The sequence below is a fragment of the Dermacentor variabilis genome, chromosome 1 (genome assembly GCF_050947875.1).
Source record: "Dermacentor variabilis isolate Ectoservices chromosome 1, ASM5094787v1, whole genome shotgun sequence".
Classification (NCBI taxonomy): Eukaryota; Metazoa; Arthropoda; class Arachnida; order Ixodida; family Ixodidae; genus Dermacentor; species Dermacentor variabilis.
This window is the reverse complement of record NC_134568.1, coordinates 197,455,869-197,699,661: the sequence shown is the minus strand read 5'-3', so window position 1 is coordinate 197,699,661 and position 243,793 is coordinate 197,455,869. Positions and strand designations below refer to the sequence as shown.

The window sequence follows — 243,793 nt, the reverse complement described above, 5'->3', positions numbered from 1 at the left end:
AAAATCAATAGCTGTATGTCGGGGTAGTGGTTACCAAGCATGAGAAAACACAAACTTTAGGTTTATGCTTTCCTTTCACGCTATTTCTTCGCATTTCCATGGTGATTAACTTGCTGGTGAAATATGCATACACATTGCTTAGTTTCTCCTACTCTTCCCCCCTTCTCCTATTTTAAAAAATCTATTCTAAACAAATATATTTCTTGGCTATTTGTCGCACACAACAGTGCACTACGCAGTCCTCAACTTCTTAGAATGTGCATGTAGAGTTAAGGTAGAAGTTCACCTTTACGGGAAAGGCACATTGGGTGCACGTCAAAGAACGCTAGGTGGCCAAAATTAATCCGGGATCCCCCACTACAGTGAGCCTGACAATCAGATCGTGGTTTTGGCAAGTAAAACCCCAGAATATATACACTTAAAAGAGACACGACAAAGGAACACTAAATCGATTATGCTGATAAATTAGTCTTTCAAAATGTTGCTTTCGTTTATTTCACGGTAGGAGCTTCTTTTACTAGAACAGAAAATAAAGTCCAGACTTCCATATGTTTTTAATTCCGCGCCGGAACACTAGTGCCTGTGCGTCATGGTGACGTAACAGATTTCAAAGTACTTTTTCTTATTTTTGTCGTTGTGGCGCAGTAAAAGCTTAGGAACCTTGCCAAGGTCAGCCTTTGACTCCTTTAGAATTCAATGTAGTCCATCTTCACTGATAAACAATTCACTAGGCCCAAGCAGAAGCTGCCAAAATCAATGACGTCCCTGCGAGCTGGTTCGGGAACTTCTCAGCAGTGTCGCCACCAGTCTCCCATACTTGCGTGTTTTCGGGCTAATTACCAAACCTACTCTCTCGTTTTCTCTTCTTTTCTTTTTGTTTTGGAGGAGCTGCTGTTGCGACATCACAAGCATTAAAACCAGGCATAAACTTTTGCCGCCGCCTGCAGGCAGCTACAGAAAACAGCCAGTCAGGGAGGGTTACCGCATGTTGCTCGCTCCTCTGGAGCCTACTCCCAGGGAATGTAAAAAAAAAATTTTTTATATAGTTCTAGTATGGAACACGCGGCAACCCTGCCTGACTTGCTGCTTTCTGCAGCTGCCAGCAGGCGGCGACACAAGTTGATGTTTGCGTTGTCACGGCATCAGCTCGAATCTCCAAGAACGAAGGCAAATTTGCACTTTTTACTTAAAGATCAGACAATTAACTGCGGCAAGCATTCACTGAACGATGTAGAGTCCAAAATGCGATCTTTCTGCAAAAGTTGAGCAAGAACAGTGCAGCGGTAAGTGCAAAACTTTTTCCAACACGTTATGTGAAATTTGCATGTCGTTGTATGTATGTTTTACACGAAGTCATTAGAGAGTTTTAGACAAGGGTACATGAACATTTGGGGCCCCCTAACACTTGGGGCCATGGTACTGCGCATGTGCAGACGTGTCCCCCTAATCCCCCCTGCGTCCCCCTAATCGAAAACTCCCTATTGCTGCTACAGGAAGGTTGACATGCCTAAAACCCTTTTTCAACATCATCAATGCATATTTTCTTTTGCCTTCTGGGTTTGCCATGAATCGGTTCGTTCACTTTTCAAGTGCTTACTGTTTTATGCATAGGTAATATGGTGTTTTTTTCTTTGAACAGATTTTTATTTTGAATATATAACGCAAATTACACGCTCAGATATGTTTAGGCAGATTAGCTGAAGGGCTGCAAACATTACTTGCCAAAACAAAATGGCCAGGTGGCTAATTAGATAGACACTAACTTTTTAATTAGTCACTTTAGAAGATTCAAGCTGCGCATTAGTGAAATCGTCTGCTTAGCAGACATGCTCAGGCTAATTTAACTTTCACGATATCAGTTTCCAAAATCTGCTAAAGAAATGAACTGCTGTTCCAATTAAGATCATCCCGAACTGCTAGGAGGAGGCTTTTGGGAAACTAGCTGAAACACGAATATTAGGTAGCACCTTTTCTATCTCAAATCTTAGCCTTAGGATTTCTACTAAGCAGAAATGATGACTTCATTACTGCTCAGCTTCAATTTCATAATTGCAGTGTGCACTCTAAGGTGGACAATTATAGAGTTAATTTGCACGTCTCTTTAATTACCTATCTGAACATTGCAATAACTTGTACACTATCAGCCTCATCTAGAAGTATGCGTACCTGAAAAGCGGAACTTCACTATCTGTCCCAGGTGATTTTAAAAAAAAATTTCATACTAAAGAAAAGGTGGTATATATTAACTGCATTAGTTAGCGAGATGTAGCCCTGCCAGGTTATTCTCATGGCAACCTTGGCCAAGCATACATCGTGGTTATATACCATCTTTTTATAAGGCAACAACAACTGCAACCGTGTCACTGATTAAACAGCCTCTTTTCATATAATGTGTGTCCCCTCCTCCTGGTTTAGGGTGCATTGCGACACTAGCAGAGATGCTTGAATCCAGTTCACCTAATGTGACAGTATCCTGGAAAGTAAGTAGGAACAATGTGATGATGGCCCATGAATCATCCCTAACAGAAAAATCTTGGCACCATCCCTGCAGGAAAACCAAAGGCAGCAACATCAAGCAGTAAGGTCCCATGTATGCTGTCAATACACCAAAACGCCCTCATTACTGCCACTGCAGGACACCATGGAACCGACAAGCCCTAACACTACCAAAAATAGTATTTGCAGGCTTTACCATTTTTGCTCACTGGCAACAAGTAACAGCCTTTGTTAATACTGGCGCCGATTTCCCTACAGTAGGTCATGACCTTGCTGCCCACCTTGTGCATAGATTGTGCATATTTTTTTTATCTTACTGTTGCCAAGGGTGCCCTGTTAGATACGGGACCTTTTCCTGAGCCTTCTTCGAGTTCACCGGACCACTTCGAATCGCCGTCACACCTAATTAAGGAGCGCAGAAGCACATCTACCACGTTCTCGAGGCGCAGCACGTCCAAACAAGTTGGCGTCCCCCACCTCGTGTGCCTTTATGTGGAGCTATTGTCCCACTACTTGACTCGTCCTGAAAATGAAATGGGAGCCTGGCACGGTTCCAAGTAACCTGGTTCCCGAGCAAAGATGCTTTGCGGCTCTGAAAGGTCATTTGAGAACAAACTGCTTCCCACCGCTGAGCGCTTGGAAACCCGAAGGAAATGACTGCTGTAAGTCACCGTGAAGTCCTCGGAACCCCCATCTGCCTATTATGACGGCGCTTGCAAGCCGTGAGGCAACAACGGCTGTAATGCACCGTGAAGCCCTGGGAGCGATCCCCCCCATCCGCCTTTGTGATGGCAGTTGCAGACCAGGAAGGCAATACCGGAGACAAGTAATCCCTCGGAAAAGTGGAGCCCGTGGAGTGACCCTCTGAGCCGAATGTGACTTACACTCGCACGGGCGCCTACCATTGGCCGAAAATGACGACACCCGAGCGAGCTTGACAATTGGCCGAACAGGACGTGACCTCGAGACACCGAAGGGGTTAAAAGCCAGAGAAAGGGAGCAGCAAGGGAGCATTCATTCATTCATCTCTTCTGGGCTTCTTGCCACGGGCCGCAGCGTCCGAGTTGCTGCCGGCCAGCAATGACTTTATGACTGTTAATTTCTTTGTATCTTTACTGTAAATAATGTAAATAAGCCTCCAGTTTTCATCTCAATGTCCTCCTCAACCTCGTCCAGCTCCCGTACTCATTGGCAAGGCCCAATATCTGGGAGACAGCAATTCGGATTGTCTTCCAGAGCCAACAGCCCACAACAAGACAGAGGGCAGATGCAGTGGTTTATGTTGAATCACTTTTAATTACTTTTCATACCACATTCAGACAAGTGAATTCCATACAATAATGCATGCAGACTGGTAAAGACATAAATAAAAAATCAGTAGTATTACAACTTTTCCCCAATCTGTCATACTTTACAAATAACAATCATATTACAACTTCACAGACATCAAATACCTAATGCAAACAAGTTTTTAGCAGACAATGAACATGTATGATGTTAAAAAATTATGAGCCAACTGTGTCACCATCCACACTATAGTCACAACAAAATTAATCAGCAAATTTAAGTCAAAAAAGCATATCTCATTAATAAACATAAAGCCACTGACACTGAAACAAAAAATCCTGTATATGCATTTGCTTTCATGCACACCAATGATGAATGCTAGTACAAAAATATGGGCGTAAAAGATCCCTCTCAGTTGATAAAAACAACTGGGACAAGGATAAGCTACAAGCCGACATTTTCTGCCAAATTTGGCCAAGATTCATCACACCAGAATCAGCCTAAAAGCTACTGAATGGGCTTGACAAAGTCACAACATTCATCCATGCAGCCTTTGGCAATCCTAAGTAAAGCAGTCAAAGTTTGAGACAACAAACAGTAATAACATTTACATCAACCATAGCTTGAGCCAAGGCAGCTTGAGCTAAGCAGCATACAGGCTTTCCACATGACAGTGCAAGAAAGATCACCTGGTCTGGTTCCATCTGAAGAACGCTATATGCATTCATTAAGGTCCTGCTGCACATTATCCAAACAATCCTTCAGCGACAGCATTTTTTCAAGCGCTTCCCGTATAATACACACTGATAGCAAGCATGCACATCTGCAGCAAACATCTCCAGAAGCAAGTGACACAAGAGCTTAGGTGCAGAAGTTCAAACACCTAGCAAATTTTTATTCAGGGGTAGCTTTCTGTGATCTGCAATGTGACAATGCAACTGCATGTGACATAGCATTTATTTTTTTTCAGGCATACCTTAGAGCCCAATTGAACTTTGCAAACTTCCGCATTTGTCATCTACTGCATGTTTTCAATAGATAAAAAAGATCTACAAACATGAACCACAAGACATTGAAAGCAAAAACCTACTTCATGATGGTCATAGTGCACTTATTTTTGCATTGCAAAGTCTTTCAAAGCCTCAATTATTTGATGTTAGAATTCACAAAACACGTCAGTATTATTCAGGCAGGTCACTAACTTGCAGCATGAGTGAGCTCCCTGAATTGAGACAAAGCAAAGAGGCTTAAAGGCAGCCATCAGCTAACATCGGCCATGCCTACAAGTATCATTTAAGGGCAAAGGTTTGCAGTATGGCTATACAACTGGTGTGTAAGTGAAGAAGCATGCTGGGCTGCTACTTCCATTGCATTCCTTCTTATGCCCCGCAGTACCAAGCCGTGCTATACACTACACTCAGTTCCACAATATGTAAAAAGGATGTTGGTATATAGTGTAGGCTGTAATGGTATAGCTTCCAAGATGTAAACAGTAATAAAATATGGCTGTTTCCAAACTGAAGCTAAGCTCAGAGCATCTGCAAGTGCTATAAAGCACAGCATCACCAAAAAACTGCTTGTTTATCAATCAATCTTAGAAGATGGCATCGAAATACAAATAATAGCTAGGTGAAAAGCCCTACGAGGCAAAACACCCAACACTAGAAAGGTCTACCAATCACTTTTACAAAGGTGAGTTTACAAGGCCAACTGGGCTGAACAGCAAGCAAAAGCTGCACAAGTAGTATTTCATTCCAGCATCACTGCATGCTTTGGCCGCATTACTTGTAAGTGCACCACTTACAGCCATTTTCGTCATGGGTGGAGCTCGTTATGTACCTAGAACATATATTAAAACTAAGTGCAATGCTGTGTTACACTGCTTCCACTAAGCAAAATGGGGACAGACTAAAAACCAGCACCCATGGCATCTGGTCCCATGTAAGGAAGTCCACCACATTTGCTAAGTGGCTAGCACTAGGCTCCATGGACCATAGTGGCAATGCTCTCTGCAGGAAATGGTCTCTCACAATAAAAAATATAAATATCTTACACTGAGTGAAACAAATGACATTTGAAAATTTCTGACTAAAAGAGAACTGGCAGTTCTTGGTTAAAAACAATAAAAATCACAAAAGAAAACAAACACAGTGTGTATCTACAGTCACAGCAACTGTCCCTTATCACTCTTCTTTGCTTGGCACACACTTGTTTCCATCTCGTAAGTCACTGTTGCCCAATGGTGATGCCAAGATATCAGCCCATTTTGTCATCGAAATGAATTCCTTGAAGTCATCTGAAAAGAGGTAATACACCAATCCATGTTTGACAGCAGTCATTTGACTTGTGTCAGAAGCAATGTGCAACATATTGTAATAGGGTGTTATGAACAGCTAGGGAGGTGCAGTTTACTCGCCCACCACTGCACTCTCCAAAGTGTTTGCATGGGAAACTATTTTTAAACTACGAGATGAGGTACTAGGTGCTTGAGGTAAAACAGGGACAGGAAGACTAGAAACTATTAGTACAAGCCCCAATTCTGATCATCCATCAATAAAACACATTAAAGGGGCCCTGAAACGCTTTTTGAACACAGTAAGAAAATGTTGCCAATCTGTCGTAGAGGCTGCTGCGAACATGTCAGCCAAATATTACTACACTGCATGCAGCAGGGAAATTACAATCTCCTGTCAAACACAGCGAAAAATCACTTGCTCTCGCTTCTGCAATGTCATCATGCAGCGTCATCAAAAGCAGCTGGACCCACCAATCCTACTGGCCGATTTTGTGAATGCAAGAACATTCTCAATAATACATAATTGCTAATCTTAAGTTAAATAAATGAAAAATACATATGTCTGCGATGTCAAAAAGACAAAAATAATTTGTGAATAACTGCGTCTGCTGTGCGTGGCCTCCAAGATGGCAGCGGCACGCTGCATAGCATAGTGAACTGCGGCCGTCACAGGGTGCCACAATGAGCAGCTTCGCTGCCACAACACAACTTTGGGCGGGGCTTTGCCCTCTTGGCTTTCGCTGTGTGCATAATTATACATAATGCAAACTTGGCCAATGGTATACAAGAGAACATCTTAACATTGCATAATATGCTAGTGCCAGTCAATATACTACTTGTGGCTAAGCTAATTCATACATACTCGCTCCTTGCAGTGTAAAAGATGTGAAAACATGTAAAGGTCCCCCCAATCTGGTCATTTCTCTACATATGGCATAAAAAAAAACATTTTTTTTTCAGGGAACATTGGACATAAACTAGGTTTCACACAATCCGCTACAAATATCTGTCGCAGGGCAATTCTGTACAATGAACAGGTAGAAATATGAACAGCCTGTCAATATATTTTATTCACATGGCTAGAAATGCAAGATTAAGTGGATCTGCTACAGTCAATGTGACATCAAAACAAGTTTTATACAAACAAGCAAGCACAGTTTATATGTTTCCAAACACCAAACACCTAAAACAAAATCTAATGCACTACCTATTCTGTGTTGGTATCATTGCTTTCGCTTAAGGACTTCTTGTGCTGAAAGGAGTCACTTTTCTGTACAACATTTTGTTTAACCTTTACATTGCTACTCTTGGGGGGCTTGAAATTTTAGCCAATATTTAGCTGCTTTAGGAAAAAACAGGAAACTGTTTTTATTCCTTGCTATATGTACTTGTTTTTTTTTTTACCATTCAAATTCTCTATCTTAGACATGAAGACCCCAAAAAAGTTTTCTAAAACATTCTCAGTTTCACACAAATTTCGGCACAGATAGTATATTAGTGACAGCTTGCATAGCTCTGCTAACCCTACAAATTGTGCATGATCCTTGCACTTTTTTATTTTTTTTGCGCTTTCGTTTCATTCCCGAGTTGCTTTGCTCTCATCCTCCTCTTCATTCTTTAAGTACATTAGTTTTATTACCCCCATGCAACTTAAGCATGCTACAAATGAAGGTGTCTTCAAAATCAAACCACTCACACCTTCCAGTGCACTGTCCCCGAGAGTGGCCCAGCTACTGCCCCAACAGGCATGCATGCCATGTTGCTTGCGGTTTCAGCGGGGCAAGCCTCTTGCCTTTATCCACATATAAGAGTTTTTACTCTTTACATTCAGTTTAGTGTGTGTGTGTCTGTGTGTGTACGTCTTCAGTGGGACATTACACGAATATATACCATAAACAACTAAACTGTTATATTCAAGTGTACTCTAAGATCTAATCTTGATGCAGTGCCTTAGCATTATTAATATGAAAATTAATCACTGCTAATCAGCTAATAATAAGAACACCAGAGTGTGAAACTGAACCCGAACAAGAACCAAAAACTGTGCCTGAACTATTATTCTGGCTGGAACTGAACCCAAATTGAACTAAAGAAGATAATGGCTACTGCATGATTCAAAATGAAATAATTAAGCACAGTATTGGGTGATGCAGAGTCGAGAAATGCATTTAGGCTATAAAAAAAACAGCTTCCCTTCCACAGCCAGCATGCCTTCTTAGCAGTGTGTTACACCTTACTAGACAGGTTGTATGCACAAGTCAGAAAAGATTATACGTATCTTCCAAATACGGGCAACTAGGCTGAGGTGCTTGCAGTCATGAGTTCAGAAGGGTTCATGGAAATGCTTTTCAAAAGTGGACTGGTGTTGTGTTGCAACCTTATTATTCATTCATTAGCTCAGGTAACTCAAACGCCAGGTATAAAAAAATGCTTCACAGCACTAACAAGCAAGCCCTTGACCCTTTAACGGACACAAGTGAACATATCAAATGTTACTGATCCGGTATTGCTCGTGAAATGTCAAAGCTGAAAGCTGAGAAACATCTAGTATAAAAGAAGAAAGCAGGATTTATATGCGTCCCACTATACATCTAGTCCATTTTCATCAAGCAGGTCATACATATCCTTGTTACCTGCTTCTACTTACTTGTGGCAGCTTATAAAATAATCTAAAGCAGCCTGTGTACACTAGTTCACAATACAAGCAGCATGTCAATGCTTTTTTGCATGTTTTCATTAAGTTTATTGAGCACCCTTTGTACCAGTATTTCCTGTCAGGACTGCCCATTATCACAAAAGTTATCTAAGAACAGATGCTTTTCGAAAGCCTCAAAGCATGCTATGTATTTCTCACAATATACCACTGTGATGTGTTCATGAGGCTAATAAACACATTATTTCTGATTGGTAGAAGTGGATATGGCAAATTGACGTTCCTAATGCCACCAAAATCAGAAAAGCAGACAGCTCCAAGGAGTACACATCTTGAGTATTTTTAATAAGTATATTCAATGAAGAAAAATGGCCTTGGCCTTTTTCTCAACTTTTACTCTTGTACAAGAAATCTAGCTCAAAATAGACTCATTTTATTGTTGTAGTGGCTTGAAAAAAACTGAAAGAAATAAAGAACCTAGCAGAAAAGGAAAAGGAAGCAAGCAGTTGGTGCATCCATTCTGTCCTATTGAGAAATATGAATTAAACGATGTTCAAACAAGGCCCCGAAACATATTTCCGCAAGGAAATTCAGTCATATTTGTTATATTTCACTGCTACAATGCAGTGAAGTTGCCCTGAAAAGTGGGACCAATATGTTCCACTGTCCATCACAGAGTTGAAGTATGCATGACAGGAGACATGCAGAGCAGAAGACATGCAGAGCAGAAGACATGCGGTAGCAGAAGGAATGTGGCAAGCCACCAGTGGAGTGGTTCATGACAATTCTTGCAACCGTTATAGTGCTGTCGCGAGTGAACGTCACTGTCTCAAAAAGATAAGCACTGGTGCCCCAAGGGGGCATGCGGCTGACCACCACAGGTGTTCCGGCAATAATATTCCATCTTTGTAGAGAAGAGCTACAAATAAACACTTGAAAGTTATTGTGAATGTAAAGAAAAATAGTGAACGTTCGACACTGACCTGTTTTACCAATAAAGAAACGGAATGGGTGACAGGTGTATTACCGACCACCTTCAGCAAGAAATCCATCTGGCTACTCAGCTAGTCTGCTTGTGATGCTGTTTTTTAGACTTTGCTACAACATCCATGTAAACATCTACAGCCAATGTTTAAAAACAATTCATATATCAGTCCTTCACATTATGAAGGAAAGCAAGGGGATGAGGATTAGTCTTTGGAGGTACACTTTTATTCGAGACAATATGGTACCTACACTCATTTTGTTCTCCTCCAGCACAGCAGACATTTCACAAGAAATCCAGCAACAATTATTCAAAGAAAAAAAATGAAGCAGAACCCATCTCAGAATGACTGTCAACGGTAATGCGTTTAGCATTGGATCAATATAGCGAAACCACATATTGCCACCGTTGAAATGAGTTATCTATGAGGCTTGTACTGAAGTGGGACTCCTCTTTTGCGCTTCCTTAAGAATACTCAACATCACCTAGTGCCGCCGCCATGAAGCCTTCGCATGGCCTCCAAAATACATGGCACACTGGTGCATGCGAACACTTAGAAACATGTCATGTGGCAACTGGACTCCTCTCTCACGTTTCTTTCTGGACACGAGGTGCCACCTAGTGGTGCTGCCAAGAAGTCTATGCGTGGCCTGTGAGACAAGAAGCATGGTGCACCAGTGCCTTCGAACAGAATTATTCCCTTGCTTGCCACATACCCAGTGGCACATACTCAATTTACCCAAGTTGGCAAGAGGTTCATTGAAGAGCGGCACATACCCAGTTCATTCATAGCACAGCTTGCTAAAGTGTTGGCATGAAAGACGTTCATTTGTGGCATAGTCTGCTAAAGCATCAGGTTGCTGTGTTTGAGGAACCCTTGTAACGTGGGTTCAATTCCAGTGAGTCATGGGGAAACCTAAGGGATCTTTTTCATCACTGTAGAGCAGCACATTCCCAGTGGCACATACCTAGTTGCCCAAGTTGGAGTCAAAGACATTCATTGAGGAGCGGCACACACCTACTGGCACACATACCCAGTGACCCAATCTAGTATAGACTGAGCAGCAGCTACTTGTGTTGCTGGCATTCGAACATATCCTAACATTGCCCTAAACACATTAAAAGTAAAACTTGCAGTGGTCGTATTCTTTATGTTATTGAAAGTTTTCACTAGTAAGCTTCAGCTTTGCCCTACTAATTTTGTACAAGATTTTTATTTCATTACTTACTGCAAATTGTCTTGTATAAGCAACGAGGCGCGTCACTGTTTGTTAAAATAATTTGCAGAATTTTTTTCAGTATTAAACTACTAGTCATCCCTGTGCATGTACTAGAGTTGGTGTTATTTTTCTGATTGTTTTGTCCTTTAAGCTGTCATATTAGTCACCATGAAGTTGCTTGAAAAAGTTGCCTGCAGTGCCTGCCACTAAACTAATTTTTACATTCGTGCAATAAAAAGCACAATAATTCATTCAGAACTTCTACATTGCTTTCGAGTTTGCAAAATAAATGCTTAAAATTTCATCATGCACTTACGAAGCATCACATAAAATATATTAAGACAAACATACATAAGCACACTGCTTTGTACACTGAACATCATCACCTAATGTTTTTCATCTTAGTCTTATGTATATACTTATGTACTCAATTTGAAATATATTGACCTGAGCATTTCAAGTTAAAGACAGAGGAAGCATGTGTATGCTGTAGCCACATAGTAATAAATTTCTTTGGTTAAAACCACGTAAAGCAACAAGTTCCGTCTCCCACATACAAGTGAGGTCAAGATTTATAATGTTCCCAATAAAAACTTGTACACACAGACAAGTTGTTGAGAGGCTGTGTGCACCACAACTCTTCAATGATAACAGTTACAAAACGTCCCATATGTCCTGTGTTCTAGAATCAAGACACAGTTAAGAGGAAGCTTTAGCTTGGGTGCTCCTATCTAAATACATGTAAAAGGAGAATTCGTTTTTCTCGGCAACCACTGCACCAAATTTGACGAGGTTTGTTGGATTTAAAAGAAAAGCTTAAAATCTAGTGACTGTTGGCTTCAAATTTTTTATTTATGTTAATTTTTTACTAAAAATTGGCAAAAATCAAAAATTTTCAGAAAATGAAACTATCATGTTTACAACTCTAACTCAGCTATGAAAAATGATATCCCAATCCTGTCAATTGCATCTAATAATCCGTCTAAAGCAGACAAAATTGGTATTTTACACATAAATCTCAAAAAATTTAGTAATATGAAAATATAGCTTTTGCAGAACCCTTGTACACAATGTAACAAATTCACGTAAGATAAAAAATGACCTATTGAATTTGTCCGCTTTCAATGATCTAATGGGTGCCATTTACAAAACCATGCTATCTGTTCTTGATGCAGAGCTATTAATTTGTAAACTTCGTGCTTCTATTGTTTTCATACTTTGAAATTTTTGAATATCTTTTTAACAAAATTCAGGCCCCAAATCGAAATTCCGCTTCCAACAGTCACTAGAATTTAACTTTCTCTCTCAAATGCAACAAATTTCATTAAAATTGGCCCAGGGGTTATCTCAGAAAGACATTTTTGCATTTTACATGTATTTGAATAGACTGCGTCAGAGCTGGGCCCGAGCTAAAGCCTTTTCTTAATGGCATAAAGCATGGGGGTTTGCTGACTATTGCATCCCCTATGGGCAACAAAACTCTAAAGTGCCACTTTCCTTGACATCACAACAATAGAATAAAGAACTAGGTTTATTAAAGCATAGTAGGCAAAGTAAAATAAAACACATTTCCAATCAACACCTTTTTTCAGCCGATTAAGAACTTTTTAGATGTTAACAGGTAGTGATTCACTAAAGCAAAACTTCATTTTGTCACTCACTGATGGTGCATCAGTTAATTAACCCCGCAGAAGAATACCTGCAAAGATCTTAAGTTTGAAATAAGATTTCAGAACTGGTATGTTCAAACAACTGTCGTGCCTGCAGTAGAACAGCATGGTATATGCCAAAGATCAAGTCTACTGTGTTGACTTCGTTCGTGAACTGTTAAGTTTTATTCGCCAATTTAAAACTGAACCAGAACAAATCAAAGCATGTTGGACCCAAACAGAACTGCCTTGTTTTATTTTTTTGCCGGCTTGACCACCTGGACAACATCACAAATACAGGCAATTTTCTTATGTGGTTCTCGTTTCCGTAAAAGACTGCCTTAAACTTGGTACATGCTAGCTGCGATATCTGTACACCTATATTTGTGCAATACTAAAATTCTGATGTACTGTAGTAAATGGTAGGTCTATACTGCACACAGATGCCTACCAGCTCTAATTCAAGTGCATGTATCAATTGAATTTTTGTGTGTGTGTGTGATTTCATGGCAATTTGATAGGCTGATCAATTTTGATTGACAGTGCCCAAAAATTGTCAAAGACTTCAAAGCTTCCTCTATCTGATGCTGGGACAACTTCTGTGAATGGGTCTAGCATTAGACATACATTTACTGGACTGGTATGCTTATTAGAGTGATAGTCATAGCAGCACCAATTCATAATCACATAGATTCTAACTGAATTTTTCTAAGGCTGCGTAAACCAACACTTTTGCCACAGGGCTGGACATGAAAAATGTATCCAGACCAACTGTGTCAACTAAGTCCAAAGAGTAGAAACAATAGACTAGTAACCCAATGAAAAGTTATAACTTTGTACTTAATAACACTTCACATTTTCTTTTATATATTTTTTTAATTTTGTGTGTGCATCAATGAACAATGACAGCACTCATGCTGAATCATTCGATGCTGAATCAGCACCTCTTTAGAACTACTGTTATTCACACAACTAACTTCGTAAACCGAAATTCGATTTTATTAACAAAGATCACAAAATAATAAACTTTATTCAATGTTTCAGGCATATGGGGAAAATTAAAAGCTAATATTCAGGAAACTTATTTCGTGGCTATCTCAAATAACTAAATAAGACACCGCAAGGCAAGAACATTGCTAGCTATACATGTCTCACATAATAAGTATCTATACAAGTTCGCCACAATAAAATGTGGAGCACTCACCAAAGTTAATTTGCCCCAGGGCAGCAGTGTCAATCTTCTGAAACATTGACATGGCTGCAGACTTTGGGAGTGCAAGAAGAATCCAGATAAGTTGTGCAAAGTCCTCCAAACGTATTCCACTGCTACCCTCACAAAATGCCTGTAGATGAAATGGCACAAGGACATCACCAACATAAACCTACCAATTAATTAATAATTACACTGAGCAATGTAGCTTAAGTTGTTGCGGCAATTAGCACATGTTAAACTGCGAGGAATCCATCAAATAAAATGTGGACAAGGAATAGCAACAGACAGCACTTTATCTGTTTTTCTCCTTTGTCTCTTTTTCTGGAATCCACTATAAGGGTCCCTAAACTTTATTTTTAGCCTCCAAAAGCACTTTTTACTTAAGTACCAAAATGAATGTTTCATCAAGCTGATAGACTTATAACATGCATAAAAAGCTTGCAACGAATGTGTCGCTACAATAAGATTATAGGTTATGACCCTCAAAAGCACACTTCATTCAGACATGGCAGCATGCTCCTGCAATTTGACAACCATGAGCTTGACAGTGTATCTGCAGAAAAGACTTATAATAATGTTACGGCGCAACCAACAGTGGCACCAGTCAGAAGATGATTTGATGTGTAGATATGAAATTGCTCTCAACAGCCATCTTTTTTATGCATTGTTGTCTCACTTGTAGATATTGTAAATACAACTTTATATGCGACTTTTGCAATGTAACAACATATACACCAAGAAGCAGCAAGACAGAGACCACCTGGGAATGCCAGAGGATTAGCTTCACTTCTCCCACAGAATAATTCAGGTGCCTGGCTTGAGCGAGATAGTCAAGATGTCAGGGGCAGAGGATTCATGCTGGCATTAATATACCAAGTGACAATTTGACATTAATGCATTCAAATAAATTTTATCTTAATTCTTAGCTTGTATTAGCTTAGCTAATGCTTAGCTTGTATGTGTATTAGGTTAACACACTAAAACACAACTTGCTGTGTGAACAAGCAATAACAATAATTATTAGGTGCAGTTGTACAGTACTCAAATGGATGTTGTTAATCAAGCTTGCGAAACTGCAATGCATGTATTAATGGTCATGCCACCAGACTTAATACTTTGAACATTGACTAGGACAAAGCAACTTGCTGTGTATGACAACTGTCACTTGAAAGTATAGTAAAAAAAAGGAAATAAATAAATGCTGTTATATGCATCTAAAGCTTCGAAACAAATAATGACCTACTGATTACCAGCAGAACACTACTTTGACCCAATGCAAAATTATCATTATTGTAATAACTGAAACTTCAAAATTGTGGCTTAGTGAAGAGAGCATACTGATGTGTTGCTCAACAGCAAGCCAGCCTTTTATGCTAGTTTATTTGTTACAGTTGATCCTAGAGTATTTCACTCGTCATCCAAAATAAACCTAGACATTTATTAAACTTCCTAAGACCTAATTTGCAAAAATTTTGTACCATGCATTAGTGTAGCACATACTAATAGTAATAATAAATAAATAATAGTACTACTAGTAAAAGTTGAAATACACCTTCTAGTTGTCTTCTTGAGTGTACTTTTCATTTCAGCATGATAGTATGCTTCAATTTAGTTTTATGCCATGAAAGCTAACAAGACTTTCACCTAAAGCATCACACCTCCCTGTAAAGTGATCAGGTTTCATTTCACGTGCAAGTATTAAAATACTCATGCATTGCTACAATGGAAAAGCCTGGTCAACAGTTCTGACTGAAATTCTGCATAAAATACCACTAATTTCTAAAATTAGATTTTATATACGATAAGGCTGGAAAATTCACTGAAGATATGAAAGAACCTTGGATCAGTAGTGAACGTCTGCATGCCAGTCTTTATGAATGCAAATACATACAATATTAATAACTGCCAATGCCCATTACTATACAATGCACACATGTCCCACGACTCGTGGGACTGTCCCGCATTGAAGGCTATTGTCCTGCCTCCTGCAAAAGAGACAAAAATGTTCAAAAATGTCCCGCATTTCATACTTTATTATTATTGTTCGCAGCGCCTTGAGTTCAGCTGCATCTAGCCACCCTGTTTGAGAACCTGTTAGATGCAAGCACTCCAAGCTTCCGAAAAAGTCAGCTAACTATGCGGTTCATGGTGGCAACGAATGCTTCTGGTACCAGCTGCGCGCACCATTCCACTGTTCCACATGCATGCGCCATCGTGTCTTACCACCGATTGGCAGTGGCAACAAAGCAACTACAGTGCTTGGACTTGCAGCGCAGACTAACGTTCAGTGACCTTGCAAAAGTTGATGCAGCATTTCAGCTGACATCGACCATGAAGATGGATGAGCTGTATGATGAATTGTGCTGTCTGCAGCCAGCAATCAGGCAGCTAGTCACAGCAAAATAAAAAAAAAATTTAAGAAACAGGTAGAGCAGCTTGCTCCACTTCTACCTCAGTGTTTCGTCCCTAGCGCAGTTTAAGTTCACAAAAAAATGTCTTACCAATTAGCCTCCCAACATACCCTCCTCGAGTTCATTGCTCAAAAGCGCTGCTTTTCCAAATCTGACTGTAGCAGTGTCAGTTGTGCTGCGCATTCAAATGACTGATGCTTTCGCGGACCAACTTTTTCACTCATGACGGGAACTTGGAGCAGTGAACAAAGGCGATGCAACATGGACCTGATCAAGGCCGAAATACAATGGAATTTCGATAATTCGAACTCGAAGTGTCCCAAAAATTTATTCAAATTAAAAGAATGGCTTGTTTTTGAAGTATTCGCGCACCATAGCACGATGCACGAACGGTGCGAGTCATAACATATTGCGGTGGGCAAGCACACAGTGAGTGAGGACCATGAAACTGACTACAACGGCCAATGCTCGCTTCCCAATAACGACAGAAAACGAAACTTCAAGGAGTGGGCTAAGCTGGTGCCGGGCCGGCGGGGCCGGCGGGGCCGGCAGTGCAGGTGCATGCGCGGAGGCGCGGACACTGTCGAAGATGAGGGAGGGCGAGGGGAGCACAGTTGCGAGGAAGGGCGGGAAGGAAGTGGATTTGTTTTCTCGCCAGCTTGCTGGATGGCGCTCATTACCTCTGCCACCTAAAGTCCCTGAATAAAACTAAAAGGTGGCGACATTCCTCCTTGCCTGGCCTCTCCTTCTCCTGGCCTTCTTGCAGCTCGCCCTCGCAGTTTGGTCGTTCGCTCGCAAGCCACCCATAGAGTTACACAAGGTGAGACATTATAAATTGTTGTTGGTGCTTGCGCATGAATTTTTACCGTACTTAAGGCTTTATTATTGAGTGCTGTGCTAGCAACGATGACACAACGCTATGAAATTGGCAGAAGCAGATGTTTTTTGTGCTTTTTCGGCGCATAACTGCACGCTTGTTTTGTGGCTTCAGCTTGACTGTCTGCTTCCAGTTAGAAGAAGGCTTTTGAGGCTAGATTGCAGGACAAATTCCTTTTAGTGTCAAGTACTAGAACAAAAATCAGAATTATTTGTCTCGCCAATAATATATATGTAATGTACACGATGTTTATATACATGCCAGAGCTTTCAGTGTCATGTCGTCCACGGCCATGCATTGTACTCGTAGGCAAAAACACTGTCGTGGCTTGTACAGATCAACCCACTTCACGAGTTATTTCTATTGCATTGATCAGATTCTTTATTTGGCTTTCTAAAGACACTTGCCCGGCACGAAGGGGCTTTGATGAAGGTTTTGCCGGTGCACGCCAAAGGCGATGCGCTAGTGTGTGCGCAGCACTATGTTGCTGTCGATTCAACAACTCGGATGTATTTGCACTGCTCAAAGTGCGTACGTGTGTACTTGCATGCACCCAATCAACTGCTGTGTGTCCAGCTTGTACAGCTTCATAATTTAAAAATCTTAGTACCATGACGACCGAATGCAAAGCGCATGACATATTCACTTGAATAACGTGAGCGTCATGTAGAAACGTGCGTGATCAACTCAGAGCATCTCCGCTATTCTCGTTGTTTCGTCATGATGCTGGCATCTCTTTATGCAGTGAAACTGGTCCTACGCTTTTACGAGGTGTGACACAAAAGAAACGAGACTAAGTGTGTAGCTTGAAAAAAGAGTGGGGTTGGCAACAACTGTTTTGCTGACGTCATCCCACACATCTCCTCTATTCATGCGTCCAGTTTCGACGGAGCCGATCATGCCAGTTGGGAGCACTGCGTCATTGAGTGAACATGTGCAACTGCATTCTGCCGGAAAAATGTCTGATGTAAAAACCGAACAGCGAATCAACATTAAGTTTCTTGTGAAACTTAAGAAATCAGCCACGGAAACATTTCAAATAATAACCGAGGCTTATGGAGATGCAACTTTGTCTCGTGCACGTGTGTTTGAATAGCATAAGCGGTTTTCAGGGGGAAGGGTCAATGTGGAAGATGATGAACGTGCTGGGCGCCCATGGTCAGCGATTACAGACCAAAACATTGCCAAAGTTCGTGATGTGATCAGTGGTGACCGAAGATTAAGTGTTCGTGCAGTGGTGGAGTTGGTTCACTTGGATTGGGAAGCTGTTCGACGCATTTTAACGGACAAATTACACATGAGGAAGATTTGTGCGAAGGTTGTTCCAAAAGTTCTGTCCGTTGGCCAAGAACAGTGCCGTAAAGACGTGTGTGTGTGGACATGTTAGGAGGCATTGCAAACGAGCCAAATTTGTTGGAATCTGTTGTAACATGTGATGGGACATGTATTTTTACCTATGACCGAGAAAGTAAGCGCCAGTCAATGCAGTGGAAGTCTCCAGGATCCCCAAGACCCAAAAAAGCATGCATGTCAAAATCAAAATTCAAGGCGATATTAATTGTCTTCTTCGACATTAATGGAATTGTAATGATTGAGTGGGTTCCCAGGGGTCATACTGTTAATCAACACTACTACATTGAAGTACTAAAAAGACTTCGTGAAAAAATTAGGAAGAAAAGGTCACAGCTGTGGAGTGATGGAAGGCTGTTGCACCAGAACAATGCACCCGCTCACACGGCCCTATCTGTCAAGCAGTTTCTGACCAGCAAAGACATTACTGTGATGGGGCATACTCCTTATTCAACTGATTTGGCTTCATGTGACTTTGTTTTACTTTCTAAAGTTAAATCTTGCTTAAAGGAAACTCATTTTACCTCAGTTGAAGAGGTTCAGGCAAAAATGGAGAATCTCCTGAAGGGCCTTCCAAAAACCTCGTTCCAGAACTGTTACGAGCAATGGCAGCACCGAATGCAGAAGTGTGTGAATGCTGAAGGGGACTACTTTAAAGGTGATAATGTCACAGAGAACTGATTCAGTAAGTACAACAAGTTATTGGACCAGTCTCGTTTTTTTTGTGTCACACCTTGTATGACAAACTGGTGCTGTTGGCTCTCAAGCGCAAGTATCACAGTGGAACCTGTACTTCATTTGTGAACCAAGCGAATGTAAGGACGAAAGTTACACATAGAAATGATTTCCATCAATGAGCACTTTCCCCCTTTGTGTAGTTCCAAGTCAATATGAGCCAACAAGCTCGTGCACCATACATTTATCCTGCCAAGACGGCGAAGCAGAGAAAGCCTATTCACAATAGTCAAAATCATCTGCACTGGTAGTGAACAGCTTGTCCTCACAAAATATATTTGCAGCACCTAACAAGAGCATGGACTGACAAAGCTACGCATTCTCAGTACTACAACAATAACACGTGTTATGTTTCTAGCACGATATATGACAGAACACAGCCTACGCACTCCATAGCTTCCTACAACTGTTGATGATAGCGCGATCAGGAAAACAAATCTGAATGAGCACCGAGAATAACACCCGTGCACAAGCTCACCCATGCCCGAGTTCCGTACCCCGTCAACAAAGAAAAAAGCTCCGTTCGTACACGTTTGCACTTCCAGTACTCTTAAAATCAATCCTTAATATAAAACAAAACAAAAACTGAGTTCTTCCATGATGCAGTTAGCCACAAAACTTAGCCAAAACATCCGAAATCCCTTGCGAAAGTTTCGCCGCGGAAACTCGACGGCCAAGTGTCATGGTGGTGAGTGCGCCAAGACATGGAAAAAAAAGTAGAGAAAAGGGTTTGAAAAATACCACGTGACGGCACTCAACCAATTGGGAGACGCAGAACTCTCCTGTGTCCTCGCATGCTCCTCGCAGCAGAGGCGGCGGCAACATAAAAGGATGTCGCTACCATGTAGTTTTATTTTGGGACCTTACTGCCACCTACTGCCACCGAAGCAGTAGGGTTGCTGAGGCCAGTACCGGGCCTCTGCTGCTGCTTCCCTCTGCATGCTCGCAGTTTTTCCTGCGTATGCTGACAGATCAGTGCTGTGTTTACCTTCTTTGTCCTGCATTCTCAACAGGAGTCATGTCTTATCAAGATCACAAAGTCGTTGCCGCTGATCATAATCATGTTGGTGTGATCCCTTCCGTTGTGGTATCGCCGCATCCAAAGACAAGGAGAATGAGGTACTGGGTGTCACCTTTGCATCTTTGTATTCAGAGTCTGTCTTGTACAGAATCGGATACAGTGGAACCCAGATATATTGAGCTCGAAGGGTATTGCAAAATAGTTCCGATATATCAACAATTCGATAGATAAAATAAAAAATTTGATACATAATTCTTCAGGGGGATTTTACAGCTGTTTGTTATACACAATAATTTGTTATATCAGGGTTCGATATACCCGGGTTTGACTGTATAGCGCACTGTCTTTAACAACCTTTCCATCGGGACGTCTCGGTTTGGATGCATCATTGGAAAAAAACAAGCGCGAACGAGACCAACCAAGCCAGCCAACCAAAACAAGCGCGAGCGAGAGCTGACGTAAGCAGATGACAGTGCGAAACAAGCAGTCCAGCTGAACCAGCCATGAGTACGAATAGAGTGGTCGGACGGGTCCACATGATACCAGTTTCGCGCGCATAAGTCACTGTTGAAGCCACTCTTATTGGTCTTCTCTGCTCCTGCGGCGCGCGTTTTGCCGCTAGTGTGGCTGGGACGTTAGGGTGCAACACGGAAACAGCGACCTTGCCATTTGAGAGAGAGTGAAATTTCCGCCACTGTATTTTCTTTTTTTTTTCCCCCGCACGCAGCGTTGATTGGTCTCTCCAAGCATTTTCTCTATGACGAGGGCAGAGCAATGCTGATCGGAGGCACCACCGCGTGATTTTGTGTGCTGCTGAGAGGATTGTCGGAGTGCAGTTTGTTCAAATTAACCGTCGTAAATGCTTGCATGTTCGAATTATTGGGTGTTTTCACCCATTGGAATACACATAACTTTGACGGGACCACGGCGCCAGTTCGAATAAACCGGAAGTTCGAATTAAGTGTGTTCGAATTAACGAGATTTGACTGTAATGGTAAAGGCAAACTATGAGCAAAACTGCCAGGAGTTCTACCAATTTGTATGATCAGATCGAGCCATCTTAGAGGCGCTTCAGTCCGACAAGAAATATGACTTACAAAAGTAAAGCAAATGGCATGGAGTACTTCCCAGGCTCTTAACAGTAATGTGTGGAAACTAAGCCACAGCTGTTTTGTGAGTGACTATTTTTTGAGTTGCCAAATTTTTATGTCATTAATAACTTTGTTTTGTGTCGGAGCATATTACAGTGATGAATAAGATAGTTTTGTTTACACAGATATGTATTTGAACTTCAACTTGTATCAGTTACTCTATTTCCCTGTTTCAGAAATGACAAAATATTGCAAGAAAAAATTTCTCACCTAAAGCTAAAAAATAAATTATTGTAGTTAATTTCTCATCATGCTCTGTCAAGCAACACCCCCCCAGTCAGCGTGTCCTGCATTTCGCTAGTAGGAAGGTGGTCACCCTAATGCACACTAAGCTGAAAATGAGCCCCCAACCACAAGGATTACAATATGCACTATCTACACTATGACACACCTACCTACCACAACATAAAGATGCTGCATTAAAAATTATGTGTTGCAATGGAAGCATCAGCATCAAGAGAGCACTTTCTTAATCAACATAACTTTGATTAGCTATAAACATATACAAAGAAAAAGGAATTGTTCCTACATGTAAACAGCACTTAAAGCATATACATACATGAGCAGCTTGAAAATTAATAATGTTCTTTCTTCCTTCTTCAATCTTGTTCATATCATATGGTTGCAAGTTTAATAAGAATTACATTCCAGATCTGATCAATCAACATAATTGTCAATCCCCCACCCCCCTTCCCAAAATATGATCCCAATATATAGATAAAGGGCAGAGCTTTTTCTCTTTTCTAAGCATTCCACAGTATTGACCCTTTTCACAGTGATCTCATGGGTGCTGCCATGTTTCATCACGTGGCGACGCATCCATTGCTTGCCTCAACTGCCTCCATTGCCTCAGCGTTTACAATGGGTGTATATGACGCCAGTGCGGCTTAGCAAGCCTCTGTTTCGAGAGATATTGTAGACAGTGACTGGGTGGACGACATGAAGCTTTGGCCACAGCTTCAGAGAACATGCGAAACCGCTTTGGAAGCTGATTAAGCTATGGCCAAATGGCACAAGCAGTGTATATGGCGCTTGTTTTAAAAGCGAGGCTAAATATATATGTATGTAATATGTATCCAAACTTTCCGCTCATGAATTGAATCAGGATTAGTGTATTTTGCTCTTCATTCGTTATTTGGCAAATATATTGAAGTAGCGGCTTGTCACATTTTTGACTCAGTAAATTTTCTTGGTGTGGTCACTATCTGATTATTTCTGCCTAATCACTCGTGAGTGTGCTCAGTTCCGATAGATTTGTTCTTGCTGTGTGCACGGCCTGAAACGTAGCCATTTTGTACATTGTAATACCTTGTAGCAAAGCTCTATTATCGCTAGTAACTCGCTTACTCTTGTGGCCTGTTACGAATCATTCAGCTTCGACCATTCATGTGCTATCGGTGTAGTCCATCATTTACTGTACGTAATGGTGCACATATATTCAAGTGTGTGCCAATTCACTTATTCTTGGAACATTGGCGATTCAGTGGGCGTACCGTATTTATTTAAATCTAGGCCGATAGTTTTTTTCAAATAATTATAAAACAAACTCTAGGGTCGGCTTAGAGTCAAAGATTTTAAAAAACACGCCAATTTGTAATTGAAAATGATAAAGGATAGATGGATGTTATGAGCGTCCCCTATGGAATGGGGCAGTGGCTTGCACCACCAAGCACTTGCTATTATACTGCCTAATGTCCTACCTAGATTAAAAAAGAAAAAGAAAAAGAAAAGCCCCACGATGAATTCTCATAACCAAATTTTCTGACTCCCTATTGTGAACTTTGTTTTTCTACGTCTCCGTTTTTTGTCGTTTCCCTACTTTTCTTCCACCAATCTTTCGATCGCCTCTTACTAATCTCTATTGTCGACATGTTTACTTCCCCCTGCTCTCACTGAACCCAAGGGCTTCAAGGAGGCCAGTGGTGCCTAAAGCGACCGCTGGGCAGATATCTTCACATTCTAATAAAACATGCTCCATTGTTTCCCTAGCTTTACCGCAGCAAGCACATGCTTCTTCCTTCTTATATCTCGCTTTATAGGTGCATGTTCTAAGACATCCTGATTTCGCTTCAAAGAGTAATATGAGCTTCCCTTTGAGTTATCATAAATTGTTTCTTTCCTGATTTCCTTTTTTTCTCCTAAGTAGTTACTCATGGCAGGTTTCTTTTCCATTGCTACCACCCATGAGATTATTTCAGCTTCTCTGACTTTCCGCTTGACTTTCTTTGTTGCTGTGTTGCTCACCCTACAGGCTGCATACTTGCTGGTAAGGTTCCTAGTTCTTTTCCTCCCCTGTGAATCAATGTTTTTCCTGTATAAATACCTCAACACTCTCCTACCCCATTTACTTTCTTCCATATTCCTCAGTCGTTCTTCATAATCAGTTTTACTGTGAGCCTCCCTCACTTCAAAACTTGTCCAGCCCATATCACCCTGCACAGCTTCATTTGTACTCTTCCCGTGAGTGCCCAATACGAGGCGTCCCACTGACCTTTGGTTGCCATCGAGTCCTGATTGTACCCCTGATTTCAAGCAAACAACCGCATTTCCAAGAGTAAGTCCAGGAACCGTTACACCTTTTCACATACCCCGGAGCACCTCCTACCTATTGTATCTCCATAGCGCTCTGTGCTTCATTATGGCTGCATTTCTCTTCCCCTTTATTGTTAGTTTTTTTCTGTATTTCCATATATCTATTGCCTTCGTTTATCCATATACCAAGATATTTATGTTCTTTTACCCGAGGTATTTCCTGGCCCTGTATTGCCACTGTCTGTTCACTGTTTTCATTGAATACCATATAACACCCGATTTTCTAACACTAAATTTCAGACCTAAATTCTCGCCTCCCTGTTCCCAGATATTAGCCAGACGTTGCAAATCACTTTGCTTGTTAGCTAGCAACACAATGTCATCCGCATCAAATAAACCTGGAAGCTGCTGCTCTACTACTGTACCCGCCAGTTAGTATGAGAGATTAAACCCAATATTACTTCCTTCTAGTGCCCTCTCCATTCTCAACATGTACATTATGAGCAGCAGTAGGGATAAAGGGCACCCCTGCCTCAGTCTCCTGTTGATATCAACTTTCTCCTCGCTCCTGATCCCTTCCCATTCAATGCGAATGGTATTTTCTAGGTAAATATCTCTTAAAAGCTGTAGACAATCGTCGCCTAAGCCTCCCCCTTCCAGAATATCCCACAAAATCTTGCGGTCTACGTTGTCCCACACTTCTGTAATGTCTAAAAAGGCCACATATAACGGTCTGCTTTCTACTCTTGATATTTTAATACACTGAGTAAGAACAAATAAGCTATCATCCAGACGCCTAGCTACTCTGAAGCCATTCTGAAGTTCTCCCAAAATGTCATTATTCGCTACCCATGCTTGCAACTTTAATGTGGTTGCGTGCATTGCTAAGCTGTATATTACCGATAATGGTCAACGATCTACATGAGTGAATTCTATCATTCTACTTTGTTGCCAACTGCCTGGTATTTGTCCATCTTCGAAAGTTTTTTCCACTGCTTTCACCAGAGCTTCCTTCCTAGTTCATTAATCAGCCAAACGGGAACCTCGTCTAGCCCTGTGGCGGTGCGCTTCGGAATTTTGTCTTCGGCTTTCTTCCTGTTGAAATTTGTTAGCACCAGCTCCTTTTTGAGGGATAAATATGGTGAATAAGCCAGCGCCATCTAGAAAAGTCGGCATCGCAGACACTATTAGCCGCACCAGTAGCCAACTGAAGTGCACGAGCAACGGCGCTATTTTGACCTGTGTCGTATCGCGTGCGGCGTGGCCCATAGCGTGGTGTTCTTGTAATGGCACCAAACAGGCAATACCACTATAGCATATGACTATAGTGCTGCTTTCAAATGAAAAGTTGTGCTAGCTGCAGAGGCATCATCAAACGTTCAAGCTGGGTGGGACTTCAGCATCGATGAGAAAAATGTCTGCTGTTGGAGAGAGCAACGGGAGACGCTTTTTGTGTGTGCCACAACAAGGCGATTACAGCAATAAGGAAAATAAGCATACAATAAAAGAGAGGAGCTGTTCACAGAGATCACACCGCATTTCGATGCGTGCGAGCCGTGACGCACTGTCTGCGCATGCATGGGCACGCAGGCGCGTGCGTCCGCAAGCGTGCGTGTGGTCTGGGCTATAACTACGAGGCTAGCAGCAATGATAACGCAGAGTGAGCTCGGCATGTTCATATTAAATAAATGCTGTTTTAATTTTGTGAACGCTGTCCTCACTTTCTTTGTTCAACCTAAATTCGAGGGAAGTTTTTTTTTTCTTTGGCGGATGAGCAAATTTCGGTATCCTCGAAGAAAGTCGTACATCTCAAAGTGCCGGTAACACGTACGGATAGTTGCAGCAATGGTCTGCTAACTTGGCTACACAGATTCATTCCATTCCTTAATATGCCAGTCACTATTTTTGCAGCCAACTACAGCACTCATCTTCAATCCACATGCTTCAATCCGGCATGATTGGAGCATGGTGCGTTAGCGAAAACTCAGTTGCATTTTTGACCGCTGATTGCAAAGAAGCAAGGTGTGGAAGCAGTAATGGTTTCGTCTTCGTGCGCTGCCGCTGTGGCGACGTGCGATGCGCCACCGAAAGTGCCATCTTGTTTCTATAGAACAAAATGCTCTGCGAAAAGGGTCAACAAAGTGCCCAATTTTCCCCTCATTAATCTCGAGGAACACAACACTAGAGAAAAGAGTCTTATAATCATGTTTTATCAAGACCAGGGGTGCCCCTACACCTTAGTCTGCATGACTATACCATTGCCATCAAATGCACAACTAGTTGATATTTAGTACACAGGGACGTGTCAACTGAACTACAATGAACTACCGTGTAAGACACCAACCTCAAAAGCTTTTTCGGTCTGATGCCTTTCAGACTTGTGAACCAACCAGAAAGCAGCCAGGACAGCCCGCAAGTCCACTTTCCTGGTTTGATCCTGAAAATGTCCAAGTGATAGTTTTTTAATGCTGAAGAGTTTAAATACTGCAAAGCAAAATTATTCATCTAGACGCAGAAAAATTGTTAACAGCAGGCAAGAAATAATGCTCACAAATTACTGCTTCCTTCTTTTGATGAGAGCTTTAGTTAATATGGCTTTTTTCAGTAACTCACTGAGTCTCACACACCAACTTCACCTATTTCAACTAATTTTTTTTACATGCACTACGATCTTGCATAGCAAACAAAAAAAAAAAGGTTGCAAGAGTAGGAGTATGCAAAGAGTCTAAATTTTTGGATAATGAATCAAATAGAATCGCATATCTTGCTATTAAATTTTGTCCTTGAATCAAACTGCCACTATTTGAGATTGTGAATAATTTTTCCAGTAGTTTTCAAGTAACTTGCAGTCATGAGAATGACTCAAAACAGTATGTAAAATGAAAGTGTTAATTTTCCACAAAATTAATGACAGGCATCAATGAGAAACCTTCAGACAGCAAAGTGCACAGCAAAACTTGTAACTCCTCACTTCTAGTGCAAATGTGATGCTGAATGAAAACAAGTATTTGACTCTGGTACTGTCACTCTCATGGGACTCTCCAACTACCTGTATCACGAGGAGCACTCGAAAAATGTCTCTCTGTTGGAAGAGAAATTTCATGGCTAATAGCACAAATTTCTTTTATTGTATTACTTTCTTCACTGCAAGTACCAGAAATTACAGTGAGCTGAGCAGTTATTACTGATGTAATATTTCAGGTTATGGTGGGCCATGAGTTGTAAAACACCTACCATGAACGACCCAAACAAAGAATGTGAAACATAAAATTCCGTGCCCACAGCAAGCAATCACCTTACATTTGCAGTGACTTGCATGTCAAATTAATGAAAGCTGTCCGTAGTAAAAATTCTAATAGAGAAATTTTATTGGTTTCATCTTAGAGGATTACGAAACAATAGACAATAGGCCTGATACACTGGCAACACTGGTAGCCTGTCCTCGTGTATTGGAATACGAAACAGACCTGATACACTGATATCCTAAATTGGTCTCTTAGCTTACAAGTGTATCGATGTAGATAGGAGCACTGTGCTCTTAAAACCACGAGAAGCTGGCACAAATAAGCACTCTCAATACATGTGGATTATTTCCCCCCCCCCCCATTATATAAATACTTGCTTAGCCGGTTTATACTGAGACTCATGACTTGTGCTGGATCATGACATCCCAAGCAGGAGTGTTGGCAGTAGCCGATTCATTCACGAAGTTTAAGAAGCAACTTTTCGCGACTTATGTCAATGTGAGGGGGTCTTGACTCTCATAGCCTTGATCCCATTAGATAGCCCACAAGTGTTTATTGGCCAGTATCCTGCTTCTAAGATCATGTACTACATGATGCCTGGGGTTGAAAGATGTTACACATTTGCCACCATGGTTGTGAGTGGTGCTAGCTAACAATTCTACAGCTAGGTTTAAACATGTACAACTGGCCTTTCACTTACTAAGAATATGAAGCTTATCACAAACTTATAACTCATACTTGAATATTTTAACATTTCAATGAAAAAAAAAACTTTTCCTATGCTTTTCCATGGTTTCGTTTTCTATTGACTTCATGTGGTCAGTTCAAGAACATGTTACACAAACCACCGCCAGTTTATTGTACCTTGCCTTTAATAATATGTACACCAGCAGTACTTATATCTAAAGTTGGAAAGCAGACTCACGATAATGTGTTGGTACTAAATGCAGGGTTATTATTATGATAAAAAAATGACTTATTTTAAATGGTTACTGCATGTTTCAGACATAACAAAGGAATCAGAGCAACACTTATTATTGATGATGAATGCATAGAGACTGTGAACAAGGAAAACAGCTGCTTTCTAAAACTTTGCTAGCTCATATTGTCATAAAGCAATGTTTTGCTTTGGTGATTTTATGTTTTAGTCATTAGTGCAGTTTTAAGCGAATAAACCGAGGCAGTGTCAGCACTGGCACCAAAATTCTAATATGGCTAATGAGCACAATTGCTTGTCCTATCTACCAATAATGCTGGAGATCTTGCTTTTACGCTTAACAGTTGGAGCTGTGATATACAATTCTGAATAATGGCAAAAACTTCATAAGCAGCTCGGTGACACTAGAAAGATTAGTAACCTTAGTAATTCATTAGGAATTAGTGAATTACTAATGAGTTATTAATGCTTGCAATCTTATTCAATAATTGCTAGACACAGCAAACCTTCAAAATTCTTAAAGTTTACATCACTGACCATTGGCAACAATAATGTATGCCAAAACCAAGGAACGAACTGCCAAATCGAATTTTTTATAATACGCAACGCTGTTGATATATAAAACAAATGTGTAAGTTGTTCTGCAGAACTTGTAAAACAGTATAACTCTTCACTGCTTTTAACAAATGTAAATAATCAATATTATAAGTTGTCAATACTATAAATTTGACACTAAAGATAGCATGCATCAAAAAGATGACTTGAATGTTTTCAAAGGCATCCTAAAGCTTTTGCGATGGCACGCGGACCATAAGTGAACTGATTGCCCAAATGTGCAATGTAAAAATAGCAAAGTGCATGACACAAAACTGTGCTACTTCAACTTGTCTACATATCCTATAGTGAAAATTTATGACTTATGATTATTTGTATTTCATTCAGTGGACTACTAACTTATTAATTACAAATTATTCAATTCAATAACACCAATAAAATCAATCGAAAATTAGTTGGATGTATAGAGGTCATCATCATCATCATCAGCCTGGTTACGCCCACTGCAGGGCAAACGCCTCTCCCATACTTCTCCAACAACCCCGGTCATGTACTAATTGTGGCCATGTCATCCCTGCAAATTTCTTAATCTCATCCGCCCACCGAACTTTCTGCCGCCCCCTGCTAGGCTTCCCTTCCCTTGGAATCCAGTCGTAACCCTTAATGACCATCGGTTATCTTCCCTCCTCATTACATGTCCTGCCCATGCCCATTTCTTTTTCTTGATTTTAACTAAGATGTCATTAACTCGCGTTTGTTCCCTCACCCAATCTGCTCTTTTCTTATCCCTTAACGTTACACCTATCATGCTTCTTTCCATAGCTCGTTGCACCGTCCTCAATTTGAGTAGAACCCTTTTCGTAAGCCTCCAGGTTTCTGCCCCGTAGGTGAGTACTGGTAAGACACAGCTATTATACACTTTTCTCTTGAGGGATAACGGCAACCTACTGTTCATGATCTGAGAATGCCTGCCAAATGCACACCAGCCCATTTTTATTCTTCTGATTATTTCCGTCTCATGATCCGGATCCGCCGTCACTACCTGCCCTAAGTAGATGTATTCCCTTACCACTTCCAGTGCCTCGCTACCTATTGTAAATAGCTGTTCTCTTCCGAGACTGTTAAACATTACTTTAGTTTTCTGCAGATTAATTTTTAGACCCACTCTTCTGCTTTGCCTCTCCAGGTCAGTGAGCATGCATTGCAATCGGTCCCCTGAGTTACTAACCAAGGCAATATCATCAGCAAATCTCAAGTTACTAAGGTATTCTCCATTAACTTCTGTCCCCAATTATTCCCAATCCAGGTCTCTGAATACCTCCTGTAAACATGCTGTGAATAGCATTGGAGAGATAGTATCTCCCTGCCTGACGCCTTTCTTTATTAGGATTTTGTTGCTTTCTTTATGGAGGACTACGGTGGCTGTGGAGCCGCTATAGATATCTTTCAGTATTTTTACATACGGCTCGTCTACACCCTGATTCCGCAATGCCTCCATGACTGCGGAGGTTTCGATTGAATCAAATGCTTTCTCGTAATCATTGAAAGCTATATACCGTATTTACCCGCGTATAACCCGCCCCTGCGTATAACCCGCACCCCTAACTTTGAACTCGGCGGAAAAAAAAAAAAAAGAACTCGCGTATAACCCGCACGTTTACCTGAAAAAAAAAAATGAGCGCTAGAAAGATGCAACTCACACTCAGTGATCATTTCGTTTTCAGAACATTTATTCAAACGACCGCCACCACGTCACTGCTTATCCGATTCTTAATCGTCGCCGCTCTCACTACTGCCATCCGAGGCTTCATCGCCACTCTCAAAGACGTAGTCGTCCTCGGAACCATCCAGACTATTACTGATCGCACATTTTTTAAAGCTTTTGCGCACCAAATCGGCCGGTATCGCTTTCCACGCATCCACGATCCACTGGCACAGCAATGGAATATCAGGCCTTCGCACGCGTCCCGTCGGTGTGAGGGCGTACACCCGTGAGCAAAAGTATACGGACCACGGGAGCGCGTGCCAAACTGCATTGACGCGCCGTCTACCGACGCGGTGCCTGCTGTCGAGAGGGCCGTTAGAGCAGCGGTGCGCATGCGCGTCCCATCATATCTGCTGGCCTGACATGTAGCCTTGCCTGACGTGGCTGCGGTGCTCGTAGACTAAACGTCCACTGGGCGTCGTTTTCTCTGTTCCGTCGCGTCTGGGCCGTTGTTTTACGCAGCGGCTAGACTGGCACGCACGTCCGCCGCGCTTCGTTTTCATTCTTTCTTTGGGGGATTATCGCGCGCCGCACTGCCTTCTCTGACGTCTTTAGATGACTCGCGCAAAATGGCTCTGCGGTGTTGTATTATCTCGAACTGTTCCAATGATTGCTGCCGCAGGTAGAAGCAAGGTTTTGCAATCGGTGTCCGCCGTCGCGTTAAGAAGTAGAACTGAGTTGCTGACGCTACTATGCTCCGCAAGCAGTAAGGTGCTAAAACGAGAAATTAGCGGCACCGTACTGCCTTTATTTCTTCAAACCCTTCAACAAGACTTGAACAAGAAATGCACGCGAGGGTGCCACTACAGACAGCTGCGGCAACGCTGACACATTCGCGAGAATATAAAATCAGGTGCAGCTGTGTGGTGCACGCAGCTGTGAAGTTCCAATTACAGTTGCCCCCTTGCGAATCGGGTCGGGGTGAGCGACCTGAATCACTGGTCGGGGTGACCACCGAAAGACTCCGGTCTTGAGGGAACTTAGAACAAGCCAACGTGCTGCTGTTATTTTCGGAGATTATAATTTTCACTACTGTATGCGTATGCATGAGTTCACTACGCTGTTAATTTTCCATAGGCGGTGATGACGCCTCGGAGGTCCCGTGGTATCCTCTCGTAACGCGATGCCGTGAGGAGACCCCGACAGCAAACATTGGAACAGTTCGAGATAATACAACACCGCAGAAAGGCATTTTGCGCGAGTCATCTGAAGGCGTCAGGGAAGGCAGTGCGGCGCGCGATAATTCCCCCCAAGAAGAATGAAAACGAAGCGCGGCGGACGCGCGTGCCAGCCCAGCCGCTGCGTAAAACAACGGCCCAGACGCGACGGAGCAGAGAAAACGACGCCCAGTGGACGTTTAGTCTACGAGCACCGTAGCCACGTCAGCCAAGGCTACATGTCAGGCCAGCAGATATGGTGGGACGCGCATGCGCACCGCTGCTCTAGCGGCCCTCTCGACAGCAGGCACCCCGTCGGTAGACGGCGCGTCGATGCAGTTTGGCACGCGCTCCCGTGGTCCGTATACTTTTGCTCACGGGTGTACATGCCGTCGGCCATCCACTGGGCATACAGCCGCTTCACGTGTGCCTTGAACGGCTTGTTCAGGCACACGTCGAGTGGCTGTAGCATGGACGTCATGCCGCCAGGTATTATGACGAGGTCGGTGCTGGTCTCGGCAAGGCGAGCCTTCACCGCATCAGTGCAGTGGCCTCTGAAGGAATCTAGTACGAGCATCGACCGGCGTGCCAGCAAGGCACCTGGTCTTCGCTCCCAGATTACTCGAAGCCAGTCACCGACTAGGCCACTGTTCATCCACGAATTTTCTTCCGCACGCACAACGATTCCTGGGGGCAGTGGAATGCTAGGTAGCGTCTTGCGTTTGAAAATCACATACGGGCGCAGTTTCGTGCCGTCAGCCAAAGCGCATAGCATGACTGTGCAGCGCAGCTTGGCATTTCCGCCGGTCAGCACGCCGACTGATTTGGAGCCCTTTTTTTCCATGGTCGTGTCCATCGGCATCTCAAAGTACACAGGTGTTTGATCAGCATTTCCCACCTGAGACAGCAAATAGCTGTGCTCCTTCCGAAGTGCGATCACATATCGTTGAAAGTTCAACAACTTTTCCTCGTAGGCTTCAGGAAGCCGCTGGCACATGGTTGTTCGCCGCCGCATAGAAAATCCATGTCTTCGCATGAAGCGCTGAAGCCATCCACGGCTTGCACGAAACTCACGTGGAATGTTCAATTCCCGGGCCAACTTCAGGGCTTCCATTTGCGCCATCTCAGTCGAAACAGCGTGGCCACGACTTCTCTGCTCCTCAATGAACTTCGCAAGCTGCGTCTCGAGGTGGGGGTACGCGCCAGTCTTCGGACCCCGAAACGCTCGCCTGTTCCGGTTCGTTGCTTCGAGACTCTCTTTTTTTCTTCCTCCAGTCGCGAATGCACGACTCGTCGACGTCATGCTGTCTTGCAGCAGCTCTGTTGCCGATTTCTTCGGCAGCGGCTATAATCTTTAGCTTCTCTTTCGCTGTGAAACACTGCCGTCGAGTCGCACTCATGATGCCAAAACAAAGCAGGCAAACAGTGCAAACTGGGGTAAGTACACTAAACAGCGCCTAACGCGAGGCTCAACAATGCTGGCCTTTCGTTGGCCCTTCATCGGCTTGACAAGCGTCGATGACGATGGGGATGGCGGACTACACGGGGAGGCCGCCGCACATTGCGGTGAAGCCGACCCCCCCCCCCCCCTCCCAAGGAAAAAATTCGCAGATAACCCGCACCCCCACTTTTTAAACGCGTTTTTTCACATTTTGGTGCGGGTTATACGCGAATAAATACGGTATATAGGCTGGTTATATTCCGCACATGTTTCTATCACCTGATTGATAGTGTGAATATGGTCTATTGTTGAGTAGCCTTTACGGAATCCTGCCTGGTCCTTTGGTTGACGGAAGTCTAAGGTGTTCCTGATTCTATTTGCAATTACCTTAGTAAATACTTTGTAGGCAACGGATAGTAAACTGATCGGTCTATAATTTTTCAAGTCTTTGGCGTCCCCTTTCTTATGGATTAGGATTATGTTAGTGTTCTTCCAAGATTCCAGTACGCTCGAGGTCATGAGGCATTGCGTATACCATCCTTCAACAAACCTGTTGTTACCTGATCCTCCCCAGCTGCCTTCCCCCTTTGCATATCTCCCAAGGCTTTCTTTACTTCTTCCGGCGTTACCTGTGGGATTTCAAATTCCTCTAGACTATTTTCTCTTCCATTATCGTCGTGGGTGTCACTGGTACTGTATAAATCTCTATAGAACTCCTCAGCCACTTGAAATATTTTATCCATATTAGTAATGATATTGCCGGCTTTGTCTCTTAACGCATACATCTGATTCTTGCCAATTCCTAGTTTCTTCTTCACTGCTTTTAGGCTTCCTCCATTCCCGAGAGCATGTTCAATTCTGTCCATATTATACTTCTTTATGTCAGCTGCTTACGCTTGTTGATTAACTTCGAAAGTTCTGCCACTTCTATTCTAGCTGTAGGGTTAGAGGATTTCATACATTGGCGTTTCTTGATCAGATTATTCGTCTCCTGTGATAGTTTACTGGTATCCTGCCTGACGGAGTTACCACCGACTTACATTGCCCACTCCTTAATGATGCCCACAAGATTGTTGTTCATTGCTTCAACACTAAAGTCCTCTTCCTGAGTTAAAGCCGAATACCTACCTGTTCTGTAGCTTGATCTGGAATTCCTCTATTTTCTCTCTTACCGCTAACTCATTGATCAGCTTCTTATGTACCAGTTTCTTCCGTTCCCTCCTCAGGTCTAGGCTAATTCGAGTTCTTACCATCCTATGATCACTGCAGCGCACCTTGCTGAGCACGTCCACATCTTGTATGATGCCAGGGTTAGCGCAGAGTATGAAGTCTGTTTCATTTCTAGTCTCGCCATTTTGGCTCCTCCACGTCCACTTTCGGCTATCCCGCTTGCGGAAGAAGGTATTCATTATCCGCATATTATTATGTTCCGCAAACTCTACTAATAACTCTCCCCTGCTATTCCTAGTGCCTATGCCATGTTCCCCCACTGCCTTGTTTCCAGCCTGCTTCTTGCCTACCTTGGCATTGAAGTCGCCAATACTGTACAGAGGTACACCTCAACAACTTGGAATGGTTCTCAAAAAGTACAAACTGAAAAGATATTTTTTACATAGTTTGTTTGTTAAGGCAACAAAACGATGTGGCTGAAATAAAAAAAAATAAAAAGAACAAAACAAGGTGACTAACAAAGCTCCAATGTGCTATGTCCCACTTATCCTTTTGCAGGTAAAAAGAAACAGTGGGAAATGTACCTTGCAAGATGCACTTGAATCATGTGTTTCTCAACATGCTATACAGCTTTCTAAATGTCACTTGAGCTATGAAGTGATTACTAAAGATAGTTATTATTGTTAATTATTTGCTTAACCACCATGAAAAATTGACAAGTCTTTACCAGAGCTGAATTGATCAACAGCGGACAAACAAGAGATGTTTCTGACTGAGCCAGATGGGTCGACAAGGGGACTTGTTTTCATCAGGGCCTGACGAAGACAACCTTGTTCAACTGCTGTTGATCACTTCAAGCATCCATTTTCCTGTGAACCTGTCTTGTTTGCTGGAGCTGAGATGACATAAGAAAAAGCTGCCCTCATACATGTATTGAACAATGAACGCCCTGCAGGCATGTTTAATGGCTGCTGCGAACAAAATTGCTCAATCAACTCTTGTAGTCGGATCTTTGCCTGATACAGGCAATTTACCATATTGTCTCCTCTCAATCAACTCCCACCATAAACAACAGTATACTGATATCATGTGATATCCCCTTAGTGACTCCTCTCACTCAAAAGCAGTAGGCCAAAGTAACAGTACCTGCCATTACTTTATACCATGCACCACTCAGCCATAGGTGCATCAGAAAAAGCATATGCTGATAAAAATACTGGAAGCTAACTAATGTAGACAAGTGGTAACAATATGCAGTTTGAGCCCGCAGCTCTATATTATTTTTGTATGTTCCGTGGACATTTTGTAGAGTCATACATATAAAAGCTGAGGTTCAATTTGCAATGCTTCCTCTTAAAATATATTTATCTAAATGGTGGGATCACCTTCAAAGCTATATTTATTTAGTGCTTTCAAGATTATATTATAAAAAGTGGTCCTGATAGCCTCATTGCTTTCTGGCTGCGATACATACTGCATGGGAAAGCACTAGTAGGTTTAGGCAGCGTCATGTGCCAGAAGAATGTCTCAAAACAATATCTTTGGTTCAAAGACAAAGGGTTCATCGTGACATAATCAAAGAAATACATGATAGCTGCAACTAACTGTGGTGTGAGCAAATAATGTAGACATAGCTAAAAGCATGTACTATCGGCGTCAAATGAAAGTTGAACAGCGGAGCACGTGGACCAAGCATAAGTGAAGATATAGTGCGCGCCGTCCAGTCATCACCATTGAAAGGCGCGCACATTCGGTTTGGCCGCACTGCGCGATCCCCCTCTAGTGACATAATGTCGCTTCTGTTCTGGTTCTTACATTTGAAAGGGAGAAAATGAAAAATAAAGCTAGAATATTGCAGTTTACGGCGAGTCTTATCGCACAGATCGCCGAAAGAACAAGCGCTGTCGGCGCGAACAGCGGTGCGCGTTGTGCAGTTTGCACCGTCATCGCAAGGTAGATTCACCCGCGCGGTTTGCAGCTTGCGCGCCACATTCGCTCTTTCGATCGGCAAACTTGCGCTGCGCGGTATCGCTGGCAGCCGCGACGGCGGCTGGCATGCCGAGCGCGTTTGGCCGTTTGACATGGTTTCACTCCCAAACCTTGCGCAGTGCGGCCAAACCGGATGTGCGCGGCTGTCAATGTTGATGACTGGACGGCGCGCACTATATCTTCACTTATGCTTGGTCCACGCGCTCCGCTGTTCAACTTTCATTTGACGCTGATAGTACTTTCACAGGAAAGACCAGCTGAATAAAGTATTGCAACTGATCACATTCAGCACTTTGTAACAATCGTCCTGTGGTAGATTTTATGAGCATAACTGTAATCCTGACTTTGTTATGTCACACTATGATAATTTTTTTAGTCTTTTTTTTATGAAACACTGAGGATGAGCAAGTCAAAAGTGCATTTGCTAGGGGGTTACAAGCTTGCCAGAAGAATGGTCTCATTACAGCTAGGCTCACTAACCACAACTGTACAAAAATGAGAGAATATGAAAAATCAACAGCAGGTAAATTATTCAACACAATCAAGTTGACAGATTGCCGATAGGTCCCAAAACCCTGATAGTTACAAAATTGGTGAAAAATTCTCAAATATTATATGCCAGTATCACATACAAGTACATCAAAGGGCCATTAATATATCTTTTAAAATGGTTGAATTAGTCTGCATTTCCCAATCAGTACTGAGTGCAATGGTATGAATGTTTTGTTCAGCAATGTAAGAGAGAAATATGTTAACGTGAAGAGGAGCTCAGACAACACTAAGCAAGCTTCTAAGGGACAAGAAAAGAAAGGAAAACGCCTATGCATGTTAAACTGGCTCTTTCAGAATGATCCTCACTTTTATCTAGTTGATAAATACTGTTTATTATACAGGCACTCAAAAAATGAAAGCCAATTTTCCCTAAGTTACATTATCAAAGCACAGCAATCATTATGTCCTTGAGTAATATGTATAATAGATTTCATTATTTTTATTCATTTTGGTCCATTCTATTGTAGAAAAGTGAGCAAAAGATAAAAGTATGAGCTTACATTATCTTTTTACTGTGGTACAATTATTTTTTTAATATAACTAACTATACCTTGTTAAAATGTGTCATGATCTGTAGTATGACTGGGAGATGGCTTGTGCAAAAGTCCAAGATGGTGCAACTGCCCTTTGTTTTTATGCTGTTTTATGGACATACCAAGCCTTCGCTTTTTACAAGTATGACAAGGTCAATATTTGAGAAGTGTTACTTGACTGTTTAGTTTAAATTAATAACTTTCTTTGATGTCCCTTTGAATCTACATAAATAAGTAGCAAAAATTCGGAACTATCTCAATCACTGCATATTTAACAGGTAAGATATCGCACTTTCAATTACAAAAGCTTCTGCACGGGAAGAAAAGACAGAGCCATGCACAAGTATATCTGCCATGGCAGAGTATCAATGTGAAACATGAATGACTTACTATATCAAGAGCCTCAAACATGTTCTTGGAAATGTGGTCTGAGGGCACTCCAAGGATAGCAACAAACTCTAAAAAGTTCACCCTTGAGCTCTCACGGTTTTTTATGGCAGCTTTCACTTTGAGAATCACGTCGCTCATATCTCGGAACAGGATGCTATGTGAATGAAATGGGAGAAACAGCAGCAGTCAGCATGTTATAATTAAAAAGTTACATTAAATTGCACACCCTCTTTACACAGGAAAATAATGCGCATAGATATGACTACAGTTGAAGCAATGCACAAACTATATCAAACTCAAGATAGAGATCCAGTCAAACTCCTGATAAATCAAACAATATTTCACGAAATCTGCCATATATAACAAACTCCTTGAATTTCTCAATATCAGATCCATTGAACACCATGTGCCTTTTCCCATGATTTAGTGAAACAGCATTGTTCCACAGTTTTGATTTAGCAAAGTCCACATGCATATCATGCATGTATCAAGAGCCTTTATTTGTGACAACAACAACAACAACAACAAAAAACATCACCGAAGATTGAACTCATCATTTGCATATGTCTTTATGCATGCAAATGTTGACAGCATGACAACAAAGTGCATTATTTTTTGCCATGATGCCATCCCACAGTGCCGTCATCGCGAAAAACTACCATTAAAGGCCAACTGCAATGAAATTTTGGACTGCATTCTTTAAAAAGCCTAAGTTAAGATAATGTAGATATAGCATAGCCTACGTGAGAAATTTTAGGTTTGTAATATAAGCGGAAGCATCATGGAAGGCTTACAAAAATAGATGTTTTTGACACTGAAACTGAAAAAAAATGCTGCCGTTACCACTCGCTGGAAGTGACACAAGACCTAGTGACTCCTGGCCATGACCTCAGAGATAATGCAGTGTCTGCGGCTGCCCACGGCGTGCTCAAAAATCTTGAAGGCGGTGTGCTTGAACTTGCGTCATAGAGACAACTGTCAGGTACACACATATTCTGCTTAGGTGCTGTTGAAAGGCTGTTAACAAGAAAACTATGCAATTACCAGCACTGCGGATGTGCTGATTGCTTTAGTGACATATACTACTCATTTATAAAAAATTTTGCCAGAACGATACTTCTTGGTTGTTAGCATTTAACGTCATACAGTGATTTTGGCCTCACGACTCCCTACGCCTTTGCAAAAAAACAAATGGCTTCCTAGCATTGAAGAGCTGCGATTATTATGATACACGAGCAGTAGGGATGGCCCACTTTGCATTTGACCCGATCTCTGGCACTACTGCTCTTCATCCCATTATTATTGGTTGAGCACAGAGAAGGGAAACAGAGGGGCTTGATTTTTGTTATCACAACTACATAAAGCCAGCAGGCAATGAAGCCAATGAAAGCATAGGCGTAATCAGCTGTGGTTCAAATCGAAATGTAGAAAATAATGAAGAAAATAGGAAAAGGGGAAACCCAAAACCGGTGCAATTCAAAGGTTGTGGGTTCAGTCCCCACCGGCGACTAGTTATCTTTTCATACAATTTCATTTCGCCTTTTCTTTATTAATTTGTACATTTCTATTTCAACCACAGCTAATTATCGCTATGCCTCCCTTAACTTCATAGCCTGCTGGCTTTATATGGTCGTTATTATGGGTTAAGTTTCTTATGGGATTCTGTTCAGTTTGTTTATTGACATGATACTTTCTATTAAAACTGTCCAACGGACCTGTGAAGCACCTCTTACTGCTGAAGCAGAGACCTTGATTTAATGATATTCACAATTTAACAAATTTTTCTTGCTGAATTACTTTGTTGTATCGAGGGTCAACACGTATTTCTAAATACATTAGTAGATTTGCTATAGCCCTATATTGGGCTGCAGTATATGTAAATAAATAAACCTAGATGCTGACTTTGTATTGCAATGAGCAAGTATCAGTCATGGACACAGAAGTCAGTAAACTACATTGTGCCAAATATCACGCACATCAAATCGTATCAAATAAACCAACCAACCAACCAACCTATTTTTTAATCACAATGCAAGCCATGATGCAGACACACATTTGGGAAATATTTAGAATAAATAAAAATTCAGCAACTTGGCTTAAATATTGTTTCATAGTTACCACTATTGCCTATTCTTTCATTTCTATCCACATTGCTTTATATATGAGGAAATACACCACAATATGTATCAATTGATTATATGTATCACTCTTTCCAAATTAAATACTGTTTTTTGATGTCTTTGTACTGATGGGCAACTCTTGGTTATGGTAGTTGGCAGTTGCTGCTGTGAATTTTTCTTGCACATGGTTCGTATACAGGGCGTTTCTAGAAGAGTAAGTAATAGTTAGAAATAGTCGTTCAAAAAAAAAAAAACGACGGTTCTTTTAGAGACATGTCATATGTCAATGGTGGTGACCATGAAGTGACAGGTGACACATAGTAATTCGTTTCTAATTAACAAAAACAATAATTACCTTAGAATTTTTTTGTTTAAGCAGCCTCATCGTTATTGGGAAATTGAAAGAAGCTCTCCGTACAAGCCATATCAACTTTTATATCTGGAAGAATGGGACTATATGTGGAACTGTGGCACAATGAATTTGGGCTAACAGAGTGAGTGAAACAAAAACTGGGAGGCTGCAGTGAGCGCAAAGCCATGCCCCTTGAGGCAACATTCTGCTTATGTCACCACACAGCAGGCAGCTAGCGTGCTGCGGCTCCATCCTCCTCGCTGTCACAGTGCAGTGGTTGCCTGCTGCTGAGAATGCAGCCTCGAGGGATGCGGCTTTGTGCTCACTGCTGCAGCCACCCAGGTTTCATTATGCGTGCTCCGAGTCGAAATTCCCCATGCCACAGTTCCGTGCATAATCGAAATTTTTCAGATCCAAAAGTTGATATGGCTTGTATGGAGAGCTCGCTACAATTTTCTAATTACAATGAGCCTGCTGAAAATAAAAGTTTAAAATGCAATTAATGATTTTTTAATTAGTGACTAATTACCACATCTCACCTGTCACCCTGCAGTCACCACCACTGATGGCACACCTCCAAAAGAATCGTCCTTTTATTTCAAAACAGCTATTTTTAAATTTTATTTAACATCTTCGTAGATATGCCTGGCATACATGTGTGCTATGCAGACAAAATTGACACTCGAATTTAGCACTGCGCTCCGTCTCTGCCTTGTGTTTCATGGACTTGGACAATAATTATTCCTATTCAGGTGTATTAACTTAACCTTTAACATATGTTTAGCTGAGCCAGACTTGATGGTATGTACATGACAGGTATCGGCCAAACTTTCCTTATTATAGCATGTGCTCTGACTGATGAAGCCAGAGCAAGGACGCATGTGTGTGTTACTTATTTACACTAGAGAAATTTGTTTTTTGTCTTTCCCAAATTGGTAAGCACATATTATTATGAATTTCTTTTACCAAATTCAATATTTATTGGCCCGTTTTTTTTGTTTTTTTTTTATGGTGCTGCCTTTTGTGCAGTTTTGGCAACACCTGCTCTAGTAAGCTTTAAAGGTTGGGATATGAAGTGAATGAAACACTGCTGTAAAGGCTGGCACATAGGTTACGAACAGCTTCTAGATATACCTGTATGCATAATAAAAACATTGTCATCTGAGAGCTTGTATTCCACTTACCATTTGTACCTAAGAGAACTAAGCTGAGTATAAGCTTCAATCATCAGGGACATTAAAGCATTAGAGCAATACAGGCATGAGTAAACAATCAAACATTTCATTTCTGCTTTCAGCTTGAATCACTCGTACCAAGGTTTCATTACTACATTGCAAATATTAGATATAGCTTTTTGTGAGTAAATCAAAAAAGTAATTTTGACTTTAGTGATACTAGCATTCCTGCTGCTTCTATGCTTGCTTCAATTTTAACTGCAAGTCGCTCCTCCAATTTTGGTTTAAGAAGCTCATCCATAAGTTTCAGCCTACATGAAGCTGAAACTCCTGCCTTATTCAAACTTCCTTTTTGTTGCCGATGCAATATGCAACCTTTCGATACTCATGACCATGAGTTGCAGCAATTCTAACAAACAAGTGCAAGCACACTCACGAGTACTTAGATTCCCAGTTTGGCACCTTTATCAAACCCACGAAACTAAAGAAACTGATCATTTCGGCAGATCTCATCAATGGATTGCGGTACATTACATGGCTGAACAATGACCATAAACCAATGCAAACGCCTTTGCCACCTTTGACAGTGCATTCCATTGTGCTTTTGACAAGAATTTTCATGTCACAAAAGCATTTATTGCGCTTTTCTTTTCGACGCAAGCAACTTGCCCCTTTTCAGGGAACAAGCCGGCCTGCAAGAGGTGGTTATCAGAAAGGTACTGAGCAATGCAGGAGGGCCTCTGTAAACTCAAAACTTTAAAGAGTGGTGAACAGGTTTGCATGTATATTCCGAGTTCCTGCCTTATCCAAATTCCATGCTACTCAAAGCATCCGTGTTTTAGTTCTGTGAAGGGGCCATCTGCGAGGAGCAGGTCGTGGGCAGAGCAAAGTGCATGTTTTTGTTTGATGTTGACTTCCAGAATCAGTTGACTGATGCAGCAATAGACACAAGTATTTGGCAGATGTTTTCAAGCTGCCTCAACAGTATGGCTCTCAATGCTACTGCATTGAGAGCTATACCTCTTTTTCTGCCTAGTCCACCATAGTCTTCCACCTCTTCTTCCACCATAATCTCTTCTTCCACCCCAGGCACGACCCATGCTTCTGGCATAGCACTCACTGTCACTTGGTTCACCCTCCCTATTTGAAATTGAAATTGAAATTGATTTTATTCATTATAGATTACAGGTTGTAAAAACAAATAATATACAGAAGGAGGTCCCATAGTCAATGACTGTATTTGCCACCTTTCTACTAAATAGGAGACATCTCCTGCTAGAAGCCTATTGAAAGACATGAATCCCATCTAAATGTTGACTACGGAAGCTTGTGAATGCATGTTCAGAGTTCAATTAAATGTTTTTCTTAGTTTAGTTTGCTATTTAGAAAAATATTTGCATATTGGCTGAAAGATAAAATCTCAACTACATGCATGTTATATGAATGCAATGAAATATTTGGTCACATTTTCACATCAATTGAAAGGGGTGGGTACAAATCATATTGCCCCTATACCTGGCTACAGGTAAAAGGGTACACAAATGGATAATGGTGGATACCATTAATGTTCATGCTACTGTTAAGAATGGCCAGCTGCAGTGCAAGTTTGCCAGCCATTTACTCCAGCGGTGGCGACCTCATCTTGGAACGCCGCCGCCAACCTCTAGCCACGGCGTGACTAAATTGACTTTGTGTCGGGAACAATGCGCGCATCCTCCAGTCTCCGTCGCTTCAGCTAGGATGCGTTCAACGAAGCAGGCTTTGTGCGCAACACAACAACGCGGACCTGATCTGCTACGGGTGGGGGAGTTGCCGCGGGAAAGCCGACGAAGGCTCCTTCCCGCGTTCCGACCAAGACGCAAGACAATGTGCTACCCGGAACGGCTCAGAGTTCTACGAAGCCCCTCTGACGTCGGCTCCGGACCATTACACCTGTGTGTGTGTGCGGCACGTGTATGTGAGTCCTCATCCTCCTCCAAGTCGACAGCCCTCATCCTCCTCCAAAAGGGCGGGTCATCTTGAATGACGTCGAACTATGACGTCGAGCAGAAAGCTTATAAGCAGCGATTGTCGGCTGCTAGAGCGTGCTCGTTGTCGTGCTCGAGATGTACTAGTGAGCTGAGTGCTCGTTGTCGTGCTAGAAATGTACTAGTGAGCTGCGTGCTTGTTGTCATGCTCGAAATGTACTCGTGAGCTGTGTGCTCTTAAGCTGTTTGCTGTATGTTAGTCTTGTGGGCTCCATATGGGAGTCACGCTAGACTGTCGATGTATGTCTTGTCTAAGATGTAAATAATGTAAATAAATCCTGTTCACCGAGCTCCTCTCTACGACCTTCAACTCCTTCAAATGGTGGCAGCGGCGAGATCGTCAGACAACTCCTACATCTGGTTGATAGCGGTGGGATCGTCCGACAACTCTGACACTACAAGTATTGCACCACTGGTATGAACAGCTGTGAGGTGCAACATGCTTTTTGCATTGCGCTATGCTATCATCTCAAGGACACCGTGATAAACAAAATGGCAGGCATTGAGCTGCTATGATAGCAGCCACATAGGCTGTGTGATGTGAGCTGCATTATTCTCATCAGGTTATTAGCTATGTTAGTGATTTCCATTTTACATTAAATGAACCTACCTAGGCAGGATTTCATCTCTTCTTCCCCACTGACATTGGTTCTATGAACAAGCTAAAGGATTTGCCTGTCGACAAGCACATGTGGAAACGAATGGGAATGCGGGAGATGGAAATTCAAGACGAGCAAAATGTGAACAAGGTGAATGCAGGAGCCAACGTTTCGACAAGTGGACTTGTCTTCTTCAAGGCGACATACGTTTCCTCGCCACAGTATATATAGGTGGGGTTCTTCTAAAGGGGAGAGGGTGTGGAAATGAAGGAAGGTGTGTTAGCGTGTCGAATTGAGAGTAAAGGAATGCTGTGCACAAGGTCACAGGCAGGGCAAACCCCCCCCCCCCCACCGCGGTCTGTCAACACACCCCTGTTAGCCGGCATGTCAAGGGCATCTGACAGGGTGGCTGGAAAAAAAAAAAAGGAAAGGAAAGGGAAAAAAGGGGGGGGGGTTACGCCGAGAAATCAAACTAAGTGTTGTTGCCTATAGCTTGAAGTTTAGCATAGCATAGCGCTATGCTATGCTAAACTTCAAGCTATAGGCAACAACACTTAGTTTGTGCTATGCTAAACTTCAAGCTATAGGCAACAACACTTAGTTTGATTTCTCGGCGTACCTTGCCCTGGCTGTGACCTTGTGCACAGCATTCCTTTACTCTCAATTCGACACGCTAACACACCTTCCTTCATTTCCACACCCTCCCGCCTCACACCCTCTCCCCTTTAGAAGAACCCCACCTATATATACTGTGGCGAGGAAAGCGTACGTCGCCCTGAAGAAGACAAGTCTACTTGTCGAAACGTTGGCTCCTGCATTCACCTTGTTCACGTTTTGCTCACAAGCACGTGTCACATGTCTGAACTTGTGAAGAGATGAAGACCAGACGTTCAAGGAAGGAGTTTACTCTTGAAAAGTTAATTACGACTTGCTCATTCAGTTCTCACAAAGAACTTTTAAAATTATTTCCCATTGTTCAACTACTGCTGTTCACGTTATCATTTAGACATTGAGGTGCTGTAATGGAAGGCTATAGTCTGCTGTATCTTGCATCTGCCCATGAGCAAAGCTATGATATTCTGGCGGACCATAATCTAAGCATCTATCTCAACTCTGCCATTCAGGTCATTTCGTTGAACGGTATGGGCAATGTAGAGAGGCAACAAGGCTTATTGATCCCTGCTAAACAGGCGAATGTATACAGCTAAACTTAAAATTCTATTTCTTACTTTGATTAACTCTGGACAGAAAGCATTGCAGATAGACTGAGAGAGTTAAGCAAGGGTAGCAGTCAGTACAGAGCAACACCATCTGTTTTGTCAAGACATATACAGGCATGAAGTGTAGCCAGCTGTTTCAAAACTGGTTGCTCATTCACAAAAGCCACTCAACTCTAAACAAGCTGCTCACGATGGCCTTACCATCATCAAGTTGGAGGTCCCGTGAACTTGGGTAGCATGTGCATCTGTGCATGAGATGTGCAATCACAATGCAAATGTACACAAAGGCACATGGCACTGTGGGCCTTCGGCTAAGCTAGCTAAGGTTGCAGAAGTAGGGTGCTTAAAATAGATGAACGAAATGAACAGCCCTGGGCCTGGAAACTCAGTTGGCAAGTGCTCTTGCACTTCCAACAGAGTGCTGATTCGGGGAGATCTTGGCATGAGAACTCAATTCGTCAAGGGGAGCTCTAGCTATCCGTTGACAGCACAAGGCTCTGTGTAATTGAAAGGAACAGACCATGCTAGTTGTGTCACAGCCTGCAAGTGTTTGACTATGCTTTGGGTTTTTGTATTAGCCACTGGGCACCGTCCACACTGCTAACAGAACAGCCCTTTCTCTCTTGTCAGGACTGAATGAGTGCTACAAAATTTTGAATTGCATGTCTGTTAAGCATTGTGTGAATTCGTACATGCCAAACATGAAGGCGTTACCTTCAATAAAACTTCCAAACAAATATTGCTGGTACACCCGCGATACTCTGTGACTGTTCAATTTCAGTGCAAGCTGGTTGTAAAATATTTCTCAGCTGCACACAATTTCATGCTGTCACAGTGCCTCCCAGCATCATTGCTCATGCATTGTGGAGCATAACAGAAAGTCAATCTGAGCCACTGTGATTTATTCCAAAACACTAGCACAAGCATCACTATCATGCATCAGCATTGCATTGACCATGAGCTCTAGGCCAGGTTGCCAATGCTGCTGGCTTCACGTGCCTTGCACGATGTCTGCTCTGCAAGCAGCCAAAGCTTGGCAAAACATTTTCAGCACTTGCTGCTGGGGTACGGCACTTGTGTGCTTACCCAGCAAAAGGCAGATTGGCGTAGACTTGGCTGCTAGCAATGGGCCAATGCAGTGCTGCGAAATGCCAGTGTTGAGCCAATGTGTACATTGGCTCAACATTGACAACAATGGGACGAGTAGGATTCACTGTTGGTGTGATGCCTCAAGTCTCACCATACCTATGGCTTTGAGCACTGACTGGTTTCAATTCCAGAATTGTAACAGGTTACCTATAAAGTCACATATTAATAAGTGAATTAGTGAGTCTTAATTAATTGACAATTCAATAAGTGCACCATCATCATATAATTTCTTATGTTTGCTGGCACCAAATGTGTGTCACCAAAATAAGCTCTTTATCTCTGCAGCACTATTATTAAATATGGTCTTCACTTAAACACCTGGTACACATTGCCAGCAAACATACATGGCCTACATAATAAGATTAGATGCACGACAAAATAAATTAGAAATGAAGTAGGCTGCCAAGTACAGAAGGAAGATATGCTCACCAATTCCTACTGATGAGCTGCTGCAGGCGATTGCACACAACTGTCTTCACACGAGCACTGTCCTCTACATCAGTCTGTTTAAGATCATCATATGAATATGATGAAAGTGGGATTCGCAGAGCCCTGCCAACAATACAGGTTACTATTCAATGGCAATCAGCAGTGCAATAGTAGCTGTAGTAACCTAACTCGTACATTTATAGTTATACATTCCAGTTGACATTGACTAACACTGTGTAAAACAGAGTGCTGATAAGTGCTAACTAGAGCATCAATGCATTTTACCACAAATTTTGAGGACATATTTATTGAAAATAGTGCTAAATACAGGATTTCTGCTAAATATATACTACTTCATTACTGCTCCATAATTGAAATTGGGACATGCACTCTATTTGATTAAATATAAATTTATTTAGACAAAATTTTTTAATTAGCTAACAGCATTCTGCTATTTGTCTTTCAAGTAGTGTCCAGATCTTCAAGTAAGCTAACTGGTGTGGCAGAACTGATATCTACCACGGGGAACCTTAATTTCCGCTTTTATGAAAATGGATTGCCCAGTTTATATTCGCATGCAAGCACATGCACACACACATCTGATTTCTAGTGTACACAAATATTAATGACAAAAAACTATTGTTCATTGTTAGCACATCTGCCAACCCGGAAATTGTATTTGAATGCAGAGAAACTTTTGCTGTAGGTGTGACACAGAACAAAACAATATATACTGCTTAAAATGACACAAAACAATCTGTGTGCAATACTTAAGCATTGCTTTGACTTGCAGCAATGTGGTTCAGCATTTGCAATTGCAATATCACATATGAAACACCCTTAATGAAACCATCTCTTCATTTTTTAGTGATGTAATCATGAGAAATTGTATTGTTAAAGCTATGTGGAAAAGAAACATGTCAGATTTCCCTCTCAATTCTAGTGAGGTGTTACACAGTTCTTGTGCAGTATCTAGAGTGATCGCTCTGCTACTTCGTGAAAAATATCTCGATAAAGAGCTTTCTTTTGTTATACATTTTTGGTACACTAAAGATCCCTAGACGGTCATATGTTTTTATGTTTCAAGAAAAATGTAGCAATAAAAGAACTTCCTTACTTGGCCATCAAGCACCGAACATTTTCAGCATAAAGCTTGGGGTCTTTCTTCTCCCTTTCACTTGGAACATAGACAGGAAGGTACTGAAGAAAGAAATATCAGCAGTGTACAACAATCAATGAAAACAACTAAATGATCCAACTGTTTCACGTAAATATACTTTACACTTCATCTATATTAAAGCTTTGTAAAAGCAACTGAAATGCATATGAGTAGTTACCTCAATTTCCATGTGCGTTCGTAACTGGCACAAGGTCAACCATAAGGTCTCGAAGCTGAAATAAAAGGTATGAAAGCAACATAAATGTAATACACACAACAGTATGTTATTTTTCTGAATGCAAGAACCATTTTCATTGCTTTTTAAGATGAGTTATAAATATAGGGTTCAGTATGATCAGTTAAAAAAAAAAACAAGAAAAAGTATGCTGAATGTTTTTCCAGAATTCAGTTTTACTAAACAGGGTCAGTGAAAACAAATTTACCAGAGAGTTAGGACAGTGATTAGGTGTATCGCTACAGGCCTACATGAGCTCTAACGCAAGAAGCCAGGCAATGTCAAGGCCACATGTGAGCCTGCGGCCTAAGCAATATTCATGTTTTAAAGTGAATACATTCTTTTTTGGGCTCTTTTACCCATTTTCACGGTGGCCGGTGGTAAAACGAATATAAGGGCACCGATGCAAAAAGTGTGTGCTCATGCATAACCAAGTTGCAGGCCACCTATTGAACGCCAACTATTGTAGCTCTTTACGACATCTGTGCTGCAGCGCAAGAACTTTGAGACGGCTCAAGGTTTAGATGCTATGGTGAAGCGCTCAGTAAGGACAGCCCTCCTCTTCTCCTAATACTCTCTCCCCCGTTGCAGTGGTGGGAGAGAAGGATGGAAGTCACCTTTCACGCCAGCGCTCTGGCCGCTGGAGACAACACACATGATGAATCAGCTTATATGTATATATAGCCACCCATACTAGCCCCACAGATGTGCCGCTTAACGGATCTGTTCTCTATGGAATTATGCAGTTAAACAACAAACACTACCTAAATACCATCCTCACTGCAACAAATATAAGCCTTCAAGCACACCATTTTATTAATAAAATCGAATAGCTTTATAGAAGCATTCGGCATTTGCTTACCTTGACAATTATCATAGATAGTTTCTGCACAATTTTTTTTTCTTATATACATCCGTTTTACTTGCCGTGCTGCAACTGAAATGCGAAGAAGGGGAAGGGGGGGAACGTCTACACAGAAGGGACATGGGATCCCTGACCCAGGTGGCTATTGGTGGCGCATACCCCTGGCATTTATTTTTTTATATTTGTTGGAACTCTGTACCTGCATAATGTTACAAATAGTGTCATTCAATACCAAATGCACCTCCTCTTATTTCCTGCATGTCGCATGCCATTGTGCCCTTACAGGACAGCTGCTTCTCAAAAAATGCTCGAAAACTTTATTATTCTGTGTATCTGATGCAACTGCAGCATTGAAGAGCAGGATCTACAGTATACAGCACATTTCAGTGTTGATGATATTCACAAAAAAAAAAACAGAAAGCTCAACATGGGAAAAAAATCCACCAAGAAAAGCCAGTGAGAGTTATCTGAAAAAATATTTTCACCGAAAGAAACTGGATTTTTAGAGGGAAATAAAAGCCAAAAAAGTATGCCGCATTTCTGGAAAATAAAAACTTAAAATGCTGAACCCTAATCATAATTTTTCAAAATGCAATCTACACAACTCTTTTAGCACTGATTAAGGCTGCACAGTGTTGTGGCGGCATCTCTTAGGTGGAAATCGACACACTTTCTGCCCTCACTGCCGTACTGCTAGGCCTAACAGTGTCAAAACAAACAACTCACCTCAACATTAACAAAAAAAAAAACAGCACTTAGACTTAGTCGTTAGTGTGAGATGAGACTAAGTGATAGATGATTTTACCATTTAATTCTTGGTGTTGCAACAAAGAGCAAGTAACATGGGTGAATCAGGAATGAACTGTGCAGCCTGGCCACTGCCATGTTGTTATGCAGTCACAGTAACTGGTACAGTGCAGCCCACTTATAACGATATCAAGACGAACGAAAAATCTGACCGTTATAACTGATCATCGCTATACCTGGACTGCCATAAAAAAAAAAGCTGCCGAACATACCTTCATAGCTCTGACACCAAATTTACCGCTTACAATAAAAAATTGCCATTGTAGAAAGTAGGCTGTGAAAAATGAAACATTAATTTATACCTCTAAGCAGCGTGTCAAGCGTTAGGCGTGCTGAAATAGAAATCTGCACTTGCTTTCACGGAAGTTTCAGGTTCACAACCGCGGTGTGCATCGCATCCAGTGGCTGCGCGAACACTGGCAGCTATAATTTAGCGTGGAAAAAATCAGTGAGCGACTCTATCGATGACAGTGCACTTTACGTGAACGTTGAGGTTGGTGTCAAAGGCGGACCACTGTCAATAACGTCGTCACTGCTGCTGCTGTTATCACCTTCATCGCACCACGCCGCCGTCTGTGTCGCAACAATGATCGCCCCGTCGGAGATTCTCTGCAGAATGAGGCAGCACTATCTGCACTCAGAAACTCCTCCATCGAAGCACCGCCTCTCTTATCACCAGTAGCGACGTGCTCCCAGACTTCGCTAATGTCAACGGCTGCTACCGTGTTGGTTTCACACATGGGGGGTTTCGCCTGGCACACAAAGTCCGCCATTTCCATTGATCGGCATGATCACTGCTTCTAGCCTTCATGACTGTGGCGGCGCTCGCAGTTTTCAGAATTGTCAATATCATCAACTGCGCAAGCTCGTACTTTGAGTCATGCGAAATTTGCAGCTTTGCCCCAAGCGTTGTTGTTGTTTGTTAAAATGTTTATTAAAATAACCATAAAAAGGTTCCACCCCCAGGAAGTGGATCCATCATGGCGGAGGGAGGGACGAAGAGGAAGGTAAGTTCAGATATTATCGACCATTTTTGAGTCTTGTAGAAATCGGAGTAATGACTGGAATGTGAGGCGCCAGCTCTCGGAGGACCAGTGGGAAGGCGCCAGGTGTCCAAACCCTGAGGCCTCAGAGTAGGCGGGAGGGTGGCTATCTCTCTTCTACTGTGCTCAGCAAGAGCCGAGCAGCCCCAGAGTATATGTTGCTGATCCAGCAGCTGGTTCCCTGGACAGGAATGCCAAATGGCTAATTACCAGGTCTGGAGGCGCATCTTGGCACGGCGCGCTGGTGTCACTGCTGTCTCCGTGACAATGCATCGGAGGCGTGCGGCTTCAGCACGGGTAAACTTCCCCGGCAGAGGCGTCAGATTTTCTGGAAGGATGTTCCAAAGCGCGGCCCTTTGAGCCACCTTCGCCTCTACCAGGACTGTGTCCGGGTCGATGGGGTATAAGTCATCAGGCACTTGTGGCCGAGTCTCTGAGGGGCAGGAAAGAAGCTCCCTTGCCAGAGAGTCAGCCATTCGATTGCCAGCGACTCCTGCGTGATCTGGCACCCATGCGAAGTGGACAGTGTGGCCAGCCTCGTCGGCGATTAGCATCACCTGGTGTATCGAGTGGACAGCACCATTGCCAAGTCCAGCTGGGTGCAGGCCTTTATGGAGACCTGCAGGTCTCTGTACACAGTGTGATGCGTGAAGGCTGCAAAAGGAGGCTTAAGGACGGTGTCAGATGCAGCGGATATGGCAGCTAGTTCTGCCATTAAGGGGTCGTTGTAGGTAGGGCGGCAGGAGGAGAAGGCAATGGCAGTACGTAGGCAATAGTACGCTATGGCTGAGGCTTCGTCACTGAGGGCAGCGTCAATGTAGACAGCATGGTGATGGGGAGGAGCATCGCGAACTTCTGCTTCATGCCGCCTTGCGTAAGACATCTGCTTCTCTGCGTGATCAGCATTCACATTTTGGGGAATCGGTGCAATGTCACCAGTCAGGGGACAGTCCCGTGGAGCAGGGAAAGAGGGCAGAGGCGTTGAGGGGACTGGCAGATGAAGAAGCGAGAGGATCCTGCGACCGAATATTGTGGGTCTTAGTCAGAACTGATGTGAATGCTTGGCAGCCTCGGCTATTGCCTCAATCGGATTCATCTGGGCCATTTGGGCAAGGCGGCGTAAGGGGGTGAAACACGGCAGGCTGGTGACAACCTTCATGGCTTCGTGGTTGAGCAATTCAAGTTTTTGTCATTGCTTTTGGGTAAGATTGTAGAAGCTATAGCCGTATACAGCATGTGAAATTAGTAAAGCAGTCACGAGGCGATGGAGAGTTCGCTCCTCACTTCCCCAGTTTTTGGACGCGATGCAGCGGATTAGGTGGAGGATACTCATCAGATACTCTATACCGAGTATCTGATGCTAAGTCCGAGTGATGTTGTGAAGCAATGTTGCTGCACCACCATCTGCATCGATGTAGATGCCTAGAACTCGAACACTGTCTTGCTGAGATACTTGCTCGCCATAAAAGGTGAACAAAAATTACGAGGCAGAACGGGCTGCTTTTATGACCAGTACTGTAAAGTTAGTTTTTTCAGCAAAAGGTATCAGTCTGACCTCCTTCAGAAATGTGGCAATGGTGTCAAGTCCAGCTTGAATGGCATAAGACTGGCCACCGTTGGAGCCCCCCCCCCCGCCCCTGTTGGTCCATATTGTGACATCGTCCGCATACACACTGAAGCAAAGTCCAGGTATCTCGGCCAGGCAATAACAGAGTGGTGCCATCACCAAGTTGAAAAGTAATCGCAAGAGGACTGCGCTTTGCAGCACTCCCACTCATGATTCCTTTAAAGCGGAGAGTGTCTGCCGTACGGCAACTTACAGACTCCACGCCAGTCCCCAAGCAACATCTTCCCAACCTTTGGGCGGCCAGGCAAGACGCCCAAATTATCTATCTATAGAGACTTATGCACGCACAAAGACAGCACCAAGAAGGGACACACACCATGCGGATGGTGTGTATCCCTTCTTCATTCGACGTCCTGTCTTTGTGCGCACATAAGTCTCTAATGAATCATGTACAACCAACTCGCCCAAAAAGTAATGCTTCAGATATCTATCTAGCCCGCGAAAAAACCATGCCTGAATGAATTCACTTTAACCGCACAACTGCCGACTTAACCGAATACGCCAACCTACTGGCTCATGAAAATTGGCAGTGGCATTGTGAGTCACTTGACAGCCACACAGGAGCCGGCCGCATTTGGCACACCTTCAGAGGGCTATCCCACCACACTCACCTTCGCACAGACCGAGAAGACCTATATCTTACCCTCCGAATCACCGCACAAGAAGTGGCAGACATCGCCGGAACTGCTTTTTTCTCATTAAACCCTCCACCCTCATAATATCCTTCGAACATTACTTTGAACCCATGCCTGTCCTTGATGGACGATGGCAGGAACTCACCTTTCAACAAGGCGGAACTTCATGCTGCACTGCTTGCCAGTAAGACATCCAGCGTAACAGGCCCGGATGGCGTTACATGCGCTTTGCTCTGCAACCTTCCCGACAATACCCTGGAGGAACTTCTGGATAATTTTAATCAAGTTTGGGTCAGTGGGAAGCTGCCCACTTCATGGCAGCTATCAACAGTTATACCCATTCCCAAGCCCGGAAAACTGCCCTCTGTTCTGAGTAACCTTCGACATATACCATTGACTTCCCAGGTTGGAAAGCTTATGGAAAAAATGGCATTGAGTTGCCTTGACTGGCACGTCGAAAGCAACAGAGTCCTCCATGCCTGCCAAACTGGCTTCTGCCATCAGCAAAGAATGCAAGACAGTTTGGCACTACTCTCGCAGGACCTTATACACACTCGCCATCGCTTGGATGTGAAGCTTTTGGTTACAGTCAGCATACGTAAGGCGTTTGACTCTATACCTCACCCTTCGATCCTCGCTTCCACAGCTGGCGCCGGTATCACAGGCAAACCCTGGACATACATACTCAGCTTTGTCCATGACGCCCCAAGTGACACAGCTTTGCACCTTGTCGGTGCACTGACCGCTCCTTCCGCGGCACATTTCCGCGCTCGCTGAGGGAGAATGTAGAAAGGGAGCACAGGTGCGGTTTGCTTCGCACTTCTTTTTTTTTTTCTTCTCTGGAAACTCACCGGCGACGACAACACGTTACGGATGGACAGATGGATGTTATGAGCGTCCCCTTTGGAATGGGGTGGTGGTTTGCACCACCAACCTCTTGCTATTACACTGCCTAATGTCCTACCTAGGTTAAAAAGGAAAAAGCAAACAAAAAAAAAAGCACGATGAATTCCCATAACCAAATTTTCTGACTCCCTGTTGTGAACTTTGTTTTTCTATGTCTCCATTTTTTGTCGTTTCCCTACTTTTCTTCCACCAATCTTCCAATTGCCTCTTACTAATCTCTATTGCTGACATGTTTACTTTCCCCTGCTCTCGCTGAACCCAAGGGCTTCAAGGAGGCCACTGGTGCCTAAAGCGACCGCTGGGCAGATATCTTCACACTCTAATAAAACATGTGCTCCATCGTTTCTCTAACTTTACTGCAGCAAGCACATCCTTCTGACTTTTTATATCTCGCTTTATAGGTGCATGTTCTAATGTATCCTGACCTCGCTTCGAAAAGTAATGAGCTTCCCTTTGATTTAACATAAATTGTTTCTTTCCAGATTTCGTTTTTTCCTCTTAAGAAGTTACTCATGGCAGGTTTCTTTTCCACTGCCGCCACCCATGAGATTATTTCAGCTTCTCTGACTTTCTGCTTGACCTTCTTTGTTGCTGTGTTGCTCACCCTACAGGCTGCATACTTGCTGGTAAGCTTCCTAGATCTTTTCCTCCACTGTGAATCAATGTTATTCCTGTACAAATACCTCAACACTCTCCTACCCCATTTACTTTCTTCCATATTCCTCAGACGTTCTTCATAATAAATTTTACTGTGAGCTTCCCTCACTTCAAAACTTGCCCAGCCAATATCACCCTGCACAGCTTCATTTGTAGCCTTCCCATGAGTGCCCAATGTGAGGTGTCCCACTGACCTTTGGTTGCCGTCAAGTCCTGATTGTACGCCTGATTTCAAGCACACAACCACATTTCCAAAAGTAAGTCCTGGAAGCATTACACCCTTCCACATACCCCAGAGCAACTCCTACCTATTGTATCCCCATAGCGCTCTGTGCTTCATTATGGCTGCATTTCTCTTCCCCTTCACTGTTATTGTTTTTTCCTGTGTTTTCATATATATATTGCTTTCGTTTATCCATATACCAAGATATTTATGTTCTTTTACCCAAGGTATTTCTTGGCCCTGTATTGCCACTGTCTGTTCACTGTTTTCATTGAATACGATAACACTTGATTTTCCAACGCTAAATTTCAAACCTATATTCCCGCCTTCCTGTCCACAGATGCTAGTCAGACATTGCAAATCACTTTGCTTGTTAGCTAGCAACACAATGCCATCCGCACCAAATAAACCTGGAAGCTGCTGCTCTGCTACTGTACTCGCCTGTTTGTATGAGAGATTAAACCCAATATTACTTCCTTCTAGCGCCCTCTCCATCCTCACCATGTACATCATAAACAGCAGAGGGGATAAAGGGCACCCCTGCCTCTGTCCCTTGTTGATATCAACTTTCTCTTCTCTCCTCATCCCTTCCCACTTAATACAAGTGGTATTTTCTAGGTAAATATCTCTCAAAAGCTGTAGACAATCGTCACCTAAGCCTTTCCCTTCCAGAATATCCCACAAAATCTTGCGGTCTACGTTGTCCCACGCTTCTGTAATGTCTAAAAATGCCACATATAACGGTTTGCTTTCTACTCTTGATATTTCAATACACTGAGTAAGAACAAATAAGTTATCATCCAAATGCCTACCTATTCTGAAGCCATTCTAAAGTTCTCCCAAATTACATTATTCTCTACCCATGCTTGCAGCTTTAATTTGATTGCCTGCATTGCTAACCTGTACATTACCGATGTAATGGCCAACGGTCTATATGAGTGAATTCTATCTTTCTCCCCGCTGCCTTTATAAATTAAATTCATTCTACTTTGTTGCCAACTGTCTGGTATTCGTCTATCTTTTATTCTTTCTCACTGCTTTCACTAGAGCTTCCTTACTTTTTGGTCCTAGTTCATTAATCAGCCTAATGGGAACCTCGTCTAGCCCTGGGGCTGTGCGCTTAGGAATTTCTTCTTTGGCTTTCTTTCACTTGAAGTTTGTCAGCACCAGCTCCTTTTCCATCTGGTTCTCCTTCCTGCTCTTTTTTTCTTCTATTACAACCTTGTTATTGCCTTGGAAAGATTTGACTGTTATTTTTCAGATGCAATTTAATGCCATTCCCTTTCCAGTTTGTTTCCATCTTCGTCTGGGATATGTTGTTGTGTTGCGGTTGACTTCCTGCCTAATCATTTTATGTAGTTCCAAAATATCCTATGAGCGGCCTTCTTTTTCTCACATATTTCTCACAACCAAAGTTCACTTTCACCTTTTATCTTTGCTTGCACCAGTATTTGAACCATGGACTTTTCCTCCCGGTATATTTCCCATTTAGTGGCTACTTCATCCTGCAGCAACTGCGCCTTCTTTGCCTGCTTGTGCTCTCGGGATGCTTTCTGCCATTCGGGGATCGCTTCTCGTATCTCTCTGTTCCACCAGCTTTTTGGTTTCTTTTTGCCTTTCCAACAAACATGTTGTTTCTCTTTCCGTATTCCTGTCGTTGCTACACTTAGAAGCTCGCTATATTCCCCACTTTCTACTTGGCCATTTGCCAAGTTCTTCCTCGACTCTCGTGACTATATTTGTTATTTGTTCAGCGTTCAAATTTGGACTGGTCATACTGTACTCCTTGCTCTTTCTCAACTACATATCCTATTTTCAAAATGACTTGTTTATGGTCAATCTCTATGCTCCGATACCCTTCCTCGTCAATGACCATTTCTCTCAACTTATCATGAATTCCTTCTGTCATCAGACAGTAATCAATGGTCGAATGCCGGTTTCCCACTTCCCATGTGATCTGCCCTTCACACTTAGGCCCTGCATTCATGATAACGAGGTTATGTTGCTCACAAAGATCTAGCATTGACTTCCCGTTGTAGTTGGTATAACCATCTAGATCCTGTATGTGGGCATTCATGTCACCCAATAGGATAATTTCGGCATCATTCTCAAAATCCTTAATATTAGCACTTATGCATTCCACTAACTCTTGATTCTTCTCTGTGCAATTATTTCTGGTCCACAAATGTGTTATGCTGTTGCGTACTCCAGTGTAGCGTACCGTATTGCTGCCGAAAAATAGCGACGCCTGCCTATCGAAGCTCGACCGACATTACTTATTGGGTAGCGTGGCGTTGTCGGCGGGCTGCAGGCATCTGGTAGATCATGGCGACCAAGCAGGGGCGAGACGATTTGCTAGTGCGAAACTTGCACGGTTTATTCAAAGGTAGTTGAAAGAAAATAAGAAAAGCCTGCAAGTAAGAAGTCTCAAGTAAGAAGTATATCAAAAGTACATTTCGGAGCCCCTTAAATAGGCTCTCTACAAGTGTGGGCGGGATCTTGCTTCCGTCGAAGGACACGTGACAGGCACGGAGAGAAGGCCCCTCCTCCTGCAATACCAAGCACGGGAAGGAGAGGTCGATCCTCTCATCGACGAATCCGGGGAGAAGGTCGGGTGAATGACCTCTCCGGCGTCGTGGGGTCCGGCCAAGAGAAGGTGAGGGGGACGAGGTAAGCACACACGATGCCACGACCATGAGAGGAGTGGAAGAGGTCGCCCTTGGGCTTCGGCTCAGGGGGTAGGGCGAATGACCTCTCCGGCGCACGTGGGCTCCGGCTCAGGGGTAGAGTGAATGACCTCTCCGGCGCTCTTGGGCTTCGGCTCAGGGGGTAGGGCGAATGACCTCTCCGGCGCATGTGGGCTCCGGCTCAGGGGGTAGAGTGAATGACCTGTCGCCACGTGGTGTCAGACGCCAACCCTAACAGCATCTCCGGGCGGGGGAGGAAGATCCTGACGTGTAGGGGCCAGCAGCCGCTGTACGAGGGATCGGCGTTTCGGTATCAGGATTACCCGTAGAGGTCACGAACCCTTCGTTCGTAGCAGGTAGATTCCGGGGAGTGGTCTTCCGTCCTCGTGGCGCTCATGACTTTTCTCCTTGGTCCGGTCCGGTGAAATTGGTCTTTGCCAGCAGGTCTCGCAACTTTTCGTCTCCTGCGAGGGCAAGCAATCACCCCAGAACAGTGCCGGACCCACAACCACAAAGCAGCGAGCACACGGCCACTCTCCCCCAAGACACACCCGGCTTTTAACAAAAAAAGAAAACCCGCTACACCTTTCCCATTTCCTACGCGCGTCCTTCCCCCCTTAACACTAAAAACAGCCATTTCTTGAAAGCGTTAAGACGTGGTTATTAAAATCAGCTAACAATCGGCTTCACTTCGGAAAACATATGAATGCACGAAAAATGCCACGGAAACCCAGATGAGCATGAGGCTTTCGATACTCTAGGGGCAACGACTTAAACCGTCGGCATTGCCGTTAAGCTTACCCTTCTTGTAGCGAATATCGAAGGTGTACTGTTGAAGAGCCGAGCTCCAGCGCAAAAGACGACCGTTTTTCGTAGACATGGACTGCAGCCAGGTGAGGGGACAGTGGTCAGTCTCTATGGTGAATCTTGAGCCAGCGATATAGCAAGCTAGCTTCTGTACCGCCCAAACTACGCAGGCGCATTCCTTTTCTGATGCACTGTATGCTTCCTCACGAAATGAAAGCTTTCTACTGGCGTACAGTACAGGGTGTTCGTTCTCGTCATCTTTCTTTTGACAGAGCACCACCCCCATACCCCTGTCACTGGCATCACACTGAAGAATGAATGGCTTAGAGTAGTCGGGCGCGTTCAACACTGGCTGGCTCGTTAGTGCGTTCTTCGGCATACTAAAAGCCTTTTCTTTCGCGTCATCCCACTTTACCGTTTGTGGTTCTGTTTTTCTGAGAGCATCCGTTAAAGGACTCACAATCTCGGAATACCGCGGAATATATTGTTGGTAATAACCAGCCAAGCCAAGGAATGATCTGATGTCCCGCTTGGTGCGTGGTTGCGGGAAGTTGTCTATCGCGGTCAGTTTAACCTCGGAAGGCTGACGGTGGCCTTGCCCTATTACATGACCTAGATAAGCTACCTCCGCGCACCCTAATTGGCATTTGGGAGCCTTAACAGTTAAGTTGGCCTCTCGTAGCCGACACAACACGGTTCGCAGATGTTGCATATGGTCCGCCCATGATGAAGAAAAGATAGCTATGTCATCGAGATAGGGAAGTGCAAAGTCCTCCATTCCTCGTAGCACCTGGTCCATAAGGCTAGAGAAGCAATATGGCGCATTCTTTAATCTTTAATCCAAAACTCAGGGCTTTCGGACAAAAGGTTCCCATCGGGGAAATAAACGCTGCAAGCCTGCTTGCCCTCTCGGTCAATGGAACCTGCCAATACCCTCTGACTAAATCGAGCGTAGAGATGAAATTAGCACTGCTCACTTTCTCAAGCCTTTCCTCGATATGCGGTATTGGATAAGTCTGGTCCTTCATGATTAAATTGAGCCTGCGGTAGTCGATACATGGCCGCAGCTCTTTCCCTGGGACCTCAACCAAGATAAGAGGCAAGGTATAATCACTCTCTCCTGGCTCGATTACACCTAGCTCTAACATCTTGTTTATTTCAGCGGTCATGACTTCACGTTGACGAGGCGAAACGCGATAAGCTTTCGAATGAACAGGGTCCGACGAGGTTAACTCGATATCGTGAACGATCGCAGTCATCCTGCCCGGTGTGTCTGAAAATACGTCTTTAAATTCAAACACGAGTTCCCTCAGTTCGGCCCTCTGAATGGGATTCAACTCCGCCTGTTCTACTAACTTACCAATGGTCTCGTCAATGTCTTTTGTCTCCTTCACTGCTGCTAACTCTGGAAAGTCGACAGGCATTTCCTCAGATTGGTTATTCAAAGAGGGTTTCACGATCATTCGCTTTTCCCCAACTTCAAAGCGTCGCGTGCGAGCCGTCCTGTCATAGTAATGCTCAGCATTGTTTTGTGCTTTAGGCATTTCCTGCTCAACAACCATTGTGGCAGGGCTTACGTTTAACAACTTTCTCCCACATTCTGCCTCTCGCGACATTTCAGGCTCCACTGCTTTCCTGTTTTTTTTCATTAGCTGGCGTACTTTCCGCCTCATCCCCATACGGCTGTCCTGTTCAGTACTGGTTGACGAATCAGCTGTCAAACCTGTTTGTTTCACCATTGGACATTCATCCACTGCTTTAGCCGCGAGCTCCTTTGCCTTGGAACGAGTTAGGGCTTGCACTGTTCCCTCACTAAACCCGATTCCCTTGCGTCGTAGCAAATCCTCTGATTTGTTAGAAAACAAATACGGATACTGCGGCGGAAGATGTGCCGAGACGGCGGCTTCAGTGTCCAGTACTCCGAAAGGGCCTTCAATACGAATTTTGGCCACCGGGAGACAAACACTGGAGGCCTCTACGGCTTGCCTTATCGAAGCACATTCCAGTGAACTGGCCTGCCTCTACGTACAACGGATGCACTACGTCCATGTGGCTGCCGAGTCGCGAAGCACTCTACACGGTTTGCCGTTTACCACGAGGTCTCGAATGTGCGGTTCGAACAAGTTCAGATTCTCTGCGTTACTACTTAGTGACATCAACACTAGTTTGGGATTTCTGCATCCCACGGAGATATGCCCCGTTTGCAGGCAGTTGTAGCAAACTACTGGTTTCTTGGCCTCGAAAGCCTTTTTCTTTTGCTTTTCTGCCCTCTGTTCGGGTGACTCCTTTTCTCCTTCGCTGTCCTCGTCACTACTTTTCCCTGAATCTGATCTTTCCTTTGTTTTATACCGACTCGACTTTGACCATCGTTTTGGCTTGTCGGGTCTGCATTTATTCATCTCCTCCTTAGGAGCTTCGCTGCCTTCGTCCACACGGCGAGTTACGTACTCCTCAGCGAGATCGGCCGCTCTCGAAACAGTGTCTACGCCTGGCCTATCCTGAACCCAATACTTGATGTTTACTGGCAGCCGGCGGTAGAACTGTTCTAAGGCAACGCAATGCATTGTCTTTTCGGCATCGCCGAGTGCACCCTCTTCTCTGAGCCATTCCTTCAGGTTTACCTCCAAGGTGTATGCAAAATCTGAATATGACTCACTCTTGGTCTTCTCGACTTCCCTGAACTTTCGCCTGAATGCTTCAGCTGATAATCTATACTTTTTAAGCAGATTTGCTTTGACTTCATCGCGATGAAGTCCTCTGCTTCTTCTTTCCCCATGTGGGCGATAATATCAGCTACCTCACGTGGCAGTAACGTAAGCAAGCGTTGCGGCCACGTGTTTCTCGCGAATTTCGCCTTCTCACACGTGCGCTCAAACTGTACCAGAAAAAGACCTATGTCCCCTCCTACTGCGTAGGGTGCCATAAAGTCTGTCATTCTGCGCTCGCTTTCACGTGCCTCTGTGCTAGGTCTTTCGCTATTTTGTGCTTTCAGAAGCTCAATCTCTAGGCGCTTCATTTTGAGGTCGCGCTCTTCCTTGGCCTCACGTGCTGCCAGCTCGCGCTCCTCTTTTTCGTCTAGGCGCTTACGCTCTTCTTTGGCCTCACGTGCTGCCCGTTCGCGCTCCTCTTTTTCCTCTAGGCGCTTACGCTCTTCTTTTTCCTCTCTTTCTTTAATGCCCTTTAGGCATTCCGTCAGTTCCTCGTCGTCTGCCCCGATCGCTTCGATTGCTTCAATGATCTCCGGCTTTCTCTTTGATTCGGCAATTTGGAGGCCCAACTCTTTGCCTAAGCTCAACAATTCCGGCTTCTTTAGCGCCTTCAAATTCATGGCTGCCCTTAGTGCTGCTACACCTTCACTTTATACAACCTTGACGTACTCAAAATTCCGTCAACGGTTTAAAGAAAAATCACTGCTATGTACTTTCCAAAAAATACGTAAAAGCCAAGTGATATCTCAGTGAAGAAAAGCCGTGCACTCACCATATGCAGTCATGATCCGGACACCTTCTTTCCGAACGTTGTTGCCAGGAAGAAGAGGCTACGATCTCGTAGTTGTCGTCCAAGTTGGGGTCTCCAGGATTCCGTATCCCAATCGCTGCCAGCCAGTTTGTTGCGTACTCCAGGGTAGCGTACCGTATTGCTGCCGAGAAGTAGCGACGCCTGCCTATCGAAGCTCGACCGACATTACTTATTGGGTAGCGTGGCGTTGTCGGCGGACTGCAGGCATACGGTAGATCATGGCGACCAAGCAGGGGCGAGACGATTTGCTAGTGCAAAACTTGCACGGTTTATTCAAAGGTAGTTGAAAGAAAATAAGAAAAGCCTGAAGTAAGAAGTCTCAAGTAAGAAGTATATCAAAAGTACATTTCGGAGCCCCTTAAATAGGCTCTCTACAAGTGTGGGCGGGATCTTGCTTCCGTCGAAGGACACGTGACAGGCACGGAGAGAAGGCCCCTCCTCCTGCAATACCAAGCACGGGAAGGAGAGGTCGATCCTCTCATCGACGAATCCGGGGAGAAGGTCGGGTGAATGACCTCTCCGGCGTCGTGGGGTCCGGCCAAGAGAAGGTGAGGGGGACGAGGTAAGCACACACGATGCCACGACCATGAGAGGAGTGGAAGAGGTCGCCCTTGGGCTTCGGCTCAGGGGGTAGGGCGAATGACCTCTCCAGCGCATGTGGGCTCCGGCTCAGGGGTAGAGTGAATGACCTCTCCGGCGCTCTTGGGCTTCGGCTCAGGGGGTAGGGCGAATGACCTCTCCGGCGCACGTGGGCTCCAGCTCAGGGGGTAGAGTGAATGACCTGTCGCCACATGGTGTCAGATGCCAACCCTAACAATGCCCAGCCAATTTTTTTTCCACTCATTGTACCTGATAACCAAAGGTTCTCTTGACATTTTCAATTTACTCTTTTCCATTTGGCTTCCTGATGGATGAGCATTCCGACTCCCCTTCCCTTTTTTTCCGACTCAGTTCTGTTGCACCCTTCCCAAACATAATTCTCAATCACTGGCGGCTCTTCCGAGTCTCTAAGGTGTGTTTCTGTAACAGCATACACCCCTATCTGTTCTCTATTTAACTGCTCCTCAATCTCTGCCCACTTTTCCTTTCTTCTGCTGCTCTGCATGTTTATGTAGCCTATTCCATGGCAAGCTCTCTTTCTTGTTTTCCTCCTTTTTCTGTTATTGACGGCGATGCTATTTTGAGGTTCCCCTAGGGGACCTTCTTCATTGCTACCTACTCTGGCCTCCTGAGCACCCGTGGGCCCCCTAAAAAAGCAACACGCCGACCAGCAAGTTGCCAGCCCACTTCTCGTCCAAGCTTGTAATTTAAGTGGATCCCGTCTTGTTCAAAACCACCACACTTTCTCCCTTCCCTGTTTAGTTCGACAACCTCAAAACTTTTCTCTCTGCTCATTTTCCATATCACCTCATTAGCAGCCACTACGGTTCTTTGTGCATGACTGTCATGTAGAGGCACCTCCGGCACCATGCACATCACGATCTGCACCTGAGGGGACAGCTCAGCAAGGGACGTGAAGCAGCTGGCGCAATCTTGTGGGACGCTGCGCCAACTTGCAATGCTCTCCGTGGCTTTCGCAATCAGCGGCGCACTGGTGGGACGTGCTGCACGGTAATGGCAGCAGATACGAAAGCACGTAGGCAAATTTTTCACCCCATCTCAGTTAAGAGGAACCTGGCAACTCAAATTTGATTATTCTGCATGAAAAACGCCACCCAAAAGGTAGAATTTCAATCATTATATCTGATATGTGGTGAATAACATATCGTTATATACAGGTTTTTTTTCTCATAGCCCTAATGCATAAGTTGATACTCTGAAGTCGATTCATCATTATAACCGATGTATTGTTATATTTGGTATCGTTATAAGTGGACTGCACTGTAGTAGCCACCCAGTAAACCTAATGAAGACTGGTAAACTCTCAGCATGCGCAGCCAGACAGCCAGTATCGGTAACAGTAAAACGGTGATGCTATGCTAAAATTCTCTATTTGCTCCTCCAACCATTATTATCTCTTGGATAATCCACTCAGCACGATGAATGATAAGAATAGAAAATGAAACGATTCATTATAAAATAAACCTATTTATGCTACTCTCATGTATTTGGCTATTATTCAGCTTGTCGGCGTTTAGTGAACACCAGAGTCTGCAAGCCTCTGATTTTGTGCAATGCTTGTCACTGCACAATGGTGACTAGTGTTGTCAACAGCAAAATTATTGTGATAGCAATAATCCGGACATTTGAAGGAATCACGTTTTTGACATCATCACAGCCATACTGTCCTGCGTAAACATGTGAGTAAAGTCCAAGTGCGAGAAGAATGAGTGACCCACGCACCATGTGTTGGTGGTCACGTGATATGCTCCGAACTTTTCACTAAGTAATTGTATGACATACTTTGCTGCCGCTATCAAGGCTCCATCTTTCAGATTAAATTGGGACTTTTTTGTTGTCGTTGTTGCTGCACAGCTAGCTACAAGCACTGTGTGAAATCAAAGGCGTTAAGAGCTCTGCAGGCACGCTCACCAAGCAGTGATAAAACCTGATGCACTGCTACTTCTGCGAACCTGACACCACTACTTCTGTGTGCATGAGGTATACTGGGAATCGCTAGAGAAGAATAGCGTACTATTTTATATAAGAGCAGCTGCACGTACATGTAAATTTGTTGCAGTTTGCTCTGCCAACGTAGAAAGTGATCACAGTGTACATTGACTCACGTAAGATATGTTGTAGATTTCATTTCCGCTTTTTTTTGGTGGTATTGGATGCTGCTGTAGATGCTCTCAATGAACAAACATACTACAAAGGGATGATCCTCTAAGAGAACCCACCGAGAAATGCATGCTCACTTGAGAGTCTAACTGCTTCTATTGGAAACATTGCATTGCAGGCTTGAGAAAAAACAAATACCAATATTTCCCTTCCTGCTAGAGTTGCATCAGAACTTATGCACAAAAATGCAGTTAAAGCCAGCTATTGAAGCTGCACGTACGCAGAGGGGCCATCCCATGTCCATATGAGGGTGTTCTGAAAGAACAAAACAGAGGCTCTTGTTATCCAGCTGACATGTAATATGCATAATATTACTCCTTATGCATAGAGTGAACATACCAGTTCATTCGGGTACCGAATGAGAACAGGCTGGACCGGGACTCCGGGAACAAAGGCACCTTAAAGAGAGCAAAGTTATCACGCAATTAAAATGGCTTTATTTTGAATTTTAAATTGGATACTTTTCATTTCAAGTAAGCTATTTCCAATAATAATATTTCCATCTGCATACAGTGGCATACTATACGATGCGTAGTATGAAAGAAATATATGCACAGGCATGATGCAGGATGGCCTAAACCTAAAGTTATAGTTTTGTCACATTATATGTAGTCATACCTAAGCATAAAAAAAAAAAAATCTGTAACACACTTTCAAGTCTGCTGCAAGTTTGAGCAGCATTTGAAAGTGTCAGGTACCAAGGTGCAGTAGTATTGCCACAGGCTTCGCAAAGAACATCAGATAATGGCAGTCAAGAGATGCAGGCCGGCAATAAATGCAATATTTCTAAGTTAACTCGCGTATGTGACCATTATATGGCTTTATTAAAAAAATACATTCTGGCATTTTGCATGGTAAAAATATGATCTGATTATGAGGCACGTCGTGGTTGGGTACTCTGGATTTATTTTGGGACCACCTGGGATTCTTTAACGTCTACCCAATGCATGTACATGGGCACTTTTGCATTTCGCCCCCATCGAAATGCGGCCACCGCTACTGGGATTTCATCCCGCTCCCACAACCATAGCAGCGCAATGCCTAAGTAACTACGCCACAGCAGCGATGAGCAAAATGAGAACAAGGTGAAAGCAGGAGCCAACATTTCGATAAATGGACTTGTCTTCTTCACGGCAACAGATGCTTTCCTCGCCACAGTACATATAGGTGGGGTTCTTCTAAAGGGCAGAGGGTGTAAGGTGGGTGGGTGCGACAACGAGTGAAGGTGTGTTAGCGGCGAGGGTGTCGACGCCACCTCGGCAGGTACGGCTCCTTGACTAAAAGGAGACCACAACATGTGAGCTTTTAGCAGAGTAGTTTGCTCTAGAGGAACGAGATGGCGCTTCCGGTGCCGTGCAGCTCGTGAAACAAAGCCCATGCAACACGTAGCTCGAGCGAAAGCGCTTGAATTCGAAACGATTACCGCTTCTACACTGCTACAAAGTACGAATTTCATCCGGTTGGTACACATTGTATAGAAATTGAGTAACAGCTCAAGACACAGGACATAAGAATCCAGCCAGTGCTTTGTCCGTCTCCTGATGTCCTGTACGTGTCTTGTGCTGTTGCTCATTTTTTAGCTTTGGAAATGCAACTGGGTGATCGCTAACGCATTGTGCACCAATCATGCCACAAAATGTGTAATGGTAGTGGGAAGACATGTGCAATGGTCGGCTGCAAAAACAGTGACTAATGGAATAAATCTGAGTGGGCCAAGTTCACAGACTGTTGCTACACAAGGACTGCCTGTGTTGCCGGCCCTCCACGATGCGCCGGTTTCCTCGAGAATCTGCAAACGTTGTATCACTAACCTCCAGACAAAGAACTTTAACCCCAGAACATTGGGAAGAGTGAGTACCGTTCTTTCCACAGTGACAAAGAGAGTGGCGCCACCTCCTGGCATAGTAAGTTTATCGCATTTTATCTATGCACATCGACCCCAACTCACATGCAAACTTTAGCCAACTCTATCGCCCGTATGTCAAGATTAAGGTAACGGGCACACCCCTGAATCAATGCGCCGAAGCATGGGTGACGGATATATACCATTTTTTTCTTCTTTTTTTCTTTAGAAGCTCCAAAATTTAAAAAAAATGCCTATGGCAGATAGCACAATTCTAATCCTTGATCTAAATTACTCGATCAGGCAGCCATTACTTCTATGAGAAATCACAATGCCTAATTCAATAATTAACATAATTATCCTAACTTCGTATTTAATTATTTTACGACACATATTTAAATCTACGAATTATAGTTGGTGAGTTCACAAGGCGTATTCACTTGGAACGAATTCTTTGGACTGCACCAGTTTCAAGATATTAATTTGCAAAGTATCAGATGAAATGCATTGGTGTTTCAGTTACTTTTGTGCTTCAGTGCATAAAACAGCGTTTTATGCACTGAAGAAATAGAAGTATGCATTGAAGAGCATTATGCATTGAAGAGGAAAGAAGTAACTGGAAGGTAAGAACAAATCCACCGCAACTGAGCACACGCACGAGCGGTTAGGCAGAAAATAAATAATGACCGCACCGAGGAAGGTTACTGAGAAACATGACAAACTGCTGCTTCAAAGTTACACCAAATAAAGAACGAATAGCGAAAGACACTGTTCATGATTCATTTCAAAGTGGAGAGTCTGGACAGCTTGGAATGCATGTCTAACCCAACTTCTAGTACAAGAACCGTAAACCCTGTTCCCACCATTTGAACAAGGCGTAATGAACTCCGAAAGCACTTACATGTGCTCTGAAGCTGTCACCAAAGCTTCGTGTTGTCCACCCAGTCACCGTCTACGATATCCGCAGAAACAACAGTTTGCTGAGCCGCTATGGCATCATGCACATGCAATTGTAAACATGGGGGCAATGCAGGCAGCTGAGGCAAGCAACGGATCTGTCACCACATGATCAAACATGGTGGTGCCTATATTTGAAGAGACCTACAATCATTCATTGCTTTCTAATCCTTAAAGGGCCTCTCACCAGGTCTGGCCATTTTGAGCTGAAAGCGCAGAGCATACAATGCACGATAATGATTGTGTCTGCAAAGTATTACATCACTACGCACCACGGAAAGGTCTGAAATTTCAAACCGAACGCCATCTCCTCTTCTCCTAGTGGCCGCCACACTCCAAGCCGGAGGATGATGTACACATACTAGTGCGCCTATTTAAACGTGTTTGTGCTATGACGTCACTCATGGTGACACGTGACTTCCAGAATTATTCAAGGCAACATCTGTTATTTGTGTAATATGTTGCTTGAATGGATGAATTAAAGCTCAGAGAAATAATAAAACTAACAAACCGAATGTCTGCATGTTTTTGTGTTACTTCGCACTGCAGCAAGAGGAATGTACTTCTGTTTCCTCTGCTTGTTCCCACGTCGTACCATCGCACGCGTAGATACCAAAACTATGTCATTTTCTACCGTGTTCCAGTGCAGGATCATGTTCTGTGATCTGTTTGTGTCTGCCTCAGTATTCGTGTAGCACTGACTTAGTGTCCTCATACACAGCACGCAAAATTGTGCACTGCGCTGATGCTGCAAAACAGCAAGGGGACAAAAAATTAAGACGGGGCCCGTGACAGCTTCGTCACGCGACCCTCCAGGTCCGGTATGGGAGAACGCAGGAAAGGAATTTCGCTTGCGGAGGCTAGACGGGGCAAGCAGAGAGAGTGTCTTGCTTGGCAGTGGAGCTCACTTCCTGAAATCATGGGTTCACGGCACTGAAATATTTCTCTCTCAGCTATTAATGAGCCGATTTGAAAATAACATTTGCAGCATAACACTCCCTAGAGGACATGTAACAACTTCCAGCAAATAACCAAAATTTACTATGGGGCCTGGTGAGGGGCCCTTTAAGGGAGCAGATTAGCCAATGCCATGTGAAATAATTAAGGGGCTATCTACGTGCAAGAATGCGCAGTTCTTACCTTAGCAATGTAACCAAGAGCATCGTCGGCATCAACGAACCATGAGGCATAGAATGAGCAAAACTGCTGCCATTTATTTCATCTTTACCATGAATTAAATTTAGTGTCTCATCTCAACAGCATGCAACTTTTGAAATCCATTAAAATTTGGAGACGTATGCTTGCACTCCAGGCAACCGATCCTGATGCTACCAACGTCCAGAAATCTAATCGGGAGCGCCCACAATGTTCTCGCACTGTATTGCTGGGGTGACACTCCATTTTAAAGGAACACATGCATGGTTAGGCACATGGGACTAAGTTCATGAACTTGGTTTGCGTCGAGAAAACGTGTCTAAGCTTTCGCACTTGCTTTACCAGGAGCGCATTGCATCATTAACATGCCGGACATTTCCGTTTAGCTACACCAAATTTTAAAATATTATACCATAAAAGTCTTTGTGACATTATTTTATCATTTGAATGTTCAGGTTGGTAACCTCCAGATACCGAGTAATTGAGCACTTTTGTGCGCAATTAACGAAGCTAGGCTAATTAACTTTATAATAACTGATCTTAGATGGCTGACACAAATATGTAGTTCGGAACCCGTTCCCGACATTATCTAGCTGAGTGGAACAAACATTCTTTTTAAACAAGCTCCTGTAAGAGCGACGCGAACAAATATTTTGCATGTATACACTCTCTGAAACCGTCACTGACGCCAAGAAGAACATCTATGACGTCGACCCCCTCACCACGCCCATCCTTTTGTGATGTTGTCACAGTCATCAATGGCATGGCTCCGGGAGCAGGTTCCTTGCAGCTAGGCCACTTTCGTTTTTTATTCACTTTGTTTTTTTTAAGCGAAGCAGTTGAAAGTTTTATAACGATATAGCAGCGAATGTGTGCGATCGAAAACTTGCTGCACTGCAGAAGAAATGCACGGCGCAATGATGGTGCAGATTTAGCGCGTTACCAATATCCAGATATTGTACCGCCACCAAAGAAAGGAAGCTAACGAAGGTGCTCCTCGTGGGGCCGTGTAGATGGTGACGGTGCCACCTTGACGAAATGCAGGGCGGCGATAGTGACATCACAGACGCCTTTTAATGCAAAAGCACAATATGCCCCATTATGTGAAAATCCGGCGTTGCAGCCGGCGGTGTGACCGAAGGATGGTACCAAAAATGAGCGATGGCAAAGAGTAAAACCACATCAAAAAGTACTCGAATCGACATCAAATTTCTTAGGAAGGTTCCTGTAAACAAAGTAAATTAACGCCTTCAAAAAGAATATTAGGTAAATTTCTGTCTGGGTGGGAATCGAAGCCGGGCCTCCGGGATGTGAGACGAGCATGTTTTCCCAGACGCCACGGCAGCTCCAGGATTCTGTCTGATGCCTAGTGCGTGTGTGATTTCTTATGTCACATAGCAGCCATCTGGCTGACTAAACATGTGGTCTAGAGCAGGTGTCGTTGGGCATGTGACGGCACAGCCAATGGGCAGGCGAGGTGGTGCATCATCATGAGTGTATAGAATGAATGTAAAAAATAAAGAGCGTTACTGCCCAATTGAATACCGCTGAGCGCTCCTTCGAGTTATGAAGTCCTCGCGCAGCCAAGCGAGCATGTTGAGACGCTTGGTGAGTTTTCATTTGGCCTTACCAAGGCACCGTTAAAACGCAGGCGGCAGCTTGCATGGCCAAGGAGCTTTTGCATTCCCACACGTAAGCAGTCTTAAGTGTCGCTGCCGAATTCTTTTTTCTTTTTTTTTTTTTGTTCTGCATCAGTTTCGCTTTCAGAAAGACAATGCTATAAATGTAGTGTCATTCATCGTGGTCTCATGGATCTATATATATCGGTTTAACTAAACTCTATGATCCATTTGTCTCCGAGAGTAGGTGTAAGCAAGGAAATGTTCTCTCTCTCAAACGCACATGCACACACAAACACATGCAGTATACAGGCACACATACACATGCAAACACACACAACCTCGCACATGTTCACACGCATGCAGTCTCAAACAGGAACACACGCGTTAGCACACATACACATTCACACGCGCCCATGCTTGTACTCACGCAAGCATACACACACACAGATGGCGCACGCACGCACTCAAATACACGCAGCCACACACACTCGCACGCATGCAAATGCAAATGTAGAGGCGCACGCAAACATGTGCACCCAGGCATTCGCACGCATGCTCCTATATGTGCACATGCATAATCACTCTCGCTCCCTCCATGATGCCTCTCGAAAAATATATATGCAGAAACTTTACTGGAGATGTCTAAGCATGCACTGTGCCACTTGCTCACCTCCACGCAGCCTAGTGTCACTATCAGTCTTATCAAACTTGATCCGACTAGAAGGAAACAGGAGACACAAGAGCGTTAACTTGCAACCAAGTTACAAGTAGCGCTCGTGTGTCTCCTGTTTTCTTTCACCGTCGTCTGGTTGTGCGCGCAAAATGTTTGTCATTTCTTTATGGAGCGCATAGTGTTATGTGCAATGGACAGACAAACAGACAGACAGATGGTATATGGACGGACAGATGAATTTCCTAGGTGAGTCACCTCAGAATTCTTACTCATTAAGACCTGCACGTGCAAACAGACTGAATGACACTCGGTCTGTCATTACCGTTTCAATGCCAGCTGTAATAAATCACTTTACAGTTTAAATTTGGCACACCGGGTGAATGGATGGATCGATGGACAGATGGATGTTATGAGCGTCCCCTTTGGAACGGGGCGGTGGATTGTGCCACCAAGCTCTTGCTATTATACTGCCTGATCTCCTCCCTAGATCAAAAAATAAAAAGAAAAAAAGAGTCCCACAACAAATTCCCATAACCAAATTTTCTGACCCCCTATTGTGAACTTTGTTTTTGTATGTCTCCGTTTTTTGTCGTTTCCCTACTTTTCTTCCGCCAATCTTCCAATCGCCTCTTACTAATCTTACTAATCATAAATTGTTTCTTTCCTGATTTCCTTTTTTTCTTCTAAGTAGTTACACATGGCAGGTTTCTTTTCCATTGCTGCCACGCATGAGATTATTGCAGCCTTTCTGACTTTCCGCTTGATGTTCTTTGTTGCTGTGTTGCTCACCCTACAGGCTGCATACTTGCTGGTAAACTTCCTAGTTCTTTTCCTCCCCTGTGAATCAATGTTTTTCCTGTACAAATACCTCAACACTCTTCCAGCCTGTTTACTTTCTTCCATATTCCTCAGTCGTTCTTCATAATAAATTTTACTGTGAGCTTCCTGCACTTCAAAACTTGTCCAGCTCATATCACCCTGAACAGCTTCATTTGTACTCTTCCTGTGAGCGCCCAATGCGAGGCATCCCACTGACCTTTGGTTGCCATCGAGTCCTGATTGTACCCCTGATTTCAAGCAAACAACCACATTTCCAAGAGTAAGTCCAGGAACCATTACACCTTTTCACATACCCCGGAGCACCTCCTACCTTAATCTCCATATCCTCCATAGCGCTCTGTGTTTCATTATGGCTGCATTTCTCTTCCCCTTTACTGTTATTGTTTTTTCCTGTGTTGCCATATATCTATTGCCTTCGTTTATTCATGTACCAAGGTATTTAGAGTCTTTTACGCGAGGTATTTCCTGGCCCTGTATTGCCACTGTCTGTTTACTGTTTTCATTGAATACCATAACACCCAATTTTCTAATGCTAAATTTCAAACCTAAATTCTCGCCTTCCTGTCCACAGATGTTAGTCAGACGTTGCAAATCACTTTGCTTGTTAGCTAGCAACACAATGTCATCCGTATCAAATAAACCTGGAAGCTGCTGCTCTACTATTGTACTCGCCTGTTTGTATGAGAGATTAAACCCGATATTACTTCCTTCTAGCGCCCTCTCCATCCTCACCATGTACATCGTAAACAGCAGTAAGGATAAAGGGCACCCCTGCCTCAGTCCCTTGCCGACATCAGCACCTTCTTTAAGTCAATGCGCCCTCTGTTGGGAGGTTGCAAAACGATTTGTTCCCACCATGTGACTTCGCCGCTGCGTTAACGCAGCCGCACAGATGTCATGACTAAGTGCCGTAAAAGCATATGTTGTTTGAAAGGAGTACCCTCTTGGCACTGCAAGTTGAAACTTTCCGAAACTCAGCAAATATTTTGAAATATAATTTCCTAAAAATTGAGCCCATTCAGTTACGCTGGTACATTGCCATGAAGTTCCACAGAATGCCAAAGGGGTAATGTCTAAAATTTCTGGGTATGCATGCACTAGTATGAGAATCGGCCCACCTACACCTTGTATTATGAGGGCGAATCAGAAAGTCTTCGCCCCTATTTTTTTTTTTAAATTTTTGCCAAATTATGACTGTAAGTGCGAAGTCAGCATATCCATTCCCAGCGATGGATCTTTCTTGGAGCGGTCCAGCCTTATCTGCCAATAGGTCCGCAGCACGGCGCTGTAGTCAGTTGTTGAAGATGGCGGTTGTGCTTCACATGTCCACGGCGTAGGAGCAACGAAGTGTGATTCATTGTCTATGGAGTAAGGGATGAAAGCCCACTGAAATCCACAGGGAAATGCAGCCCATGTATGGGGAAAGGTGCCTCTCTTTGAGAAGTGTGAGGTGGTGGTGTTGTGAGTTCGCAAAAGGCCGTGAAGACTTGCATGGCAATGAGCGCTCGGGGAGGCCGCTTGGGTCGCTCACTGCCAACAAGCTCTGGCCATTTCACTGGGAGACTCTGGACTACCCACCATACAGTCCGGACCTCGCCCCTAGTGATTTCCACGTTTTCGGTCCGCTGAGGAAGTTCCTGGCAGGACAGCGATTCACGTGCAACGATGAAGCCAAGACAGCAGTTTGACAGTGGTTCCACAGTCAGCTCGACAGATTCTACCACAAGGGCATTTCAAATTTAGTGCTGCGATGGGATAACTGTCTGAAGCTGCGTGGGCACTATGTGGAAAAATAGTGTAAGGTATCTAGAACGGTACGTATATTTGTAATTATTACCTATATGTACCTTATTTTGGCTAATAAAGAACAGGGGAAAATACTTTCTGATTTGCCCTCATATAATGCCCAGGGATAGGCTGCTTGGAATTTTGGCCAAAGTTGCATGTTGGGATTGTTGGTATAGCATGATGGAGGCAAAAGGTGTAGCACACCCGAAACAGGATGAAAGAAAGAGACTGACTACCACTGGTATAGGGGAGGGTGGGACCCCCTCTCTTCTCACCCCGTTCACCCATCCCACGGAACAGAAAGAAGTTTCAGGAGGTTGGCTCCGAAAGAGCGACATGGATGAAAGGGAAAGCTTGAATGTGAAAGGAAGGCGAGGGCTAGTGGCGGTCCCAAGGCGGGGGGGTGGGGGGGGGCGTCATAGGGGTGACCCCATAGGGGTGCCCCCCCTCTCATGCACAGAACGTTGTGACCCCACTCATGGCGCACCTCTACCTCATACCCAATCATGTTAACCTTAACTGCCAAGGGGAAGTCAGCGCTAAAAATTCCATTCACAAAGAAAGATGGGACTAGCGTGCGCATAAAACTTGGGTGTACTGTTGCTCCCCACCAGGCCTTCGTGTCGTTGAAGAGCTTCTCATTTCTGGTACTTGACCATATCATCGACCACGCTGCGCAGAAGAAAAGCGTTTCGAAAATAATATGGCTTGCTTGTCCAGGAAACGCATAATAAGAACTCCTCCCCCCCCCCCCGTTTTTCTTTCTTTCTTCTTTTTCTTTCCCTTATCTCTGACTTTCATAGTGATAATAAACTGGAGAAGAGCTTTCTGTTAGGCTAGCTTGTACACGGCATGAAGAATGAAAACAGAGCAAAAAATGGGACAATAAAAAAATACCTAAAGAACGCTGATTTGCGCACGGCAACCAATATGTGCTGGGCCAGGGAAGCTAAGAAACCACCAGAACAAACAGGAGGATGGCAGGTACAGATGAATGGCCTCAAAGTCCATGCAGAAACAGAAATACAGGAATGTTAGATGCAGCTGTGCCATTCAACAACCCAGTGAATGTTGAATAGTGCGACAGTGACTAACGTAAAATTTTAAGAAGGGGAGTAGGGTGATGGATATGAGGAGGAGGGGGACGTGCATAAAAGGCATCAAGAACGAAGTTGGCGGATAATTATAGATATAGGGAGAGCATCTTGTCAGTGCCCGATTGCTCAACACCAGAGGGCCGTGGCAAGTCGCCTAGCTGAGGCTCACCTATCCCATCATAACACGTGCTGCTTGCTGTAGAGAGCTCATCCTATCTAAACGTCTCAGCAATTTTCAGAACAGACTAGTCAGGAAACACGACACTTTCAAATCTCTCGGAGCTACTGGCCCATATTTTACTGCGAACTAAGGATGCTGCAATTCGCACAAAAGCTTCTAAACAGGGGGCAGCCCTGCTTCCGCCTGTCCGCCTCATCAATTCCCAAGTATGACCAAACAACAATATGCGTTGCTTGGTGACTGCCATACCATGATCGCAAGTTACTTCCAAACATCTCTTCAAACAAGTCGGACAGTAGGTCACCGAAAATGAGTGCAACTTGCATCATATGATACTATCGAAGTTCTAGCACAAGGCTTCGTTCCTGTATTTTTAAATCCAGAATAATATATCATGCCCACAACATCGAAAGCGCGATTGAGTGATAGGCGACATGGAAAATAGTGCCCGCGTTCTTTCATTTCATACGCAGTCGTGGCCGTACCACTCGCTGCTGGAAAAGAATGGTGATCTCCACTGTTACCTGGACTCCAACAAGTTTGGCCTGCGAACAAGAAGACGCACGACAGTATGCTGTCTTATTTTTGTTTGGCCCCTTTTTTAGCAGTGTTCGGTTTTCCAAGTCATGTGCCACCTCGACAAACATTATATAAATGCATCAATTCGTAAACGAAATTTTAGTTTTCTTTAATATCATTTTTAAAATAGCATAAGGATGATAGCATAATTTGATGCGAAGTGGCAGCACGCCTTCGCAATGAAAGACTTTTGACAGAACTTAATAAGCAAAGTGTTGGTTCGGCGACGCAAAAACGTGCATCCTTGTTGTTAGAGCATTCTTGTCTGGGGAGTGCTATATAGCAGTTTGAGTGATGTACAACCCCCATATATTTATATAGAAATATATATATATATATATATATATATATATATATATATATATATATATATATATATATATATATATATATGGCCCTAACTTTTAACAAGGTCTCTGTAGTCTGTCTCTTTCTTTTGTCCTGTTTCGGGTGTGCTACGCCTTTTGCCTCCATCTTGAATTCTGGAGCTGCCGAGTGATCTGTATAATGCAAAGCATAAAAAAAACTCATGGTAACTGTGTATACAGCCGCATCATTTTAAGACACGGTTTCTCATAAAGCACAGAAGAAAATTAACAACTCCACCGGTGACAATGAGGCGACTACTTGACTGTATGAAATAGCCTTACCATGGAAAAAGGAAACAAAGAAAAAAACTAAGGCCCCGACGTCTCTGCGAAGCTCCCCTGGCCAGTCCCTTAACCACGGCGCCTCCAACATACATTAGGCAGCTCCTCTCTAGGTGCGTTTTGACAGCCGAGCGCGCCTCCTACCTACTCCGATCTTTCCGCCAGGCCAGACAAGGCGACATCAGACGGAGAAAGTTGCTTTTTTGTAGGGGTGTGCGAATACTCGAAGCTTTGGAATAACAAATAGAATATGCTCTATTCGATTCAGTCTTCGAATCAAATAGTCACTATCGTATACAATTTCTTTTCCATAGTTTAAGCATATTTCCGAATCGTCAACTGTGCTCAATAAAACATAATATTCGATCAGCATCACATCTCCGCTGCCATAGTAGATGTAAAACAAGAAAATCTAGTTAGTGGAGCAGGTTACGTCGCTCAGGAAGCCAGACGTTACCGGATAAACTGTGATTATTCACACACTGCAAAGAGTCCTGGGTATGCGAACTAAATATTTGTTCCTAACACTCCATTGGAGTTTTTAATAAGTAAGGCTTCATAACGTGCAATGTAAGGACAAAAACTTGCTAAAGTTATAAACAGATGTGAACACTGTTTTCTAATAACAGTGAGAGCAGCTGTTCATTATTCGAAAACCATTAGAAAGGTATTCGAAATTCGATTCAATTCGCTTCTAGCACTATTCGATTCGTATTCGATTTGGTCTCAAAGATCTTTAATCACACACCCCCATTCAACACAAACATTCAAATTTATTTCCTTGAGAATTATTTAGCAATCCTAGCTACTTTTCTCATGAACAACAGCAAATATTAAAATGACACGTGACTTTCACCACATTCTTCGCAACGCATCTGTGATTACTGGATCATCTCTTGTTTTCTTTTTTTTCTTTCACAGTGAACTCTATCAACTTCACGAGCAGCACTTGCAATGTGGTGGTCCGTACGTTTACAAGGAAATAAGTACATTGTAATTACAATATCAGTGGTTCTTAAATGCCTCTTGGCATACAGTCAATGAATGCTTACACACGGAATAATGACATTACTCAGCTCGAAATATATATATATATATATATATATATATATATATATATATATATATATATATATATATATATATATATATATATATATATATATAATGCCAGAAACATCACAACATCATTTTAGCATCAAAAGCAGTAAATCGCAGACGACTTTTGTGTTACATAAACAAAGCACATCAAACGTTCTGTAGACATCGAAAAACATTGGTCCAATGATTGTCTTATACATGTACACCTTCTCAAGCGAACCACGAATAACTGTTATTAAGATTCCTAAGGCGACATTTTTCTGACAGTATATAAGGATCAATCTAGCACGTCTTATGAATACTCGTGGAAATCACGACTGACAGTGTGAACACTCAGTACGCACCGATAGAAGAGAAAAAGACTTAATAAATGTTTACAACAACAACAACAACAATAGCAGCAGCAGTAGCAGCAGAATATTATAACAACGTTGCCATGGAGTGGGACGCAGAATCTTGTTTTCCCAAAGGCATGCAAAGAGAGGCACGCGTCAGGGCAAGCGCTGAAAGTATGGCTGCAGTTGTAAGCACAAATGCTCCAAGAGACTGTAGCATGCAAAAATCGATGTTTTTCATACCAAAACTCAAACAAAGGCCATCATTATCACTTGATGGAAATGATGCACAACTCAGAACATTGAGAACCAGCGCTAACATGTGCGCGCAGGCGTTCAAGCACGACAGCGCACGCATGCGACAATTCTGGAATCTAAGTCATATTTGCTTGTACCACCAGGTGCATGCGTCCTCCGCTGAGGTGGTGCTTAAAGACTTAAATTAAAGATTAAATGATTACTAGCCGCACAGAATTTTCAAGGTTGTTTAGGCAAAGTGAAATTTCGCCAAAGTTGTTCTTAAGTCATCTCAGTTGCGTGCCGCGCCACTGAAATGTTGTAAAACTTTTATGATCATATAGATCTTTGAATAATTAAATAATATATATAGAAGCTAAACAGAATAAACAAATTGCTACCTGTATATGTATATAGCCAACACGCGCAGTAACTTGCCAAGGTCGCTTAACCTGCAAAATACATATATATATACACACACACATATATAGTCATATCATAAGAAGCCAACAAACACTGACACCAAGGACAACATAGGGGAAATTACTTGTGCTACATAACATAATGAGGGTCTCGAATCCGGCAACATTGATGCCTTCAGGTAGCATATATGGGTTTACTGACCAGTCGCCTTCACCCAAAAAGATCACGTTCACGTGACGCTTGTGGCAAAAAGGACGTTCCACATCCGCCGCCAAGGTCTGTGAGTGGTGGCGCTGGCTAACACTCCCAGGGTTCTACTAGGACACATAAATACCCAAGAAAGTGGATGGGGAAACGGTGCCACGGTAGCTCAATTGGTAGAGCATCGCATGTGAAATGCGAAGGCTGTGGGTTCGGTTTCCACCCGCGGCAAGTAGTTGTTTTTTCATCCAGTTTAGTTTCCATTAATTTATCGTTTCTTTATTTCATTTATTAAGCACAAGTAATTTCCCCTATGTTGTCCTTGGTGTCAGTGTTTGTTGGCTTCTTATGATATGACTAATAAAAATCGGGCCCCTCGGTTAACCCCCTTTCTTCTCGTTCTTATATATATATATATATATATATATATATATATATATATATATATATATATATATATATATATATATATATATATATATATATATATATGCTGCACTGTTAAATGTGGGAGCAATCTTCTGAATCCAATTAAGTGCTTCAATATACAGATGGGCTGGTGCAGGAGGAAGGCGGTAGACAACAGACAGCTGCCCCGAGGTTCCGAGGTTTTAGTCTATCGTCTCTTTATATCTTCCCCTACTAAAGCGCACTGCCTGCACTGCAGTAACCCTGAGATGAGAGAGAGAGAGAGAGAGATAGCAGACGCATGCACGGTCGCAAAACTGCTCCGCTGTTCATCGCCCTGAACAATCTACAGCCAGAAAACTCGTCCCAAGATATTCACTAAGACAGAGAACTACGAATCGTCCACTGAAATCCTAAAGAGTGACGGTGACACCGCCACATCGTTTGATACGATTCATTCTGGAAAAGAGGCGTAAAGCGGATGACAAGACAGGCGATGATGACAGGAGGACATCTGCGCCTGTCTTCTCTGCCTTGTCTGTTTTAGTGCGTTTTTCTCAAGAATAGATACCCACTCGCCCACTTCACTACTCTTCCCTTAATTTAAGGAAGGTTGACTGCCTGGACAAAGGCAGTGTGATGGTCAGTTTACATTCTAGCAAGACTCAATACACGGCAAGCGTCTCAGAAGCACTATTTACACTTAAGGTAGCTAAAACCTCTTAAAAAGATTTAACGGGCTTATGAAGGAGGATGCAAGTGTGGAGTACATCCCAACACTACATACGACTCCCTGAAATTGGCTCAGCTTTCTCGCTGCCACCCAATTAGGAAAAGCCTGGAGCCGTCCATGGTTGCAGATACCATCATATATATAGCGGCAAGAACTGAGTTCAGTAATGTGAAAAGTTGGGCGAGTTGGTGATTAATCATCATACCATGGTGGCGAAGCAGCGCACTGACAAGGACAAGGTGAAGACACACAGCGAGTGTCGTGTATTCTTGTGTGTCTTCACCTTGTCCTTGTCAGTGCGCTGCTTCACCACTACGGTATGTTGAAGAGCTGAGTTAATCTTTGTTCAGAAGTTTGCAGCTATTGACAGCCGTGCGAACGCAAAAGAGCATGCATGGAAAGTCTGTGACAAAAAACCCGCAACGAAAACCCCGCTGGGACGAAGCAGCACTCACCCAGCTTGAAGGTGATGAGGCAGGAACGGTTAGTGCAGGTGCCCTCCGGGAAGATGATCACCTGGGACCAAGGCTCCTTGGAAGTAGCGCGGCGGGTGATCTCACGCACAGTGTTCTGGCGCGAGTTCGGGTCGCTCCGCTTCACGTACACGGGCTGAGTGAAGTTCAAGATGGCTGCCGGGCACACAGCGAGGGCCCGCGGCCTATTAGGCGCTGCCTTTCCTCAGTCACAAAACACACACGCACACACCCATACCAAGGTAGGGAAGCACGCGAACACTCAGCTCTGAAATATGAGGCCACGGTACTGAATGAATTTGTACTCAATTTACGCATGTGCATAGATGGCACAGCGAAGTTTTATCTGCCTCACCATACATTGCTCAAAACACAAAGCTGTTGCAAAGTGCATCTATTCGGCAAAAAGTACAGGCGATTCCTGTTGACTGTCGCAAATGAAGTCACATTAAGCGAGCCAATGGCGATGATGTGAATTCGAACACGTGATCTGTTCATAGCGGTGTAAATGCGCAGTTGAAAGCATCAAAATCAAAGGACAAAGATGCGACCGGTACAAGCTAAATTTAGTTTTAGCAGTTATCAATTAGCAGTGGGATAACTGTGACAGTTCCAATGAAAGAACAGCTTGCAATTAAAATATAATGATAATTGTTTTCGACCATGCCCTGAAGCCTATATGTCTGTAATTGCTGAAGTACATCATGAAATACACCGAGTTTAATGGTGGATGTGAACTGTTTGCAAATTGAGCTCTGCTTACAGCTCCACACGGGTTTTCGTGATAACAATACACCATAGAGCAGTGAAATACGTGTGACCAGTGACCAAATCAGCCATCTAAAAAGCTTGCCTCAGTAAAATAAGTCCCAAATCAGGAGCTGCCTTGACATTTCTATTCACTGCAGCATAAAAATGTTGTGTACACCACAGCAGAATGTATGAAACAATGGGGCGTCAACAACTTGTCAAGAGAAGCTCTACAGCTATATCTTTCTATGAGTATAGAAAAAGCCTTTTCCACAGGCTATATATACTTTTCCCTATTATAATGTTACCAGAACCAATGCTTGATTGAAATACACAAGCGACGAGTGAACACTCTGTTATCACAATATCATGCACTTATTTATTTTTATAAGAACTTTTCATTCACGCAAAGCACTTTTTTTAATTAACACAAATTGAATGATACGTTTAAGAGAGCAGTGCAGTTAAATATGCTATATATAACGCATCATTTGCACAGTCCGAAAGATTCACAATAAAGTTTGAATTGCCAACTCATTGTAGTGTGAAGCTGAACGGTTGTTCTACTTCATGTTACTGATGGTAATAACAGTTAATATGCATATTGCGATGCCTGGCGGTCATTTAACGTAACTTAAGCCTGGCAGTTTTTATTGTTATGCTTCGATGCTTAAGAAACTATCAATCATTCAAGCACATTTTACAACAATATGCCTCACTAATCCACTGGAGCGACAAGCGCACATACTGCTAATACAGCTAAAGCAATTGTTAATGGCCATATCTGCAAAACGAGGATTAACGGCAAGGTTGCAACGCCGCTTTTATCGACAGTATTCCCAGCCATCAGTCCCATCTTCACAAATCGGAAGAATGCCGAGTGGTTCGGATGACGAGTGTCACGTGCACAATGCTATTTGTGATATTAATTCACAGACAATTCCAAGCAAAGTACCACAGTGTTTCGTGCACTAAGTATTGTGAGCTAACGAACACCGAAACATGCGCTCAACTGTTTTACCTGCTAACAGAGAACAAACAGTGGCTCCGGATCACGACCATATAGAGGCGCGGCTTCATACCCAGCCCTCCCATCAGCAGCCTCTGGACAAACAAGTCTCATGTCCGCTCATCGCTCCAGTGAAGGGGGAGACCGTTGCCGCAGGCATTGTTGCACAGCATCCGTGGGCGGTGGCCCTGTTAGCACAGTTAGTTGGCCCCAAGCAAGCGATACACCATAGGACCCAACCACCAAAGGGAGAGAGACAAGGACAGATACACAAGACCCACAAGAAATTGAGGAAGAGGTGTGCTGAGCACGTACTGCCGAGGAAGAACATGCCCTTGCTCTTGGAGCGCACGACGGCCGAAGGCACCGGGTTGCCGTGCATGGCGGCCACCGTGTCGAAAAAGGAGGAGTGCGGCGCGGCCACCAGGATGGGAGCCTCGTGGGCGGGCGCGGCCCGCCCCACCGTCCGCAGCACGAAGCCAGCGGAGCGCACGCACATGAGCACGCACTCTCGGGACGCGCTTTGGATGGCCCTGCGGCAGTCGCCAGCCACCCGGACACCAAGGAAAAGAGAGACAGGCGGACACACCATGTACACACACAAGCACACAAGACACGCAAATGCGCCGCCTGCAGGCTATAGCGCCGTAACAGGCGCCAGACCTCTCCGACCCGTGGGGTACTCGCGTGTGTGGCTCCTTACCCCACGTTGGAACTCGTTTCTGACTGGTATGGCTGCACACATTGCGGGCAACTCCAATGAAACTGAAGAGATGCATTTGGAAGCATAAATATTGCGAGACGACCCGGTGGGAAGAGGTGTGGCACCCGCTATGCGATAAGCGACGAGGCGGCTTGTTGACTTAAAGAGCCCCTCACCAGGTTTGGCCCTTTTGAGCTGACTAGCGCATTGCATACAATGCGCGCTCACGATCATGTCTGCTAAGAATTACATCGCTACGCGCCAAATGTCGAACTAAACGCCGTTTGCCCTTCTCCTCACGGGTGTCATGCTCCAAGACGGGGGGGGGGGGGGGGGATGACGTACATCAGCAAGTGTGCCTACGTACATGTAATGCTGTGACGTCGCTCATAGTGACCCGTGACACTTGGAGAATTATTGAAGGCAACATCTGTTATTTGTGTAGTTTGTTGCTTTAATAGACGAATTAAAGTTTAGGGAAATAATAAAACACACAAACCGAATGTCTGCGTGTTTAACTTCGTACCACGGCAAGAGAGATGTACTTCCGTTTCGTCTGCTTGTTCCCACGTCGTGCAGTCGCGCGCCCCGAGAGCGAAACTACCGTGTTTCAGCGCGCGATCATGTCCCGTGATCCGCTTGCGTCTGCCTCAGTGTTCGTATAGCTCTGACTTATACCGCTAGTCAGGTGTTCTCGTGCACAGCGCGCAAAATGGTGCGCTGCGTTAAACGAGACAAACGCAAAAGCTAGAGCGCGACCGCCAACGGAAGTGCGCCGCGGAGCGATAGAGCGAAAAAAAAAAAAAGAAAGAAAGAAAGAAAACGGAGAAGAAGAAGGCGGGGCCCGTGAGGTATGGGTCACGCAATCATCCAGCTCCGGTATGGGCATGGTGGCTAGCACCATAAAATGGGAGAGCGCAGGGAAGCAATTCCGCTTGGGGAGGCTAGACGGGGCAAGTGGAGAGAGTGTCCTTGTTGGCGGTGATGCTCGCTTCCTGAAATCATGGGTTCGCGGCACTGAAACTTGATATTCTTTTTTTTTTTCTCGTTAGAACGCTCCAAAGAGGGCACGTAACAACTTCTAATGTATAACCAAAATTTGCTATGTGGCCTGGTGAGGGACCCTTTATTAATGAAGAGCAAGGGGAGGAGGAGGAAGAAACGCTACTGAAAAAAAAAAAAAAAAAGAAAGCTACGATGGCGTCTGTTTTCTTCGGCCTGTCTCTTTGCACGGAGCAAAGATCTCTTTAAACAAGTATACCACTGCAGCTTGAACCTTCCCCGTTTAGGTGGAAGGAGCAAAGACGCGTACAGGCGTGATGAAGTTTACGCTGAAACTGTAACCTCTGCTAATGAAGACAACTACAATGTTGGCTTTTGCTTTCTTTATTGGTATGTGGCGTCAAGCTTACGGGGTTGAAAATGTAACAAAAGATCTTCTGCTGGTCAACGTGGAAGCAGAAGAATCTGGCACTACGTGATGGAACATTTACGTTCAATATATAATTAATCTCCAGCTCCTTTCCCATCTTTTTTTTTTCTTTCGCATTTTGCAGCTTGCATAACAATGCTGTCACACTACAGCCCTTGTATTACACTACAGCCCCATTTTGTGGTGGTGATTTATCTGTGCAGTTGCAGCTAAAGAATTTAAAATGTATAGAGGTCCCTGGATGTCAAGAACAGGAAATGCGCTCGCGCGATCCCTGATGCGTGCAGGACGTAACGCAATGCCGCTGAAAAATAACTTCACAAACGTGATCAGACACCACTGGCACAGCAGCAGAGGCAACGGCAGTTATTAATAAAAGAAAGGTAATTCGCAATAACTCAGAAATCGACGCTGCATGCACCAGACACCCATGCGACTCCTGCACCAGTTACACATTAGTGATACGCGTGCTTCACAAGTTACACACCAAGACACCTATGTAAAAACTGCGCAAGCCAGCAACCCAGAAAAACAAAGAAAAAGCACTGTGGCAGAGCAAAAGTTAAGACAAGAGAAGGTAAAACGTGACGAAAACAGAAACCGGCAAGCATTACCGTGGCATGCTAAACGGACAATGCGCAGAGAAATGCGTCGATTCATTTGTACTCTGAGTTCATAAAGACTTTCCCAGTTACATAAGGGCGCGCACCTTTCTATGCGTTGTGTGTGAGAGAGCAACCGCACCTGCACATACGCGCCCGCATCACGCAGTGACACGATTTTTTTTTTTCTTAGTCAAATGGACATTGTGCCAAAAGCGAACAATGATACGCGGGCGCGGCATTCTCCCTGCCAGATAGCGAGGGAGAAGATCTAAGCGTCGGTATGAGCAGCAGTTCATTTCACAGGTCGTAATACGGAGAGCCGATGCTCCAAGGGTCGCACAAATGCTACCGTTACCGAGCTGCGTCGAAGGAATTCGGGGTTCCTGTGAAATAGCCAGTGAAGAGAGAACTTGGCGCAAGTCGCGTAGCGTTCGGTGCAGGTTGGTCTCGGTCTCTCGGTGGTCGAGCTAATTTATCACTCAGACAGTTCTCCCACTACAGCACTCCTCATGGGAACCCCTTTCCGATAACCTTCCTTTCTGCTTTCACACCGCGTTCCTGTGATCAATACTACGGCCAACGCGCAAACTAGGCAGTGGTGAAACCAGAATCACACGCTGCTCCTCGTCTTCGCTCGCTCGGATCCTTGGGCCGCCCGAGCCGGAGGCTGGTGCCAGGCAGACACGCAGGACCACGGATGGCCGCCGCCTATAGTAAACGGACGTTCTACATCGGTTTCCATCGGTGTCCGCTTTGTACAGACGCCCACAGGCAAACGAAATGGAGCGGTGTCAAGGTATATAGCTGCGTTGTTCGACATATCGCGGACAGATAAAACACAAACGCGAATGCCACATGGGAATATTTTGGCAGTTGTGCTGCGTATACGAAGACGCGGCTATCACACTTTCTAAATGAAAATAAACTGTCCATCATTACTTACCCTCCATCAGCCCAACACCTTCATGTATTATGTGTTCTTGCCGTCCCACGCCGTTTGCTTAGTCCACGAACATTTTTAATAGCCTCTTTGTCGCAAAGTGAAATGACAGCGCGCCTTTCCATTTACTTCACGACTCCAACACAAAAACCAGCTTTCACTTTGTTACACGACAGAGGAGTACCCCTCCTATTATATTTATTTCCGTCCGTCCGTCTATCAACTGCTGCTGTTTCAAGTTATTGTAGCTTAACTATAAGTACAGTACTTCCGTTTCCGTTCTTGTGCAGGCAGCGAAGAGGCGAACGAGCAGCGAACCAACGCCACAAACAGCAACCACGTGCGCACGCATCCCGTTGCACCTGCATCTTGCCAGCGCCGTAGCACGTCATGTCAAAACACTCCAACCTTACGTAAAAGGCGCCTCGCGCAAGCAGTCAAATAGCCTATATAGTACGGTACAATACGACAGACAGAACACTGCATCGACGGAACCAGCTCGGACTTGGTCGCTACATCGGCTCTTCACTCTTGAAGTGACCTTGCTTTGTTATGTTAAGCACCTCCCGACAGCTTCCCATGACACACGCAACAGTGGCTTTGACGACTGCCACCATGGCAGGCACGTTCCACACGGGACCGAAGGGTCGCGTCAAAGTCGTCCACTGCGCGAGCCATGCGGCGGTCAAAAAGGAGGGCGCTTACTTCCGAAGATGGGCACGTCCTCGGAGCCAGCTTTGGCGACGGGCGTGAGTCCTCCCAACAGAAGCACGACTACGCCATCCAGAAGGGAGGAGTGCGGCCCCACAACGAGCACGGGCGCCTCCTTCTGCGAGGCCAGCTTGCCCTTGAAGCTGTAGGTCAGGCCACCGCTTTCAAACATAAGCCGTAGGAAAAACGCTAGAAACGGCTTGAGGTAGTCCCTGTCCCACACCGCCGTTTGTCGTGAGCAGGCGCCGACCCCAACCATCGGTGAATTTTAGCCACGGCAGACGTCCATCATAACGAACCAGTACGTAAAGCCGTGGTACGGCCATTGACACCAATGTCCGTGCCCGCCCGTGGCGATGACGACCGTTGGCGGACAGCACAGGAAACGCCAACAGCGAAGAACGGGTGCCAGAAAAGGCCAGCGCATCGCCGAAACGAGGCGACCAGGCATTGAGTTCATGTTGCCATATACGAAGAAAAACAGAGTAATGGTAGTTAAAGACAGATTTTGGTCCGAAACATACGCACGCACAAAATTAACCGAAGCAGTTATTGAATGCATGTGTTTGTAAGGCAGCGCACGAAAGGTTTTCATGGTCCCGCGTCAACCACGAGACGTCATCGATAATGCGGAACCACATGTGTTCGGTTAATATTATTGTTAGGGGTCACAAACATCCGCACGAATCAAAGCAGGGGTTGAACAATGTAATTTGTTTGTATGGTTATCAACATTTTTTGTAAACACGGGGGAAAATAATAAAAGCAATTGCAAGCAAGGTGAGGATAGAAAAGCACACAGACCATCATTGTGGAGGCCGCGAGATGTGAAGAAAGTATAAATCAAGAAGACGCGACCACATTCAACCGATGTCAATAGTTCGTCCACGGTTCGTTCGATCCACAATCGCCAGCAGGCCACGGCGGGTGCACAGGGTTGCCAGGGCGTGCGGGGAGGATGGGGAAAAGTGAACAGAAAAGGGGGTGGGGCCATGGGGGAGGAGTCCCGCGACAGAAACAGAAGGGAAAAAGAGAAAGAAGGAACAGAAAAAAAAACATCAAGCAATGAATTAAACACTGAATGCAACTAAAACATACAGACACCATTCAAAACAACCAAGACTGCGAGGCTCGCTAATCAGCCATAACGCCACGCGAGGTTTTCACAGTGAAATACTTAAAAATACACTTAAACCGACAGGAACGTCGTCACTCATTTGATCACATATTGTAGTGAACATAAATTCAATGACAGGCGGTGATGACACGCAAGCTGCGCCACGAAAGAATATGCAAGCGCGCCTATTGCTGGCCGATTCAGAATTTTTTAAATTACGTGCCAAAACCACTTTCTGATTATAAGGCATGCCGTTGTGGAGGACTCCGGAAATTTCGACCACCTGGAGTTCTTTAACGTGCACTTAAATCTAAGTATACGGGCGTTTTCGCATTTCGCCCCCATCGAAATGCGGCCGCCGTGGCCGGGATTCGATCCCGCGACCTCGTGCTCAGCGGGCTAACACCATAGCCTCTGAGCAACCACGGCGGGTAGATTCAGATTAGACGCGTGGCTGTCTGGGCAAGATATGTTTTTACCGCTGATCGAGGCTGACAATAGCCGCAGCGAATGTGCAGTCATCCGAGCCGGCTTTCTCCGAACGGCTGTCGTCAGGCGTCCGGGCCGCCTAGATTGCATAGCCGCCCAACCGGTGGCATGCAGCGGTTCTTTGGAATTCTCTATAGCCGGGCGTCAGCGCAGGGAGACGACTTAATGGCGGCGGTTCCGCAGGGCGGCATTTGTCAGCCGCGCGCGATGTATGCAGCGAGCGCGACCCTCTCTAAATGAATCATGACAAGCAGAATCGAGGACCGCGTACAAAACGCGCGCGTTGCGACTAGCAGAGAACGGCCGACGCCCGTCTGAAAGACCGCGCGCCCTACATGCCGCTCGCAGCATCGTATACATGAGGGAGGGGGCTATGCGACCGATCCAGCGCGTCACATAAGCAGAGGAGCCCTGCAGCAGCCCTATTCGCCCTTTCCTGAGGGCGAATAGGGCTCATTGTAATTTTTCGTTGGCATATTCGCGCCATCGTGGACAGGCTTGTAGAATGCGCGAACAAGGTCGGGTTCGTAGGCGCGTCAAAATAAAAAAAAAAAAAAAATTGCACTGACGTTTCGCTCTCAACGTGTAAATAAGTTTGGGTCTCGATGTTTCAGTTGGCGCCACTCCTTTGGCGTCAATTGCGAGCAGTTGCGGTGGATTATGTAATCCTCAGAAGATTAACAATCATCTGCGTGAGGATTTACGAAAAGTAAGGAAATACATGTTTTCTCGAAAACGGACCACGCATCGTTATTGCAGTTCGTGCGTCCACCACTCGATGTGTTAGATGCGGCAGAGGGGCTTTCTAGCAGTAGACGTAAAATATCTAGTGCGCCGAATCTATGGAGTTACGGATTTGCACTTTAGTGCAGAAGTCAGTTACTTTTCGCAACACACGCCCACTTCATTTTTCTTTTACTTTCTTTTAATTTACAGTGTAAAACAGGGAATTATTCTCGGGCAGTTACATCCGAAGATGCTATCGCTTTCACGAGATTTCGCGTGAGCGCCGGGCGCGTAGGCGTCTGCAGGCGGCCGCGTTCCTAGCACTGTCAAGCCAGCGCGCTAGTCACGCGAAATCTCGCGAAAGTGATCGCCCCAGAATACAATCCCAGATGAGTATTTTTTTTTCCTTCGCCTTTCGTTCATGGTGTTTACTATATGTCCGTATGCGACCCCCTAGTTGTCTTTGTTACGCGTCTCTCGCGCCCTACAGTCCGTAAGTTGCCTTAATCACGCAGCTGTAACTGTCCGAGACCTCGAGCGCAAAGCAGAGAAGCGGCCGCGTAGGCGACGTCTGTTGCAGGAAAGCCAAGTAACCAGTAATGGCGCCTGCGCTAAAGGAAGAACCCGAAACAGATCGCATACTTCTTAAGCAGGTGTCTCGCAATTTGATTTATTTCTGACAAGTTGCTAGCTATTGTACTACGACAAAATTGCAGTTTTACTGACGAACGTTAACATTCTTAAACGGCGCTAATTAAAGACATTATTCCGGCAAGTTAAGCGCATGTTAGTGAAGTGCGAGCGAATTCTCATTATCTTCATCTTAATTGAACTAGTAACCTAGCGCAATAAAAACCACAGAGACAAGAAAGGTGGACACCTTTCTTGTCTATGTGGTTTTTATTGCGCTAAGTTACTAGTTCAATTATGGAAAGCCCAACTGGCCCAACAATCAACTCTTCTAGAACACTTCTTAATATTATTGAAAACAAGAGTGTGTCGCGCTGATTATCCAGTAAACAATGTAGGTGTATACTACCGAAATGGCACAGCGTCTCATGAAATGTGCCCTGCTACTGCCGAACCCAATCGCCACCCCTTATCTCTGCTTGAATGTACACACAGTGCATGGCTGCCGCGAGTTGCTGCGGACGTACTCGAGCGTGCATGACACGGAGGCCAGTGGCTGTTCGAGTAAGCAAATATCGGAGCAAAACAGTACGCACTTCCCGCACAATCGTCTGAGTGGCGTTGAGAGGTGAAAGCGTCGAGAATTGGAAAATGACGCCACGATTTCTCGCCGTCCACAAATTCATGTCGGCTGTTTACCATTAGATGTCTCTGAACAAGGACTATAAAGAGTGAAGCGCAACAACATTGGCTTTCATGAATGGTTTGCCTGTGCATTAACAATGACTTTCATTAAAATAAAACGTGCCTGTAAACCAGCGGGAAGGTTTCGCGATTGTTTAGACTGCCGATTTCCTTTGCCCCCCCCCCCCTTCACACACACACATATATATATAATCTCATCTTTACGGTCCTTTATATGCAATGGTAACAGGGAGCAGTCATATTTCGCACCGACAAGCAAGCCGCATCGAGAAAAAGAGAAACATTCAAGATATATCGAATACCCGAGTGTGTTCTTCGCCTTCTCCTCACCGAACAAGCTGCCTCAAGCAAGCCTTTCCTGCACTATAAGGTACAAAGGTTTTTCAAAATCAGCGAGAAATCGTTCAGGCGCCACTGTGAGGCAGCCAGAGACTGTGTCGAACATCGGGAACAAAGAGGGGGGGGCGGCACCCGAAGGCGGTACAAAGCTCTGTGTAAGCTCCTCAACCAGCCCCTTTTACTCCTCCTACCGTGTGTATTAAGTCTCCGTGGAGAAAGGGAGAAATGAAGAAATGCGGAAAGGCGGCCAGCTACCGGCAACGGTTTCTAATTAAGTCGTCCTTTAAAATCCTGCGCGCATAATGAAGCATTGTGGGCCTAAGGGCGGTGGCTACGGACGAAATTTTCACCGTTCCGGAGGTAAGCCACGCCGCCACACGCATTCGCTATGTGGTCGAGCGCACCGCGCAGCCAGCATACGGTTGCACGGGCGCTGTCTCGCAAATATTGTGAAAGAGTGCAAAAGCCGAAGCTGATGTCAGCCAACCAGAAGCTGAATTCAAGAAGCTGTTCGCACGCAAAGACTGTTCGCGACTGGTCGGCGTGCGTGCGCTATAGTCAAAAGACGGCAGCCAACTGTATTGCAATGTCCAAGACACGAACCGAATGTTTCGCGTATGTGTGCGCGTGAGAGGCCCGCCGCACCACTCATGTAGTTTAAGGCAGCACTGAACGCTTTTAAAGAAACAGCGTAGCTGAGTTTGTCGGAGGAAACCGAGTTAGAGAGACGCGCACGCCCGGAAAGCCGGCTGCTCCTTGCGACAGCTGTGCAAACAACTCGACCTCTGAGACGCAACATCCGTCGCCGCGAAGAGGCTAGCGGGGGGTGCGCTGCCCTCGGCCTCGGGAGCGCGGCGCGGACGGGGAACCAAGTTCCTTGGCACGCACGAAGCGTCGCCCTCACCCCGCAAAAACAGAAGTGGCGGCACATTATCGTTCCGGGGCACACATACGCACGCGCCGGAGAATTCCACACGCGCAAACCCTTGGTAGCTCGCTTTCTGGGCAATATGAGGCAGCGTTAAAGTTTCGTTCTGCAGAGCTTAGCAAATATTTCCCTTGGACACGTCTCTTAACGAACCCCGTTCGAAGCCAGAGTTTGTACGGCAAAGCGCCGAATAAGCACCAGAGGGACGCAGTTGTGCCTGTTGCATGCGCAAACAGTAACGGCGGCAAACTAAATTATAGAACGACCGCAACATTTTTTATTCGCCTTGTCTTGGCCAGAATGGCCCAACGCGTGGATTCATATTTTACCGCGGAAGACTGTCACATAAGTCCTCGGCCTAACACGGAAAACTCTTTTTGCGGCAGAATTGCTCTTCAGAAGTCGTATCAGGGGGACTAGCGCATGCTCTGTCGACATGTTCATCGTGGCGACCGCTGGGAGATTGTGGCGATGGGCATAGTCAAACCAAGACGGTGAACTTCAAAGTATTGGGAATGCTTGAATTTTTATCCAGGAAAAGACTAACTACGGTTCGTGACATTGTGAAGACGCTGGAAGAGGAAGCCCTCACCTATAGCGCAGTAAAAAAGTGGGTACTTCATTTAAGGATGGACGGAAGAGCATAGAAAACTACCCACGTTGCGGAAGGACAGCCGGTGCCAGCCCGAAGAAGGCTCCAGGACATAGTATAGTTTTTTCAGGTCGGTTCTTATTATCCACTGGTACGTTGCGAACGTATCTCCGTGTATGAGGCCAAAGAAACCGTCTGATGTTTGTTATGGTAAAAGCTGATTTAGTAACATCGTGTGGCGAGTCGGCCCCCTTGTTGATGCTCCATCCTGATTTTTCCTACCATCGCACGGTATTCAAGACGCACTTCAAGGGTGCGTTTCGTCAACTGCGAAGACCACAGCGGTCTAAATAAAATCTGTAAATATTCTCGAGCGCTGAAGGCAAACATGTGCCTAAGTCACATCTGTACATACAGTTCTGCAGGCATCTGATTTCATATACGGGATGAATACTTTGAAAAGGATTGAAAGCGACGTGCAATTATACGTAATTCGGGTCCTTCGCTTTCGAGTAAAAACTTATAATTCCAGATTTCTGCACCCCGAACAAGATTAATGAAAATCGAATTAAATCCGATTTCTCCCCAACTTTGCCCTTTCGTAAACGTTAATAATAAATGCAGGTGTCAAAAGACTAATGAACGCTGCCCACCATTCGTGAGCAAGTTGTCACGATATATCATATTGTTAATATAAGAATATAGTGTTTTAGGACAAGAACCGCGCAATAAGCCGGACAAGAGAGAGAGAGAGAACCACAAAACGCTGTGGTTGTCTCTTTCTTGTCCCGCTCGTTTTTTTTTTTTTTTTGCACGGTTTTTGTCTCAAAACATAATGTACCAACTAGCCCTACAGTAAAATAACCTGAATAAATATGGTACAGCATCGTTTTTACTTCACACTCAAGCGAAAATTGGCATACATAAAAATATCATATTGGGCGACTGCCCGCCTTGACACAACGAAAGCTTGTTGCTTGTTTTTTACAACGAAGCTGTATATGGTTAGCCGATTCGTCCGTCCGTCCATCCGTCCGTCTGTCGGTCGCCTGAACACCGAAAACTTTTCTTGCGCAACCTCGTGCGCATGCGCAAAAAAAAGGATAGAGAGAGAGAGAAAGTGAGGCGCGCGATTAGCGAACACCACTAGATAGCACAAGGCCTGTTTACTCCGATCTATGACGTCACGCTACTTGTTCCAAAATTTCCATTGACAAGGCTAGCGTGATGACAGCGGTGACGTCAAAATCACTGCTGCCTATTCGGGAACATCTCCATTAGATTCTACGGCAGTCGCACCAGGTAACATGACGTCATGGATCGGAGGGAAAAGGCCTTGTGCTATCTAGGTGGTGTTGAATAAGCTGCGCCAGTAGTGACGTCGTTGCTCTCCGTCGCAGTCAAGCGCGCGCGCAGCAGTTTCTCTCTAGCTCCAATATAGGTTGGCCACACGTCATACGTACTCCTTAAGAGTAGGCAGCTTTTGATCAGCAACGCCGCGAGCAGAACCAGGAACGAGCTCGTCTACGCCGTGCCGATGCTGCACTCCGGGCACAAAAACAGGCTCGTGCAGCCGAGAGCAAGCAGAAACTGCGCAGCGAGGATCCGGTAGCCTACCAAGCCGTCGTTTAATGAACCATCGAGATTAACCCAGTGATAAGCACCGGGGTCGCACGTTTCAGCTTCGCTGATTAACCATCTGTACGGATTGCTTGGGCGGTGATTTTTAATAAAGCCGCGTTTACACAAGTACAACGATTGCGCATTCCAACACATTTCCGGCACGTCACGTGCATGTAAACAGCAGTAATGTGCTATAGGAAGCGAACGCATCTGTGACTTTGCTCTGTACTACGAACGGTATAGCTGTTACGTTGAGAGGACGTTTGACCAATTATGTTATGTTCAAAGTGGCTGATTCGGCTAGTTAGTATTCCATTAATTTTGTTGCGAAAGCGTATATCGGAACCCATAAAACGGGACAACAGAAAAGAACGAAAGGCCCGACAGGCCTAGAATGCCCGGCATCAATGCTCACAATGCATATGATAATGTCAACAAGGTTCTCCAAAGATAAGGAAAACATCACACCTCCTGTGAAGCATGCCCGTGTGCACTGCTATTTGTACTTTGTTTAAAAAAGCACAGAGATTTAAGAATGGATAGCCAAACACGTCTCTATTTACTGTTTTTGATAATGTAGTTTTTTAATGTATTAATAATGCCTGCCAAGGAGTTCGTCACGTGATTTGCGAGCAGCTCTCTTCGTCATTACATGTTTCTGTGCGTGATTTCGCTCGTTTAAATAGGACGTTTGTGTCCAAAAGGAGGCCATTTCCTGTATTAATCTTTTGTAAATGTTACTATAAACAAAATCAAGCTTTGGACTGCCAGACAATAAAACCCCCGATTTGCCCCAATGTCCCTTTTCAAAAATACCACCCCATTTTTATCCGCCCAAAAACTAGGACCCTAAATATAACGTACAAGGGGTCTCAGGAGGACATATGCTGCTCGTGGATTTCCTGCAAAGAAGGCGGTCTTCGACTATAAAATGTTATGTTGTCCTCATAGTTCACCCGTGAGGGAGAGCCAGGCGACGCGCTTTGCTTCGAAGGGGGTCAACTTTCAACAGGACAATGCGCCCTCGCCCCGCGCCGCCATAAGGGTGGATTCAACTCACTATCACAAGTTTCTGTGATTAAGCATCAGGGCCAGATCTCCCACCATCGCACTTTCATCTTTTCATATGAAAAAAGAACTCTCTCGCGTCCATGTTTCCTATGAAGATGATATCATCGATGCCGCGACCCGCTTTGCAGAGGACCAAAGTTCCCGTTTCTTCATTTTTTTTTTGCAGGGATCAAAGCACAGGAGAATCGGTGGACCAATTGCATGGCCATACTAAAGGGCTGTGTTGAAAAGTAAGAGATACTAAGATACACAAGCTGTTTGTTTCTAGGGTAGGCCAGGAATCTTCAGGACACCCTTCACATGAGTCATCCAAATCAAATTTTATGCCATCTGTAGAAGAGGTAGTAATTACAAACTCTAAGCTGAAAGCTAACAGAAGTTCTTCCTGACTGGGAAACAACCTCTGTCCTTAGACGTGTGCCTTTATGGCTTATGAGCCCTACAACACAGGGCAAAGCCTCAAAGGAACACTAGAAAGACACAGCTATGCTGGCTATATTTGAAACAACAGCGCGGTTTTGACGGGGACAGCAGGGAGAAACGACACGGATGAGCGCCGATGACTATGGCTTACCAACTCGCCCAAACGTCCGTTTTAGCGAGTTTTATGTTGGCTACTTGCACAAACAGGGACAACGGCTATTTTTTAGTCGAACACCGTGAGATAGTTTATCTCCAGGATTCGCCCACTGCCGCTAAACGACGTCAGATATCGGAAGTGCCAAAGATTATAAAAAAACGAAGAAAAAAAAAACGTGTGGCAAGAGAGACGTGTATTTCCATGCAGGCATGCTGGTGGTAGATGAGAGCATGCCCGTTTGCGCCAAATGGCGAACGCACCTGCGGAATCCCGTGAGTGGCTTCCCTGTGCGGTCCTTGTGTGAAAGGCCAAGCTGACCCAGGTAGCAGCCCAACCAGGTGAGCAGCAGGAAGAATATGATTAACACGATGCGCACCGGAACCACGAACACCGACATCAGGGCCACCTGGAGCGCGGTATCAAGTTTATATTGTGGCGAAACAGCACAGACGACGGGACGTATGAAAAATTGTAAAGGACAGTCCGCGCAAGTTTATAATATTCTGTTTCTGCATGACAAAACACTAAGCCCAGCGTGCACACTGGACCCCGCTCACAGATGTCAGTCACCCCATTGCACTCACGAGAATCCCTCGCCGCATAGGTACCGCAACTTCGCTGGCAAGAGTAACGGCAAAGTAATAGAAAGAAAGCATGCAGCTTCTTGGAACCGCAAAGCAGGTGTTGCAAGCAAAGGTTCCATAGAAACCCGTACATTCAACACATGGCTGTTGATTGACAATGGCACCGTCTGAGTGATGGGTAGGGAGTACTTTGAGTGCAACAAAACCTAGTGTGACATTCCATCCGCAAATGAATTATATATATATATATATATATATATATATATAGAGAGAGAGAGAGAGAGAGAGAGAGAGACGTCACGAGTTGCGCTCGTCTTTTCAAATGCCACGACAGCGCAATACGTCATACGTGCCATCGACTAAAAAAGGGAATGAAAATAATATTAGGATATCCCCAACAACAATGACAAGAATCGGACTAATTCGCAGCCTTAAGCTTACATTATCGCGGATAATAAGCTTGCCCCGCAAGTGTAAATAGCACACTATATTCACCTTTCAGTATCATTTTTCTGCACTGTTGTAACCCCCCTCACTCCACCAGTCTTTTTCTTTTCTTTTCGTTTTTAACGGTCGCTTTGCAAACAAAACACTCTCGTTCATGTAACTGACAACTGCTTCTGGACCACTTTTCGTCCTAAGCTGCGCGACCCATGTGAATGAACGTTGAGTTTTGCACATTATATACACTGCAGTTTTTTTTTCAGGGTTATTTATCGTGAACAGGTTATTGGAATGACATATAGGAACTGTGAAATAGGAACACGCTGAATTAGGAACTGTACTACAAATGCAACTACGTTACAGTACGTGTGGCACTGACTTCAATTTCCGGCATGAAACATATGGAGCCATTGGGACTAACACGAAACAGAACAACTCAATCGCGTTCAATACCATCAAAACATACTCTATTTTACCTACCTAGATTTTACGACACCTAGAAGATATCAAGGAACACATTCTTCGACAGAACTCCACAACAGGTATTAGCAAGTGAAGTTTGAGTTCTCATCCCTGCAGTAAGCATTGCTTCGATACCGATTAGGCATTCCCATTCATCTACAAGGAAGGACCTGGCATTGCTAATGCAAGACTACGTTGCACTTGCATGAAGGGCCACTAATGAGTAACTGGTGAAGCCTTCTGCTGAAACGCCGCATGTATTTAATGGGCGGAAAAGTGTTGATTACTAGCGAAGATAATGAAGGCGAAAGTTTAGTTTTCTTTAGTCTCGTGACCAAATCACAGCGCCGATTACATGCGTGACGTCAGGGATATCAAGTATATTGTTTGTTTCTGTATTTTTATGTGTAGAAAACACATATGTGTAGAAAACTCACTATGTTCAGTCTTTGGTTCCTTCAGAACATACAATGTAAGCGTCTTTTAACAATGAACGATCAACTAATACCAAGCAGGCACTTCAAAATCCCATGACATCACGTGTATTTAGTGCGGGAACTTCAAGGTGGCGTCGCCACCCATTGTTGGTTTTTGAGTATTTTCTGGCTTACTACACCGCCGCTCACGGTAATGCTGACCTCTCTCGGTGTTCCAGGTCTGTAATTTACCAACGGAACTTAACTTAGTAATTTTCTTCTTGTTTTCTTAAGAAGAGATACCAGGTTTGCATTTTAGGGCTCTACTTTTTTTTGTAATTTCAAATTGCATTACGAGTCCGCGTCAGCACACCGACTGTGCAGACAAGGTTATGTACATTCTATAGAAACAAAGTAGCGGCCAGTTACCCATTGCCGACAAGGGCCGTCTCCTATATTGCCTACAGGCCGTCTGGCCTGTAGCTTTTTTCGATAGGTTGTAAGACGTTCTTGTACCCGCCATGGTTGCTCAGTGGCTATATAGTGCTGGGCTGCTGAGCACGAGGTCGCGGGATCGAAGCCCGGCCACGGCGGCCGCATTTCGATAGGGGCGAAATGCGAAAACACCCGTCTACTTAGATTTAGGTGAACGTTAAAGAACCCCAAGTGGTCAAAATTTCCGGAGTCCTGGACTACGGCTTTCCTCATAATCAGAAAGTGGTTTTGGCACGTAAAACCCCATAATATAAATAATAATAATTCTTCTTGTATGGATCCCTGCTCTCGTGAATCCCAAAGAATGAATGAGATAACCAGCTCACATGCGAAACGAAACTCCAGGCTCTTGGTACCCGCGAGCCCAACCTCCAGCATAACTATCTAGTTACACGAACACGGCACTCCTAAACCTCTTATGACAGGGATACTTTCGTGAAGTCATCATGAATTATTTTTCCAATATGACACCAAAGAAGGTGAGGAAATAAATAAAGGATTACGCACTTTTGGGCTAGTTGGTTTGATACAGTTCTACAGCGATAAGAAAAGACCACGGGGGCAGAATACGCTGTTAAATGGTTTGTTGAGGGCCTCCCGTGAATTCGCACGGGCAGCACCCGTGCCTGTCCTGTAATTTCGTAGCTTCTGCGGTGAGGCCTGCGCGTTCCGAAGATAACCTTGTATAGCAGGGTGCCATCAGCGCTTCCGAACAAAACAATAGAACAGATAGAAAAGCAGGCACACAGGGCATGCGTGGAGATCACTAGAACGCACCTTGATCTTGTCGGCCCGGGTGAGGTGGATACGATAATGAAACGGGTTCGGCATGACGTCTTTTGTCGGCGAGTACGAGCCGTCGATCAACTGGCTCGTCATGTTGTCGATGTCATCGGGAGCTTTCAGTTGCGTGTAGTCTGCGATACAAACGACAACATAGGTCACGCACCGTAGTAGAAGTGTTACAAGGACAAATGGGAATAATTTTCTGGACCAAAAATAGCTTTCTCGTGGCTTTGCAATGTATTATTCTTGCCCGTAACTATACTACTTGCCTGCCTTTGGCATTGAAATTAAGAGGAGTCGCGCCTAACATTTCGTCCTGCCACTTTCAGTAAAACCTAATAGCCTTATTCACAGGCATACACCTGTGCCTCATCGCATTTCCTAGCGCGCCATGTTTATGCGACGCGTCAGCGCTTACATGAATTCCCTGAAGTCCATTTCTGCTCTTGACCTACACCTGCTGGCGTTAAGGCGACGCGCCTTCCCTGTGCTCCAAGCCTGTTTGCATGTATGTGATACGTTAGAAGGAAGACGCGATGCTGTCGCATCCACGTAAACGCGGCTAATAAAGCACTTTACATACCGCATATGCGATTTGATAGTGCGATCTGCATCGGCAAGCTCCTACCTGCCCCCGTGTGGCTTCTGTGGATGATGCTGACGTGGCGACTCGGGCACGAGCATCGCGCCAGCGGAACGTGTGTGTCGCTATGCAAAAGCGTTCCGGTGTTTTCCTTTCGCTCTCACAGTGATGAAACTGCTTTTTAATAACATTCCCCCAAGCGAAGAGTTACTTCAGATTTCACTCTAATCTTTTGCGATTTAAAAAAAAAGAAGACGACGACGTCAACATTTTCTTTATTTTTTTCGGAAAGGACAAGAGTATTGTGTCGGCGAGTATCAGAGAAAGGCACGTAAAAGCAGGGGTCAGGTGACAGCGGCAACACTCTTACAATACTGACATTATAAAAGAAAAAAAAAAGAAACAGAGACAAACAAAAGAAAAAGAAATAAATATACAGTAGCGATTTCTGGGTAAATGCGACAGAAATGCGTTAGAATTACGTCACACCTCTTTGAGGTCCCGGATCCATGATTTAAACAGCGCAAACCACATTGCAAAGTATTTTGTTCAGGGGATCACTCGACACATGTGCCTCTTCGAGGTACGAAGTGCAACTGACGGTCGTCCGCAGCCGACCAACGTCTGTTGCAATTTAGATACATACATACATACATACATACATACATACATACATACATACATACATACATACATACATACATACATACATACATACATACATACATACATACATACACACACACACACACACACATAGATAAACGCTCTTCTAAGCTTTCCAATCACTACTACATCTACCACGTGACCGGCTTCCCACACTTCACACCCATACACTTTTTTCACTTTGACACTCCTAATGCGAACGCTTTAAAAACGCGAAACGCAAAGAAACTACATTCTTTTCTAAGCAGCAGTGTCGTAAGCCGGCTACTGCTGCACATTTTCAAACTGGACGTGTTGGTATGCGTGCATGGTGTGAGCACACAGCGCGAAGAGTTGAGAAAGAGGAAGATACGCAGACGGGAACAGCGTTAGACTAACCGTATGGTTAATAATAATAATATTTGGGGTTTTACGTGCCAAAACCACTTTCTGATTATGAGGCACGCCGTAGTGGAGGACTCCGGAAATTTTGACCACCTGGGGTTCTTTAACGTGCACTGTTGTAAATCGCACCGCTGGCGCGAGTTGTTGGGAACTCGGCGCTGACGCCCGTTGTTGCACCTGGGTCGCAAGCCCCAAGGGTAGCGTTGGCCTGGCGGCCTGGGGTACAACTGGAAGCATCCGAAGGTCCCGGCAAAGCATGAGTCGACTGGTAACAACAAAACAACTTGTTTATTCTAACATCGCAAAGAGTTGGCGGTCAGGTTGACCGACGTAGAGAGACGGGAGAGCACGTTACTCAACAGAAGAAATCGGAGCCTTCCTTTGGCGTCCGGGGGCAGCTGCTTTTATACTCTCGCAGTTGAGGGCAAGAAGGAACCCCTCTATAGACGAGCACGTGACGGTGCCGCTCGGGAACAATGGGATAAGGTGGCGCAGCCGTCGTGCCGGCGCCGTTCGGGCACAATGGGGAGGAGAAGGTGGCTCACACGTCGTGTCGGCGCCTGTCAGACCCCTCGCTTCACAGTTGTTGGGAGCTCCTCTCCCCGGCTGCCGCGCTTCGACAAGCGTGGGCACCAATATGCACATACACTCACACACGCACATGAAGACACGTGGCATCGGAACATGCCTGGACGCGCTTGGCGGGGAGGCGTAGCGGCGGCGCCGAACGGGCCAAAATGTCTGCCGCATTGAACGAAGCCCCGGCGTCCGTTGCATCCGCGCCGGCTTTACCGCGCGTCGTAGGCGAAACGTAACAGACCGCCCCGCCGGGGGAAGGAGATCCCGATGGTCAGGGGACTGCATCCGCTGTCCGGAGGGATGTCGCTCGATGATGCTCATAACCGAAGTCGGGCGTCCCTCGACGTTTCTTGAGCGCAGCGCACAGAGGCCTCGTTCTCTCGTTCAGGTTCGCACGGGACACTGCAAAGTGACTTCGGGAGAGTTCACATTTTTGTTCTCGTTCCCGGCAAGCGTTAGAACTACGCTGAAACTCAACCGCTTAGTCAGCAAGCACGGCACAACCCTCACTAAGCCCTGCCAGGCTCTTTCCCCTTTTATACCACTGCCTAGTTCCTTACAGTAGTCTAGCAGCACTCAGAACGCGTCCACAAATTGGAAAATTGCACTAGAAAGCATGTCATCACTTTGAAACACTAAACAAAAGCAATATGTTAAAAATCCTGCCTCAGGAAGAAAAACATCAGTAACAAACAATTTTGAGGCTGATTCCTACGTTAGGGGCTTCGACTTAAGCCATCGGCGTTACCGTTGAGACTCCCCTTTTTGTAACGCACCTCAAAGGAATATTGTTGCAAAGCGAGGCTCCAGCGCAGGAGGCGGCCATTTTTGGGAGAGATGGTCTGCAGCCATTGGAGAGGGCAGTGATCCGTCTCAATGATAAACCTCGAGCCGGCTAGATAGCATGACAATTTCTGAACGGCCCACACGAGACATGCACACTCTTTCTCGGTGGCGCTATACGCCTGCTCACGACTGGTCAGCTTACGACTAGCATACAGGACGGGGTGTTCTACTTCTCCATTTTCCCGTTGGCACAGTACAACGCCCATGCCTCGCTCACTAGCATCGCACTGAACAACGAACCCTTTTGTATAGTCTGGCGATCGTAGCACAGGCTGGCTTGTTAGGGCACTCTTTAGGGCGCTAAAAGCTCTTTCCTTTGTCTCGTCCCAGACGACTGTTTGGGGCTCTGTTTTTCTTAGAGCATCCGTCAGGGGAGCCGCGATATCAGAGTACCTGGGGATGTACCTCTGATAGTAGCCGGCGACACCTAAGAACGACCGAATATCGGTCTTCGTGCGCGGTTGCGGGAAGTCTCGCACATCGGCCACCTTTATTTCAGAGGGGCGGCGACGACCCTGACCAATCACGTGACCGAGGTAGACAACCTCGGCCTGTGCTAACTGGCACTTAGGAGCCTTGACTGTCAAGCCCGCTTCGCGCAGGCGGGTTAGCACTGCCCGCAAGTGTGCCATATGCTCAGACCAGGATGCGGAGAATATCGCTACGTCGTCTAGATACGGTAAAGCGAATTCTTGCTGTCCCCGCAACACTTTATCCATGAGGCTTGAAAAACAGTATGGCGCGTTCTTCAAACCAAAACTCAACACTTTAGGACGGAATGTTCCCATTGGTGAAATGAACGCCGCATACCTACTAGCCTCTTCTGTAAGTGGAACCTGCCAATAACCCCTGACAAGATCTAGGGTGGAAATAAACTGAGCGCTACTAACTTTCTCAAGGCGCTCCTCGATGTTAGGGATCGGATAAATTTGATCCTTAGTGATGGAATTAAGCCTGCGGTAGTCGACGCAAGGACGAGGTTCCTTGCCCGGTACCTCAACTAAAATCAAAGGGGAGGTATAATCACTCTCACCCGCCTCAATAATACCGAGCTGTAGCATTTTCTTTACCTCAGCCTCTGTAATATCGCGCTGGCGGGGTGGCACCCGGTGCGCCTTGGATCGTACTGGCTCTGGGGAGGTAAGTTCTATTTCATGAGTAAGGACAGAAGTCCTAGCTGGCCTCTCAGAGAACTGACCTTAAAACTCTTGTAAGAGCTGGTGTAGTTCGGTTTTCTGCTCAGGCGACAGCGGTGCTTTACTGATTAAGTCACTAATGACTTGATCAGTGTCTTCCCTGTTCGTCACTGAGCCTAGTCCCGGAAGCTCGACCGGAAGCTCTTCGGGAACGTTTACCATCATACACACCACTGCTTCCCGTTGTCTATAGGGTTTGAGCAGATTACAGTGGGAAACTTGCTGTGCTTTCCGTTTTCCTGGCAGACTCACCACGTAGTTAACGTCCGACAGTTTTTGAACAATCCGTGCTGGGCCCTGCCACTGCACGTCGAGTTTGTTTTTTAGCGATGTGCGCAATATCATTACCTCATCGCCCACCTCAAAACGACGGGCCCTGGCTGTCCGATCATAATAAACCTTGGCCCTCTGCTGGGCCTTTGCCATTGCTTCACCTGACAACTCCTGTGCCCTTCTTAAGCGTTCGAGGAGCCCAAGCACGTACTCCACCTCGACTGGGTCGTCGCCCCTGCCTTCCCACGAGTCTCGAAGCATGCGAAGCGGAGACCGCAGCGAGCGACCGTACACCAGCTCAGCTGGCGAAAACCCCGTAGCCGCATGCGGCGCGGTCCGTAATGCAAACATCACCCCAGGCAGACACAGCTCCCAGTCAGTTTGATGTTCAAAACACAATGCTCTCAACACGCGCTTCATGACGGAGTGGAGCTTCTCAACGGAATTCGACTGTGGGTGGTACACTGAGCTGTGTAACAGCTTTACCCCACACCTTTCGAGAAAAGTTGTCGTCAAAGCGCTAGTAAACACTGTGCCCTGATCTGATTGGATTTCCGCAGGAAAACCAACTCGCGCAAATATGGACAGTAGTGCATTGACTATCTCAACTGAGCTGAGTTCTTTAAGCGGCACTGCTTCAGGGAACTTTGTCGCTGGGCAGATCACAGTCAAAATGTGTCTGTACCCCGTGGCTGTTACCGGCAGAGGTCCCACTGTATCAATAACGAGCCGTCTAAAAGGCTCCGTAATGATAGGTACCAATCTCAACGGCGCCCTTGATTTGTCCCCTGGTTTGCCCACCCGCTGACAGGTGTCACATGTCCTCACGAAATGGTCTGCGTCCCGAAAACACCCTGGCCAATAGTACTCTTGCAAGAGACGGTCCTTAGTTTTCTTAACTCCTAGGTGTCCGGACCACGAATCCCCGTGCGACAAGCGCAACAGATCCTGACGATAGCATTGAGGCACGATCAGCTGATCGAACTCCACTCCTCTGCGGTCTAGATACTTCCGGTACAGGACTCCACCTCTTTCCACAAAGCGAGCATTTTTCTTGGCGATACCTTCCTTGACAATGCAGCGTACGTTTTCTAGGCTGCCATCCTTTTTTTGCTCGGCTATCAAAGCCGACCGGCTGACTTTTAGCAACCTATTAAGTCCGTCTGACGTAGGCGCGATGAGCAAATCTGCAGATAGCTCTTCTAACTTTCCCGCATCGGGATTTTCCTCTCCAGTATCTGGTGCCTTTAACGTTACAGACTCAATTTTATTCAGTTCGGGCGTGCTCTGAATATCAGCTTGCTGCGCCTCTGACCCTTTTTCATTGTTCGATAACGTCGGCCCCGCAACTACCGCCTTTGCAGCGAGCTCCCGAACCTTCGATCTGGTTAAGGCCTGAACGCTAGCCTCACCAAACAAAAGCCCCTTCTCGCGCAGGAGGTGATCGGACCTGTTCGAAAATAGGTACGGGTACTGGGGGGGCTGCATAGATGACACTGCGGCCTCCGTCTCAAGCGCTCCGAATGGCCTTCAATAAGCACTTTTGCTACGGGCAGACACACACTATGAGCTTCCACGGCTTGCTTGATCCATGCGCACTCGCCCGTGAACATATCGGGTTCTACGTAAGAGGGGTGAACTACATCCATCGTAGCTGCGGAATCGCGAAGCACTCGGCACTCTTTCCCGTTCACGAGGAGGTCTCGCATGTAAGGCTCGAGAAGCTTCATGTTCTCGTCAGTGCTGCATATTGACAAAAACACAACTTTTGGTTTTGTTTCCGGACACTGCGCCGAAAAGTGACCCGGCTTCTGGCACGTATAACAAACGCGCGCTTGCCTCGTCTCGAACCGCTTTCTGCGTTCGGCTTCGGCTGCCGCCGTCTCCTTACGTTTGGTCGGACACTGCGCCGAAAAGTGACCCGGCTTCTGGCACGTATAACACACGCGCGCTTGCCTCATCTCGAACCGCTTTCTGCGTTCGGCTTCGGCTGCCGCCGTCTCCTTACGTTCTGTCGGACTGCTTTCACTCGCATCCGCACTACGTGTGTTCCCCTTTAATCTCATGGGCGTGAACTTTGGCCTCTCAAACTTCGAGCCAAATTCACCCTTTTGACCGTCCTTAGCTCCGCGAGCCCGACGCGTCACAAACTCCTCGGCTAGCTCAGCGGCTTTAGCCACCGTACAAACGTCTGGCCTATCCAAGACCCAGTACCGCACGTTCTCAGGTAACCGACTATAAAACTGTTCCAGCCCGAAGCACTGCAGAACTTTATCGTGGTCACCAAACGCTTTCTCTTCTTTGAGCCACTCCTGCATGTTTGACATAAGCCTGTACGCAAACTCTGTATATGACTCACTTTTGCCTTTCTCATTTTCCCGAAACTTCCGACGGAACGCCTCTGCTGACAGCCTGTACTTTTTTAGCAGACTCGATTTCACTTTGTCGAAATCCTCTGCCTCCTCTCTATCCAAGCGAGCGACTACGTCGGCCGCCTCGCCGGGTAACAAAGTGAGCAAGCGCTGTGGCCACGTTTCCCGAGAGAACCCCTGCTTCTCGCACGTTCGCTCAAAGTTAACCAGGAACAAACCAATGTCCTCTCCAAGCTTAAACGGCCGCATCAGGTCAGTCATTTTGAACAATACGCGTTCTCCTGCACCGTGTGCCTGACTTCCATTACGAGCGCGTTCGATCTCTATCTCGAGACGCTTCATTTCCAAAGCGTGTTGACGGTCGCGCTCTTGTTGCTCTCGCTCTTTCTGTTCTTTACGTTCACGCTCTTCTTTTTCTTTCTGTTCTTTAATTTCGCGCTCCTGTCTTTTTGACCTCTCCTCAATAGTCTCAAGGCATTCCGACAGGTCGTCATCCTCAGCTTCTAACTCAAGAATAGCCCTTAGCAGTTCTGGTTTTCTGAGTTTGTCTGAGACATCCAGACCCAACTCTCTTGCAAGCTCCAGCAATTTCGGTTTGCGCAACGACTTCAAATCCATGGCTGCTCTGAATGCTGCTTTCTCTACTGCCTATTATTGTCTTGCCGCAAACTAACCCGGCAGCAACGACAACCACAATTACCAGCTCTGTTTCTGACACTAACAAAAGCCTGGCAAAGCTCAGAAGAAGAAAGTCCCGCACTCACCAAACCTCGCAGCCAAGAATTCAGCGCAGTCGTTCCGCTGCAGGCAACCAGTCATCACACAGGGCTCGTTGCACTGCTCCCGGATCGTTGTGCTGCTCAGCATACAGTCAACTGCATATCTTCGCTGCTGGCCTCCGTTGTCGCGATCCCACCGCTGCCACCAGTTGTTGTAAATCGCACCGCTGGCGCGAGTTGTTGGGAACTCGGCGCTGACGCCCGTTGTTGCACCTGGGTCGCAAGCCCCAAGGGTAGCGTTGGCCTGGCGGCCTGGGGTACAACTGGAAGCATCCGAAGGTCCCGGCAAAGCATGAGTCGACTGGTAACAACAAAACAACTTGTTTATTCTAACATCGCAAAGAGTTGGCGGTCAGGTTGACCGACGTAGAGAGACGGGAGAGCACGTTACTCAACAGAAGAAATCGGAGCCTTCCTTTGGCGTCCGGGGGCAGCTGCTTTTATACTCTCGCAGTTGAGGGCAAGAAGGAACCCCTCTATAGACGAGCACGTGACGGTGCCGCTCGGGCACAATGGGATAAGGTGGCGCAGCCGTCGTGCCGGCGCCGTTCGGGCACAATGGGGAGGAGAAGGTGGCTCACACGTCGTGTCGGCGTCTGTCAGACCCCCTCGCTTCACAGTTGTTGGGAGCTCCTCTCCCCGGCTGCCGCGCTTCGACAAGCGTGGGCACCAATATGCACATACACTCACACACGCACATGAAGACACGTGGCATCGGAACATGCCTGGACGCGCTTGGCAGGGAGGCGTAGCGGCGGCGCCAAACGGGCCAAAATGTCTGCCGCATTGAACGAAGCCCCGGCGTCCGTTGCATCCGCGCCGGCTTTACCGCGCGTCGTAGGCGAAACGTAACAGCACCTAAATCTAAGCACACGGGTGTTTTCGCATTTCGCCCCCATCGAAATGCGGCCGCCGTGGCCGGGATTCGATCCCGCGACCTCGTGCTCAGCAGCCCAACACCAAACCGTATGGTTAGAATTAAATCAAAACTACATTTGAACAGTGGAGCGTGGGACTAAAGAATTGTAATTTAGAAGTACAATGAAAATATTGTTAAGAATTTTGATGAAATAAGTTAACATAAAGAAATGAAATAATAGAAATAATTGATAATTTTAAAATTTCAGCAAGGTAATCTTTTTGTCTCTCTAATAAAACTGTAAATTGCAAGTAAAGCATCCCTGTGGCTGGATCCCAGTGAAATCACCCCAAACGAAAGAATAGTTGGTGAAGTGAGCAATAGACCCAAGTTTGCTAAATGATCTTTCTAAGAGTTTTCGTTGTCTTAGAAAGCGGCGGCACGAGAGAAAGTAATGTACGATAGATTCAGGTAAACTGTAAAAAGAACATAGAGGGGACATAGCAAGACCAGACCTGTGTAGGTAAACATTTAGAGGCGGTATACGACATCTCAATTTTGTAAAAGAAACTTCCAAGTGCCTTGATGGACACCAATTATTATTCCACGGGAAGCCAAGATGGTGGAATTCAGAGGCTGGTGTTTGCATGGATATTGCAGAGTTTTGCGATATATAGAAATTTTTGTACCTAGCCGCGGTGACATAAGCTGATGTCGGCAAAACAGATATGATAGGGCCATTGAGGGATGCTCGTGCGAGCGAATCAGCCATTTCGTTCAAGTGCAACCCACGATGTCCCGGTACCCAAAGCAAACATACTTTCCGTAAGTACGGACGTACCACCGAACTAAATGTTTGTTGAATTCTTGAATTTAGAGATGCAGTAAGTGCTGCGCATACAGATAGCGAGTCGGTCACAACAGCTAATGGGTCACTTTGGGGGAGTTTTCGTAATGCTAATATAATCACTAATAATTCCGCCTGAAATATGGGTGTGAAGTCGGGAAGGCGAAGAGAGTAAGACCATTGAAGAGATTCAGAAATCCCCACTCCTGCCTTCTCATTGCACACAGAAACGTCAGAAGCTATACATTGTCAGTGGTTAGCTGGTGTAGGTGGCCGTGTAATATATTAATTAAATGTCTGCTTGGTAATAGTTCAGCATGATTTGGAAATATGTCCTCGAACTCAATTTGGAGGTCTGGTAAGGCATCATCAATAACGTATCTCTGCGTAGTCCGGAGCGACGGTGGCTGAGCCAGCGAAGCATAGCTACGGCACGTTCTGCCTTTGTTTTAATATCATCAATGTGACGGCGCCAGGTGAGTTTGCCATCGTAAATAACACCAAGGTACTTGACAGCGTCAACTTGAGGAATTATTTCCTGTCGGTATTGTAAAGGTATATTCACCTGTGCAGTTAACTGGAATACTAATACCGCACTTTTGCTAATATTTAACGACATACATAACTCCTCTAGCCATGTCTCCAGCATTCCTAAGTAATTCCGCAACGACTGATGCAGTGAATGAATATTATTTCCGGATGTAAAAAACGCGATATCGTCCGCATAAACATAAACATGTACTTGCGGAGACAAAGGAATTGTGCTTAGCAAAATGTTAAATAATATAGGGGAAAGAACGGAATCCTGTGAACGGAACCTCTTGTCTGCTTGTGTTTAGACGTCGAAATACCATGCTGGTAACAATAAAACTCTCTGTCCCTCATAAATTCATAGATCCAAGCGGTTATATACTTCGGGAATACAATATTCTACAGAGTCATATGCTTTTGCTACATCTAGCGTCACCAAAGCTGCGTACTCTCGTTTGCGGCGAGCAAGTTTAATGGGGCTCTCTGAATCTACATGGGCGCACCATATGAAGTGGCCGGGACGATATCCAATCTGACAAGGACAGAGAAAGGTATCATCCTGCATAAAATTTGTTATACGGCCGCGAACAACCATTTATATACATTTGATGACATTGGAAGTAAGGGAAATTGGTCTTATGTTGTCTAAGTCAAGTCCAGCTGCTTCGTTTTCAATATAGTGGAATAATTTTAGCTACTCTCCACTCTCTTGGAAACCATGAATTTTTGAGAGAGAAATTTATTATATTGAGCAGGTCCTGAAGCGCAAAATCAAACAAAACATTTAGCATTCTGTTGTAATGCCATCTGGACCTGGAGCTGACGCCCGTAACTAACTAATAATGCCCTCAAGCCGAGTCGCTGTTACTTTTACAAAGTCGTCTCCCAAGGGAGGTTTCCTTAGTCCTATCGGCAATTTATGCTTGAAAAGTAGCGCAAGTCCTTGAGCAATTTGCTTAAGTTATTCTAACAATTATTTTGTTGATAGAGCGACAGAGTCGATATTCACAGGCGCCGGTATAACTTTACGGGATCGAAGAAATTTAAACATGGCTCGTTATCGCTAGACTTCGAAAGATATGTGTAGTGCTTGGAATCATAATCCTCTTTAGCTTTTGAGACTGTTCGTTTAAATGTATAGTAGCTATATATGTGTAATCAGCCCACTTAACAGGGCACTGGTTGTATATTGGATTGGATTGTAAAACTTTATTTTATTTGTCCAACAGATGTAGGGAAGGCTTTAAGCCTTCCCACCTAGACGACGGCCAGGAGTCCTTGGACCCTAGCGGCGGTTTCGGCCAATCGGACGGTCTTCAGTTGAATCTCCGGATAGGAGCTGAGTAATAAGGTCTCCCATTGTTCTAAAGACTGTATTCTTCCCTCAGAGGGAGCCTGTGGGCATTCCCACAGAATGTGATTAAGATTAGCCCTGGTTGTATAAAAGTTTTTTTCCCCGCAGCCTGCTTCTTGGCCAGTTCCCCATAGTGGGTATGCGCCAGTGTTTGGGAAACGAAACGAAACGAAACGAAACGAAGCTAACTCTTGGAAGGGACAGCGTATGTTGTTTATTAGAGCCACGGGATAGAGTGACACTCTTGTTTCTTGCGCAACATTTCCTGTTCACCTCCCGAGACGACCGGGGACCAAAATTGAAAATAAACAAGATAAATAATAGTGCAGTACAAAATTCATGGGTTTCGTTATAGATATGATATCAGAACATAAGTTTAGCTACAGGTTTAGTTACTTAAGTGTCTGTAATAATTAGAATTAATTAGAAATCACTGGTTACCGCACACCAAAGCAAGGAATCGTAGACTTTAGAGACCCGCCACGTGAGCAAGACTTTGGAGGAATTCCTGGAAATCCGGAAGTGGAAAGCTGCAGTAATGACGTCACATACAAGACGCTGGCATGATATTTAACCCTTTATTGACGAGTGTTGCCTACTGGCAACGTACCAAAAAAGAATTTTTTTCTTACTGAGTTTAAGTATTGAGTATGAAGTTTCTAGCCAAATGTCTTCGGCCAAGACTGAATGACAGGCAGCAAGCGTCATTTGTTGGTTTAGAGCAGGAACACTGGACGAAGAAGTAGAAGTTTGGCACGCGACTCACTGTCTTGTGCAAGCAAGGTCAGAGGAGACAGGCCGATGCAACATATGCAGCTGAAGTGGTGTCACACATGTGATGTAAAGCAACTCAAATGTGCGCCTATGGTTCGCATATGATGAGAGCTGTCGATACAAATTGAAAATGAAGCCTTAGGTGGCTTGGGGTGAAGCCCACTTCCAGTTTCCAGTCTGGGGTTCGCCCTCTATTGCTAAAAAAATTCTGCAAAATATTTGTTATTTTTGTTGATTATGCTTATTCTTGATGTGTTTTGCGTATTTAGATAGAAGAATAAAAATTTTTCTCGGTATTTATATGTCTCGTCATTAAAGGGTTAACCGGCTAATTAATGGGAAACAGTTGCCTGGCATAGACTAAACATCTGCCTAGCAGAGCGGATGTGACGTCGCTCCCTCCTCTCGCTCCTCCTCTCCTGGGGCTCACCTCCTCGCAACAGCTACGCGCGCACCTCGTTACATGCTCTGACGTCAGCACCGGAAAGGACGCGTAATGTGCGCTTCGCGCAGCGCTCGTAAGGGCCTACGCCCCGCCAGGTGGCGCGCGCTGCGGTTCCTCCTCGAACTAGGACCAAACCTACTAGGACCAAACTAGGACCAAAAAGTAAGGAAGCTCTGGTGAAAGCAGTGGAAAAAACTTTAAAAGATAGACGAATACCAGACAGTTGGCGACAAAGTAGAATGAATTTAATTTATAAAGGTAAGGGGGAGAAAGACAGAATTCACTCTTATAGACCATTGACCATTACATCGGTAATATACAGGTCAGCAATGCAGGCAATCAAATTGAAGCTTCAAGCATGGGCAGAGAATAATGACATTTTGGGAGAGCTTCAGAATGGCTTCATAATAGGTTTGGATGATAACTTGTTTGTTCTTACTCAGTGTATTGAAACATCAAAAGCAGAAAGCAGACCGTTGTATGTGGCCTTTTTAGAGATTACAGGAGCCTACGACAACGTAGACCGCAACATTTTGTGGGATATTCTGGAAGGGGAAGGCTTAGGTAACGATTGTCTATAGCTTTTGAGAGAGATTTACCTAGAAAATACCGTTTGCGTTGAATAGGAAGGGATGAGGAGCGAGGAGTTGCTAGCTAACAAGCAAAGTGATCTGGCTAATATCTGTGGACAGGAAGGCAACAATTTAGGTTTGAAATTTTGTGTTAGAAAATCAGGTGTTATGGTATTCTATGAAAACAGTGAACAGACAGTGGAGATACAGGGCCGAGAAATACCTCGGGTAACAGAATATAAATACCTTGGTATATGGATAAACGAAGGCAATCGATACATGGAAACACAGGATAAAACCATAACAGTAAAGGGGAAGAGAAATGCAGCCATAATGAAGCACAGAGCGCTATGGGGATACAATAGGTACGAGGTCCTCCGAGGTATGTGGAAAGGGGTAATGGTTCCAGGACTTACTTTTTGAAGTGCAGCTGTTTGCTTTAAATCAGGGGTACAATCAGCACTCGACGGGAACCAAAGGTCAGTGGGTCGCCTCGGATTGGGCGCTCACGGGAAGACTACAAATGAAGCTGTGCAGGGTGATATCGGCTGGACTAGTTTTGAAGTGAGGGAAGCTCGCAGTAAAATTGAGTATGAAGAACGGCTGAGGAATATGGAAGAAAGTAAATGGGCTGGGAGAGTGTGCAGGTATCTGCACAGGCAAAACATCGATTCACAGTGGAGGAAAAGAACTAAGAAGCTTACCAGCAAGTATGCGGCCTGTATAGGTGGGCAACACAGCAACAAAGAAGGTCAAGCGGAAAGTCAGAGAGGCTGAAATAATCTCATGGGTGGCGGCAATGGAAAAGAAACCTGCCATGAGTAACTACTTAAGAGGAAAAAACGAAATCAGGAAAGAAACCATTTATGATAACTCAAAGGGAAGCTGATTACTTTTCGAAGCGAGATCGGGATGCCTTAGAACACGCACCTATAAAGCGAAATATAAGAAGGAAGAAGAAGCATGTGCTTGCAGCGGTAAAGCTAGAGAAACGACGGATCATTTTTATTAGAATGTGAAGACGTCTACCCAGCGGTCGATTTAGGCACCACTGCCATTCTTGAAGCCGTTGGGTTCAGCGGGAGCAGTGGTAAAGCAAACATGTCCGCAATAGGCATTAGTAAGAGGCGATTGGAGGATTGGTGGAAGAAATGTAGGGAAACGACAAAAGACGGAGACGTGCAAAAGCACAGTTCGCAATAGGGGATCAGAAAATTTGGGCGTGGTAGTTCATAATGTTTTCTTTTCAATGTTTAAGCTAGGTAAGTCATTAGGCAGTATAATAGCAAGAGGTTGGTGGTGCAAACCACCACCCCGTTCCAAAGGGGACGCTCATAACATCCATCCATCCATCCATCCATCCATCCATCCATCCATCCATCCATCCATCCATCCATCCTCGCCCTCCCTCTCTCCTCGCCCGCATATCGTGCCAGGGGAAAGACGTGCGCTCGCTTAACCTAAAGCCCCTTAAAGTATAAACCCCATGCAAGCGATCTTGCGCGCGACAACGACAAGCGACGCGATGGAGATGGCTGTGCGTTCGCTCGTCGCCTACAAGTCGTACCCCATGCGATCGATGACTTCGAGCGACGTCTCCTCAGTGTTGCCGGTATGAGGGCAGCAATATAGGTGCCGAAACTAGCGTGACGCATGGTTTATTAACTTAAGTTGATGTGTTTTACTGTAAAAAGCAGCATAAAATATTTCTGAAAGTCTTGCAGTAGGTTCTTATCCTTGCACGTGTAAAAATTTCATCGTTTGCTCGTTCCGTGCGACAATCGGAAGTACTTGAGTTATGTACCTCCAGTTCCGGCTACGCGCTATTGGCTAGTCGCTCATAGGACTTCCGGGCGACGAGTGACGAATACTAGATTTGCAGAACCGAGCGATCGCGCGACAAGAGCGAGCGATCTGTTCAAGGCTGTTTCACATGCTGCGACTGCAACGACGAAAATCGGTGCTGTCGCACGCGTCGCAATGCGATTTTTAGAGGGCTCATTTCACATGATTGCGATTTCAACAATGCGACTGGTGCGACGCCCAGGGTTGCTTACAGCCAGGTTTCGCGGCACACGCTGCATAATTACTTTATTGTAGTGAATAAAACGTTTACACTATAATATTATTGACTTATCTTGATTAGAAGCAAATAATATGTACGTTTACTAATTTAAAACCGTTAGTTAAGATTTGTCTTGGAGTGCGCGACGGCGGTTTCTGTAGATCAGTGCAACATCGCGCACGTAAACAGCTGTTCGCAGGTGGTTCAGCAATTCTTTATTCTATGGTTCAGCGCTGTGTGTTGTCTTATCTACCTTCTATGACCGTTTCGTTTTGCCTGCGCTACAACAATCTACAAGATGGCCTACCGACAAGTTCATATAGCTGCCCTCACCGTATATGCAGTATTCGGAGTTCGGCTGCACGAAGTTGTCGTGTCAGCCCAACAAGATCCTCGCGCTACCCGTGCTCGGCGTCAGCTTTTGGAGAAATGATGCGTGTACAATGCCCGTCATTGCGCATATGTGGTGCCTGCTCCTAGCCATATTCTTACGCCAAACGCATCAAGAAGCACCAACCCGAACGCCCGCGTGTGCCCCTGAACGAAGCCTCAAACGATCTGTGTGATTACGACGTGGAATGAAAATTGTGTTGTGAAATTCAACCTTAGCGCTAGCCTGGTTCGTCCATCGCCGTGCTTGCGCTGCGAATATATATATGGGAGCCCTCTATAAATATTTCTAAAGGCGCAAAAGCCGACGAATCAAATGTTTCGAGCAGTTACCGTCACTTTTGTAGAAACCTGTACGTTGTAACATAGCATTCTAAAAGACACACTTCTCGTCCACTTTGTTGTCCCGTGTCTCGCGCTGGTACTATACTCGGAACTTCTAACAAGAAGACCATATCAATACGCGCTATCCATAATGCAGGATCGTGGGCCCACGGCAGGCGCACTTGCCGTAGAATTTTTCAGCTTTCTGCTCAGCCTCGCACGCCTCTCACGGTTAGCCTGTTCTGTGGAAATAAATATTATTATCAATGTTATTAGATATTATAGTTTCTTCACTGTAATTTATAGCAATCTTCCAGATTTCTTAAGATAGTCATGCATTTAACCTGTATTGGATCAACATTGTTACGACATGCTTATGGGAGTCATTTCAAACTAGATTGCTCAGCCAGAGAAAGTACAAATGCAAGCCTCCATGTTTATTCCAATTTGGTATTCCTAAACAGATTATATTGGCAGAATTTTGTGTCTGCTTGCATTTCCTGCAATTCGATGTTCAGAGCTGGAAAAACTGATTCCTTTTCTTGCTGTCGAAAGGCTGCTTCAATGTCGATAGCAAGCTATAATTATTCATTTCGAAAGTGTTAAGCAATGACTATATGTCTAAGCTTATCAATGCATTTTTGTTCCACGAACACAATCAAGTTTTCTCTCCGTCTCATTGACAGCCATGGAATGAAACCGTTCACTTTCATAAGTATCAGGATGCAAACATTCTGGAGTTTGTCCTGAGCATTTGTCTGCATCCTATAGTGTGCATGTTTGTATCAAGTTATGGTGTTACAATCTATAGTAATTAACTATAGTGCAACAGAAATACGATGGACAGGAACGAAGTGAACACACAGAGCACTTCGTTATTGTCTGTTGTCAATCTGTTGCACTTTAGTTAATAATGATTACACACAAAGTCATCTAGTTTTCAGTTATTATGTCGGGCTTATAAGCCTGCTTGTGTCCTGGAATATCTGCACGGTTATGTATCCTGTAATTTAATTTCTGGCCATGTGCTTGCAAGTCGCGTGTCAATCTCCTGATTTTCCTGACAATCTTGTGTGATGTGCAGGCCCAAATAGTTTCTAGTGAATCCATGCAGGGTGTTGTGCAGGGTGTAATCTGCACTACAAGTGCTGCTTTGATTGCTTTCAGTTCAGCTTTTCTAGGTGTAGGATGACCTGGAATGGTACTCACTTATATAGGGTTTAGCTTTATGTAGTGTCATACTACTGTTACACTGCTATTGCCATGCCATATGTGCCTTATGTTTGCTTGCATCTTCATGATTAGCAACCTCCTCTGTGTGTTTGGCAGTTGCATATAGTCTCCTGGCTTAATTGTTTGCCCCCATATTCCACGGTATGGGCCTGTTGTGTTTCAAGTTCAGGCACTCCCGAGGTTGTGTTTCTGAAGGGAGGGGTAGTCGTCTTTGCATCTCATATGCTAGCTGGCATAGTATCTTGGGACGAGGTTCTGAGCTCTTGAGACAAAGAATTTGTGCTTCAGGCTGCAACTCTACTGTCTAGGTGCTTGTTCGTTAGCTCTTTCTCATAGAGGTCTTCAAGCATGGTAAAGTTGGAAAGACCTGTTATTACTACCCGATGCCTGTATTCGACGAGTTGTCTTTTTTGTGTGCTGCTGGTAATTCATACCGTACCATACCTTGGACACAAGCACAGCATCTGCGATTTTCTTTAGTATCCACTTGTCCACCCCCATTATTTCGAGATTATTCTTTTCACCAGGTGTGGAAGTTGCGTCCAGGCATTGCATAATTGTTTCACCCACGTGCTGGCTCTGCCGTCATGGGCTTACACTGGCTGAGGATTTGTGGATGTTGTCTTGTGGACATACTTGTCCAGCTATGTGGATCACAATGTGCAATCTGGGGCAGTTCTTGATTCTAGTCTTTCTTTTTTTTTTCGACGTTGATATGAGCTGACTTATCAGAAAGCGAGAGGCCAGACCGGCCAAGAAAGTCTGAAGTGTTGTCGAGGGCTTGTTGCATCATTCTTGATTTCTGCATAAGATAGCTTTCCCATAGACTGTAATACACCATAGGCTGTAGTGTTTCTTGTAGTATGCCCGTGTTGTTGGTATGTGTGGGCCAAATGTACCTCCAACTCTCACCTGGAATTTTCTGCCTTTCAGAAAGTTACTGTTTAAGTGCTCTACCAAAAATGTTTTTGCTCATCGTTCCTCTTATTAGAGCAGCATGAGGTACTCCTGTTAAAAGCCTCTTAACTCTCTTCATTCTTTCATAAGCGGTATTACACAATGTCCTGCAATAAAGTTCCTGCTGCTTATGGACCACTCATATCTGCCAGAAGGGACAACTCTTGAAAAAGGTTTTCTTTGTGCTATGTGTGCGACGTATATGTAGTATGAGCATTCATGCCTTGATATTATACATCTGTAGAACCAGCTTCCTGACAGAGTACTTGCTATACCTGATCATGCTTATTTGTGCAGTGCTGTTGAACAATACATATTGATGCAATGAATATTTACACACTCGAATTATCACGAAACATGGTTGTTTTACAATTCTGCCCTTTGCTTTCTATTGGTGTTAGATTTTGCATAAGCATGCCCCCCTATGCAATAGTATATTGAAGTGTAAGGGTTCAATAAAAGGTGATGAACTAAATCTAAGTGCAAGAGCTTTTTTTTTCACCTATGACTCCCATTGAAATGCGACTTCCATGGCTGGCAAACAACCCCTCGCCTTGTGTTAGCAGCAGAATGCTATAGCCACAATGGCAGGTGAACAAATTGAAGAACAATATTTCTGTCTATAATTTTTTTTCTTGCCTGCATGTAAGTAAAGTTTGGAATAAGTTTGTCATTGCAAAAAAAGCCCAGTTTGTGTTATTTTATTGAATAAACCACATATTGTGTATAGTTGAAATGCAGAAATTTGTTCTAAAATCCTCGGGTGATATATGTTCTTGCAAGTAGCATGGTATTTCATTATTTATAAAGATAGTAATCGCAGCGGATATCGTTATATGGTTTTACACATTAATATATGTGATCACAAACTTATTAGAAACTTACTAGAAACATGTAAAGCATGAATGTTTCTGCACACTTGATCAGCCGTGAACGTGCAAGAACTGCTTGTACTGGCTGACTTCACTGCACAGTTTTGATTTACTTTTCTTCAGCGTGTCGTTTTATACTGTTTTATCCCCACAAGAACAGGCCATTTGCCTGCTTTTCGCATTGTTGCACGAGTTCTACATAATTGTGCAGGAGGCGGGTACGTTGTCACTGTGCCATTATAGCAAGCAATTTACTTAATCTACTAGCTGTACAGTTAAGTACCTTGCAGAGCATGTGTTCATACAGATGCAGTAAGGATACAAAGTCCGGAACATAGTCAATGTTTATTGGTTTCTGTGCAAGAAAAAAAAATATCCAGAGAAGAGGTGCAACTTAACGTGCATGTAATGTTTTATTCAAGCCACGGATTTAATGCTATCGTAGCAAATTCATTACGATAGCCTACACTTTCGCTCTGTCAAATTTAAAAGAGGCAAGATAAGCTTTCAAGATGCATCGGGAAATTCATGCTTGAAAACCGACAAGAAAATGCAACCGAACGGTACCGCGTTCAGCGCAACGTTGAAACTTCGGGTACTTTGCTGTCTTGTCATTTGCCCTTGCCAAGTTTGAAGTAATTCAAGCTGCTTTGTAAGCGCGATTTCTGCATGCTACTCAGCAAAAGAAAATTGTGACGACCTCGTCGTCTGCTGGGGTTCGAACACCTCCTAGCACTGAGAACTCCCAAAGGCGTACGAAACAAACGTGAAAATGCACTTCATTTGCTGTGTAGCGTGTCAACAAACGCATAGCAATCGGAGAATGCAATCTGCGGTACAAGTTTTTTATTCTCCCTTCGCGTACGTACCGAATTCGACGATCCACCTCTCCGCGCATTGCACTTGTCGTGCGAGACGCCATTTTCCAAAACAAACCGGCGGAATAGCTCCGTTGACAGCTCTCCGCGCAATTTCGACGGAAAATCGCAGCGATCGGTGCGACGGTGCGACTGTGCGACCAACCGGTTGGTCGCAGCCGAAAATCGGGGGGTCGGCACTGCGACTGCGATTTTCATCGCAAACGACGGAAATCGCACTTCCGGTGCGACGAAAATCGCATCATGTGAAACAGGCTTCACGCGACGGCCCGATCCGTCGCTCGAAGCCGTCGCTCGTCGCTGTCGATCGCGCACGAAATCGCGCTCATGGGGTTTAGCCAACTTCGTAAAGTAGCGACACTCTCCTCCTCTGCCTCCACTCCTCCTCATTTCTTCTCTCTTTCACGCTCCCTCCCCGACCGTATCGCCGCCTACATCGCTCGAGCGTAGCAGACGACCTTTCGCAGAGTGAATGCACGCATAACAAGGCGCGGTGCGATTTAGGTGTTCGCGTTGGGTTTCTAGCTCCGAGTAATTTCGTGTACAGCATAGAATTTCTATACGGAAGGGTATACAAATTCAGTGACGGCAGCTTTTTTCCTATTCTGATAATTCTTTTTTAAACAGTATCTGAACGAGCGCTAACCCTGCGCCATAACGATTCTGAATGTATCACATGCGCTACAATTAGGTACGCAACATTTGTCAAGTGCGTGTCGCAAGATCTTGTTGCTAATGGTTGTAAATAACACATTTACGATCGAATGCCAACATCCTGACCTCCAGCAAGCCCTCAGTGGCCTAAATAAGCCGCGCCGTCCTTACCATGTGGATTCACAGCGCATATCGGCTATGACGTACAAAGGCCGACCGAGGCCACGAACGATCGCTGCTTTGAAGGTTTGAAAAAGTATTACAAGCTACAGTGCTGCCAACGTGCGTGCTTGCCAATCATCTAGGCACGCGCGAAGGCTCAGAGGTGGGCGCTGGTGCTATTATGTTTCTCGTGCCTCAAAGTCGACAGAAATACGCGCGGCCGATCATCGAGTCGGGACTGTGCGCATATAGAAAATGAAATAAGTTTTCGAGTATTCGTTCGTGAAGCGGGAATGCGGTAAGCGCTTCATTCAGGCTCATGCAAGTGTACTATTTTTTTCAGGTTAGTGACTCATCACGAATAACATTTCACCGTGCGTTAGCTCGTCCGTTCACGAAGTGACGTACTTGTCGCGAACCCAGTTGCACTAAGGTGCATGCATTGAGGACGGTTGCGCCCACTCCGAGATAACATTTGCGAGATATGACTTTAGAGAAGTGATGACCGCGCAAAGAATTGCCGGGCTATGACGCGGTCGAAATTACAGTAAGTGAAATGATACAGCCGTTCGATTGAGGCACAATTTTTTGTCTCATTACGTGTGTCTCGAAGACATAGTGGTCGAACGAGCCAACAGTTGAACGGGCGAGAAAGCTAACGACTAAATGAACGAGCGAACTATGACTAAGCCAGCCAATGAACGAGCGGCCGACCGCATGTTTTCTTTGCGAGTGCTCCACCGCCGTATCTTAACCTACCCACACTTTAATGCTGGCACGAATTAACCGGTACGCCTCAGACTTATGGTGCTGTCGTTCGGCGACAAACACGGTTTCGGGAGAGCACGCACACTTTTCCTTTGTATTGCAAATCCACCGGACGACCGCCACTGACGAACACGAACAAAAGAGGCAAACAAAGCTATTCGCTCTAAAGAAGGCTAGTTAGTAACCACAAAATGCAGAGAGTTGCTTTCTTAAGGCGAGTTTTCACACTCGAGCCTCAAATTTTGTCAAAAGGAATGCGCTGAATCCTAAAGGTTTCGTAATCACGTTTTCTCGCGCAGCCTCGCGTGCCCGCGAATTCAAGCCTGTTGGCGTACAATATGATTAAGCGCACCAAATACGGCCGTACAACTTATATAAACAAAGTACACGTCGCATAAGATTGTAGTACTATGGGAGGCTCACAACTACCTCGTATAGTCGTGTGGAGAATGTTGGTCTGAAGTTCTCCCTTCCAATTCGATGAATCCATGTCTTTCTTCCTAACCCGTAGCGCTTACCGGACGGTATCTAGAAGAGCTTCTTGTCTTTGCTTAAACTATTTTGGCATACGAAGGCGCAGCAGGTTATGGTGGTAGAAAATACCGTGAAGCGACGTCGCACTTGCCACAAAAGTTCAAGGCGTTCGCAAACCAAAACAACACAGAAAAGCAACGGCGCCAACATGTGCTCCTCGCCCCTCCGCAGACGCTTCTCAAGCAAAAATGGCGCTGAAGCGCGACTGTAAACAAACGAAGCCGACGCGAGGGCCCACGTGATGCCATTAGGCCAATGGCGACGCGGCGTTGGCCTCGACCAGAGCGCGCGAGGAGGGGGCGGCATTCTTCAAAGCGTGACGCTACTTTACGAAGTTTAAGTGGTTTTAGCTTAACCGAAAGAACACCAACGCCCAGGTACGAGTGCCACTACGAGACACCTAAGCACAAAGGTTAGGGTCACCTACGATTTTTTCGTCGTCTTTTGTCTCTTCGCGCTGTTCCCACAGAGTGCGGTTACTTCGGTTCTCACGGCTCATTCCAACATGGATACGAAGCAGTGAGGAGCACGAAATAAGCATTCGCCGATACAGTGCAGCGTAATGGCTTAACTCCGCATAAAGACGGCTGCTATACCACAACCAGCAGCGCGGACTAATGACCGTGAAAGTGTTGCGCCATAAGGTGCCTCTATGGCAGCACAGCCGGAAAATTTAGCAGCTGTGCCCGTACTTAAACTTATCGTTCTCAGACTTTATGTCTGTGCACTAAACACACCGCGCCAACAGCTGCTCTCTTGTCTTGTTATTTTCTTCTTATTAATATTATTCGTTCTTTCTTTCTTCCTTCCTTTCTTTCTTTCTTTTTTTTCACATGCCCTGTGAAGCCGCTATGGCAAAAATACGGCCTATAGTAATAGCCAGCGTCCTCGTTTAACTGCAAACACATGGCAACCATCGATGTATACGAACATATACCGAGTGTTTCAGTGAACACTTTCAAAATTTTTAAAAGGTTCTTTGTGGCCGATACCACAATTCTAGTTCGTGAGCTGGTCTAATCGAAGAGGCGGACATTACTTGCACAAAAAATTGAAATACATAATCGGCTAATTAACAAAAATTCACTAACCAAATTTAATTAATTACCTTAAGAGCCATATTGCAATTTAGAAATTCTAGCCATGGAGTTAGCAAGGCGGATCCGCTTGGAACGAATCCTCAGGACGACACCAGTTTGCCTTAGCTCGGGTGCTCCTACCTAAATACATGTAAAAGGAGACTTCGTTTTTCTCGGCAACCACGGCACCATATTTAACAAAGTTTGTTGCATTTAAAACAAAACCTTAATATCTCGTGACTGTTGATTTCGAATTTTCGATTTAGGTCGTCAATTTTTTATTAAAAATTGGCAAAAATCGCAAATTTTCAGAAAACGAAACTATCAAGTTTACAAATCTCTAACTCAGCAAGCAAAAACGATATCAAGATTCTGTGAAATGCATCTGATAGTACATCTAAAGCGGACAAAATTGATACGATACACATGAATTTAAAAAAATTGAGTAATATGTAAATACAGCTTTTGCAGAACCCTTGTACACAACGTAACAAATTCACGTAAGATATAAACTGACACATCAAATTTGTCCACTTTGAATGATCTAATGGATGCCGTTTACAGAACCGCGATATTTGTTTTTGATGCAGAGCTATTAATTTAGAAACTTCGTGCGTCAATTTTTTTTCAAACTTTCATATTTTCGAAAATCCTTTTCATAAAATTCAGGCCCTAAATGAAAATTCCGCTTCCAACAGTCACTAGAATTTACCATTCTCTCTCAAATACAAGAAATTTCATTAAAATCGGTGTAGGGGTTATCTCAGAAAAGCATTTTTGCGTTTTACATGTGTTTGAATAGGCCGCGTCGGAGTTGGGCCCGAGCTAAAGCTTCCTCTTAATTCCCGAACTTTGCGGAGAAATGCATTGGCGTTCCAGATACTTTCTTAACAAAACGTCGTTTCATGCATTGAAGCACAAAAGTAACTGGAACGCCAATGCATTTCTCCGCAAAGTTCGAGAATTAATATCTCGAAACTGATGTCATCCTGAGAATTCGTTCCAAGTGGATCCGCCTTGCGAACTCCACGGCCAGAATTTGTAAAATTGCAATATGGCCTACAAGGTAATTAGTTAAAAACTTAATTAGTTATTTTTGGTAATTAATCGATCGTGGATTTCTATTTTTTGCGCAAGTAATGTCCGCCTTTTCGAGTAGACCAGCTCACGAACTAGAATTTGTGCTATCTGCCACAGGCAGCCTTTAAAAAAATTTGAAAGTGTTCGCTGAAACACCCGGTATGCTGCATCGAGCGGGACGCCAAACGTACGCCCGACGCACACCTGCAACTCACTCGCGGCCACTCACCGGTTCGGATGTTATAATAGTGTTCAGCAAGTCGAAGTTTTCTCATCCAACTAATTACTCTTGAAGATAACGAGCTACAATATGTGTACGAATCCCTTGGAATATATTCCACAAAATGGTTTATCGCGGGCTTTTATTTTAAATAATTTTTCTCCGTGGTTTATTATGCTTTTCTTTTTCGCGGTGAAATACTCGCGCATGTTTTTTTTTGTTTTTTTATCCCTAGAAGTCTTATGGGCAAGCGACTCTGTACTTCATTAGCGCACATGATAAATGCTTACACTGGGCACTGACGTCCTCGAATAATTCATCTTTGTCTACCGCGACCACACTTTGTAAGAGTTCCTGCACCTTTATCACTCGTAACAAATCTTCATAAAACTCATTCGTATGATCTTTTGGCTATTATTGCAGTTTATTTCACCTTTATTGTACGTGCAACGCGTTATTGCTCATTTTCATAAATGCAAGATACGTCCCACGAAGAAATTAATACGAGCAGGCGACCGAATTGGCGGCCAAGTAATTGAGGATGACGACGCTGACGCGACGAACGCTTGCGCTGTCGAATAAAATAAAACGAGAGAAAACACTTGGAAGGTCGTCCAACTTCTAGTTGAAGTGTACGAAAGACCATGTCTTCCTGAGCGAGTTGGGGGTGAGAGCGGGGCGGAGTTACTGCGCCCGCGACACTCTATCGCGTCACCCCTCGCGTGAGGGGAGCGTGGGGCTGCTTCAGTTTTTATACCGCACTATCTCCGAGATCGGCTCACATTTTTAGACGGCACATACCCACGGGAACGGCCCACAGTTTTAGACTGCACTACCTTCGGGATCGGTCCGCGAAAAACACCTAGAAATCCATATACACGATACGGAAAAGTGGGGGCAACTCACTAAGAAAGACACTCTCTGTAAAACTATCATCATCATCAGGAGGGCACGTGCAGCGCCGTGGCAGGAAGGCAGACGTGGTCCAGAATTGGATCGATTGGCTAACAGTCATATATTTATTGAAACAACAGCAACAGATGTGCCCGTGGAAATAGAAGGAACGCCGTTGACCCAGATGGGCGCTATCAGGCCCCCTGGGCATGCATGGGCCTGCCTCTGTGCACGCAGCCTGAAGGGCTTCTTTTTTTTTTTTTCTCATCACCGCCTGGCCGGCATACGTCTCCATGACGTGAAGCGCATGGACCACGCCCACCGCAGCTCCGAAGCCATGGCCCCTATATAGAGCCAGCCGCATCGACCACTTGTTGCCAGCGTTAGTGGTCGCGTTTCCTCGGCCTGCAGACCTCTGGTACCCAGTTTCTGTCGTCTCAAACCGTGAGAGGTAGAACTCTCCGCCTAGCCGTGCGATCAGTCAGCTGGACTGTGTAAGTCAAGCCGCGCATAGGACATGCCTGCCTCTATAGCTTTTGTGTTATGCTGAGAATCTTAACGAACAGCTTTCTTTGACTCAGTAAAGAAAAAGGAGCGACGCCTGGAACACGGACGAAGAAAGAGGTCGGGACGAGCGCTGTCTTGGACGAGCACATCTTTGGTTATTTCGCCAGTGTTTCGTGGTCGGTGGTTTGTAGTCGGTGGTCGCACTTTTCCCGCTGATACAAAGGGCGCGTTCGGCGACGAACGCCAAAAGTGAATATATTAGATTAAATAAAAGCCTGGGCTGCGAACGCAGTTCTCACAAACTTATGAATTATAGATACGGCATTTGCAACGGTAAAACATTTTTTTGCAAAGTTTGTTAAGCAGCCAGGCCTATCACGGAGGCTTTGAAAATAGGTAATGGGCCGCAATGCTGAAGTACACCCGGCCACAAGATGTTACAGACCACGGAATCTGAGAAAAAGGTTAATACCTCAGCAGCCTCGAAACGAAGACTAGTGTTGGCATTTCTAGCCGCTCTTAGTATATATGCGGACAACAAAATGGTGTATATTGTTTCAATGGCTAGTTTTAGAGGCTGCTCGGAAATTCAGCGTTTTACTATGTCACGTGGTACGTAACATTTTGCGACCGGCTGTACAACTCTGCTCCATTGCAAACATGGATACTTCGTGACATCGTCTCTTAAGCGTACCAGAGTTGTGCGTGTAAGCGAATAGCCGGGCCTGGCGGCACGTGCTGTCACGCGAGCACTTTGGGACGTTTGAGCGTTTAGACGCTGTTGTGAGGCGTTCGGGGAGGACAGCTTTGCTCTTCTCCCGCCCCGCACCCCTTCCCCTGTGGCAGCTGCAGGAGAGGGCTCCGGGATCATTGCAGGTGCAGTGCTTAGCGGTTCTGTTCTCTATATGCGCAATCACGCAATGACAATACAAACGCTCCATAAATGTCCTCGCTGCAACGAATATACGCTTAAGCTGATCATTCCTTTCACAAAGTGGCTAGCTTTCTAGAAGCGTTCGGCTATTCGCCTACATTGACATTCGTCAGCGATGGTTTATGCACGTTTTTTGACAGCGAAGCTGTTAAGGGCTACTTTCCCCACTATCGTGTCCGCGAGTAGAAAAAGATCCCGAAGGTAGTGCAATGCCGGGCGGACCCACCGCGGAGGTGAAGCAGGCGTTAAGCACTCCCCATACGTGGGCCGATTCCGAAGGCAGTGCAATGCCGGGCCGACCCGCGGCGGAGGTGAAGTAGGCGTTACGCACTCCCCATACGTGGGCCAATCCCGAAGGTAGTGAAATACCAGGCCGAATAACGGCGGAGGTGAAGTAGGCATTAAGCACTCTCCATACGTGGGCCGACCCCGAAAATAGTGCAATACCGCGCCGACCCGCGGCGGACGTGCAGTTCACCATTAAGGGGCCTGTTAAGAACGGCCTGCTGAGGTGCAAGTTTTGCCAGCCAGTTGCGACAGCGGCGTCAACTTTTCCTGGAAAGCCACCGTCATCCTCTAGCCAAACGGCGTCACTAAGTCTACTGTGTCCGTAGGACAATGCGCCACGTCGGCCACTCTGCGTCGCGGGAGTGCCGAGATGAGTTTGACGAACCAGGCTTTGTGACGGAACACGCCACCGCCGACCCGGTCTGCTATGAACAAGAGAGTCCCCGAGGGAACTTAGTCGGAGGCCCCTTCCCACGCACCGTTCCTGACGTCAGCCCCGAGTTCTGCGAAGACCGCCTGACCTCGCTTCGGGACCATGAACCCGTGCGGAAGTGTGTTTGTAAGCCCTCGCGCAAAGAGGCGACTCGTTTACGATGACTGGTCGAACCTTTCCCTCACCTAGGGATTGAGGGAGGACCGAGTGTTCATAAACCGCTGTTGTGCGGCTGCTCATTGTACTTTCTCTCGCAGTCATGCTAGACTGATGAACTGCAACGTCCTTATGTAGATACTGTAAATAAACCCATAATCATCGTTCTCGATGAAAAGCAGTCCTTCCCTTCAACAACGTCCTCAGCGTGGATAAGTTGGACGATGGCATGGGCCAGCTACCATGTAATTCATGCCCGACTCCAATCTTGACAACTGGTTACGAGCGGTGGGATTGACCTCCCAATCCTCACTGGTGGCTGACAGCGGTGAGACGGACTTCGCGACGTGGTGCTGTGTCTGCGGTGAGTGCTTGGTTCTTGCTTTGACTCTCTAGGCTTCATTTTGTGGTTGTTCTGTTTAGAACAGTAGGGAAGCTAGATTTTTTATTGTTAGCTAGGTTGTGTTTTCTAGGTAGGTTTAGCGAGCAGCACCAAGGCAGTAAAGCAGCAATCATGGAGTTAAGGACACTGCTGAGAGACGAACTGTTGATTGTTGGTGAGGAACTGGGCCTCACCAACAATGTACGCAAGGAAATGCTAAAATCAGAATTATTGCAGCTAATTTCCGAACAGGCCAGTGAGGAAGAAATTGAAATGCGGTTGGAACTTCTGAAAGAAAGAGAGAAACGGGACAGAGAGACAGAAGATCGCGAGTTAAGAAAAATGCAAATTGAACTTGAAAGCAAACGTTTGGAGCTGTCTCAAAGAAGTGAAGGGGCTCTGGGACGATAAAGTGAGGCAGAATCATACCGCATGGACAGGCTGTTAAAGCTATTTGAGGTCGGGACCGACATAGGCTTGTTGCTATGCAATTTTGAAAGGACTGAAAATCCCACAAGGTTTAGGAGCACAGGCAAGAAAGATAGCGAGGGGTATCCGGAGTTTGCATATACCTTAAAGGCAAACCTAGTCGAGTGGCTGAAAATCGCGGAAGCGTACGAGAGCAGAGACAGGATCATTGAATGCATCTGTCTAGAGAAGGTTTACAAAAGTATCCCACCATCTGTGAAGCTGTGGGTGCAAGACAGAGGAGATGTAAACACTGCGGAAAGGGCTGCGGAATTAGCCGAAGAGTACGCAACGCGTAGAAAGCTGAACACCGAGGACGGTAATTGGGACGGTCGTAATGGACCGCGGAAACCATTTCCGTTCAAAAGGGGTTCGCAGACTAGACTATCGGAGCCTGTAGACGTGGAGGAAAAGCCTTTAGAAAAGAGCGAGGAGAAATCAAACGGGAAACAGTACCAAAAGAGCAGAAAAGAAAATTTGAATCTTTCAGACCAATCCGCTGTTATAAATGCCACAAACTGGGACATATAGCTGTAAACTGCGGGAAGCCTAGCGTAGTTTTCTCCTACGTGGATGAAAAGGACGAGAATATGGAACTTTTAAGCCCATATCTTCAAGACCTGCAAGTTAATGGTAAACCATGCCGGGGCTGCGAGACAGTGCCGCCACGATGGACACTGTCCATCCGTCTTACGTGAAGGTAGATGACTTCACGGGAGAATTAGCATGGATCAAACAGGTTGTAGAGGAACACAGCGTGTGTCTGCCCAAGGCCAAAGTGAAAATCAGTGGACCGTTCAGGGAGCTAGTGACCGAGGCTGCAGTTTCCAAATTATTGTCACTGCAGTACCCTTACATTTTTTCCAATCGTTCGAATGAGTTACTGCGTGACAAATGGCTTAAACTGGGAGAGGGCGTAGTACAGGCATTGACGCGAGGCCAAGCTCGTAAAATCACGTCGCTTTCGGCTGAAAATGCACAAACCGCTCCAGTGGAAGTAGCAAAGGAGATAACTTCAATAACCGAATCCGAGCTAGGCTCGAGGGACAAAACAACGGTTGAGGAAAGCCTGCCCCTTATAAAAATGAACGTTAACATTCTTTAGAACTCCTACCAACTTTCTATTTACTTTATTGACAGTCTATTAACATTTACATTCTAGTAACATTTGTTCATACACAGTCAAAATACTTCCTTCTGACTTTTGTATAAAGAATATTTTCAATACACCGTTAACAGACTTTCTTCTTACTTCTCTATAAAGAATATTTTCAATACACTGTTAACAGACTTTCTTATTACTTTTGTATAAAGAATGTTTTAAATACACCGTTAAAAGACTTCCTTCTTACTTTTGTATAAAGAATATTTTCAATACGCTGTTAACAGACTTCCTTATTACTTTTGTATAAAGAATGTTTTAAATACACCGTTAAAAGACTTCCTTCTTACTTTTGTATAAAGAATATTTTCAATACACTGTGAACAGACTTTCTTCTTACTTTTGTATAAAGAATATTTTCAATACACCGTTAAAAGACCTCCTTCTTACTTTTGTATAAAGAATGTTGTACTATACATCATCGAACTATATTTTTTTGTTTGAAGGACATGTATCCTCAGTACGTCCACAGCTCGTACTGTTTGCCAAAAAATATTTAGAATGGGAAATAACCTGAGAGTTTCTGATAAATTTTTCTAACACACATTAATGCCGGTATATGACATACTCAGGAGTCAAGCTCATTGTTTTAAATCATAGTCCCAATCCAAGTCGGTAGCCAATTGTTGACGGAGTGCTCCTAAAATGTTTAAAGAAATATGTTCGTAAATTCTTAGAACTAATCTTTTAGAGGATCTACTGGACTATGTGAGCGCGCGGTGACGTCAGCACACTCCGAGAAAATTTGCTTGCGCTACACCACCCGACCGGTGTGATAGCGAACTACTGTGCAGGCCGCGCACCAGTTGCAGAGCTTTATCCCGACCTTGGGGCTGGTTAATTTAAGGCCGATTTACGCTTGAGCCGTGACGTATGCGGTCGTGCAGAAAACTGTACATTTCGCCCACTGGTTCACAAACTTTGGCATACACTGGGCTCGCACATGCAGTGTAAACCGAAATGTGTGTACCAGTCTACGAAATGTGCAAATTTTCACCCGACCACATGCGTGCGGGCAGGCGGGTGGTGTGGTGTAAGGCTCGAGCGTAAATTTGCCCTTACCACGCACTGCTATTGCAATGCCACCAATTAGCTTTGCAACGAGATAATTAGGTCAGTGCATTCTGCGATATAAATAGTACGCCCTAAGCTGGAACGTGTCAGCATAGTAGCGTCACGATATTTATTAAAAAGAAGAAAAAGAAACGAAACTCAGGGTAACACGGCGCTGGAACGTTGCCGCTCAAATGTCCAAAAGGCTGCAAAATACAACTACTGCTGAGTGAGAGCGTGTATTGACCTGAGAAGCGCACAGGTCGAATAGAAAGAAAAGCTGAACTCTGTGCAAGCAACACTTTTCTGTGAAAAAATAATTAAATTACCCTTACAGTATAAAAAAATGTAGCTTTCTACGCGTTCATATTCGCACGCTTTCGTCCCTGCCTCCTACCGACGGCTTCTGCATATTAAAGGAAATAGGACCTTGCATCAAAGTGAAGGCAAAGTAACTATGTCAACTGATGTGCTTTATGGCGATGGTAGCGTGCTGTGTGTGAAAACAGATCGAAAAGAAATAATTATGCATTCTTAACATTCAGTGATCTTGCTTCACAACACGGCGACAAAATTTTGAGCTCCGACAAGGGGTCATGACATCCGTAATAATGGCATTCCGTATACCAACAGCCAGGATATCAAAGGCCATGCTTTTGCCGTGCTTCGGGCGTCTGAAAACTGCTAACGTCATAGCCGCCCCGCTTCGGACATATATTTGACTATAAAAATAGTACTGCAATGTGCTTCACCGCTGGGCGCCAGGGAGCAATGTTTTATCTTTGAAAGCAGCAAGTGCTAAAGGATGCTCTTGCGCAAAATAGAATAACCACATAATTTACCCAATATGATTTTATTGTTCTATGTTTATTACATTTCGAGAAAAAAGTCGGTTTTCAGAAGAATAATTGTCTCGAAAGATAAAACTATACAGCCCCTAAATGCCCAACAAAATTGAGCCAGCTACCTTCTCAGTTTTTATTTTTTTTCAACCTCGGCCATGAGGTACATTCCTCCCTCTAAGTGCAGTTCCCAGAAAGGGGTGCGTACACAAAGGCCGGCCACAGCTTTCACCAAGAGGCGAGGAATGTCTAGGTGTGAGTCAACCATCGCAAGGTAGCGGGGGAGGGGGGGGGGTGCATGTTTCGGCTTAAAGAGGGGCTTTAGTTCCGCGGCGGTCAAGGCGAAGCAGGTGGATGGAAAGAATGTCCCATGCCTCTCCCGCGCATGTGCACAAATTTCACAGTTGGCCGAGTCGAGGCAAAGAGGAAGACCATCGCAATCGCTATCAGTTCCTTTGCGACGCCGGCATGGTACGGTCGGAGCGATGTAGGTGTTTCGTGGCGTTTCGTAGCAGCAATCTAGCTATTTTTGCTGCTATTTATGCTTATGCTGTGTTGTAGCTAATTCATCGATGCAAGCCAACCAGCAAGGTGTTTGCGAAGCCCACGGTGCTTTCTTCGTTCCGTGATGTGAGCGTTTCTGGAACTTCTCTGCCAGCTGCGATGCAGTGTCGTGTGAAGTGATTTAATATTGGTACTGTCCGTGTTTTAAACTGCACAAATAGCGAACAGCTGTTCCTCAAGACTGCTTTGCGCCGATGTTTATCTCCAAATTATAATAAAAGGTATGTTCTTTTCCATCATTTTTCATAAACATATTATTTTGATGTTATTTTATTTCAGTTTCTAATGCCGCATTTTGGCAGGTTATTATAGCGCAAACTGTAACGACGTGAAATGTTCTAAGAACGATTTTCTTACCTTTTTCAGCTGCCCCGCGTCATGGGGTTCGCTTGAAGTTGCTATAAACACGAAGCGTACAAATCCTTCGTTTTCACAGCGTTCGCAATGACTAAGGTCTGGTAAATATTGTCTGATCATGAACTCATTCTTTGCTCTTTCCTACTCTGGCTGCACAGGATGAGAAACAGTAAAATATTGAGCGTATAGCTTCACGGTTCACAATTACATATTTTTCAGCGAACCGGTTCACAATGACATAGGTTGCACTGGATAGACAAGTGCGAATGTGAAAGAAAATCATTCGCACCTGTTTAACCACTGCAACCTATGTCATTGTGAACCGGTATTTTTTGACACTGATATTTTGTTTTCGAGTAAAAATAAACGAACACGTCAAATTACAGAAGCGTTCTATATAATATGTGCTTAAAAATGCATCAGTCAGCCATTGGTTGCTATCACTGACAAAGCATTTGTATTCTTGAATACTGCTTCAAGCTCTGTCATCTGTTTATATAAAAATGGATGACACGTTTTGCACATGCTCGGTGCAGCTAGCTGGCGCTGTTACGTTCATTCCTCCCAAAAATAACCAGCTTTGAGTAAGCGCTCGCGTGTCCACCTTCTCTGCGTCCGTGTCTATTGTGCGTGCTACAAATTTCACCATGAATAAACCATGTAATTAACTTTTTAGTGAGTAACTCATTTATGCAGGTAATTGGTAGAGAAACCCATTTTGTACACTTTCCTAATTTTAATGATACGTAGTAAATACAACGCAGCAAAGGATATGCATTGAATAATGTGCCCCATCCTTGCCATCTCCTCTGCAAGTAAACAGGGATGTCGGTCACAATTTTAGCATTCATGTGAACCTTAAAAAGCTGTTCTATGTATGTGATATGCTAACCTGAACATGATGTTAACACTGACCATCTTGTTTCTGTGCAGGGTTGGTTCATTCTGCAAGCATTCTGAGACATCAGCTTGCATAATCGATGCTTGCTAGAGATTATGCGACAGCTGCCATGCCGTAATCAACCAAGTCATTATTCATTTTTTTTAATTTCTCTACTACTTCTCTCACAATTCTGTGTAAATATTTTCGTGTGAATAAACTTCTTTCAGTGCAAACTTGCATTTGTTTTCCATTTACGCGCACCTTCTAGGTTGCATACTGCCGTTTACCAACATGTTCACACATACTGACAAATGTTTACACTATGCTACTAGGTCGTATGTGGGACAAATGTTACTAGGGGAATAGTAAGACGTCAATACCAAGTACATAAGCACATGTAAGTAAAATTTTGTCAGAGTGTTACTAAAGAGCCTAAAGACTTGTGTTGGTTGACGGTTAGTAGAACGTTTACAGACCATCTATGAACATGCTTCAGTTGAAGTACGGTAGCCAATTCTTGATAGGATCCAATTCTTGATAGGATGTTACTAGGGTGTATAAAGACAAATGTTAATAGGGGATTGGTAGAAAGTCAACAGAAAATATATGAACATTTTTCTTTTGAAAGAATGTTAATACGGTGTATAAAGAAAGCTTGTTAATAGGGGATTGGTAGGAAGTCAACAGAAAATATATGAACATTTTTCTTTTGAAAGAATGTTAATACGGTGTATAAAGAAAGCTTGTTAATAGGGGGTTGGTAGGAAGTTAACAGAAAATATATGAACATTTCTCTTTTGAAAGAATGTTACTAGGGTGTATAAAGACAAATGTTCATAGGAAATTGGTAGGAAGTTTAAAGACATCCTATGAACATGTTTCTATTGAAAGTTGGTGGCCAATTGTTTCTAGGGTGTTACTAGAGCGTTGTTAGGATGTATAAAGACAGCTGGTAGGATTTCAATTGACTGTTGGTAGGTTCTAGTAACAAAAGTCTATAGACTGTCTAAAAAATGTTGCTAGAAATTTTTATAAGGGGCCAGCTGACCCGCTCAATGAGAGCGTATCACTAGGGTGTCAAAGTTCACGCCTGCAAGAAGAGCAAGCTGACGCAATCGCAAGCGAGACAGGGTCGTTATTATCACCGGCCTCCAAGAACTTTGATCAGCTCTTACGTGTGGACAAAGAGTCACTGGCAGCCGAGCAAAAGAATGATGACAGCTTAGCTAAATTACATCACACAACTAAAGAAGGCATTGCTAGGCGCAAGGTGACGATACATGAGAGAGGAGGATTGTTGTATCGGCACTACAGAGATCGAAAGGGTAGGATTCTAGATCAGTTAGTCGTACCTACTAAGTACCGGGAGGACCTTTTGAGTCTCTGTCATGGAAATGGGTGGTTCGGCCACCTAGGCATAAACAAATCAAAGGAAAGATTGCTTGTGGAATACTACTGGCCTGGCTGTTTCAAAGACGTAGAAAACGTCGTAAGATCATGCGACGCCTGCCAGCGCTCGGGTAAACCAGGAGAGACACGGAAAGCTCTACTAAAGGTAGTGCACTTAATAACAGAGCCTTTCAGACGACTTGTGAAAGACACGGTAGGGCCTCTACCAAAAACAAAATCGGGTTACAGGTACTTGTTTACCATGCTCTGTCCGGCTACAAAGTTTCCAGAAGCAATCCCTCTGAAAGAGCTCAGCTCCACCGAAGTAGTAGACGCGCTTTTGACAGTATTTGCACGAGTTGGGTTTACAGCCGAAATTCAGGCGGATCAAGGGTCAGTATTCACGAGCGCACTGACTTCCACATTCTTGCAAAAGTGCGGGGTAAAGTTAATACACAGTTCTGTGTATCACCCTCAGTCAAACAGTGTAGAGAGGTGGCATTCGGTGCTTAAGCGAGTTTTGCGTGCGCTCTGTTACGAGCACAAGGAGGACTGTGAGAACTGTCTGCCGGCAACTTTGTTTGCTTTGCGAACGGTTTCACATGAGGCTACAGGGTTCTCGCCAGCAGAACTAGTGTATGGGAGGACACTCCGTTCTCCACTGAGAATGTTAAGAGAGATGTGGGAGGAAAGAGGAGAGAGTCCTACAGTTGTTGAATATGTGCTAAATCTGCTGGAACGGCTAAGTGCAACCCAAGAACTAGTCGAAAATAACATGGGAGTAGCTCAAAAGAACGCCAAATTCTATTACGACAAGAATGCGAGGCTTCGTACGTTTAACGCGGAGACCAGGTAATGATCCTCAAACCTTCAAGAAAGAACAAGCTTGAAGTTCACTGGGACGGGCCCGTTAAACTGTTGCACAAACTTTTAGATACTAACTATGCTCTGAAAATGCCCGGCCGCAGGAAGGAGGTGAGGATATATCATTGCAATTTGATGAAGCCGTATGTAGAGCGGAGCGGAGTCGTTAACAATACCATCAAAGAGCAGGATGGCACTAGTACCAAGTTAAAGGACTATAAGGCGACTTCCAACTCTGAAATCGGCCTAGAAGAAGTAGTAAAACATTCGGTAAGCTCGCACCCTCTTGGACCCGAGCAGCTAAGTGAGCTAAAAGGGGTGTTAGGGGAATATCTCGACAGATTCAGAGATTGGCCAGGTAGAACCGAACTAATAACGCATGAAATAGAGCTGACATCAACCCAACCCGTAAGATCAAAGCCTTACAGGGTGTCTCCAAGACAGAGAGAAATTATGGAGGCAGAGATACAGCGCATGCCAGAGTTGGAAGTTATTGAGCCCGCTGAGAGTGACTACACGTCACCGCTAAAACTGGTAGAAACCCCTAACAAGGACCCTCGTCCGTGTCTTGACTACAGGAAGTTAAATTCCATCACTAGGGATCAGCTGTACCCGATACCCAACATTGAGGAACGAATTGAAAGAGTTAGCGCTGCTAAATACATTTCAACTAGAGATCTCGTGCGGGGGTACTGGCAAGTTCCCCTTTCAGAAAGTGCCAGCCGCTATGCCGCATTCATCTCACTTCTAGGCACTTTTCGCCCTCTCGCACTCGGCTTCGGGCTGAAGAACGCGCCGTTTAGCTTCTCTAAATTAATGGATATTGTCCTAAGAGACTTGCAGGAGTTCACCTTGCCATATCTTGATGATGTAACAATTTTTTCGGACAGCTGGGAACAACACGTATCGCACCTCAAACAGGTGTCCTCACGGTTGAGGGAAGCCGGCTTAACGATGAAAGCGGAAAAGTGTAGATTTGGTTGTTCGCAGGTTACTTATCTGTGCCATGTTGTCGGCCAGGGCACGAGACGGCCGGCCGAGCTGAAAATAGCTACGATTGGAGAATTTTCTCAGCCGCGCACGAAAACAGACCTTCGTTCATTTTTGGGAATTGTGGGGTACTATCAACAGTACATTCCGAATTACTCGCAAATGGCAAGTCCATTAACGGACGCCCTCCGAAAGGGAGCACCGAGTAGCGTACACTGAGATAAGGACAAAGCGAACGCTTTCCAAAGTTTGAAAACGCTATTGGTTTCTCGTACTGTGCTTCGCGCGCCAGACTACACAAAGGAATTCATAGTTCAATGCGACGCACGCGACAGAGGTAAGGGCGTGGTACTTGGTCAGGTCGGCGACAATAACGAGCAGCATCCTATCCTCTATGCCAGCCGTAAACTAAATGTAAGAGAGGAAGCCTACAACGCTTCAGAGAAGGAATGCGCTTGTTTAGTTTGGGCCGCCCAGGAGTTGTCGTGTTACTTGTACGGAGCGAAGTTAATCTTCGAGACCGACCACTGTCCTCTGACGTGGCTCAATTAAATGTCACACAAAAATGGCCGCTTGCTCCGATGGAGCCTCACTCTCCAAGAGTACAACTTCTCCGTTAGATATAAGAAGGGAAAGTTGCATAGCAATGCGGTGGTTTGAGCAGGCTAATTTGAATTCTGCGTTTAAGTGTCCCGCCTAAATTTTAGGGTTACTAGTGTTAATTTTGTTAAGCCAAGAAGATCCCCTCTCATTTAGCAGGATTCCCTCCATGATTGCTGAATTTGTCAGCACGAAATTGCTTCAAAAATTGGCATAGCGAAATGCAGCATTTTTTGTTTCTACACTTATGTTTACTTTGAAGCCTGGCGGGTCTAAAGTGAGTTCCAAGGTACGTCATCTCGGCGCAGAGCCGTGTTGTGAGGTTCGTTTTGCAGTTGCCTGTCCTTGTTGGATGTTTTGTGGCGGTAGCATCATTACACAAGTGGTCGCTGCGAGCCAAGGCATCACCCCCTGGCCACCAGACGTTCTCTTCCTGCCCAGCGGTTGTCAGCGCTGGACAGTCGAGATTTTCCGGGCCATGGAAGCGCTGTTAAGAACGGCCTGCGGAAGTGCAAGTTTTGCCAGCCAGTTGCGACAGCGGCGCCAACTTTTCCTGGAAAGCCACCGTCATCCTCTAGCCAAACGGCGTCACTAAGTCTACTGCGTCCGTAGGACAATGCGCCACGTCGGCCACTCTGCGTCGCGGGATTGCCGAGATGAGTTTGACGAACCAGGCTTTGTGACGGAACACGCCACCGCCGACCCGGTCTGCTGTGAACAAGAGAGTCCCCGAGGGAACTTAGTCGGAGGCCCCTTCCCACGCACCGTTCCTGACGTCAGCCCCGAGTTCTGCGAAGACCGTCTGACCTCGCTTCGGGACCGTGAACCTGTGCGGAAGTGTGTGTGTAAGCCCTCGCGCAAAGAGGCGGCTCGTTTACGATGACTGGTCGAACCTTTCCCTCACCTAGGGATCGAGGGAGGACCGAGTGTTTATAAACCGCTGTTGTGCGGCTGCTCATTGTACTTTCTCTCGCAGTCATGCTAGACTGATGAACTGCAACGTCCTTATGTAGATACTGTAAATAAACCCATATTCATCGTTCTCGATGAAAAGCAGTTCTTCCCTTCAACAACGTCCTCAGCGTGGATAAGTTGGACGACGGCATGGGCCAGCTACTATGTAATTCATGCCCGACTCCAATCTTGACAACTGCTTACGAGCGGTGGGATTGACCTCCCAATCCTCACAGGCCCCATATATCTTCACTGGGCATCTTTCTTCACAGAATGGAAGAGCACTGAGTTTTTTTTTCCTTTTTTTTTGTCTTGAGTGTTTTTTTTTTGTTCGTATGTGTTCAATGCACTTTATAAGTTTTCCTTCATAGATCAAACAGACTTCCTGAGTTTCTTTCTCTCCGAGTGGCACGCTCACATGTGAAACGTCCTCCCTTCATATGCTTGTCAATAGAGATTTACGTTTCCATGTGCTTTGTGGTAAGCTAAGGCTGCATGTCGCTGTTTTGCGCTAGAGTTCTTATTTCTCATTATATTCACGTGCATCTTGTCGCCTTGATGAGGCGACTAATGATCCACCGTATTGTACCAGTCCGGCCGTGGCTGTCAGAAAGTAAATAGCTAAATTATATATAATGACGCCCTATCCTACTAGGGAAACAAATGTGCAAACACAATAGCTCTTGCTAAAAATAATGAGCAGCTTCAACTACAGACTAACAGTGAAAGGCATAGCAAGACGGTTCGATCGCGGAGACTCGAATTATCGCACTCACAGCAGAGCTATAAGCCCTGTTTAGTATCCGAACGTTGATTACACGCCAGGCGTGAGCTTCGAAACTGCAACGCCCAGTCACACAAAATGTGCCAATTTACCCGGGAGAAAAAAGAAAGTAAAACATTTGCTTTCAAGTGATCCAACAAACTAATCGTCGGCGTGGCAATCTGAACAGCGGGACGTCAAGGTCAGTCAATTACACTCCACGCGAGTGAAATCAGAAAACCGCGAAGGGGTGATGAGCCACCTGCGGTCAATTAAAGGCAGCGAACATGGCCTTTTTCTTGGGCGCACAGGATGCCTCTGTATTCACATAATGATGAGGCCACTTCGAAAACAGCAATCAGGGTCCCACGCCGTCACACATAGTAGCGGTAAAATTTTGTCTACCGTTTTTTACACAGTGCTAGACGCAGAAATTTGGTCTGTTCGCAGTTCGGCGACGGCAACGGTGACCGGTGAATGTGTTGTGCAAGTGTGGTCCCGTACGGCGGCCAGCGTCTCCTCGAGGCTTCTAAAGATTAAGCCTATTTACGGGCACACATTTGTGACTCCTGCCAGTATCAATTCAACGCTAACGGCAATTCTGTTTGAGGCGTAAAGGGGCGCTGATAGTGGAAGACATGCCGAGGGTGTAAATTATCTTCACCGGCAAAGTGCGACCAACCAAATGGGTAAGCGTGCGCTTTCATTAGACATACGACGACCCGGTCCGCGCGAAATTGATCGCCGCAGCTGTGCTGCCGGCGGGCATCACTTCGGAGGTTATCGACAATCTAGTCGGCGTTGCTTATCACACGCTGGTATTGCGGGCGTCCGCGCGCTTTGGCGTGTATTTCAGGCAGTTGTATATACGTATATTCAGCTGCTGATCTGCTGCATGCCTGCTGTATAGGCGAACCCGATAAGCAGCACGACGGGCAATGTCATCGCAATTCATTCGGCCTTGCAGCACACCTAATTTCCCGGTCTAAAACTCCCTGATTCAACAAAAGCCTGCCGTGCCACGAAACAATGGCTCCGCCTTACGAGACATTCCGTCGTGCACAGAGAACACTCAAAGCGGCCCTAAAACACACATCCGTATAAGTCGTTTGGGCTTTCCCGTATTTTGCTTTTCTTTTCCTTTTTTTTTCAGATATCGCAGGCACCGCCGTCCTCCAAAGAAGAGAACGTTTTGCTTATCCCCAAGAGATTCGTGGTAGAGAATATATGCATGAATTCTATCATGCGATTTTGACATTAGCAAAAAAAGAGAAAAGAAAGAAAGAAAGAAAGGTAAGAGCACTTTTTTTGCAATGTTTTGGTTTTCCCTTGTTTATGATGGGCACGCGCTACGGCTCTTTGATTGTCACATGCAGCGTAGGAAACTTTACCAGGCGTTCTTTTTCCTTTGGACAAGGACAGCGTGATGGCCTGGACGAGAACGACTTGTTAGCTACAAGTATATTGTTGCAGAGCATGGAATGGAGCATATAACACATAGAGGGTTGCAAAGCTTAGTAATTTGTGTTGAACAGCATAAAATCAGCAGCGCTGGCGCATGCAAGTTAACGGAGCAGTTGCGCGGGTTTGGGTATTATAAAGCGATCGAAGGTTCCTTTGCAATACAGATCTGCTAAAGGCGTTACTTTAACTACTTTCTACAGCAATACAACCTTGTTACCGGGATTTCTCAGTTGCATCGGCGGCGTCGACGTTGGCGCCGTCTTGGCCTAGAACTCTGTGACTTCATTCTCTGTTTTGAGCATAAAAAGCCTAGCTTGCAGTTTTCATTTCCAAGTATTAGCAAGAGTCGGCTAAAAGGTATACGCCACAGAGGAAACCCTTTAGGAGCGTTCCAAATCATTAGCATTTCTCACATCATAACCATATACGGGGTTTAAAAAATTATTATGGAGTTTTACATGCAAAAACCACGATCTCATTATGAAGCACGCCGTGATGGGGCACCTAAATCTTAAGTACACGGGTGTTTTCGTATATAGCCCCCATCGAAATGCGGCCGCCGTGGCCGGGATTCGATCCCGCAGCCTCGTGCTTTTAGTTGTTCAACACCATAGCCACTAAACAACCATGGCAGGTACCATATACAGGGTGTCCCAACTATCATTCACCAAGATTTAAACTTACGCAAGTGCCACGTAGCTGGACAGAACCAAGGAAATGTTGCTTGCCATCGCTTGGAGATACTGAAATTATTTTTTTCATTCCACCTAGTTAGATAATTAGTCATAATTATTAAACAACTTCTCAATTATTATAATTAGATGATAAGTGTCAATGAGAAAATTGTGGAGCAACATGAAAAACTCCCCATACAGTTTTCTGCTGCTCAATACGTGCTGCATAAAAGTGTTTTTCCGAGCGTGAAAGAGGCCCGCCAATGCACGCAAAGTGCCTCGAGCGGCCAGTTGCGCGGTGCCGTCCTCAGAATCCGTTCTAAGTCGATATGCCTTGTAAACTCACCGGCTACACTTCGTAAATTGTAATATGTGCCTTAAAGAAACTAGCAAAAACATTATTAGTGAGATTTTGTTAATTCCTGGATTACGCATTTTTACGTATTTCGATTTATCACGCAAGTATTGTCCGCCGCATCGAATAACCCAGCTCAAGGACTGCAATTACGCTGTCGAGCTGCCGCAGGCGATCTTCAATATATATATATATATATATATATATATATATATCTTAAGCAGCCATCTCTTTCATCCAGCTTCATAAGGTTTTCATTTCTTTAGTTCAAATAATAAGTACAAGTAATTTCCCCTATGCTGTCCTTGGCGTCTTTGTTGGCTTCTTAAGTAAAAATCGGGGCCCCTCGGTTTCCTTTCTTCTCGTTCATTACACAGCGAGGGTCTCGAAGCCGCCAGCACTGCTGCCTTCAGATAGCATGTGCGGGTTTATTGACCGGTTGCCTTTACCCAAAAAGATCACGCACTAGTGATGCCTGCGGCAGAAAGCATGTTCCACATCCGTCGCCAATGCCTGTGAGTGGTGGCGCTGGCTAACACTTCCAGGGTTAGTTCTAGCAGATAAGCATAAATACCCCAGAAAGTGGGCGGGAAAACGGCGCCGCGGTAGCTCAATTGGTGCACGCGTGATGCGAAGACGTGGGTTCGTTCCCACCTTGGGCCAGTTGTTTTTTTCATAGGCTCACAGATCGCATGCACTTTTTTTTAAAATTTGGGTCCCAGTCGAGTGGATTCACAGTTGATGCCCACTGCCAAGAGAACGGAGACGAAGCAATTGCAGGCAGAGGGGAAAACCATCCACTCAAAAACAGGCCGCGTGCATTCGAGAATATAATCTCCGTCGGGGCTCTCGCTGCGCCCCTTCGCAATCTGGTCAAGGGATCTCCCCGCGGAGCCGTGCTCAGGCATATTGGGGGCACGGCAGTTCGCTGGCCAGAGTCGCGATCGCACTATCATCGCCTCAACGCGGGCACCCGAATTGAGCCGCCGGCACCCGAGGGTCCCGGACGCGCGCCGCGGGTTTCCTGCTCACCGTAGCTCGAGGGACATCTACCCCTGCCTGCGATAAGCGAAGTTCCGCTCGGCCACCACTTCGCTCTGCTTGGCCGGTCCGCGCGAATACCAAGCACACCCAGCGTGCTCCAGGGTCAATGCCGCGAAACAACTTTCCCTCTATGTCTGCGCCCAATGCCTGCGGTATACAGGAAACCACCAGGATAGAAGATTCGACGCAGGCGCCTGGGCTGTTCCGCGCCCGTAGAGAACGGCAAGTGCGCCACGTGAGAAAAGACGCATGTCTTCTTACAGTGTTAGAGTTCTAACCACCGGCAAATTTCAGCTTCCCCCCACCTCTTTATAATTGTTTTTTTAACTACGTGTTACGTTTGGGACTGTAGTGCGAGCAGTCCGGGCTACCTTGAATGTAAATAGCAGAACCCACCAATACTTTCCATACATCAACTGAAGTAAAAAATAAAATTAACACGATGGAGTAAATGTAAAAAAAAAAGATTAATCAAGACGGAAAGAAGCCTGTCGCCCAATCGGCTTTACGACGGAAATGCTTCTGTACAGCGTTACTGACGTTGGAGCATATATCTATAGCATGCCTTTTTTTGCGCGTTAGAACTTCAGAGGAGGTGCTGGAAACCCACATCCCCGAGCATCCGGTGTTTTCAGGAAGAAAACTACGAATGTAGCAGCAGCTCAACCGACCTGATAAGTTTTACTGCGAAGATCGCCGTGTATTTTCTAAAGGCAAAATGTTACAATCGGGGACTTCCGTCGTGAGTTGTTTTCTAAAACCACTCTTCCGCAACTGCTTGTTACGAGCAATTAATTATATACTACACTGCAGTTCACATACATGCAGAGTATCCTTATGCAGCTCAAGTGGTTGATCAAATGCGTTGCGTACAAATCCTTGTTGGGCCTTATATAGGAACATATAAAAAAAACAAAAGATCATACCATACAAAAGTCCAGTGAATCCAAGCCCAGCGACAAAAATTGCAGGACGCTTAAGCTTCGCCTTCAAGAGTGGAACGCGATAGCGTTGTCGCACCCCGTTCGCACCGCCCACTCATTCGCTCGGCATGCTCGTGACGAGACAAAGGGGTGAAGCGGGCGAGTGGCTCGCCACCTGTCGGGGCAACGCCGTACATTGCGAGGAGGGGGTCTTCTGTGTTTGCCGCAAGATGGCTCTGCGTGTGCGCCAAGCGCGGAAGAAATGTAGCGGAAACGTACTTCGCTACTCGTTTAACTGCGACTTCTGTAATTCACATGCTCGTAATTACCGATATACACCGCAGTATAACTTTCTACGGCACGTTTCTAAGGCAACACCGCTTTCACTAGAGGCGCTTTTGTCGCGCTTTGAACTATCGAACTCGTAGCTGAGTGGTAGCGTCTCCGTCTCGATCACAATCCGGAGACCCTGGTTCGATTCCCACCCAGCCCATCTTGCAAGTTGTTTTTATTTATGAATTGCCTTCCGGGATTTTTCGCTCATGGTCAACGCCGCCGGCACCGACTTTTCTGAGACACGAGCTACTTAACGCTGTCGCGTTGAAATACAAAAGCTGCCGCCTTGGCAGCGATGAAGTGCGATCAAAGGAGCGATCGTACATTTCCTTACCGGCAGGCGTAATCTACACATGGCTGTGATTGCACAATGCCGAAGCTCTACACGTCAATACCTGGAGCCAAATTTCTCTCTGCGTAATATAAGATAGTCCCGCATTCTTGTAAAGCGATGGCACTCGCCGCGGTGGCTTAGCGGCTATGGTACGTGTTGCGTTGCGTTGCTAAGCACGAGGTTACGCGCGATCAAACCCCGGTCGCGGTTGCCGCACTCCGATGGGGGGCGAAATGCAAAAACGCCCGTGTCCCGTGCATTGGGGACACGTTAAAAAGCCTCTAGTGGTCAAAATTAACACCGAGTCCCTCAACACTATGGCGCGCCTCATAATCAGAACGTGGTTCTGGCACGTAAAACTCAAGATTTCAATTCATTCATTTTAAAGCTATGGCTTTCTTTGGCTCTTCCCCCAACTTTGCGGTTTGTCAGTTTCTGGCCGTGTGTGTATGGAAAAAACGTTTATTTCAACAAAAGACGACACGTATGTACATTCTGAGTCACAATGACGGCACAATACCACCAGGACGATAACATATACAAAGAACTGAACATTGTATACATGGCACGTTTTCAAAGAAATGTCGCTCGCTGCCAACTTGGGACGTCACTATAGGTGCTACTAGGTGCCCAATGAAAGTACCAGCTAACGAGCCTATATAAGCCTTTTATTGTGACCAAGTATGCCCACTTATTTTCTTTTGTGATCCCACATTTTTCTAGATCAAATACCAACCGCTGCCGCCGGGACTGGGATATCGCGCTTAGCGACCTAAGCAGCGCCTTCTATATAGTGTCTGAGCTGTGCAACGGCCACTAAGCTACCACGACGGGCAGGAACTGAAATGCAAAGCAGCGGAAATAGCAGAATCGGATCAGTCGGATGCCATTGAAAAACATCATATATGGCGCATCTGTACAATATCAAATACGTACCGTGAGAATAAGGCGACTTGATATGCCGAAAGAAGACAAAAGCGAAACTCAAGGGTGGATCCGCCATCTTTACATTCCTGTATCAGTTCACCCTTGACGCCAGAGATCGTCGAAACGTCTAGCGGTAGCTCGTTAATTAATTATTTCTACTAGAACTGCACTGTACTTGAGAATAAACGAGGCTGGACTACACCAGCACCGCAGCTCGGACACGACATCGAAGGAAGAAACATTGGCCTTCATAAAGCTATTTCAGCGTGTCGCGACGCCCGATCCGATATCCGATATAGTCTAGCGCATGCGCATGTGATTCCTTCGGGCCGCGTATCGCAGTAACGCATCGCGCTATGCTAAAACGTTCTATTTTCTCAGCTATAGGACAGAGATCCTCAAGATAATGAACCAGTCTGCAGACAGACTGGAGGCACCGTTTCTGGAAGCCTGCCAATGACACAAGCGAAACAAGAGGAAGAGCGTTAGCACACCCGTTCGATATTGAACAAACAAGAGTAACTGCATGGAAACGTAAGGTGATGGTGACAAACTATAAAGTTTCTGCCTTTGGTACAAATGACAAGCATAAATTGCAGAATCACGCGCCACTCCCGACATCTGCACAGTATTGCTCCGGACACGTGCGTCAGTATACGATCTGCCACGCTTCGAGACAGTCAGGCTGAATGTAAATCTGCATTTACGTACGATAATAGTAAACGGGATTTTGCTCACAGTGAGAACTTGACCCTACTATAAGTATACCTATTCATCGTGTGTCACAGCCATTTGCTGTGCCTCAGCGTTAATCTGAAGAAAGAATGCCGAGCGTAAGATGATGTACGTTAAATATTTGACGCATTCGACGCAGCCTCAAACAGCGGCAGCCTGCGCACGCGCTGGGAGTCTGTGTTGCTCAGCTCGGATTTGCAGCACCAACTCTGGGCCGTCCAGCGAGCCGAGGAAGCCGCCAAGGGCCAACAACCCTTGGCCGAAACCTAGGCGGGGTCCAGGACCACCCCACCAAATCGCAGGGCACTGAATAAAGTTATTTGAATGAATGAATGAATGAATGAATGACGCAGAAAGCACTGCAAGCGAGCGCGCAGACACGGTGAAAATAAGCTTGAAGGAGGCATGGCAAAGAAAACTATGAAGACGACGGAAGAGAACCTGTCTTCGACCGCCTTAGGAAGCGGGGCGGTCGAACATACGGAAAGTTCCGGGAAACTGGCACCGACACGCGCTATGGTGTCTTCCCGCACACTCGTTCTCTGCCCCGCAGACAGACGCGGACCGGTTCCCACAGCCGGGCTGATTTCCATCTGCGAAGGGCTAAAAAAGGCGAGGCCGCTGATCCCGTGAACGGCTTGCCGTGAAGGTGCCGATAAACATCGAGAATTCCTATAAAGGTTCGCTTAATCAGTGCTATGGCATCTTTCTCATTTTTTTTTCTTCTTTAAATAAGACCTTCAACTACGGTGCTCACGCTTGCATAATGGAGGCCAGCAGACTTAGGTGAGTCAATCAAGGACACCGTGACAGCACTCTTCTGCGTTATTCTTTGTAACAGAATTTTCTTATTGGTCGGCGCATGCCAGCTATCAAGAAGTCTTGATTCCAGCAAAGATAGCCGATAAAAACGAAAGAAAAAAAATAGCGAGGCATGGAAAGAACTGCATTGCACATAGTACAGGTAAGAAAGGTGTCCCCGATATTTTTGCCGAACCCGCATCAAGCATTCCACGGCACGATACCATGCATGCGCGCATAACAAGTATTCACTGGAAGGCGTTACACGCATGATTTAGTATAAGGCTACACGCACGAAATTCCGCAAACCAACGCGCGGCTTGCAAAATATGCGCCTTGTCAAGATGACATCCAGAACAGTGTCCATTTACACTTAAATGAACCGAAGAAGCGGCACAAAATTGGACTTTGCGGTTTGCGAAATTGCGTGCATATTTACACAGCCGCTTTCATCGTGCGATATTTCCATATAATGCGGCAACGACTTCAGTATTTTACTATTACCCTGCCACTACGGTGGTCGGAAGCCGAGAACATCGTCACAAGCATGCTCGTCCAAGTGTAGAAAGCCATATGAATGATACCACAGGCAGTAACAAAAAGCCTGGGACCTTGCAGGCGTCACAAAGCTTCACAAAGCCGGCACGTTTGGTTCTTCACAACTTGGAACCAACTTCGGCGACTTCAGGAATAATGACTGACGGTGAAGCCGAGAGCAAGAAATCTCGTCTAGAGGACAGCAAGCATGAACAAGATCTAATTATGAGCTAAGTGATGAAGACAAGGTGGGTGAAGATGCACCATTTACTTTGGTCACGTATCAGAAAAAACGAGCAGAAGGCATTCCGGTTGTCTTTCGCCCTACAAGTGAAGATACTACTTTTTGGCAAGTGAATCCAAACCGAGTGTCTGCCGAAATAGTTTCCGCTTCCAAAGAAAAAGTACAGTGTTTCAGGACGACCAGAGATGGAAGTTTCAGTGTCAGCGTTGCTTCCTTAGCATCCGCAAAACGCCTTTTGATGCTCTCAAGTGCAGGCGGCCTGTAAGTCAAGCGCTTCATCCCAGAGTCATACACGCGAAAAGTTGGGAAAGTAAGACATGTGCCTCTGCAGTATACAAACAAACAACTAGGCTCCTTGAAAGATGCAGACAGATAAAGTATTCCCGCCAAGAAAATGGAGCAGTAAAGTTGCATCCACTTCATACAGTATTTCTGACTTTCAGAGACGATTGCCCTATTCCAGGAAGAATTGACTTAGGTTTCACCAGTCATACTGTAGAGGAATATCTAGGACCAGCACTTCGTTGCTATAATTGCTAGCGATTTGGGCACATGGCGAAAAACTGCCACAGCACATGTCGATGCAAAATCTGCTCAGAAGATCATGACCACAAGGAGTGCAAGTCATTCTTTCAGCCTAACGGCAATTATGAACAGCTGGTGTCACAAATCAACGAAACCTGCCATTGCGCTTCTGAACGAGGACATGATATCGTATTTCAGTGGCTGCCGGGACATTGAGGCATCGTTGGTAATCACCTCGCCGATGACGCTGCCCGACGTGCACAGGCTGGCTCGCCGACACTCCTTATACCTTTATCGAGAGTCCACGCTGCAAGAGAGCTTCGTAGTCTCGCTCGTACCATCACGTTAAGTTACTGGCATACACCACAGAACTCTAAGTGTCGCTTATACAGCCTCGACCCATCACTGAAACTTAAATTACCAGCGAATCTTCCACGACGTGAAGCAACACTGCTGTGTCGGCTGTGGGTAGGAGTAGCATTCACCAACTCCTACAGCTATCGTATTGGAATGGCGGATTCACCAATGTGCGCTAAGTGCAAGTGTGAAGAGACCATCAGTCAACTTCTGTGCCACTGTTCTCGCTTCGATAACCAACGTGAGACTCTCCAGTGTGCCTTGAATAGACAGGATGACAGTCCATTTACGGAAGCGAAGATCTTGGGAGCCTGGCCTCACAGTTCATTAGCGCAGAAAGCAGTTCGAGCGCTTTTTCACTACCTGAAGGAAACAGACTTGTGTGCCCGACTATAGACATCCTATACCTAAGTTCTCTCTCTCTCTCTTTCACTCCCCATTCCCTTCCCCACGTGTAGGGTAGCAAACTGGACTCAGTCTGGTTAACCTCCCTGCCTTTCCTTCTTCCCTTCTCTCTCTCTCTCTTCAGCCTAGATGTGCCTTCCGCCTCCTACTCAGGCTGCCCTCAGAAAAAGGCAGCGGCACAAATGCGTCGACATGAACGTATCCATAGAAGACAACCGCGACGCAATGAACCCGCCCCAAACCTTGAAATTCTTCATCCAGTGCAAGGTCACCCACCTCAGCGGACACCGGAACCCCAACAGCCAAGAGAACCAACAAGTTATTCCTCCTCAAGAGAACAACCAACAGTGCAATCAAGATACCATCCACGAGGATCACAGTCAAGCGCCCAGTCTTATGCGTCAATGCTACGGAAACCCAAACGACAACACGCAGAAAGTAATACACCAGAAATCTCCAATATTCGCACACATTGTTCTCAACGACCTTACGCACCTACAACAGATGTAACGTCAGTTGATAGCGACCATACCATCGCATCGGTGACGCAACTGATTTTGCCAATGCTTTTCGCAGCGCTTAAGGCAATCCTGTCTGCTTTGCCGGAAGCAAGCAACCTACCAGAAGTGAAGGCTTTGTTGCCTCTAGAAGCACTATTGTGTCGACAATCCGAGCCAAAACTGCGGCAAGCAGTACATGAATAACCGCTACAAAAAGTCTCCATATTTCCGTGGAATGTCAACAGTCTTCGAAGGAAGTGTGCTGACTTTCGTAAACTGCTTGTACAACTTTCCAATATTTTGCATTCAAGTGGCAGGAATCAGTGACGATTTTCGCCTCTCGAATTATGTGATATACAAGACGTCTCGTCAAGGTGCTGTTAGCAGAGTGCTCCTGTGCGTCAGAAAGGACTTACCATCTTATCAAATTCAATCCAGTGATTCTGACTTTCCAGAATTCATCGCATGTAAAGTATCCTTTGGTAAGCACTGCGTAACAGTGATTAATCTATATCTACAACCTTCAAACCAGATTTCAGTAGAACCGCTAGTGGATATATTCAAAATAGCTCATTGTAATGTATCTATATGTGGAGACCTCAATGCACACAACATTATCTGGGGCAGTGATCATTGTGATGCACGTGGTAACGTTATTGAGTGCGCCATAGATAAATGCAACTTGACTGTTTTAAACGATGGGTCGCCAACATTTTTTTGTGGATATAATTATTCAAGCTGCATAGATGTTACCCTGTGTTCGCGTGATCCAGTGAATGGTGTGGGATGGACAACAGATATGGAAACGCGCGGAAGTGATCATTTTCTCATACTTGTAAATCACCCTAGCGTGCACTATGATATCAAGCGGTACAGCAGACTAGCCGACTGGAAAGCTTTTCGGTACCGCCTAACGGATCAAATTAATCAACGGTGGAACGGTTTCTTTAATTTTTGCAGAATAGTGTGAACAAATGCACAAAGAAGGTCTCAATTCCAAAAGATTATGATGCATTTGACGGAGAGTATGAACACCTAAGAGCCATCAGACGCCGATCCGAAAGAGCGTACCGACGGAGCGGAAGTTTAGACGCATACAAAAACGCTCATAAAATTTACAATGTAATGCGCAGACGCACGGAAAATTTAGGCAAACGGCGCTGGCGCGATTTCGGCGGCATGCTGTCTCCTCACACGTCTGTCCCACGAATTTTTCTAGTAATTCGTTCTTTAAGCGATCCTGTGACACTGAGCTTCCCATTTCGTGCTCTCGCTGTAGCTCGGGACACGTGTGCGCTAAGGTTTTCACTGTATGCAGACGATGTGTGTATTTGGACATCTGGGACTAATGCTCAATTCCTTCAGATTGCATTGCAAGACGGCATAAATATCATTAATCAATTTTTGAGATACATAGAGGAATGGTTCTATCACACGCAAAGACAGCTGTACTTCACTCGGAGGCAGTTAAAAAATTTCGCTCTTAATCTGGAAGGACGCCCTCGAATGATTGTCACACAGCATCGATTTCTTGGCATAATACTTGATAAGCAGCTATCCTGGGCACCCCACATGAAAAAAACTCGAAAACGAGGTCAATGCGATAGTGACTGTACTTCGTAGACTTGCAGGCACATCATGGGGCGGATCAGTATCGTCCATGCTGACTGTTTACAATCCATTAATACGACAAAAAATTGTGTATTCTGTGCCCATCTTACACAGACTTTCCCACACGTCAGAAGAGCGACTTCAATTACTTTTAGCTACAGGACTATGCATATGTCTAGGAGTTCCACGAGCGACTTCTAGCTGTCTTGTAATAGCTGAGGCTCGCCATCCACCGTTTCCAGTTATGAGAACTACAGAAACATGCCGACATTATTTCCGTCCTCAAACACGGCATAAAAGAAACCCATTGGCTTTAGACATAATGAAACGAGATAGAAGTTATGTTCATAAAGAAATTCGAGAAAATCTTCACATATTGCCTAGAAATGAATTTTGTAACTCAGACGTCGAATATCCTCCATGGCTGCTTACACATACGAAAATCGAATTCTCAGTAGACGGGAAATTGAGAAAAAAGACACGTTCATTCAAGCTGCTCAACAAATAGCACTTTACCAGATATATATGCGGTATTCAGGATACAGACACGTCTATACATATGGCTCCAGTACAGCAACCTCTTCAACTTCAGCATTCAATATACCGCACCTCAACAAACAAGTATCGTATAATTATCTCGTGCGACTTCATCCACAACGGCTGAACTGTTCGCAATCCTATGTGCGATAAAATTTATATTGTCAGTAAGAGATGCGAAAAAATGGGTAACTTTCAGCGATTCACAGGTGCATCTAACATCACTCTGCTGCACAAAAGGAAAAACAATCAGTGTCAGTATAATATACGAAACAGTTAGAGACCTCACGAAGGCTAGCCAAGCAAAGCATGAAATAGCATTCCAGTGGATACCAGGGCATTGTAACATTCCTGGCAACACAGCAACCGATGCAGCAGCATGACAAGCACACCTCAAAGATGATGTGATCCTGCTCCCAATATTAAAGAATGAATGACGCTGCATTATAAGGGTAATGTCTTACAAAATCTGTAGACGTACGTGGTTTGACCAGAATTCTAAGAGCTCGGATTACTATAATATTGATCCGTTTATTGAATTCAAATATTTATTGTCATTAGAAAGAAATACGCAAACCCTTATTCATCGAGTAAGGCTAGGCACTGTCTACACAATGCATTTCTTACACAGAATTGGCCGTGCGGAAACCCCCGAATGTGATTGTGGATTTGTAGACGAAGATATACATACTTTTGGGTCCTTGGCCAACAACGTCCTTGCAGAAGAGCGCTTTAACAACACTAAATCCTTTCTTGAAGACAGCGGCATTGTTGGCCGTTATTAACGCTTTTATTATTCCGTTCATTTCAATGTCGCTGTATATATGTATGCGTTTGTAGATTATGTTAGGTTGACTGTTCTGCTGTGATTATATGTTATAATGCATTTACACGATGTATGTACCACCCGCTGACTAGAGACTGCGTTATTAGGCGAAAGTATCATTTGTATTTTTGAGAATTCTTTCTACAGAATTGTAGAGTCATTTAACTTGTATATTGTATGAACCATGTGTTTCTTGCGTCATGGTGTTATTGAGTAAACGTTGTTTGACAAGTCCTGGTGCTTCTATGAAAAGGTTATGTGATATGTAATCCTGTAGCCTTCATGTTATAAGGTATACCCTTTCAAGAGCTAAGGAGTAGCAATCGCCTTAAATTGTGCGTCAACATCGCCTTATATCATATAAAAAAGAAAGTATCGAATATCGGATCGCTTATCGAATAGTCAAACGAGGACGCATATGTTTAAGCAGGAATATTTATTTCGGTATAATTATGTACCACGCCTGTAGTGACTAGGGCAATAAAGAGAGCTAGCTATCAGGGACAAACGATCAATTTCAAACATTAGATCACTGACTGTCATTAAAATAAACTGAAATATATTAAATACACAAAAAATATTCGCCCACACCTACTTCATAAATTTGTCTCTCCTGTTAAACTTCACTCAAATAGTCACAATGGCAACCAGCAGCACCGAAGTTCTTGATATTGCTTCTGACTCCACGCTAACTTAATTAGCGCAGTAGATGGACGGTTTAAACGACTAGAATATACTATTTAACCTCTTAATAAAAGCCCGCCGCGGTGGTTCAGCGACGTTCTGCTGCAAAGCACGACGTCTCGGGTTCGATTCCCGGTCGCTCCAGCCGCACTCCAATAAGGGACAGAATGCAAAAGAACGCTCGAGTACATGCTTTGAACGCCATGTGGCCAAACTGAATCCGGAACCTTCATTGAGGCGCCTCTCATAGCCTATGCGTTGCTTTTCAATCAATCGATCAATCAACGAACTGGAAAGTCTGCCTACCTTTCTAAATATATGAGCAGTTAAAACAAAGCCAACCTTTGCCAAAATAATGTTCGAGGCTCGCGGTGTTTGTTCAACACTTAAGCAACTTACAGCTAGTTCGAGAGCCGTTTAATAGAAACGTTTGAGATACTAGCACCCATTTAAGTTTGTACAGATAGGGATGGCTCATTAGCCTGTCATCTTTTACGTCGTCTACGAAAACGTACGCGTCTCTCATACGCATCAGCAGGATGAACACAGGCCCTGGTTTTTCTAACACGATAAAAAAAGTTACTGCGGAAAAGAAGTACTCTTCAGTACCTGTAATGAGGTTTTCATCTCATAAACACCCGATACTCTGTTAGGTGTACACGGATGCTTAGGAAGTTTCAGAAATAGGGGAGCCAAAAGTAGCAGCCGGTCATAGGCGGCGTCATCACTCACGAGTACACTGACTCATACTCGCTCCGCGCTCATTTCACTGGTGTGAGATACGAGTGTGAGTGTGTGAGTGGACGTGAGTAGGAATGTGAGTTATTGTTAGTGAGCATGAGTAGGAGCGTGAGTGCTGATGGGTGTGGGTGCGAGTGCATATGAGCGAGAATTTGCTTATTCTGCCGGCCTATGCAGGCGCTATCGGCAGGGCGTACATAAACACTCAAGCGGAGTTCGGGTAAGCCATTTTTATGATACCCTATTGTTTTTCTCTCACTCCATTTTTTCACGACCAATGTACAGGCTGAGTCTCCTCCGAACGTTATGTAACGTCCCGCTAGCAGCCGATAGAAATAATAATAATAATAATAATAATAATAATAATAATAATAATAATAATAATAATAATAATAATAATAATAATAATAATAATAATAATAATAATAAAGTATGCGCAGTGTTTAGGAGCTTGCCCATAAACATGCCCGTACGACACCTTTCGTGTTGCATTAGGACGCGTACTTCGCGCCAGCGCACGAAGCCGTGCGATGTTTGCAATAACAGCCATGGTCCTCGACATGGTAGCTTCTAATTGGCGCCGAAGCTTTCCGCGCACCTATACAGCGGATAGTTCTGGCAGCGGGTGTGCGCGCGTCCAGTGCAGTGCAAGAACCCGGCGGCCGCTGAAGGTCGTCTATCGCGCCATGATAAAAGTGTTTGTTTGAGTCCTCGTCGTGCCACTGGCCTCCCACTCCGAGCCGCCCACAACTCGCACTGACGGTTAACACGATACGCAGCCTGCAAGGGCAAAGACACCGGGCGTCGGAGAGTTGCTGACCGCCTAGCGAGGGCGCGAACGCACACAGATCACTTGCGAGCCGCTAGACAACGCCATCTCAGCAAACGCACTGACGTGGACACGTACGACGACAAGGCGCACCACAAGACGCAAGCCAGCTGGCTACATGGGCCTCGGCATTTCATCTCAGCAATGCGACGGTGTGCACGCGCTTCATAGTGCCGCGACACTACCGGGCTTGCGAGAGGAGCCATGAGCTGTATACAGTCAGCGCATCATTACGGCAACAAAGGGCCTCAGAACATGGAACGTATTATAATTTTAAAAGATGACAGCCTCTCAAAGCTCTCGCACTATGCTTTTCGTTTGAGAGCTTTGACTATCGTCAGCTTTCGCTGCCATTCCATCTTCACAGAGTGGAATGGTTGTCATTTTTTGCGTCGCGAGTCTGGCGTCGTTGGAGCCCGGGCTCGCGATTGTCTTTTTCGTTCAGCATCGCGTGAACGTTCTTCGTCCGTGGTCGTTTCGCGCCGGCGCCGTTTACATTCTCGTTGCTGTTCCCTCCGGCGCTCCTCGTACGCATGTCGTTCTTCGGCTGTACGAACTATACGTGTCCGCCCCATCGATAACGCAGCTGTTTTAGCGCCGATAACTCTCCTGCTTATATACTGCGATAACCTTGACGCCACGCTATTGTTCACGGCGAGGGTTCTAATGTGTGCCGCATTTTAACACCTGCGCCGCCGCACTGCACCTGTATGCGTTTGTTAGAAATCGCTAAGTCCGTTTCTGTTGCCGGGCGCCGAAAAAACTGCGGAACGTTAGCCATATAAGCTTTCGCTGTAATACTTTGTGCAGCATTACTGAGTGTTCCCCTGCTCCCACCTTAAGTCTCTTATAACCACGCTCCAGTCGAAACACTCTCGTCGATTATGCCGAGGGAGCGCACACACCGATATATAGCGAGCATTTTGGTTCAAGGGTTACAAGTGTCCGTTCACGTGCTCCACTGCGAGGATTTTATTTATTTATTTATTTATTTGAACACCTTTTTCAGGAAGCGTAGCAACAGAAAGTGTACCTGGAAAAGCCCTAATGGTGAAACAAGAAATGAAATTGACCTCATACTTTCTGCTGATCCCAGCATAGTGCAGGATGTAGAAGTGATAGATAGGGTAAAGTGGAGTCATCATAGCTAGTGAGGGCTAGGATTCACCTCAATTTTAATAGAGAAAGAGCTAAATTGGTCAAGAAGAAACAGGTCAACCTAGAGGCAGTAAGGGTAAAAGCAGACAAATTCAGGCTGGTACTTGCAAACAAATATGCCACCTTAGAACAGAGAGATAAAGATGACAGAGAGGTAATGAATGAAACCATAACTAGACTGGTTTCAGAGGCAACAATTGAAGTGGGAGGCAAGGCGCCAAGGCAACCAGTAGGCAAACTCTCCCAAGTAACAAAGGACCTAATAAAGAAATGACAAAAAATGAAAGTGTCCAACTCAAGAGATAAGATAGTATTCGTAGAACTGTCCAAACTGATCAACAAGGCAAAAACAAGGGATATTCGAAACTATAACATGAGAAAGACTGAAGAAGCCGTAAAAAATGGACGCAGCCTGAAATCGGTGAGAAATAAAGTTGGCATAGGACAAACCAAGATGTATGCACTGAAAGATAAGCAGGATAATATTATCAGCAATCTCGAAGATATAGTAAAAGCAGCGGAAGAATTCAATACTGGCCTGTACAGTACCGAGCGGAGTCAGGATACCTCAATTAGAAACAGTAATGAACATGATAGAGGAACTCTTCCTATAACTAGCGATGAGGTCAGAAGGGTCTCGCAAGACATGAAACGAGGAAGACCGGCAAGAGATGGAATAACAGTCGATTTAATCAAAGATGGAGGAGACATAATGCTTGAAAAGCTGGCGGCTCTCTATAAGAAGTGTCTATCGACCTCAAGGGTCCAAGAAAACTGGAAGAATATAAACATTATATTAATCCACAAAAAGGGAGACGTTAAAGAATTGAAAAATTATAGGCCCATTAGCTTACTCCCAGTACTATATAAAATATTTACCAAAAGAATCTCCAATAGAATAAGGACAACACTGGAATTTAGTCAACCAAGGGAGCAGGTTGGCTTCAGGAAGGGATGCTCTACAATGGATCACATCCATGTCGTTAAACAGGTTATCGAGATAATCCGCAGAGTACAATAAGCCTCTCTATATGGCTTTCACAATTACGAAAAGGCATTTGACTTAGTAGAAATACAAGCAGTCATAGAGGCATTACGTTATCAAGCAGTACGGAACGCTTACGTAAATACCTTGGAAAATATCTACAGAGGCTCTACAGCTACCTTAATTCTACACAAGAAAAGCAGGAAGATACCTATAAATAAAGGGGTCAGAAAGGGAGACACAATCTCTCCAATGCTGTTCACTGAGTGCTTAGAAGAAGTATTCAAGCTATTAAACTGGGAAGGCTTAGGAGTAAAGATCGACGGCGAATACCTCAGCAAACTTCGGTTTGCTGATGACATTGTTCTATTAAGCAACAATGTAGACGAGTTAGAACAAATGATTGAGGACCTTAACAGAAAGAGTGTAAGGGTGGGGTTGAAGATTAATATGCAGAAGACTAAGATAATGATAAATAGCCGGGCAAATGAACAAGAGTTCAGTATAGCCAGTCGGCCTCTAGAGTCTGTGAAGGAGTACGTTTACCTAGATCAATTAATCACAGGGAACCCTAATAATGAGAAGGAAATTCACAGAAGAATAAAAATGGGTTGGATCGCATACGGCAGACATTGCCAGCTCCTGACTGGAAGCTTACCAATATCATTGAAAAGGAAGGCGTACAATCAGTGCATTTTACCAGTGCTGACGTATCGGGCAGAGACTTGGAGACTGAAAAAGAAGCTTGAGAACAAGTTAAGGACCGCGCAAAGAGATGGAACGAAGATTGCTAGTCATAACGTTAAGAGACAGAAAGAGAGCGGTTTGGATCAGAGATCAAACGGGTATAGACGATATTCTAATTGACATCAAGAGGAAAAAATGGAGCTGTGCAGGTCATGTAATGCGCAGGTTAGATAACCGTTGGACCATTAGGGTTACAGAATGGGTACCAGGAGAAGGAAAACGCAATAGAGGACGACAGAAGACTAGGTGGAGCGATGAAATTAGGAAATTCGCGGGCGCTAGTTGGAATCGGTTGGCGCAGGACAGGGGTAATTGGAAATCGCAGGTAGAGGCCTTCGTCCTGCAGTGGACATAACGCAGGCTGCTGCTGATGATTATTTACTTATTTATTTATTTATTTATTTATTTATTTATTTATTTATTTATTACAGTGAAGCTGTTTACCTGACGGACCTGCATGAATGAGTCGTAGGCGTGGTCTCGTAGGGCGGGTATCTGGGCTGGCTAACGTCCGTAAAGTGAACAAAAAAGATAAAGAACGATAGTACGGCGCAGCAGAAATAAAGAATACGTGATTTCACTGCGCGCCGCACCTGCGCAGGCGGCCAGCACCCGCGCTGGCCGCCGTTGCTGGCGCCTGTGCATGCCTGCTGACGTCTGCCCTCAATACAACGGCGCGGAAGTTGTAGAGGGAAAGTAGGGGAACGTGCGCCGCGGTAGCCGCCGCGGTGTTTAAGAAACGGATTGCGCATTGCAGAAGTAGACTAGTGCACCAGTTGCAACTCCAACAAAAATGGGCAGACCACGCATTGTGCGCACGGCCGAAGAACAAGCCGTGACTGCCATCGTTTCGAAATAAGATAAATAAAAATTACATATAGATGTATACGAGTGTGAATGTATGATTTATAATGGGAAACCTAATTACTTAAACAGCTTCGCTGGCTAATCCGCCACCATATGAATGGTTCAGCCTGAAATTTTTTAGGATCCTTCTTCCGACGAGCAATTGATCGACTGGATTGCCCTTCCCTGCAAAGTCGCCGCCATAACATGCCCATCTGCATTCATTCATTCATTCATTCATTCATTTTGTAGGGAAGAGGAGTGCTCGGCGCTGCAGCCATATCGCCAATTATCCGGGGAGGCGCGAGCTCGAGATTTCCCGGACTGCTCAGGTCGAAACGCTGCCAACGATGCCTGCTCTCTTCGTGTCCTGTCTTTTGATTGCCTTAGATTCTATTCTGGTGGAGGTTGCTGCGGTTGACGCACACCCTGGAGTTACGCAATCGCACTCTGCCATCCGTCATGCCTGACAACGCCAGCCAGACATATCCACCGCTTTCGCTAGGCATTGTATGTGCCGGTGCCCAGCGTCAGTGAGGTCTTCAGCGGCACCGATGAGAAAGACGTTGAAGATTGCCTGGAAGCGTATGAAAGAGCGTGCACCACCAACAAATGGGACGATCCCCTGAAGTTCAACAACGCTATCTTTTATTTAACGGGTGTCGCCAAGCTGTGGTTTAAAAACCACGAAGCTAATCTCCTGACGTGGACTAGCTTCAAAACCAGCAGCACAGAAGTTGCCGGCCGCCCTGGCACGTGCAAGCTTCGCACCGAACAACGCCTAGTGAAACAACTAGTGATACGTTCACCAGCTACATAGAGAACGTCGTCGGCCTCTGCCGGCGTGTCAACCGAACGATGGAGGAGGCGGACAAGGTTCGTCACATCATGAAGGGCATTTCCGACGACGCCTCTCATATGCTGCTGTCGAAAAACCCTGGCACTGTGTTTCAGATCATTGAGCTTTGCCCTAGTTTCGACGAGCTCCGCCGACAGCGTCTTCTGACGCGGCACCCACCTGTGGCCGACGAAACCCTCTCGAGCATGGCCACCGCTCCTGACATTGACGTACTGCTTTGCCAGGTAAAGGAGTTCGTCCGTGCAGAGGCCGGTCGTCACCTTTCGTTGCAGTCCACTGCCGAGCAACCACTCTCGCCTTTGCCTGCCAACCTTCGCCATGTCATATGGGAGCAAGTTTACAGGGCTCTGCCTTCTGCCCGCCAGACTCCGCCAGTGCCGACTCCTGTTGCCTATACCGAGGTGAACGCACCACTCAGCTATGCCGATAGCTCTCACACGGCCACCAACTCAGCCCGTTGCGCCGTTCCCATCAGCCGTACCACTCTATCCTGCTCCTAGCTTCGTTCAGCCGAGGTACCCACACAGAAGTGAACGACGATGAGGTAAAGCCACCGGGCTATCAAATTCACCGCACGGATAGGGATTCCCGAGGCGGTGGTGTCGCAATTATCGTTCAAGAAATGCTACACGTGGAGAAGCTTCCTGGCGTACCTGGTATCGAATCTTAAAAGTCTTTCTTGATGACCTTGGTCTCGTAGTAGCAGGATTTTACAGGCGGCCTAACTCAGGTAATTCCTTTTTTGAGAAACTTACTGAATGTTTATGCGCTAGCAAAAGTTATTCTGGGAATTTGATTCTCGGTGGCGATTTTAACGTACCGTCCATAAACTGGGACAGTAAATTTCCGGACCCTTTATGCAGCTCTGCCGAGGCTTTTGTTGATATTATCCTTTTCCATGACCTAACACAATTAGTTACCGAACCAACACGTATACAAGGGGAAACCATGTCTATTTTAGATCTTTTTCTTGTCAGCAATAGCATCCTTAATCACAGTCCGAAAACGTATGTTCTTGACGGTATATCCGATCATAAGATGGTAAGCTTATATGTAGATTTGAATTGTATAAAGAAAATCAAGAAACAGGCATCTATGGTACCGATTTTTGCGCGTTCTGATGATGTGAGTATATTGGACCAGCTTGATATCTCGTTTTCACAATTTTTTGTCCTCTCTGAGTCCGGGGAAATTTCCGTTGATGATTTGTGGCTTTTCTTCAAAAACCTTGTTTTAAGGTGCGTACAAGATTTCGTACCATTCCGAGTGAAGTGTGTGCAACGCTCAAACCCATGGATGACTAAAGACATTGCACGCTTGCGATGAAAGACGAAAAAGATCCGAAAGAAACTTCGTCGTAGTCCCTCCGAAGATACCGCGCAAAAACTTTCCGACATGCGCAGACAGTTAAAACACACTATCAAAAATGCTAAGCTGCATTATCACAGTGTAACTATGAAAAACTTTCTTCTTTCGTCCTCGGCAAAATTTTGGCGCCATTTCAAACAAAAAAAAAAGAGTACGATATCGAATCTATGTATTGATGGTAGACCTGTTACGGATCCATTTGCTATTGCGAGTTCATTCAATGATTACTTCTGTCGAATGCCTTCCTCATTAGGTACGCCGAATGGTGCTCGAAATATTTAACCATAATATTTAAAGAATCCTTACGGCGAGCGGAACTTCCACATGACTGGAAGTATGGAAGAATCGTCCCCGTTCCTAAATCACAAAATCCATCACATATTGCGATATACCGGCCTATCTCCATTTTATGCACATGTGTGAAGACACTTGAGCATGTCATTTTTAAACATATATCGGAGTTTCTTGAAAATAACAACCTGATCGACTCCAGACAGCATGGTTTTCGCAAGAACCTGTCAACGGTAACACAACTGCTCGAAACCGTTCATGATTTTGCCGCATCATTAGATAAGCAAAGCCAGGTAGACATGATATTCTTAGATTTCGAGAAAGCCTTTGATCGCGTGTCCCATCCTAAACTGCTTGTCAAAATGAAATCAATATTCAAGAACACTACATTAATATCCTGGATAGAAGCATATCTTTCATTGCGACAGCAGAGTGTTTCCATCGACAGCATTAGTTCCAGTTCGGCCCCAGTTTTGTCAGGCATACCGCAGGGATCCATCCTGGGACCACTGTTCTTTTTAATTGTTATTAATGACATTACTCAAGATATACCAGTGAAAACTAAGTTGTTTGCTGACGATTGTATATTGTATAATGTCATTCAGTGTCCGAATGACCAGGCTCTTCTAAATTCATCTCTATCTAAAATAGACCGTTGGTGTCCTGAGTGGCAAATGCAGGTAAATGAGAATAAAACCGTATCAATGACAATATCAAGAAAACGGATTCCCCTACACTTCCAATATTCAATAAATGGCCTGCAGTCTTTCTTCAGTAGAGAGTTATAAATACTTGGGTGTCATGATCACGCCTGATCTCAGGTGGAACACACATATTAACTACATACAAAAAAGGCCATGAAGAAGCTTGGGTATCTGAAACGTTCCCTGCGTCAGTCGACAGAAGAAATAATGTTACTTAATAATGTTAATGTTCTTGAGGCCGATTCTTGAATATGCTTCCGTCTTATGGGACCCATTTGCTGAAGTAAATATAAGAAAACTCGAAAGTGTCCAAAGAAAATCAATAAGATTCGTCTTTAATTCATATAGCTGGCACACATCTCCGACACAGCTGCTAGAAAAAGCTAATTTAGAAACACTTCAACTAAGACGTCATCGTGATAGGTTGAAATATATATATTTAATATATCATGATAATCTGCGTATCCATAAGGAATTATACATTCAACAGGTGACTTGTCGTTTCACACGAGGAAATCACTCGAAAAAAGTTAAAGAATTCGCCTGCAGAACCGATTGCTGCAGTAATTCATTTTTTCCTCGAACTATTCGAGAATGGAACCGGCTCAGTGCACACATTGTCGAGAAACCCACCATGCAGTCATTCTTAAATGCTTTATAATTCCATCAGCCTTCGATTTTCAGCAACACTTATCTCGCGACATATGCTATGGTTCTCCCGCAAAATGCTTCGATAAGTGACGAATTACAGCAGTTTGTCATATCGAGCGACGCGCATGCGCAGCTTGAATGGTCCATGTTCTGATTTATTTTTTCCTTGTCAAGCACTCTGTCAATATATCATTGTACAATTTTATATCTGTAGCACGGGTTTGTGTGCAAGCGACGTGCAAACTATCGGTCTTTCGCTGCTTTTCAGTGCGTAGTGCGAGCCTTGTGTAATGTGTTCTTGGCTTCTAATTTTTGATCATTTCTTCATATGTACTGTCCACTCCTGCCTACGGCCTTCTCTGAAGGCTGGCAGTATTTATCAAATAAAAATATCAAATAAAATAAATTGCACGCTCCCGACAACCGCCTACATATTTTGTGTGTGGTCCACCTGGCCACGTCGCACGATTTTGCCGGCACCACGGACCATCCTACCGCCGTAGCTTCGACCCTGCTCCGTATGATTAACCGTGCTCGTCGTCCTCTGCATCTCGGAACCACGGCCAGATGTCTTCATACTCCGACCACCACCACTTGTTGACCGCCGTTCGCCATCGCCTCGACGCCACTCGCTTTCACCGATGCGTCGTCGTCCCTCTAAGTCGGAAGAGGAAAACTAATCGCCGCAGTTCCAGAGGCAGGAACTGCGTCACCCACGAAAAGACCAAGGCCTATCCCTTCTCTGACTAGTGTTATTGACGTATATGTGGATAGCGTCGCTGCACTCACCCTCGTCGACACTGGTGCCGCAGTTTCAGTTATTAGTGCCAACCTTTGACGTTTGCTGCGGAAAGTTAAGACGCCACTGTCAAACTTGTCACTTCGTACTGCCAGCGCAGACCGCATCACGCCTGTGGCTACGTGTAGTGCTCACGCTGTGATTAACAGCCTCCTCTACATCATAGAATTTTTGGTGCTGTATTCTTGCTCCCACAATCTTATTTTGGGCTGGGACTTTCTTTCCGCTATTAAGGCCGTCATCAATTGTTCTGGTGCTGAAGTGGAATTTCAAGCGCTTTGCGACGCCACGCTTCTTGACGCTCGTGAAGCTGAAAATAAAGTATTTGTTGCCAAGAGCTTGCGATTCCACCGCACTTATCTGCCCTTGCCACGGTGTGATGCAACACTGTCGCTGATCCAAGCGCACTTTTTACGCCACCTGCCATTTTCGTTTGTCGAAAATGTTCCTCGCTTGCTTTCGCTCATTTAGAAATTGATGCTGGCGTCAACAGGCTGTTCGTGTCCATCCAATTGTCATATCCCCTCACTTTGATTTGTGAGAAGTGCGTTGGCCGAATCGAGTGCGTCGACCCTGCTGCCATCAATGGCATGCCGACTGGTTCCATCACCGCTCATGAGGTCGCCGGAGTGGCCTGTAACCCCGCGGAAGAGCCGACTTCGCCCGATGTCCATAGATAGCTCCATCGCTGATACCCTGACTGTTTCCCAACGCGTCTTCTACGCCTTCTCGACAAGTTCCGTTCTTTCGACTGCCAGCATGTTTTCTTGGGCCGCATGCCAACTGTTTGTCACCGCATCGACACGGGTATACCAGTGCGCCACTGTGACAAAACGCATGTCGTGTGTCCACGACAGAGCGCCGTGTTATCGACGACCAAGTAGCTGATATGCTCAAGCGCGGCGTCATCCAACCTTCGGATAGCCCCTGGGCATTCCCAGTTGTTCTTAAGAAGGATGGATCGATTCGATCCTCTGTCGGTCAGCATCGTTTTAACAAAATAGCTCGTAAAGATGCTTACCCTCTACCGAGAATTGATGCTTTTGACTGACTCCAAGGCGCGGCGTTCTATCGACTCGCCGAGATAGAGAGAAACATTTTCCTCTAGCATACCGCTATCATGTCCCTCTCCCTCCCATTATGTTTCTTGGTGAAGAACCGCTTTTTAACACCAAAGGAGTCCTAGGTTTCTTGAACGACGTGGCCCCACATGTTATTAGCCCAATAACTTTCTAGCGCATCCTCTCTCCAAAGGATGCCGCTGTGAGAGTAGTACTGTACAGCTCATGCCTGCAGGCCCTTGTGTTTCAAGAGCTCTGTTTAGGCAGCAGTGCTTCTTGCCAATTTACGCATATGACATATTTTATATATCGTATTGTTCTTTCACAATGCATTTTTCATGTTCATCGCCAAGTCATTAGTCATTGCCATATTCTTATTACATGTAAATTTTACGCAACCTGCAACGATTATTTTAGGCCCCTTTACAGCCACGTCACATCTGGTGTTCAGAATTCACCGCTCCACTGCGAACTCACTAACAATGGCATGGCGTTCTTTGGCCATACCTGGCCCTTGCGCCATTAAACAACACTAATTCATTCATTCATTCATTCATTCATTCATTCATTCATTCATTCATTCATTCATTCATTCATTCTTCTGTCCACTGACACAGCGGCTATTGGCAAGTCCCCATAGCACCAGAAGACCAACCTAAAACAGCCTTTGTAACATCACATGGCCTATATGAACGACTGGCCATGCCTATCGGGCTCTGCAAACCCCCGCAAGATTTCAGCGTATGATGGACAACGCTTTGCGTGGTCTCAAACGGAAAACGTGCCTCTGCTACTTAGATGATATGGTTGTTTTTACGCCCGATTTTCCCACCCATCTCTGTAAGCTAGATGAAGTGCGTGTTACAGTGCCTAACTGACGCCAGCCTTCAGCTCAACCTGAAGAAATGCCACTTTGGCGCGTCAGCTCACCGTGCTTGGCCATGTAGTAGCTAAAGACGGTATTCTTCCTGACGCCGCCGAGCTCCATGCAATTGCTGATTTTACCAAACCTTCCTCCATAAAACAACTTCGCAGCTTCCTTGGCCTCTGTTCTCACGTTCGCCGCTTCATCGGAATTTTGCGTCCATCGCCGTTACATTACGCGCCGCGGTGGCTTAACGACTATGGTAAATTTAGACCCTACCTCTAGGCCGTCCCTTCGACGTAATTATAGACCACCATGCGCTTTGTTGGCTGTCCACGTTGCAGGACCCCTCAGGTCGATTAGCTCGCTGGGTTTTGCGGTTGCAAGATTTCGACGTGCGCGTTGTCTACAGCTCGGGCCGCCGCCATACCGATGCCGACGCACTTTCCCGTTCATCCGTGTCAACGGAAAACGCTGCCTGTCTGTCTGCGTTGATGAAGTACTTTCGTTCCCAGCAGGCCCACGAATCAGCCAGAGGCCATACACGCATTTTCAATGCCGCCAATATGCCGTCATTCATAGAGTTTCATGCAATTAGCAGAGGGAGCTCTGGCGCCAGTGTGTAAGGAGAGCTGCAATCGAGGTCAGCTGGGGAATTATGTCAAGCACATGGATTTGCCTTCTGACTTTAAGCGGCTTCGTGACTTTGTATGCTCATCATTTTCAACAAAGTACTGTGTAATAAATAATTACAGAAACATTATTAAAATTGCCCGACGGCAGGATTCGAACACAGGACCTCTAGCACAGAAGCTAGATATTGAATCCATTAAGCCACGGACGCATGTACCGACAAGACCCATAGAATGCCCGCATGAGCTTCTCGCGGGCAAGTCAGCGCGCAGAGACGTACGCTTGGTGAGTTTCGATTTGGTCACCTCGACAGGCTGAACCGCTGCAATTAGTAATGATTGCGTGTGACCGGTCGCAGAACATTCTGCACTTAGAAAAGTATTGATCGACCTGAAATTACGGAGAATGAATGCACACAGTGCAATAAACGAAGTCGCAAAAACGTCTCAAACTACAAGTACGAAGCTACGAAGAAATCGATGTACTTCCCATTATTTCCATGGTGGCTGAACGATCGCAACGCCAGAATTCCCTCTAGTAACTGTTAGTTATTAATTATAGTAGAAAACTCTGTGCTTTCATCATCACCAGCTACGAGGACTGGATCATTGCACCCGCCTGGCTGATGACATCGCCCGTCAAAAGACTGTGCAGCAGTCGCTTATGGCTTGGATCAGGCTTGATTCATGTCAGCTCCTTTTAATGTGATGCATGCTTTGCCTCCTTCTTTGCACACTGCGGTATGTATAGGTAGGTTTCTGACTTGCCTCGCTTAAGAACAATAGAACTACGTGTGACCTACGTGGGAATCGAGCCTCTGCCGTTGACTATAACAGACGGGTGCTCTAACCACTAAGTCACGACCACATTTTCAAGCATGAAATGCTTTTAGCTACCGCTGTCGGTGACTTTCAAGTGACCTTGTGCCAAAAGCCAGAGCCGTTACCCGGGCAAGTTGCGAGAACAAAACAAGATCCTCCGGGCGACCAGACAAAAACGTAGGAAAATGCGGTCTCTGGCCCTCAACCCTTTGTGCAGGATCGCGTTACATACGCTAGCTACTAACAAAACAAGTTACAAAAAATATTGCTTCCGAGTTCTTATGAATGTTTGTTCACAATATCACTCAAGCTGTAACTTCTAGTGCGCTGAAGTTTTATTTGTCATTTCCAATAGCGACGTTCAAAAGGCAAATACAGGGCCATAACCTTAATTATCATCTTTTATCTCTTTTATGAAGGAGGCGCCACAGCGTGGCGCCTCCTTCAGGCGATTTTCTTCTTCAAGCTGGGCAGTGTGCTCTGTCTCCCTGGCGTCTTTCGCTGCCTGTCGTGCCGCCTTCAGCCGCTTTTGTTTTTCTATCTAGGTAGCGTCCATATGGACCAGTGCACAGTATGGCGTGTTGATGCGGCGTGGTGTGGTGGGGTGCGCCGTTGCGAACATGCACTACACCCATTTTAAGATTGTGGCTATAGTATCATCTCCAACCAAGCTGCTTTGCCGGTCGCCATTTCATGCTTACATCTGCTCTCGATTACGGGTGAGCCAGCATTCTTTCATTTATTGCCGTACTACTGCTCAACTCTCTACTCATACTTCGAATTATTATTTCGCCTTTTACTGGGTAACGATAGCACGCATCGTTATTTCGTTGCAAAGCCATCCAGCTGTTGATGTCGATCCCTCTCTCTGAGACACACGGTCGCGCGCACTTTTTCTTCCTAGTGACAGCTGGTGCTTTGATTCGGCGTGCTAGACTTCGGGACCGGCCCACTTTGCCCAGTACTCTCCTTGTAGAAACTTACGCTATGTAGAAACTGTGCGACGTTGTAAAGACTTCACCATCGCCCAAGTCAATCAAGTTTTAACATTTCGCCGAAGTACATAGGTACAGTACGTACGATAGTATAACACGTAGTAGTAGTCAAAATGTGTTTCTCTCGATTACGCTCGTCCACTGCCTATGCAGAACCCAACAATCGCCATGTCGTAGACTCGCTTCGAGCAACCGGCGTAGGAATCATGCCATTGTCATCATACGACCGTCCACAATGTGTTGTCGATGTGCTGTTGTCGTCACACACACACACTCAATTTACAAAAACACGTTTGTCTACCTGGTATCGTTTTGCGGAACCCCAAACAATGCTGGATATATCCATGTATACCTGTAAAATGATTCGCATAACAAAGATTCCTACAGTGCGTGGGATCTGCACATTTATTTTTACTCTACTTTTGCCCAATTAGGCCAAAGTGCCATACTCTAAAGGTTCACTTACTCGTTGATGTCTATGACAGTTGTTTCTGGACTGGTCTTCGTCCAGAACTTCGCTTTAGGCCGTGAGGGTTGTAAATGAAGCTGAAAACCCACGACAGGCTCAGCCTCAAGCCGACAACTCTGCGCCTCCAAAGGTGTGGTCACACGTTCACATTCTACAGGCAACCAATCGATACGCACGTTTCGATGGTTGCACACTGTCTGAAGCTGTGCGATGACACCGATCGACTGACGCTGCTCCAGTAGTCCGCATTAAGACACGCTCCACAGTGTTTGAGACATCTGTCGTAAGGAACTTGGCCGTCGTCCAGTTCTACCACCTTGGCATTACAGTGGCGTCGCCGTTTCGCGTAAGTAAAACAAGAAACAAAGAGCACGTGCGCTCTGGCGTGGCTTTAATATCACCTGAATTTAGAACAGGAATGCGTGCTTCTCCACCGAGCGCCTTTTCCGCACTGCTTCGAAGATTATACCAAACCCAAGCCTGCACGTCTGTGCGTGGATTACTCTGCTGGCTCCAGTTGATGATCTGAGTCACAACAGGAGAGCAAGCAAGATTAGAAGGCAATCGGTATTTTGTGCACACAAGCAACAGATCTAAGGTTGTTCGTTCTGCCTTCAAAGTATACAAGCGCTAAGGCGAACGTCGGTGAGACATAGCAGCTAGGGCGTAAACTTGGCGAGTTGGTAATTCATATTTATTTTGCAAACGCGCCTTGAAGACATGAAAAAAATATTACGTTTTATGAGTGCTTGATATTTTTCTTTGTTTTTTCCTCGCTATGCTTTCTGTTATATTGCCAGGGAATCCGGGCTACTACACAGGTTGATCCTACTCCTACGGGCCGGCCCCTTCCAAGACGCCTTCTTCCTTTTGCCTTTCCTCTTCCTCTTATTAGACGAAAGCGCTATCCTTTCAAAAATAAAACATTCCTTTAACCGGTAAACGAATAAATCAATCCGCACTGCCTTTGTAAGTTAAACAAATTTTCGCTCTGCCACCAACTATCTGGAATGTTCTTGTACCGCATGACTTGTTCTAAAGACGACCGAGCAGCGCTATTCACGGCGCCTCGACGAGACGGCAGCAACGCCGGCCGCGCACCGCGACGGCCGCGCGTGACGTGCCGGGAGCGAAAGGCGCACGCGAGCCGGCGGCGACGTCCGTCGCGCCTCGCGTCGTGATCTCGTTTTGGAGCGTGCCGCTGACTGGTTCGCCCACGGCGCAGTGCTTCGTGCGTTCTCGTGCAGTGGGAACAGCGACGGTGCAAACGTCTTTGAACGCGACCCCTGACCCGCGTTGAGTGGTCGTATGAAGCGGGTGCGGCACCTCTCAAAGCCCGCACGCGTTGCCCCTTCAGACACAAAAAGACGGGGGAAAGAATGAGAAGACAGAAAGGGCATCAACTTTTCGAACTGCGAGCGTTGTAGGGCTCATCTGCGAAGACCCGCAGCGCGCACGAGGAAATGGGGAAAACGGCTTCTGCCCGCTTCAAGCCTCACCGTTGCAAAGGAAAGAGATTTACGCCTGGCAGCCCCCCTTGAAAGCCTCTACCCACTGTCCGCAATAAAAGAAATTTTTGCTTGAGAAGAGCTCGTTTTACGTGCAGGGGAATAAGTTATGAAACTGTAAAACGACGGCGTGCAGGTGATCTAACTTTTTTTTTTATTAGACCTCGTCCTTTCTGCGCGCTGGCAGATCCTGCTCTGCTTCAACATCTTGCCAATTTCAAGCGTAAGGGAAGTTGGCCGGAATGCAAGCAGCGTACACAGTGGGCGGTGTGATAGGGCAAAAAAATAACGAGAAGAAAACTATAGAAGCGACAATAACGAGCAAGGCGTTGGGCAAAGAAGAAGCCGCACGACCTTTCCTCCACTTCTCTTTGTTCTTCTTTCTTTCTTTCTGCTTTCTTATTGTTTTTATTCAGAAACATGTAGGAGGTAGGCAGAGTGATGTTAAGCCACTCCGCATCGACGCGACAAAACGCGAAGGAGAGAATGCTCACGGTACTGGCATGTGAAAAAGTTGCAGTTTTGCACATGTTGCGAAGCAGTGACGCGATAGCTGGCGCAGTACCATGCGCAGCAATCCTTGCACGTCTTCATCCAGTATTGGTTGCAATAAATTCGCAAATGCGCTCGAGAAATCTGAGTTCGAGAAGAAGAAAATATCCTCAATGTCGACTCTAGTCCATGTCGCCATCGTTTGTGTAGGTGGCACTTAATTTCTCTGTGGCGGAGAAGTGAAAAGACGCCGCTTTTTCTTCCTTTTCTCTCCTATCCCGCATTTCGCTTTTTACCGCTGGCTTCGTTTAACGTTTCACTTCTTTCAGGTGCTTGGTGCTGGTTTAGAGCGTGACGTCAGTCAATACGCGGTAGCTAGTAATAGCAGCAGAACTACTATCCCCTGTAATAGAGTTCCACCTATTCGCACTTATATCCTTTAGAATGACTGCCCTTAAATGCACCAGTGCGTGAAATTTTACAGGGGGAAGATTGCTCAGATTGCTCCACGACTGGAGTAGCTCATGCAACTCCAATGTGGTGAAAGAATATGCTATTATACACAAGCTTCCCCAACATTTTTTTTTTCATTATTCGAACAACACGCAATATTCCCTCGTCGACAACAGTGAATATTGTACAAATGTAAAATCTCTCCAGCAATTACTGGAGAGCCCCACCACGGCGTCCCTCATGGTCCCACACTGTGCAGTTTCGGGACATTAAGTTACCCCAACATATTTTCGTCCATTGGCGATGGTTCTTTCGACAGCATCCATCACACAACACACGCCAGCTTTTAAGCTGCACAGACCTGTAGCAGCCAGCTGAGTATTCCACGAGTCGCGACGATGGCAAGGGCATCGAGTCGAAGTAAAGCAAGCAAGCAGTTTTCTGCCCCGTTTGCGTTTCGCGCGCTTAGAAACAACATTCGGAACCGATTTATGACGGCGCAAAATGCAATGTTTAGAATGCAAATCTGCAGCAATCGAACGCCCCCCCCCCCCCCCCCCCCCCCACTGCCCTCCTTCCGCCCTTACCAGCCTTCGCAATGGCTCGTGGAGACTTTTCGGATGTAGGGATGTAAAATTTCATGAAATTCTGAGGGGCGTGAAAAAAGCTGGTTTCTTTCGTGTTTTTTTTTTTTATCAGAAAAATACGAAAACTTGAAAAAAAAAAGATAATTGCGCACAGAGCTATGAAAGCACGACACATTTATTTCTGTAGCACTGAAAAGAATATAATTGTTACATTATTGCATCACAAAAGTCCCAGCAGACCTTCCGGGTTCAAAAGCTAGGCACGATTTTTCGTCAAGGCATTGACTTCACGTCAAAGCGTCAAGAGCGACATCTGTATTAATCTGTGTCCGATTCATTTCAGCTTGACGCGTCAACGCTTCGCTGTACAGCGGACGAAGCCTTCCGCACACAAGTTCTTGCACGCGATCCCCTGCGAGGCTTTTGCGTATAGCTTGGTGTGCATATTTCCAAACTCGGACCAGTTTCTTTGACTTGCCGCAGAAGGAGGAGGAATCTGCAGTACGCGACAGGCGAGGAGGCTCAAGGGTCGGTTGAATGGCTAAGTTCCTGCCACCATGTGGAAGGATGCAGGTGTTTCGCAGACTCCCAAACTCCTTCTTTTGACCAAACATCGAAAGAGTCGCACCGCAACAGATTTCTGCGGGGAAGCTCTGTTTCTTTTTCCTTTCTTTTATTAAATTTATCTTGGTTGAAGAAAAAAAAACCTGTTTTTTTTCCCGAAATTTTCATTTTTTTTTTAACCGCTTACATGTCTAGTTGGATGTTATCTACAACGCGAGTTGTGTAATACATTTTACAATGAATAGCTGATAATGGCAACTTCTGTGCGCTTTAGTTTCTTTCCCTCCAGTAGGCTACATAAATATTATTTAAATAGGGCAGATTCTTAAGACTGCATATGCTAAGGTGCATTGTTTGGGGGGGGAGGGCGCACGGTGCACCCTTCCCTTCGCCAGTGCATGCGGTATATACTACGCATGCACGCAGTAACATCCTCGTGCCTTCTTTACAGGCCGCATGGGCACCTGATCCATTTCCTGTGAACCCTTAATTGTGGCCGCACAAAATGGCCACAACGAACCCCTTTTAGAAAACATTTGACAGAAGTCCAGTGTCACCGTAAGAACTCCTGCACAATGCTACGAGGTTCCCTTGCAATCTGGAGATAGCATGTAGTTTGCCTGCAGCGCACGTACAGTGAACTACAGATAGTACCTGTTCGCTAAGTTAGTTCACTATACATGCAGCAACAGACGCGTGGTCTCCTTGGTACCACCTATTTGCAAATAGGGCATGCGAGATACGTCCTTTTAACGAGCCCTCCGCGAGCTGGCCTTTAATCCTGTAGTTTCATTATTATTATTATTATTATTATTATTATTATTATTATTATTATTGTTGTTGTTGTTGTTGTTGTTGTTGTTGTTGTTGTTGTTGTTGTTGTTGTTGTTGTTGTTGTTGTTGTTGTTGTTGTTGTTTTCTTTTATCATATGCTTCACGAACTCACGAATTTAGCAGGAAACACGTGCAGCGCGATGCGAAGGCCGGTAGAGCGAAGAGCACGCCGTATTTCACGTGGTGCCAACGCCGCAGCCACTACGTCTCGATCAGGACCTTCACCTGGGGCCCTATAACGTAAAGCTATTTCAATGTGTTTTTATTCCAATCTCCTGACGTCAAATTTGCGTAACCGCCGACGCAAGCATCGGGTGGTCACCCGCCGGGTTCTCTGAACAGACCAATCAAACGCTCTCCTCGTTTATAGGCGGTCACTTTTGTTTGCTTGAAAAACGAATAAGATTGCCTACACTGAGCGGCTTGTCTTATCTAACTGGCTCACAAGACGCGAGGAGCACGCTCAAGTGGAGAGGGATTCGATAGGGCCGAGCCACTGCAATGAAAATCGATAACCGGATGAAGAGGGTTGTGCCGGCGTCTGCGATTGGTCCACTTTCCCTTACTTAGCTTGCGGTGGCTCGTCGACAATCGCGTCGGCATGCAACGGAAGCATAAGAATGACACTAAAACGGATCCTCAGCAATAAAGAGTTGGCAGAACGAGGTCGTAAATGGGCCGAAAGTGCTCGAAAATGTTACACGGTCACGTAGAAAGTTTTATTACACGCAAATAAACCCATGCTCTTCGACAGGTGCGAGTAGCCAGTGTCTGAGCGATCGGCGGCAGCCATCTTTTATTCCTTTCGGAACAGGGCAGCCTGCGGCTATTCAGAAGAAAATTCAGTTTTGTTCGGCATATTAATGCATCTTTATCGCGTACACGTCACTTTGACGCGGGGAGTTTTTGCGGTTTTGTGACGTCGCGTGAGAGGCAGGTGAAGTGGGCGCAGCACGAAAACTTTTGACCAATGGCTGAGGGCTAATGGCGAAGAGGCGTCGAATCAGAAATAACTATTTTTCTTTTGTTCGGTCAAATCATGCATAATCCGTGAGTACACGTTAAATCAGATGGGGAGCTATCGCGGTTTTCATGACGTCGTGTGACAGACAGGTGAAAGGGGGGTGGTCCAACAGTTTTTGACCAATCGCGGAAGGCTGATTGAAAAATTGGAATAGAAAAGTCTGGAATAGTTTTACGTTATAGCGCCCCTGGCTGTGCACGGCCAGGCGTTGCAATATGTGAGGCACGAGATGAGCGCGACGAAAAAAGGTCCGCGTTTATAAGCGTCCAATATGGAAGAAGTATATGCTCGCTAGCGAAAAAAACAGACGTAATGTAGCAAAGAAAAAACAAACAAAGAAAAAAAAAGAGAAAGAAAAAGGAAGTGTTAACGCGCCAAAACCATGGTCTCATTATGAAGAACGCCGTTATGAGGGCTCGGGATTAATTTTGACCCCCTGGGGTTCTTTGAAGATGCATTAAAGAAGAAACGCTAAGTCGCTCTAGACGGATAAAGTATTCTTCCAAAACACTATTTTAGTCAGTTTCGTTCTAATAGATTGATTAATAAAAAAGGAAATAAGGTCAAAGTTTATTTCTTTTTTCCTTGTTTTTTTTTTTTTTTTTTTTTTAATTTCGTGCCGGAACCACCGAAACTGCGGCACCGATACCTCGGTGTGATGTCACGAATTTCAATGTATTTTTTTTTCGTATTTGGGCGGCTGTGGCTCAGTAAATGTTTCGACCTTGTTAAGTTTAGCCTTTAGCTCGTTTAGAAAAGACCCCAGTCTATCTTTCCCGAGCGAAAAGAAAGCTTATTATACTAGTACAGCTCAAATAATGTTTGTCTTTCAACGTGCACCTCTTTATATATATATATATATATATAAGAGGTGCATGTTGAAGGACCAAGACACATTATGCATGTGTGTGTGTGTGTGTGTGTGTGTGTGTGTGCGTGTGCGTGTGTGTGTCGCAATGCAGCCGTCGCGGCAAGGATTGAACCCCCGAGCTCAGCAGCGCAATGCCTGAAGCGTTCAGCTACATACTTCTTTAGATTGCGGGGAAGCGTTGTGCACAAGTTTCCGAGAACTCTTCAGGTTGCACTGTAACTCTATCTTCAGAAATGCCAGTGGGTCTTCAAGGTCATGCGGCAGTCTCTAAACGTATCGAGGTGGGCTCATGTAATGCTTTCCGGAGTCACTGACTGAAGGGACTTAGACGTATCCTGCGCTAAGTACGGCTTTGTTCAACACCATTTTCCTGTTTAAGCTGACTCGTCGTCAACCAGAGCCACACTCGCACGCAAGTGAGCGCGCTGTGGTGGCGCAAGGAATATAAAGAAAAACTGCAAGAAAAAAAAAGGAAAAGAAAAGACGCTGATCCCAACAAGGACACCCTCGCCGCCAGCGGAGGGTGGCTCATTGGCTGCGGCGTTGTGCTGCTGGGCACGAGGTCAAGGGTTCAATTTGCGGCCGCATTCAGATGTGAATGAAATGCAAAAAATCATGCAAATACAAAAGAACACAAGTGTACTTAGGTTTATGTGTACGGTAAAGAACCCCACGTGGTCAAAACTTATGCGGAGCGCTTCTCTACGGCGTCTCCATACAGTATCAGTGTTGCTTTGGAAGGTTAAATCCCATCCACCAATCAGATCAGCATCCAACAGTGTATTTATCCTGCACGGCCGATGCGAAATTGCCGCGACCAGTGGGAGATACCGCGCGCACAGTAGTTTTCGGAGCGTGCTAGGCCTGTTCTAGCCCCAGAGCCACGTGCCTGAAGAACCCACACCTATGCAACAGTGCGCGCAAGCCCGCCTGTCCGGCGCTTTAGCCCCCCCTCGCCTGCTCCACCCATTTCCTTACCCCAACAAGAAACAGCGCGGCGCGCCCCAAGCACAGCCCACTGTCAACACACCTCCCGAGGGGAGTGGGTGGGGTGAAGGCTCGGCGGGGGTGCAGCGGCCGAGTCGGCGCCCGCCGCCTCACTCGCGGCCAAGCATGGCGGCGAAATCTCGGTGGACGGAAGCCGCGACGTAGCCTGGAAGAGCCAGCTCGAGCGGGGCTCATACGGTCGCGCCCGCTGCCCTTCCCAGGAGGTGCTCTCGAAACGGCGCGGTGCGGAGAGAGACGGGATTTATTTGCACATGTGGCGAGCAAGCAGCTCCGGCGGCCTAGCTCGACGCAGATGTCTTCCCTTTTCCACTTAGTTTCTTCGCTTTCGTGGAAGTGCACAAGACCAACAGCGCAGCGAGAACCATGTACCCGAAAGTAAAAATCATAAAAAGAAATTAACGTCCGCTCGTGGGAACGAAAAGTTGGCGCTTATAAGAACGTGCACTTGGCGCTTGCGCGAGCTGCTGCCACGGTTCCTGCAGGAACAATGTTCGCGTAACCAGCGTTGCTAACATCGAAAGTCGCACGCGGCGCACGTCGCTGGGGCAGTGCGCCGAGTTGGACCATTGGGCCTCTTCGATTATCCATCCCTGACAGTATACCGGGATGCCCGAGGCTGTGCTTTCAGCCAATGAGTGTTGCGTATGCAACGATTAGGGCAGTATAGGATTGTCAGGGACCGGGTAATCGAAGAGAGCGATCGCGAATCACCGGCTTTTTGCACGGCGCGCTGACCACGTGCCAACAACGATACGGTGATCTGTTTGAACTAACAAAATTAATATGGCAGCGCATACGGCCCTATAAGGCCAACGAAAGCACAGCGTGCTTTAATGTTGAAACCTGTGGCTGGATACACTGAAACGTTTCAGCAAAGAGCGATGCGTTACGATGGAGCTACCACAAACATGCTATATGCACACGAATAGCTGCTCCGGTTCGTGCGCTTATGATTACTCGGGAGCGCGCGTCGCGCTTTTCTTAAAAGCCATCACGTTTGTTAGCTTAGCGCTTACAAGAAATCCTAGGAGTCCACAGCTGACACGAACGCCGCACGTCCCGAAATTCCGCGGACACAAACCTCCGGAAGCTAGAAATTACAGGCAAAAAACAAGAACGCCACTACATCAGCGGACAAGCATGTAGGTTGAATGACCTGATTAAATTTGCGATCAGCAAATTTTGTTTCGCGAAGTCGAGTAAACGAGTAACCTGATTATGAGAGGCGCATAAATATAAGTAACATAACTGGGATAATAAGCCAGCGGAGATGAGGATGGTTGGATTGGATTGTACAAACTTTATTAAAAGTCCTGCAGGACGATGCAGATGAGGAAGATGCCACCGAATGTTCCACCCCCGCTGGACGAAGACGGGAAAGCTTCAATGCACTGTCCTTGCGTCACTGCACTACCAGAAAGCACGCTTCCGCGTAAAACGCGTGAGTGTCCATTACAACCTGTAGGTCGAGCTAAGCGTCATCGGGGCTCCTTGCGGATATCGGCCGACGCTGTAGTATCGCTAGAAGGCCGTCAGCCACGCCATTTACTGCAGCCTTCTACGCGATTAACTAAGTGTTCATCAAACGGGCAGAACAGCGCCATAGCCTGCAGCCAGCCAGCCAACCTCCGTAGACGAATCTCCGCCTCCGGAGCGGCCGGCACGAGGAAGTGGTGACGAGCGGTCGCCTCCGGAGGAGAGCACGACCGGCGGCGGAGTTCAGCGCTCCCTTGGGCGCCTTTGGACGGACTCCAAGTTGCCGCGGCGACGACAAAAGATGTCACGCTTCCACCGCGCACTCCCAGCGCGCTCGGGTCCGACTTTTGCGTGCACCCTTTCGCCCTTTCTCCGACCCCTACCGCACCGCCGAAACCATTCGCGCACAAAGCGCACGTCGAGAGCCGCACGATAAAGCAGCGACCACGCGGAACGCATTTTCGCCGCTGCGTCGCAGCCTTTTATTCCGTGCCACACGAGCCCAGGGATGAAATGCGTCCTGTTTGCGATTTACTGCTACAAACGTAAGCCCTCGTTACAACATTGGAATCGCCCACCGTTTCTTTAGATTAGGCGGCGGCGCCAGAGACATGTCGGTAATACGTTCCATGTGGCTGCTGCCTAGTACTTTTATTTGCGGACTTTATTTCCTCTATTGTTTGTTTTATTGATGAGGTCAGTAAACAAAACAAAAATAAAGGAGCCCGCAGGCAGAGACGTAAGTGTCAGAAGGAGGACAAAAACTGTGCAGTTGTTCATTCTTGTCCTTTTTTGTATTGATTTTCGTGCGGAAACCAGCGCAGTCAACCCGAATGCTGTCGTACCAACTATAGCCCGAGTTAAAACCTTATTGACCGCACAGCTCTATATGGACACATACGTGTAGACAACTAATTAGATAGAGATCGCTATAGCCGCACATGTGTATGTATCTATGCGAAACGCACTGACGGTCACCCTTAAAACCGCTGCCTTTGCAATCAAGCAACAAATACCGCCTGGACCATGTCATTCCACGGTGTGCGCATATTGTACTGTTTATTATCACGCCGTACTCCCCGACAGTTTCGCGTTCGGTTCGGAACCCAATGCGACGTTTTGTTCAAGATTATACTGTATCGTTCGAAAGCACAACGAACCATGCATACACTTTTTTTTTTTTACTAGTGGCTAAGAAGACTCCAACCTAAATTTTATTTTAAAGACCCTACTTGTCCCGGTCGCTGTGAAAAGGAAGATTTCTGCCCTTCTAGCGCCTGCAAAGTGATTGCAGCCCGATGGCAGCGTGCACATTCTGATCCTGCTTTTATGACCGAAGGAGGACGTTGCTGGACGCAGGCGGATAGTTAGCCTTGCTGGAATTGCCGGCAATTGTCCCGCCCTAGCGCTGCCCCTCAGCAGAGTTTAAGAAACCTAAAATCTACATAGGTATGCCGTTCGGTGCGTCCTCATTTAAAGCGCAGCACGGGACGTGCGAAGCAGGCGACGCGCAAGTGCAGTGCGGACGCTAGCCCGAAGCTCGTGAGCCCACGATGCCGCGCCGGCCTATCCACCCCCACGACACAACGCCACGAAGTGAGCCTGCAAAACGTTAACCGTCACAATCTAAGTCCAAGAACTTCAGTAGGATCATGAACACCTCCCTCCTCAATGTCCGGTGTCCTCGCGGTAACGACATCCCGTCTACATTAGCATATGGGGCGCCCTCGACGCTCAAGTGCTTCAAATAAAAAACTGCGCGCTCTGTATAGCGAGTCTATACATATAGGACGCTGCAGCGCATAACGTTCAACATCTCCCTGAGTCTTGCAATCTTCCACCTGCAGCCGAAGCCTATTCGTTGGTGTTTGAACGCTCCGAAAGAACGCATGGCCAACGTCTTAAAAATTGTTTACGCCTTCTCAAGGAACTGCACCAGTCTCCTATTTATGATAGTTTCCATTGGCTACCCTCACATGTAGGCACAGCAGGAAATGAGGAGGCCTCAGAGCTAAGGTAAAAAAAAAAAGAGACAAAGAGAGAGAGAGAAAAAAAAGAAAGCTGCTCTTGACGATTTCTGAAGCATATCATCGCCAGTCATTTTCAGTGTTCATGATCACCATCTCACAAGTCATGTGTGACGAAGCAACAGACGAGGCCAAAAGCCTCCCTCTGCTGTATCGCATCCGCACGGGTTCAGCGCGTTTTGTTGACTGACCTACGGCTTCCGGCCTAGTCACGCTACTCAAACCTTAGCTACACTAAGCTTGACCGTGCAACTGATTCTGCAATCAAGTTTTTATTTATTTAGTCCGAGGCGCAACTCTAACGCCGCGCGGCAATCGCTGCACAGAGTGCAGCATAATACTCCGTCACACGTGCACCAACTCCGTGCCATGCAGCGAAAGCTACGGGTCGCGTCAGCAAATCAGAAAAGATAATCAGAAGGGATCCTCCACTGCCTTTGATCGCCCTGCGCGCTACGCCGACTGACACACATAATAGGGGTTTTACGTGCGAAAACTACTATCTGACTATAATGAGGCACGCCTCAGTGGCGGACTTCGGATCCATTTTGACCGCCTGGGGTTATTTAACGCGCACCCAATGCACGGAAGACGGGCATTCTTGCATTTCGCCCCCATCGAAATGCGGCCACCGCGGCCGGAATTTGATCTCGGCAGCGTCGCGCTGCTGAGCCCGAGGGCTGAGCAGCGCAACGCCAAAGCCACTAAACCACCACGGCGGCTTACGCCCACTGAACGGAAGTGTTAGAGGTGTTACGGAAGGATTAGTGACACACAACTAGGCGAGTCTTCCACTTCCCGTCCATGGAACACACAGCCGGCTCTCGCCAATGATTGGCGGACACTATAGACCTAGTCGTCGCTAGAATGCACGGTGTTGGTGAGAGGGAACATAGAGATTACCATTTACCGCAACAGACCTGAAACAGAAAACTTTTTTCGCGACAAGAAGTCACGAGTGTCATATATTAGCAGCTTTCTGCAAGCACCGCCAATTCCGTTGAGCAGTTTACCCCGCGAGGTGTACATCCATGGCATGCACTGAGCCGTTCGATAGCGTGCGAATATATTTTGAAGATTTAAATTGACTAGAACATTTCAAAGAACTAGCTTGTTGACATGTATATACACCACCGCCCCGTTTAAAAGTGGATATTTTATCACCATCACCATCAGATAGAGTTACTGTCCTTTTAGGCCGCCATATTATGCAGGTTTCGCTGCCAAATGTCGCATATAAGTAACCCGTGCTCCGCGTTGCCAGGCTGAACCGAAGCCTAGCGAAAGCGAAGCGCTGCCCTGCATCTTCTCTCTTCCTGCAACAATCGCTCCAGTCCATTTCCTGTGGCAAACGGTTTATGCGCTTACAACCGTGAAGCTGCATCCGAATGTGGTATATTACGGGCATGTACACTTCCCCGCCGAATGGTTGACGAACAGCTTATACAGGGTGTCCCAGTTAACTTTAGCCACAGTTTAAAAAATTAAATTAAATTATGGGGTTTTACATGGCAAAACCACTTTCTGATTATGAGGCACGCCGTAGTGGAGGACTCCGGAAATTTCGACCACCTGGGGTTCTTTAACGTGCACCTATAAATGTAAGTACGCGGGTGTTTTCGCATTTCGCCCCCATCGAAATGCGGCCGCCGTGGCCGGGATTAGATCGCGCGACCTCGTGCTCAGCAGCCCAACACCATAGCCACTGAACAACCACGGCGGGTACAGTTTAAAAATACGCGAATGCCACGTAGCTGGACAGAACCAAAGTAATGTTGCTTGCCGTCGCTTGGAGATATTATGCAAACAGGTGAGGCGTGCAGACAGCACACAAGAGCAGAGAAATGGACAACACGAACGCCGCTTTGAGATACTCAGATTATTTTTTTTCATTCCGCCTAATTAGATAATTAATCCTGGGTAATTAATCAACTTCTCAAATATTATAGTTAGATTAAAAGTGTCAATGAGAAAATTGTAGAGCGACATGAAAAGCTCCCGATACAGCTTTCTGTTGCTCAATACGAGCTACATAAAGGTGCTTTTCTGAGCGTGAAAGAACCCTGCGAATGCACGCAAAATTACCGCGCGATTGGCGGCTAGAGGCACTTTGCGTGCTTCATTTGGTTGCTGGTTGGGATTCCACAAGGTGGACATGAGTGTGCCGGGGTTTTCCAAGAGCATGGGTCTCTCAAGGAAATTTTTTATCGTGATTTCTCCTGGGTACGCTTTGGCAATATGCATCAAATTGCGCGAATAAGACCTGTCGATATTTCGTTTCCTGAAAGCTGATTTTGATGACTGGCTTGCGGCGCTCTAGATTGGAGCGACCGAAGAGATAATTTATTTTTCTCGATCCCTTCCACTGCAGAGATAATTTCTAATGGGCAACTTGTACTTGCGACGTCCTCCAGGAAAAATAGTAATATACAGGGAGCTTAGCCAGCATAAATATCGGCTGGATACACTGTGCTGGGAAACCAGGAATGAAAGTAATTGGCGAGGAAACATTGAGAGAGATATAAATAGAAGGTGCGTAAACACAAACGCGATGCAACGCGTTGCGACTCTTATATAGAGTCGGTTACACAGTTCGCTAAGAAGTCGTACAACGTACGAGAGTTCTGGATTTAGAGCTCATATGTCGTCCCTGTCAGAGCCTGTTCTAAAGTCACAACTGACGGTACAAAAAGCAGTTCTTTGTGCTGCTCGGCCCAGTTTCTGCTTCCGCGTAGCTTTTCTTGCTTATTAATATTAGTTCACTGCGTCTTCATTTAAATTTAGGTATGTCTCACGTCGCGACGGGAGGGGTATAGGAATCTAAGGTAACCACTTCGCTAGCATAATAAAGCCGCAGCAGTTGCGTGCTTGCATCCGACGGTTAAAAGAGTACAAGATGCTACGTCCAGAGCAACTTTATTTTATTGACTTTTTTAAGGTTTTAGCGGGTCGATGCCGAAGTCTTCATTCTTGAAGCTTGGGTCCTCTTCAGCCATGGATGGGGCCCCAGTCCAGGGCTCCACTGAGCCGGGCCGCCTCGCACGCGTGCGCTATTAGAGCTCTTTGAGCCTCTAGCTCGCGGCTGGTGAGCCAGCTCTCCCATTGCTCCGCACTTGGTGTTCTGTGTTTGTGGAATGCCTGGTTTCTTGTACACTCCCATGTAATGTGGTATAATGTTGGTTTAGCTCCACACCACGGACAGGTTGCGCTATACTGCGTGGGGAACATCCTACTTAGTATGTGTAAGTTTTTGTAAGTGTAAGTATGTGTAACTTTTTCGAGCCTGTACATGCCACAATGTGCGTTGAAAAAAAGAAATCGATAATAGAATATTGACACATATAGGACAGCGCACTGACATACAATGCAGGTCAGTCAGTATAGAAGTGATTAAACGAAATAAGAAGGGGAAACACAAATCCTATGCACCACAGTTGTCAGTGCCGCAGTTTAATGGTGATGAGCGTTTGTTGGCGAACGAGGCATGCAGCGGGGAGGGGGTCGTTGAGAGGTGCAAACCATCTGTACGCAGATTACGTTAGAAATACCATTCTGTACATTCCATATCCCCCCCCCCCCCCCCAGTTATGTAGAACTGAATACCTCTCAGCAGAAATAATAAAGATATATAACCACGGCCGTATACGTATACATTTATTCGCACGGTAACAATAGTCACAGAGGGGCTGTTTTCATGCATATATTCGAGGAACCAATCTTTTGAAGAGCCCTGAAAAGGGGAGGTTAAATTTCAATCACTGTCACGTAACAAATTTAAGTCGACAAATTAAGGTCAAGAGGCTTAATACAACTACGGCGCCTAATTAACTCTGTGTTAGGCCTGGAGCAAGGCACTTTGCGCAGGCGCAGGGCGCACACTCTACGTGACAAGCACCCGCCAGCCAGTAACGCGCGGCTCTCTTCAATGGCCTCTTCAGGGGAGCGGCCAGATTGGTGACAACGACGGGCCTTTTCTCGTCGTTTCTCGAGTGATCTTACAGACCTGCTTCAGAGGTTACATTGCAAAGGGTATGCAAAGAAAGTGCCACCAGCTCCGACGTCATTGCCGGTCTTCTTAGTGCACGTGAGTGCCTCAATGGCTGCAAGAAGCAATACACTTGTGCTTGCAATCGAAATAATAGTCGAACATGCACATGTATATAGGACAGTGTAGGACTGTGCAAAGAAAAGAGTATCATCTCGCAAAATGCGGTCTCTGCGTACGGAACATCAAACAAAAAGGCAAGCTCGCGCGTGCTGCGCAGGCACAACTTAGAAATTATCATCATCATCATTTATTGTTCCCTTAAGGGTCCCTTCGGGGACATTACATAAGGGGACATTACATAATAATTTTATGTAATTACATTACATAAAATTATTATTTATAGACGGCCTTTTCATACGCTCTTCACGTCTCCGCGCAGCCGTGTTGCTCCTCAACGAAGATGTCTTATGACAGAACCGAAAATTGGGCAAGTGGTATTGACAAAACATGGTTCCATTTCTTCCAATAAACCTTGCTTGTGAGGGTAGCGCTTCGTCTGTGTGTTTGCGTTACCGCAAACGGTAACGCATTCTTCAAATGCGTTACCGACTATAGGCATGTTTCAAACGTCGGCGGAAGGAGCTACCTTGCAGTCTTACCTTGCAGTTGTACAGCCGCCATCTTGGGTCATGTTTCAATCCTGACGTATACCACATACGTATACGTATGCCTTTGGGGAGACAGCGTCAAAGTCTAGCGAGCAGACGACACAGATGGGTAATACAACGGGGAAGTGAGGGACGGAGGGGACTGAAGTGAATGCTATTAGCAAGGCATACTGTCGTGCTGAAGGTCCGCTGACGTGGCTGAGGAAACACAGGTGTCAGAAAGCGATGCGCACGAGTCGTCAAACTGCAAAAATCTGTTACCAGTTGTTTGTTAATTAACTAATTTCGGGGGTTTTACGTGCCAAAACCACGATCTGATTAGAAGGCACGCCGTAATAGGGACTTCGTATTAATTTTGACCATCTGGTGCTCCTTAACGTGCACCTAAATTTAAGTACACTGGCATTTTTTTTTTACATTTCGACTACATCGAAATGCCACCGCCACGGGTGGGATCGAACCCGCAACCTCGAGCTCAGCAGCGCCACGCCATAGCCACTGGGCTACCACGGCGGTTACTTGTTGTTACGACACAGATTAGGCAGCGTATATTGTATTGTATTGTATTGTATTGTATTGTATTGGGTTTTATGGCGCATAAGCAACTCAGGCTATCATGCGCCAAACACATGGTATAATTTATTTAAAAAATTGGGTATCCTCAGCGAAAGTCCTTGTCCGGACAAGGACTCTGAGGAGCCCAACAAATCAAATGGAGACCTCAGCCTTCTTCTCAAGACTGAGAAAATGAGTGAGGTGCATCATAAGATGCGTGAAAAAACTGGGTAAGAATTTTTAGAATTAGTAGTTCTGTGATATATTATATTTCGTTTAGGATCGCTGCGTCTTTCAAAAAACTAAAAACAGATGAAGTTCCTACAAGTGGGTTATCTCCTAAAAGTAGACTGGGATGGAAGGGAATGCGTTCATTGTATACAAATGCGATATAATCAATTAGCTTTGTTTACGTCTATGACGTTTTTCTTCAAGAAAAATACAGTAACCTTTCGGTGTACCTCGGCGTCAAATACTTGACGCCAGGGAGGACGAACGATATCAAAGAGTGTTCGTGTTCCAATACACAGATATGACGCTGTCCTTTTAGGTGTCAAGTTAGGCAGCTTTCTTTCTTAAACGAATCGGAACACACCCTATGTTGTGGGAAGTACTACAGTTCAAAAGCTGGTGTTTCCGCCAAATGTTGTTCACAGCAAGTAAAGTATCACAACCGACTGCAGTTTCATCGAAACCCAAAACGAAAAATGGCCCTAAGACGCAAAATGAGTTACTCATAACTAGGTGTTGTATTTTACTGCATTCATTTTTTTTTTTAAATTCGGCGGGCCAGCCAACAAATATGAAATTTATTGGTACTTATATCATCAGAATGTCCATTTTCGGCATTTAGTTTTCGAGAATGATGGGGAAGGGGCGGATTTAATATTTTCACGCGTATTTACACTGCATATTTACATTGCGTATATTTACAACATACAATTTTAACACCTAGGCCTTAATATCGTATGTTGCGCCGTATTTTTTAAAATTATTTCTTTCTCTGAACACCTAGCTTGGCTGCTATTTGAACAGCTTGGCTGTTAGCTGGGACAACCTATATATTCACAGAACAAAACAAGGGTCGCTGTTCTATTGTCGCTTTGTGCCAGATGATCGTCGCGGCTCGCCAGTGATCAGCGTCACAGGCGGTGAGAACTGATTCCACGTCCTAAAATTGCTAAACAGCTTGATGATCACGGTCTTGGTTACATAACGTCTCTGGCTGACAGTGTACGTTACATCAGTGACCAATATAATAAAGCGTGGACGACTGTCGATGAACTGGCAAAGCGAAACAAAGATTTGAGGGCCGAAAATGAAGTGCTAGCCAGGTGGATTGCAGACACGGAGCAATACAGCCGATTAAATAACGTTGAAATCAAAGGCATCCCCTGTACATAGGGCGAGAATTGAGCAGTCATCTTGAAAACAACTGCTGAAGTTGTTGAATGCCCCATTTCATCTTCAGACATCGACGCAGTTCACCGTATCGTCAGTAAGACAGCGTGAGAGCATTATCGCTCGTTTTTGCTCGAGTGACAAGAAAAAATGAACTCCTTCGGAAAGCTCGTAAGGCACGTCTCAGATAGGTCTGACTTTAAATAAGGAACGCGCTGTTTCTGTCAATGAACACCTAATCATTGACAACAAACGACTATTTATTTATTTATTTATTTATTTATTTATTTATTTATTTATTTATTTATTCAGCAAAGCACTCGCTCTCAAAATAGAAATGAAATGGCGTTACCTTTGGACCGAGAATTGCCATATCAAAGCGCGTAGAACTGATGATATCAAAGTCTTCCGGATAAGTGCTGTGTCTGATCTCCGTATCTTGACGTAGATAACAATCTCAATATTTGTCATTTTTCAGATCTGTTCCTGACATTGCATTGGCATAGCACTGAACGGCGGAAACAAAATAGTTGCTCGTTGATTCTAACTGCTCATTACTACACATCAATGCACAAAGTTTATGCAAAAACCAAGATAGCATTATCTGTCTTTATTGATTGACTTCGTCATTCCTTTTCATTTTTGTGCATTTCCGAAACTTGGCTTGGTTCTTCTGACGGCAACTTATATGGTTTTCAGTCGTTCCAATCCGAATACTGCAACCGCAGTTCGGATCAGCATGGCGGTTCGGCTAATTTCATGTCATCGAAAATCAGGTACGAACGTAGGCTTGACCTGTGTTTACACATATCTAACTGTGAATCAGTGTGGATCAAAACTAACCTGTCCCCTTCTAGTAATTGCAATGGTCTAATCATTGGTTGCATTTATCGCTCCCCATCTTCATCTATTACTGATTTCTTACACAACCTTTCCACAGTTCTTCATAAAATTTCCGCTGAAAATAAACAGATTTTAATAGTTGGTGATATTAATATTAATTTAATGGACACTGATATAATATAGTGATTGCATTGTTGGATTTGGGCTTGAGTCTAATTACTTCTCCTACTCAATTTTCCGATTGTGGAACTAATACTCTTCTTGATCACGCCTTAAGCAATATCACACCATCTCCAAGTGCAAGTGTCACTGACACGCCTATCACAGGTAATCTACCCTTTATTACCTTCGCCACAGAAAAATCTCACCGTGACACTAGCTATTTCACTTCCAGTTTCGACAGGGATAACTTCGTTAATACAATAAGTGGTACCGACTGGGCATCAATTAGCACTTTATGAAATCCTGAAAAGGCGCTCGAAAAATTCTGCTCAGTATTTTTCAAAGCCGTGTATGCGCTACAACTGTCAAATGCAAAAAAAAAAACAAGTTTAAATTTCCCCGTAATCCTCGGATAACAAAAGATTTGTTAACCAGCATGCGAAAAAAAAAAGACAATCTTTACAGGAAGACTAAAAAACAGCTGTTCAGTGTAAGCCCAGCACATCGCTATAAAAAATACAATACCACGCTGAAAAATCTACGGAAAAGATCTAAACGGCCCTATTATGAGGAAGAATTTTGCAAGGCTAAAAATAATCCTAAGAGACAATGGCAACTTTTCAATGACTTTTTGAATACACCCCAGGCTAGTAGAACTATGGATAAAATAAATTACAAACATGCAATCTGCACTAAATCATTTTGTATAGCCAACTCATTTATTAATTACTTCTATGAAGTTTACAGCAATAACCCGATAGCCTCTTCATATCTGTTTAACAGCTGCAGTCATACATTCTATCTTTTTCCCATCTCAGGCGATGAGGTCTGTTCTGGTATATTAAATCTAAAAAAAAACCCTAGTCCAGGTCTAGAAAATGTCTCTGCATATAACTTAAAACTTGTTGCCTTTTGCATTGCGGAAACACTGAGCAGCATAATTAATCCAATTTTTAAATGCAGCACCTTTTCCAGTTCGCTTAAGAAGGCAAGATTAATTCCTGTCTATAAAAAAGGCGCTAAATCTCAGGTGTCTAATTATCGCCCAATCTCTATTTTGTTCTCCATTAGTAAACTTATCGATAAATTATTTCTGAAATGTATAAACTGCTACCTAACAAAATTTAAATCGTCAAAACCTTGCCAATTCGGTTTTCGTCCTGGCAGTTCTACCAGCTTAGCTTGTATAGCATTAAACGATTACTTAAGATGTTCTATTGATAGCGGCTCAGTATTCGTGATAGCGGCTCAAATTCGTTGGCTCAGTATCTTTAATTATTACTAAAGATTCTGACACTGTTAATCATACCATTTTATTTACTAAACTAGAACCTTTAGGAACAAAAGGTCTAGCTTTAACTTAAAAAAAAAATTACTTGACCGTGAGCAAACAGTCTGTGTAAGGGGCGCTTATTCCGAGTCAAAAGTTATTAATCAAAAGGTACCACAGGGCTTCTCCTCTATTCGCCACATACACAACCAGGCTATTCGCATAATCAGCAACAGTTCCTTCTAGTCAAATACTCTCCCGCTACTCTAGGCTTTTTACTACCTTTATCTGGCTTGTCTAAGTATTATTTAAGCATTCTATTTTTTTAGATTACTTAACAAGCAGCTTGCTTACGAATCTCTACACTACAAATTGCTCACTAATACCAACTGCACTAGGTTTGCGAATAATTTGAACTTTCTACTACCTAAATGTAACAACAACTATGGACAAATGGCATCCTCGTTTTCAGCGTTAAAAATATGGAATAACCTACCACATTCACTTAAACTAACATCACCTTTGAATGCATTCAAACAGGCATTAAAATGTTTTATGCTGCGTAAATAGTCTCATGCCCTGTAATACGTTACTCTGTATAATTATGCTTTTTGATATATGTGCTTTTTGTTTATTTTCTCTTAATGTATTGCATTTGTAATGTATTGCATTTCGCGCGTTCATTTGTTTTCTTCGTAGTTTCTTAATTTCACTGCTTTATTTCACGTCTTGTGGGATTTTTTTTTTTTTTTTTTTAGGAACTGAACTTCCCGCAGCAGTCACTGACTTTGGGACCCTCGTCTGCATATTACCCGCCACATAATCATTGCTTATTGAATGGATAATAAACTGAAGCTGAAAATTGAAACGTTTACCTCCCGCCCTATTTTCTTTTTGTGAGTCACTTTCGAAGCGTGTTCTTCGCCTTCTCGAGAGCTATTTTAACCTATAAGCAGATACACACAGGGGAGCTTTGACGACACGCTGTACATAGAAACTTAACAGAGAGAAGCGCAGCTTGCTTCCGGACGAGAACCTTTCCACGTACTTCCAAATGCCACCTTTATTTTTACTCTTCTTCTTTCAAACTGCCCAGCCGTCCACCGTTACATGTATTACCTCAAGATCATGGCAAGCGAAAAATAACCAATGCATTTAAAATTTAACAGGTTTGTAATGTAAAGGGGTCTCCTTGATCTAACGTGCTTGTAAAGAACAATAAGCTTTTAAATGCGTAAGCATTTTTATGATGGTGGTACCACGGTGAGCTCTTTATTTCGCCCAAGAAGAGGGGACCAGTCCGAGGACCGGTTGCGCTGGCTTATGTCGGCGGGGATCCCTTGGGATGCCGCGGCCTCCACCGCACGCTGAATGAGCCGGCGTTGGCCTGCTGGTTCGGAGGCACGTAGGAGGGACTCCCACGGCTCTGGGGTGTTTGCGTTGGATTCATTGTAATGCGTCCACGTCATGTGAATGAGAGTAGCCGGAACTGAGCAGTGTATGCACCTAGGCGCTATCTGTTGCGGAAAGATGCTACTGTACAAGAGGGGGTGCGGAAAGCTGCCTGTTTGTAGTTTTCGCTATTGGACGGCCTCGCGTCTTGTTAGATCCCGGTGCGCGGGAGGATATATGCATCCTCCGAGTCGGTAGTACTGGAGGATGTCCGTGTAAGTGGTGAGTAGAAAATCGTGCGACATAATCGTGCCAGAGGAAGTGGGGCGGTGGGTCCTACACTCTATATATGCTTACCCAACGAGGAAAACCATCCGTCCGTCCCTCCGTCACTCCTTCCGTTCGTCACGTATAAGACGATCACTTTCAAGATAGTGCCCGCAGGAGCGAGCGAATGTACCGTCGTGCTGCCTCTGGCTTCAACGCGAACTAAGCGGCACACAAAGCTATCAGCACTCGGAGCTTTCTGTCTCCACCGCAGATCGTTTTCCAGATAGGGCCAGCACGGCTGCGTCATACGCAGCCGCCGCCGGAGTACGGTTGATCACGGTTGATAATGGCTCGACGCGGATGTATAAGGCGGTAAAGAGCGATAACGGCTTATAGTGATCGGAACGTCGTTAGCGCGCACCTAGCGCCGTCACCTGCAGTAGTTTGCTTGAGTTATCAATTCACCTAGTGCCGCCCGTCCTCATACAGTTCGTGCCGCCGCAACGTTGTCGTTTATACTGGTCCGATCAAGTTTCATTACATTCATAGTGACACCGGGCTGCGTGGAGATGAGCAAATGGCACAATGCTTACGCATAATTAGACAACTCCCAGAGCAGTTTCTGCGTCACTTCGTTAATCTCTTTCTTTTTTCTTTGAACAGCTTGGCTAACTTTAGCTGGGACGCATGGAATATACTAAAGCCAAGGCGCACTAGCAACACGGCATACGTTTCTTATTTTGTTCTGTGCGGAGCTTACACTATGCGACGAAGCTGCCTTAAATGACTGGACATTTTTAATGGCGTTGTGCAAGCTTTACAGAATTCTCATATTGGCACTTATCGGCAAATATATCTAAAAATTCGATCCATAAATATTAATATACTTATTTCTTCAAATGGCAAATTCGGCGACCGATGCGCTAATGTAATAATAACTTAACTCAGTGGGTATACATTCACGCCTGCTTATGGATGAACGGGAATTATCAGTCCCCTGGTGCGTTAAGAACCAGTTGTGACAACTATAGAGAGACACTAAAAATAAAACTGTCTACGTATAAGAACGCACAACGAACAAGCACTATGACGACGAATCACACAGTGCTGAAGTGGTAGTAAGCATTACCTGTTAAGAGAACGGAAAGGAAAAACAGGCGTGTGGGCAATCCAATGCCGCAATTCACCAGGACGAAACATACGCACCCACATTGCGTAATAAGGATGCGTCATGCCGAAATATGTGAACGACCAACAATCCCAACGTTTCTTTCCTGCTTTCGGTCAAAACCGTAGCACCACTGGCAAACTAATAATTAACCCAGAAAGCAAAAACAGCGTTTTTCTGCACTGACTCGATGCATCCTGAAAGATACCGAGAGAAGGAGGCCAGAAGAAGCACGCTGCAGGTTCAAAATCACGCGTCCAAGCATAAATCACACGACTGTGATACACATTGGAGAAAGTGGAAAATTAATGTCGGGCTCTCATTTATATGAGCACACCCGTTCGTGCTTTAAGTTATGGCCATATAGCACGCTACACAATAATAACTACGGCAAGGCGACGATCGGCTCCTGAGTCATCCCCGAGACGAACACTGAGCAAGAGCAAAAACACAAGAAGCGCCACATTAGAGGCGTACAGAATAAATAAAGGCGGTAAAGCTGCGCAGCGTAGTTTAGCCGAAAGCCGCCTCACGACGGCAGCCGCCGGCGGGGCTCCAGAAACAAAGCGCCGTCAATCGACCAAGGCAGCGTCCGCCGAAGGCCACACAAGGCGGATGCCCCAAACGGAGGAAGCCCCGACACGGGCCACGCGCTTCTAATCGCGGCTCCGGGCCTCGCCGCGCTGCCGTCGTGCGTCTCCACGCTGCCAAACATTATAACGCGGCCGTGCTGTCCGGGCCCGGCCCGCAGCAAAGCCCCCCTCGATCGACGTGCCTTTGGCAGCTTTCCGGTGGAGAACGTACGGAGGGGCTTCAGCCCGCAGGAGCCCCAGACACTAATTTCGCAATAGTGCTCTATCCCTATTGGTAGCGGGCCCGTTTGTTTTGCAGAGGGTGTTCTGGCACTCGGATAAAGAAATGACCCCCTCTACTGATGACGCCCGAAACTGCCCTGCGCTAGGGTGCCTAGGAGGAGGACATCGAGGTACCCTACCCTGCGCCGCTCGAGCCCGCCGCACTTGATGCAGCGGGGCACATTGCCGACATCACGCATGGGCGTGTCCAGCGCCATCATCATCGCCAGTGCAAGCGATAGAACTGTGGCGGGCTCTCCTGTCAGTAACCCAGGACGCGGCAGCAGTATCGGTGGTGGACCGACTGCGTGGCGTCTCTGAGCAAGACAAAGCGCCTGATCGGATCCGCGTCGCATGTGCACTTGCTGCTTCCGAGCCTACTCAAGAATGCGCCGATAGCTGACTCTGCCTCTCTTCCTCATGGTACTATGTCTTCTCTACCACAGCGCGTAAGAGCGCAAATAAGTGGAATAAACAAGTTACCAACCAACCGCAGTCGTAGATGGTTAGGGCTCCTGCACTTGCCTCAATCTCCTGCGCTTGAGCTCCCTATGGGCACGTTCTGCCGTGGTCAAAGGGGTTGGGTATCCCTCTGTCTTTCTGCCCGAGTCTCTACACGCCATTTCTGAATCCCACGTGTCGTACAGGGAGGCCATAGACGAGCAAGCCTGAAAGCTTTTCCAACAAATTATACACACTTGTAGCCCTTATAACTACTCATGAACACTAATTAGAGTTTGATATGTTTTATCTACTATGGCTGAGTGAGCTCTTTCTACGCGACCACTCCCGCTCGAATCGACAAACGTACTGCCGAGCATGCGCCTTTGAACGCCGAGCGAGAGACTAGCTCCGAATGGGTCATGCTTGGCGCGACAACAACGCGGTTGTCTGCTGTTGCGCGGGTGTGCGGCTGCTGTGCCTGCTTATCGCTATCATGAACCACCACGAGAGAAGCACATAATATTAACTATGGGGTTTTACATGCCAAAACCACTTTCTGGTTATGAGGCACGCCGTAGTGAGGGACTCCGGAAATTTCGACCACCTGGGGTTCTTTAACGTACGCCTAAATCTAAGTATACCACGGGTGTTTTCGCATTTCACCCCCATCGAAATGCGGCCGCCGTGGCCGGGATTCGATCCCGCGACCTCGTGCTCAGCAGCCCAACACCATAGCCACTGAACAACCACGGCGTGTGAGGGAAGCACATCGGTGGCCTAAATCGCACAGCCAACGCCTGAGTCACATGCCCTGCCGCCTTTTAAGCGGCAGCACACCCTGCTAGATGGTATGTTCGTTTGCACGAGAAGCGTTTGAGAGCGCTGTAATCAAGATGCGCAAGCGGGCATGTCACGTGTCATTTTGTTTTATTTTGCGGGCCTCTGCAATAAGCGGAAAAAAACTAATACCTAATAGATAGAAAGTTAGAAGCTGTTTAATCGGACGTTTTGCAAAGCACTCTACAACTTTCTAATTGGAATTTTCTGCCTAACTTCGTTGCTTCAGAAGTTGGTGAATCAATCTTGACTAACTATGCAATTAAGCAGAATACAAAAATCAGTGTGGCTTACTCCATGCAATAGTCAGCAACATGCATTTGGTCGCGTCGTCTTAGGGTGCATCGGCACATCTTTAAACTCTGGCTAAAGTTAGCCGGCACGCCGTGTATAGTGCGTATGGCGGTACCCGTATCTTCAAATGATCACAATCGACGACACTTTCGCGTGATTTAATGACATCCAGCGCGGCGCCTAGCTGCAGTTAATTCGTTGGTGTAACGACGTCTCCCTTATCACCGCAATCAAACACAACGCTCGCGACGTGAAACGTAATCTGACAGAATTAAAGCGAGCCTGCAATCACGTTTCCGCTTACCCCGTCCGATATCCCTGGCTTAGCCGATCGCTGTACACCGAAAGTTATATTCACAAAAATGAACGTTTCAAAATACGGTGCTATAGGAGACAAGACTAGACAGACGTGAGTACCCAGTGCTGTACAGTCTTATATATGGAGTACGCCGATGCACCAAACGCTAGATTCCGTGACATGTAAAATGCCGGACAGAAGGCGCTACTTTAACACGCGCAAAATGTAATAAATACATCAGTATATATAGATGAAATGCGTGAATTAAATCATCTCGAACAAAAAGGAAAAAAATAGAAATGGATGGCTATACACTAAACACTATATCTGCATTGTGTTCAACGGTTTTACGTTTCGGCAGGAGACCCACAGATCAAGCGTATGCTTTAGCACCGCAACAGGACTATAAGAACGAGCTGGAACCTTTTATCCGAAACCGTGCCCGCAGGGTACACGTGGTATAAAGGGCGCCTCGTGCATGAAATGGATCCTGGCATATATATCAAGATCGATAACTCGTACGACCAAGTCTAGGCAGGCATCGAATCACCAGAACCGCGGTCACCGTGTCCGTAACGATACCTACTCGAATCACCTAACGTCCCGGCATTGTTTCAGCTGGCGGATGTGGGGCTTACATGTCGCACCGGACAGAGCGTATAAGGTGCCGCGAAACAAAGGAGGCAAACACCAAAGAGTCTTCGGTGTTTCTTTGCAATCCCGTACAATATGAGACATGTTCACCAGAGGTACTCAATACATGCCAGAAACGCCGTCCTCACGGTTGAAACGAACCGTCGTATCTGCCGCTTCAATACCTAGAAGGTAGCTCTGATTCGGCTTCCATGCGCTAACCAAATTTCGGTGCGGGCCATGGTACACACACAATATATCGGTCCATTGGGATCGACACTCTGCTGCATGGTTGAATTCGCGAACAAAAAAAAAAAAAAACACTCAATACACATTATATACAATAACCTGAGAGTTAAGCACAATAGCGAAAATGGTGTCATATCGTCGCTGTAGGCGCACGCGTTCACTTATGTAATCATATTTGTTTTCCAAACTCTTTCCTTCGGGTGAGCTGTTTACTACAGGCCGAAAGGAAACGTCCGCGTGACAAGCGTCCTCGGGCCAGCGCAAAGAGAAAGTAAAAGCTAACGCAGCATACGAAATGCACCGCAGGCGTAGAGTTTTGGACGCGCCCTCTCACAGGGACAAGAGGGAAAGCGGAAGTAGCCAGAAGGACAACGCCATGCAGCGCGTTTTATTATCTGACACGAAGAAATCAAAATGACACAGAAAAAAAGAAAGGTTGCTCTTAGAAGGCCCGCATGGAATGGCTATGTTTACAGGGTTCAGTGGCGTAATAAGCGTTGGAAAAATATACCGGCCGTATACCTCATGGTCAAATATTGTGGCAATTCGACGGCCACTCACGCACTGAATTGTTGTGAAATTATACAAATACATCAAAAGAGTGGGTGTGGCAGGAAGTACTGCAAGGTAAAGGAACGGCGTTCTGCCAAAGACAAAGAAAGACCCGGGGGCACTGTGGCGCACCAGAAGAAACGAGAGAAGAAACTACCAACAAGTCAGGCTTCTCGTCATTTTATTATTCACCACCCACCCTCCTCTTATTTCCTCCGTTTGGAGCTACATAACCACACTGCAGCGCAGAAAAAAAAATGAAATAAATAAATGAACACAGACGAAATTACGTTCGCACTGCGAAATGGAGATACATGACAACAGCACCTAAATGGATCACGTATGCCGATTGCAAGAGAGCATGCAATGCAACGAACACCAACTGAACCTATAGGTATGGACAAGCAGCGGTGACTCAGTGTCAAAACACTGGTCGTCGCAGATTCAGTATACGCCTATGCGTATATGACTTTTCCGGCGCAAATGAAGGAAGCTAGTTTGTTATCCAATATGGTGCACCCGCCTGTATGGCACACCTCTCCGCCCATTGCTGCAGCCTTCGGGACGACAGAATGAAGGCATGTTTGATCTGAGGTTATCAAAGAAATCTCAAGTCCCCTTTCCAAGGACGAAGACGTACACATCGATGCCGCACAACACCACAATGAACGTGCAGGAGGGAATGTGGGCGCAATTGCGCAATTCTTCGGGGCGATGCCCGACACCGAATTGGGGCGCTAAGTGTCCATTCAAGCATCTATACGAAAGAACAGGGTGGTTCTAGCATAGTCTCAGCAGAAATACGATGAGAGCACGAAGTGCTCGCAAATCGAGGTCAAGCATGCCTGGGTGACCGTCTCAACGCCGGTACAGAAATGTAACCAGCGGCCAGGAAGCGCGTGAGGGGACCACCGGCGCTACACAGGGGTTTCCGTCGAAGCCCAAGTAGCAACACGACTTCCCGAGCAAAGCACAATGCTGGCCGTTGCGAGCATACCCGTGGGCACCTTAGGAAAGGGGAACGCGGAACAGTGTTCCGTACCTTCAGTGAAACAAGCGACGCTCGTGCGGATAATCCTGATTCTCGTCTGATACGAAATAAAGAGACTCGAACAGCTACACGACGTGAGCCAGTCGCGAGGCGCAAGCACACGGCAACCGATTCCAGCCACGTTTGAGACCTCGGCGCCGGACACCGTTATCGATGGTCTCCGTGCGTCGAAGGGGCTCGACTGCCCGATTCAACATAGGAGGGGGGGGGTCGCAGACTACGCACTGTTTCAGAAATTCGCGCGATTTCGGCCTGGCACGCTATACTTCGGTGGCGTGCACCAAATATAGGCTGCACAGGGCACGTGTACATATCGTTTGCACGCACGCAGAGCGCAGCATGGCGAACCGAACGTGAAGCGTCGGGTGCTAGGCTTATCCGCCGGAAAACACGGTAAGCGTGCTACAGGCGCCACAGTGTTCAGAGAGACGAGGAAAGGGCCGTTACATTTGGTCCTGCGACCTTCAACTGCAGGGCACCAACCGTTCACCGTGTGCTCTCGAGAGCGCGGCGGCGGCGTAAGGAAACGACAACAAAACAAAGAAACGGAAGGACTGCCGCGAGGGGTAGGCAGCCGGTGAACAGGACGGGTCTGGAAGGTGACCTCGCACCAACGCGTCATCTGAGGCACACCGGGCGGCGATTCACGCAGGAGGGGGGGAGGGGGGGATTGGGGCGCGTCCCGCACACCAAGAACGGCACGGACGATGCGATTCGCCTGCGAGTCAGTAAATGGTACACGTTGCCAAATTATCTGCCACGAAGCTGGGAGTAAATTCAGCTGAAACACTTAACAGCAGCACAAGCTCTCGGCATATCGGGCCACATTGTGCGCCTGCCCACGTGTGCGCGTCACTTCTTTGTATCACGCACAGCGCAGCACTGAAAGCAAGGAGACCCAGTTAGACAGGACTGGTCAATCGTCAAACTATATTACGTGGTAAACTGACGCCAATAACGTGTGCCTGTTGTCAACGTAAGACTTGCGGAGAGCGTACCGTGAAGGCGCACATTCCGTGTTATGAGCGAATGCAATAAATGATCGACGGCAATGGTCAACCGTGGGCGTCGCGTGCCCGATGAGAGCACAAACGCCGTGGGAAAGCGTCAAAGTGGCAATAGCAAGTAAATGTGAAGTATCACATTCTTTTTCTGTAGTTTCGAGAATGAAATTATACAGACACTATAGTCTAGATTTAGAAATTAGGCAAAACAAGCAATGCACACCAAGAAAAATAAAAGAAACGAAAACTGATTTTGCAGCGCCTCACGGCGAAAGCGAGTTAGAAGTCAGAGAAAAAAATACAAGGCAGCCGACACACCCGTTACAGTGAAAGCCGATAATAATGAACACGGTATAACGAATCACGCTTTATATCGAACAGCCGCAAAATTGTACGAACATTATCAACGTAAAACAAGTCACGTTTATGATCGAACTTGGGGTATATAGAACTCGCAGTTCGTCTGCCACCAACACCGAAACGGGCCTGCTTTTGTATCTGCCAGTGTCTAACGGTCGCGAAATTCAAATTGAGAGAAAGCGTTAGCAACATCCGCAAATGTTCGAGCTATGGAGGAAGCCTCTACGCTGGGCTGAAGAGGAAGTTTTAGCTCTGGTGCTCCTATCGAAATACATGTAAAAGGAGAATTCATTTTGCTCGGCAACCACTGCACCAAATTTGACGAGGTTGGTTGCGTTTAAAAGGAAAACTTAAAATCTGGTTACTGTTGGTTTCAAATTTTTGATTTAGGTCGCCAACTTAAAATCTAGTGACTGTTGGTTTCAAATTTTTGATTTAGGCCGCCAATTTTATATTAGAAATTGGCAAAAATAGCAAATTTTCAGCAAACGAAACTATCAAGCTTACAACCCTCTAAATCAGCAATGAAGAATGGTACCACAATCCCGTGTATTGTAACTAATAGTACATCTAAAGCGGACAAAATTGATATGTTACACATGAATCTCTAAAAATTTAGCAATATGAAAAATACAGTTTTTGCAGACCCCTTGTACACAACGTAACGAATTCACGTAAGCTATAATGTGACACATCGAATTTGTCCGCTGTGAATGTTCTAATGGATGCCGTTTACAGAACCGCGATATCTGTTCTTGATGCAGACTTATTCTTTTTTTAAATCGTGCTTCTATTTTTTCAAACTTTCGAATCTATGAAAATCTTTTTGAAATATTCAGGCCCTAAATCGAAATTCCGCGTCCAACTGTCACTAGAATTTAACTTTCTCTCTCATATGCAAGACATTTCATTGAAATCGGTCCAGGGGTTATCTCAGAAAAACGTTTTTGCGTTTTACATGTATTTGAATAGGCCGCGTCAGAGTTGGGCCCAAGCTAAAGCTTCCTCTTAATGTCGTCCTTTTTATTTTTATTTTTCCATCGCAACATTTGATAGTGCAACATGCGCGGGAATCGGCAGTATGGCGGGCTCAAGGAAATCATCCGGGCGCGCTTTAATGCAGTCAGCAAAATATTTTTGCCTGGGGCTGGAATTCTCCGGGCTCCAGTATTTAGCCAGTTCTTATCCTTACGTAAAAGGAAGTTCTTGAACGTCTTTTTTTTTTTTTCTAAACTGCTTCCGTTACCCACAGCTGGCTCGATATAATGAAAGGATTCCCTTCGCTCGACACTATTCCTTTCTTATCAACGCGGCCGGTCGATCAATCCAGGTGATAACGAGGGCGCTGCGCCGCTATGACCACTGACGAAGTGGGAAAGGACTAATATCGGAATAGAATCGTTACATAAACCTGGCCTGGGTGCCATCCGTCTTTCAGACCGAAAAATGCATGAACTGGACGCTTACCTGCAACCTTATGCGGTGGATTTGTTTATTTCGCAGCCTTCAAAATGTTCAACGAACGCCTATTCCTTTATGAGTTTTCATTTTACGAGCAACATGTTTGTCACAAACGATTAAGTTCGTTGTATGCGGCATCAGGAAATATTAAAATTATTGGATATATGCGATGAATCTTCGCTCGTGTTACAGCTCGGCAAGAGCACGTGCTTTATTGCACGTGCTCTGAAAGGCGCATTAACGAACCAATATGGACGAAAGGGTCGGACTCACGAAGCCAATCATACGCAATAACGGTTCACAAGAATGGGTGCATGGCCAATCGCAATAGCGGGACAGAATGAGCGAGGGGGGAGGTAGTACTAAAGCAGCTGACAAATCAGAAATGGCAAATGAAAAAGCTTCTGAATCCGACCGAGCCGCACGCACAACAGTTCGTAGTGACCAATCATGACCGCAAACGAAACAGCGGACGATCCTGAGCTGTACTCAAACGTAAAAAAGGTATTTGAGCCGGAAGCCGAATCAGCAAAGCTATTTCCGGGCGCTCTGACAGGTCTACGCCATGGCGTTACCTTTCGATATTTGGTCAGCGTACAGTCGCCAAATGGTCTCAAAACATTTTTACGCGTAAACATCGGCCGCAAGCCCCAGATTAAAAACGGTTAGCTATGTATCATGGTTTTTCAGAGTTAGTACCGCTGCAACCGGTGGTATCATACTCAAATCAGGGCCTAATAAGCACCCGGCTAACATGGACAATGTGTGCACTTGATGATGACACAGTAACAAGGATATTCAGAAACACGGTATAAGATGCCACCAGTCAAATTAAATAAGATGTGCTATACAGAGCTATCCCGCAATGATGATAACGCATAAACGCTTTATAGCGACGATCAAAATTCGCACGATCTACATTTATATCGACTAACAGGGCAGAACTGTGGGGTGCCGACACAGGAAACGCGCGGCAGTGGACGAAAAAATTATCACTAGCTTGAACGATACAGACCAGAAAACGGTGTAGGCGATGGAAAGCTAGTGGAGTCAAGCCATACTTCAAAAAGATTAAACGAAAAACGAAAAAGATTGACCGAATTAAACAAAAAAGATTAAACTAAGCTGTCGTTGTTGACGCTATTTGGGAGACTACCTCTTTAACGGCCATCAGTATAAGCCAGAAATGGTGTTTTAGCGCAACGTCGGTTGGTGACCAGCAGCGCGCACACACACGCACATACACATGCGCACGCACGCACAACGGAAGGAGGCCGCTCCATACACGAACATAACGACTGTTAAGGCTACGAATGCTAGGCCAGGCGCCAGGGGGGCCAAGCCTCTGCATCTCTTGCTTTTTGCAGCAGTCGAAGAGAAAGAACCTGACGGACGATCGAAGGACCCGCCTTGCCCCCCCCCTCCCCCCCCCCACTATTTTTCGTCTCAAAATTATGGTAACTAAATTTTGACTAACAAAGAGCAGGCCGATGTTTTTGACATGCATAATCGTTACGCACTTGATACGACAGTCGTGGAAACTTAAATTTTTTTTTTTTTGGTCTACGGTGAGTTTGAGGTGAACGCACACTAAACAAGGCGTAAGCAAGTGCCAGCTTCTGAAGCAAATGAGAGCTGCTCCATGTTAAAATAAGCGCGAACAACAGAACGTTTTGAAGCACCACTTGTTAAAAAAAATATATGACGGATTATGCAAACACTTCGTATCGAAAAATCGAGTGCCCTAAATAATATTTAATAGCGGTTTGTTGTTGAGTAAACGTCTTTGATTTCTAGCGAACTATACCGGGACCGATACAGTGTGCACTTCGCTGTCAACAGACACAGCACTTTTCTACTTCGATCGTTCACGTATCAGCAGAAACGCAACTCGTCGTCAGAAATGCGAGTTCGACCGGTTCACTCCCGTTACGTGGCCGCGGCCAACTTCAACAGCGGGCACGCAACAAGCTCCTAAATATGTACCGGTGACAACAGCAGCACCGAGGGGTTTTCCCAGACGCGAACCGTTCGAAAAATAATATTTTCCACGAAGGTTTAGAAACTTAACGACAGCAATGAACCGAGCGACGAAGTGCAGGAAGTGCTAACGCATTTCTCAGTCTCCTCCGCTCTTCCTCTCCCTTCTCGTGGCCACTGACCTGGCAAAATCTTGGCATCCCCCAAGGGAAATTTCGATGCGTCGAAGATGGGACGCTCGCCCGCCGGACTGTCAGCTTCATTCATGATGCTAGCGGAGTCCGCGTCGCCGTCCGAAGTTCTTGTGATCTGGCGCCTCCGCTGAACCGGCGATGGATGTGATGCGATGGAGCTTCGCACGCGCAAGAGGCAAGCGCTACCTCTCTTCTAGGACAAGGTTACTACGAGGAAGATCGGCGTCCGCTTATCCACAACTTCGCGCAGCCACTGCCGCTACGCCACCATCCGCCATTTTCGATTTGCCGCTGAGCGCCCGTGGCGCCATCTCGCCGCGTCGTTGTCAGGCAGTGTCTGGTTTGTCGGCGCTCTCTCTGACAGCGTGGTGAAGCCAGCATGACAGGAGCGAGGCGCAGGTCTAAGCAGGGAAAGCGAAACGTCGCCAAGGAAAATGAAGGCGCCGACAATCTGCCGTTCGGTGGCAAAGTACGACTCGCAAGGCGTCGAAAGCCAGACGGGTGGCTGGTTATTGTCCTTGAGGTGCGTATTCAATTAATTATTCTCACAAGAGTGTTGTCCCTCCATCAAATACCTTCTTCGTTGGACTCTCATTCCGTCCTGATGCAAAAGAGAAAAGAAAAATCACTAGAGAGGGAACAGCAAGCGGTGGTAGTCGCGGTTCAATAGTTTTTGAAGAAAAGCGTTGAAATTCCTGCTAAGCGCCTCAAAATACTGCTGTGTCGCTTTCGTCCCTCTCCAGATATTCGCTCGTGAATGCTCAGTAATCGTCCGTAAGGATATGGAAAGTTCTCCCGTCGTCTACAGATAATCATAATGTACTTCATTTTATATTCAATCGCAAGCGTACCTCCATGGAGAAATCATTTTAGTTTCACTTTCGTTGGAGTCACGAGTGAAAGCGGCCTGTTGTTGACCACGGAGTTTCTCGTTTCCATGACGACTGTCATCAATGACTGAGTGCGCTCTTTATCGGCGACGAACACGGAGTAAGGCTTTCTTCGCTTTTGTTTATCGTTTTTTTTTTCTGCTTTTCCTTATAAAATACTCTTGCCCTGCATGCAAGAGTATTTCCTCTGTCAAAGCACATCACTCTCTTTTATGTTCCGCCGTTCACTTCTCGGGAAGGGGGCCGCCCGTGTGTGGACTTGTGTCGCTTCCTCATTAGCCGCTTTATTTGAATTTCATTGATCACAGAGTTACCCCGAAAAAGTGCACAAGAACTGCGAACAGCCTTTATTGACACTTTGAAAAGTCATCGGTGATTGATGCCACGCGCTATATCGTCCTGCAATGTCTGACTGGAATTCCCGCACGTAACTAGGAGAACGCTATTCAGGATTTATGTTTTTTCGTCTGTTATATTCATTCTTGACGGAGTTATCCACTAACTCATTCAGTAAGGAAACAGGTAAGCTGTGTAATCTCTTTTATCCAACAGCCATGCACTAAACGCGCTTCCCTATGTTGGACTAGTGGCCTTACGTAAAGTGTTTCGCGCGTAATTAAAAGCGGCACGTGACTCGGCAGCATTGTGGCTATCGTCGCCTAATTATCGCCACCCTAATTATCGAGCCAGTGTTCCGATCCGGATTACGCGGCACATGTATTGAAAAGTGTTAACAACGCTTTCAGACTAGCCACACGCTAAACACTACATGTACTATGCTGACGACATGTGCTGTTTTTTTTTTCACTGGTTTCTCTCTCTCTCTCTCTCTCTCTCTCTCTCTCTCATTCTCACTTTTTTTCGTGTTTGTTGCGGTGTTCGCAACGTAGTACGTTTTAACAGCGCTTCCTGTGTGCTTTGCCTGTTTTTCCTCGTTCCCCTTACCGTTTACACGGGGCATATCAGTTCTTTATTTGTTTGTTTTCTAAGGTTACTACATATGTTTAAAGCAACTCTGAACAGAAGTGAAATTCCGAATACGCAGAACGATTATGTGGACAGGCGGACGTTGCCAACACGGCAAATCACAATGATAAATTCTTTAACTAACACGATAATACTGACATAATTTCAGTTACTGAGTTTAAGAGACATATTTACGAAGCCGAACTTAAGCCTGTCATTAGCAGGGCACTATACTTATAGTAAAATGCCTCTGGCGTATTTGCGCGCCATCACATTCGCGGTGAAATTGGGATTCAGTGCAGGCGCCTCGGTTATATTGACGCCATGAGCTAACCGTGGTCTTACGGCTGACAAGCCGCGGCCCTCCCCAAGCCCTATGACACGGTGCAGCGGGCCCGAGCGTCAGCCAAAGCCTGCGACGCTGTTTTTAATTGCGGCTGAACGGACAACCCGCTTCATCCTCCCTGGCTTGCTGACACCTCCCGGCGTAGTAACTAAAAGCATTTTCAATAGGCTCTTGTGACCGGGAACGGGAGGAACACCGGAAGCCCCAAGGTGCCAGATTGTCTTCAAGGCGCCGTACTGAGATGCCGTCTTCGCCAGTGGGTAGGGTTTAGGAGTAGGGCAGACAAGTTAATGTTATAGGAGTCCTAATTTCTTTCTTCTTATGACCTCGTCATCAACGTCTTCCCGCCTACTGTCAATACTTCTCTTCATTCATTGTGTGTAGATGTTTGAATTTCTTCTGTTTACCTTTCTTTGTCTCGGTTAGTTCAAGGTTGCTTAGCAGACGCACGTACTGTCTGCAGGAAACATGGGCATGACTCCTCAAGTGGCACTAGGAAATATGCAACTCAAGCCACTTGCATATGACTGGTTATGATGGGCAAAAGCGGGCGCAAGGAAGCTCTGCCAGAAACTTTGGGTACAAATGCTGATTTGCATACTGGATGGCACGCTCCGCTAGGCCATTTGGTGCAGGATATATGGCGAGCTAAATTTGCTACTCATGCTGTCACCTACAGGGCCCACTTTGTCAGAGTTTAACGATACGTAAGACGGGTTTATTGTCGCGTACTATCTTCTTTTTTTGCCTCTGAAAGATTCACCTTGAAGCAGACCAGTATTTTTGCACAGCTGATATATCTTTTCCTGCATTTACCAGGGTAATTCAGGAACGTTTGTCTGCACTAAAAGTAGGAAAGTGTTCGTTTTAACGGCGCGTTCGGCCTTCTTTTGGTAGCTTCGCGAAATCCATGCGAATTAGTTCAAAAAGAACTTGCTAGTGCTGTGAAGTTATCATGATGTCATGAAAAAAGATGTCATCCGCCCGACTGTAGCACGAGACTACAAGGAAACCCACGCGAGTTTCTCAAAAAGAAAACTTTGTAGTTGCAGGAAAATTCCTCTTGGTCCGGAGGATTCGTCCTCATCTCGGACCAGGACGAATCCCCCGGACCAATAGGAATCTTTCTTCAACTGCTAAGTTTTCTTTCTGAGAAACCCGCGTGGGTTTCCTTGTAGCCTCGTGCTACAGCCGGGAGGATGACATTTTTTTTTCCTTTTCATTAACTTAGCTCCACCTTGCGGGCTTCTGCAGAACTCATTTGCCATATCATGGTGTCTGGTAGGCTGTCTGAACTTCCCTTTCTTTGCTTGACACATGTGGTACCTGCGAATGTGTCATTTCCACGTGCCATGTGGCATAATATGGAAATGGAATTATACATATGTCCATGCAGATATTGCAACAGTGACTTGTGAAATGCATTCCATGAGCCAGTGTGCATTGTCGCTAGGTGGGTCAGTTCTTAACATCCGTAAGTGCATTTTCACGGACCGTCTTTGTCTCAAGCCTTGCCGAAAGTTGGAGACAGGTATCGCTGCAGACGCAAGAACGGAGCACTTCTGTCGTTGCTGATGTATTCTTGCATACCCGAAATGTAAATAGTTTCAGTAGCTTGTTTTTTTTTCTTATTTACAGCAAAATTCATAATTTTCACCGGACTCTGATGTATCATAATAAATATGAACCTTTGGAACCATTGTTGCTGGCCGCATGGCATTTTCCATCAACGCATGTCTTCTGTTCCTTCCCGCAGTATCGTGTAAGTGGTTTGTTCCGGATGTTCGCTCGTTTCATATACAATATCGACACTGAATTTGCACCAGTGAATAGCGGGCCACATGGTAGCACGAAATGACTATGCGAAAATGTTGCAGGTAGTAATACATCTTGCAATGCGTCCTCGAGGTTGTGTACGTCAGCTCGAAAAAGCTAGTCAGTGTCTGATTGTACGTGAAAAGTGTGACTTCGCTCCTGCTATACGTATATAGGTTCGAAAATACTGCACAGCTTTCAAGACGATTTGGGCTTACTTTCTACTCTTGGTGTATAGTGCACTTATGCAGCCCCCAGTTTACAATTATGTTAATATCCCACCATATATGGTGCCTCTGATTATCAAACTGATGTGACAGCTTCTGATAAAATACCGTACCAGTTATAGTATAATGCGATGCATCATTCTTAAAGAGAAACGGCTAATTGAGAATTGTTTGTGCAACGGAAAAGTCTCATGATATGAGCTTTACTGTTTCACGGTATAAGCACTTTCACACGCATTCCACTAATGGCACGTCTTGCGTCAAACGTGCGAAACACTTCGTCTTGATTGCAAAGGCTTTTGTAAAGGACCAATATCCAGAAAGGCCTAAAGATACGCGCAAGGACTGCACGTATTAAGGCCTGATCAACTTCGAAATTATTTCAATGGTCTCCTGCTTGTACTTTTACTACAGCCGTTGAAGACCCTGCTGAGAAAGGTAATTTTATCTTGAAAGAGCGCGTTTTTCTGGAAGCTCATATTCGGCTGCGCTATAGGTTTAGGGCGTCGGAGACTTGAGAAGTCTGATGTTCATGCTCTTCTTCTGTCTTTCAAAACATGATGACGGCGTTCATATCAACGTTGCCAAAACAGCCCAACTGTAATTTCGGAATGACATTCGTGATATTTTATAACCAGGCTCATTCATTCTTCTAACCAAAGGGCAGGCAATCATATCCGGACAAATGGAAAGAGCGTAACTGATGTGCGCATGTTTGGTCTCCTTTAGTTCAATGAAATCTACCATAAGCATTCACAAATCCGTGAAAATAAGTCGCAGCCACCGTTCTCTTCGACAATACGGCAGTAACAGATATTGGCATTGGAAGCAGTAGTAACTCAGTTTGGCAGTTAAGAGTGCTATAATCAGTGCAAGGACGAATTAGCATTTTCTTTAGCGGCAGTAGTATGGGCACAACAAATGCGAAACTGCGGTCGAATGCTGTCGGCCTCCAACGTCACTCGCAATTCCTATTTTAACCATGCCTTCCGCTCTCTTTACATGTTGCACGAGGCTTCCCGAACCACTGTTTGCTTGCTTGCTCAAAAGGAAGACCATCGTGTAAATTTGGGCTTGTTCGTATAGCGCAAGTACATGGGAAACAAGAAGGAATAGCGCTCTGTCTTGTGTAGTCTTTTTTTTTTTTCATGCACTTGGGCTATACGAACATTTTATTAGTAAATGGAACAGCGTGCGTCTGCGTCGCCGGAGGATAATTTTCTATGCAGACGAGCTCTGGATACTTCGTTCTCATATGCCTTCACGAAGTGGATTGACCATAGAGGGTTTGTTGTCTCCACGCCTTGCGTCACTTTTGCGCTATCTTCAACCCATTGTCCCTATAAAGGTTATTCCTTACCTTTGTCGTGTCGAGACGAGATGAAAGGAAGTTGTAGGCGACATCAGGGCGTTGCCAACACGTAGTTATGCGATGTCCTCGAAATTCCGTCAACACAGATGCCCACTCATTATGGGAGCTTATCGCCTCATCGTAACCTTGGACGGGCAGCGCTCTCCCGCTATGCAAACGACTGGTGTCTCTTCTTTTCTTGTTGATGATGGAAATAAAGTCGTCACTGTCCGTGAGTACGTTCATTTCGATACCATGGATCTTGACAAGGACCCGAAATAGCTATTTAGATTATACCAAGATACCGTCTCGTGGCATCATTGCGCTGGAAGGTCGACAGGAAACTGGTCTTATATTTCTCTCAATATGTTGGCACTTGATCCGAAATCTGCAGATCACACCACTTTTTGGCACTGGCAGTCCAATGTCCAACGATAACATATGTTCTGAATTACTTCCTTATCGCTTTTCTTATTTATTTTATTCGAAAGTTTTCCAAATGGCGTACTCTGATTCAGCAGGGTCCACTAGCTCACTCTGCTGCACTAGCCCTTAATGACGATTCATGAATAGTACAATTCTAGATTCTAAAATTCTTCAGCTTTATCGGTAAAATGTGGCTGATATGATACGCTATAAGCACTCATTCCGCTAGCAGTTCTAGAGGAATGGCCTTGCCACCCCCTCCCACCCGGCCACCCCCTTTTACACACGCACGCACGAACGCACGCACGAACGCACGCATGAACGCACGCATGAACGCACGCATGAACGCACGCATGAACGCACGAACGCACCTAATGAGACTGTCATACATCTGCCCATGACCATATGCATAAGTGTGCAGGACATCGTATGTTGCAACTACCATATTTATTCGAAAATAGGTCAAACACGAATATAGGTCGACTCCTATACGTTGATCGCTCTGAGAATGAAAAACTTACAGTTCGAGATTAGGTCGACCCATATCATTTTAGAAAAACAAGAAACTTTCAACATGACACACTTTCATTTACCGTATAAGCTCGGCTACTAAATCTCGATAGTCTATGCCACAAGCGGCATCCTCGTCGAAACTACCAGAGAAGTCGTCCTCGTCGGATGCTTCGCGGGCGCCCTCAGCACCCAAAACGACGTCGCTCTCGATGCTGTCGAGCGCGTCTTCTACGTGTCTTCCTTTTGTGTGTGTTGTAACTTGTGGCAAAAAAAAATGTATTTTAGTAAGCATCGACTAGGCCAACAAGCCGTTCTGTTGCGTTAAATACGCAGCATTTCTAAAACCAGTCAGGAGATTCTAAAGCCTGTCTGGAGTACTGCTTTGAAACAGAAACATACGCCGAGCCAGCGACATGCGTTTCGGACCTGAGCTAAGTGCCCTGAAAAATTGCTCATTACCTATCGAATTTCCGTCCAAAGCTTCTAGAACGGCTTTACACTGAACATCAGATTCTTTGTTTTCACACGAAAACAAGTCGCCATGTGCGTCACGATATTATATAGTGTTCCATGCACGCGACTAGTACGCACTGTGATTGCTCCTTTCGCACTGGGTTCTCACGTCCACCGAGCGAACTGAAATTGTGCGAGACAAACCGTACGTTTATGCACTGTAAAGACGGAGGACAAATGTGATCGGCCAGTTGAATGTGAGGACTTGGTTCCGTGTGCCGCTTTCGTTCGCTGCAGCGGGTGTCCGCACGATGGGACGCGAGACCCCGCATGTTTGCGCCTCGCAAGTGTACTCGCACTGCCTTTGTACTTGCGGCGATTACAGATGCTCCGGCTGAAAGCCCAGCGCGACAACATGATCAACTCTGCAAACGTGTAGGCCCGCTCTAGTGCAGCGTCTCAAGCAGAGCCAAGAGAGAGAGTGAGGAGAGGAAATGCAGGGAGGTCAGCCAAACGGGCGTCCAGTTTGATACCCCACACAGGAAAAGGGGGAATATAAAGAGAAACCAGAGCCGAACTCCGGAAAACGAACGCACTGTGCACGGCATTTTGCGTGACAAGCCAGACTTCAAGGCCGCTGATAGCTTTCACCTATCCTACTCTCATTGCCCAACTTTCTCCCTAAGCCAGAGAGCCTTCCGTTCAAATGAAGTTTTGCTCACTCATTCATGCAATTCAACAGCACGTTTCATGGTGAAGCAGCGACAGCTCGGGGATAGAGCGCGCAGGCAGGGCCTTGTTTGTCTCTCCCACCTGTATACCCGCCGCCGTGATTCCGACCAATGTGGGGCACCGACGTTGTCGCTGCTCTTCCATTTTTTTTCCCCGCGCTTGGAAAACTTTGCTTCGATAAACTTTACTGTCTTAACTTTTCAGTGCAATAACATCTCCAATTTCTATTCACAGAAGTTTTCCTCATTTTTATCAGGTCTGTCAAAAAAAAAAAAAAAAAGACAGTCTAAAGCCACATGTGTGCTGAAACTGAATTTCACGTGTTTTACATATTCTACTCGCAAAACATTCTTTTTAACCGCGAAAATTGAAGATCAATTCACGCTTTTGTTTTATGATGAAAGCAAGAGAAGATTTCTAACTGCGTTGTTATAGAAGAATAGTGCCACCAAGTTAATATAGACCGGGTGTTTTAGCGAAGATTTAATTTTTTTTAATTGCCGGTTTTTCTGCAATGACTAAGTAATATTCAAATATAGCCGTTTTGAAATAAAAGGACGGTTCCTCCAGAGACATACCATCAATGGTGGCGACCACGGAATGACGGGTGATACGTGGTAATTAGTCGGTAATTAACAAAAACACATTAATTAAGTTTTCAGCTTTTAGTTTCAGCAGGCTCATCGTAACCGGGAACTTGAAGCGAGCTCTCCGTACAAGGCATATACACTTTTGGATCTGGAAAAATGCGACTACCCGCCGAACTGCCACGAGGAATGTCGGCTATAAGAGCGGGCGAAAGTGAAACTGGGAGGCTGCAGCGAGCGCAAAGCCGCGCCCCTCGAGGCGACGTTTTGCTCACGTCACCCAGCAGCGGGCAGCCAGCGCGCTGCGACAGCGAGGGGCACGGAGCCGCAGCGTGCTGGCTGCCATAGCAAGGCACATCTATCGATAGAAAGGCACATCTACCGAGCAAGTCCCATGCGTCGAGCAAGTGACTAAAGCAAACTCTACTGCCAATGGATCGGAGTATGCTACTTTTTGGCATGATCAAGTCGGAGACACGCGTTCATTTGACCACCAGACACAGCGAGAGTCCGGTGACAGAAAAGGCCAGAGATGTATTTCTCGAGTTCAAACAAATAATATCAACGCCCGCTTTACTCCGTCATCCTTACAGAAACTCCAATCATGAGGTGCAAGAACCTAAATCCCTAAGCTATACATTTGTAAAATACAAACAAGTATATCTGCAAAGAAATGATTTGGCTCCGCGCTAGAGAACCTCAGGTCGCCAAAACTTGTAGGCAAGCATTATATGAAGTTTTGCGAAACGTTGAATTTCATTCGCGCACTGCCGAAAAAAAGCACTGCGTCGACTGGAATACGGCTTCGCGGTGCTGGAAAACCAACTAATATGCCTATTGTAATACTGGTAATTGCTGTCCCCGAGCATAGCCTCTTGCACGTATATATATATATATATATATATATATATATATATATATATATATATATATATATATATATATATATATATATAATGTAATATGAGGATTTATTATAAGACACTAGGCACAGTCTAGTTGCTACACGAACGCTGATCGCGGGCACAGCCGACACAAGAGCGTTTTCTTCGTCTTCCTCTTCACTACAATGGACCCCGGGAGAGAAGAGGAGCCATTCTGGCGACTTACGGCGTAGGTAGGATGAGGGGGTCATAGTACGGCTAAGGTCGGAGGATGGCGTTACAGGTTCTACAACGTAGGTGACAGCTGAGGTACGGTCTACGACGCGGTAGTGGCCATCATAGCGTGCAAGGAGTTTGGTTGAAATACCAGGGCTGTGAGGCAGGACCCCCAAGCAAACAAGGGAACCAGTCTGGAAAAGTGGTGTAAGCGCGCCACTGTCACGCCGCAGCTTTTGACGACCTTGAGCAGCGGTCGTAAGGGTTCGTGCGAGCTGCCTACAGTCCTCGGTATATATATATATATATATATATATATATATATATATATATATATATATATATATATATATATATATATATATATATATATATATATATATATATATATATATATATATATATTGTCGTACTACGACATAACAAGCGGGGTGAGCCGCTGTCCAATCGCGACCTAGATCTAATTGTGGTCAATCACGTTTTAACCTTATACCGAAAGTATGTGAAGCGCAACAGCTTCACTTGCATCCCATTTATTAGATTATGTAGTCTCGCAGTGCCTGTCAATATACTGGCAATGCCTGTTGACTTCAATAAGCAAACAAAAAACAAAATGGTCAACCACTGGTGCCCTTCATGAGCTATATAGAAGCGGCAAGCCCGTCTGCGCACTTCCGCCGAGGCCACCCTGCGGACACGAGACGAATGCAATGCGGTGGTGCAGCGCGTTTTGTGCGCGTCTCAGTGGCTATGGTATATACAAGCAAGTAGGGTTGCAGGGCACGCGATCGGGCCGATGGGCCTGCAACCATGCGCGTCTGCGAGCTCCGCGTGGACCGCCTGCAAATGGGCGTCGGCAGTCCAAAGTATGTCGGCCGTTAATTGTCAGGGTGCAGACTCCGCGACCCAAGTCACTGGACGAGGATCGCGTAGTTATCACCGCGTCTCAGCTGACCGGAGCAAAAGGTCGCCGGACGGCAGCGCGGGGTTCCGCTGGAAGCCGCAAGGCACGCGACTCCTATCTGGTACGCAGCACACGTGTCGGCAGCGGAACCAAGGTATTCGCTTTCGTCGAAGCTGATGCTGCTCGAATACTTAAAGTGTGGGTGCGTGCTCTTTGATTTTTTATTCTCTTGGCCAGCATTAGGGAAAACAAACGAAGGCCACAGCGGCCGCATTTAGATGGGGGCGAAATGCGAAAACACCCGTGTACTTAGATTTAGGTGCACGTTAAAGAACCGCAGGTGGTCCAAATTTTCGGAGTCCCTCACTACGGCGTGCCTCATAATCAGATCGTGGTTTCGGCGCGTAAAACCCCATAATTAAAAAAAAAAACGTATTTTGATCTGGTTTAGCCACTGTGGGTGCGCTTTTGTTAAAGAGGCAGGCGCTATATGTTGGCAAGAGAGAGAGAGAACGAAAATACTTTTCAGTTCTCGATCTCCATATTGCCCCTATCCTTTCGTCATGCTGGCTCAGGAGCGGGAAAAGGTTTCTTTAAGCGCAATTTACAAGCGCCTTCGAGATGTTCAGAGTGCTTCAGGTAATCGCGTCGACATCGCGCAGCTCAGGCGCTGAAACGATTCAATAATAAAATTCAATAAATGTGACGCGACATTGCCATGAGGCCGTATACGTCCGGCTAGCTAAACGTCGTAGCTGGTGAAACTCGGGAAGCAAAAGTCAGCTGCCTACTAAACCCAGCTTGACCAAGCTATAATGCTAAATGAAGTTATGGAGCAGGAGTCTGATGTATAGTGCATTTAGAAATCTTGAAAGCATTTCGAAGTCGAAGACACCGAAATCATTAAGACACTATGAAGACATTTACGCAGAATATTTTTCCCCACAAGTTTCTCTCAGAAGGGGGTCCTGAAATGACGCGGTGACGGACAAACGTTTCTGCACTTGGCACGTGTACTAATTTTAACACGACGTCAACAACGTGAGACAGCAGAGAGCCGAGAACACGGTGGGGCGCCAGCAACACGTCAGTCGCGCCAGTGGACGAATTAGCCTATGTTTGTCTCGTTCGGACAGCGTATACCAAACTTAGTCTTTACTAAAGTTTTTACATTAAAATGTGTGAATAATACGCTCGTGAATAAAATGCTACAAATTTAATAACCACGCAACACTGTCGTTCATGGTCCCTGAGAATCCCGAAGGAAGGAAACTTTCTTTTTCTGACCTCCATGACGACAACCAACCAACGGGACCCTGCACTAATAACCTCGCGCCGCGCCACATCTGGGCGACTCGACACAGCTCTATATAAGGTATCCTCAATGGTCAGGCGGTGCACCGATCGTCTCAGCCGTCAGCGCCACCGTGTCAGTTACGCGAAACACCGAGGCGGCCACTGCTACGGAGGCAAGCTTTTGCGGCGCTCGTTTGAAACGTGTCGGTCGTTCTAAATTGTGGTTTTAAGGCAATCGAATACATCGAAGCGCATTTTATACCACCGACGCTTGAGAAAGGATGTCAAATTTACGACTACAACCATGTATATCGCGTCAAAGAAGTAAACAGCACGGACATCGCAGCGAAGTGCTTAAATTAAATTATAGGGTTTTAGGTGCCAGGACCACGATCTGATAATGAAGCACGCCGTAGGGGGGGGGGGGGGGGGGACTCCGAAATAATTTGGACCGCCTGGGTGGGCAGCACCTGGGGTTCTTTAACCTGCACCTAAATCTAAGTACACGGGCGTTATCGCATTTCGCCCCCATCGAAATGCGGCTGCCGTGGCCGGGATTTGATCTCGCGACCTCGTGCTTAGCATGCAGCCCAACACCATAGCCACTAAGCAACCACCGCGGGTCGCGAAGTGTTTGTCACAACAAAGCGAGCATGCTTACGACGTCGAACTCAAAGTTAACAAATTATTATTTTATGCAACTTAAGTGAGCAAATACGGCCTTAGACGTTTTTCAACTGTAATTTGTAGCTTCATTACGTGGAGCGTGCCTTGCTCCTCACAATTGTAGAGGCTTTGGCGAAATGGCAGGTAACCGCTTTTTTTCTCCGTTGACAAAGTGCCTTGAACATATTCTGGTATTGTCGTTCGGGCTCGAACGTGAGATGTCATCACCGTTGAAACAATAGAGAGCAATCAGCTGAGACTAAACAACGCGAAGGCTGAACAAATGTGCACTAGCGTACGCGATAGAAAAGCTAATTTGCGAATACTCGACGTGTGCTGCGGTGTACTCCAATCTCATTTCTGTTGTTTTAAGCACGAGAAAACATCCGCATGAATGAGCCCAGTTTCAGCAGTCGCGTCTTGATCTTGGCGAAGAAAGAAACTGCACGTTGGCATATTGACGAACAACAAAAAGCACAGTGCGTACAAAGCTCCAGCACGGAGCATTTACGAAGCTATATTTTACACGCAACAACCACGACGCGTTTGTTTTGGAGCGAGACGAGCTAAACAACTATCTAAACCAATTTACAACAGCGGGAATCAGTTCACACGTTTTTATGCAGTCGTCGCTTTATTGTGCATTTTTACGGATGCCAAGGCTTGTTCTTTTTTTTTTTTTCATTTACGTCTTAGTTCGTTTAGCAGAAATCCGCAAGAGCAACACGAACCGCGACGATACACTTCAACCGCCGGGCTTCTTCCCACGGTATTGAAGGGAAGCGGTACAATTTTATGCTGACATCTCCTTCGTGGTTGTGACAATCCTTAACGCAGCAGTATCTGCGCTTGTTCTTTTTGTTCACACTTCTCACGGAGGAACTGCCGAGAGGCCGTGGGGAATCTATTGGAAAATTGGAAAAGCAGGCTTTCAGGCGGGCCTGAGCGCACCACGGACAATGGGGAAATGGCGCTGAGGCCCTACTCGCGGATGCTCACCGCTGCTGCTAGGTGGCGCGACATGTACAGGCAAACTTCATTGCAGGGCGCTTGTACAGTCGTCGGTATACCGAATCAGGCATTTTGGCGCGAGTCGGGATCTACGCCTTTGACCGCAGTAGGAGCACGTACACGGCCAACACAGCCAGCACATCTTAATTTAGACAAGTGATCATATTGTTCGAGCTGTGTTCAACGATTTAATTGACAAAACTGGTAACATCAACTGCCTCACAAGCTTTGGATGATCTATCGGTTGTTTCGTTTCGGGCTTAACTGTGAACTTCAGTTGTTTCCTTTTGGATTGATTTATCGGTACAGAACCGTTTAGGACCGGGAGCGCTATTCTGGGCACTGTCAAGTTCCTCCGGGGTGGCGTTTTCAGCCAACCAGAGAAGCCGTAGCAGCCCTATGAGCTCATCAAAACTGACAAGATAGAGAATTCAACAATTCGGCGGAAATTGTCAATGTCCAGGATAGCGCCCCGGTTGCGTCCCTTGTTATGCATACGTATATAATAGCACAGATCATGCAGCTGAAACCTGCGAGACGATGAATGGACGCCGCGAGTTCTCTCACTGAATTGTCAAACTTCTTTCCAACTTCGTATTCATTTCTAGATAAGTTAATGCAGACTCAATGAGGAGTCATGTGCGCGTAAGCAGTTGAGTCGCACGCTGTGGCCGTAGTAGTATGCACACATCATCTGCATACAGTGAGAATCTTAAATGTGATGGCAGTCTTTTTGTTAAATCAGCCATGACGCAAGGGCTGAGTACGCTTCCCTGTGGTACTCCCTGTTTGACAACGTTCAGCACTCTTTCCTTCATCCGTCTGAACGAATATTTTGCGACTTGATGAAAATTTAGAAATCCATCGCAAGGACCTGCCAGACATTCCGAGTTCTAACATACTTAGCAAAACATTAACGTGAATAACAGTGTCAAATGCCCTCTTGATGTCTAGGAATACTGCTGTCGTCAAGTTTCCACATGCACGTTCGTGTTCTACACAGGTTACTATATCCAATATTGCACCCATTGTGCATCTCTGTTTTCTAAAACCTGCTAAGTAGTTGGATAACACCTCCGTTTCATTACACCACCATTGAAGTCGCGCGTCAATCATTTTCTCCACTATTGTGCATAAACAACTAGTCAAACTCACCGGAGGAAGGATTCGAGGCACAAGGGCAACTTGCCCTGTTTTAAAATTGGGATGATTCGAGCGACTTTCCAAGAGTCAGGTACAGTTTCTTCTATCCATAGATTATTATAGATGTCTAAGACAGCATTTGTACCTGTCGGCCCGAGGTTTCTTAGCATATTGTACGTGATGCCGTCCGACCCAGCAGCAGACTTTTGGCGACATGATGCAATTGCACATTGAAGCTCAATGTGAAAGCAAGATCTAATTGAGAATGTTGTGCCCAATAGCAAGCACTAATTTCCTGCTTAACTAACACTACTGAATTATCAAATTCTGAACATTGTGATGAAAAAGCAGGTCTGGAAAGAAGCTCGCAAAATTCATCTGCAAGTATTATCTCACACGTGTTCCGGGCTACAGTGAGAGCACGAAATGGGAAGCTCTGTTTTATAGGTCCGCTTAAAGAACAAATTACTAGAAACATTCGTGGGACAGACGTGCGAGGAGACAGCGTGCTACAGAAATCGAGCCAGCGCTGTTTGCCTAAATTTTCCATGCGTCTGCGCATTACATTGTGAATTTTCTGAGCGCTTTTAATTGTATGCTTTTAAACTTCCGCTCTGTCGGTACGCTCTTTCGGATGGGCCTCTGATGGTTCTTAAGTGTTCATACCCGTCAACTGCAGCATAATCTTTTGGAATTTAGACCTTCGTTGTGCATATATTCACACTATCCTGCAAAAATTCAGTAAATCTTTAAAGCGTTGTATGTTGATTAATTTGATCCGTTAGGCGGTACCAAAAAGCTTTCAAGTTGGTTAGTCTGCTGTAACACCTTATATCATTGCGCATGCTAGGGTGATTCACAAGGATGGGAAAACGATCACTTCCGCGCGTTTCCACATCCGTTGTCCATGCCACACCATTCACTAGATCTTGTGAAAACAGGGTTACATCTATGTAGTTTGAATAATCATATCCACGAATAAATGTTGGAGATCCAGCGTTTAAAACAGTCAAGTTGCGTTTATCTATGGCGTAATTAATAGCATTACCACGTGCATCACAACGATCACTGCCCCAGATAATGTTGTGTGCATTGAAGTCTCCACGGATAAATACATTAGAATGAGCTGTTTTGAAGATATCCACTGGCGTTTCCACTGAAATACGGTCTGAAGGTTGTAGATATAGATTAATCGCTGTTGTGCACAGCTTACCAAAGGATACGTTGCATGCGATGAATTGCGGAAAGTCTGAATCACTGGACTGAATTCGATAAGATGGTATGTGCTTTCTGACGCACAGGAGCACTCTGCTAACAGCACCTTGACAAGACGTCTTGCATATCACATAATTCTAGAGGCGAAAATCATCCACTGATTCCCGCCTCTTGAATGGAAAGTATTGGAATGTTGTAATGTACGAGCAGTTTACGAAAGTCAGCACATTTCCTTCGAAGACTGTTGGCATTCCACTGAAATATGGAGACAATTTTTGCAGCGGTTATTCACATATTGCTTGCCACAGGTTTTACCCACTGTAAGATTTTGCAGTCGTAGTCGTAGGGATGAACTTGACTCTTTGTCGGGACTTAGGCGAGCAGGATTTATTTACAGTATTTACATTTGAACATGGGATACATTTACACAGTCTAGCGTGACTCCCAAACGGAGCCCGCAAGACGAAGCATACAGCAAACGAGCACACAGCTCACGAGTACATTTCGAGCACAGAGCACGACGACGAGCACACACTAGCAGCCGACAACAGCTGCTTATGACCACTCCGTTCGACGTCATCGTTCGGCGTCAGCGTTCGACGTCAGGCGTTCGACGTCATCGTAGAAAGTCCCCGGGTCGCCTTCGTGAGAAGGGGGTATGGGTTTTACACACACACATGCCGCACAGGTTTCAGTGCTCTCTCCGAGGGCAGACGACCTTTGCAGCGCGGTCGTCGTGGTATCCATTGTCCCGCGTCCCCGTAGGCAGGTGGTCACGCCCGACCCCAGCCGGCGTCTCTAAATTCCAGAGCGGACCTCGCACAGCGGCCTCCTCCGCTGCACGTCGTCTGGTGTGTCGAAAAGCGCATGTGGAGGTTCCGCCAATTACCTCCCCTCGAGAACTCCCCTGAGCTGACCCCTCGCCGCGTGGCTGCCGGTTATCCGCAGTTCTCTGAAGTGCGCCACCACCCCGTTTGGATCGAAACACGTGCAGCGGGCTGAAGTAACTTGCACTTTGCCACCCTGGCAGGCCATTCCTAACACCAGATTTTTGACACAGTAGTGCTTCCAGAGGCAACACGGCTTTCACTTCTGGTACGTTGTTTACGTCCGACAGACCAGACCGGATTGCCTTAAGACCTGCGATAAGCATTGGCAAAATAAGTTGCGCCACCGATGAGGTGGTATGGTCGCTATTAACTGGCATTACTGCTGCAGTAGGCGCGTAAGGTCGCTGAGAATAATGTGTGCGAACATTGGATCTTTCTGGTGTATTACTTTCTGCCTGTTTTGTGGGTTTCCGTAACATTGACGCATAAGACGTGGCGCTTGACTGTGATCCTCTTAATTGGTCTCTTGATTACACTCTTAGCTCATTTGCATACAAATAACTGTATATGAGTTATTCGAGCGCTCTCCCACATTATGTGAAGCAAGCATACTGTAACTGCATTTATTTATGAAATAAAGTTTCGTTTTGCACACTTGTTTTTGGATCTCTTTAATAAAAGGTTGTGTGTATCACGAGCACCCCATGAATGGCATCAGTACTTGCGTTTTATTCAATGTGCATCCTTCATGTGCCCCTATATACAGGGTGCCCCACGTAACCTGAGCCAAGATTTAAAAAATGAAAGGCGCGTCGGAAGCGAATTAAACCAAACGCATACTATTCGCACTGGCCTATAGTAACTGAGGAATTTTTTTTGTTTTCCGCATAACTCACTAATCGATTAAGTCTAATTACCCAACTTTTTTATTTATTGGCTGAGGACCCCAAGTCTGATAGGTATAACTGTAGAGTGCCTTCAGAAACCACCGATCGAGTTGTTTCCTGTACGATACGTCTCACGTAGAGAGAGAGAGTGAACTTTAATGAGCACCAGCAGTTCAGTCGGCTGGGCCTAGGCCTCCCATGATGGGACGTCGAGGTCTTGCCTCTTCGCCGCTTCGTAGGCCTGCTGGGTCGCCCAGAGTTGGTCGTCGAGATGGGAGCTGCGCAGGGCGGCGTGCCATCTCGACGAGAGGGTCACAGCATTAAGGTCTGGGTGTTGATGTTTGCACTCCCATAGCATGTGGGGGAGTGTTGCTGATTCAGTTTTACAGACCTTGCACGTCTGGCTCGGGTAGATGTCGGGGTATATGGTGTGATAGCGTGTGAGGGAGGGGTATGTATTCGTCTGTAACAGGCGAAAAGTGGTTGCCTGTGCTCTGTTTAACTTGCGGTGAGGGGTGGTGAAGGTTCTTCGTGCGAGGTAAAATGACTTCACAAGGTCGTTGTATCTAGTAAGGCGGTCGCGTCCTGCGGGTGCACCTGCACCGTCTCCGGCACGGCTGACTAGTCCTCGTGCTACGGAGTGTGTAACCTCGTTGAGGTTGGTGAGGTGTGGGTGGACAACGCCGGCGTGTGCTGGGATCCAGACGAGGGTGATTTGATTTTCAGACGAATGCGGGGCTTGTAAGATACGGAGTGATTGCTGAGAAATACGACCCTTGATGTAGTTGTTGATTGCTGCGCGAGAATCGCTCAGTATGGTGTGACAGGCTGGGTCAAGAGTGACCAGGGCGATGGCCACTTCCTCGGCCATCTCGGCATTTTGGGTAACGATGCTGGCAGCATGTCGGAGCAAGCCGCCTGCTGTTGTAACCGCCGCAAAGCGCCGTCCATCTTGGTACTCAGCTGCGTCGACGAAGGTGACGCCCGCAGTGTTGGCATAAGCTTTGATGAGGGAGGTAGCTCGTGCCTTCCTGCGTTCTTTGTTGTGGTCTGGGTGCATGTTTTTCGGAATAGGGTCGGCGTGTGTCCATTGCTGAATGTCGCGTGGTATTGGGTGTTTGTCTCCATGTTGACGGTGGTAGGTTATATCAAGCTTGGTTAGAATGCTGCGGCCCGTTTCCGTGAGGGTAAGCCGCTCTAGTTGAGATCGACGTTGGGCTTCGATTAACTCGTCTAGCGTGTTGTGGATACCTAATTGTAGTAGAAGCTCCGTGATGGTGTGGTTGGGTAGTCCTAAGGCCTGCTTATAGGCAGAAGGGTTGAAATCTGGGCCAGTTGGTACATACTTGAACGAAAAAGCCAGTCAAAAACACAAAGGACAAGAGGTAGTCGTTGTGGTGTGAACCTCTCCTCGTGTCCTTTGTGTTTTTGACTGGCTTTTTCGTTCATGCTTATAGGCTTCTGTGATGATGATGTCCAGTTTAGTCTTTACAGCTTTGTACCAGTTGAGAAAGAGCGCAACGTAAGTAATGTGACAGATGATAAAAGATTGGACAAGGCCGATGAGGCTTTCTTCCTTCATACCCCCTTGTCGGTTGGTCACTCGTTTCAGCAGTCTAGATGTATTAGCGGTCTGTCGAAGCATCTTGGAGATAGCCGTAGAGTTAGCTCCGTTTGCTTCTATGGTCATACCAAGAACGCGGATGCTAGGGACCACGGGTATGGGTCTGCCATCCCTCAGGTTGAGCTCTATTTCCTCGTACTGGCGTTTATTCGTGGAGCCCCGTGGGGGGCGTCCACGGAGTGTGGGGCGGTATAGGAGAAGCTCCGACTTTTCATGGGAACAGCGGAGTACCGTGCCTTCAAGATAATTTTAAAACTACGACGTCAATGGTGTCTTGTAGGGCAGTTTCGATTTGGCCGTCACTGCCCTTTGCAGCCCAGATTGTAATGTCATCGGCGTATATGGTATAGGTATATTTCAAAGAAAGCCCGCGAAATATGAAAAAAATCCACGTGACGGAGCGCTTGCGCGCTGGTATCGTGCTGCTCACAAGCGTGCATTCGGTGAAGATGGTCGACTGCATCGTGACTAGCGACAGGGAAGCGGCGGGGCGTTCTTCATCTACTCAGCAGCGCTGGGCCAGCAGCATGCATTTACGCCGTCATCCGACGGGAGCCGCCGGCCCAGCCGCCTACAACCATCATAACACCCTGCCGCCTCATCGTCGCCAGTCACGATGCAGCCGACCTTGTTCACCGAACGCACGCTTGAGAGCAGCACGATACCACTGCGCAAGCGCTCCATCACGTGGATTTTTTCATATTTCGCGGACTTTCTTTGCGATCCGAAAAAAAAGGACTACGTGAGACGTATCGCACAGGAAGCAACTCGATCGGTGGTTTCTGAAGGTGCTCTACAAATCTGCGTCTCATACATGGGGTCCTCAGCCAATAATTAAAAAAGTTGGGCAATTAAACTTAATTAATTAGTGATTTATGGGGAAAACAATAAATTGCCCAAGTTACTATAGGCTATTGCAAATAGTATGCATTCTGTTCCATTCCCTTCCAACGTGCCTTTCATTTTTAAAATCTTGGCTCAGGTTACGTGGGGCACCCTGTATACTGTTAGTTCTACTGGTAATATCAGTATGCAGAGGCGTTTAAAGAACAGTGCCTTCAATCGTAAAATATACGAGTTTTAGCAGCAGTGCTGTAGAACTACTATGCGTGCATGCGGTGCCACATGTCAACTTACGCATGCAATGACCATACAGTGTAGTCCTCACATATTGATCTGAAGAATCAGATAATGCAGCAATGATTGCTGTATTTTGTTATATCTCAGGCTATAGCCTAAGAACACGTTTTGAAAAGCTGCAATACGACCAATATTGTATTGCTCTGGCGCGAACAAGACCAACACAAGTCTTGATAATTTGTCTACACAGTGCCTAAAGGGCCGCTTGATCAGCAGGAAGTATACGAAGGAAGCGTTAGCACGTATTCTGGAAGGATTGAGAGGTAGTTCCAAGGCTAGATCAGAGCTTGTGCAGGTGGGACGACAGACGACTTGAGGGACCAAAAAAAAAAAAAGAACCTACCAACTAGATTTTTTGCAGGAACATTCCCCTCTTCTCCCTTGGCCGTCGCAGGTGCTGGGGGCGGCGGTGGTGTTCGTGCTCGTTTACTTGGGCTATTACCACCAGGAGGCGGTGCACTTTCACTTGAACCACGCTTACGCCCATGTTGGACACGCGCATGCCCAGCACGTGGTCGCGCACAAGTACCTGCATGGTGAGAGCCTGTCCAGCACACTGCCTCAATAAACATTATATATCCGTTGCCCACTGTGATAGAACTCACTCACAACTGAAGCAGCGCGACAACCAAAACAGTTTGCGCAGTTTCGGTAGCTCAAACGACGCATTCAAGCATTCATTTTCTGAGTACGTTTGGACGGTTTGGTACGAACGCTGGTACTGAGTGTGGATACTTTAATTATTCGGATGTACACGGAGCTTCAATGTTGCACTTTCAGTGGTAACACTTTGAGTGTTAACGTTTATGTTTCTAGCGGTTATTCGCCATAACAACTTCACCGTAAAAGTTCGCGCCTTATTCGCTTCCACGGTCATGATGATGATGAAACATGTTTACCTAAAAAAAAGGGAAACTAGAACTGTGATAACCACTTGAGTGAAGTCATATGGGTGAAAGGCACAGGAGTAGCGGAATCGGAGTGGTGGACGTTAGAACACCTGGGTCCGTTCTTGTGATGTAAGCTTAACAACAGAGTGATTTATGAGCGTCCGCAGCCAACGCCAATAGAAAATATATATATATGCGGTTACTTCCTAAAAAAACGATAGCTCTCCAAGTTTCGATCCATATTCATCAAGGTGCTTTACACATTTCCGAAACGTGATAATTTTTTGGCGTTGCAAACGTACTATATACTAGGATGACTGTATTGTAAAGGCATCCACCAAGTGAAATAACTAAGCCATCGGCTTTAAACTCTCAAAAGAAACGAAAAAAGAAAGCGTTCCAGTGTTCAATGCTACGTTTACGTCATGCAGTGTCAGGGACTATGCTGTTCTTTTAATATACTTTGTCTTAAACAATGGCGCACACATTACAGCATGACTGAAGATCTGATTTAAACTTGAATTTTGGCTGCGGAGAACAGTTGTGTTTGCGTTGGCTGCATTGAATGCAAAGAAGTTATTTGTTCTTTATCGAATAGGTAGAAAAGTTGTTTTGTTTTATGGGTAGGTGTTTCCATTTTGTTTTGTTATGCTCTCTCTTATTCCTGCCTAACTCAGGAAGAGGACCTTAGTGTTGAAGATATTAACGACAATCTTATGGGCGTCATTAAGGAGTGTGCAGTAGAAGTCGGTGGTAACTCCGTAAGACAGTATACCAGTAAGCTATCGCAGGAGACGAAAGATCTGATCAAGAAACGCCAATGTATGAAAGCCTCTAACCCTACAGCTAGAGTAGAACTGGCAGAACTTTCCAAGTTAATCAACAAGCGTAAGACAGCTGACATAAGGAAGTATAATATGGATAGAATTGAACATGCTCTCAGGAACGGAGGAAGTCTAAAAGTAGTGAAGAAGAAACTAGGAATTGGCAAGAATCAGATGTATGCGTTAAGAGACAAAGTCGGCAATATCATTACTAATATGGATGAGATAGTTCAAGTGGCTGAGGAGTTCTATAGAGATTTGTACGGTACCAGTGGCACCCACGACGATAATGGAAGAGAGAATAGTCTAGAGGAATTTGAAATCCCACAAGTAACGGCGGAAGAAGTAAAGAAAGCCTTGGGAGCTATGCAAAGGGGGAAGGCAGCTGGGGAGGATCAGGTAACAGCAGATTTGTTGAAGGATGGTGGGCAGATTGTTCTAGAGAAACTGGCCACCCTGTATACGCAATGCCTCATGACCTCGAGCGTACCGGAATCTTGGAAGAACGCTAACATAATCTTAATCCATAAGAAAGGGGACGCCAAAGACTTAAAAGATTATAGACCGATCAGCTATACTGTCCGTTGCCTACAAAGTATTTACTAAGGTAATCGCAAATGGAATCAGGAACACCTTAGACTTCTGTCAACCAAAGGACAAGGCAGGATTCCGTAAAGGCTACTCAACAATAGACCATATTCACACTATCAATCAAGTGATAGAGAAATGTGCGGAATATAACCAACCCTTATATATAGCTTTCATTGATTACGAGAAAGTGTTTGATTCTGTCGAAACCTCAGCAGTCATGGAGGCATTGCGGAATCAGGGTGTAGACGAGCCGTATGTAAAAATACTGAAACATATCTATAGCGGCTCCACAGGGACCGTAGTCCTCCATAAAGAAAGCAACAAAATCCCAATAAAGAAAGGCGTCAGGCAGGGAGATACGATCTCTCCAATGCTATTCACAGAGTGTTTACAGGAGGTATTCAGAGACCTGGATTGGGAATAATTGGGGACAAAAGTTAATGGAGAATACCTTAGTAACTTGAGATTCGCTGATGATATTGCCTTGCTTAGTAACTCGGGACCGATTGCAATGCATGCTCACTGACCTGGAGAGGCAAAGCATAAGAGTGGGTCTAAAAATTAATCTGCAGAAAACTAAAGTAATGTGTAACAGTCTCGGAAGAGAACAGCTATTTACAATAGGTAGCGAGGCACAGGAAGTGGTACGGGAATACATCTACTTAGGGCAGGTAGTGACGGCGGATCCGGATCATGAGACGGAAATAATCAGAAGAATAAGAATGGGCTGGGGTGCGTTTGGCAGGCATTCTCAGATCATGAACAGTAGGTTGCCGTTATCCCTCAAGAGAAAAGTGTATAATAGCTGTGTCTTACCAGTACTCACCTACGGGGCAGAAACCTGGAGGCTTACTAAAAGGGTTCTACTCAAATTGAGGACAGCGCAACGAGCTATAGAAAGAAGAATGATGGGTGTAACGTTGAGGGATAAGAAAAGAGCAGATTGGGTGAGGGAACAAACGCGGGTAAATGGCATCTTAGTTGAAATCAAGAAAAAGAAATGGGGCATGGGCCGGACATGTAATGAGGAGGGAAGATAACCGATGGTCATTAAGGGTTACGGACTCGATTCCAAGGGAAGGGAAGCGTAGCAGGGGACGGCAGAAAGTTAGGTGGGCGGATGAGATTAAGAAGTTTGCAGGGACAACATGGCCACAATTAGTACATGACCGGGGTAGTTGGAGAAGTATGGGAGAGGCCTTTGCCCTGCAGTGGGAGTAACCAGGCTTCTGCTGATGATGATCCCTGCCGGGTTTCCGAGCAGTCTTTCTATCGTTGCTTTTAATTTTTAAGTCGTAGCTTCTTGAATCTGTAGTTTTTAGTCGGCCGTCAGCGCATGCGCATTCTCAGCTAAGGTCAAAGTATCTCGCGAGAAATGTGGCGTTCTATGCTTTCTAAATTGCTTGTTCATCTCTGCCACAGATATGCACGGTTGCGCAAAGGGGCGTGGCGGTGGTGTGTTATTTTGGGGGTTTCGGTGACTGGGTTTTCCGCCTGCTCTATTGTGAAGGTGATACCTGTTTACTGGTCTCGTGATGTGTATGAAATTCGTATTTCCTCAATAAACCACAGTTGGAAGTTAGCGCCAGTCTTGTGTTCTCGTCTCGTCTCGTTCCTTTTGCGCTACTGATTCTTTTTCTTTCTCAGCCATGAACCAATTCGCCCAACAAAACGCATATGTTCCAGGGTACTTACAAACTTCGCAGGCTCTGCTTTCAGCTCGTTGCGACTGCGTTTCTCAATATTACAGGAAAGGTGTTCCGGTGGTCGCTTTCTTTCTAACAGTCTAACACAGCGGTTGTCGCCGCAATATAAAAAGCTGAATGTGTCTAATTAATTACCTAATTATTGAATTAATGTTAATGATGTAAACATGAAATAAGAACGTAATTAAAGCATGTTATTGGTTAACATAATTAATTAATTAATTTTACTTTTCCGCCTTATACGTAAATAACTTTGTAATTAGTTAAATCATATTGTAATTAATTAAGCTATATCCAATACATTGTTGATCCTGTGACATTTTGAAATGAAGTAATCAGTCTCTTTACATATTATTCATGTATAGTTTGAGCGATGTCTACATACGAAAGAGTAGGTTTTCACTGATACATTTTCTTTCATGTGTGACACGTAAGTGTAAGAATTGCATGCGCATTTCCAAAGTTGTTCTCTGTAGATTTCCAAGAAGTTGTCTAACGGATCCTGGCTCAGCCAGTATCTTAAGCCGGATTCTTAAGCGCGATGTGTGCAAAGCGCCGTAGCGCATGGCAAGCGGTGCACGATGCGACAGCCCATGCTCTGTTGGCGCCGTCTCGTGGCTTTCGACATCAAGTGCGGCAAACGTGAGTCCATCCTGAATGCACTAACCCATTATTCAGCACACAGGCCAGCTGTAGAAGGAAGCGCATCGTTTCTTGTGCCGAGACAGTTTTGTTATTCATATCTTCTCTATACGAAATGAGGACAGTTTGTGTGGTATTTCCTCCGCTCTATGGATGCCAGCACTGTACTCAGGGTATCGAGTACATGCGTAGCACTTTGAGCCGAAGTAGTAGTGCTGGTTGTTTTAAAGCGCAGGGAGCAACGTTCATTCATGATGGCAGTTACACAGATACACCAGGTGTTTTTCTTTCTTTAGAAGGTCGAAATTTTTTAATTGCCTGTGTCAGATAGCGCAATTCTAACCGTTAATCTAAATTACTCGATGAGGTGGTCATTGCTTCTATGAAACCTAAAGACAGCTAATCAACTAATTATTTACTATTTTTTTTCATTAGCACGATTGCCCCAATTACTTTTTAGTTTAATTATATTACGTGATATTTAAATCTGCGAATTGTAGCCGGTGAGCTCGCAAGGCGTGTCCACTTGGAACGGATTATCTGGACTGCACCAGTTTCGGAATATTCATTTTCAAAGTGTCCGACGGAATGCGTTGGTGCTCCAGTTACGTTCGTGCTTCAGTGCATAAAACCGGGTTTTCTGAAAAGCAACTATAACACCAATGCATTTCGCCGGATATTAATTAATATCTCAAAACTGGTGCAGTCCAAATAATTCGTTCCAAGTGAATACGCCTTGCGAACTCACCGGCTATAATTCGCAGATTTAAATATGTGTTGCAATGTAACTAATTTAAACGCTAGTTAGCGTAATTATGTGAAATATCTCATTAAGTGTTTTTATTTCTTGTAGAAGTAACTGCCGCATCATCGAGTAATTTAGGTAAAGAATTAGAATTGTTATATTTTGCACAGGCAATTTTTTTTAAAAAAATTACCTAAAAAAATCACCTGGTATAACTTGTCCACCTGCAACTGTCGCTTCATAAGGAGTACTGCGAGTCAGAGCAGGGACAGTACGCTGCGATTTCTTGGCAGCCGACACATACGCAAGCGCAGGCTATTCATTCGAACTGTCAGGCCTTCCGGCTTCTGTCCCCTAGCGCGTCCACAACGCCAGCTTTACAAGGCACTAGTGTTGGTAATAAGGCGGAAGCAGAACTGTTCTTCATAGCAGAAGCTATAGTATTGCTACGTCGACGTCGGGCAATCTCAGCCGCTTCTCTGAGAGTTGAAATGTGGTTCCACTTACGTGAAACACCCTGTAGGTTAAATTTAAATTATGGGGTTTCACGTGGCGAAAACCCGATTTGATTATGAGGCACGCCGTAGCGGGAACTCCGGAAATTTGTACCACCTGGGGTTCTTTAACGCTCACCTAAATCTAAGTGCATGGGTGTTTTCGCATTTCGCCCCCATAGAAATGCGGCCGCCGTGGCCGGGATACGGTCCTGCGACCTCGTGCTTAGCAGCTCAACATCATAGCCACTAAGCAACCACGGCGGGTCCCTGTAGGTGGTACACTGTGGCTGAACCCCAAGCAGTTATACTATACTGTATATCGGCACCGTCACAATAAGAAGCCAATAATAAATATCGCAGCCACGCATGGTAAAAGATGGTGGAGAAAGCAAACTCATCTTCATCATCATCATCACATCGAGCAGCGGAGGGCGAAGAACGGCAAAAGAAGGACAACCGACAGCACAAGGCGCCTTGTTTTGTTGGTTTTCCTTCTAGTGTCCTTGTTCGCCCTGTGCTACTGAATATGAAGATAATGTGGCAACTAGCCCAAATTTTTATTTTGAACATCGTTATCATCAACAGCCCATTTTATGTCTCTACCAGCGATCTCTACCCCTGCTCGCGTCAACAGACTCTATGCTATGCGTGTAAATATACTAATCTCCCCATCACCCATTCTTTCGATCTCACAGACCCCCGTTATGTACTCTGCGCACTACATGACTTGCCCATCTTTTTGCTTTTTTTCTCAACTTGAATGTCAGCTAGACCCGTGTACTCTCTGATCCATATCACCCTCTTCCTGTCTCTTAAGGTACGCCTATCATTTTTCGTTCCATTGCTCGTTGCGCAGTCCATTTAGTTTCTTGTAAAACTTATTTGTTGCCCTTGAAGTTTCAGTCCCATAGGTTAGTAAATGGCATAATACAACGATTGTACACGTCTTTGCAAGGATAACAGGAAGCTGCCGGTGATGACTGGGTGTAGTGGCTGCCATAAACGCTTCAGCCCATTTTTCTCTGACTGCAAATTTCTTTCTCGCGACCCTGGCCTAGATAACTGTAGTGTTTTGGCACACTTGCTAGAGGCTCACCACCAACCACGAACACGTGTTCCCTTTCCAGGCTATTTAACATTACCTAAGTTTTCTGCATATTAATCCGCAAAGCTACCTTTAGAGTGATGGATAGGTTCTGCAGTTCTTTGTCGCAAGTCATCACCAACGTTGCTGAACGAAACAATGTCATCTGGAAACCGCACGTTGCAGAGATGTTCTCCATTGATCGTCACAGCTATACCCTTCCAAGTATGGCAGCTTGAATACTTCTTCCAAGCATGCAGTGAATAGCATTGGAGAGATTGTGTCTCCTTGCCCGACACCGTTTTTAATCGCTATTTCGCCGCTTTGGTTGAGAATTATAGTAGCTGTGGAATTTGGGTAGATAGTTCCCAGTATATTTAGGCATGCTTGCTCTAGTTACCCTCTTACTACGTAACAATGCATCTATGGCGGCTGGTATCACCGCTGCATCGAACGCCTTTGCGTAATTATACTACATCAGCAATTTACGCAATAAAATTACTAAGATGTAAATAAGTAAACAAACAACGCGATGAAGCGCTGAGGGGCGTCATTGCGGTTCTCTGAATGCCCACGTGACGAACGCCTACAAGATGAAACTCACCATATTGACACGCGAACTCGTTTTATCTTTTACGGGTGAGCGCTTTTACCGTTTAAGAAATGTTATCGCTCAGCGCAGGACGCGTCTACATGTATCGGAAGTTTCTAGACTGTTATCGATGCTTCTATCCGCTGTCTGTTGTTTCCGAACCTTGTGTGTAATCTGATTGCACGCATGCGCGACGCGAATGGCGTAGAACTTTGTGGAAGGCACGCGGGCCCGAGCGATTACTCTGGAACGTTCGAAGACTGATCTATAAAAGCCAACGCGCTTGACTCGCTGATCAGATTTTCGACGATCGCCGACTGTGTTCGCCATTTTCGTTGATCATTGAGTGTAGCCTGTTTTTCTGGGCACAGGTTCGCCCAATAAAGTTAGTTTCGCCATACACAATTTTCTTGCTGTGTCCTCAACCGTCACTACCACGTGACAATATGAAAGTTAGTGCTCGCGTGCGACAGAGAGAAGTGCCTATCGTAACGGATCCTTAGTCGGACTTGCATCTATGTAACAAAAAATGAGTCGTACTATTAAGCATATATTAAATATACTATTATGAAACATATTAAAAACATATTTAAAATATATAAAACAACAAAGTGTGAATAAAAAGAGGCGAGGGCGATACTCGTACAGCCTCGGAATTGGACAGGTACAGCACACATTGTCGCTCTTCGTTATCGTGATTGCGCCCATTCTTCCAGACAATATTATTTTCTCTCGCAGGAAGCGGTGTGCCTAAGAACAGCAGCATGGCATTCTACTGGTTCAGAAAGGCGGCTGACCAAGGGCACGCACATTCAGCGTACAACTTGGCCGTAGGTCACATGCAAGGATTTGCTACCGATGTGAAAAAAGGGTAAGACCATACATGGCACTGCGCATGCTCTCATGTACGAATTGCGTGCAACACCATAATTACTTATTGTAAGACGAATGCATATGTGAGTGGTATCCACTTGCGTCACACGACGCCACCCTACATGCCCTATTCAAGGCCAGGAAGAGTTTGGTCGTTCCAGGACGCCTCGACGTCTCTTTGCCAGCCCAGTGTCCGGAAGCCCTGTTTCGTGTTGATGCCGAGCAAGTATAAGGAGTGACGCTTTCGTCGGTAAACGTAACTGAACGGTTATTTACATATTAAGGCAAAGGTGGAAAGCAAAAAAGAAAAAAAGGAATGATACCAAGCAAGCAGAAATATAAATCCGAAAATAAGAGAGCCATCTTCGTTTCGTCGCGTCTTTCTTATCGTTTCCTTCTCCCCCGACGGCTCCTTCTTTCCGACGCAGGCCCATGCTTTTCTACGCCGGTGGCGCGCAAGAGCGCGTAAGCTTGCGCCGCGGCGCGGTATTGTTCCTTGGGGCGCTATTCTCGACACGCATGACAGCTGCACGGCTCCCCTTATCCTCCATGTTTACTTCTCTGATTGGCTGTCGAGAGCTCACGTGCCTTGAAATTTGTGCCGGGAAATGGAAGCTTTGCAAAATGCAATTCTGTGTTTTCATTAAGGTGACGAAACGTGACGTGGGTTGCAAATCTTATCGACTAATACATTTTTTGGGTCCTTGGCAGCTATATTGCGACGTTAGCAAGTCAAAAAGAAAGTGAGCGGTAGCGTACAGAAGTCAGTGCAATGCATCTGCAATTTCGCGAATATGTGGTGGTGATCCAAGATATGAGCCATGCCAGCTTGCTGATTGGCTGAAGGAATATGCTGTGGGGAGCGTCACAGGAAGGGCCGTTTCGTAAACGTCAATTTGACGTTGCGTGACGTTGCGCTGGGCCGCCATAATTTGCGGTGCGACGAGCCGCGCGAATTATGGTAATGAGCAGCCATATGCAATGGCGGCCGAAAGGAATGCGTATCGCCACGTTTTTCCCGTAGTTTGGCGCCATGAAAATCTTGTTCATAGCGCGTGTTCATAGTATTTGCATCGCTCTCGGGTGCTGTTGGCATTTGTGTTTTGGGCCATCATTTTTTTTTAAAGAACACGTTTATACGAAATAATATTGGTTGAACATAGCAAACTTTCTGCAACGTTGTCCACTTTTCACTGCTGCGTTTGTATTGTAATCAAGATTGATGTCTTTTCGCACAATCAAAAGTTAGGACAACGGCGTCTCTTTAATTTATATAAAGGAATGTATGCAAGGCGGCGCCTTGAAGTTTCGGTCGATTGAAACATTTATTAGAAGGGATGGCCCATGGCCTAAGATAGGGGTAAGGGCAGGCACGTACCCAGGGAGGGGGGGGCCCGGGGGGGCCCGGCCCCCCCCCCCGAAATCAAGTGGCATACCCCCCCCCCTCCCCACCCACGCCACCACTCCTCACATATTTCTAAAGCGCCGCCAGATCAATGTTGAGACTTGGCAGCTATTAATCGGTCAGCATTATGCTGCCTTTTTCACTCCTTTTCGATGGCGGTAGTTCTCGGCATCTCTTGTAATGTGAAGGACAGTTTTCTCATAGATTCCGCACCCGTGCGATTAACTCGAGATGCGTTCAGTTGTCACTATCTATTCAACCGTCACGCGCATAGCTGTTGCTTTTGTTAGTTCAACCTTCATTGTTTAGGCTGATCCTGGGACCAGGAAAGGGATACGGCTGTTACTGAGCTGGTCTGCACTCTCGTGGAACGAGTTGCGGCCGGAGAAAACGCCAATTGCGTTTAACTTATCCCTTTGCTTCATTATTTCCTTGAGTTACGGCTCGCCGCGAGGCTGGCAGATGCCCGCAACCATATACACGTGATATGGGTTAGATAAGGTGGGAAATAAAATAATGTTAAAGTGCGTCCATCACGAAATCCTGCAATAACCCTTAAACACATAAGCAAGATGACTGTCGCCCGTTACCTCGTCTGTTTTCCCTAATTGTATAGCACTTTTCGTGCAAAATTGGCAACTGGAAACAAAAATCGCAAGGAGTTGAGAAATTAAGCGATCTACTAAGGGAGAGAGCCAAGGCAACAACCAAACTGCAAGGAAAAGCGAAAAATAAAAAATGTTAACCGTTGTTTATGAGAATATTTATGGATCGACATCTTTTTATTTAAAAAGGAAGTAGAGAAAACGCCGCCGGAAGTGGTGAACAATTACTTGCTTTGAATGACGCTTCTACAGTTATCGGTCGAACCGCCTCACGTAGCCACTTCTCTGCTGTGCTTTTTGGGTGTTTTTCTAACCTTTCGCGGTGAGCGCAGTACATCTAGAATCGCAGAGTCCTGCGCTCTACGCGGCTGTGTGGGACTGGCAGCCGCACAGCGTTACGCAATTCGCGGAACTGTCAAAACTGATCAACAAGGCGAAAATAACTGATATTCGAAACTATAACATGAGAAAGACTGAAGAAGCTGTAAAAAATGAACGCAGCCTGAAATCAGTAAAAAAGAAACCTGGCTTGGGACAAACCATGATGTATACACTAAAAGATAATGTCATCAGCAATCTCGAAAATATAGTAAAAGCAGCGGAAAAATTCTAAGCTGACCTGTATACAGTACTCAGAGGAGTCACGATACCTCACTTAGAAACAGTAATGAACAGGATACAGAAACTCTCCTATAACTAGCGATGAGGTCAGAAGGGCCCTGCAAGAAATGAAACGGTGAAGAGCGCGGGAGGAGAAGGTGGAATAACAGTCGATTTAATCAAAGATGGAGGAGACATAATGCTTGGAAAACTGGCAGCTCTTTATACGAAGTGTCTATCGACTGCAAGGGTCCCAGAAAACTGGAAGAATGCAAACATTATACTAATCAACAAAAAAGGAGACGTTAAAGAATTAAAAATTATAGGACCATTAGCTTGCTCCCAGTATTATATAAAATATTTACCAAAATAATCTCCAATAGAATAAGGGCAACACTGGATTTTGTCAACCAAGGGAACAGGCTGGCTTCAGGACGAGATACTTTACAATAGATCACATCCACGTCATCACTAAGGTTATCGCGAAATCTGCAGAGTACAATAAGCCTCTCTACGTGGCTTATATAGATTACGAAAAGGCATTTGATTCAGTAGAGATACCAGCAGTCATAGAGGCACTACGCAATCAAGGAGTACAGAATGCTCACGTAAAAAGCTTGGAAAATATTGCTACATGCGTGTGGTATTTGTTTGTTTGAACGAGGCGCGTGGGCGCCATCACTCCAGAAAAGAGGAGGAAGAACGAACTGGGCTCGCGGTGTGAATCTAAGCGGTCAGCGCTGCAACCGTTGTTGTAAATATAATCTGTAAATAGCTTCTCGTCTTACTGACTCGTCCTTCGCGTAAGAATATCTACAGAGGTTCTACAGCTACCTTAATTCTACACAAGAAAAGCAGGGAGATACCTATAGAGAAAGGGGTCATACAGGGAAACACAATTTCTCCAAAGCTGTTCACTGCGTGCTTAGAAGAATTCAAGCTATTAAACTGGGAAGGCTTAGGAGTAAAGATCGACGGCAAATATCAAAAGACAGGGGCAAATAAAGATCGACGGCAATGTCATCGGCAACCTTCGGTTTGCCGATGACATTGTTCTATTCAACAACAATGCAGACGAGTTACAACAAATGATTGGAGACCTTAACTGAGAGAGTGTAAGAGTGGCGTTGAATATTAATATGCAGAAGGTGAAGATAATGATAAATAGTCGGGAAAAGGAACAAGACATCAGGATCGCCAGTCGGCCACTAGAGACTGTGAAGGAGTTCTTTTACCTAGATCAATTAATCGCAGGGAACCCTGATCATGAGAAGGAAATTCACAGAAGAATAAAAATAGGTTGGATCGCATACGGCAGACATGGCCAGCTCCTGACTGGAAGCTTACCATTATTATTGAAAAGTAAGGTGTGCACTCAGTGCATTTTGCCAGTGCTGACATATGGGGCAGAGACTTGAGATCAAGTTAAGAAACGCGCAAAGAGCGATCGAACGAAGATTGCCAGGCATAACGTTAAGAGAGAGAAAGAGAGCGGTTTGGATCAGAGAGCGAACGGGTATAGACGATATTCTAATTGACATCAAGAGGAAAAAAATGTAGCTGGGCAGGTCATGTAATGCGCAGATTAGATAAGCGTTGGACCATTAGGGTTACAGAATGGGTACCAAGAGAAGGGAAGCGCAGTAGAAGACGGCAGAAAACTATAGATGGTACGATGAAATTAGGAAATTCGCGGGTGCTAGTTGGAATCGGTTGGCGGCAGGACAGGGGTAATTGGAGATCCCAGGGAGAGGCCTTCGTCCTGTAGTGGACATAAAACAGGCTGCTGCTGCTGCTGATGATGATGGTGATGATGACTATGGAGGTGGTGGGCCCCCCCCCCCCCCGAAAAAAAACCCTGGGTACGTGCCTGGGTAAGGGATCAGGTGAAAGGAACGATGCCTGCCTCCTTCGCAAAGGACAGCAAAGCGTTAATTCTTCTAATTCTTCTGGTGGCATCTGCTTGCGGTGTGACCCAGTCTTCGTACGATGCCACCTTTAGAGGTCGGGTGTGCTTGTCCCTGAGGGTGGCTGTGGCAGGACAGGACCAGATCAGATGATTAAGATCGATGTTGATCGCAGGGCAGTTGGGGCATTCCACTTGTGTTCTTCTCCACTTGCTCAGAACATCCGGTGTAATAGATGCTTTAGCTCTTGCTTTGTGGATGAGAACCTGTGTTGTTCTGGGAAGGCGAGTGGGAATGAGAGGAAGGATGCTGGTGCCTGCTCGGGTGCTTTCGACTGCTTTGATAATAGTAGGGTGGCCAATGGTATCAAAAGCTTTCTTCAAGTCAACTGCTACTAGAATGTCTGGTCGTCCTCTGCAATATTTCCTCTCGCGGTTGATGGTGGTATGCAGAAGATAGAGGCTATCCTGTGTGCCCAACTGCGGCCGGAATCCGGTCTGGAAGGGGTGGAAGTACCCACACTCCTCGAGGTGGTGGAAGAGGAGTAACCATCTTTTCCATTAACTTACAGATGGTTGGAGTATGTGAGATTGGTCGCATATTGTCGAGTTGCGTCGATTGCTTGCCAGGTTTCGGTATAGGTATGACAACGGAATGCTTCCAGTGCTTAGGAAGGGAACCGTCTTGCCAATGCTTGTTTATCAACTCTAGGAGCTTGTGCTTAGTATTTGTGTCTGCGTTGCGGAGCATGCTCTAGGAGATCGTCTTTTCCTGGGGCACTGTTTCGCTTCACTTGCGAAAGGGCTAGCTCCAACTCAAACAGGCTGAATGGAGCATTGATGCCGTCGGAGTTCTCAGACGGCAGAGGGGTGTAGACATCGGATGGCGGCAAATGAACGGGCTGCGGGGAAAAGGTGTATGCTGCCTCATGCTATAGTTCACCGACGGCCTGACCGGTGCGGATCAGGATGTTCTCTATGTCATTCCTAATCTTCTTTTGACCATTCATAGCTCGGAAGGTGCGCCACAAGCACCCTGTACCGGAACGGTGTGACAGAATGCTACAGAAGTCTAGCCATCTCTCCCGGGTGAGCTGCTTAGCGTATCGTCTCGCCTCTGCTGTTCTTTTGCGCAAAGTCAGCATTTTCTTATAATCCTTTCTTGATAATAGGTATTGTTGCTCTGCCTGCTTCCTGCTCTCCCAGAGATTGAGGAGGTGGCGGTATCTGGTGTGGGGACATCCGTTGTCACCAGTGTGGTAGTGGTGGCTTGTTCTTTGGCCCTGCGCAGGAGGTGCTCAACAGTAAGTTCCTCTAATGTTCATCGAGTGCCTCTCTGAACTTTTGACTGTTTGAGTAGTGCGTCTTCGTTTTCTAAGAGTCGAGTTCAGCTCAATCCAAATTGGGTAATGATCACTACCCATTGTCTCATGGCCGCACCGCCAATCCTTAATGATGTTTCCAGAGTGCCAGGTCAGGTCTGGAATCGTGTCACGTTGCTAGGTTGCATACCGCGTCGCGTGGGATAGTCTATATCATTGGCCAATAAAAGCCTTGCCTTTTCCGTGGCTGCATTAAGTCTTGTTCCTTTTGAGCTTGAGTTTCGGTAGCCCCATGTTTCATGCGGCGCATTGAAGACCCCACCTACCAGAATGGCATCCCTTGGGTAGGCGTGTTTCAGCGGCCATAACCAATCAATTTGTATCCTGTGATTTTGCCGAGGGTCTATGTTCCCTGGTTGTATTCTGCGGAACCGACGTAATCGAAAACGATGTTTATATATGCTGACGAACTTTTTCTGCACACGCTCGATTAATATGCCATCTGAATTTCTCGTCCCATTCCACACCACTGAGGCGTATTCAAGATAGTTGGGCTGCTGCATGTTGGATTCCAACGACTAGACAGCCTGGTTTCATCAGAGGGAGTAGAGGGGGTGCTATAACTGCTGCACTGAGGAAACTGAAGAGCTGTTCCGCCCATAATGTGATCATTCCAGGCGACTCAAAGTGCGCACTTCCTAAGTTTCCGCGTGCATGATGATGATGGGGCGGCACAAAGGCTTCGTCCCAATATTCTTCATATTTCCGCGATGAATCAACACATGGGAAGCGCACACAAGACAATGACAGTAATTAATAAAATTAGGGTTTTCATATAGGGGAATGGTACGCAGGTATATGCAGACATACATGTATCCTTGCCTTTGCGAAGACATTAGAAAATATTGCAAACATCTACCGTTCTAATTACAGCGTTGAACTCCGAAGTTTTGCTGGTGTGATTTATGATTTTTCACGAGCGTTGTCAGCATGTTCTACCCATGCTACCCCGGCGCCTAAAACGCCGAGAAACCAGACGTAACACATCACTTGCCAGCTCGACGCTGGTTATCGATAGCAGAAAGGCGACTGTGTCAGCTAGTTGGTACACGTTTGAGAACAAACAACGCAAAACTCGAGAAAAACAACATGAGAACATGGCATGCAGCGCTGCATCCGGTGCATTCCTGTCCCGAGTTTAGTACTTTTATATCTGCTGCCGCCGCAGTGCGCGGTCAAGTACTGGCAAGCATTACGCAACTTGCTTTTTCGACAATCGGCGACGTTTGGGCGACAAACCGGAGTATTGATGAGTTGAACGGTTCACCGCAACGTGCTGCATTTAACTGTAAGAATGCAGTCATCACGTTCAGCATTGAGGCATGCTTTAGAATTGACATTCCCAAGTGGAGCAAGCTGCAGCCGTAGTGGGGTGGGGTCGCAGACGCGCTATACCCGAAATGGGGCCCGAATATTTTGTTCCTGTGTTCACCGAAGCTGTTCTATTACAGGGAGGCCAAAAAGTTGATCAAGTACGCAGCAGACAACGGGGTGCACGAAGCTCACCGCGTGTACCACGAGGCCTGCCACGCAGGAAAGTGTGACCACTGACTGTGGGAAGAGGGCTGCCAAGCTCCCGAACTACCATATAACTACTTTGTTTAGTTCTCGTACTTGAAATTTTCTGAGCCAACGGTCACACGTCCGCTCAAATGACCGATTCTTCTTGTCCTAAGCGGCACATCGCCTCTAGCGCGAAGATCGTCGGCACAAGGTTGTATTCGTTGTATATACAACAGTTCCCGGGAACACCGGCTACTGTTGGGACGAACGTGTGAGAGAAGACTACATATATGTTTGCCTGATCTTCCTCTACGTGAACACCTTCAAGAAAGTAGCGCTTGATAAGGGGCATATTTCCCAAATAAGATCACTGTCTATAGGAAAATATCTTTGTAGGATGACAATAAAGAAACGTTCTGGAAAAATTATACTGCCATTTGTTCAATTGAAAGTCATTCATTACACGAGCAAGAAAGAGAAGAATGCTTGAAGAAGCAATTCATCTTGGGTACTAGGCGCGAAAACACACACGACACAAGGAAGGAGACGGGACAGAGCGCCACTTACAACTGCTTTTATTCGGAGGCACACCAAACACTGATATACCCGTCTTAGACGCGATACATACATATACGTTATGTGCTTTGGCATTGCCTTTTTGCCCTGTAAAGTCATAATATCCGAGATAGATCGCATAAAAACAATGCGATGGCTATTTTTGAGGACAAAATTTCCTTAATACGTGTGAGTGCGTCGTAGACAACGAAACGAACACAACCGAAAAAAAAATTCGGTTATCAACCTATTTCTCGAAAAAGAAAGATAAAACGGGCTAGCCACGCGGTACGACCACGCATAGTCACGCCGCACAACGTTTATAGATCTATAAACTTCGATGCCGCATGCTTGGACCATGCGCTATATAGAACAAAGATATCTGTAATCCAGCACCTACCACTGCTTAGGACGCTCGCGCAGTTCGTAAATGGTCACTTTGCTGGACAAGCTTAATTCACACTGTAAGGTATGCTGCTATAACTAGCCAAAACTATTTTATTCATGGGTGGAAATTTGACACTTGCTCCCGCATTGCATATGGCACAGAACGTGCTTTGCAGAACCGCGGCATCGCATTTTCGCGCAACCGCAAATGAACTGCGGGGCCATCAATTAGCCCTAGACCTGGCGTAAACAAATCGCCGAACTCCTCTGAGAGTGCGCTAACCAAAGTACTCTCACGGACATTTTGCTCACCGGAGGTCTCCTCGCAGAGAATGCTGAGAACGGGCCTTCCGCTACGCTCAAGTGCGCTGATGACATCGCGCCCGCACAAGTTCGGGCCATCGCATAGCAGTACGGTTAGAGTTGCATCTAGGGCCTTTCCCACGTACAAGACCGGAAGCTTCAGCTGACCCCTCACGGGAAGCTTGCCAAGAAAGCAGGACAACTGCAAGGACGTCTCGCGGAGCGCAGACCAGGCGTGCCGATGCTTGCAGTATGTTTTCCACGTAATGATGGAGACAGGCGATCCCGTGTCCACTTGCATTGTCAGCGGAATTCCGCTCCAGCAGAGGGATCGAACCACGGGCTTGACCCAGTTTACCAACGTAGTGTACAAACTCAGTAGACAAAGCTCGTTGCCATCGCTCTCTGAAGAATGCTCCTCACAAAGGGCCACCCCTTGTTTCCATACACACATTTTAGCTAGGTGCCCTTTACGTCGGCAGCGAAAACACTGCGCCCGGCGAAACTTGCAATTTGCTGCCTGGTGTTTCGTGCTACCACAGCGCGGGCAAACGACGTCTTCGCTTGGTCGAGAAGTGCTCGGATGAGTCTTGTGGTAATACGGTTGACCTTGGACCTTGCTCCTCACGGCATGGACGTCGCCATAATTCTGTATCCTCTCCATGTGGTCAACGTTGAGAGATGCCATCTCGGCTGCTAACGCTATATCTTCGGCTTCGTTCAGCGTCAGCGAAGGTCTTGCCAAAAGCTTCCGACGAACGCCGGCATCACGTAGACCACAAACAAGTCTGTCTCGTAGCATCCTGTCCCGTGCCTCGCCAAAGTTGCAACTGCAGGCCTTCTTCCGAATTTCCACAATGAAGTCCTTTGTTGCCTCGTCGGGAAGCTGGCATCTGGTGAACAACTTGTAGGACTCCGCTATGTCGTTACTCTGTGGCGCAAAGTGTTCTGCCAGCAGTTCAAGCAGCTTCTCGTAGGTGAGGTCTTGAACCTTCGCCGGCGCACACTGCACTGTTATTATGCCGATTGTTGCCGTGCTTAAGGCTGCCGTTAGCAGGGCTCGTCGTTTCTTCGAGTCGACGATTTCGTAAGCTTCAAAGTAGGACTGCAGACGCACCTGGTAAGCGTCCCAACTGTCTTCCGTTTCGTCGAAACCCGGTGGTCCGGCGTGGGCCGCCATGGAGCAGGCACAGCCTGGTGGTCCCACCCTCGTCGCCACTGAAGTAACTCGAGAAGCAGTTGGCAAAGAACGAACGCTGCGAACGCTTTATTAAAGGTTAGTGTAACTTTTATAGCCTTTATCTTGTGACGTCACCGCAGCCACTGCCGATTCACCAGAGGCGTGGCCGGTGAATCTAACAAAACAAACACGTGTCAGCGGCGCATGCTGATTCACCAACACTTGTTTTCCTCCTTTTTCTGTTATTGACGGCGAGGCTATTCTGAGGTTCCCCTAGGGGAACTTCTTCATTACTACCTACGCTGGCTTCCTGAGCGCCCGTGGGCTCCCTAAAAAAGCAACAGCTCGACTAGCAAGTCTCCAGCCCACTTGTCGTCCAAGCCTGTAAATGAAGTGGATCCCGTTTCGTTCAAAACCACCACACCTCTCACTTCCCTATTTACTTCGAAAACTTCGAAACCTTTCTCTCGGCTCATTTTCCATATCGCCTCATTAGCAGCCACTACGGCTATTTGTACGTGACTGTTACGTACAGGCACCTCCGGCACCGTGCACACCACGATCTGCACCTCAGGGGACAACTCACGCAAGTCGTCTACCCCCTTCGCCAAGTGCTGGGCGAATCCTGTCCCTTTTCTGTTTAGGATGTAATTTAGCCCACCTGCTACTATGAAAAGGTTGCACAGGTGAGTATTTTCCGTGAGCTTTGCTTTTGCTCGCTCCATGACAGAACCCAGTGTCCATCCTAGAAATGTCCCTACCGCCACTCTTTTATCGCCTTTCACCCTCTCCACAATTGCTTCTGAGCCCCTAGCAAAGTTTGAGCCGCCAGCGACAATCACCATTTCACTCTATCCTACCTCTCCCTGCTTCCCTTTGTCGTTTTCCGCGTGATACGGACTTGACAAGGGTCATTGACCCCTGCGCTCCTGATCTTTTGTCTGGCGGCCTCAAGGTAGGTGCCGCTCTTTCCAGCTACCCTCTCCCCACGTTGCACGCATTCCACGTGCTTTGCTGACACTCCCTCTCCTGTTACGACGGGAGACTGCGTTCCATTGTCACGACCATTATCGTTCACAATGGCGGGCCTGTTCAGCTTTTCCTCGGCTGCTTGAAATCTTTTTTCCACTACTACCTTTCGTGCATCACGTTCCATATTTAGCTTATTTTTGAGCTCTTCGACCTGCTTGACAAGCTCATCCTGGAAAGCCTCTATTTTTTCAGCCTAGTACGCGTAGCCGCTGACACCGCCATCTTGGGTCAAACGCGAAAGGCTGCGCCAAGGCGCGCATTCTCATTGTAGCTTTTTACGCAGAAACGCTTTCAAGTTTAGATTAATACCGAATTTAAGCACTTATGCTTGCATTAAAACTTGTGTTCCTGTACCCGCAAAGGACTAAAATATAGCACACACCACTTTTAAAGAATATCTCGACCAAATGTCAGAGTGCAGAAATATCACGGTAACTAAGCCGACAGGCGTATAAATTCAAGATGTTTATGCTACTGACTACTTGGAGAACGCATTTATGCAAGCTCCTCCAAATTAGATAGAATTCTAAACTTCCATTAACTTGCAACACAACCTTCCTCCGTTGTGGCACTAGAAATACATGCAGCTGGCACAGTAAAGGAAAGGCCACCAGACGAACCATGCATTCTAAATAGCACTGAAAACTTTTTTGTCATTCTTTCTTTTTCAAGGCTGTTAAAAAAGAAAATTTCCGTTGAATTTACAAACGCACAAGCCTGTGAATTGTACTAAACATGCATTAGCTCAACTCCTGCTGAACAGTTTTCACAAATGTTGTTATCGGTTGGCATGTAAGCCAAGATTCTTTTTCTTAAGTTCATTCACGCAGACTTTTCATCGCATGCAGGCACACATGCTGTTCAGCCAAATATTCAGTACATTTTGAAAAAATTAATTCAGACTGCCTTTTCATGCCACCATTTACTTCTTCTATAAAGCCGACCAACTACCACCTAACTTGTGCATTTTTTACAGCATAAGCTGTTATGGGCTCATTTCCAATAGCCGTTTCGGTTGGCGATGGTGTCCGCCGCCGCCGCCGCCACCGGTGTCCGTCGCAGCGATCGCCAGCAATGAGAAAAAAAAAGATACTCAATTCCTTCCCCACAATTCAGCTGCACGAGAGCACACGCCCTTTCCGTCGGAGCCTTCGTCGCAAGTCCTACCACCGACCATTAACCATCGCTGACCACCAATAGCCGCCAACCACGGAAACGGGCGCTATGCAGAATGTCATTCCTGCGCGGAATGCAGGAAAATTAATTTCCAGACTCCGTTCGGTTGCACCGAAGGCGCAAAATCCAGGCATGATGCTGCGGTAATTTCTGGTGCCTGCGTTTGCACGCGTTCAATAAAGCGACAAAATGCAGCTAAATGTACGTCCAAGCTGCGTGTTCAACGTGCGTACACACAAGAATGCTTGGAAGGGTTATGGCGGCGAGAGGTCACGTGACACAAGCGACCCAATTAGCGTAATGGTGGCGCGTGGAGTACAAATGCGATACTCATAAATTTTTTCCAGTGACTACTGGATGGATGGATAGATGAATGGATGCTACGAACATCCCCTTTGAAACGCAGTTGCCGGCCGTGCCACCAAGCTCTTGTTCTTATTTTGTCTAATGTCCTACCTAACTTTTTGAGAAAACACACACTCACAAACAATTCCTATCATCAAACTTTCTGAACCACTACTAGGAACTTTAGATTTTGTACGCCTCCATTGTTCGTAGTCTCCCTACTTTCCCACCACCAAACCCCCAATCGCCTCTTGCTAATCTCTATTGCGGACATGTTTAGTGTCCCTCTGCTACCCCTGAACACTAGGGCTTCAAGGAGGCCAGAGGAGCCTAAACCGATAGCTGGGTAGATATCTTCACATTCTACTAAAACATGTTCCATCGTTTCCCAGCTTTATTGCAGCAAACACATGCTTGTTTTTCTTTGGTGTACCTCACTTTTACCTGCGCGTTCTAAGACATCCTGATCTCGCTTCGAAAAGTAATGAGTTCCTTTGGAGTTATCATACATTGTTTCTTTCCTGATTTCGTTTTTTTCCTCTTAGTTACTCATACCCCGCAGGGGCGTCTGCGTCAGCAGGCGTTTGGTGTGTTGCGACACCACGTACCCGAGCACACGAGGATTGGACCCTCCCGCGTTTAACCGTGCGTGGCTTAGCCGTGTCCGGCGAAAAGGGGATCCTGGGGGTTGAGCCGATGCAGAGTGTCAGGACCTTTAAGGCCCCTCGGCGGAGGCAACACACCTCTCTGGCCTCGGCTTCACGTAGACGGCACCCCCGGACTGACCCACCCGGGGGAAATTGGTAGTTGCCGTTTCCTGTCCTCCGCTCCAATCGGCGTCGTTCTCTCTCCCTTTCAATCTGTCCTGTCTTCTCCTCTCTTCTATTTACTTCCGACTTTACTGGCAGCGAGGATTAACCTTGTGTGGGTGGCCAACCTTGGGTACTCCAGATTGAGTTATAGTAGCACCGTACAAGTGGCGAGGGCTTGTCTTACTCGTAAAATTTGCTCCGTCCCCATGTTGGGCTTGGTGGTAGGCGGTTGGCGCTGCTTCCGAACTCAAGATCCCTATATTATGACTTCTAGTAAACCGATTTCGCTTGATCGCCCTCTAAAGAAAGGGCGCACCGATGCAACCTTTCAATTCTTTTTGAAGAACACTGAAGAACACTTCCCGAAGTACCACGTAATCCGCAGTGAAGGCAACACGAGCGTGCGTAAATTCTCTCCCTTCTTGGTGGCGAAATGCCTAGCAAACACGATAGGACCTGGATACAAAGCCACAAAGATGTACAATGGAGACCTGCTCCTTGAATTGAAGGATAAAACCCAATAAGATAAAATGAATGACTTGAAATGCATTGGCGGTGTAGCAGTCACTGTGTCGGCACATCGAACCATGAACATGAGCCGTGGAGTAACCTCTGGAGACGACTTCTTGGACCTTAGTAACGAAGCTGCTTGAAGGTTTTCAGGACCAAAATGTCATGAAGGTAGAAAGAATCCTAATCTGCAGGAATAGCGAACAACTTCGGACAAAGCACATTGTACTAACCTTTGGTACTAGTGCGCTGCCTAGTACGTTGCGTACAGGCTATATCAAAGTACGTGTTAGTCCGCACATCCCAAATCCTCGACGGTGCTTTAAGTGCCACAGGTATGGCCATGGATCCCAGACATGCCGAGGAAGGCAGACGTGCGCGAAATTCAGCTCGAATGATCATCCATCAGACGTTTGCGACTAATCTCCACATTGTGTGAACTGTGATGGAAGCCATCCAGCCTACTCAAGGACACACTCTAAATGGAAGAAAGAAAAAGAAATCATTGCACTAAAGGTCAAAGAAAATATAACATTTCACGAAGCAAGGAAACGTCTTTCGTACTTAGGTCACACGAGCTTTTCCGAGGTGGCGCGACGGGGGACAGCGTCACAAATGCTTCGGGAGTCTACCGCGGTCACTGATAGTGGTCCGGTAATCACTCCGCCAGCCCCCTTAGTGGCAGCAGCAAGTGCTGCTCCATCATCATCGAGGGTGGGCCTGCATACCTCGGTTCCGCAGGTCCCAAAGCTAAACCGAACTCCACGGCCTGGAACGCAAGTTTCAGCGCCTAGTTCACGATCCTCCAGCACCTCAGAGAAGGTCATGGAGGTCGATCAAAGAACCCCGGCGTCATCGATACCGAAAGATCAGCGCTCTCAGGAGCGAGCACGGAAGGATAATATTCCTGTAACTGCTCTGAGAAAGGGTAGCCTAAACGGTTACCGTCCTTGTATACATATTTTTTTTTATTGAAGTGAATGTTAGGAGAGGTTGGCGCCTTTATGGTGGCACCGGCTACTCCTTGTCACTTGGCAAACGAAACAAATTTGTGTAAAAAGGGAGAATAGCGACACAAAATATAACACTCACTAGAACACCGGATCAATAAAAAATATACAGTCCACCAGTACATGAGTCGCAAAGTTCTGTGCATTAGTTCAGTCCACGTACGCATATATAAAGTCAGATGTTTTGAACAGCCAAAACACACAACACATGTAATACACTCCTAGTACAGAACAGAATTATACATATTGCGTAAAAGTTGCGATCACCACATAAACCAATTATGAACCACGAACAACGTTTATGTAACTCATTTAGCGTATTCGGATCATCTGATACTTAATATTTTCCCAAAACGTTGGTCTCCTCTAAAAACATTTTGAGAGCAAGAAGTGCTCTTTTTTGAAGGCCCGCAGTTGGCCATGGGCCAAGTATATTTTTTAGAGTGAATGGTCATCTGTCTAATACAAACAAATTAGATTGCAGTAACGTTCTTTGTGTATCGTATTTCGTGCACTCGAGAAGAAGATGATGCACATCTTCGTCTGGATGGCCACAAGAACACTGCGGACTAGAGACACGTTTTATCCTGTACAAGAAGTGTTTCGTAAATGGAGTACCAAGACGCAGCCGGTGTACCAATGTTTCAAATTTTCTGTTGCCTCTTAGGGTTCCCGGCATTGATAAGTTTACACGTGGTCTATAGAGTATAACTCCGAGTTTTTAGTTTGCTGGTCAAACCAGGTAGTTTTGCTGAGGCGACAAGAAATCTGTCTCAGGATCAGACGGACTTCACTACGTAATAAAGGAAGATTGGTTGTCTCTGCGTTATTGTGCGCTCGATTCGCAGCTGCGTCCGCTGCAGTATTACCAGGAATATTGCAGTGCCCAGGTATCCACCGAAATGCAATTACGCGGTTCATTGCGCTTGCTTTTGTAAGTTCTTTGAGCGTCTCATAGAACTTTCTTTGAGCGTCTCATTTGAAAGCTACTGGATTGAGTCGGCGTCTGTGATCCGGACTGAGTGACCAAACGATATACCCAGTAGGCTTTCTCTTCTTCTTTTAATCTTTCCGTCCCCTTTTCCCTTTCCCCAGTGTAGGGTAGCCAACCGGGCTCAGTCCTGGTTAACCTCCCTACCTTTCCTTTATCATTTGCTCTCTCTCTCTTGAGCGTCTCATACAATAGCGAAGTGTTAAAAGAATTTTTCTTATTGCTCTGTAGTAATGTGAGAGCGGCTTGCGAATCGCTAAAGATAACCCATTTTTGCTAATGTTTTTCTGATGTTATGAAGCGCAAAGCACACAGGATTGCAAATAGTTTTGTCATGGTGGAAGATGCCTCCCTGGATAATTTAAATATTTGCTCTAGCGCTAAATGTGGAATGACGAATGTTGAAGTCGAGGAATTTTTATGACACGAACCATCTGTATAAACGTGGATGTACTGGGGATATTATGAGTAAATTTGGAAAAGTGCCAGTTGCTGTGCGGCTACTATGAACATGTCTCTCTTAGATATAATCCCGTCAACCGATAATTCTATTTTAGGGCATGTTAACATCCAGGGAGGGTAACTAACATCCACTTTACATAATTCAAATCTTGGTAATAATGCTTTATGTTCTCGAACAACATCGTGAATTTTGCTTTTGTTTCTTTCGGTGAGCGCGAGGTTTAATGGATGCTTCTCGTGTTGGGTTAAGATGCGAGAAATATGTCGGCATGTTTCAACCATTCGTATGACTGGAAATGGGGGGTGACGAGCTTCAGCAATTACTAAGGAACTCGAGGTAGCCTGAGGAACCTCAAGACACACTCGTAGCCCCCTTGCTAGTAAACGGTGAAGACGTTCCTCAGAAGTTTGTGATAAACCATGGAGAATAGGTGCCGAGTAAGCAATTTTTTGTTTCATCAGTGCGTTATGAACTTGTAGTAGCGAAGAGACTGATCCTCCCCCCCCCTCCCCCCGTTGTGCCTGCGAGTCGCCGAAGTACCTTTATTACTGCACTGGTCTGCTTTTCAATTGCGCGGATGTGTGAAGCCCATGTTAGCTGGCGGTCAAGAATAACTCTAAGAAATTTATGCTCTTTCACAAACATCAAAGTTTGCCCGTTAAGCCTAAGTTGGAAATTAATCAACTGTCGTCTAGTAAAAGGAAGTACGGCTGTCTTTGCGTATGAAAGACTCATGCCTCTTTCTATATACAAGCGTTCTTTGAACGTCTTGTACATGAGATCCAGAGGCCCATATGCAGATGTCATCTGCGTACAGAGAATACT

General features: G+C 45.5%; 3 protein-coding genes, 1 long non-coding RNA gene and 1 other non-coding gene across 8 annotated transcripts; 3 read left to right on the top strand and 2 right to left on the bottom strand.

Moving 5' to 3' along the window:
* Nucleotides 1-3,766: 3,766 nt before the first annotated feature.
* Nucleotides 3,767-198,517, bottom strand: LPCAT (lysophosphatidylcholine acyltransferase). Of its 3 annotated transcripts, none has more exons than XM_075702890.1 (15): nucleotides 198,226-198,517; nucleotides 98,057-98,196; nucleotides 95,139-95,284; nucleotides 86,073-86,290; nucleotides 79,911-80,084; nucleotides 64,972-65,030; nucleotides 64,853-64,887; nucleotides 48,019-48,073; nucleotides 47,799-47,881; nucleotides 46,682-46,804; nucleotides 38,454-38,585; nucleotides 37,611-37,764; nucleotides 26,221-26,313; nucleotides 13,791-13,929; nucleotides 3,767-6,079 (listed from the first exon to the last, which is right to left on the bottom strand). In XM_075702890.1, exons 1-15 carry the CDS (start codon nucleotides 198,308-198,310, stop codon nucleotides 5,967-5,969), a joined length of 1,749 nt encoding a protein of 582 aa, XP_075559005.1. In that variant the 5' UTR covers nucleotides 198,311-198,517; the 3' UTR covers nucleotides 3,767-5,966. The 3 variants fall into 3 exon arrangements, with proteins under 3 accessions (XP_075559005.1, XP_075558999.1, XP_075559006.1); XM_075702884.1 differs by lacking the exon at nucleotides 86,073-86,290 and adding an exon at nucleotides 82,003-82,220; XM_075702891.1 differs by lacking the exons at nucleotides 38,454-38,585; nucleotides 86,073-86,290 and adding an exon at nucleotides 82,003-82,220.
* Nucleotides 78,473-78,545, top strand: TRNAS-UGA (transfer RNA serine (anticodon UGA)). Its single transcript has one exon. It is a non-coding gene; the product is annotated as a tRNA-Ser (tRNA).
* On the top strand, nucleotides 130,209-131,501 carry LOC142590572 (uncharacterized). 2 transcript variants are annotated; one of them, XR_012830189.1, is made up of 3 exons: nucleotides 130,209-130,245; nucleotides 130,391-130,477; nucleotides 131,315-131,501. It is a non-coding gene; the product is annotated as an uncharacterized LOC142590572 (long non-coding RNA). The 2 variants fall into 2 exon arrangements; XR_012830190.1 differs by having other exon boundaries at nucleotides 130,391-130,482.
* A 73-nt stretch (nucleotides 198,518-198,590) lies between the features above and the next one.
* Nucleotides 198,591-234,632, top strand: LOC142590576 (uncharacterized). Its single transcript, XM_075702871.1, has 4 exons — nucleotides 198,591-198,760; nucleotides 218,754-218,895; nucleotides 226,669-226,801; nucleotides 234,153-234,632. Exons 1-4 carry the CDS (start codon nucleotides 198,617-198,619, stop codon nucleotides 234,250-234,252), a joined length of 519 nt encoding a protein of 172 aa, XP_075558986.1. The 5' UTR covers nucleotides 198,591-198,616; the 3' UTR covers nucleotides 234,253-234,632.
* Nucleotides 234,633-235,380: 748 nt separating this feature from the next.
* LOC142557725 (uncharacterized) lies at nucleotides 235,381-236,629 on the bottom strand. The gene is made up of 2 exons (XM_075669811.1): nucleotides 236,078-236,629; nucleotides 235,381-235,386 (listed from the first exon to the last, which is right to left on the bottom strand). The coding sequence occupies exons 1-2, from the start codon at nucleotides 236,627-236,629 to the stop codon at nucleotides 235,381-235,383; spliced, it is 558 nt and encodes a 185-aa protein (XP_075525926.1).
* Between the last annotated feature and the right edge of the window lie 7,164 nt (nucleotides 236,630-243,793).

What these genes read in the sequence shown, in the direction of transcription:
- LOC142590576 (XM_075702871.1), top strand. Translation starts at nt 198,617, where the DNA reads ATGACAGGAGCGAGGCGCAGGTCTAAGCAGGGAAAGCGAAACGTCGCC. An exon ending in CGCGCACAAGTACCTGCATG is followed by an intron (nt 218,896 to 226,668) that starts GTGAGAGCCTGT and finishes TTTCTCTCGCAG; the next exon opens with GAAGCGGTGTGCCTAAGAAC. An exon ending in GCTACCGATGTGAAAAAAGG is followed by an intron (nt 226,802 to 234,152) that starts GTAAGACCATAC and finishes GTTCTATTACAG; the next exon opens with GGAGGCCAAAAAGTTGATCA.
- LOC142557725 (XM_075669811.1), bottom strand. Translation starts at nt 236,629, where the DNA reads ATGGCGGCCCACGCCGGACCACCGGGTTTCGACGAAACGGAAGACAGT.
- LPCAT (XM_075702890.1), bottom strand. Translation starts at nt 198,310, where the DNA reads ATGAATGAAGCTGACAGTCCGGCGGGCGAGCGTCCCATCTTCGACGCA. An exon ending in TGTGTCACTTCCAGCGAGTG is followed by an intron (nt 37,765 to 38,453) that starts GTAACGGCAGCA and finishes TCATTCACATAG; the next exon opens with CATCCTGTTCCGAGATATGA. An exon ending in TGTTTGAGGCTCTTGATATA is followed by an intron (nt 26,314 to 37,610) that starts GTAAGTCATTCA and finishes GGACATTTTCAG; the next exon opens with GATCAAACCAGGAAAGTGGA.